The 237,552-nt window shown below is 39.0% G+C and overlaps 2 protein-coding genes across 2 annotated transcripts; one reads left to right on the top strand and one right to left on the bottom strand.

Annotated features, from left to right (window-relative positions):
• The first annotated feature begins 15,201 nt into the window (after positions 1-15,201).
• On the top strand, positions 15,202-29,200 carry RGCC (regulator of cell cycle). Its single transcript, XM_051608325.1, has 5 exons — positions 15,202-15,252; positions 15,424-15,597; positions 25,106-25,213; positions 27,137-27,199; positions 28,837-29,200. The coding sequence occupies exons 1-5, from the start codon at positions 15,216-15,218 to the stop codon at positions 28,842-28,844; spliced, it is 390 nt and encodes a 129-aa protein (XP_051464285.1). The 5' UTR covers positions 15,202-15,215; the 3' UTR covers positions 28,845-29,200.
• A 22,708-nt stretch (positions 29,201-51,908) lies between these two features.
• Positions 51,909-236,678, bottom strand: VWA8 (von Willebrand factor A domain containing 8). Its single transcript, XM_051609029.1, has 45 exons — positions 236,466-236,678; positions 225,633-225,710; positions 213,723-213,853; positions 211,460-211,570; positions 199,607-199,774; positions 197,417-197,581; positions 196,959-197,008; positions 196,521-196,629; positions 193,473-193,577; positions 188,044-188,175; positions 186,599-186,733; positions 186,442-186,519; positions 179,578-179,738; positions 178,296-178,409; positions 172,417-172,585; positions 171,995-172,072; positions 168,619-168,734; positions 167,651-167,757; positions 165,400-165,506; positions 162,181-162,252; positions 153,330-153,406; positions 139,482-139,557; positions 138,671-138,806; positions 137,241-137,360; positions 135,214-135,419; positions 128,953-129,104; positions 120,345-120,453; positions 119,268-119,406; positions 117,773-117,975; positions 111,150-111,266; positions 110,603-110,667; positions 110,378-110,503; positions 109,662-109,771; positions 106,637-106,791; positions 104,782-104,983; positions 100,105-100,186; positions 97,834-98,038; positions 82,734-82,842; positions 81,841-81,997; positions 79,050-79,158; positions 72,370-72,495; positions 70,420-70,578; positions 59,905-60,003; positions 58,021-58,259; positions 51,909-55,633 (listed from the first exon to the last, which is right to left on the bottom strand). Exons 1-45 carry the CDS (start codon positions 236,605-236,607, stop codon positions 55,525-55,527), a joined length of 5,715 nt encoding a protein of 1,904 aa, XP_051464989.1. The 5' UTR covers positions 236,608-236,678; the 3' UTR covers positions 51,909-55,524.
• Positions 236,679-237,552: the final 874 nt, after the last annotated feature.

The raw sequence follows: 237,552 nt of genomic DNA, 5'->3' as shown, positions 1-237,552 counted from the left end.
ACTCCCTCCCCTGACATACACACACTGGGATGGGGAGGACAAAGGCCAACTAGAAGCTCTTGGTTGAGACAAGGACAGGGAGGGTTTGGTCACCATTTACAGCACCAAGCAAAACAGACTCAACTTGGGGAAAAATAATAATTTAATTTCACTCTAGTCAAACACAGACAACACAAAGAGCAGGGCTTGCACATGTTACCCCACCCCTCCCTTCTTCCCAGGCCCAAATCACTTTGTTCCCAGTTTCTCTCCCTCCTTCCCCCCAGTGGCACAGGGGGACAGGGGATGGGGTTTAGAGTCAGTTCACAGGCTCGTGCCTCTTGCTGTGCCTCAGGAAGAAGGATTCCTTACAGTCCTTCCCTGCTTCCTCACAGGGTCCCTCCCATGGGAGAGAGTCCTCCACAAACCTCTCCTTCATGAGTCCTTCCTACGAGGTCCAGAGCTGCTCCAGCTTGGGCTTCCCACAGAGTCACAGGCTCCTTTGGGAACAGTCACCTCCATGGCTGGAGATCCAAGTCCACATTTGCCCCTCCTGACACCTTCAGGGAACGTTCCACCACGTTCCTCCATGAGTGCAGGGGGACAGCTGCCATCTCGCCATGGGCTGCAGGGAAACTTCTGCTCAGGCACCTTCTTCCCCTTCTTCCTCAGTGACCTCGGGATCTTCACCCTGGCACTGCTATCACGTCTCCAGCACAGCTCTTTCTCCCTTGCTTGCTCTCTGCTCAGGTTTTATATCAATTCTTTCATATGTTAATCACAGAGAGGGATCTATTTTCTTTCTAATGATCCAGCCTTGGCCACCAGAGCTGGGGAAGCTTTTAGTAGCTTCTTACAGGAGCCACTCCTGGGACCCCTCCCCTGCTACTCAAACCATGCCAGAACCAAACCAGCACAACCCAGCATCCATTATCATGTAGGGTCCTACAGTGCTCCTGCTATCTCAGAGGAGTACCTCCTCTTTCCCCCTCTCACTCCACAACGGGCAGGCAGGCAGCCATACGCCAAGGCTGACAAACTTCTCATCATAGGGAATAAGCCTCTTTCAAAAGCTCAGACCTTAATGGAAAATCCTGTACCTGATACTGGTATGGATAACAGGAGTTCAGTCCAGAATTAGCAATTTTAGTGGAAGAGGCAGTTTCTCACATCTTTTTGGCTCTAGCATCTCCAGACTTCCCAAGTAAGGAATACCTCAGCTAGGAAGAGGTCAGTCGTGCCACAAAAGATTCGAGCGAAATCCTCTTTTCATATGCGAAGGCACTTGCCCCTTACTGTTTCAACAGGAACATTACCTGCATCTTTGGGTATTTGTTGTTTGTTTGTTTGTTTTCCACGTCTGAGCTGCAGGTGTTAATGAAAAGTGGTGAGTTCAGGGATTTTCCACTAGAGGGTAGCCTTGCACCCAGAATATTTCGTCGTGAGGAAAGGCTCTGGGCTTGGTTATTTTCAGGTGTTTTCTGGTTTTACAGTAAGAGCACAGGAAAATGCCTGTCTTCTTTTTTCTTTTAGGCAGTGGAGAGAGGTCACTGGTGTTTCGTATGTGCTTGAGTGGCTGAATTAGACTGGTATTTGTATAACCCAGCTGTCCATAGGCATTGATTTGGGGATCTGAAGTTGAGCATAATTTCTTTGGCTTATTTCATATCAAAATACACTGGAAAAGTTATCTGAGCCCACAGATGATCGGACTGGCTTCTTTGGAGATCCCATATCATATGTGGAAGGTGTTGGGCAACCCAGTTTCTGCCTTACTCTCTTCAGTCTATTGAAGAGAGCCTGTTGAACGTATCGGCCTTGAGGATTAGCCTTTGCTCCAGTTAATTGATCCTGGACTAAGTACACTGTCTGTTCACCACTCAGACTTTACCGCTTATACATATTTTAAGTCTAGACAAAGTATTTGAGAATGTGCTGCTAACGCTTAAGAGGAGGTTTGGGTTTTGAGAGGTTCCTAGAGGTATTTTAGGTATGCAGTAAAGCAGGAGAAGGAAATACGTGGTGTTTTCAGGGCTGATTTCATATGATGAATGGTCAAACTTAAAATAAAGCAGGAAATTAGGACCATAACAGGTGCTGTCTTCCCATTCCCTGTGCAGAATGCCTAGCACAGAGCAGTCCTAGATCAAAACAAGGGTTTATATCACAAGTAATAAACTCTCATAAAACCTATCTATAAATGTAAGCAAACTATACCTGCTTGAAGCCTAGCTCTGGAAATAGTAGTGCAAAAAATATCCTGAGATCCACAAAAGGCCTCAGACACCAAAGGAGTCTTTTAACTGTCACTGGAGACATTTAATAAAATTTTAGCTAATCCATGTACTTGGTTACATTTGAAATTAACTCAGAGAGTGCCTGAAATTGTTGGAACTTTTATTTCTATTAATAACATTCCATGCATGTCTAAATGTATTTCTAGGGAAAACCAAATCAATGGGCTGAAGCAGTTAGATGGGTCAGGGATAAATTTATTACTTTGGGACAGATTCACAGAATTCTTCTGGTTGGAAAGACCTTTAAGATCACTGAGTCCAACCATTAACCTAACTCTACTGAGTCCAATGCTAAACCACATCCCTAAACCCCACATCTATACATCTTCTAAACACCTCCAGGGGTGGCGATACAACTGCCTCTCTGGGCAGCCTGTTCCAGGGTTTGATAACCCTTTCAGTGAAGAAGTTTCTTCTAATACCCAATCTAAACTTCCCCTGGCACAACTTGAGAACATTTCCTCTAGTCCTATCACTTACTTACCTGGGAGAAGACACCGTCACACACCTCGTTACAACCTCCTTTCATGAAGTTTTAAAAAGGAATAAGGTCTCCCCTCAGCCTCCTTTTCTCCAGGCTAAATAACCTTAGTTCCCTCAGACGCTCCTTATAACACTTGTTCCCTAGACACTTCACCAGCTTTCTTACCCTTCTCTGAACTCACTCCAGCACCTTGATGTCTTGTAGTGAAGGGCCCAGAACTGAACACAGCACTCAAGGTGCCATCTCATCAGTGCCAAGTACAGGGGGGTGATCACTTCCCTAGTCCTGCTGGCCACAATATTCCTGTTGCAGGCCAGGATGCTGTTGGCCTTCTTGGCCACCTGGGCAAACTTCTGGCTCCTGTTCAGCCAGTTGTTCGTCAAGACCCCCAGGTTCTTTTCCTCTGGGCAGCTTTCCAGCCACTCTTCCCCAAGCCTGTAGCACTGCCTGGGGTTGTTGGGACTCAGGTGCAGGACCTGACACTTGGCCTTGTTAAATCTCATTCAATTGGCCTCGACCCATTGATCCAGCTTGTCCAGGTCCTTCTGCAAAGCCTTCCTACCCTCAGACAGATCAACACTCCCTCCCAACTTGGTGTCATCTGCAAACTTCTGCTGAGGGTGCACTCAATCCCCTCATGCAGAACACTGATAAAACATTAAACAGAAGTGGCCCCAGCACTGAGCCCTGGGAAACACCACTTGTGACCAGTTGCCAGTCGGATTCAACTTGATTCCCCACAACTCTTCAGGCCTGGCCATCCAGCCAGTTTTCTAACCAGTGAAGAGTACACATGTCTAAGCCATATGTAGCCATTTTCTCCAAGAGAATGCTCTGAGAAAAATGTCAAAGCCTTTACTAAGATCCAGGTAAACAGCATCGAAAACCTTTCCTTCATCCACTAAGCAGGTCCCCATAGGAGAGACCATGAATCATCTGCTCAGGGGTGGGAGGGCTAATCCAGGTGGTAAGGACAGGTACTGGTGGTTAACTGGGACACTGCAGAGCATCCAGATGTGAACTGTCCAGAAATGTCACCAGGTACTTTACTGTTGTTGCTCTGTTCAGGACTACAGAACTCAGCTTTGTGATTTGTGAACACTGAAGTATCCACAAGGTGCTTCTCCAGGATGCAGAGGCAACTAAAAACAAACAGGCCTCTAGTGACATCAAGAGGTGTAAATCCTCTCTTTGGGAGCCTACAGCTTCTCTAGAGACTTTATCTTTTAGTAAGCAGAGAATTCTTCAAAAATCAAAAGGTTGTACAACCCTGCTGTCAGGGAGCCTCTATATCCAATTCAAAACTATGGACACCTCAGGATGCAAATCCGAGAATAGCTACTGCAGTACTGAGATCTGCAAGGCTGGTTCCCTTTTGCTTCTCATGTGCCACCTACACAGTAAATTGTTGTGCTGAAAGATGCACAGCCAAAGGATTTCTTGAGTTTATCTGACAATTTGTTGCTAAAAACTTTCTGTCTTCTCTCCACTGTGGTTCTTCTCCTCCAGCCTCCCTGCTTGAGGCTCTGGCACTTGCTGTTCACTTCTGTGGACAGATTCAAATTAACAGCTTGGCCAGGAACCTAACCCAGCAAATGTACATTTGTTATCTATCAATTGTATGTAGACAGTCAGTGAAAAGACAGCAATTTCTAATCAAATAGCAAGTTCACTGATGATACTAAACTGGGAGGGATGGATGACACTCCAGAGGGCTGTGCTGCCATCCAGCATGACCTGGACAGGCTGGAGAGCTGGGCAGAGAAGAACCTAATGAGGTTCAACTAGGGCAAGTGTGGGGTCCTGCACCTGGGGAGGAAGAACCTTATGCACCAATACAGGTTAGGGGTGGACCTGCTGGAAAGCAGTTCTGAGGAGAAGGACTTGAGAGTCCTGGTAGTTACCAAGTTATCCCTGAGCCAGAATGTGCCCATGTAGCCAGGAAGGCCAATGGAATCCTGGGGTGCACAAGGAAAAGTGTGGCCAGTAGGTCTAGAGAGGTCATTCTCCCCCTCTACTCTGCCCTGGTGAGGCCACATCTGGAATACTGCATCCAGTTCTGGGATCCACAGTTCAGGAGAGACAGGGAACTACTGGAGAGAGTCCAGTGGAGGGCAAGAAAGATGAGTGGGGGATTGGAGCATCTCTCTTATGAGGAAAGGCTGAGAGAGCTGGGACTCCAGCCTGGAGAAGAGAAGGCTGAGGGGAGACCTTATTAATGCCTATAAGTATCTAAAGTGTGGGTGCAAAGCGGATGGAGCCAGACTCCTGTCAGTAGATCCCAGTGACAGGATGAGGAGCGATGGGCACAAGCTGGAACATAGGAAGTTCCATTGAAATATGAGGAAAAACTTTGCTATGAGGGTGACGGAGCACTGGAACAGGCTGCCCGGGGAGGCTGTGGATTCTCCTTCTCTGGAGATATTCAAGACCTTTCTGCATGCAGTCCTGAGTAATGTGCTCTAGGGGATCCTGCTTTAGCAGGAGGGTTGGACTAGATGATCCTTCGAGGTCGCTTCCAACCCCTAAGATTCTGTGAACAGCCAACATGAAGTTGTAATATTTCCTCTCAATTACCTCCCAACATAGGAAGTATGGATTTCTGGAAGAAACTGCCCCTTCTATGTTTGCTCAAACAGAGCCTGGCTATGTCCATGTATGGTTCTTCTGACCATATTTCATGGACTATCTCACAATACTGGCTACCTCTAAGAAGAAGAAGCTGGGCAAGGGGGGCAGGTGGGGGGCATAGGGCAGCAACAAATGATGATCAAAAGGAAGTTGCCTCTGCATTCAGCGATATACTGCTGAAAAACCTCTCATCGTCTATGCCAAACCTGACAGAAGCTCTGGTCTTCCTAAGGAATGAGGACCACAGCAGCTGGTGGTCTTGCTGGCCTGACTAGGTGCATGACCTACCACAACACTAACTGGCTGCAGAGATCTGACTACTTTTTTTTCCTCCAAAAACAAAAGCTATTTCTATGTCTGCTGAACACCTCTTTTCCTCTGTTGTCTCCTCCTTCTTGCTGATGGCTTGGAAACTTGTTCTAATAACAAGGAATTCATGTCTGGGTCAAGTGCTAAGCCTGTTAGGATGCCCTGTCAGCATTAAATTAGTGTATGGTCTCTGAGGTGTACTTACAGGAGTACTCATGGCCTAAGTGATCCTGGGTACAACAATAGCAGACTATACATGTTTCTTAGTACCATGGTAGGATGAACCTGGATGTGCAGAGGTGGGTTTTTAAGTGTCTACAGTGGCAAAGCCTGTGTTTTTCAGTGGAATTTGATGTTCTGGTTGTTTTTTTTTAAACTACTGCCCTCTTGTGTAAATACTCTGACTGCAGTTTTGTATGCAAATCCTCTGCTGTAGAAATACAAGTAGTAAATCAGTGCTGGGCAATATGGAGCAGGCAATTCTGAAAGCCTGTTATATATTAAATAAAAGTTGGAAATAGAAAATGAGCATATGGAAGAAGTTTCTGTCACAGATCCTCCCTCTGGCTGGGAGAATTAGAGCATGTTTTACTTAACTTTCATTTGTGAGGAAGACAGGATGCTGCTTTGGCTTGTCACAAAAATTATTCGAGGCTGAGAAAAATGGAAAAAAACCCTGGGCTTTTAATAATTATTCTTAAATTGAAATGCAGTTGTGTCAGAGGAAAGAGCTGGAAGCAGTACGTGGTCACTGACTGTAACGCTGATTCTTTTCTTCCCATCTATACAACCCCATGTGCACTTGTAACGAGGCAGGCTCCAATGGACTAAAGCATGGTTATTTCCCAACCATAAATATGCAAATCCCCATCCCTTAAAGGAGGGTGATTTACTGGCTAAGCAAAGCTCCAGGATTACCGCTTTTATTCCGTGTTTGTACGGTGACTGACTCAATGAGGTCCCTGTCCATGACTGGCATTATTGCAACACAAATGAATGAAGAGCTCCACTTCTGCTCTAAGACATGCAACCACACGCCTTCAGCAAATAAGAGGTCTTGGCTTCTCCTTTTGCCTCCTACTGCCTTAAAGCCAACAGAGCATGGGAGGGAGAGTAAGGCTTGATTTTTCCAACCTGTTTCAGTAGCTTGCATCGGTTGGGTGGATGGGAATGACACCCTGCACACCCGCCATTCCTATCTTCCCCTATTCTTGTGGCTGTACTGTTCCAAGTTACCTTGAGATTGGTGCAATACAAAAGAGGCTTCTGGAGCATGGAAAAAACCAAAGCATTGGTTTAGTCATACAAGGGCAATTAAAAGAGACGTAATTTAAACCCATGCATGTTTTTAAAAAGAAAAAACAACAACCAACAAATAAAACCACACCACAAAATCCAAAGAATATTCAGTGTTTCCAGGAAAATCTAATAAGAGTTCTTCCTGAGCAAGGAACATTTTTCTTTCTTTGGATGTGTTTAGTATCTTATTGGTCAGGTACTTTGGCCACAAGTTTATTTTATTATCATTGTAATTATTAATTAAGCGGATTTAGAATCTATACTTCTTGGCCAAGTTTAAGGTTCTGGAAACACACAGCCGCTGATGTTAGATGTGAAGTACAAGTTGACTGAGCCAAACAGGCTTACGTGTATGTGATGCTGTGAAATGTAATAATAGAAACAGTACAAAATGCTGAATTTTTAGTTGAAGCAAATAGCATTGATGTAAAATACTCCTGCCTGAAGATTTCACTGCCTTTTATTTTACTTATGGAGGGGATTAATTAGGAGACATGTCTTATTATAATACTTAAGAGCTGCCTTACATATTTAACTTCACAGGACTCAACATTTGTTTCCAACATGGTTTGTGTGTCAGATATGTTTTATGCAATAGCAGACTCCTAAGCCTTAAATTCCCATTACTTTCTTGTATGTAGTTGTCCACTGTTGAGTCAACATTCCCTTTTCTCTTGACAAAACTACTATTTTTTGACATAGCACACTATCCAGCCATCTTAACTTCTCAGTTTCTCAACAATTCAGACCAAAACAACTGGAAAACAAAAACTGTTTCCTGTTTGGATTTCAATTGGTTTGAGTTTCTTGATGGAGTGGCAGTCATTAAAGGGTTTGAAGCAAAACTGGCAGAAAAGTAGACAATACAGCTTCTCTGATTCATGGTCCAGCACATTAGCTTACACCAAACCTGCTGTGGTGGCAGGAGCACCAGTGGAGGTAGAAACAGTGATTTGCCTGGAATTAGAGCTCATGATCTAATGATACAGAAAAAAAAGTTGTTGTTACGTTGCATTAATCTGTATGGGTCTTGTGCATCTTAAGTTTCACATTATCCTTTTAAACCGATGTTTACTGCTACTGACCTCTTTTGGCTGACTTTTGCTGAGGGAGAACTTAACAGAAGAAGAGCAAACTCTTTTCTTCACTCAGCCTTGTGCAGAGTCTCACGTGCAATCTGCCCGTGCACAGCCTTGTTTTCCTGAAAATAGAGTCAAAAGGAGGCAATTACTTCACTTCCAGTTGCCACACAGCACTTGGGCTGCCATGCTCTCTCCCCCTCCTGGCTTACTGCCATGGTCCCTTTGCTTACATTTCTCTTGCTGTCTTGGCTTTTTGACCACTTCTTTCTGCTTGTTCTTTGGTCGCTTCTTTGCACTGCAGAGGAAGAACTACCAGACGACATCCATCTCTTTGCAGAGAGATCCAGAAATGCTAGTACTGCTTTCAAGCCGTGTTTGGGTTGGTTTCTCCTATGTTTGAAGTGATCTCACTTTAAAAAGGAGCTTCTTATCTCTCTCCACTGCCACTATAGCATTACCTACTGCCTGTATACATCGGGGTCAGTGCACACTCTGGATATTTGGATTCTGAAGCTTTCTGATGGACTTGAACTTTTGCTGTTACTTTCAGTGAACTCAAGATTGAAGTTTCCCCAAAACCTGGCTGTAGTGTATACTACAGCCCAATATCTCTTCAGTTGATTTTGTAATGCACCCCATTCAGTTTGCTTTGCTGCTAGACATTCTGTTTTCAGGATATCACCAGTGTTTTTTGGTACTAGGAAAACAAACATAGGCATAATAGGAAAAATATGGTGACTGATGAGGAAAAGAAGAAAAGCTTGGTATTATAAGTGTTTCTGCAAATATGACCAGGAATTAAGTTGTCAGCAGTTGTCTCTTTTGACCCAAACAGCTAAAATTTAGCTTAGGTTACACCAATGTCAAGAAGAAATAGAAGTGGTACCAATATAATGGAGAGGATATTGTCCTGAGTACAGAAGAATCAAACAAAGCAAAGACCATTTTCAGTGTGTTCAGGTCGACACCTTTAGCTGGGATCTGTATGTCTCCTGTAGATTTGGAGAATGTTTTGGGGCTGATCTTCCAGTTAATTTTCCTCTGAAAGAGAAGTCGGCTCATGCACAGGAAACATGCTTAGAAACTGAATCCACCAGAAGGCAGCTGGAGACAACAGGAGATCTGCATCAAAGTTACTGTTGCCCTAAGTCAGATGGATAATATGAACATACCTTCCATTAAAAGACACTAATCCTTTAATCTTCTCTCAAAGAGGCACCAAACGGAATCTGATCGAGTTATTTTGAAACTTCCTTGTATCTTATTTGCTCATTACCATCCCTCTACTTACCTGAACTCTTCTCCCTTTCCCACGCAATGCTCAGCCAAAGTCCCTTGAACCAGAACTTTCAAATTCTTGAGCAGTTTTGCATATCTCTCTGCTGTGGACAGAAGCTCACACTAAGCTGTCCCTTCCAGCCATGTCAATACAGGTTACAATTACACCTATCAGTTTCCATGGCTTTTAATCCAGCTGCCCCTCCAACAACAGTGATTACATCTAAACTGCCATAAGCATGTTTCAGAGTAAATAACTTATTTAAATATATCCACTCAAAGCTGCAAGAGCTTCTGCCTCATGTTGCTGAAAGACAGAGGAAGAGAAGGGCTATCTTGTGTTCATGCTTAGGAGGTTAATTTGACCATCAGAAAATTTAGAAGTGTAATGAGTTGGAGAAAGTGAGTTTAGATTTTGGCAAAATTCAGCAGGAAGATGTACACTTTGCTCACAAGGCCACGGTCACAGGTGGCAGTGAGCTGGTCTGTGAGTTTACATCCACTGCTCGTCAGTCAGGAGAGGGAAACAAAAGGAATTGTGTCAGTTTGTGGTAAGTCCAGATTCAGGTTTAAGGTTGGGTTGGCTAAGGTACGGAAAAGGTTGGGAGAGGAGGAAGGGAAGTCCTGTGAAAGATCCCTAGGGAAATAATTTTTTGGGGCAGTTTTTCAGGATTACTTATATTGCTGTAAGCCACACACTCTTCCCACTGGTGTCATGGATTGAGCTGCAGGTCACAGGGTTGTGTTTAGCCCGGCTGGCAGCAAATGCAGGTTGTTAACACCTATGATGGTAGTTAGGTAGCCTATGTAAACTACATGGCTCATCTCAGCCAAGTTTTAATTAGCTGGCTGTCTTCATTACAGAACAAGTTTAGCAATTCACTCACATAGGCAATTCCACTTTCAACATGAAGGATAAAATAGACTAGAGTGTTAACCACTGCCTCACCCTTCAAAAGAGCATCATCCTGAGGGCAGGGCTGTGGTAGGCTGAACAGGGAGACAAGTTACACTGATGATGTTTGGTCTATTTCTGCTCTGTGGCTCAAGGAGTTGGGTTTCCCTGCATGTCAGTCTGGCTGGCACCTGTGTTTTTTCATCCTCTGGCAGTTTTCATTTTTCTCCTCCACAGCTGCCTAAATGTTGGGTTCCTTTGCTTTTCTTCAGCTAGAAGTTTGGCGATGAAGGGCTTCTGTTTGTCATTCCCAGGTTTTAAATGAAGTATCTGCTTTAATCACTTTGCTTTTGCAAAGAATTATTATTTTCACAGACTGAAAAATACTAGAGACTCATGGAAATTATATATTCTAAACAACAGGCTGTTCCCATGGGCAGGGCTCCATCACTCTGACTTTTGTCTAGCACCAACACCAGTGAGATGACGGGATGACAGTCCACAAAACATCTGCTTTTAACTGTGGGTGCTTACTCAACAGGACTGATATTTTGGGGTACTCTCGATCTTTGAAGTGGTAAAAATAAATAGTTTATTAGACCAGAACTGTTCAGCCGTTTCTGCATATGTACTGTGAGTTTTAACCTACTTTGAGTAAACTTGCCTTTCTTTTTTTTTTTCTCTCCTGTCTTACATTAATGCCTCAGAAGTTGTTCATGGATCTGTAGGCATCCCTGGGCCATGGTTTGAAAACCACTACATTAGTCAACCTGCAGCATCAATGCCTGTGTAAACCAGCCCTACATCTTTTGGGTAACAAGACAAGGTTTTGTGGCCCAAATCAGCCCATGTTTCACTTAGGAGACTAGTACCCCATGAACCTTGCAAGCTAGCAACATCAGAGCATCTGCCAAAATGTTAAGAGTCTTTCCCTGAAGCATATTCACAGGCATTGATTTACATACTTATGTGGCTCACAGGTTTGTGAGGTAAAAAATGCAGTAGGAAACCACTGTAAACATTACATCACCAGCTGAAGAGGACCTGGAGACACTGTGTCGAACGGTCAAGAAGAAATTCACTTTAAATACACCTTGGACAGCTGCCTAGAAGAAGGGAGGGATTCAGCAGCTGAGGTTTACATTACCAGCTACCTTGGATGTTTCCACAGATAAACAGGAGCAGCCCAACACGTCAGTCAGCAGAGTTTCAGGGCACTGTGCTTAAAACTGACCCCTTTGTGTTGCCAGATGCAGGCTGCTCCTGTTGGCAAAAAAAATGCATCTAATCGCAGAGGGAGCGTGCTGGGGTCCTTCAAGTATATTTATGGAGGTGCATGGCTGTATGGTCCAGAACCAACAGGCATAAAAGTCAATTTTCATTTCCTCCCGCATAAGTTAATGGTTTATGCAGAAGTTTGAAATTCACCAGCTGCATCTCAGCTGCATTCAATGGAATCACAGGCTGCTTAGGAGAAAGAAGGAGCTGCAGTAGAAATCATGAGTATTTACCAAAATAAGTGTTAGGTGACTTGCCTATGGAGTGATAAACCTGACCAAAGAGTTTTAAGACCAGGTTTTCTTAGGAAAAGAAGATTACCAAACATGTGGCTCTAAAGAAGGGAAGTTTAAAGAAGAGAAGTTTACAGTGTGCCTAGAAATTATTCTGGAAATGGTAAATTTGAGTGTAAAATAATAATTTAAAGAGAAGCCCACGGATAACCTCTTGTATCACTACAGGGAAGCAGTTGTTCTATTCCTCTACCCACATCCCCATCCACTCTTTCCTTTTATCAGCACTGAAGCTCACCTGGCTGTGCTCATTCAACTCAGCCCAACAGAAAACTACATGCTTTCTTTCTGGATTAGTTTTCTGCTGTTCTAATGTGATTAAATGGCTTAGCAGAAGACAAACCCACTACAAAAGGTAGGAAGAAGGTCTAGGCCAGGAGTACAAGAAGGAAGAAGTAGGACAGGTCATTCCCTGTATGTGGCAGCAAGACCCCTGCATGACTCAAGCCTTATCGTACAACTTCAGGTGCTACATGTGTGCTGTTTCTTTGTGACAACATGACCTGAAACCCTATCCTAGCTGTGACATTTCTTGACCATCTTCAGAAGAAATAATAGGGAGAGCAGAAGAAGACTTTTAGCTTTTGGGTTTTTTGCCTGTATTCTTCACAAGGTGAATAGATCCAAGCCTGATCAAAAACACTTTTTGCCCCCAGGCCACTTCTTGCTGTACAGCCAAATAACCAATCATGGAATCACAGAACTGTCATAGTTGGAAAGGACCTCTAGAGATCATCTAGTCCAGCTCCCCTGCTAAAGCAGGATCCCCTCAGGACTGCATCCAGGTGGGTTTTGAATATCTCCAGAGAAGAGAACTCCACAACCTCCCTGGGCAGCCTGTTCCAGTGCTCTGTCACCCTCACCGAAAGTAAGTTTTTCCCCATATTTAAATGGAACTTCCTATGTTCCAGCTTGTGCCTGTTGCCCCTTATCCCGTCACTGGGAACTACTGAAAAGAGTCTGGCTCCATCTTCCTTGCACCCCTCAGCCTTCTCTTCTCCAGGCTAAAGAGTCCCAGCTCTCTCAGCCTTGCTTCATAAGGGACATGCTCCAATCCCCCAATCATCTTTGTTGCCCTCCACTGGACTCTCTCCAGTAGTCCCCTGTCTCTCTTGAACTGTGGATCCCAGAACTGCATGCAGTATTCCAGATGTGGCCTCACCAGGGTGGGGTAGAGGGGGGAGAATGACCTCCCTCAACCTACTGGCCACAGTCTTCCTTGTGCACCCCAGGATTCCATTGGCCTTCCTGGGTACATGGGCACATTCTGGCTCACGGATAGCTTGGTAACTACCAGGACTCTCAAGTCCTTCTCCTCAGAACTGCTTTCCAGCAGCTCCACCCCTAACCTATACTGGTGCGTGGAGTTCTTCCTCCCCATGTGCAGGACTCTACACTTGCCCTTGTTGGACCTCATTAGGTTCTCTCCAGCCTGTCCAGGTCACATTGGATGGCAGCACAGCCCTCTGGAGTGTCAGCTACCCCTCCCAGTTTGGTATCAGCAGTGAACTAGCTGAGGATACATTCTGTCCCCTCGTCCAGGTCATTGATGAACATGTTGAATAAGCCTGGACCAAGTATTGACCCCTGGGGGACACCACTGGTTACTGGCCTCCAACTCGACCCTGCTCCATGGGTCACAGCCGTCTGTGTTCTGTCACACACCCAGCTCTAAAACCACCTCACTGTCTACTCATATAGCCCATACTCCCTCAGTTTCCTAATGAGAATGCTATGGGAGACAGTGTCAAAAGCCTTGCTGAAGTCAAGGCTGATGACATCTGCTGCTCTCTCCTCATCCAGCCAACCAATGATGTCTTCATAGAAGACTAGCAGATTGGTCAGGCATGATTTACCCTAGTAAATGTGTCTGGACAGTAGAGTTGGTCATATGTATATGTGCTTGGGCAAAAGAGAATTGATATCAGCTGTGGGACCAGGTCCTTGCCTTTTAGGGTGGTGAGTTCTACCTAGTCACGTATTAGTTCTCCTTTCTGCCTCGTGTCTATTGTTCATCCTGCTCGTGCTCTTGACGTCATGCCCTTGTATCTCCTTGTTCCCTGCTTTTAAACCTCTATTTCCATGTGTCACCGTAGTCTTCAAAAACAATTGTTTGTAGCCAGTTTTATTAGAAAGAAAAACAGAGGAAGACCACAAGAAAGGAGGAAGCTGCAGAATAAATAATGATTGAGCTTTACCATGAAAATGTCTTTTGATCCACTGCAAAAATAAATAAATGCCTCCAGATCAGCCAGTAAGGAGAGGTGAACAAATCTGTTAGATACAGATGGTTTATTGTCTAGAATGTTGTTTTTCTCAAGGTGTATCTTGCAGGAGCCATGACAGCGTGTCTGAAAATGTTGAGAAGTTTGGGAGATGTTTTTTTTCTTCTCCCTCCCTGTCCTCTGCTCTTCTATTTTAGTTCAAGATATCAACACACAAATGTAATCATAGCTCCTGATGCATATGCATGGCAAGTCACCTGATGTCTGTTTTCAGTATTACTGGTTGTAACTAAATGTGACAGTCTTCCCCAATGGGTGTTTATCAGAACCAGTATTTTAGGTGCTCAGAAAGCTTTTATTTAAAATGAGAGAGACAGACCAAGAGCAGTATGTGGTAGCTATGGCATGTATAAACACCAGGTTAAGCTGACTTCAGGACAAGTGCTAATATCTTTCTCTTCAGAATGAGGAAAGCTTCCTGCTTGAGAAAGCCCAGGCCAGCTCTCTCCTCAGGTCACCCTCTGTAACAAACCATCCTAGTGGCCCCCGTGGGGATGTCCACAGCTTGCTGACGGGCCAAGCTGAGCAATAAACCACAGGCAGATGCCAGCACAATGCAGGCAGCGATGGTGACAGCAGTGGGGTAGGGGGTCCCAGCGCTGAAGCTGGTTGAAGCTGCGTGGCCACCCCAGCAACCAGAGGCTCCCTGCGAGCGTTACCCAAGCAAAGCAGGGCAGGCGGCTGCCTCCCGGCCCGGCGCTGTGCCCGTGGCTGCTGGCAGCCGTGGGGCTGGGCAAGGAGGACCAGTCGTGTGTTTCTGCCAAAATCAGCCGGCAGCAGGCACGATCGGGGGGCGACGCTCAGAGGACGAGGGGTGATACTGTTAAAGGGACTCAGGTCCTCTGCAATGCCCTCCCAGCCTCCGGCCAAGCATCCCTGCCGGCTCGCACGCCGTGCCCCTAACCCGCCCGGGCGCAGGGCACCTGCACCGCCCGGCCGAGACCCCCGGCGGGCAGGGCCGCGGTGCCACCGCCCCCTCCCGCCCCCTGCGGCTCAGCCCCAGCCCGGGCGGGCTATAAGAAGCCGCGGCGGCGGGGCCGGGCTGCCCATGCTGGCGGCGGGAGGCAGGGGCGGCGGGCGGGGGGCATCTCCAGCCGCAGCCGCCATGAAGGCGCCTCAAGCCCAGCGGCCGGCGGGTCAAGGTGGGAGCGGCGGGTTGAGGGGGCGCGGCGGGACCCGGGACCCTTTCCCCTCTCCTCCCGTCCGCGGGTCCGGGGGGGGCTGTTGAGGCCGGGCGGGTGTGGGCGCGGGGGAGCGGGGCCCGGGGGCAGGAGCAGCGCCCGGCCGGCCCTGACGCCGCTGCCGCCCGGCAGCGCTGCGGGGGGATGGCGGCGGGGGCCTGGCCGAGGCGCTGGGCGAGTTCGACGAGGTGCTGGCCGAGTTCTCCTGCCCCGCCGGCCGGCGCCGCTTCCACTACGGCGAGCACCTGGAGCGCATGAAGCGGCGGAGCAGCGGCAGCGACGGCAGCGGCCTCAGCGGCGCCGAGAGTGAGTGTCCGTCGGTCCGTCCCGGCTGTCCCAGCCGTGCCCCGGGAGGAGGGGAGGGGGACGGGACGGGACCAAAAGCGGGTGCTAAACCCGCGCATCCCTCTCCTTGAGAGGCGCCCGAACGCCTGAGCGAGAGACCCGACCAACAAGAAGCAGCCACACATTTTCATTTACTTTTTGGTTTAGAAGTTGCAAGGATGCGAGGTCTGGCCCCGCTGTTTTTATCCTCCTGGGGCAGAACAGCAGAGGAAGGAGGGAGGGAAGCGGGAAGCCGCAGCGAGGTCGCCTCCGGAGCGGATAAAGCTGAAAAACTCGCTGCAGAAAAGGTCAAGCTGCCAGCCGGCTGCTGGGACACCGGGACATCCCGGCGTCTTAATAGAGAACCAAGGTGCCTGCTAGGTTAACAGGGGCTGCCCGTTGTGTCTCAGTAGCTGAACTATCAGCTGAGAGAGCGAACTCAAGTGCACTTTCCAGAAGAGACTGAGACTCATTCAGGATTCTGGTGTAGTGTTATCACTGTTAAGGAGCTGGCAACTTTAGGCGGGCTCGCACCCACGTACACTAGAGGTACACAGAAGGAGGGTGGGAAGCAGATACTGACTTAGGAACTGCTTTGGGCAAGAAAACATAGACTTGGAACTAGTGTTTTTTTCTAGTTAAGTTGGAAACAAGTTTTACCCCTCTTATTTTTTTGACTGCTCAGAGAGAGAGCACATCTTTCCTCTTCCAGACAGTGAGGCTGGAAGCTGCTGTTGTCTTTGGGAGCAGTAGACTCAATGGCTACTTTGTGAGAAGTTCTGCTGAGAACAGGCTATACCCAGGTTTTCTTAGTTCCTGAACTGTACTGGCAGTTGTGAGAAGATCGTCTGTTTTTCAGTTACTTAAAATTGTTCCTTTAATTTCTGTCGTGCATCTTTATTGGTTCAGCAACTTAACATGTAGTTCTGTTGACTTAGTGCTAAAACATTAATATAATATTCCTAATGCTTAAGCTGTGATAGAACAGCCTCTCCATATTATCAAAGCCCTTTATTTTGCCAGCATGGGTAGGATTAATTTCATTTCATTGACAGGTAATGTTTTACCTGCCCTGAACTTGGTTGCTTTGCCTTTGAGGTGATTTTTCTTTCTGTAGTCAGTGGAGGTATGTGGATCCAGATGCTGCTCTGTTGTTTCATTATGGGTAAATAGTTCCTTGCAAGTGTTTCTTACTTTCTGAGGGAGGTTTAGAAGCACATGCCTTTTTTTTTTAGGCTGGACACTAGCCTTTTTGATGGCTGAGGGTGTGTAAGGTGAGGTCTGCCTTCACTGAGTCAAGCTGATGAAATACATGAGCTGTGTTAATAAATCGGTCTGTTATTAACTACAGCAATAGAGCCCTAGTGTTATTATTTCTTGTACAGTCTTCTTTACTGTAGTATATTGACCTCTCATACTTTTACCACAAATGAGACACTTAAATTGACAGAATGAAGATTCTCTTGTGAAGTAATTTACTGTTGATAAAACAAGGAAAAAAACCCCACAAAGTAGTATAAAAAACTTCCTCTTCTTGCAAGGATAAAGACATCTGTAGTTGCTTAACATATCTTTCATGGTTCAGAAAACCTAGATCTTGAACAGTGCTTAAAATACATGTTTTAGGATGAACAGGAAGGGCCTTTTAAGGAAAAAGTTCTCTGACAGGGCAGGAGGCTTGGTGAGGAAGAAGCACGCTCATGCAGATTGGCAGACCAGATTTTCAGGAAGATCAAAGAAATAAAAAAAGTGTCAGAAATTTGCACTGGATTAGGCTGAAGATACTAACAGCATGGCAGGATAGACAGGGTGTGATGGCTCCATACAAAGTCTCAAGCATCTTTAAGAGGAACTGGTCAAACTCCCAATTCTGATTCTGTGTTGGGGTTCTTCCCTTGGTGATGCATCATGTGAAAAGGGGCTTTGGAGAAACTAAAAGTCACAGTTTTCTGGAAACTGGTCTAGTGGACCAGGAGGTACACAAAGAGTGACCTGTCAGCATCCAGCAGTGATGAGGTCATGTTTCAGGGAAGGGAAAGAGAAAATTGTCTGGCTTGTCTCTCAGAACATACCCAATAAAGCTCTTCTTCCAAAAGGCATAGTTCAATGTGGACAACTTATTTTGAAGTTACAGCAGGACTGGAGAAGAGTTGCAGGTTTATAAAGAGGTCTTTTTGTAAAACAGGCTCCAGTGTATGGTGTAATAGTGCTACACTCCCTATGTCTATTTTAAGGCTAGAATACTTACCTAGGCTCTTTCTGTTCAAACTCAAGTTTCTTTCCGCTGGGTTCATGTTTCCTTTGGTCTTCATAGTTTAGTGCAAATGTAGTGCTGAATTCACAACCTTGCTGTTCTCCTGGTAATGCTTAGGTTACACATCACTGCAGGATCAAGGAGAAAACAGGCTGAAAGAGCAAGTTCTGACAACATGAATCTGTAGCAAAGTAAAATAAATGCCATTGTTATCAGCAGATAGTTTGAATTGTTTGTGAAGACTCTTCACATCTTTGCAAAATCTTGTTATCCAGTGCCAAGGCCATTCCAAGTACACTTTGTCCTGTGTATATAGAACAGTTCAGACTGTCATATTTTAGTGCTCTCTCCTCTTGTTTGGTTAATCTAATCCTCTTAACTGATGGGGTGTGTCTGAAGGTAAGGCATCTGTATCTTTTGGCCACTCTTGCAGTGGTGTCTTTTGAGTCTAGGATGGGATTGTAAGGGGAGGTAACATTTTAAACTGCTGCAACTTTGGTTCAGTGCTACTGAATCTGTCTTTAATTCAAATTTATGAGAAGCAATAGACACCAGGAGGTCATATTTGAACAATGCTGTTCAGCAGAATAAGGAAAGCCTTTCCTCTGGGGTTTCTGCTGTGAGGATGAGCCCTTTAACAGAAATATTTACAAAAGATCTTTATCAATATAGTTAATTCTGCAAATATTGCTTTTAACCTTAAAATCTCTTGAGGGAGCTGGCTTCAAAAGTGCTAATTAAAATTCTTACATTGCATATTTTAGGGTCTTAAAAAATAAGACTTAGAAGACACTACTGTGGAAAATGAGTATGATAGTGCTTGGCTCTCCACTCTTTGTCCTGTTATTTGACTAAATGATCTTTGGACAAGGAGGTCTGTCTTGGCCATGGTTAAGTATTGTACATAATACAATGGACTATAGACCTTACAGTAACAGAAAGGCTCTCATGTGCAGGTGTTCATGGTGATCTTAGTACTTGGCCCCCAAGTATTACATTAACCACTAGAGCTGATTGGGTCAGTGCTGGAAATCATGATGCAATTGGAGTTCCTCCAACAGACATTCTTGAGTTGCTGGACTGAGCAAGTACCAATTATGTTTCATCTGGATGTATTCAGTTGAATCAAAGTGTAACAGCTTCATGCTTTGGGTTATTAATCATGCTCAGACTTCTAAGTTGAGGGATAGCTTATAAATCTGCTATTTACAGCATATGTTGGTTGTGATAAAATGGAATTTGTGTTGAGAGTGCTGTGCTGGCAAAAGCCACCAAGTGTAGATGCAGCTATATTGATGAACTCTTACAGAAACATTTTTTCCTTCTTGTGAGTTGGAATAAGCTCACAAAGAGAAGTGCAGGCTTACCTGTGTGACTTGTATGTCACTCAGTGTACTGTGTTGGTACAGCACATGGCAAGTCTTCCAAGTTTAGGCTTAGGATAATTAATAGAAAGTTGGATTTATGAGTTGTTGTGAAGCAAAGTGCTTTAACATTTCTTGTGCCAAGGCTATAATACCAAAAAAGCTAAATGATAATCTGTTGTGCTCTCAGAAATGTTTCGCACTTGTAGCTCCAGATGTATTTTCTGGAGACAAGTCCAGCTTCCAGCCTCTCTGGTAAAAACATTCCAAAATAAATGTTTTGATTCAACTCTTCCACTCAAACAGCCTGCAGTGCATCTTTGTAGTTATTTTTAGGAATGTGTAAATGCTTTCTGACAGATAACCTCCTGGCTTTTAAACATGAGACCTTGAATGCATCTAGAACTCTCAATTTTTGAACTTCAAAATCATGCAGGTGCAGCTTTACTAAAGGGATTGCACGGTATTTATTTGCACCCAGTGCCTGGTGTAGTGGAAGCATTGATAGTTACATGCAATGGGTGTCTCTGTGTGGTTGTGCTAATGCCACTGCTCTTTAGAGATGAAGCATCAGCCACTGTTAATAGTGCAGCAGCACTCATCCTGAAAAGCCCGTTTATGTTTGCAGTTGTGCAATATGGGATTGTAGAGAAGGTACAGGAAAAGACAGCAGAAAATTATTGAAGATGTAAACTAGTTTCAATATGACTAGGTAGAGTGGGACTGTCAGCCCAAAGGAGAGATGACTTGGGTGGGGAAAAGCTAGTCTTCCAGAAAATCCTGAGGGACATTAGGAAAGTGACTGCTACCTCACCCAGTACGAGGAAATCAAATTAAATCAGCATGTTTCAAAAACATAAGAGGAGCTATTTCTTCTCATGTTGTTAAACGGTGAAATATATTGCCTTAAGACATCGTGGACATTAAAAGTTTACATACTCAAAAAAATAACTAGATAAAATCACAAGGGGAGGGAAGGACCATCAGGATCTACAGATGCTGCTGCTGTCTTAGAAAAGAAAGACCTGTGCGTTGCTAGAATTTGGTAGAGTTTATCTTGAAACCATCCGTGTATGGCTGCACCATGCTTAGACTCTTCTAAAGGCATCTGTTATGAGTCACAGTGAGAGACAGAATTGCTGGGTAGGTGAACCTTTGATCTTAGCAGCAAATCCCAGACTTACATATTGAAGAGGAGCACATTTTAAGGAGGTAGGTTGTTTTTGTGAACTTCTAGTGGCCTGTCTCTAACAAGAAGGTGGTACAATATTTATAACCAAAAAAATAAAGTAAGACTCTCAGAGAGAAATAACCTTTTCTTAAATAATGTGAAAAATAATGCTTTATTAAATTACTGATACATTCAAAAGGAAGAAAATGGAGAAATTTCAGGTGCATAGGCTTCTCTCCAGGTATTTCAATTTAATGTGAAATGTGCTTTTTTTTATAAGGTTCCGTGTTTTTACCCCTCCAACATACCTGTTTGTCATGCAATTTAGAAAAGAAGCATTAGTAAAGAGGAAGGTTAGATATGGAATCATTGCCTCTCAGGTAGCAAGTGTGGTGGGGCAGTGGAAAGGTAAGCTTTGTATATAATAAGAAACACTTGTGCATCTGAGTTTCTAAGATCACTTCCTTGTAACTGCGTGGTTTAAAATCTTTTAAGTCATGAAGTCCAGGCATGTAGGTGTGAAAAACTGTGATTTTTGTGTCAGTATTGGAACAGATGTTTGTTAGCTAGGCAACAACCATGAAAAACCAATGCAGCCAAGTGTAACTGTGATTATGATAAAAATAAACCCTCACCTTGAGGGCTGTGAGATAACAAGCTCTTTGCATCAATATTTCTCACTTCTACTGTAGGCATTAGAAATTCCTGATTTTATTTTTTGTTGCAAGTAGGCTATGTTCTGATGAAGGAGTTGTGCAGTGTGTTCATTAAGTGCTGAACTATTGTTAGATAAGTCCCTACGAGCCATTAATTTCTTAAGTAGAATTTTAAAACTCCTCTCTGAAAACTTTAAGGTTGTGTGTTTTGTGGGTTTTTTTCCTCTAAAACTTTCCTCACTAAGAACTGCAGTGCTCTTTAAAATTGTATCCTGAGCTCTGGTACTAGAAAGAGCATAATATTAAAGAAGTCAGACAGCTGAACTTTTCCGTTGTCTGTTTTAAAATGAAAAGTTTGAGGTTTTCCTCCCTTCTGTTAATTGCTGCCCAGAACTTTTCGATTGCTCATTTCATGGGGACATTCTATATTTACATGGTATTGCCATGGTTTTTCTTAGTGGTTTAACCATATCCTGGAACAGCAAGGGTCAATACTAACTGCAGATTACTTTGCCAAAGTAAAATACACCCATATTTATTCCAACCCCCTAATTTTACAGCTGTTGGCTTAGTTTAACTTGTAAGTCAATTCAGTAGCTTGAATGTCAGATTTTTAAGGTGGTGTGTTTTGTTTTTTTTTGTGGAGACAGCATTACAGAGTTTTTGAAAACACCCAAAGGGGTAGAGTTTATTTGTGTGCAGGCAGCAGAATCAAAGTACAAAGTGAAAAATAAAAAATGAATCATAGAGAAACTTGCATTGCAGTGGGAGAGAAGGGGCTGGATGAGGAAGGGTAGCAGTGATGAGAGATCCTTGTCACCAGCCACTGGCTGTTGGGTTGCAGGGGATGTTGTATTTGTGTGGCAGTGGAAATCTTCCAAGAGCCATTATTGGAGGTGAATGAGCAAATCTTGGCTGTGGCAGCTGGTAGAGAGCAAGGACTGAAGTGCCCTTTTCCCAGAGGCCCTACAGCCACACTTTGCCAAAGCAGATATTTTTGTCTGACAGATATCACAAGTAGTATTTTTTTCAACAGTACATTGTTTTCTGCAGCTATAATGGCCTTCGTTGAGGAGTCAATGCATTCCTCCTGCTATTACCAGAATTCCTGCTGCTTGGTGGCACGTGCAAGTCACAGACAGTAGCTGAAGTATGTTTTTGCTTTTTGAAAAGACAAATGTTGATATTTTCCTGAAACTATTAATATTCCAACCAGTCAGAAGGCAGCAATGTTTTGTGAAAACATTTCACCTTTTGAAATGAGAAGAAAACCATTCAGATATTTAAAGCAACAGTTCTGTCTTACTTTCTCTTTGCCTGGTTGCAAATATTTCCCAGCATGGGGTTCGTGGAAGCCACTATGAAGTAATGTTTTCACGTGTCAATACACTGCCAGGTGAGCAGTCAGTACTGTCAACTGCTTGTAGAAGGAGTATGGAGAGAAAACCACAGAAAGAGTCAAAGGTGGCTGCTAGCTCTGATGTGTACAAGGATATAAATAAAAATAATTGTATTAATAGTTTGCAGCCAATTTAAATGGCTTATTAAAGCTTTTGCAATTACAGTTACCCTCACAAGTATTCACAGAAAGAACTTTTATTTCAGATATATATAAAAGAACTGGAGCTTTGTATTTAGTGTATGAAAAGGGTTGGTTTAGAATATATATTCTCAGCATCACTACATTTGATGTTTGGATAGTAGTAACATAGACTCAGCATTAGAAGTACAGTCAGTGTTGTAACCATTGTTCTCTGGTTTATTTTTTATTCATTCAACTACCTCTAAAAGCTTTACAATATGAAATAGTTTGAAAGTTCTTGTTCTGCTCTTTACAAATATGTTACCTGGACAGGGTTTTATCTTTGGTCTGTTCTGTCAGTGTTTCAGTGATTTGTACTTATGGCTATAGGACTGTTTGTGATGAGGTGTTTCAGGTTATTTATAAAGTTGGTCTGTAAGCTGCTAACAGGAGAAAATTTCTAATACCTTTAACTGTTACTTTTAGTCCAATACTGCACAGGGTTGATGTTGTATGTTACAACACTATTCAGTATCATTGCAGAGCAGTGTCAGTTTTCCCTTCAAGTTTCTTGCATTTTTAGAAGCTACTTTTAAAATAGCTTATTTTTCTGTTTTTTCTATCTAAAATTATCTCAATTCTGCATTGTTGTCATCCGATCTTTTATCTGAAGTTTCAAGTGGATTGGTTTTGATTTGCTGCAGTTTAGAGAGCAGGCACTTAAGAGTGAATAAATTACAATGAAAAGCTGTCATCAGGAAGCATGCCCCTCTTTCTAAACAAGAAATACCAGCTGGTGGCTGATTAGGGCAAGCAATAGTCCCAGGTAGCAAGTGTCATTCACATCACCACTGCAGTGGTGCAGGTAGCATGTGTGTTTGCTGATACAGCATCTGAGCTGATTGCAGAGCAAACTGTGAAGATGCAGTACTGTGGTGGGCCAACATGCATGTGAAAGAGGAAAATACTTCAGCTTGAAACTCCTCACACAAGCCTCTTCAGAGTGTATTGCAACAGGGGTAGGCTTGGAAGCTAGCATGGAAGAAACAAATAGACAATCAGTCTATGACTGAGGAAACATCCAATAGGCTTAGTAGATGCAGTTGTGCTGTCTGGTCTGATTTGTCACTAAACCTGTATACTCCTATGGAAGGTTGTTTTATGCTGGTAAGGAGTGCAGGCTAGAGGAGACAGGATGTAGACGTGCACTCTTATCGAAGATGAGGTAACTTATGGCAGAGGAGTAGTCAGCCAGGGAAACACCTCTAAATTTGATATCTGCAAACATCGTGATGGTGGTCAATGAAGGTGTGGATGTGTGGCTCTCAGCAAGGCAAGCAGTGATCCTGCCCCCTTAATTCAGCAACACACCCTTCATTTATGTAAGGCAGTCAACTCCTGGTGTAGCATTTGGGACAGGCATCTAAGGAGGTGTGACAATTCTGACTTGGATTGATTAACACTAGAGTGTAAGCACATCCTAGGCTGGGGTCCAAGCACAAATGCTGTATTTGCTGCAGATAGGCAAAACTGCTGGTCTCCATGGCAAGCAGTGATAGTCACCATCCCATATAATGAGACATACATTTATTTCCCAGTAAATGTGCCAAATAAATGGAGAGCACTGCCATGTTCATATCACAATGGTTTCTTTTTGTAGAACTACATTTTTCAGGTCACTGGCTCAAAACTGAAGGAACCAGCAGTTTTAGTGTCTAACACAATGACAATTCCTCCTTCCAGTGGAGCCATGATTAATACTTTGTGTGGACTGTGCCTTGTGGTACTCCTTTAGTAAAAAAATGAAAGAAGATACAGATCATTCTTTGAAACTTTTGAAGCTTAAGGCCTTGTCTAAAATCCAAAAGCATCAGAATAGCAATTGGAACCTTTCCCGCTGCTTTCCATGGCACATAGAAAAGCTTTCTTTGGAAGACCACCTAAAATAAGATGGCAGAACAACTTGTGTACAGATTTACTGCTTTGTGATCTCAAGAGAGTTACAGAATAAAAGAAAGTTAAAAGACAGTTTATCTAGAACATGAGACTTAAAGCAGCAGAATATAGAGAAATGGGTGAGTTTGTTTCAGAGTTGAGGGACAAGGCTGAGAGTGTTCTCTGTTCTGGGGGACTCTCCTTGTCCTGGAGCTCTTTATTCAGCTTCTTAAATAGTTTTTGAAAATTCAGGTAACCAGAATTTCCTGGAATGCTGTGACTCAGGCAGGTCATACCAGACCTACTTTAGTGGATGTGGGATAATTGCTTTTCCTGTAATATTTTTTAAATTATGCTGACTGCAGGGAAAGTAGAGGATTAGGCCTGGGACTGCTTGATTTTTAACAGTAGGTGTGGGAACAACAGCCTTCATGCAGTAGATTATTTGTCCCTTTGGCTTTAATGTTGGTAAATTTCAGTTTTACAGATGTTGAAGCCCATATAGGAAATGTCCCATTTCTCTCTTTTTAATTCAATTGCAAAATTGCAGAAGGTGTTAATTTGACTTTATAACAACTTTTTTTACAGGTGCAGATTCTCTCTACAGAAATAGTTTCAGCCTCAGTGATGAAAAGCTTAACTCTCCAACTGCATCTACTCCAAGCTTGCCATCTCCATTGGTAACTCCATGTAAAGGTAAACTTAACTAACTGTTGCCGTTTCTTCCTAATTCTTCTTTCTACAAGCCAGAATTCACATGCATGGACTTTTTTTTTTACATGACTGCAAAACTAAGAGTTATTGCTGAGCACACTACAGATTAAAAAGCTTTTGTCTTGATTATAAACAACAATAACACACTGCATCCACACTTTTTTTTTCGCATGTAACCTGGCAACACTTTTGGTTTTGGAACACCAAGCTAAAGAAACTTAAAGGTTTTTGGTTGATGAGAAATCATGGTACAGAATATTTCACTTAAGAATTTACCAGTGTTACTTCATCCTGAAGAAACTAAGTAGCTTAAGTGTCCCATCTATATACAGAAATACTTTGCTTGCATGCAGAGGTGCAGTAGCTGACTCCTCCAAAGCCATGTGGCATCATTCAAGTTAACACAATTACTTGGATCCATAAAAACCTTGCACTGTGGATATGATCCATGTATTAGTAATTTCTGCCTCCATTGTAGCCATGCTTTTTAGAAGTGACCACTGTCTTGCAGCTGATCTGACTCCCCAGAAGGTTGTTTCCTTCAGGTTGAGGGTAAGACTCCTCAGTAGACTTATCAGTGAATCATAGAATGATTTGAGCTGGAAGGGACCTTATAAATCATCTAGTTCCAACCCCCCTGCTCAGGCAGGGACACCTCCCACTAGACCAGGTTGCTCAGAGCCCCATCCAACCTGGCCTTGAACACTTCCAGGGATGGGGCTTCCACAACTTCCTAGGGCATCCTGTACCAGTGTCTCACCACCTTTACACTAAAGAATTTCCTCCTAATGTCTAACCTAAACTCCCCTCTTCCAGTTTTGATCCATTAGCCTTGTCCTATCACTTCACACCCTGGTAAAAAGCCCCTCCCCAGCTTTCCTGTAGTCCCTTCAGATACTGGAAGGCTGCTATAAGGTCTCCCTGGAGTCTTCTCTTCTCCAGGCTGAACAACCCCAGCTCTCCTAGCCTCTCCTCATAGGAGAGGTGCTCCAGCCTTTGCGTTGTCTTTGTGAAATGAATAGTTGTTCATATGTACTACATGGTGCTTAGGTACTAGTCTTCTCAACTGTATGCTCAAGAGCTTCTCATGCTTTCATGTCTTTTCTACCATGACCAGCCACAAAAAATGCAAGGTAAATGCTTTCTTTCTAATGAGCTTAATACTAGGGAGAAATAATGAGTAATAGTTAATAAGAGGAAGCAAAAGAGAGTTCAATCAAAATTGTAGGAAATACTTGGCAAGGAATTACACTGAGGGTCAAGATGTTTTTCCTGATGAGAAGACAAAGACAGAAAGAGTTGGAACTGGTTTGGAATAGACCACAGAAATGAGATAAGGAAACCACTTGTAGTAAAACTAGATTGCATGGAGCCAGTGGTATCCTTAGGAGTGGAAACTTAGGTGGACGTTTGCATTCGAATTTATAGTCTATGGACCAAGATTAAGGGGTCTGACATCACAGCAAACCAGTGACACAGACAAGATTTAGGAGGCTTAGGTTTGGGTAGGACTGGGTGGGATTTGATTAGGGCCATGTTTGCAATATCTGAAAACATACAATACGGAAGGCTCCCACAGTAGCAAGGTCATGCATTAGTTGACATAGAGGGTTTTTTCTCTACTTCAACCTTTTTAAGGAAACTAAACAGAGGATTGTTTTGCTTTTGTCAAGTGGAAAACTCTAAAAATAGGATTTTAATTTAGTCTCCTCTGTTTTCTAAGAATGTATTTGGAGCATTCTTGCAGCAACCTTTCTCAGCTTTCCTGAAAATACTCCATGGAATGTTCAATACTGAGAGTGGTATCACCACAGTGGTATGATTTGGGGTATTGTGTGGTTCCATTGTTTCTCTTGGCCAGAGAAATATGTCATGTCTAAGCAGCATTGACTCTTTATTTTGCAGCAAAGCTTGGAGACACAAAAGAACTGGAAGACTTCATTGCTGACCTTGACAGGACACTAGCAAGTAGGTGGGCTTTTATTAGTAGGCTGCATCTCACTTGGGATTGTTAAAGAAAAAGCCCATGTATGGGAGGAGGGGGAAAGGTAGCAATAGTTTAATGTAACGTGGCTTCTGTAGTTTGCCACTCCTATGGATCATTATGTGGATTATGTAAAATAGACCAAATTCTGGTCTTTGGCTGCATGTTCAAAGCATGCATTTTAGCCTGTGTGACAAAGGCTGTGCTCTCATGAACCTCTGTCCTCCCCTCTGAGGCAGCTGCAGTTCTCCCTTCCTTAACAGTGTATAGATGAAGTAAACATCACTTTCTTAAATACTCAAAACTGCGCTAAACACTGGGTGTTTGTTTCTTCATTATAAAGATAAGTAACTGGAGGAGTAAACATAGGAGTAAACATAGGTGAGGGAAGCATTTATATTCTAGACTTTGCTTTGTGAAAGACTTAAGGAGCAGATATCTCTGTCTTTTGACTTAGAGTAAATATCAAAATCCTGCTGGTTCTTGTCTTTACCAGGAATGGAATTTATATTGCTTTTTTGCCACTATTCAGAATTTGTATTTTGCAGTTACAGTACTAGGTTTTTCCTTATGATTTTAAAAGAAAAACAACAGAATCAAAAATACACCATTATATTTTCAGCCAGGTACTCGGTTTATTCTGGTTGCTTTTTTCCAGTGCTGTTATGGGTGTGATACTGTTGGATTTTTTGATATGGAACCAGACTGGAAAGCCTCAAACAAAAGAACTGTAGAACTAGACTTAAATAGCAGCATGATCAAAACCACACCAATAAACTGAATTGAGGGTTTCTTCTATTCACTAGGTGTTTCCCCTTCCCTGTAACTCTTGAAGTGTTGGCCATCTGCCTTGGACTTAACTCAAGACAGCTGCCCTTACGAGTTTCCTGCTTCCCTGTCATCTTAATTCTATCTTAATCCTTGTTTCACTTATCTTACTTAAAATATATTTTCAGTTTCCTGACTTCTGTCATGGATGTTATGTTAGAGCTGACTCCATCTTTGACACTGAAACATAATTGACTGCTCTTCTGATAAACTTCTTAGTTTGTGAAGGTTTGTGTAGAACAATAAAACCCCAGACCAGCAAATATTTCCATTGCAGCAAACTCAAGGGGTTGCCTGTGATATATAGGTTTCATTGGCCCCTTGCAAGACACATCAAAGGTGAGGGCAGGGATTGCCACCTGCTGTAGTGGTTTTTGGTGTTTTTTTTTTAATCCCAGCTAAGCAAATCTCTAGTGATCTTCAGCAGAGTCTCATTTATACAGTGTCAATTGTCTTACAGTGATACATCACATCATACAGAGAAATTCTGAGGGGGAAAAAGTCCAATTTCCATCTGGTATTTATTACCACATTTTTGGGGAGCCGTAGTTATATGCTTAAGGTTACTCAGAGCTTTCTACAGGTGCCTTTTCAATCCTAATGCACTCATTAAAACAATAATCACCTTAAATTTTTACATGCTAATATTTTGGCTCTGATGTTAATTTAAAAAGGCATAATTTTAGCCTGTTGGGCTGTCTAGCAAACTGGGTGTAGATGGTTTGTCTGGTGTGTCAACAACTTATCTTATTTAATATAGGATTTAAAGATCTTTCTTGTTTTCTCTTTCCAGGTATGTGAAATGAACCTTGGTCATTGTGCTTGCCTGTGAGTGTCCTTTGAAGGTTAGGTGACATCAATCTCTGAGATCTACTGCCCTTGTCTGATAACTTTGCTACCCCAGATATTCACCTTCTGAACGTAACCTTTGTAAATAACCTGCAACATCAGTTTGTTTTTTGTTTTATTTTGCAGCAGATGGAATAAGATAACTCAAGTGTTGCATCTGTATTTTGCTTTAAAATATAGCTTGAATTTTAATTTAAAGTTGCTTTTATGAAAGTATATTTGTGATTTTTATATAGTTGAGAACCTTCTAATGCTTTTGTCCATTATAATATATTTTTGTATGCAAATAAACTCTGAACTGGAATCCAGATGTCTGTCTGAAAACTTCATATGAACATGCAAACTCTGAAACATAAGTGCAAATTACTCTTACTGAAAATATCAGGTTTGAAAATCTCTGATAAAGGTGTATTTCCTGTTAGGCAATATGTATTATTCTGGCTTCATGTGAAACTTCATCTTTTTATTTTCAAATTGACTAAATGAGATAGTTTTGTACTACATAAAATTAATACCATCAGGAAAATAAAAAAATTGGTCAAACTTACTTCAGATTTGCTTTAATAGAAATGAAGTAACACTGACTTAGTACAGATTTGAACAATGCCACCTATTTCAAACCTTATGTAAAAGCTAGCTTTAAAATTACATACCATTCCACATGAAGTGTTAGTTGGGAGGTCAGACATTTCGGCCCGTGGGTTTAAAGTTATGCAGATCCTGTAGCACCAAGAAAATACTTAAATGTCTGGATGTTTCTGATACCAGACCCTTGGGTCTGAAACAGTCTACCGCTCTAAAAAGACTTCCTGGCCACCAGTGTTATGCTGGAAGAGTGGAAGGAAGGTGAACCTGATTCTTTCCATATGGATTAGGCACTGGAGATGTCATTATGGGAGCTCTCCTCCAGCTGCTGCAGGCATTACACTTGGCTCTGCTGTCTGAGCTGCTCATGCAGTTGCTCTCTAATCTGTTCAGACCAAGTGAGCTGGGCTTGTGTAAACTTCAGGTCTTGTTTTGACCAAGACTAATGAGCAGCTGTATGAGTGGCTTAAGTATTGTGGCCCCTTGGTCTGTTATCTTTTTGAGAGTGTCTGTGCCCCTGCCACAGCTACCAGCCAGTTGTTCAAGGGACCTGGGAGGATGGATTTGGACCTGTCTGCCGCAGCTTGGGAAAGTCTACTATGTATTTGCTAATGGGAACACCATGAGGATGATGCAATTCTATTTCCCTGCTTTAGATTTTCTAAAAATAGACCAAAAAATTTGGGTAAGTTTAACCAGCATATGACTTTTCCAGTTTTGTCTATTGGTAAGAAAGTGAAATTCTGAACTGGGTACATTTTAATCAATCTGAAACGATGAGGTGGTTGTGTGGGTTTTTTCCTTCTTTTAGGCAGAATGACAGTGTAAGATGTAAATTATTTTCCTGAAGAGGGAGAATGTCCTTCAAAGTTTTCTACAGTAGATACAAAAGGGAACAGAATAGAAACAGATTTAGGAGGGTGAAGTTTCATGTTTCTCTAGGTGAAGTGTAAAGTCTGTGAAGGAAGGTGGGGTGGTTCAGGCCTGAAACACTGATGTGCTGCTACATGCTCTGGGACCTTCTCAGAAGCTCCTGCACAGCAGGAAATGCACTTTGAGCACTGAGGGAGCCTTGCTGTGGCAAAGCCAAAGCACTGTGAAAATTCACTGCTGTTATTCTAGGAACACACAAGAGCAAATCTTCCTTTTGTCTGCCTCTCTGAAGCTGAGAGGGGGGCCTGGCCCTGCTTGCTGGTCCCAGGTGCAAAGGGATGTGTTGCTGTGCAAAACCATGGAGGAGGATTCCTTCAGCTCCTGCAGGACTTCCTGATACATGGAGAGGGAGAAGGACCACGTCTTTGAGCAGGAGCTAAGGGAAGAGGAACCAGGAGTGTGGAAGCAAGCTCCTGCTTTTTTGTTAAGAAATATTATTAGCATAAGGCATGTTTTTAAAGCTGCTTGAGTAGCAGCATTAGCAGTTTTGGCTGGCTTCCTGCCTTTTCACACCCCTGGTAGGGTGAATGATGGAATGGTGGTGAATGGTGGGTGTTACCTTTCCAAAGGCAGAACACCCTGACTATGTGTTAAATAAGTCACAAGTTTCAGAGGAGACCACCTCAAGTGATCGTGAGGTGGGGGGAGATGGACAGCTGTTTTTTTTCTCTGTTCCTCAGATTGGGTAGACTGAGGTATTGGGTGTGAGTTTTATCCCTTTGCATTCAGTTGTGACTCAATCCTGTCCAACACTCTGGGCCTACAACCAGTATATAAAATTGGATGTCTCCCTTCATAGAGTGATGTCACCAGATTAGTACAGTACTTTGGAATGGCAGTACTTTGTCCTTACAGACACCCAATTTTGAAGATTTTTCCCGTATAAGCAAAGTTTTAAAGGAAGGCATGTTCTTCATTTTGTGTAACATCAGCTGGGGATAGAGTTGGGGATTAAGTCACCATCTGTTTGGGTTTTTTAGATTTTATTTATGCATGAACAGGTGGAGACTTCTGCTTGTTTATGCAGCAGTTATGGAGATCATCAACTGCAAAATCTGGGAGTGCCTTCTGCAGAGCTGTTGATCTGAATTCCTTCCCATTTGATATGCTCAATTTTGAATGTCTTGTGGTGTCAGAAGGAAGGCACTGCTGTAGATGTCATTTCACTGGAGTATGCTTATGACTTAAGTTTATCATCTAATTACATATGGCACTGAAATATGCATTGCTGAGAAAAGTTCCTGCTACACTCTATCCCTAGTGAGTGTTGCTGGAGGCTGCACTGTCCTAATGGACCAGCCTGACTTTTTAATCCTTGTTTTGACCTCCCTCTTGTGCTAAATTTGGATTCAGAAGAGAGTCTCAGCTTGTTGTGTGAACACCACACATTTAGAAATGGAAACAAGAAGCTTAGACTAAGCAGATGTGTTGCCACAGCTTAACGTGTGTAAGGTGAGGTGCAACAACTATTTGCACATATTCTCTACCTGTGATAAATTCAAGGTTAAACGGATTAGTTTAAATCTCCATCACTGAGGCTTGAGCTAATGTGTCTTATCTTGGGTTTGCTACTGACTGTGTGTGTCCTGAGTGCTGTCACCCAGGCTCGGTTGATACGTGGAAACTCATTAAGCTTGGTAACATGCTCATTCTTCTGAGCCCTTAGTAAAAGAAAGAGAAGAGTGAAAGGAGGGATTGTTATTTCTTTTTTTCCTGGCTGCATGTGTGTCTGCAGCCACCATTTATGCACTGGCAGCCAGGTGAGTTTTTTGGGAGGGTGGAAAACAGCTGTTTTGGCAGTGCCAGAGCTTGCTTATGAAGGGCTTAGCCCTCCCTGCCAGCTCCTACAGACTGTTGTCCCAGTGCCTTCCCCTCTCCTTTGTTACTGGTGTTTGCTTTGCAGTACATGCTGGGTGTGGAACTGATTTTCAGCAGGGTTGCCTAATGTGAAGGGTCAGAGAGGGGATGAGAAACCATGTTCACAGCTTCACAGATTTGTTTAAGCCTTGGTTTCGGTAGTGGCTCCTTGCAAAGAGGAAACCCACAGAGAGTGCTTCTGCCTGCTGGGAAACATTCATGTCTGCAGACACTGACTTTTTTAGTTCGTATCATTATTGCTTTTAGATCACTGTCCCACTGCTTCACACCCTGCATTAAGTGAAAAGAATTCAGTAGTGAGAAAGGTCCATCCAGCATGGGCGTCTCTAGAGGAACTCGGATGGAGTTTGTCTCAGGTGGTGTTCAGCTCAGGTGGACCCAGCTGACCATCTGAGAAGTATCTGCACCACACTGGAGCCCATCTTGTGTGAGACATCATTTATCTGAAGGTGCCTAAATGTGCTAGACATGACATCTGCTAGACTGCTGGAGAGAAACTTCCAACATTGTGATGTTTGGAACCAAAGTGAGTATCACAAAGCCAACATGACGACAGCAGCTCTTGAACTAAATCCAGGGCTGCATACTAACAGCACGAACTCCATAGTCTCAACAGGGAAAACTCTTATTTTCTAGTTTACTTTCTACACTACTGACTTCATTGCAGCCTGGCTAACAGCTCTAGCTGTCTAAATAACTTCACAATAATGTCAGATGATCCTGCCTGCTGTATCTCATCAGCTTAGAGCTGTAAACCAGATCTTTTCAAGGTCCTTTTCCTTTCTTATAGATTGGAGGCTATCAGTTGAATGGTGTGGATTGGCACATGGGATTAAAACAGGCCAGTCAATACAAAGGGACACTAATACTTTGGTTGCTTTTCTCTTCCCTTGGAAATGAAAATATTGATCAGTTCAGCTCTTAAAAACTACAGACTAGAGGCCTGCACCTCTGTTCTCCCAGAGGCTTAAAGAGCTCCTTGGCTTTTCTGGGAACTTGGGAATGCTTAAATGGGCTTGAAGCTGGAAGTGTTGCCTTCTCCATAGCCTGTGGCTGTAATACTGACTGCCATCCTTCAGTTCCATTTATAATGTGTTTCAGATCAGTATTTATAATTAAGAACTTTGCCCTTGTCTCAAAAAACAAATCACAGTATTTTGGTATATATCCAGTCGTCACATTTCCCAAAAAAAGAAAACTTGTTAGCATATGGGATCAGGTCAGGACTGATCCCACCTGACTTAGGCACTTATGTAAAACACTGAGGATCTGATCTAGCCCTTGGCTCCTTCAGAAGCCATTGCAAGAAGGAGTAGGAAGCTGAATTATCCTCTGATGATGTTCCTTTGCTCCAGCAAATATTGCAAAAGACTGTGAATAAGCAAGCTCTTCACTTGGGCTTCTTAATCAGCTTCTTAAAGAAAAGTGTGTCTATCAAAACAAACCTGCTTATGACTACCCTTAAAGTGTAACAGTTTGTGGGGTTCAAAAACCAGAGGCAAAACTACCCAGCTGTTCTGGAGGTGGTTTACATCACATTGTGCAAGCATGGCATCTTGCTTCAGCCCTGTGACTTGGGGCATCTGTCCCCCTCCCCGTGCCAGGCAGGGGAGCAATGGGGAGCCCTAGGTTGCTGCCTGGCAGTCTCGGTGCCAACCTTCAAGTGTTGGGTTTTTGGCTTTAGGCACCTTGAGAGCCTGCTCTCCTCTGGCACTGCTCCCCACCAGTGCTCAGCAGCCCAGGTAACGCTCCTTGCTTCTCCACCTTGTGCTCAAAATCAGGCCAACTGTGCTGATGTAGCAGGTTGTCTAGAGGCTTTGGGTTGTGCATTGTCTTTTTTTAAAATAGTATTCTAGGATGATGCCAGTGGCTATCTCAGCTGCAGAGAATTTCTAGGTTAATTATCCATAATGAGTGGCTTAATGGCTGAGGACTGAAGGGGTACCTCTGAAGGCGATGGCAAAATTTGCAGGTGGGCTGGGATTTAACTCTGTGTCAGTACATAGCTGGGCTGGTGGTGCCATCAGTACTCCAGAAAGTCTTATAAATTGGGGGCAGGGAGTGGCATCTTTCTCATGCAACAAAAACAGGAATTTCTGGATGCTATTTAAAACTTCTCAAGAGACCGTTAACTTCCTATCTAGGTTAAACTTGAGTGAGTGACCATGCTCTCCCCTGCTTTTCTCCATCTCTCTGAGAAGCAGAGCTAGTCATGATGGTGGATGTAGCTTGGTGCTGTTCCCCTGTGGGTGCTGGCAGCAGGTTTGCACAAAGAGCCAATACCCCCCCAAATATTCCACCCTTCTGAGCTGCGACTTCAGTGGGCTCTGATCTTGGCAATCTGTCTTTACAGTCTGGTTCTTAAGGCTGTGTGTTATTTAATAGCTTTACACTCTTGGAAAACTGATTTATGAGCAGTAGCTTTATGTTTGTTTATGGATAGAGTTTATGATGTGAAAGAAAATGCATTTTTTTTCTTAGAGGCCAAACAGAGCAGCTCTGCTCTCAGTCTCCAACTAGCATCCCAGGTAATTTATCTTGTTGACAGCTGGTACAATGTGCTGTTAATACAGCAGTAATTTATTACACATTAACAGCTACACATGGTTGTCTTGAAGCTCTTTGGCATGCTCTAATAAAAGACACTTTAAAACACACGGCTGATATTTGCAGCATGCAGCAACCCCAGCTTAGAGGGAGAAGGTGAAAGTTTGGCACTTGCCCAGCAATAAGTTTAGGATTAAGGCCTTTTGCTTGCAGCACTTCTGCAGCTTTAAGTAATCTTGTAAGAAATGCCCTGCCTCAGTAGGTGTCTTTGGCACACAGGTGCCCTTGTTGAACAAGATTAAGAGAAGCAACTTTATGGGTTTTTTGAGCTTGATACTGGGCAGCTCCAGCCCCATTGATTGCAGGGGAGAAGTTACTAGTTTGGTGCTTTCCAGAAACTTGTTTAAAAACATTAGTACCTTTGCTGGGTGTTTTGAGTAAAGTATTTCACCAGGGACCATGTAGTTCTTTACACTTTGACTAAGTGTGCCAGGTACCTCTTAATGTGAAATGCTTCCCATGAGCTCTTCTCTTCCCTCTGCTTTTTCTTCTACCTAGCAAAACCCCTCCCTCAAGTGCCCCTTTCTCAAATCTGGCCAAAACATGAGTATCACCACCTGCCCAGCAGCTGATCTATTTGCAGAAAGGAGACACAGCCAGTCAAAGGTTGCACACTGCTTTCCTCCCTCGCCTCCTTTCCGTGGCTCAACGTCCACATGGTCTTCTGTGGGAAAGCACTGCAAGAGACAGGAGCCCCTTTCCTGTGGCCTCAGAGGTAGGAAGCAGGCAGAGCCAGAGCCAAACTAATGAAACCCTGCTCATCTCTCCAGGATTTTAAATCTAAATCCCAGCTGGCCCCGTCCCCCCCTGTATCACAGAGCCACAGGAAAAGTGTAGCAGTAAATATTGTCCATATTAACAAGCCTTCAACCTCTTGATTGCTGGACTCTGCCATTCCCTGGCATCACTGGTGCCACACTGTGTACTGAGGGATGGCAGCTCCCTCAGGACATCCCTCCTTGGTGGACAGAGGGGGCTGTGGGTTGGTCCTGCCAGCGTGTCTGGCTGAGCTGCAGCCTGGCATGTGCCTCGGCTGCGCCCGGGCAGCAGCGAGCGCTGAAAAGCAGAAACACAAGAAGGGGGATTTATGTGCAAGGGTGCTCTGAGATCTGATTTCACACTTCCTCCTGGATCATGTAGTTTTCTCTTTCCTCTGTCTGTTTTGAAGGATGTTTTAACTGCAGGATTTTCAATTGGTGTTTTTTCATGCTGATGAGAAAAGATGTTGTTTTACACTTGGCTCTTGCGTTAGAGGGAGGAAATCTTGGTGTGTCCAGTTGTGCTTGTGTCATTTCATGCACCTGATAGAAGTTTTTGCCATCACAGAGCTTGTCCCGCAGAAAGATTCACCCAGTGACCCCTCCACCTGGTGAATATTTTTAAGTCTCTGTGTAAATTAAACTATATTTGCTGGTGATTTACCTGGGATTCTCCAAACCTGGCTTTTAGTTTTCTATGTAGCAGAAGTTGGTTACTGGCCTGAAAAAGATTACTTTGATAAGGCATAAGCCTGGCTTCATAATGTAAGTGTAGTTATGCTGACTCCTCTATAACTTCTCAGTGAGTGACTCTGACTCCAGGACTCTGTGGTTCCTCTATATGGCTCCTTGACCATGGCCACTTCACCCAAAGATGGTCCACAGTATGATTGCTCAGAATTGCCCAGCAGCTGAGCTAAGACATTGGCTCTAGCTTGCACTGTCTCTCCTAGTTCACCTGCTTTCTAAAGCAGCACATCCACATGGGAAGCACACACCGCTTCTTGGCAGCTTTCCCAAGCACCTGAGTCAGAATTAAATAGAACAAAACAAATTTCAAACTTTCCCAAGGATGCTCTTGCATCTTTCCTCACCGCGTGTTGGTTGGTCTGGGGAGCAGACACATGCTGTGTTGCCTTGGTGGGCTCTGAGGTCTTTGAGCCACTCTGCCATGGAGGTTTTTCACCATTGTCATGTGCACAAGGCCAGAGCCCCTACAGTTCTGCACTGGCAGATGCCTGCGTGGCCTTAACAAGTCTTTCCAGCTATTTACAAATGTTGGTTGGGGGTATTCAAGAAATGGTGGCCTGTGTTGTTCTTTTTCAGTTGGTCATAAGGCTGAACTGCAGGATGGCTGCTGAGGAGGCATTCCTTCGGCTGCAGCAAAGTTGATCTTCAGCCAGTCACCAGTGCTGCTAGAAGAGGACGAGACCAGAAAATTCTGTTTAAAAATCCAAGCGCTCTCAGGTATTTCACTTCCACAGGAAGTTGGCCTTGTCTTACTAGAACAGGTAACTTCTTAAAAAAATATTAGCCAGCTCTGGGATAACTCTTTTTTGGCAGCAATAACACTACTGTTTTCTGGGGTGAAGGGTCAAATCGCCTCAGTTCAGCATTGGTATTTAGCAGCACATATCAGTTCTGTTTTGTCCTCAAGTGAAATGCCTTGCTAGAGTGCCATAAAATCACATTTCCCCACAGATCAGAGTCCAGATATCTTTGTGAAATGCTTGTGCTAAAATGCTGCCACCCCTCCAGCCTGAGGATGAACATCAAAACATTGCCTGTGGTTTGAAGTGGGAATAGGGCTGTGATGATCCTCAGCAGAGCTCTAGTGTGTGTGGGAACCAATTTTGGAAACTCCCATGGTACACATCATCTCTTCTGGGCTTCATTTCCTTTTCCTTTTCCCGGTGAAATTCACAAAAAAAAACCAAACACAAAACCAAACACAAACCTGAAAGAATTTAATAGTAAGTAGAAGCCCTGTGTTTCTGCCTAAATCACTAACTTCTCCTATCATAAGACATAGTCACCTGAAATGTGCACCTAAAGCCAGCCAGATTTTACCTTTATTGGGCTTTTTTGCTTTACTTACCGCTTAGGACAAAAATAAATAACTTAAAAAAAAATAATCCAGCAGTATCAGCAGCTCAGTCTCTATCTTTGGAGGATTTTTCTCCCACACAAATTTCTACAATTCAGAGCACTGACACCAAGTTATTGGAATTTGCTGTCTTTTGGTTTTTTTCTTTGTGATTAAATGGCTGAAATTCACAGGATAGGCCCTGAGTGTATGGATTGCTTTGTATGTCCTTGTTGAGGATGGAGGGAAAGGGAACATGCACCAAAATAGGGGGCAATCTTGAGTGGAAAATAGTTAAAATGTCAGAACCATTTTAGTATTTATTTAATAGGACACATCCACACTCATTCACATTTCATTTCTGGAGTCTACAGGCTTGTATTTAAGACTAAAACAAGCTTTTCTCCCAGTGATGGCTGGGCCATCTGTCTCTCTTTCCTAGTTCTCACAGCCGGGTGGCTAAATAAGGAGGAGTCATTCAGCTAACCTCAGCATTTGCCAGTTGTGCTTTCTTGGTGACCTTTGAAAAACTGCCTTCTTTTTGCCTAAAAATACATTTTTTGTTACCAAGCCAAAGAGGCAGACTCGACTATTTATTTTGAATAACATCTTTGTTCAGAAATGTCTCTTGCCTCCTGTGTAATCAAAGCCTGACATGAAAAAAGGTGTTTTAAATTGGTGCTGAGTATTGGCGGATGCTCAAAATACAATAGGACAGTTGAGCTTCTGTGTCATCTTGTGAGGTGCAATCATTAGCACCTCATGAAATGGAGGAGAGGGAAAATAAAAACACCCAAACATTTCTGAAGACCTTCCATGAGCTATTGTTTTTAATGCAGGAATTTTCACTTTCTGAGTGCCTCCCTTTCAAGGCATTTCACTGTAAGGAAACCCCTTTGAGAAAAAAATTAAGACAGCTCTGATTTCTCAAGCTTCCTCTCTTTCCACGTAAGGGTGAGGAGTTGGTGTGGCAATGATGGTATCCGAAATGAGCTCTGAATGGATCCAGTTTCTCAAGGAAATCCCTTCTTTTTGGGGCTGGTGTGCATATACATATGTGTGTGTGTATATAAATATATATATGTACACACATGCATATATAAGCTTGGCCTGAAACATGAGAGTGACTGTCTCTAAAATGAGAGCTCCGTAGCAGAGGTGAAGCTGCAGAAGCAGGGAACGGGTAGGTGGGATTTCAAGGAGCCTGTGGTGGTTTGGCTTTCTCGGCTTCTGCCATACAACAAAGTTCAGTGAAGAGCTCCCAGAGCAAGAGCTGTGTGAGAGATGTGCCTTTGCATGCAGTACCATGCTACCAGACTGGAAACTGGGGTCTTAGAAGCATCATTCCTGCTTTCTATCTTGTGTGTAAAAATGCAGTTGCAACATGCATCTGTTAAATCACTGATACCATTTCAGATGGTTTCCTCTACAGTTTTTGGACTATTTCCCAAAGCCAACCCAGTTCCATTGTATCTTTTGCCTCTTGTAATAGTTACTTTCAAGATAAGTGTTAATTTGTACTGGTTTTCTGAGGGCCAGATGGCAAGATGACAGACCTGCCAGCCCTGCAAATGTACTTTTTATCATGAAGGAACACTGCTACGTGGTAGCAATGTGTGGTTGCAAACTGATCAAGCTAAAGGGAGAAAGCAGGAAACCCAGACTCTCTTAGCTTTGCTCAGACAAGGGATCAGCCTCTCATTTTTCCTGTTCTTTGGCTTTTCTCCAACTGCTGTGTTGTTGAACTTGTATTTTCCCCATAATCAGGCTGATATCATAGGGTTTTGCATGGAAACTGATGCCCTCAGCTCATCTCAGTGCCAGAATTACAACAGTCTCTTGTTCTTAATGGGAAAAAGATGTAAAATCTCCAGATGGCCCCAGTTCACGTGCTGTCGTGTGATTTGCTAGCCTATCTGCAGAGCCCAGTTTGATTCCTTCATCTAATTTCATGAAACCAGAGGAGAAGCAGGAGAAAAAAAGTTCATGTTTATGTAATCTGTGTGTGGATACCTGTTCATCCAGCCAGTGTTTCTCTGCTGCTTCTGTTTGCAGTCCCAATGGGACCTTGCCTCTGCCACCTGTGTGATCCCATCCCCTTTTGGGCTGTGTGAAGATTTGAGGGTGCTTGGTTATCCCCACAGACAGCAAAGATGCATTGGGACCCTACAAATTGCTGCTGCTGTGTCAAGCTCCCTTCAGACGGAGACAAGGATCACTAATGGCTTCTAAGGTTTGCTAAGGTTGTTGGGTACAGTGTCAATCTCTTTTCAGGGTTAACTTCTTGTTTTAAAGGAAGCTTAACCCCCAACTCTACCAGCTGAAATAAACCATTCCTTGTCCTCCAGCCGTAGGTAAATGGAGGTTCAGGGAACAGTAGGAGTCATAGAATGAAAACCTACTAAAAGCCTCATGCCTTCTATTACAGGTACCCTCATTTGGTACCATCAAATGAGGGCTGGCAGAAATGGGTGCTGAATCCTGTTCAGATATGCTGAATAGATGGACCATAGAGTGACTAATACTGGTACTCATCCAGAGGGAAGAAACCAATGGCTAGACCTTGTGCATCTTGCCCTTTCTAAGCATATTTAGTTTCTGGCCAAAGTTTTAGGAAAAATAAACTGCTTTTAACAGAAGCTTGCCCAAACACCCAAATATTGACGCAGAGCTGTTCCTACACAGCAAGATTGAATCTACCTGGCTTGGCAGCTCTCTCCTTCGGAAAGCAAGATGCAATCCAAGCTGTGAAAATTTATATTGTGACGTTCCTGCCTGATGCAATTTGAAGCAGTCAGTGCAGGAATGTGCACTGGACAGCCAGATCAATAAAAATCAAGACTACTTTAGCAGTGGATTATGTGTAAGCCACAGTAGTTTCAGCTTTTAAAGACTTGACTTCAGACCCTTTTTCCTATTAGGTCACTACTTGCTTTAACTGGAGCTGGGAAAGCTGCTGACTCTGTACTGTGAAACCTCAGTGGCCTGGACGAGAAGCTGATGTGACACAGTGCCAACGTCATGCTTGAAGTCACTGGCTGTGTGTAGTGATGTTCAAAAGAGCCCGAGCTCCTACATCTGGCCCCATGTGGGAGCCTATTCTGGCAGTCTCCATCTGCAAGACCAATCAACCCTAGCAATTTTACAGAACCAATGGTGGTTTGAAATAATAGGGTCCTTTTCCTGGGCAAGTAATCTTGAGTGGATGGTTTCTCCTCCTACATGCACATAGATGTTCTCTGTTAATGAAACGTGCAGAAGTACATTTACACTTTTTTTTTTTAGCTTGCAACCTTGAGGGCTAGGAGATGCTTCAGTGAAAGGAGAGTTTTGAAGTGTGTGTCAGGGGGAATCCTACCCTTTCCTTGGTGGCACTAGCATTACCCTATACCTGGAGCTCTTTGGCCGTTGGGTCTGCAGGGGGTGTGCGAAGGGGAAGTGGGTGGATGTCTGCAGCTTTCTCCTTGTCTCCATCCTGGTGTGAAGGTGGTCTCTGAGGAGTGTTTGTCCCTTCCTCAGTGACACCCCTTGCAGGCACTCCAGGTCTATTTTTACATGTGTCAAAATTAGAGATGGAAAAGTAGGATTTATTTACCCCACATGCGTAGGTGCTCTTCTGGCTTTCTTGGGAGATGTCCTCTTTCCGTTCTCTTCCACCCTCCACCTCCCCCCTGGCATCTTCTCTCCTGTCCCCCCTGCACTCCCCTCATGCTCTCGTGACAAATTCACTAACAGGAATTGGGACTGGCAAGCTCTCCTGTGGCTGGAGGGATGGGACTCGACAGCTGTGGCGAGCCAGGGTGATGTAGTTTGGGTGTCCTCCAGGCCCCTGACTCACTGCAGGGGGGTGTGGGGAGTGACCACAGCCCTCCCGAGGAGCTGAGCCGCTCTGGCTTGACCTCTTGGCCCCTTTCCACCTCCTTCCCATCTGCTTTTAGGTTTTAGGATTCAGAGAGGAGGAAAGGCTCTCTGGGAGGGACCAGAACAGCCAAAGGATTCTGTCTCATTCTGGCATGCTGGTTGTCACCTGTCCTGCTTGGGAAAGGTTCTATGAATATTTTTTCACCACCTGGTCAGCTGTGTAGCATTGCTTTGGTATGACTCAGGAGTGACTGACTTTGCTTGAAATAAAGATGCCTTGCAACAAGCATCCCTCTTTCAGAAGGCAGTGACTCACTGGAGATGTACCTCCTCCTGTAATAGGACTTTTTTCCCTCACTTCACAGGGAGATGCTTCAAATATATCATAGAATCCTAGAATGATTGCCTGAGATATTTGATACTACAGTTGAAGAGTGTTCAAGTAGCTGGAAAAGGAGTGTCTTTGTTCAAACACAGATGACACAAGAAGTTATCTGGTTAGTATTTAGCCAAGTAGATTTTCCTTTTTTTTCCCTTTTTTTCTTTTTTCTTTTGTCTTTTATTTTTTCCTAGGGAAAACTAGTAGCTCTTTAGTAGGAGAGAGATCTGTGTTGGGGCAGAGGGAAGAATGGTGTGCTGGTGGAAGACTTGATGGTAAAATTATTGTGGTTTTTTTTTTCTGTCTTTTATAAGAGGAAGCATCTGACAGATTCATCCCTTCTGCTTTTTGTGTGGCATTACAGAATTAGAAAGTTGTTTTCCAATGAACATGAAGTTGCTGAAGAATAGAAACTGGTGTGCCATAAATAGCACTGAGTTCTCTGAAGCCACAAAGAGGAGGCTGTTCTGCTGGGAGATGCCAGGCCTGAGAATATGGGTTTCATTTGTTTGTAGGCCATTATGCAGCAGCTGGTGTGCTTAGACCAGGACTCCCAGATCTATGTGTGTTGTTAATTTGGGACAAAGAGGAAATAGTGATGGTTTGTGAGCAGGAGCCAAGAGAGAGCCAAGTTCTTCAATCCAACTGGCTCAACGGGGCAATAGTCTTCTAAGGAGATGCATGGTAGGGTAGAAAATAGGGCTGCAAGTACAATTTGAAAGAGCAATATATTTGAGCCCCTTCAAGAGTATTATATTTCTGTGTTGTCTCAGAAGGGTTAAAAAGATCCCAGTTTTTTCCCTTAGGAAGTACTGCTTGGTCTCCAATGTTCTTGTCACCGTTGCCAGTGGGTTTTGAATTTGGGATGGTGGCAGCTGATGCAACAGGGCACCCACCTGTATGTTGTCCACCCCATCCTGAAAACAGCATTTTAATACCCTGTTTGAGCAGTTTGGCTCAGAATGCACATGAGGAAGCAACAGGAACTGATGGGGTTACTGCTGAGTGTGACTGAAACCTTTCCATGCTTATACTCCTGTGCCAGGAAGGGGAAATCATGGGCAACTTTGGTTGGATGCAGTTCCCCAAAGCTGTCTCCTAATAAAAGATGGTTGAACTGAGCCCAAACACACATGATACAACTGTAGAAGCCTGTTATATTTTATCTAGTACAAATTCAGCAGATTCTTTTGGGAATTAAGACTTCATCTTACGCCCCTATCTACTTTCTGGATGGATGAAGTCTTGGCTTGAAACTTGCAGCAACTTTTAGTCCCTGACTGTCCATGGCTGTGCCCTGGCTTCATGCAGCCCCAGCTCGGCTTTCAGCATTGGAAACGAGGATGGTCAATATAGCCCTCTGAAACCCAAACTAAACCCTAACAAATACAGGGTAAGGTGGATCCGAAGGCTTTTCTCTCATGTACTGCATGCCAGATAATCACAGAATGTTAGGAGTTGGAAGGGACCTCTGGTGATCATCAAGTACAACCCCCCTGTCAGAGAAGGCACACCTAGTCACACAGAAACTCATCCAGATGGGTCTTGAAAGTGTCCAGAGAAGGAGACTCTACAACCTCTCTGGGCAGCCTGTGCCAGTGCTCTGTAACCCTCACTGTAAAGAAGTTCTTCCTGATGTTGAGGTGGAACTTCCTGTGCTTGAGTTTGAATCCACTGCCCCTTGTCCTATCACAGGGTATGACTGAAAAGAGATTGGCCCCTCCTTCTTGACACCCACCCTTCAGATATTTATAGACATTAACAAGATCCCCTCTCAGTCTTCTCTTCTCTAGACTAAACAGCCCCAGGTCTCTCAGTCTTTCCTCTTAAGACAGGTGTTCCAGTCCCTTAATCATCCTCATAGCTCTCTATTGGACTGTCTCAAGTAAATCCCTGTCCCTCTTGAACTGGGTAGCCCAGAACTGGACACAATGCTCCAGATGTCTCACCAGGACAGAGGGGGAGGAGAACCTCCCTTGACCTGCTGGACACACTCTTCTTAATGCACCCCAGGATACCATTGGCCTTTTTGGCCACAAGGGCACATTGCTGTCCCATGGATAACTTGTCCACCAGATCTCCAAGGTCCTTCTCCACAAATCAGCTTTCTAGTAGGTCAGCTCCTAACCTATACTGGTGCATGTTTTTCCTTCCCAGGTGCAGGACTCCACACTTATTCTGACACAAGATGTGCTTGGAAACAGGAACTTTATTAAACTTTATTAAAGCACTGTCAGGAGGCAGGGCTGTGCCTTCAGCCCCTAGAACTGCTGCTGCAAAAAAAATCAGTTTTTAAACTAGGCCATGGAAAGCAGCTTAAACACTCTCAGTGTTTTTTGATTCTGTGGATACACATAGAAGTGTTTTCTTAACTAATAAACACAGGTAAGTTGTTAATTAGTTTTAGGTGCCCGTGAACCTCTGGGTATTACACTGTTTAATCACTCACTCAGTTTTCAGTCCATGAAAAGCACAAGAATAAGTGTCCTGTGGAGCCAAGCCTGAGGATAGACACCCACAGTGCAAGAAGGTTAGACAGTTTCTGCACCAAACAGTAGCCAAGATCTGGGGGAAAAACCTGCCAAAATCATCAACTGAAGTAAGTAACTCAAGAAGCAGCTGGGCAGGTTTCCAGAGCTGAAGGCTATGAGGTAAAGCCATTAACAGGATTTTTGGTTTTAAGATAATGAGAGATGGGTTAGTGACTGGGATTTCCTGGACTCCTGGGGCTTAGAAAATGCTAGAAACACAGATGTGTATGGCTTGTCTGGGGGAAGTGGGTGCAGGGGCTTCTCTGTGCCTCTCCTGTCTCAGCACCCACCCAGTTCCCTGCAGGATGAGATGCCTGGCAGTGGGGTCCACACTATGTTGGTGCTCCCTGAGCCAAGGGAAGCTCCTCCATTTGGCCAGCCTGCCTGCTTGGTATCCATAGGGCAACTGCTGGTGGTCTCATCCAGATAATGGGGTTACATCCAAGGCAGGAGGTCTTCTGAGTATTTTTGTTATCCTCTCTATTTTTCCAGTAATTTGGACAAAGGACCTGGTTATTTTCAGGGACAAAGCTCACAAAACCCATCTGGTGACCATGAGAGGCACAATGGGCTGTCTGCTTACAAATTGTAACTTCTGTTTCAGACCCAAACTCCATCCTTGTATTTGGAGGAGCTGGCGAGAAATTTTTGATTTTAAGGGTGTTCCAAAAGGGTTATGCTAAAAAGGTGGAGGAGTGCATGGAAATTCATCAGCTACTGGCTGTGGGGTCTAAGTCTGGGCAGACCCAGAAAGAGGTCAGTGTGTGCTGATACCCTCCTGAACAGCCAGCAGAACCTTGGATGATGTATTAATCATCTTATAGAGCTCCTTACTTGTTTGTGCCCTCAGGTGCCTCCTGCTTTTCTGCACACTGGGGGCCAGAGCTGACCCTCTCAGATCTGACCAAAAGGGCTGCCATCCTGCTGCCTGTTTGTGCCTGGTGGCCTCTGCGTGATGGGAGCCAACACATTGTCCATGCCCACCAGGAGAGGGAAGATATCCCCTCAAAATCCTCTGATTGTTCTCCTTGTTCTGTTTTTTTAATATGCATGAGGTACACATGGCATAAATAAACAGAGCCCATCAGCCTAAATGAAGGGAGTCATCTTCTGATGGGCATATAAAATGGAGCTGGACCTTTCCTAAAGCATTTTTCCACAATTACTTTGTGCCAAAGCTGGCCCATAGGTAGCATTGCACCTGGTTGTGCAAGGGTTAATGTGATCATAGGATGTCTCTCTGCTTGAGGTTCTTTCCATGAGCAAACGATCATTACAAATCCCTTGGTGTGCTTTACAGTAATCACCAAGAGATTGAATAAATAGTAATAAAACAACCAGCTTTCCAGAAAAATATGGTTAAACCACACTACCAGCTGTGTCTTCACAAATGCCACCTCATCTGAACTGAAAATAAATGATGTTCAAACCCTGTGTATGTGTAATGCGACTAGTTAATTTTATGCCTCTGGGTAAATTTTCTCTGTCTTTGCCTCCCTGAGGAGTTTGCTTCATCTTGCTACTTTTCAGAGTTAACCAAGTCTCCATGACTGGTGCAAAGATGGTGGGAGTTTCAGTTACTAGAAAGGGATATGCCAATACTTGTATTTACTAGCCCATGTTAAAGTAAAACTCATCATCATGGTTTTTTTTTGCAAGGGCCTTAATTCTTGGACAAGCACCCATCCTACTAAGACAGGCTGAGAGAGTTTGGGCTATTTAGCTTACTTAGTTTTAGACAGAAACTTGAGCAATTCAAAGGGAATTGGGTTTTTAATTTATTTTATTTTTTAATACGTCAAGTGTTGTATTCCTGTTTTGAGGAAAAATGACTAAACTTTGACATTCACTGCCTTGCCAGTCTGAGTTTCCCACATTCACATTATGTCCTTTTCCTAGAAGAAATAATCCAGAGAAACAATGTGCCTTTTGTTAAGAGCAGCCTGTGGAGTTAGATAATGCTGCTTTCAGACTCCTCCACCACAATGGAAAAGGCTTCATGACCTTTTGGTTTGCCATCTGCCAGCATCTCGAGTTAGGTTGGGATTTGCAGGCTGTGAGGTGACAGACGTGATGCTCCAGGCCCTCTGGAGAGGTGTTTTTGGTCTCTGGAGCAGGCTCTGAGCAGGTTTCAGCTGGAAGCAAAGGGAGATGCAGCCCCGCAAAGCCTCAGAGGGTGAGGGTGGCCTGGAAGAGCTGCCGGGTGGGATGAGGAGATTCCAAGTCTGGAGTCTGACACCTACTCAGAGCCAGTCTCCACGGGACTCAAGAGGATTAGAGACACAAAAGAGCTTGTTTTTGGGTGTCTTCTGTCTCAGTCTGTGCCTTGGCACACTTCTTCTTGGTCACTTGCTTTTGTTTGCTTCAGCTTGGCTTTCAGTTCTTTCCTGCCTCCTTCTAGCCACCCCTCTAGTACCTATTTCTGCTCTCATTTCTTCTAGCAAAAGTGGTGCCCCTCTCCTGTTTTGCCTGTTCCTTCTTCATCATTTTTGGTGATGGTGTTGGAGAGAAGGATCTTTCAACTTTTGGAGTTTTTTTGGAGAATAGCTGCTTCCCTTTTTTTCACCCTGCAAATCACATTACTGAGACACACTGATGAGGGTGCTCACCAGTGCTAGGGAAGTAGGAAGCCTCTGAAAACCACACAGTGACTGCAAATTCTGTAACGGATTTTACTGCAGGTGTGCTGTGTGGAGTATGCAAATAACATCTCAAAAGGCTCATGTGACAGTTTGGTCAAGCTTAGGAGTTAATGTAATGACTTGCTGCAGATGCTCAGTTTATGTTACTGGCTTTAGCAAATCACTTTTAAGATCTTGCAGCCAGACTGTCTGGATGATGTTGAGAAGGGAAGGAGGGGGTCTCATTTAGGAGACTTGCACATACTGGTTACTGAGATTAAACCTGTGTGTAAAGTAACTGTCCATCTGCCTGTCAATCCTGAGCCACCTTGGGTAGTGCACTAAAGAGAAAGGATGATTACAAAAAGAAAAGCCTAATAGGCTTTGACCTGCTTTTCCCAAGACAGAGCACCAGAATCTCTCAACTGCTTCATGAATCATGGAGCTTCAGCTGCAGAGATGCTGTGCTTATATTTGTTGATCCCAAGTGTTGAATGAACAACACGAGATACTAGTTTTAAATGGTATCTTGGCCACCATCTTGGCCATCTCACACCACAACAGAGAGGGAAACCTGCTGTTTCATGGGCTTGGAGACCTTCTTGAGTGGAACGGCAGAATGAGGTGAGATAAAAATGGCAGAATAAGGGAGAAGAAGGTGACTTCCTAAAAAAAAAAATATATCTCAGTGGCCCTTGCACTGACCACCCCCACTTCATTGCCCCATCCATCTGTGCCTGTTCAAGTGCTCAGCTATGACCTCTGCAGTGGATCTGTGAAATCACAGAGCATTTGTGAAATCACACTGAATTGGTGTTCCTCTTTGTCACGAGCTACATTTGCAGGAGCAGGAAATTATCTCTGTGCTCTTGAAATGAGAAGACAACACTAGAGGAGAAGTTGATGATGCCACAGGGAGCAGCTGTGGTGCTGCAGCCTCATGTGCACCAGGTCAGGGTGGCCCCGAGCGAGCACGAACCATGAGGCAGGGGCCTCTTTTGGTGTTTGTTCTTCCTAATAGGATTGCTACCCTCAGATGTCAGCTAGTTTGGCATGCCTCCCCACTATGGGAATGCTGGCCCATCTTTGGCTGCCTGCATGCTCAGCCCTTGTACCATTAAGTCTGTCCTTAAACACAAATATAGCCCTTAAGCCAGAGTCTTATAGCAAATACATTGATGAATGTAAGGTCTTGTTTTTCCTCTTGCATCTGACTTGCTCTCTGGGAACCATGCCACATTGGAAGTGGGTCATGTTGGAAAACTGAGGGCTTGAGAGGGGCTACAGCAGCTGTATCTCTAGTATGATTTTGCTAATGTTGGGCACATTACATGACGTCGTCTTGCTAAAGGGATGCAGTGAGCTACTTGGTCCTTCCCCTTCACTGTGACAGCAGAGAGAGAGGACATGAAGTTTCAGTGTTCCTTGTTCACCCTTTGTACACTGAGGAACACCAAAGGACAGCAGGTAGCAGGAAGGACCTGCAGAGCAGTTTCAGCTAATTCAGATGGAAAAAATTATATAGCCATTTTGGTGCAGCAAATTTTTGCCGTGCCATCTGCACCTGAATGCAGAACTGCCCAGCTTTTCATCAATATGGACTTTGGGCTTTCCTATGAGCCAGAAACAGTGAATTAGGCTGGCAGAGTCCTGGGTGGGCACAACCCCTATGTGGGGGGATGGAGTGGGTGGGATCATTGGCTTGGGTTGAGGAGCGTGAGCTGCACAGGGCAATGGAGATACCCAGATGTCCCTGCTCCTGCTAAATCTGTCCCTGTACTACCCTTCCCTGCACTGCCTGAGCAGGAGGAGAAGATGAGGCAAGGCTGTAAGGTTGCTCCTTTGCTACCACCAAATATTTCTGGGATGGGGAAAGTGTGTGGAGTGCTGCGTAAAGAGGGCGGTATGTTCCTTGCTACGATGCCTCTCTGTGAATCATGGCATGGGAGTAGCCCTGTCCCTACCCAAATGCATTTATTTTAAAAACCACACCCAAACTTATTTATAATTCTGAATTTAGAAACTATAGCGGGTTGTTCTTATAGATGTCTAACCTAGCTGAAATGCAGATGTTGGTATAGAGGGCATGGAGCATGATTTAGTCATGACGACAGCAAAAATACCTAGGAAAGCACTCCTCATGTCACTCTCCTGTAAAACACATTTTCCTAACCAAGTAACGCTATTTTTGGACTTTCTCCAAACCACCGTCTGCATTCAATATTTTCATTTTACTAAGAGAGCCTGGCCAGAGAAGTTAACATAAAATACTCATTTACTGATCTGAACTGAAAAGGCTGTTGCTAAGACCGGGTTTCGTATCACGTCCTGGTATAAAAAGGATGTAATTTTTCTCATATCTGTGATGTGTATTTAGTTTACAGGTGCTTGGTGAATAGTTCCACCTTTAGTAAAAGGTTCCAGGCACTTGAAAATTTTGGCTTGTGCTGGAATGAACTAACTTGTATGCATTTAAAAAGGAAAGGAGCTCACAAAAGTAGTCTTCAGGGAGCATACATGTTTTAGTCCAGTCCCTGTGCCACTGTTTGTCTGATAATGTTAAAAAGCCTCAATTCATCCTGAATGTGTGCCTGGGGTAGGGAAGGAGGGTTTTTTCTGCCTCTTACTGGTAAGGATGCTTAAGCTCAGAATTGAAGGGCTGAAGCCAAAGGGACCATAATGTCTCCAATGTGGTGCTGACTTTGGAAGCAGAGACCTGTCTCTGAGCCTACCTGCCCTGAGTGAGGATGGTTCTTTTTCACGTGGTTCCTGATGTGGGTCTTGGCCACAACACAGCAGCATCTCACTCCTGCTCTGGGGGCTGAATATTCCTCCTCTTCTGAGCCTCTCCTGGCTTTGGGATGTGGTTTTTATTGTGGGTAACTTTATTGCTGTGGCCATGCCTGGTAGATGTTCCCAGCCCTGCTCCTCCATCTGTGTGTTTCCACCTCTCTCCTACATGTGCTTGCACTAGTGCTCAACACAACTCATTTCAGGAAACCAAGCAGACTGAAAATGAGGAATTTGTCCTTTTCCCCAACTCCCTTGTGTCTTCCCTTACAGTTGTTTTGGAACTGGGTGAGCTCTAGTGCCAGATTATACCCAGCTGGTAGGATCTGCAGGGTCAGGGTCTAGTTTCCAGCCCTACCTGGCTTTGCACAGCTCAGTCTGTCCAAAGCAAAACTTTATGTGGTGGCTGGGGAACACAGGGCCAAATCTAGAGATGTCTTACACATTTCCAACCATCAGAATACCTACTGTGATCAGTTTTTTTCTTGAATAGGATCGTCCACAAGTGTAGCGTGGAGGAGACATAATTTTTCTATGTGCAAACAACACTGGATGTTCAGACTAACGATGCTGTGAGTGATGGTAGGGGTGTATGTTTGGCTTTTTAAAGCAGCTTTTCATACACATCTGCCTGGAGAATAGATAGTCCTGAAGAAGTTATTCCAATTTAATAATGCTGTCTTCATCTTTGAAAACCCCCATTATCAGCCTCATCCTGAAGAATGATGAATCTCTTTTACAGCTCTTCCTACATACTCTTTATTTCTCAGAAAATGTAGAGTGTGAAACATTTTATACAGTGATGATGCTGTTCACAATGTCACAACCATCTCAAAAGCAAAAGCACTTCCCAGTTAAGCAATTTGTTACACGTTTACATTGATGATACCATGAACTCTAGTATTTTTTAAGCTGTGTGAAGAAAGAATAATACAAATAAACTTCTAATGCTTGTAATATCAGGGAATAACTTAGTTTTCCTCTTCCTCAGGCCTGCTGGTGCAGAACAGGTACCGTGCACCACACTGCAGCAATGTGCATACTGAAAAACAAGCCTCTTATATAGTCATATATATGTGACAACTTTGCAAAAAGACTTTCTAAAATGGCCTGCTTACAAATCAATGCATGACTGGTGATATAGACAGACCTTTTCTAGTTTTTAGTATTAAAATCTCCGGTGTAAGGCCCCTCTCCTAGAAGATGAAATCCTTCAGTTGAGTGGTTTGCTCTGAAAGTGTCTTTTTTCTAGGGGAATTTTTTCATTACAACCTGTTGTAAATGAGTAACACCACATTGTTGAGCTAGAGGTGGGAGGTCACCACCATTTCCAGTGAAGTGCATGGTCATGTCAAACAGCTACACTGAGAGCTGCCTTGGGGAAGATTTCCATAATAGCACAGTCCCATATGGTGTGGGAGTCATTTTAGTTCACCCACTATGGGAGGTCTTGACTTCACCAGGCTGTTACAAAATGCTCAGACAGATTGGGCATCAACTTCTGTCATTTACTAACTATAATGCCCAGAACACCAATAGAGTGTTCAATATAATAATATACCTTGGGTGATGTCTGAGGATCATCAGACACCCATTACATTGGGCAAAAAACGTCGTCTTCACGTAAGGGACAATGTGAGATGTTTCCATGTGTTGAGCACTGTCACTGTACAGCACATCCCGGGGCTGAGAGGGAGAAATGTTGACCTTCCTTTTCTAGATGGGTCATTGTCAGGCCAGGAGTGTGTTTGCTCTCCCCAGATGCTGGCAGAAAGAATAGCAAATGACAAAATGCGAGTATATTTTTTAAATATGAGGCCAAAATAGATGATTGCTCCAGAAGCAAAATCATCTAAGAGCTGAATAATGACTTCCATTGTATGCACAGCAGACAAGCTTAAAGGGTTTAGCATTTAAAGCACTAACAAAACCCCTTCTAATCTAGAGGTTCTGTAAAACAATGGTATTTTCAAATCAGCTTTCCAGATTTGATATATGATTGGGAATTTGATTTTTATTTCTCAGTAAATATATTTGTATATTCTCATTTTTATTAATTTATTAATAAACACAATCACGTGCAATAGCCAACACAACTGATCGACTGTTTTTTAATTGTCCAAATTATGCTACTAGTTGTTTCGTAATAATAAAAAAAAACACCTATATAAACAGAGAAAACTTCTGGTATTCTTGTATCTCTTGTCAGTACTCCCGAGCATGAGTGTTCTTTTTTTTGTTTGATTCTGCATATAGAATATACTACCAAAACCTCCTGCTGCATGTCTGTCTGCTCAAATATTATGTGAGTACATTTGATCAGTGATTAGGGATCTTCAGTCTTAATTTTATCAGCCTAATGGATAAGATCTAACATGACGTTTGCAATCACATTTAACACCTTCTATCAGTAAAGAAGTGGGGAAAAAAAGAAAAGAAAGACTTCTGGAGTCAAAGACTATGAGTCCCTCCCAACTCTTGCACTTCATTCTAATCCATCAATTTTAAATGTAGTTAGGTGAGGCTGGTTATGTTTTAAAATGTTGAATATGCCTTGTTACGACTGCAATCACACCTGCCTGGGCATTCTGTGGTTTTGTTTGTTTGTTTTTCACTTCAAATAAATAATAATCCTAAATGACTGGGTACTGTTACTATCCAGCTAGTGAGTATGAGCAGACTGCATATATAAACAGAACTAGATCCAAATCTGCATTATAAGAGGCAGTTAAAATCACTACTGCTGCTGTGACTGATGCTATTAAAGCAGTATCAATAGGTCAGGACCCACTCCAACCAGCAGCTCTATTCACTCCCTGAAACCAATGAGTGTCAAAGTGCCTTAATAAACTGCGAGAAGAGGTGAAAATATACTGTAACATGGTTTGGGAGGGAATGAGAGTGACACATAACACTGGTCTAAATGCAATGAGAGCAGTCATGAGGGCTGCTGGTTACATACACAAAGAAACATTACTTTCAAGCATTTTACTAATTAAAAATAAATGCATATTAAAAAGCTCTGCAAATCCCAGGGATACAAGAGTGTTTGCTGAATTTCTGAGCAGTGAAATAGCCCTGCCACTCCTTGAGAGATGGGGAAAAGCACAGCTGCTGCTTTGATTTCCCTGGGGTAGTGATGGGCATTAAAGCAGGTGAGAGATGCAGGGCCTGGGGAAAATTTCACCCTGAATTGTTACAATGTAGAGAGACGCTGTCCGGTCAAATATGTTCTGCAATGAAGCATTGTTAAAAGCAAAAACCCAAATTCCCACCTTCTGGGGGCCAAAAAAAAAAAAAAAAAAGAACTAAGAAAAAAGTTTTATTCCTTTCTTCTCCCTTTCTCTCAAAATCTACTGGGAACTGCCTCCACCCTCTCCCAGCTGCCCCATGGGCTGGCCTGGCCTCAGACAGGGCTGTATCCTGTGGGCCCACACATGACATATGAACTGAAACACAACAGACACCTCCTGGGATAAAGAATAAAGCCAAACACTACAGAAAGGTGACTTTAAATAGCATGACAGTAGATATAATTTACAGAAATAATCAAATTAAAGGTTTAAAATTTGATTTACTGCAGAGAATTTTCCTTAAACAACACTTTCTTTTTAATGATAAAGTTAAAGATATCAGTGTTATACTGCTTATAAATCAATGAGAAAGTTTATCCAGTCAACTAATCTGGAAAGTGTATGGTACATTTGCTAATAAATATAATTGTAATATAAAGCTTCTTTTTGAAGGACTGCTGGCAATAAAAGCAGAATGGCTGAAGGAATTTCCATGTAAAAACACATTTGCTAACAGACTTATTAATATGCTGATTCTTTATTGCACTGAGTATCTCACCACATTTTTACAGAACCAAGATATTTGTAATTCACATCTGTGTATGTGCACGTACATGCAGTTGTCCCCGGCAGGGATAATAACCTTCTTGACCTTCTCCTCCCAATTCCTTTCTCTCCAAACAGGAATTGCATCTTCAGCCTTTGTTTTCACATACATAGTTATCATAACAATGCTAACAAGCCTTTGAAAACCTTCTTCCATCCCGTCTTGCCACAGAGTTTCAAAGCTGACCAGGCTTCAAAACACACCCAAGACAGGGGACATTTCTGATGCTCTGGTGAAGATTTCTGCTGCAGGACTGATGAAGTAGAGAATGACCACTAGAAACTGAACTCTTTAAAACACCCATGGCAGTATTTAACAATACCAAACTAGTTGGCCTTCTTCCTTCCAAACATACTGTTCACAGTGTGGTTTGAGCATCTGAGGGAATAAAAGAAATATTATAAGCACTGCAATTCCTCCTTCAGATTTCTGTAAGTACTCTCCCTTGACCTTTTCTTCTATTCAGTTACCCTCAAATTAATAGCAGCAGAGTATCTGCCATGATGCACACCCTCCTGCTAGTTAAATCATACATTCAATTCTTCAAGTATTCCTGTGCTCCTGATGCACAACCAGATGTCTAGTAGATAAAGGCAGATAATTGTCTCATGGGACAAACCAAACATCAGCTGATTAAATTATGAAAGTTTATAACTATCCTGGACATTCAATATACTCCAACACAGATATCTTGCTAAAATAAAATAGATATAATAGGTATTTTTCTTCTTCCTTTATAAAAACAAACTTATGTTCTCATGCCTAGATCTCTCCTTCAGTTTCACCTTCAAAAGGTGCAAGCAAAACAGATCATGAAGGAGCTCTAGCGAAGTGTTAGTAACTTTTTTGTCTCCCAGCCAAAAAGGCACCTCCAGGTACTGAGGCCATCCTGGGGATTCTGGGCAGCAGAGCAGAGAGGCAGCATCTTTGGTCATGCAAATGTGACATGGCAGTAGTCCCCTCCTTGGAAACGCTGGCTGTTGGGTCCTTAAGACCATTTTACCCTTTCCCCTCAATTTTCACAGGCAGAACTGAAATAATCTATTTGTGTTTTGTTTTCCTTCTAAACAGCCACTTTCTCTAGATCTGACAACTCTGAGCACCGTGCCTGATCAGATAATGGATGTTTACACGAGATGGTCAGTGTTTCCAAACTGCTCCATTGTTCTCAGCATCCAGCGGAGAAGCCCCGATGCCTGTCAGGACAAGAAAGCAAGAGCAGAGGAAGGAAGGGTTTCCTGCCTGACAAGAGCAGTCCTGTTTAAATCAGAGATGGAGTTAACTACCCATTGAAACATATGCACACAAAACACTGAAACAGATTGCCTGGCTCTGCCTTGCATAATGTTATCAAATCCCAGCGAACCGTGTTTAATAAAACAGGGTGAGATGATATCCTAGTGCTGACAGCACGGCAGGGGAAGCATCACAAACTGTCCTTTATTTGTTTGTCCCTCTGGAAAAACACTGGCTCCGCTGCCATCCTGTGCTTTACCTCTGCCCCACTGCAATTCTTTGAACACACTAAGTCAGTTGAGACATTTGGGGTGAATTTTACAGCCTGGCTGTCGTAGAGATTCCGATTGCTTTGCTGATTAGAGATCAGTATGTGTTTTATTAATGACTGTGTTTATCCTCAGCTTTAGAGTTCATTTCTCCAGCAGGAGCGGGTTTCTTCTTTGAACTCACACACCGTGACATGCTTAGGCACTTGACAACATGGTAGACGTGAAGATCTGCTGCAAGATCTGGGGGATCTCTTTGGTATCCATGGCAATAAAAGAGCGACCTGCTGGTAGGGTCCTCTGCAGCCTGAGGAGCAGAATGAGGGACAAGACACAATTACCATTTCAAATCTTCTTCCCCACCACTACCCAGGGTTCCTTAAGAATGAATGTTTTTGATGTTTTCCCTTTTGAATACCTTCCCAATCCATGCTGTTCACATCGCTGTTACCATGCAATTAAAGACTTGGGAAATCAGCAGTGGGAGGAAAGACTGGGAGCAGCTAAGCCACTGAAGTCCTTTCAGCAAGACAATCAAGAGTGTTTCTAGAGATTTCTATGCATGTTCACTTTCTGACATGCAAAAACTCTGCTTTGATCAAAGTACCAGTGGCCCCACAAGATATTACCACAACTGGCTTTCTGAAGGCAGCTAGAGATTACTCTGGAAATGAAGAAATTTGCTTACTCTAAATAGATCACTGTGAGCCCACAGCTCCTCTAGTTCAACACCTCCAGCGATTCTAAATCTGCTCTTCGAAATCACAGCAGATTAGATGGAAAGATTTAAGGCCAATATTAGCCTGACACATTTTTATTCACAGCTTAACTTCCCTTAAAAAAGCTAAACAAGATGCATATTACAACTCTCATCTCGCTCATGTCCAGTCAGCAGCCTTGGAATTTGTTTTTTCATTCTTTTTAAAGGAGTTTATGCTCTATACCATTTCCTTAATGCTAAGTCTCACTTTTCAAGTGAGCTTTAAAAAAGCTGCAGCACAGAATTCCCTTCTCCTTCCCCCACAGCAATTACAGGAAGGCTTTGTCTAATTCTGCACTGCCACGTACACAGAGATGCATTTCAGCAGCAGCACTGTGTGCATTTTCCATACCCAGTGAACTAGGCAATTATAAGATCTCCTCTTATACAGCAGGATATGGTCAAAGCTTTTTTTTTTTTTAAAAAAAAACTAATTCCTAGCAGAAGTAAAAGGACCTTCTGTAATTATAATCTTTCAGAATGGGTTCTCTTTTCATGCATAATGCAGCTCTGTTGTACAGACCTGCAGACAAGACTAACGCTGGCCGTGCAGCTGTATCTTTCAAACCTCTTCTGATTAAAGCTCTGTACTCAGGGCCAATTCCCTTCAGGCCTTCTCTCACTCTGCTCCAGGTGAGGACTTGAACAGAAGCAGAGAAGACACTTGATATTTGTGGCTGTAACAGATTTTTGCTGCATGTAGTGTTCCTCAGTGGATGTGAAACCAAGGGACACCCAGGACAGAATTTATTTCTTTTGCTTGTACCCAAACAATTTGAAGTGAAATACGCAGTAGCACTAAAAATAGGCATATTGGCTCAGACTCTACAAAGAATTTATGCCTCAAACATAAGGGGAGTATGTAAGTCAAATTTTTGGCAGTTTTGAAGACCATTAAACTCCAGCTTCTCTTGCTTTAATTGCTTGTCCTAGGCCCACACACATTCAAACCGCATACTGGGCAATAGGGAAGACATCACGTCTCTGTCATGACTATGCAGTGATATTACTGGTGGGAGGGTGGTTTCAGGTGCTCCTTTTGGATGCACAGAATGCTCTGAACTAGCTGGCCATAAGGGCTGTCTGCAAGGGCCCATAAAGCAGGCTCCTCCTTGATACAAGTCAGTAGCTACTGCTTCTCACTAGCAGGTTTATAAACCTCCAGAAAATAGGGATGAGAAGCTCAATGTGAGCCAATAATGTGCACTTGCAGCCCAGAAAGCCAACTGTATCCTGGTCTGCTTCAAGAGGTGTGACCAGCAGGTTGATAGTGATTCTCCCCCTCTATGCTGCTCTCATGAGACCCCACCTGAAGTCCTGTGTTCAGCTTTGGAGCCCCCAGCAAAAGAAGGACATGGAGCTGCTGGAGCAAGTCCAGAGGAGGGCCACAAGGATGGTCAGAGGGCTGGAGCACCTCTCCTACAATGACAGGCTGAGAGAGTTGGGGTTGTTCATCTTGGAAAAGATCTCCAGGGAGATCTTTTATATATGTAAAGGGGATTCATAAGAAGGACAGAAAGAGACTTTTTCCCAGCACCTCTAGTGACAGGACAAGGGGCAACAGTCTTAAACTAAAAGAGAGTAGATTAGATTGGACATAAGAAAGAAATTTTTCATGATGAGGCTGGCACAGGTTGCCCATATAAGTTGTGGATGCCCTGTCCCTGGAAGTGTTCAAGGCCAGGTTGGATGGGGTCCTGAGCAAAGTGGTCTAGTGGGAGGTGTCCTTGCCCATGGCAGGCAGGTTGGACTAGATGATCTTTCAAAGTTCCTTCCAACCCAAATCATTCTATGATTTTATGATACTATGATCAAAACCTTACTGCAGAACATCAGCATGGGCAACTGTGGCTACCTTTACTGCAACAAAAGCATAGATTTATGATGAATGGAAACAGAGAAAGTTACATTAGGCATAAAACAAATATACTTACCTATCTGCCTGGTCTCCTAAGGATCCTATAAATATGGCAAAAGCATTGACTTGAGTATTGGTGCTCAAGACCTGGGCAAACCTTGATGGTGGAATACCGTAGCGTTCGAGGTTTGCGTCGCTCAAGACGATCACGAAATACTCGTCGGCCTCTTCCTTGGCGATTTCACGGATGGCGTGCTCTGTCCCTTCCAAGGTGTTGTCTCCACTCATGCAGAACTGAGCATGGGCATGCATGACCTGTGTGCACAGCAAAACCAAGGGGAAACATGTCATACACTTTTATGAATAAACATCCATTTCAGCTGGCACGGGGGTGTTCTGGTTTGGTTTGTTGGGTTTTTTGGTAGTGGGTGAAGGGCCCAGGGTGGCCCAGGTAAGAAGCTGAGAAGCTCCACCAGCTCCAAACCCAGCCCAGGAGCCATTAGAGGGACAATAGATGCACCTCAGTGATTAACATACAAAAGAACTGAGATAACACCTGAGCAGAGAAGCACATGGGGAAGAAGAGCTGTGCTAGGGAAGGAGAGCTGTGCTGGTGGTTGGTGAGGAAGAAGGGGAAGAAGGTGCCCTAGCAGGAGTTTCCCTGCAGCCCATGGGGAGACGACAGCTGTCCCCCTGCACTCCTGGAGGAACGTGGTGGAACATTCCCTGAAGGCACCAGGAGGGGTGAACTTGGCCAGTGGACATGGATTTTGTGGCCAGAGGATTTGCTGCCTGTGGACTCTGATTACGCAGCTTTGGAAGACCCCGGCACCAGGGGAGTTTGTTCCCGAAGCAGCCCGTGACTCTGTGGGAAGCCCAGGCTGGAGCAGCTCTGGACCTCGTGGGAAGGACTCATGAAGGAGAGGTTCGTGGAGGACTCTCTCCCATGGGAGAGACCCCGTGGGGAAGCAGAGAAGGACTGTAAGGAATCCTTCTTCCTGAGGAGGATGGCTTGGCAAGAACCACCAGCCTTTGATCAGCTGCAGTTTGAGTAGCTACATTCCTGCCTATTTACGGAAAAAAAAAACAACCCGGGGTTTAGTTTCCTAATATTGTGACTGACTCCTGCCTGTTTATAATTTGCAGTAGACTTCCAAACCCTAAGAGTGCTACATTTGTTATCAAATATTTGACTCATGGCATTGGCAGCAAGGTTTAAGAATACTGAAACAGTTTATTTGAGCTATTATGAAGTAAATACACTGTTTGCATTGATGAAGCTGTTTCCTGTGCAGAAGGCAAGGAATTCTAAACATTGGAAAATCCAGTCCTTCTAACCCAAGTAACTGCTGAAAAATACTTTCTGGAGGAAGCTCAAACACACAGTTCTAACCTATCAATCTGCCAAGCAGGTAAATCCTGCAATGCACTCAGTTTTTCTGCATCCTCCTGCAGTAAAGTATTAATGAATACACTCACTTTGCAATTGTGATTTAACACATTTTGAGTCTAGTATTGACACAGTTTACCACTGCTACTGTGACACATCACATCTTGAAGGTACCAGACTAAACCAATGGCCTGGTATCCCTCTATGGTTTAAATTAGTCACTTATGCAGTAATAATATCACTACACTTTTCAGGCAGAGCTATCTGTATCACTGGTACGATGTCTGGAACTTCCTGTATCCTTTGACAGGCAAAGTGACACATTTATGACACAGCAGTCCAGAAAAAGGCACATTCAGCTTCTACTATTTGGACACAATTTGTTTTCTGTCATGTCTCTGAAAGGTCTTGTTTCTGTTTTATGCAAATACACAGACTTTGCTTTCTTGTCTTTATTTTAATTATTTATTTCACTCTCTTTATGTTTTGTATCCTGTGACCTACCTACAATTTTTTCTTTGCAGTCATAATATCCTTAATTATATATCATCACTTATCAGAAGGACTTACCTTAAGAATCTCTAATCTTTGCTTATTGTTCTTGGGAACTTTGTCACTCCCAACCAAGGCGATGTTGAAGCCATCTCCTGAATGTCCAACGATATCATACTGCAAGAAAGAAACCTCATCACTCATCTGTCAGTCACAAATGGCCCTTGGGTCACAATGACACGAGACAGACCAAAGGCAATTTGCCTACAACAAGAAAACCCAAATACTGTTCCCTGCTTCTGTTCATGAGCTTTAAGGGAACTACTTGCAATTTCTCACTGACATGAAAACACGGGAAAGAACTGCTAAAAAATGAAACTAAAGAATAGTTACTTATTTCCATGGTCTGTTTTCCACCTCATCCCACCAACTGCAGAGCGGTGATGCATAAGATCAAGAGCTCGCCCTCTCACATTGTCTGTGTATTTTTTTTTAAGTAGCAGTTTTCATCCTCTTGAGTCTGACAAACAAGAAGTGCATTGTTTGAGAGTAGGTCCCATGTTTGATGGATCGCTTTGGTGACCTCATTCTGCTTTGAAAAAAGTTTTACAAGACTTCACTTTTGGAAAACCAGCACTCCTTATTTTTGTGCATAACAGATCAAAGTGATTGCTGAAGGTATGTTGAGAAGTTGAATTCCAAGAGTCTCTGTATGTTTTCAAAGGAGATGATGTGGGTATCATTCTCCTGTGGATGATGCTGCAAAAACATGGCATGTAGAGCTGTAATAGTTCAAATATGTTGTTGAACAAATGATGTAATACTGGGAAGGCCTTTGTTTTATGTGAGAGTTTTATTGTCATTACATGAAAACCAAGACAAGCTGAGTTATGGCAAGGTCCTGACCTGCCCTTTGTGTGGTGGATGTGGCAGTCACCCCAGGGGGAATTCATGAGCAGGACAAAAGTGGATTCAAGAGCTGTCTACATCAAGCAATAGAGCACAGTGCACAGATCCTGAGCCTGGAGAGACCTGAGCTGGCAACTCCTCAACATGAACATGCCTGTATTTAACCCTGACTAGCTGGCACAGACCTGTCTTTAGTTGACAGGGAGCCCCTGTGTAATATTTCACCTTTCTGTCATCTTTTATTCAAGTCCCTGCTGGGTTCACCATCTGTGAAGTCCCACATAATCATCTGGTAAGAGGCATGTCTTATCCTCAAATGTTTTCTGAATATTCTTTCATATTGAGGACTACTTTATTTAGTAGAAGCTGGGTTCTGGAGGCTGGGAAAATGGTGTTCTTTATAGACAAAGCTCTTAATTGTTTCCATAGCACTAATTTGCTTAAAAATGTATCAAGAGTAAAAGAAAGCTACAGTAGCTGGAACAACATTTTTAAAGGTGACACCTCCCTCTGCAAAACAGCAAATGTGCCACATTATTTCACCCAGAGTCAAATAATTTAATGACAACCTCACACAGCCAAGACTTCCTTCCCCTAGGAAATCTTTATATAACCTATTCCCCATGTAGTCTCATTTAACTCTGCTCTGTTGGCTTTTCCCATTCCTGTTCTCAGCTCTTCCATTTCTTGTGTTTGCTACTCAGCCTCATATAAAGCTTCCAGTTTGACACTTGCTTTCTCATCAAAACGTATTTCCTATCATCAATAATGCTTCAGACTCTCTTTCCTGATGAATATTTAGTTGGTGTTTCTGTCTCCCCTGAGCCATTACCTTCCCTGGAGAAAAGACCTGGCAAATGAAAATACACAAATTCTGAAAATGATGTTGAGGTTACATTCAACATACTTCTGAATTAAGACAGGGATAAATACAAAACGTGAACCACACACCAAGAGAGCCTGCATGTGTATTGTTTTAAAAACTAGAGATTATTCAAATCAGACGAGCTAAATAAAGCAGTGGTTTAATGGAGCAGAAAATAACACAATGCTGATGTGGTTCTTACGTAATGTCAGAAACGTCCACAGATCTTCAGGGTAGGCTGTTAATTACAAACCCCTGCATGTCCTTTGCTGAGCAGTTTTGTATTTTAAATCAACATCCTAATTACGTAAAGCAAAAAGCTGTCATTCTCCTCTGTAAAAAGGCTGCTGATTCCTTCGTAACAAGCTCCTTCACAGTACTTGATGGGCCTCTCCCAGCGGGTATCCTGGTATCAGCTCTGCCATGCTGAGTTCATGGGAATAGGCCAAACTTTGCTATTTGGGAATATCACTTCGGTTCTTGGCACACACTTGCATCAGACCAACCTTTCGTCTCAAAAAGGCTGGCTTCAAACTCAGTGTGACAGTCTGCCTAAAGGGAACTGCTGTAGCTCCTAGATGAGACACCAGAGGCTGACCCTACAGTTGGGCCTTCTCCACATTCTTGCACAAGGTGGGAACGTACAACCCGGGTATGGGCGAGGTGAGGCTGAAATGATCTGAGCAAACTATCGCAGGCACGCAAAGGCGTTCACCTGGGAACATCATGTCCTGTCTGCTCCCTCCTTGGCTAGCTCCTTGCATGCACCTGAGTATGTATACTTACATTTAACTGATGTTATCTGCTTTTTTTTATTCTTTCGTGTCAGTTTACTATGCTATTTGTGATTTTAAAAATGTGGTGAGGCAGCAGAGAAGGAGTGGCTGTTTGCTTCCTCTTGGCTGCTGCATTCTGGGTCTAGTAGGGCCTCCTGAAAAGCAGGGTGAGATCTTGTCATGCTGTGGAAGAGAAGTGCTGTGGTCACCAGCCCTCATATGCTGGTATTCATGGTTCCCTGATCCTCCTGGAAATCAAGTCAAGGACCAGGAATAGCCAAATCCTAATGAGTATGAAGTTGCTTTGGGGCAGATTAGCTCCCCAGACAGTGAGGCTGGATGACTTGTGCCCCAGCAAAGGAGGGGATGGAAACATACCAGCACTGACTTGGATTGACTTCAGTCAACATAGGACTGCAGCCTGGAAGACCCTTCCTGGGACAGAGGGATGGTAGCAGGCTCACAGCCAAGCTTGAGAGGTGACAGGAAGGAGGTGTTTACCCCACAGAATGTATGGAGTCTACCACAATTCAGGAGTACAGAGTTTGGGACAGAAGTAAAACTGGAGTGAAGAAGCCAACTCTGCAAGGGCAAAGGAGTAGCATTTAAATCTCTCACCCATGTTTTCTTTCCTAAATTATTACCTCTTCCTGATTTGTGTTCTAGTAAAATGAACTCTTAGTTATTTGATGTTATCTTGGTGTGCTCATTGTAAAGAAAAGGTGCAGACAGCTCCACAGCCCTGGCCAACTAGGAACCCCAACACCTGCAGACACACAAGGACTTTGTCAAAGCTAGTTTCCTTCCTTCACAGTAGCTAAAGACAAACACAGAAAAGGGGCCTCTGAGATGCAAGGATCCATGTATTTTTCTCATAAATTCCCTAGGAGAATTTAAGGAGATGGAGTTACAAGTGAGACAAGAGCTGTGATATGATCTTACTCAGTACTGAGTTTTCTTTTGTTTTACAAAATAGATTGCAAGCATAGGCTCCCAGGGCAAATCCAGCAGCAAAATATGTTTGCTACAGTGTGGACTTAATTGAATTAACTTATTATTGTGGTGGACAGGAGCTTGTTTTCCAAAAGTCTCAGGTACACTGGGACAAGAACTGCTCTACTCAGAGCTGTGAGCACACAATATGTAAACACGTCTCTCCAAATAGTGTAATTTTGTTGGTTTCTTTCCTCACCGGTCTAAACAATCCCTATTCCACTGTCACACTTTGCACTGAGTGGAGGGTTGCTGCTGCCTAAAATGGGTAAAATGGAAGACTTCGTCTTCTGCAGCTGCCATGCCAAAAGGTTTCTTTTCTGAAGGCATTGATAAAAGCTGAAAGATGCATACTGAATGTAAAAGGCAGCGTGAATCAGACATTCTTCTGCCAGAGGGCTAGATCTTGATAAGTAACATCTTCTTTGGACAACACTGAACATTATTTTTTTTCCGCCTTCATTTTAAACCATTTGTTTATTATTTAAAAGAAACTGCCAAGTATGTGAAACTTTTTTTTTTTTTTTTTCCCCCTGAAGTAACAGAGCTGCCTCCATAGTAAAGTCTACAAATGGGAGTGCTGAAATGGGCATATAAAATCTGCAATACCTCTTTAATATAGCAATAAATAACAATTCTAGCTTTTCCTACCGGTTACAAAATATGCTATTTATTGTACCACTGGCAAGTTTTTTAAGGGCTTCATAAAATTGCTGTTGAATAATTTACTGGACATGCCTCCTAAACCTGCCATCATGCATGCAAATGATGGCAATTAGGGATGATATAAAACCATACGGGTTGTATGACAGACAACATATTACCTCAGATGAAACAAAGAGCAAACTGCCTTTCTGTACATTTTCAAATAATTGGCACCTAAAATGAGATGTACAGAAGATGTGAGAACTTTAGCCCTACAAAATAACTTGCTTCTTATAACTTAAATGTGTAAGTGATGCATCCACACATTCAAAGGGGTCAAGGGGCATTTGTAGGAGCATATTTAACCTCCATTAGGATAAGACTGAGAATGTGGCTTCTGTTACCTCAATCACTCCCACTGTTTTCTTTAATAAAGCACTTCAGAGGAAGCATGGATGAGATGACATTGCAGGAGGGCTCTGAAACATGGCTGTTAATCTAAACGAATTTCCCAACTGTGGGATGAGCCTCCCATTTCTCCCTGGACAAGGAATGATTCACTACCTGTACTTATGGGAAACAGAAGCAGGCAGGATGTCCTTCACAAGCATAAAAAGCTGACAAATATCTGCTGACACTTGCTGGGACTTTTTATGAAGGGTAACTTCATAAAGGGTAACTTGGTACAGTCACATCCCCAATAGTTAGCTCTTCTGTGTTAGAAGGCAAGGAGTAAGAACTCGCTGCTTTCATTCATAAACATAAACTGGGATCTACCTGGCTGGAGAGCAGCCCTGTGGGAAGGGACCTGGGGGTCTCAGTGGATAACAAGTTCAACAGGAGTGAGCAGTGTGCTGCAGTGGCAAAGAAAGCCAACGGGATGCTGGGCTGCATCAACAAGGGCATCACGAGCAGAGACAAAGAAGTCATCACCCCACTCTACTCAGCACTTGGCAGACCACACCTGGAGTACTGAGTTCAGTTTTGGTCCCTGCTCTACAAAAAGGATGGGACAGACTGGAGAGGGTCCAGAGAAGGGTCACAAGGATGATCAGAGGACTGGAGAATCTGTCATAGGAGGAGAGGCTGAGAGAACTGGGTTTGCTCAACCTAGAGAAGGCTTAGGGGAGACTTCATTACCATGTTCCAGTACTTAAAGGGTGGCTACCAAGAAGATGGAGACTCCCTACTTACAAGGAGTCACACGGAAAAGACAAGGGGTAATGGACACCAGTTACTCCTGGGGAAATTCTGATTGGACACAAGAGGCAAATTTTTGACCGTGAGGACAATCAAACATTGGAATAGTCTCCCAAGGGGAGTGGTAGATTCCCCCACATTGAACAGTTTTATGTCTCAGCTTGACAGGGTGCTCAGCCATCTCATATAAACTATAGTAGTACCTAGAACGGTTGAACCAGATGAACCTTGAGGTCACTTCCAACCTGGCATTCTGTGATTCATTCAGTGGTGTAAAACCCAATCAGCCAATCAACATCATCAGTGACACCAAAGGATACCACACATGGGGAAAGTGCAGCTGGTAGGATAAAACCCCAAAGGAAAAGCCCAGCTGATTAATTCACAACCTTATCTAGCAGAAAACTAAACTAAGCAATGGCACAAAAGTGATCTTGAGCAAAGGCTAAGAACTGGGTTCCAAAGTTTACACTGCAGTTAGATAGCAAAAGGGAACTTCACTGAGTAAATCCTCTTTGAATGCTTTGCACAACAAGCCTGATGGTCCTATAGTTCAGCAAATGTTGTACAAGAAACCCCTCATATTTGCAGCACATGTTGTTATGACACTATCTAATGGGTGGGTGAAAGGAGGATGGAGCCAGACTCCTTTCAGTAGTTCCAGTGACAGGATGAGGGGCAACAGGCACAAGCTGGAATATAGGAAGTTCCATTTAAATATGAGGAAAAACTTCTTTAGTGTGAGGGTGACAGAGCACTGGAACAGGCTGCCCAGGGAGGTTGTGGAGTCTCCTTCTCTAGATACATTCAAGACCCACCTGGATGCAGTCCTGAGTAATGTGCTCTAGGAGATCCTGCTTTAGCAGGGGAGTTGGACTAGATGATCTCTAGAGGTCCCTTCCAACTGACAATTCTGTGATTCTGTGACCCTTGCAGATGGGACTACAACAGGAACAGATAGCAGCATGCTATATCTGAAGGTAAAAAAAGTCTGTTTTTATAAAACCGGGCAAGAAAAGATTAAGGAATACAAAAAATGATAAACTGCAAATTTCTCATTGCACACAACACAGCTGTGTATTCTTTAATCTTTTTCTTTTTCTTTTAAATGGTTCCTCATTCAGAAATGAGAGATGTATGCTATTTTTGCAGACATACCCAAACTTCAGCTTTGTCCTGAGAAAAAACAGCAGCATCTTGCAAAGTGTCAATGTTTTACTGACTGTAGTCACTGGTATTTTAAAAGAATCTCTTACTCTGAAGACCTAATTAACACTCATTAGAAATGGAGGAACTGGCATGAACTGTGGTTATCGATCCCATTCATGCAGCTGTAGTAACTGCCATAACCAGATTATGAAACAAAAAAAGAAGCTGGAGATTTCAGAAATGAAATTTATCTTTATCAAAGGAATGATTCAAGGAGTCCATCAGCACATGCATGGGAGATTTCTGATATGAGAGGACTGTGCAATGTTCGTTGGAAAGAGATAGTTCAGCCTAATAATTGGATCATGTTAATAATATGGTTCAAACATGGCCAGTTAATAAATGCCTCTGTTTGGGCTGATTTTGGGGGACAACTTCAGTGGCCAGTGAAACAGAAGACCGTATCACATTTGCTGCCCTAGTCACCTCTGGTCTACCCTTGCAGATATTATGCTTTGAGTGAATCAAATTCCAATGAGGCAGAACAGGGAGAAGAAAAATACTTTTCTTCTGTAGGGCAAAAGCAGCTTCCACTTACCAAACCATGTCCCTCAGCACCACATCTACATGTCTTTTAGATACTTCCAGGGAAGGTGACTCCACCAGTTCCTTGGGCAGCCTGTTCCAATGCTTGACAGCCCTTTCAGTGAAGGAATTTTTCCTAATATCCAATCTAATCCTCCCCTTGTGCAACTCAAGGCCATTTCCTCTTGTTCTATCACTTGTCACTTGGGAGAAGAGACTGACCCCCACCTGGCTACAACCTCTTTTCAGGTAGTTGTAGAGAGCAATAAGGTCTCCCCTCAGCCTCCTTTTCTCCAGACTAAACAGCTCCAGTTCCCTCAGCTGCTCCTAATGAGACTTTTGCTCTAGACCCTTTCACCAGCTTCATTCATGGAGTGGAAGATGCCCTTAAATAGAGGAGAGTTACTCTAGAGGCAAGTGAAAGTGACCACATATAGAAGCTGATGAGAAGTTTTTTTTTCCTTGATGTGCCGCTGAGGCATCTTCCTCATCACTGTTATTTTAAGTATAAAACTGGCCTCACAGCTCTGTGGATTCACAGAGATTGTAAGGGTAAAACTACTCCTGTCTTACTATCATCTAAGAGTGGCAATGTTCATACCTAGTAACTGCCCATTTGGTTTTTTTTAAGTGTTTTTATAAATGGCATGAGGTTGCTAGAGAGGCACATCTACTGTTACAACTAACTGCATTTGGAGGGATTTGCATGGTCAAATACAGGGTTTCATGTATGTGCAGGGTGCAACACTAGCCTATAGCAACTATTGCCAAGCAAAATATATCAATCTGTAACAGGCACAGAGGGATCTGCAAGGTAATGAAACAGGTTTAAAAATCCCAGAACTGAAAACAGTTCTCAATGATCTTACTAATTCTGCACAGTGGGCTGTCTGTCTACATGTTATTCCTTTAGCATGCACCTGAGGGTCATGTCTGGGTTCTCAGCTATAGAGCTGTGCTGGAAGTAAAGACAGTTGGTTATGTACCACTGCACTACATCTTTTTTCAGTGTCACCACCTCCTAAGCCACTGTCCTCCATTGTGTAAATGTAAAATAATTCATTGCTCATAACAAGAGCAGAATGCCTGTAGAGGAACTGAATGAACAATGGCCCCTGCTCAGCTTTTTATCAGCTCCTTGATTTTTGTCTCCTCCAAACTGAGCAGTTCTTGCCTACTTAGCCATTTCTTGTATGGAGACACTTCCAGACACTTTGTAATCTTTGTTACCCTCTTGTCTTTTTTAGCTTTACAAGAACTTCTGTAAGATGGGAGATGAAAGTTGCACATGTTACTTCTGATGTGAATGCACTCTGGATGTTTACAGAGACGTTCTGATGTTTTCTGCTTTATTCTCTGTTCTTTTGCTAACAGTTTCTAACATTCAATTAGCTTTTTTGACAGCTGGCAGGCACTGAGTGTTCAAAGATCCATGTGATATAATTACAATATTTCTTTGTTGAGCACTAATATATAGCTGAGAATGAGCACTAGCAGCTAGCTAAGAATTCCTCACTGTGTATTTGAAATCAGAATTGTTTTCTCCCATCTGCAGCATGTTGTATTTAATAGCACTGAACACCATCTGCCGTTTTATTTCCCAGTCACCATTTATGGCCAGGTCTTTCTCCACCTTCTTGCAGCTGGATTTCCCTTTTTGTTTTCCCAAACAGGTTTGTACAACCAGCAACTTTTGCCACCTCACTATACATCCCCTTTTACAGATCACTTATGAATATACAGAATAAAATGGCTCTGGCACAAATCCCAACACAGCTTTACCAGTGACCTTCCTTCACTTCTTCACTCTAAAAAATGACCACTTAGTCCATTTTCCATTAGCAGTAGTCAATTTATCTGAAGTCTTTCTTTTTTATCCCCAAAGTAGTGTCACTTCTTTGTGAACCTCTGGTGAGGGACTCTGATAAATGCTTTTGGCTAAAGAGACTCATATCAACCAAACGTGCTTGTCACATACATAGAGACCCCTCAAAATGCATCACTTCCCTTTATAAAAGCCATGTTGACTGTACCCCAATAAAATGTATTTATCCTCATGTTCACTAATTCTCTTTCCTTTGTGAATTTCCTTTGTGAATGATGCTGTGTTTGGCCATACTAATAGCTGTGTTGCTCAGATATGCCTGATTTACCAAGCCACACAAGTCATGCTGTATAATTGTACTACCCCTTGTCATTAATTTTTCTATTAGTGAGCAGGAGATACATGAGCAGCTGAACCAATAAACTCACCATTTCCCATGACTTTTTTAATTACAGTTGAGTTTCCACATAGCTTCTCTGGGCTAAGATCTAAGCTTACGGTTACAGCATTTTCCTCCAACAGGAATACAGAACATCACTCTCTATCTGACCTATTTTCATGACATTTCCAGGAATTTAGTGTCTTTGGGAACAAAAAACATGGTTTAAAATTTGCTTGACATCGTGCAACATGCTCTGTTTAAGCACGTTTAAGGGGGAGAAAGCATTACTGCCAGAGACTATGGTAGCACACGCCTCATTTCCTTAGGAAAGTAGGCCAAAAACATAATGCCTGTCTCCTATTATAACCTCTTCCCTGACAAATGGAAATCTGCGTGATTGTACTTTAGAAGACACTCTAGAAGTACATGCTTCCATATGCCCTGTTTTTGTACAGGAGATCCTAAGGAAGAAAAAAAACCTGTAGGATTATGCTGCCCGGAGGAACAGTGTAAAGCAGACCTGGCTGAGTTCATCTGGACTACATTTTCTATTAATTTTGTTCAGATGTATTTGAAGTCTTATGTTAAAGACATTCTTCAGACATCTTTATTCTTCTATTAAACACCGAGTCTGTCAAGAATTAACTTGTGACGGGCCATTCCTTTTTTTTTTTTAAGGTTAAAGAAACAGACCCCAGACCTTACTAAGGCTTGCTGAGACAAAAAACGCTATGAAATTTATTCTCATTTCCTTTGCAGGCCACCATTAAATAACATTTGGAACCTAATATCTTACAGTACAAGAAATTATTTTCTTGCTCCCAGGTAACTGGAAGAGAGCACAAGTGAGGGACAAAGAAATTTGGTCTTTTCCAGTGACAAAGTAATACTGTCTGTACTTTAGGCAGATGGGACGCAGGGCATCTTTGCATGTCCTGAAACTCATACTGACTTGTGTTCTGTAGGCTCTGTAGGTGCTTCTGCTCAAAGAAGCAAATAAACAGATAAATACAGAAGAAGGCAGCAAATTTCACTAAATCAAAGACTTAAAAGTGTTAGATTGAATTCTTCCCTGCTGAAGTGTGTAATCTTTCTTATCCATTCACTAGTACTATTTTTCAGGTTGTCAGAAACAGATTAATGTCTTTATTTCCTTGCGGGAATGAATAACGTCCTTTGGCTGGACTTACTGCTGAAACACTTTTTCCACCGCTCCACACAGCCTGAGCAATAACCACAGAGCTCCCAGCCCAGCTGTCATTACCTTGAATTTGTGCTCATAATTCTCAAAAGCTTCCATGACCATGCAGACAGCCTCCATGGAGCGTTCCAGTCGTCCATCCACCCCGTTAAAGCGGTACATGCTGCCGGAAACATCTACCACCAGGCGCAAACGTTTCGGTTTCTGCTGGGGGCTGCCAGGCTGGCAGGGAAACACAGCAGAAAAAGCCCAGTGTAAACAGGAAAGTTCAACATCCGTAATGATAAAACACTTCAGAAAGAGAACCCAACACGTTTTGTGAGAAGAGCTTTGTTTGTTTACTTGTTTGTTTTGTTTTTCTTTCAAAACCAGTTACTTCACAAATACCTTAATTCATTCTTTCCCAGCACCTTCAGTGACTGGCAACAAAGTAGCTCAAAAAATTCCAAGCACGTTTGTCAGGAAAATACTTTTTCTGTCATAGTTTTGATTCTTAACATTTTACTTCAGTAAAGAGACTCTCAAACTTGCTCTTTCTGCCAAGGTTCATCATGGAAGTGCTTTTCCTTGGCTTACAGTACTAACAGGGACCTGTGTAAGACTGTAAAAACTCATCTGCTGAGTTTTACAGTGAGTTAAAAACACTCAAAAAATGTCTAAAAACTTGTTCTGATTAACTACTAGTTTATTCTTCATTCTGATGCTGAAACCATTATTTTTTCCTGAAAACAATCCCCGTCTGTTTTAACAATTTTTGGTACAGTGCATTCAAGGGAGGTGTTTTATTTAGTGTGCAGTGAGATGAGTCCGGATTCAAGTACATAGCTATTAAAGACAAATTGACAAAAACCTAGTCACACTGAATAACTAAAAACGTCTCTTTTACCTGTAAGGGGTTGCAAACACTTGTGTGTTTTATTGTTTTAATTATTCTCTTAATAGACTATGGCATTCCTGTCGTCTCAAAAACAGAGGAGGAGAGAAGGCCCATTAAATACTATATTTATTTTGGTTTCTATTAAAAACTTAAATGTGTCTTTTTTTTCCCCCTAACTGAACTATTTTTATGAAGTCTTACAACTGATACATTGAGTAAATCAATTTTTGAAAAAACAAAAAGAGAAATGAAGACCTAATCACTTTTCCCTTCTTGATGATTCACACAGGCTGTGCAAAAAGTTCCATAAACTGTTCAAAGCACCAGACATCAAGACCAAGTAGCATAAAAAATACCAGGGATTCAACAGATGTGGGTAGCTTATGTGCAAAAAGATTTTGTACTCAGCTATTTAAAAGAAATTCAGTGTAGTTAAAAACTGCAGTCTGTTGTTAGGTATTACTGTTAATATCACGGACTGGCCCCACCAGTTTTGGCCAGGTTTTGTTGGTCTGATTCAAGTGGTTTCTCTGCTGCTGAGTCACACAGTCCTGACCATAAAGTCTTCTGAGGAACAGCTGAATTCAACCATAGAACAGATAACTTCATTGTATCTAATGGCTTTCCCTCACACTTTTTTCCCATTATAAATTTTATTCTTGTAAATACAAATATCTGTGGAAGCTGAAGTTCTTTGCATATCATGGAATAAGGAGAAGACATTTGCAAAACACTTTTTTTTTTGGTAAACTTTCTAGGGTATCAGGGTTACCAGATAACAAAACATTAAATTAGTGAGAAAATACTTGTCTTTTTCTTAGAAAAACAGACATACAAAACGTTTTCTGCTAATCGCCATCAGCTCATTAAAATATAAAATAAGAGCAGAAAAACTGTTATACTGGATCAAAACAATGCACTGCCCAGATCAGCATCCTCTGTCTGAGGATGACCAACCCCATAAGAAGAGGTAAAGCAAATTTTCCATCCTGTGGTTACCTCTGTTATCAGGAACTTCCCAAGCCAGAGGTGATTCTTCTGAGTTCCTTCTCCCTATAACTTCAAGCACAGATACTGCACAGCCACCATGAAATCAGCAAACCTCCACCTTTCCCTGCTACTTGTTGGATACTTACTTGTGGCTCTTGTTCTCCTCGTCGTTTATATATGGCTTTTTCTCCTGTCAGCCCATCAATGATTTTGGCATCATCTAGCTCTCCAACAGCTTGGTGTCTCAGCCACTGTCTTTCCTTACCCTTGGCCTACAACAAAAAAGAAACCTTAACTCACTCAGTGATGTGATTTTAGGCAATTTAACACATGCTGAACACAACAGATAAAAGAGTTTTCTTTGCAATTATGTGATAGTTTGGGCATAAATAAAAGAAAACTGAACACATTTTCATAGCTGCCCTGCCCTTTTTTTCTGAAAGAGAAATTAGCACTGACAAAGAACACGTAATTTTGTCTTCTTTAAGTAATTTCACATATAGTATAGGAATTTAGCTATGGACTGTGGAAATGTAAACTTTTTTTTTTTGCCAATGTCCTGGAAATCCGTGTAGCTTGTTCAGAAATACATATAATCAGAGGGACATACAGAACTGACCATTTGTTATGTCTTCTCCATCCAAGCAGTGCAAGAGAAAAACACTAGGTGACTTAAAGGTAAAACTAAGTAGCACTTACCTGAGGTAATGGTAAGTAGTTTCTTTTAAAGTAATACTCAGAACAAACTATATTTATATTTTAAAATAAAAACCTTGAAAATGCTGATACTTAAGAGACAGTCTACTGAATATTTCTTTTATTTTCTTGAAAAGAACACTGGTTGCCATCAGCATGACTTGATGAGCAACCATTACAATCCAGTTACTCAAATAGTCATGGCACTCCTGCACAGAGGCAAGAACTTAAAATTGAAGACCTGAGTGTTTTAATAGTTTAAACAACATATTTAAGAATGCTTTCAAAAGATAGCTTCATGTTGGTTCAAAATATATAAGATCCATCTAAAGACAGAAAAGTCTGCATATATGGTTTTCATTGGATTTCATAGTTTATTTGATTTCTGCTTAAATCCTCAGGTTGAAGTCAGTAAGCTAGTAGTGGCAAGCTCAGTAGGGAAAAAATGTTTTAAATTTATCTATGTCTAGTGCATTTGCACTCAGCAAATTGCTGGTTTGCAGCTGGAGGCAAATCAAATATCCAGCAGGACACAAACTGCCTTAAACATTGGTTCTCAGGAATCAGTTGCTCTCTGATGAGCAGGAACTGCTGCATTAAAAATCCCCAGTAAAATGCAGGTCTGGGATGTGAGTGGATTAATCTTTACGATTTTGTATAGTTTGAGCAGTCAGACGACGGCTTCTTAAGGCTCAGAGAATCTTTGATTTTGCTTCGGTCAAAATTTATGAGCTTTTCTGTTAGTGTATGGAAGAAAGAGCTCTGGACTACTGTCTATCGCCTATGGTTACTCAAGACTAACAGACTACTTGCCCATGAAAATACGTGGGCAGAGATAATACAGAGCCAAAAAGAAGACGCTTTGTTTAATTAATTTTACAGTTGAGAATTTAGGTAGTTGTGACAAACACGGTTTGTTTTAGTTAGGTAGTATCAGAAGCTTTGCAGATGCTGCCTGATGGGAGGTAAAAACAATGCCAATACATGGAAACCTCAGCTTTTTATTCAATCACAGAAGAGGAAAGTGGAAAAGATTTCTCAGACTGTGAATTCAGGCAGTTGTGCCCTCTGATACACTTTCGTGGTGCTACAGTCAACCTAGCTTTAACCCACTTTGGTAGTGGGGCATCTGTAAGTTTGTGCCACCAACTAGTACTTTCCACTATCACTAAATATCCTGGGGGATGAAATTTGAAGTTCCTTTTTCCATAGGATAATCGATTCCTTTGTTGCCTGAAGAGCTGTGTAACATCACAAAACGACACCTGCAAATTCCAAGTGACCTCTACATGCTGCACCAAAATGTCACACTGGGAGTTTTCCTGCTGTGAAAAACACAGTGGGATAACCCATGGCAAATTTCAACAACACTCCAACTAACCATTGAAAAAAGGCTCCTGAAGACATCATGTTGCTGAGCGAGCAGAGCCTGTTGAAAATGACTCATACACCTTCTGGGGTGATGCAGAGGAGAGGACTTTGTTTCTAGTAATCTTAGCCACCATAAGTACTGCAACAGGGGCAGATCCTTAACCCTTCCCCATGGTTGCTGGTTTGTAAAATTTTTGTCATTTCCTTCCTTTCAGTAGGCAGGAGGGATAAACAACAGATTATAAAGCTGCAGCTTCACGGATCAAATTCTCGACTAGTTTCACTACTGGATTCCTGATAATGCTTTAGTTTTGTGCCTATTTGCTGTTCAAGGAACAGCAGTGTGAAAACTGCTTTTAACTATGAACATACTGAAAAACCGTTCAATACCTTTTGAAGCTTATGCAACAAAAGATGGTATATCAGCTGAAATTTTATTGAAGGAAGACAGAGTTGAGATTCTCTCCTAAAACAGGAAAGAATGCCAACAAAATCTGACCTGAATCTTTCAAAAATCATAGAATGGCTTTGGTTGGAAGGACCATAAAGATCATGTAGTTCCAACCCCCCTGCCATGGGAAGGGACACTTTCCACATAACACTAAAATTATTTAGACTATTTAGCATCTGTCTTTTTCATGCAGAATTGAGAAGAATGTATTTCTTTTTATAAAAGCTGAAAAAATCCCCCATAGTACGTTATACAATACATGTGTATATTACATAAAAGGTTCAAAGCATTTTCAGTATGTAATTTTCATAACCTAAAAAGTAACATAAGTTTAAAAGCATTTACAATCTTAAGTGAAAAACAGAATTATTACAAATATACCTTGCTTTGATATTTTAGTAGAAAGGGCATACGACTCATTACTGTTGCAACATACTGTAACCATATTGATGAAAAAATATTGCATATATATTAATTGTGTTGCTTTGGAAATTATAAAAATGTGCTAGATACCACATCTTAGGAGCATGGCAATGGCTGATCACAATAGCCACAACCTCAGTAATTCTTTTCACTGAAAGACATCAAAGCCATATTTGCCACCTGCAAAATATCATTGTGTTGACCATAAATTTCACAGAAAAAATTGTCTATTCAAAGTGATCACATGTAAATATGTAACTTGGGAGGGTACAGGATGGTATGAAATACTGCCACTTTTGGCCTGCATTTGTTTCTGGGAAAACTTCATACGTATGTTCCCTCAGCAGCTGGAAGCTACTGACAGGGCACAGGGCTTTTTTTTTCACAGTGTCAGCTCTCTGAGCGATGTTTACTATAGGATTGCCACTGTTTTGTTCTTGCAGCTATGATCAGACAGTTCTCACACAGTCTAAACCAGACAGTCCCAGTAGGCTCAGTGACTCAGACTCAGGTTTGCTCAGTTTAAATGTAGGTGCCTCAGTGATAATCAGAAGCTACAGGGCCAGTTGCCCCAGATTCCCTTTGTAATAACAAGTAAAAAGAAGTATTTTCTGGAAGGCAAGTAATCTAAAATCTAAGAAGGCCTTTCTGAGTGACTGACTGACCATAAGCTTTTGAATCTGGAGTTCAGACAAGTATTATTCAGGGCTTGGCCAGCATTAGGAGGGGGGAGAAAGCTCAGCATTGACTGAGATCTCCTGGACTTCCGGCTTTGCTGCTTCCACAGAAGATAAACAACTAATCATGTTTTGTTAATGTTGTTCAAAGAGCCAACAGAGATCAGTGAGTTATGCAAAGTAAAATGAAAAATGAAATTACATTCTCAGACCATCTTTATGTCTCCCTTTCAAGGATCCAAACATTTCCTTCTGCTGCTACTAAATTTTGCAAGCCACCAACACCCTGGACCTGAATCCCAGCCTCCTGATTTTTGGGATGTAAAATTTAATCAAAGGAACATGTGTTTAAAAACCTCACAAACCTAACAATGAAAAGACATATGCTGAAAAGCAAATCTAGGTTAAATAAACATGGCCAATGTGTGTCCATTATTTGAATGCATTGAGTTTGAAAGAAAGAACACTTAAACATCTTTAAAAACCCAAAAGTGTTCTCTACTGAGAAGGCAATTTGAGATTTTCACAAGTTAAAAAGACAAGAGACATGTGACCTGCAAAGTTTACTGCAACTGACCGTGCCACTGACTTCCTATTTGAGAAATGAGGACTGTCTGACTGATAAAAGAAAAAAAAAACAATTCTAGCTAAGGACCCATGGTGTACACAGGACTGCCCAGAGAAAAGGGGAGATGGAGGCACAATCCTTCACCAGGGTTGAATGACTTACCATGCTGAAGAATTAAAATAACCCTTTTGTTTTTCCTCAGAAACATAATATGAAATGTGCTTGGACTCATCTTCCTAATTAACAGCAAACATTTTCCAGCTAAGAAACTCCTGCTATAATTTATCTTCTATTTTCCTACTGCATCTTCTCATAAAAAAACTACCTAAATCTGTAGAAAATTTATCAAGTTAAAAATTTGCTTTCAATATTGCTCATAAACTATGAGCTATCTTTTCCAAATTCAGTCAGTTTGTTTTTCCATCATAAAGTACATTTGCTGTCTCTGTGGTTACATGTTATAGATTTTGCCAGGAAGTTATTGAAGTCACAGAAAATACTGAGGTTTATAAGACTTAGCCTTGATATTAAAATGACCTTTTTAACAAAGAAACAGGATATGTCTCCTTATATTGAAATATGTTATATTTTGATTATGATTAATGTGATCCCTGAATGTAAGAACCTCGCATCCAAGGAATATGCAAGGCAGACTAAAAAAAGACTTTAAACTGAAGATTCACTTAGTCTCTTCACACTTAGAATGTAGTCCAAATAGCATGTCTGCTAGAAGCATAGTAAAAAACCCCATCTATCACAGAATCATTATGGTTGGAAAAGACCTTTAAGATCATCAAGTACAACCATAACCTAGCTCTACCAACTGCCAACCTAACTTTGCCAAGTCCAAGTGCTTAAACCATGTTCCCAAGCACCACACCTACATGTCTTTTATATGTCTCCAGGGATGGAGACTCAACCACCTTCCTGGGCAGCCTATTCCAGGGTTTAATTACCCTTTCAGTGAAGAATCTTTTTCTAATATCCAATCTAAACCTCCCCTGGCACAACTTGAGACCATTTTCATATTGCTAGTTACTTGGGAGAAGAGACTGACCTCTACTTCTCTACAACCTCCTTTCAAGTAGTTGTAGAGAGCAAAAAGGTCTCCTCTCAGCCTCCTTTTCTCCAGACTAAACAGTCCCAGTGCCTTGTAAAACTTGTTCTCCAGACCCTCCACCAAATTTGTTGCCCTTCTCTGGACACATTTCAGCACCTCAATGGCTTTCTGGTAGTGAGGGGCACAAAAACTGGACACAGTACTCGAGGTGAGGCCTCACCAGTGCTCAGTACAGGGGGCAATCCCTTCCCTACTTCTGCTGGCCACACTATTTCTGATACAAGCCAGGATGCCATTGGCCTTCTTGGCTACCTTGGCAACATTGCTGGCTCGTGTTCAGCTGGCTGTCAACCAACACCCCCAGGTTCCTTTTCCTCCAGGCAGCTTTCCAGCCACTCTGCCCCAAACCTATAGCACTGCATGAGGCTGTTGTGACCTAAACAATGTAGGAAAATCTGAGATTTATATGTAAATTTTTTTAATTGAAACCTCTCTTTACAAGTCAAAAGTCTATGTCCTGAACTGAAACATATATTAGGTGCATGAATCATCTAGTCATGACCATCTTAAATCCTCATTATATGAGGAGTTCTCTGAATCGATACATTCATAATAAAATGGGCTAATAGGCCTCTGTGTATAGATGTGATTATAGTAGCGTTGTTGTAGTCACGATAGCTTAAAGATCTAAGTAAAGCAAAGGAAAATGTTACCTTTCTTACTTGCAGTATCAGGGGACTAGAGTTTTTGAATTAGGAGGAGTCTGTAGATCATACAAAGTAACTTTTTTCAATATTTCTGTTTTATTGCTGAAGTAAGGAGATAGATGAGATGCAGCACAGTGACTAACTAATGGACTAAGGTATGTATATACCAGTGGTTGGGAGCCTTCAACAGAAACATTCTTAATCGGAGGAGCAAAATTAATTTTCCCTTAATTTTCACTGAAGGTTAGCAGATTCCTCCTAGAAACAACACGCTTTTAATCTTACTTACTGTGTATATGAACACTAGTATTAATAAAATCTGGAACAACCATAGGACCAATTACTAGAAGGTAAACTGGTGGTTTTTGTCAGCTTTCACTTAGATTTGGGCTACATCTATTTTTATTAGCAAAAGTTAAAAACAAACCTGAGAAAAAATTATATTTTCAGTAGCATAAGCAGTAAAGGTATGACCTGGAGTTAGTGTTTCTTTTCACACCTATAGCATTTGCACTTTTAAGCTAAAAAAGTCTTTTGGACAGGAGGTAAAGACAAAAGCTGTGATATATACGCTGCCAGATACTCTTTTAATAATGTATTTTCCTTCACAAAGTTGTGCTCCTGCATAAGTAATCTCTGCCAGCTGTGGTATGGGAATACTGTAACTTGCAGAGATAAGCACTGGGATCCACTTAAAAGCTGCCTTTGAAATAGTAATATGAGACTGTTATTCCTAACCATGATTATAACCTGAATCTGCTTTTAGCTCTCAAAGGTATGGCCATCGGATGTTAACAAGATATTATCAGTATAGTATTTGGGGCCTAATGTAGTGAGCTCACCATGTTCCTTTATCAGTGAATCTAAGGTTACCTGCAGATTGTCTAAGATGATGCGGAGTGACTGGACTTGACGACGGACTGCTCCAGAGAACCTTTCATAAGTTGATGCATCATATTCACTCATCTGAATCTCTTTCAATCTAAAGCAAAGAACAGGGAGCTAAGAACAGTTTAGGAAAAGAGGGTATCATCATTTACACATGCAAATTACAAGGTTACTTGATAACAGGAAAATTCAGGCTGTAATAATCAGACACAAGAGACAAATCGAAGAAGAGGCAGCTGCTTTTGTGAATTTTTGAAAAGGCAGGTGGTCACCATTGTCTGCAGGGATTGCATGATATTCAAACCTATTAAAGTTACTAATCCTTTGTCTCTCCCCTAACCTGCTTTTGTGTTTGGGAAGCAAATCAGATGTTCTGAAGACTGTGATCAAATTCTAAAGCTTTTATCAGCTCAGGTGTTGCTATCTGTACATAAAAGGATCAGGAGTGTCATTCATTACTTCATCGTCGGAGTATTTTAAACATGTCCATGTTTAACACAAAGGTTAAGTAAAGACAAACTATAAAATCTGTCCTTGAAGACCTAAAACTACTAACTCTGTCTCAAATACCTACCTTTGTGCTTCATAAAATGATGAAACCTTGAAACAAGGAAGTTTTAAAAGAATGTTAACAATAATGGGCTCCCTCAAAAAAATAAATTAGTCATGTCACCGAACACTATTGTGTCCAGAGGTCACTCTCCAGAGAGACCAATGTCTGCACTGTAAAAAAAGATATATACTTTTTCTGTAAGTTAAGATGTGCTCACTTAAAGTTCCATATAATTTTTCTCAACTTTGTAGCTAAGCAGATACTCTTAAACTGCTGAAACACACAAGTGGAAAGTAATTGCAGAGGTCTAATGGTGAAGAATGAGCTAGGGGACAGCTGGGCATGGTGGGAGTGTGCACCATTCAGTATTTTCCAGAAGCCCTCACATGCAGTTTACGTTGGTAAACTTTACATCAATCCAAGGCGAGAACTAGATCAGAAAAGTACCACGAAAAATACTGCATCTATTCAAGGGTAGTTGCTAATTTCATTCTAATGAAAAAGGGCAATTGCAAATGTTTTCTAAGAGCAGTATTATCCAGCCAGGAAAACAATAAAGTTTCCTATTATAATTCTCCCTTTGAGATAATAATGTGTAAAGAAAGCAGTGAAATACACACTCCCCCTTTTTCTTCAGTCTGAGAACTCCAACCTCCCTATTCTCAACACTTATCTCTTAGTTCCCACAACTATCCAAGAGGTACAGAATAATACTCCAAGTCAAATCTGGCTTCAGAATAGGCTACATTTCCAGTTGGTCCATGCCAAGCTCACTTATGTAGCAGGACATGCACTGTTATGTCCTGTGCAAATACTCAGATTTTAAAGGACACGTATGTAGCAGTATCCAGGAATTTCTCATAGCACAAACCTTGCAAACCACCACACAGGTAGGTGGAAACTCATCAAAGCATGCCATGTGCATAGACACAGAGATGTACAGTACCCAGCACAATACATTGCAATTGTTTCTATTACCAAGAAACTGATAAATAATTTTGAGGAATGGGGATGTGGAAAGGTTGAAGAGTAGTTCTCCTCATTGACTCTCCCATAAAGCATCAGGAAAAAAGACAAAACAAGCTCTGCCTTCTGCCTGAAAACAAAATCTTAGGTGAATACTTTAAATTTCTGTATGCTGCTTGTGTAAGTTAGATCACTATTAAAATGTATTTTTCATTTCAGGATCTTTTAATGTGAAGCACTGACATAATCTATATATTTTCCCTGTCTTTACTAATCACTAATACCCTAATGGCAATGTTAAATGCTCCAGATAACAAAACCACAGGTAAAAAAGAATCTTGACCTGAATGCAATAGATAAATTGTTGTTTTTAAGTACAGTGATTCATGTAATGTATGTGGTTTATGCTTAACAGCCTAATTATTTATAAATCAGTTGAAGCAAGTAGCAATCTCATCTGCTCGTCATGGTACTCAGATTTGCCCCCCATTGAGAATCACTTTGCTAATACCAACAAAATGTAAGCTGATTAACCTGCTTCCAAATTTATTTGCACTAATGTTTTAAACCATGTATGGTACACTTTGCTTTCAGACAGATACTGACACTGCAATATGTCCTGGGCTGAAATGTAAAACTCATCTGGAATGACTGCCAACACACTTTGATTTTTTTAATGCCAAGTACCAGAGGTTGACTTGAGAGTTCAGTCAGTGAAAGAAACCTGAATCTCTGTGCACAGTCTGGGAAATAGTTGATTAGTAACCATGCATTTCACTAATGCTGGGAAGATCTGTGGTTCGTGTTAAGAGTGTCTGCTGAGCTTTAATAGTTTAATTCATCTTACCATTTGGTGACAGATCTTTCAAACAGAAGCAATTTGCTCTTAATGGTTCCTTTTGAAAGACATTTGCTAGGTGATGAAACCCTAACAACATAGAATCTAGATTCCTCATAATTCAAATAAATGTCCATACAGTAGATGCCTTTTAAAAAAAGATAAATATTCACATTAGATCCACCTAGCTATGTTTCACTCTGTGAAATCACTCGGTTATTTTAACAGGGTGGCTTAATTCAACAAAACATTCTATACATCTTACCCAGAACAGTTACAGACATGCTGGTAAGTGCTGTCAAACAGTAATGATCAGGGTACAGTCACTGATAAATGCAGTTAAGAAAGAAAAATATTTTTATCCGTCTTTTTCAAATTCTTCTGGGAAACAGAAGGGAAAATAGAGACTTTCACGCTACCTCTGTTTAAAGGCCTTTTCACCCATTTCTCGAGCAGCTCTCTTAACCTCCTCAGGAACAGCATCCTTTTCAGCTTGAGATACTTGGTAGACCGTGTGGCCAGCATCCAGTCGATAGGGCCCACCTTTGCCACCTAACCCAGCAGTGTCTCTCCCACCTAACATGAGTGAGATAGAAGACAATGAAGATTATGCATTTTATAATATATTAGAATGCACCTTCTTTAAAGCTTCCATTGGCATATCTACAGATGTTAAAAAACCCAATTGCTTATTGTCCCTGCTAGAAATATTTATTGCCAAAGATTTTCAAAACCAAACAGCTAGCATTGCAATGAACTCCTGCAGAGGAATATTTGTGTTTATAGTCCTTTGAGACTGGATTTGTAATGGTTTCCACCTTGTACAAAGGGTCTATAGATCATATAAGTCTTGTACATCTCCTGGTCCTTAAAGCCATTCATTCAGACCCTGTCTTCTCCATGGAATTACTTGGTTTACACTGTTCAAAAAACCCTTTATCTTGTTGGCCACTATTATGCTATTTTAGAATTAGGAGGCACTTTTTGTGTCTCTTGCCCACGCAACCTAAACTGCTGGAGCTACAGAGACATGACAAATGACTCAGCTTAGTTTCTGTGGCTGCAAGCTTTTGGTTCTCTATATGGCTAATGAAAAGAAACAATAACAAAATGTAACTGAAGTTAAGATCCACTATATACAGTTTAACTTATACACTACAAATACTTATTTTCACCAGTGATAGAAGGATCTTGTATTGAGTACAATGGCTCTAAGCAGAGGCTGGCCTTTCATAAATCAGTTTTTTACTGGCACAGCATCTTCCTTTAACAGCCTTCAGTGATGCACAAAAAAATTAAATAAATTAATAACCTGTTCCACCAGCCCACATATTTCCACCAACATGTGGCATGTTGTCTGGATCCACTTTTCCATGTTTTGGGGAACTGACATCCAAACCACTGTCCCTCTGAATGGTTATCTGTCAAATAAAAAAACAGAGCTGTAAATATCTCTTATAGCAAGGAAAACTGCTCTAACAGCCTAATAATAAGATATTAGGTCTGCTGAAGAGCAGTCAGACCAGCACTAGTTCAAGAAATGCAACATCCCACCTAAGGAGGACAACAGGATAAAGCAGAGTAGAACAAGGCTTCTGGATATGACATTAGACCCACACCAGATCTATGACTACTGTCACATCCAAACCACCTAGTGCTTTCAGATCTTATCCACCCTAGAAAAGTACTAACTGATAATTGCCAACATCTACAGTTTGAATGCTTCTTGTAGTATTGGCAGTACCTGGCTGTAAACCCATTTTACAAATTTAATACACACTCAGTTACCGCTCCACATTCTTTATGGATCGGGAGATTGATCTTCCTTTTGTAAGCAGGTACTAAAGAACCCACATGCTCTTCTCTGAGATTCCTAGAATCATAGAATTGTTTGGGTTGGAAGAGATCTTTAAGATCACCAAGTCCAGCTGTCAACCCAGCACTGCCAAGTCTACCACAAAATCATGCCCCTAAGCAACATATCTACCTGTCTTTTCAATACCTCCAGGGCTGGTGACTCAACTACTTCGCAGGGCAGCCTGTTCCAGTTCTTGAGAACCCTTTCAGTGAAGGCTTTTTTCCTCATATCCAATCGAAACCTTCCCTGGCACAACCTGAGGCCGTTTCCTCTTGTCCTATTGCTTGTCAGGTCAGTAAATGTCTAGCTCAAATGACATGCTCACGTAACCCTTCATGTCCCTGCCATGACCACAGATGTCTACAGTGGTGGGTTTTCTACACCTGTCTGCTGACTGCACTTGCCCCCTCGATCCTGTGCACAGCTGAACACTCAACAGCTGTCAGATGGTCAGGCCTGAGTCACTCTAGGCTGGGGCTGGATTTAATTGGGTGACTGAAGGTAAAAATACTCCTTCCTGTTACAAACTCTGAGTCATGTAGTGAATCAATGATTCATGTGTGAACTGCCCCTCTGTTATTAATCTTCCATAACTTAATGCCACTAAATGAAACAGAGATGTAAAGTTAATGTCTTTAACCTCTACAAATTAACTTTCTTCTCATCTACCATAATACATTTCATTCTCTGATTAATTTATATGCCCCAATAACTACAATTTATTGCCTTCTCTGAAGTTCATTGGCATTATCATGGTTTTCACTGGCACTGTACAGCAGCTTAACCTTTAATTGAGCCTTGCAGACTCAACTTCATGCTGACACGAATCCCATATGTGTTTTTGAACTGAAAACTTGTGCTCTAACAACTGTGTTGGCAGCTACTCAAAACATAATTTTCCTTCTTGTTACACAACTTACATTAATCCAAAGAGGCACAACACATCCTCTGTGAACCACATCATTAGTGTAAAATCAAGATCTAATACGATAAATTACATTAATTTAACATTCTATAGGAAGAAAGACAGTCAACCACAACAGCACGTTACCCTTAGCATTATACACATTTTTGGTTTAAGAGTTTTCCTCCAAAATAAACAGTTCATTTTTGCATAACTGGTAGATTTCAAAACTATCAGAAACAGAGGTCAAAAAAAAATTGCTGAACTTGGTTTAAAATAAATCATAAAACCAAAACAGTAGTGTCAGCCTCCTGAATCAAAACAAAACATTATTCTGTAAAAAGAAGCAATAAAATTATGAAAATTTTTTACATGTTCACCCTTCTGGGTTCATAATAGAAAAAATACTAAAAATTCTGCAAAAGAAGCTCTAAGAGGCAAACAGAACCACAAACAGTGACACAAAGACCATATTTTATTTTTGTCCAGTTTTTCCACTGAATAATTTAACTGAATATTTTTACATTTTTAATTTAGAGTTTTATTGCTCACACATATTTCTTACATATAAATTGTTCACAAATAATATTTCTAGTAGATATGCACTAGACAAATTTCTAATATAAACCTATTTTACAACAGTGTTGATCTGATTAAAGCAGGTATTCAGAACTTTGAAACAGCACCAGGCTAATAGAATGTATTTTGTTTTATAATGGTTTGCAACTGTTCTTAAAAGGACAGAAGAAAACCCAACACTTGATTTCTATTAAAACTTTGAAAAAAATGGCATGAGAGGGAGAAAGAGAAATGAGTGGTACAATCTACCATAGCTTAAGAAAGAGACTTTCTTACTGATTTTTTTTAATATATAGTTAATAGGTTACTGGGTAAAATAACAAAACATTTAAGGATATTAGAATGGAGTTACACCAGCAGATGTGTCAGGCCAGTGAAGGCAGGAGTTTCATTAATTTTCTAGTTTCTAAGTAACTTCTATGCACACAAAAGGTAGTAAAATTTTGCTAAATCTGAAAACTTTAAGAACCAGTTTTTATTAGCACTGTGTTGCTGGGTAAATATTTTGCAAATGTACTGTACACTTAGAAAGTGCATTCCATTAGCACACCTTAGGGTACTTTGAAGAACATCTCCTGGATGTATTTTTCTGTTTTTCATTTGAGCTCTTAGGTAATTCCATTAGTGACTTATCAGGTTTTTCTCCTTCTCATCCCTGTCTCCATGAAAATGTTTCAAGACAATTTTACAACTAACATCTTCTCTCTGCTCTGAAGGAGCCTCTATGAAGTTAAAGTTAGACTGGCAAGTACCTAGATTAGAATTTAAAAGATGCTGAAATATATTAAAATATATATTGGAAGGAAGTAAATAATTGAGTCTGGATGTGAAAACAGAGGAAGCATGTGGAAATAAACTGAAGAGAAAAACTTTTGGACAAAGATACTTTCTTCAGCATGACAGACATAAAGAGATGGAAGAGCCATAGATAAGTCACCCCTCTGAGGGTTGGGGTAATTATTGACATATGAAACTGTTGAAAAGGTAGATTTAAGGGGGAGGATCCAAAATTGGATATGAACCTGGCAAACCGAGACAGTCATTACTCTTGTGATGGATACTTTCCATATATATAAATCACTTGCTCAAAAGCTTATCTGTCCCCTCCTTAATACTTTCCATTTGAAACTACTGCAAGACTTCTATCAACTTTGCTTCTCTCAAAGTTTTGACTGTCTCTTTTTGAGCGAAATCTGTGTTCTTTCTAGCTATACATGCATTGAAAGGCACTACTCATTTCTCCATTACTGTGCAGTTCCACCCTGTCTGGTGTGCCTATCACAGCTTTGTAAAACAACAGATGAATTCAGTCGAGTAGCCTTGAGTTTCAGTGATGAGGTATGAGTCAGAGTAGACTAGCTGGAAAAATTGCGAAATTTTCCTTCTGAGACTTTCTTTTGACTTCCAAAATCACTGCAATTTCCAAAATACTCACAGCACATGTGTGTCAGTTGTGTATGATCTAAACTTGTTTATACATATTGGTGATTCATGATCATAGCACAAAAGCAGCTTTACACTGCATGTTTGGGCACGTTCTTCTTCAAAGTTCTCACCACACAAGAAATGCAACTGACATCCTCTCCTGGGACAAACATAATTCATAAAGTTCAAATTCACAGGAATCATTAATGATCTTAGTCCCATGTTTATAATCTTTTTGTTCTCTTCTTTTATTTGACCCAGCTACTTAGATCAATGGGTAATGGTTGCATCCAAAAGGACTTTGTGGATGAAGACTCTATGAGTCTTCCAAAGTCAATGAAGAAAACCAATAAAACATTTATGTGAGAAGAATATGAAGACTGAAGGCCAGAAAGACGCTAAAGGAATGTGCTTTTCTAAAGAGGCAAAGTTATGAAGGAAGTGCTTGAGATTAAAGGAAAGGATGAAACAACAGCATACACCATGACTTTTTAAAGCTTTGACCTTATTCTCTGGTCGTGCCCCTTATACATCCATTCACTCCTGACAGCAAGGACAGCCAGGCAGGAATAGAACGAAACACTCATTTTACATTCAGTGAGAGATATGTGGTATCTGAACAACTTGCTCTATATCAGTTCATTCTGAGATTATGAATAGATGCCAAAACAGTTTTACATGGCTACACTTCATTTATTTATATTTTTTTCTTAAGAGCCGACTGCATAAGGGAGATGGATAAAACACATTCAGTCTGGAAACTAAGTGATCTTATCATCCTTCATATAGTAACATAAAGAAGACAAAGAGCTTCAGAGAAGCCAGTTACATGACTTAATGTTCTCAATAGCACAATGAAACCAGGTGTTTCACAGCTGTGTCATATTTATGCCAAACATCTAGTAAATGCATAACAATCTTCAGTAAGGGACACACTGAAGATGAGTCAGAGGCGGGTAGTTTTGTCTGCATTTCAGCTGGTCAGGCAAATTACAGTAAGGGAACTTTATAGTGTGTAGTAACCAAATTTAGCTACGTTTGAAAGTGGATCTAGAACCAAATTTATGCCATTTAAGTGAATGTGGGATTAAATTCTCTCGAATTCTGATGTGAAATAATCTAAACATACAAAATAAACTCCTAGAGAGTAAGGAAGCACTGACATACCTCACATTTTGATACTTTCATCATCCTTCAGTAAAAGACAGGAGCTGAACTGCTTGAGGATCACACAACTGACCCAGACACACTGTGTGGTTGCCTCTACAAGGCACCATCATAACTATGAGAAGGAAGGAGCTGCAGTAACCCAGTAACAGAAGTTTGTGAGCTATATAGAGGGTCGCTGTACTCTTAAAATAATTTATGTCCCACACTTAACATCAGCATTTCATTCTAATATATGAGCTGTTTTCACAAGTACAGTACTTCTCTTTTGAGCCCAGAATTATTTTTTTTCCAACATCTTCTCTCAAATCTCTCAGGCTGTATGAGTAAAATTCACCAAAAGCATTATCAAATTTCACTTCAGCTGATTTTGTACAAGTAAACTTAACCATATTTTAGCACCCAGTGATCTTAAATCATACATTTCAATGAACAGAGAAGAAAAAATGTCTTTAAAAAGAAGCTTCACCACCTCAAAGGCAGTGCCAAGTAGCCCAGCTGTGCACTTCCATATCTTAACAGGTGCTCATTGCCCTCAATTTGCTTGTGCCAAGCAAATAAATATAATGAAAGAAACAACAACCAGTCTTCAGCATGTCACACTTAGATGTCTGATGGCAATAAATTCACTAAATTGGCTGACTTTTTATGAAGTACTTCTAATGAACTATTCAAATTATATCTCTATTATTAACAGATTTATATAGTATACAATTTAATCAGCAATAGACACTTAGCATAGTCAACTGAAATGAATATTTCAGTGTATCTTGTATTCAATCATTCATTTTTCAACACTGCCAGTTTTTCACCCATTCATTTCAACCCCAGACATCAGCTCCTCATCGTTCAGGTCTGTTACAATAAACTAAAGACTGAAATTCCAGGAACTATTTTTATTGCAGACAGGGAAAGAGAAAGGGACTTTCATCTCTTCCTGTATTTCCCCATTTGAAATTCTCTTTATTCCTGGGAGTTTCATGCAGGAGATACAAGCAATGCCTCTCACTGTCTTAGATGCCCATACCTCCACTACATTCTTGTAAAATGCTGACTTGATAAACCAAGGGGCAGAACATGTACTTAGACTTAACTGCTGGCAGAAAAAGAACTTGTGGTTACAGGTTAGGAAATATATTTTAGACTTTGCAATCCAGAGGCAGACAATGTTAAAAATAGTTCTAGCTTTGAATAGAAAAGCAGTAAGTAAGTGATGGCTTTCAGTAAAATGTGCAGGATTTTTTCCTTGATGCAGTCTGGGATGCATCTCTGATCTAGATGGATTATTCTGTACAAAAATATGCTGCTATAGATAGATATTCCTGTCACCCTACCCTGTACATGACAGACTTCTGTTCAACACAGCAAGCTGGTGTGAGAGTGAATGGTCTTTTAATACAGCAGCTTACTTCTGTATTCTGATGTAGTTAACTTCATTAAAATTCCTGAAGGGTGTAGGATGTGTCAGTGCCTCCCATTCAGGAACACTTGCCAGAAAAGCTCCTTTGCTGTGCACACAGCAACAAAAGCAAGCTCCTGACCAAGGCCTGGCAAAGAAACTCTGTTTTTCAAGGCGGGAGGGGGGGGGGGGGGGGGGGGGGGGGGGGGCGGGGGGACCTGCCCCATGTACAGGGGAACAAACCTTTCACTTCTTAGTTTAAATACATCTGTCCCTACCAGATGCATACAACTTCAGAAGGAGAAAAAAAGCCAGAAAATATACTCTAATTCCAGGCTAACATCCTGCAGGTGTAAAGGGATGCAATTTGTGCTTTAAAAACTAGACTAAATAAAAATTTCCATTCCCAAAACCACCCCAAATCAAATTTTCTTATACCTTCCAGGGATATTTAAACAGAGCTGGACATTCCTTGTAGGATTTTGTATCTTTGTGACAGAAATAAGTAGAACACTTCCTCGTTGTATGCAGTGACAAACAAGCAACCAACCTTTCTACGAAGGCCTTTTAAGCTTTCTTTGGAGCATTCCACATACAACATATTTACCAAAACTGAAACCAGCATGATTTCATGTATCATAACTTAATAAACACACACAAATGGGCAAAGCATCACTTTACAAAATGCAAGAATACAGGGCTACAGCTGCAGTATTTACAGCTGTAGAGAATATGTACATAGGAAGACTCTCTAAAAAGAAAAAGCTAAAGTTCCCAAACAATAATTATTATCATAAGCACTTCTTCCAGCATTTGTAAGAAAACTGCATTATTGGGTGTTTCTTACAGTTGACCAGAAAGATTTGAGGTGGAACACAGTTCACATGATTAAAGTGCTTAGTTTAATATAAAATAAGGAGGTATGCAATAGATTATTTAGATTATTATTATAATATTATTATTATTATGATTATACAGTCCTGGAAAGTAGGCAGATGTAGGCAGGATCTAGGCTGGCAAGATCTCATCCTTAATTTACTCTTTTTATCATAAAGGAAATAACCATGGTAAGATGGAAATTAGAAGATATCTGCTCTTTTCCTAATATACCTGGGACATGGAGAGAAAGAATTAATCTTCTGTTCTGCCTTTTCATGAATATACAATACGTTAAACAGGGCAGTTTACAGTAAATGAAGAATATCTGTTGCTTTCCATTAAATGCAATACATTATTGCTGATATAAAACCACTACAAATAGTACAAAGTTAAAATAGTGATGTTTTCTTAAATAGCACTTTAGCACTGTGGACAAATATTGGGCACGTACCAGAAGATCACTGCAGGAAAAGAAGTGAAAACATCTTAGACTTTTGTCCTACAGCTGATTTGGAAGATGTTAATTTCTTAATCAAAATCAGTGAAAAATCTTTTATCACAATTGCACATTATTATGAAAGAAGATTGACTTCGACTGTAACAAAACATGACCATTCTCCAGGTGAAAAAGGCATTAAATAATTCATCCCACAGTGGCACAAAGGACTAGGAAATGTATTCCGTGGAATGCAGAATGTATTTCAGTAGATGTGAAAAAGACTGATTTTTCCCTGAAACAAAATCTTTGTTTTCTTTTATCCCTCTCTCCCCTTCCCCCAGCCCCCCAACAAGCTTAAAACCTCAGGATTACCCTAGGCTGCATTTACCAGGTCACAAGAACATCCTTTCTTTATTACAGTCTTTATCAGCAGCTGAATATACGCCTTATTTTCTCAGAGAGTATATAAAGGTTCCACATCAGGCAAATCAAAGGATAACCTGCCTGTTCCATAGTGGTTTTACATTCTATTGTAAAACTGATTTTACCAAAGACAGGAAGAAAACATTTTATAATCTACTTACACAAACTAGCGAGACAACTGCAAAAATAGGCCAAAACAAAATAAATTCTAATGGTTTCTATTACTTTTACTTGTATAGTTTCATGTACAGCTTTTTTCTGTGTGCTAAAAATTAACAGCACAATTTCTACTCACATCAACACTACAAAAATGAGCCCACAAGTCATTCTTCCACAGAAAGGAATATTCACTGTTAGACAAGACAATAATGATGTATGAAATACATCCTGTTTCTTCAATTTCATCTAGAAATGAAAAAAACATCAGTTGCACTGCAGTATACAACATTTGTTAGGTTTTCTTCATTCATTTGGCTTCATTTTGATTTTTTAGCTTGTCTGTAAAACTTTGCAAGAATTCAAAAGGAACTAATGAAGCCTCATGCACTACCTGCCTCCTGAGAACATTTCTCTCTAAAAGTAGCTTTTAAAAGTCACAGAGCATTAAACTTCTGTCCCAAATAGCAAAACTGTTCAAATGTTGTAGCTTTAATGGGATTTTAGATACAGAAAATAAAAGTGAATCTGGGTGAGGAAGGAGGTGGATATTTGGAGTGAAACACATAAAAAGGATATCTGGCTGGCAAATGAAGTTTTTATGCACCAAAAAACCCAAACTGCAATATCAAGTGCAGTTGTTGCTGCTGTGGGTCTTGTTTTGAACTAAACGCTGTCATCACTCTGAAGAACCAACTCCAAAACTTTACAGCAGTAGATGCATTAGAGTCTTGTTTTTATTGAATACGTACTCTGTGGTTTCAAAGCTGGATAAAATAAATGATGTAATGAGATAATATCATACAATTGCTTCTATCTAACAGATCCTCTGCTATTTTAACGCCTGTATAAATTCCGTTTTCCTGTTATTAAAAATGGGTCAATTTTTTTTCAACTAAAAGATGTGATGTCATAAACTTTTTAGTATGCCAATCCATTACAAAATATATTCAGAGCAGACAGACAATATTTATCTTGGTTATTTATAATGACTACTACACATATCCTAACATTAATGAACTCAAAGAGCCCTGAATTCAGTTTCTTCAGGAATACCCTGAATAATCAACAGCTAGAAAGATGGGATAAGTGAACATGGCAACAATTTGGAATATTCTGGGCAGAAAACCACAGAGACAATGCACAGTCAACAGAAAGTTAAAAAAAAAAAAATTACATATGGAAGCAGAAAAGACTTATTTTCTATAGACCTAGAATCTTGTTAAATCTGTCCTTCAGCAACAGAGACGTAAGTTATTAAGAGTCAGCTACGTTGCTTGGTTTTCTAAAGGAAAGCCTCCAACACTTAGCACTACTGTAAGTGATGAGATTATTTAAATTTTCACTGTTTGTCCTTTCACTAATTGGGGAACAACTTTCATAACTGCAGAATTCTCAGTATGCCTTTGTCTGGCTGGGCAGGCAGGATTTTACTCCAGCCTTTATGTCAGCAACATGCACGGCTGCAGACTTTCTGAGATCTGAAAGACAGCTTGTGCAGGTTATTATACTTTCTCCCATGAGAACCATGGGCTTTCACAGGAAGGTCAGAGGAAGAAAGAGGAACTTTGTGCAGGATCAGCCTGTTCTAGCAGAAATTTAAGGTTATTTCCCCTCCTGCTTTTTGTCTGTCGGCTCTAATTAGACTAGATGATCCTCAGGAAAGGGAATGTATTTTAAACATGTCTGTACAGTGTTTCCAGCAAGGGCCTCATTTCAGCTGAGGACATTTATATGACAAAAAGTAGCTGGCAGAGAATCGATGATCATCAGAGTTGTTTTACCCAGTGGAGACTTTTATAGATACAACTTATGGAGCTCTGTAGGTCTGTGAATTTCTAGTCTTATACTCAGATGTCTTGTTTTAAGGGGCAGTGTATGTCTGCTACCCCTCACTGTGCTAGACTGAATCATGCAGACCAGGAAATGCTCAGAGAGCTCAACTGTGTCTCTGGAGCTCACAGATCTCGGAACTGCAATGGTATCAAACTATAACTTGTTTTCCACTTACTCCCTAGATAACTCTGTAATCTGCTGTACTTCAGGTGTTTCAGGATTCCGTGCAGGACTGTAGAATGCCATCATATTGCTCCTACAAAGTTACAAAAACTCTTCACTGCATATGTTTTCCATAATTTGAATTTTTTTTTTTTTTTTTTTTATATTAGCTGGATGGTCACACTCAAAGAGTTGTAGTCAATGGCTCAGTGTCTGGGACTGGTGCTGGTTAACATCTTTGTCACTGACATGGACAGTGGGATTGAGTGCATCCTCAGCAAGTTTGCTGATGACACAAAGCCATGTGGTGTGGTTGACACCCTAGAGGGAAGGGAGGCCATCCAAATGGACCCTGACAGGCTTGAGCGGTGGGTCTGTGCCCAACCTCATGAAATTCAACAAGCCCAAGTGCAAGGTCCTGCACCTGGGTCTAGGCAATCCCAAGCACAAATACAGGTTGGGCAGAGAATGGAATGAGAACAGTCCTGAGGAAAAGGACTTGGGGATGGTTGATGTGAAGCTCAACTTGAGCCAACAATGTGCACTTGCAGCCCAGAAAGCCAACTGTGTCCTGGGCTGCATCAAAAGCAGCGTGGCCAGCAGGACAAGGGAGCTGATTCTGCCCCTCTACTCTGCTCTCATGAGACCCCACCTGGAGTGCTGTGTACAGTTCTGGAGCCCCCCCAAAACAGGAAGGACATGGAGCTGCTGGAGCAAGTCCAGAGGAGGGCCACAAATATGGTCAGAGGCCTGGAGCATCTCTGCTATGAAGACAGGCTGAGAGAGCTGGGGTTGTTCAACCTGGAGAAGAGAAGGCTCCAGGAAGACCTTACAGCGGCCTCCCAGCACCAGAAGGGGCTACAGGAAAGCTGGGGAGGACTTTTGACAAGGGCATGGAATGATAGGACAAGGGGGAAAGGTTTTAAATTGGAAGATGGCAGATTTACGTTAGACATTAGAAAGAACTCTTTCACTGTGAGGGTGATGAGAGACTGGCACAGGTTATTCAGAGAAGTTGTGGATGCCCCCTCCCTGGAGGTGTTCAAGGCCAGGCTGGATGGGGCTTTGAGCAACCTGATTTGGTGGGAGGTGTCCCTGACCTTGGCAGGGGGATTTGGACTAGATGATCTTTAAGGTCACTTCCAACCCAAACCATTCCATGATTTTGTATTCTATGATTCTAATTTATGGGGCTTGTACCGTCAGAATAGAAGAGATGAACGAAATCAGTTTTATCAGCTCACTGATGCCCTCACGTGGTTAGAAAAAACAGTTGGTCTAAAGTAGAAAATAAAAAACCGGGGGAGGTGGTGAGAAGGACTAGCCACCCTTGCTAAAGGTTATGCTTTTACCTCAAATAAAGAACTCAGCTTTGACTCCAGTTCAACCCAGGCTTTAGATGAAGTCTAGGTAGGTTAGGAAGACATTTTAAATTATTTTTATGTATTTATATTTTATATATTTTATATATTTTTAATGATGGATCTGGCATCCCATAATAGCTACACAGTATTTGCCCTTGCCCTTATCAGACCTAAAGGTTAACTGATGGATTGCAGAAGAAAATCTGAATGTTGGGAAATACCATTGAGTGCTGCTGAACTCATAAAAATGGGGTTTTTTCTTAGCAAAAAGCTCCTGAATCAGAGATTATTTCAGCAGACCCATGAAAATAAACCCACCCTTAATTTTTTTAGCTATTGGTGATGAATACATATACATTTACCTTTTATGTTACTGATATGAACCATATGTTCAGGTCTTCCAGCTGCACACAGGACATAGAATAACTTATGTGTTCTGTTCTGATGGAAGACCATGAAGACAGCCATTTAAATCTGATAAAATATTTCTTTTTATTGCATTTCTCAAGCTTTCCTGAACATGTTTATACTCATTTCAGCTAAGCATGTTTCAACCTCAAGGAACCTAGAGTTGACATTTGTTTTCTTAGGTGGCTGTCCTGCATTTATATTCAATTTGCTTGCCCAATTTAAGGTATATTCCTACTGATTGCAGCATTCAAGGACATTACAGCTACTCACCTTTGCAACACAGGCAAGAAGGATGTTAATTTATCCTTATGGGTCTATACTGAATTTAGGCCTCTGAAACTGTTTAGACATACAGTGTGCACTTGAACAAGCGACCTGCCTTCCTTATGTCACAGTCCACTCCTCTGGAAAGCAATGATGATGCTTACTGGCTCCAGATATTGCAATAATTGCATACTTTAATGTTTAGGGGTGTGTAAAGGGAAACAGTTATGGATGGATGAAGTCATTTTTTTCACTACTCCTTTTAGCTAGTTACAATGATTCATGCTTTGTGGAAACACTACATCAGTAACAGTTAACTAGCCACAGCAGAAACCAAAAGAACATGTCTTTAGTGCTACTGGGAAAAGGAATGGCAGTTTCAGATTAAAGCATTATTTTTGACATAAAACTATTCTCTCCATCAGTTCCCCAGGGCAGATGATGTTGAACGAAATACCCTCAAACCTTAAAACTTGCCTATTCTTACATACATTTAATTCATTCTTTTCAGATACTTGAAGTGACCTTCTTTTTAGAAACACTGATCAGTGAAAAAGCTCAACCATTTTTGAATTTCAAGCACAGCCTGTTTGTGAAAGATAAAACGCAGCCCCAGAAGACAGTACCAATAGTTTCAATTGAAGCCTGAAGATTTGGCTCCAGTTCATTTTTTTTAATCTGTATTTATATTGAAAGCACTCTTTTTTTCTCTCAAAAGTCAGGATGCTTCAGAAATATTCTGTGTGTTTTTGCAGAACAGTGGTTCCCAGACACCTAGACAAGCCTCTTGGACTATGAACAACACCATGAAGGGCTAATAAACTTTGCAAAACCTTTAGCAGTGGGATGCATCAATGACAGCTTTTAGGGGAGCAGAAGTTGGGGGTTGGAGGGGAATGAATTCTGAGTGTTCTGTTGAACACTGACAATTTTCTTAAGTGAACTTCTGCTACAAGATTATTGGGAACAACAGGTTTAGACAATGAATTAGAGATGCCTCATCAGACTCCAAGATACTTAACATGAGTTAAGAATGTTAAAAGAAAGTGATTTTCATACACTCGAATGAACAAATCAACCAGTGGCAGCAAAATATCTCAAATTCTGTAAAAGCAGCTGTTGGCAAACATTTAGCTACAGGTTTCTTAGCAAAGCAATTGTATCTAAAACAGGAAAACCAGAGTCCTTGCTATGCTTACCTTACACAGGGAATCTACAGTTTTCAAGCTAAAACAATCCTTTCATTTCCAGAAATTAATGCCTTAATAAAGTACTGCTTCTACGTCTAGATTCATTGAAAAAATGGATTAAATAGGAAAGGTGAAGGCCTTGATCTCCAAATAGCAAAGTACAGAGCTGACACAGCAACTACATATCTATTATCTTACTGGAGATGTACATAAAAGATTTAATTTATTGTTTACTGCTCTGCAAAGCCTTTGTAAGGTCTCATTATCTTTCCATTTGAAGCAAAGTGTGTAAAGCAGAGAAACTGAATTAGCAGTAATCACAGCAATCTGTGGATCACAAGGGAGGCTTTGTTTCAGCCCTTTCAGCTCAAATCACAGTATGCCATTTTGAGTTCTGACAAACCACTGACTGGAGCTATATACACTGTGTTGACAGAAGAAAGAAGATACTCTAAGAAGACTTTACCCTGTAATGTGCCTACTAATTAGAGAGGCAGACTGTCAGGAGAGACAAATTCTACAACAGACCTTGAAAATGGCTTTGTGACTGGAAGAAAATTTCTTATCCTTTTTAAAAAAAGGTTACTTGACATTACTAGTCAAATGACTTTAAATTTTCTGGTGCTGTGCACTTTCCAAGCCAGTATTTTCTAATATTTACTTTACTATGCTTGGCAGTACAGTGATACTGGTGAATTAAATTACAAGTTATTAAAAAAAAGGAAAAACAGCTGATAAAACATGTCAAACTCTAAATGTTCCTCCTGGCTCTTTTGATTTCTACTAGGCAACTTGATAGGTAGATAAAATTGAGCTGGTATAAACTTACTATATCTGACCATAAGATGGTGCTAGTGCTACTGCATTGGTATAAACTGGTAAAGCAACCACACAAACGTGCTACTGAGTAACAGTTTCCTTTCCTTCTGATTTTTACAGAAGGCATTTCCTGAGGTCCAATAACTAGAACACATCAATTCTTCTACAAGTTTCTAAGTTCAGAGAGAGAAAAGAAAGTGAAAGAAGAGCTATATTTTCTGCTTGATAAATCACATTCACACTTGGGATAGCCGGACACCTAGTTGTAAACAATAATATATAGAGATCCTTTTAGAGAAGACTTACCTCATTTTCTCATTCTAGTGTACTGTGAAACTGGTACAGAAATTTGAGAAACAGAAATAATTGCAATGGTAGATAGAGACAGGATCTTCCTAGTCCAAAGTGGTGAAGTCCTCCTAAAACACACCCTAGCTCTTCAAAGTGATACCTTCACTAATGGAAACAAAAGATGCAATTGAACAGTCTTGAATTTCCCCCCTGTGTTGCAATGGTGATCACACATATTAGCCAGTACATTAATACTTGTGTATACATACACACACACACACACATCTAGCATACATGTATGTTTTCAACATCTACCTAAGCATTCCACTCGAGAACATGGCTGTAGAGAGAGTCTTACAACTTGGAGAATTTTCAGAATTAGCCAAAGGCACTAATGTGAACTCCAGGCATCTTCCTGCTATGTTTAAAGTTTACTTTCTAACATACCAACACAATAATTTTTTCCAAGTATTTGAACTCTGGAGAAGCACACACTTTCCTTAAAAATTATTTTCATTATTCTACATTCTGAAAGTTGCAGTTAAAAATCAGCAGGAGATAAAGAATTAATTTACATTTAAATGTACTGGAATTTGGCAAAAACACAAACACTGCAAGACAAAGAGACTGTCAGTAACCATAATTACGGGGCTCACAAATAAGCTTTCTAATTAAGTTACTGTGTGGTTTTTTTTCAGTGAAGACAACTATTCAACTTCTCTTGCAGGCATACCTCTTCACAGTGCTTTTCAACACAGCGCTTCCTCAAACCCCTCTCCCAGCTGAAAACTCATTTGCAATTCATTCTGTTAAATGTTTCTTCACTTCAGCTCTGTGAACTCCTACCTGCATAGGACGAGAATCTTCTTGGCCAATCATGTTCCTCCAGTCCTGCAGTGACCTCTGGAGGCTCTCCAGCCCAGTCTCCCAAAGCCTCACACCACCTCCGAGGTCCACAGTAACCAAACCTGCTTTGCCCAGCGGTGCCAACAGCGCATCGGTGTCTGAGATCTTAGAGAGCCAAGATGTATATGGAGAGAGAGATTTTGAACTGAAAAACAAAGCATTCATAGGGTTTTTTTCTTGACACTGCAATTAGAAAGAGGATGAGTGTTTTTGTAGTGACGGTGACTGCTGAATGAAATTACATCCTCATTCCATGAGAGACTATAACTAAGCTCTGCAGACTGACTATTTTATCTGAAACATTCCACCTGCTGAAACTGGATATGACTAAAAGATACTTGTCAGTATAAAAGACCAGGCTGAAAGAGCATGTGTTGCCTAACCCACTGTTAGATCTTGTCTATCTGAAAACTCAGTCTCTATAAAAAGCTATAAAGATTATGAAAAGTTTTTAAAAGTTTTCTAGAAAAATACAAAACTACAAAAGAAATAGGAAACAACATGACCTGGGCATGGAGGAAAACACCTTTCCATCAATTTCAAGTAACACCTTTCTCTAGTGCTTAAATAAAAAACGAAGACTTAAACACCCATTTAAAGATGTCACAACTTTATGCACAGAGATTCTCAGCACTGTTTGAAACAGTCAACTTGCAGAAAAAAATTTACTGCTGAAACAGAGGGGCCTAAGAGCTACAGAATATGAATCACAGAATAGCTGGGCTTGGAAGAGACCTCTGGAGATCATCAAGTCCAACCACCCTGCCAAAGCAGGATCACCTAGGGCAGGTCACACAGAGATGAGCCCAAAGGAGTCTTGAAAGTCTCAAGTAAGAGATTTTCAAGAAGGAGGGAAATTTAGATAAGTAGGAAAGATTCTTTGTGGTTTTTTTTTCAGTACTGTTAATGACATGCACAATGACTTGACAACTTGCACTAATACTACAATTGATAATTTTCAAAGATCAAGGAAGGAGTAACACATATGCTTCTACCAACAACTGAAATCACCACCCATTAATTCAGCCAAAGAAGAGTTATTTTATTTATTGACCAGGTTAGCTATGCCAGAAGGAAGAAAGGTTGTTAGATTTTTAGCATAGGACTTACTTCTCATATATATGAAAAATCGCTTTAGTTATCAGTTCTTAATACATTTAGTACATTTTTAGATCTGCACTTCTGCTCAGATTTCCCATAGATTGCTTAAATCCTCGTACTAGATTACAGGTCATGATGTTGAAGTTTGGCTTTGTAATTTTTGTAAATTCTTATAAAATCCCAGTGTAAAATAATGTGTGATTCCCTATTATTTCTATGTTAAAGCTTTACATTTTTGAATGACTGTAAGATGAAGGCCAATGGATCTATTATAAGATGGTGAACTCAAAAATTCCTAACATGATTAATGAAGGAGAATTAATTTAAATGAGAATCAATTAATTATGTCAAAACCAACATCAAATGGATAGAATTAAAAAAAAAAAAAAGTATAAAATTCCTGATGTGTGGGTTTCATAAAAGTGCTATTTAAACATGCAAAGTTAGAGACTGCTATTCAAAACAAAAACCTTTACTATTACAGTGGATATTGATAGTTTCTAACCAAAATGCATGTTTAACTCTTAAAATACTTGCAAATATGTTCTACAATGGTGAGAGATAGATGTTAAAACCAACCAGAAGCCACAGTCTGGCTGTTTTAATGCATCATATAAGATACTCGTGAGGAATGTATTATTTCCCAAAGGGAGAACCAAAACATAAAGAAGCTCCAGTTATTTTCAAGGTGAACTTTACACTGGACCAGAATTTGATTCCTGGTTTCCTAACATCTAGCACTGGATCATTCTGCCTATCTTTGTGGAGACCCTAAAGATAGATAGCAAAGCAAAACAAAAGACGGCAGAGGATTAAGTGGGTGAAGAGGAGGAAAGAGCAAAGGGAATGAAAATCAGAAGGTAAAGCTACCATTTTTTAAAAAGCTACCTAATACTAATTTATTGCTACATTGTCATTGGCATCACCTAGTAAATAGATAAAAATATTGACAATAATATGCTGCAACAGTTGCAGAACTTCACACACTAGGTATGAATCAATCTAATTTTCCACATCAGAAGAAATATTTGCTTATCTTGAAGTAATAATACACACTAAATTCTCTTTGCTCTTTAGACAGAGACTCGTCTAATCAATAAAATCATTTACCTAGGAATAGCGATGTATTTGATTTTCTTTGAGTTAAGATCTGTTACTTCCAAGTATCCAGCAGCTTGTGGAGGAGCAACATCTGAAAATAAACAAACATGTTATTTTTCTGCTGCATGATTAACTCGTTATTTCATTTGCATTTAGCAGATTAAATATACTCATTTCATTACAGAGTACCTGTCAGAAAATGATAAGCTTTCACATGCAACACAGGAGTGTAACTTGCAAATATGGAATTGTTTTACTATTATGATAGTGACCAGCCAGACAGGCACAATTGTAAAAGAACAATGCATTTTTATGGCAAATGTCAAAATTACACATAAATATAGCCCTACTCACAAAAGCAGTAATCAAGCATTTCTGCAATCCTTAACTCACTGCCTAACTACCTGCCACTGAAGATAATGTCAGCTGTATATCAGACTTTAAATGCACACTGAGGAACATTTCAAAACATTATGCTTATGATTCCCACTTCAAAATTTCTCATTAATACTAAGATAAATGTTGTTGCCTTAAATTGAACCACTTTTTTGCAGGTAGATTCTCAGTATGTAATGATTTTATAACTTCATAGTAAATAGCCCTGAACTATCAGTCATTTAATATCCTGTTTATAGACAGTTTAATGAATACAGCTAATACTTTGGTCCCTCCCTCAGAAAAAAAGTTGTGTGTGTGAGCCTATATTGGCTTATGCCAACATATACTCTGCTTGGGCTCAGAAGTGATTTCCAGTTAGGAGCTGCCTTTCATCTGTCTGGAATAAATCAAAGAACTCAAGTTTTTCAGAAAAGAAACCAAAAGCCTGAATTACATTGCACAGTATGTGTACAAAATACCATTGTCACAAGACGGAAGCAAGTCTAGATTTCCTTCTGAAACAACCAATGTTTCACCTCCTTGAAATGAAGGAGAGCCTGATGGTACTTGAAGAATTGCTGATGCTTGCATACAGCACATACAGTGAAGACCACTAAAATCAGCAGTATAAGGGGATCTAACATTCAGATTAGTATAAAGAGTAACCCACAGCAGCACTTTACGCATATATAGAGTATGCACAGCCACAGTAGCACATCTGTTGTCTTCACTCACCTTCATAAAAATGGAAATACCAAACACACTGGAAATGGGAAAAAAAGTCTGTAAAAATGCGTGCTTGTGGGCCACAGAGCACATTTTCTTTTGCCTAGATTTGTTAAGTTTTTTAAACCATGCTTTCTCTTTCAGTAGTAATCAAGAATAAGATACATTAAAAATTCTGATTAAGATCTAGAATACAGAGCTGATACTGAACTAGAAGGGGCAGAACTGTGGGAGAAGAATTGAAAATTAAGTTAATAAATTAGAGAGAGAACACAAATCAACCAAATTAAATTATAAAAAGACAAAAGACTGCAGACTAGGAAGCTGAAGAAATGGTAATCAAATGTTTAAATGCAACACAAGAAACCCCTGCCAGGCCCCAAAATTGCAGTCAAGACATAAACAAGCGCAATTTGTTTCTCTTTTTCTGAAGCCTGACAGAGAAGAATAGCTATGTGCAGGTCTAGACATCAAACTCTAAGGAAAACATAATGAGATAGCCCTGAGGTGACATAGATGTCAGAACAGATGGTCTATAAGGACAAATGTAAGGAATTAACTCTGTTGGTGGTGATGGTGGTTTTTTTCCCCTCTAAAAAGAGACTTTAAAAACCCCCCACATCAAGTAATATTAAAAAGATTGCTATAAAGAAAGCAATATTACCCTGCGTGGAGGTGACATGAAGTATTCAGGGTTTTTTTTGCAGAAAAAAAAATCTGGATACTAGGAAAAGCTTTTCTTTTACAAGGAGAGCGAAGCACTGTAAGAGGACAATTACTGGAGAAACACCAGTTAAGAAGAGTTTAAACATGTGATCCTGCCTCTATATAAACAGGTGGACCAAGTACTGTGTTGAGGACAGTCCTGTAACTGTGTGTGTTACATTATATGTTGTTCCAGTTACTGTCACACTAATAGAGATATCCACTCAGTATTTTAGATTCATATATAGCACATGCTAAATATGACAGTAATATATAGAATATTTTTATAGAATATTTTACATTCCATATATAGAAAGTGCTGAGAACCAAATAAATATTTGCTGCCCTCCTTTCTATAGCTTTGTTTTAGAATAAACATTAATACTTACTTGCTGGATTCTCCCATGATCTCTGAGTTTATATTTTGTGGCCATACATGGATTTGGCAGTCTTTGTGGAAATCACTACTTGTTATAGTTTCTTTTCAAACATTATTATCCTGGTTTACAGTTTGAATAAAACATAAAGGAAATAACTTGTTTGCTTGTTGTTCTGGAACAGTTAAGGTAATACATACTGGAGTATACTAGAGTTTGGCTTAATATTTTGAATTATTACTAGAAATGGAAGACTGTCTGCCAGAACTGAGTGCCAGTGTTCTAGGCCAGGTTGGATGGGGCTTGGAGTGGCCTGGTCTGCTAAGGTGTCCCTGCCCATGGCAGGGGGTTGGACTAGAGGATCTTTAGGGTCCCTTCCAAACCAAATCATTCTATGATTCTAGGATGAGAAAGAAAGTCTGACAGATATGCAAACCAAAGCAAAAATAGAAAACAGCTTCTCCAAGGCAAGAGAAGACATTAGTACAAGAACTTCAAGGGACTGCCACATACTTGATTTTATGTGATAGGGTGCTTTTGTTTCACTGTACCACCTCCCAGGAAAGGATACAAAGACTCATGAATGGAGTCTTAGACAACCTTTGTAAGTAACTAGAGGTTTCCTATACATAAACAGCTGCACAGATGACTCACCGAACATCCAAAGGCCCCCCATAGATTATGCACCAAAATCAGGAATAAACACTAAATCTCCAAGGGACCAAGACACTTAAGCATTTACGGTAGCAGTTAATTGCACATTCAATTAAATAATTCTGTCAATTAGTGAGACTGGAAGGCAAACTACAAAAGAAACAACAGCCCAGCAGAGAGGGCTGCAAATACTGGATCTCAAGTGGGCACAATAAGGTCTAGTACCTTATAATCATAGAATCACAGAATGTTAGGGGTTGGAAGGGACCTCTAGAGATCATCTAGTCCAACCCCCCTGCCAAAGCAGGATCACTTTAGGACAGGTCACACAGGAACACACTCAGGTGGGTTTTGAAAGTCTCCAGAGAAGGAGATTCCACAACCTCTCTGGGCAGCCTGTTCCAGTGCTCTGACACCCTCAAGTAAAGAAGTTTATCCTCATGTTGAGGTGGAACTTCTTATATTCTAGCTTACATCCATTATTCCTTCTCCTATTACTGGGCTCCCAGATGTTATGGGAGACAGTATCAAAAGCTTTGCTGAAGTCAAGGTGTAAGATATCCATTGCTCTCCTTTCATCTACCCATTGGTCATGCCTTTGTAGAAGGGTATCAGATTAGTCAGGCAAGACTCCCCGTTAGTAAATCCATGTTGGCTACTCCTGATAACTTTCTTTTCTATCATGTGGTTAGGGATGGCCTCCAGAATGAGTTGCTCCATTACCTTTCCAGGGATGGAGGTGAGGCTGACGGTCTGTAGTTGCCTGGGCCTTCCTTCCTGCCCTTTTTGAAGAATGGAATGACACTGGCTTTTTTCCAGTCTCTCAGGCACTTTCCTGTTTTCCACGAGATTTCAAAAATGATGGAGAGGGGCTTAGCAACATCAGCCAGCTCTCTCAGCACATGTGGATGCATCCCATCAGGGTCCACAGATTTGTGCATTTTCAGTTTATCCAAGCAATCATTGATATAAGCTTGGAATGGCAGCACAAAAAATCTGCAAGTCTGTCGTCTATACCTGTTTTATTAGTGTTCATGTGGAGGGTGGTTTTTCTTAAGAGAATGCTGCTCATCCAATGTTTTCTTGGGCAAGAGAAGAACTAAAAAGCCTGGGTCTCTTTCGTTTGGAGAGAATGCAGATGTGACTGAAGTTTACAAAGTCATGAAGGTGATGGCTAAGGTGAATGCAGAACAGTCATTCACCCAATCCTGCAATGCTACAACAAGGGGCACTTGATAAGCCTGGTAGGAGATGGGTTGATGACAGAGAGTAGAGAGCTTGTGAGCATGCTGAGGAGACACACAAAGAGGGACCAGACAATAGAAGGAGATTTCAAGGCTGAGGCAGGAATGCCTCATGCAACACTCTGAGCAAAACAATTGCAAATGTTGAGAAAGTATAAAAGGGAAAACACAAAAGCAGCCAGGCTCACATGCATGCCTGAAATAAACTCTCCTACCGGCTCCTGAGCTAGATGGACAACTGGTTTGTCTTACTACTGCATGTCTGTGTGGCACTGAGGAGAGGTTGGAAATACTGGTGAAAGCCAATAGCTGAACTGGAATGACCATATTCCTGTAACTAGTTCCCAGTGCAGACAGAGGAAGATCCCACCTACTGGGATATTCACAGCACAGGTAGCCTGTTAATTCTTCAGAAGTATCATTCAGCAGGTTAATAAAATCCAAATGAATTAAAAAAATTAGTGCAACTACTCTCATTCATCCTCAAATGCTTGCTTTGTGATTCTTTAAAAACATTTTGGAAAAATTAATGAGTGACTGCAGTTTACAAAACAAAACCAAGCGTGTACAGTTGTTGCAGCACAAGTATATGAACCTCTTACCTTTTGGGTAAATGTCTTTCAAAGGCACATCTCCAGGTGCTAAAATTCTGACTATTTGATTAGAAGCCAATAAAGTTTCACAATTGGTTTGTTTTGCAGCTCCTGTTTTCCTCCGGGCTCCATAATAAAACGCATCAGAAGGAGCAGCACGTTTGTGACTGAGGGAAGAGTTTCTTTTCCAGCTATACACCTCACTGGGAGACTGCAAGAGAGGAGGAGTCTACTGAACAAAATATTATTTCAGCCTAAGAACAAGCATTTCTTGATAAGTTCCTCTTCTTATCTGATTTCAAATCAAATGTAGCCACTGTGGTTACCTCTCATGTCATCATACGACAAAGAAAAGGCCTGGATTATTTTGATATCAAAAAACCAACAGACCCCCTACACAAGTTTTAGGAATCGAGACTCTGAAGATCTGAAGTTGAATCAACTTTTTTTTTTCACGTTGAAACAGGAACAGAAAGCATTGAAATAACCTAATCTCAAATGAAGCTATGTAACAAACTGTTACCATATTTAAGTTTTCATGAATGTAGATGAACGCAAACAGATATTTCAGTCACAAATTCAAAGTTGGACATTATGCCTGGGATTTAGCTCCAGCTTCAGTAACATAAATTCAGGTGCTCACATGTGAGCATGGTGCTTCATTTCCTGCTATTGCCAGTAGAGCCTGGAGAATAAAAAATCTAATCTTGAACAAGGCCTCTATGTTTGGTCAGCTAAGTATAGCTACCGGGAAAAAAGCTTAGATACCTTGTTCATACAAAACACCCCTACCATTAACACTAAACACAGAATCTGAAGATTTGTCCCACCACTCTCACATCATGTTTAGCACTCCCTCTCTGACATTCACATGGACATTTCAAACCATGTATAAGGAAAGACAGGGCCTCAGGAAAGAGGAGAGCAAAATGTTTCATCAGGAGTTTTGTTATTCAAGCGTGTAGCATCCTTACTACTCCCTCCTCTAGACAACTTCCCTTTTCCAGCAATAAACTCATATCTATTATAAATAATGTGAAAACCTAGTGTAATCAGTCTGGTAATGTAAATCTAAATAAAGTAGAAGTTAAAAACTAATTGCAAAGACAGGGAATAGCTTTTTGACAAAAACATGTAATTTTGGAATATTTTCTTCAATCATTTGGCTTTCCCAAAATTCATGTCTGTTGACAGTTAGATTTTCTAATTTGCCCAATCTATTCCGCAAACACGACAGACTTATTTATTCCACTAGCACTACTCTTTTTATGTATCACCAGGAAGCAAATATAAATACATTCAAAGAACTAAACATAGTGCTTTTATTTTCCTTGTATTTACCTCAACTTCTTGCAACAGCCTTAGTCATTACACCGTTACGTTTCACTTTCCTTTCTGGTCCTTTTCTAATTGTGTCACAGGAATGAGCACAATTACACGCAGTGAAGGGGCTGTATAGTTTTATTATTGTTCTCTGCACTCCTCTTTTTCTTACATCTTGCAAGCTGCTGCATGCTGAACAAAAAGTTCACACTGAACAGTCCAAAATTATACTGATATCCTTTATATCAGCAGCTATAATGAACTAGAAATCTATTAAAACACAGGATTTACAAAAGCTTTCTCTAGCCAGCACTATTTATAACTTACCTACAATGAATTTTGCCCGTGCTAGACATGGCATTATCCAATTTCTTATTATTTCAAATCCCACTGAAATCCCTCTACATTAGACTACCCTACCAAATTTGTCATTTACTGTCATTCCCTTTTTTTTCCGTATCATTTGGTAAATAGGTACTTAACTGGTTACAGAATAAATGAGATCATGTTACATCACTGTATAATAATGCTGAGTATTTACCAAGAGGTCTGGGAAACCAATAACAACAGTAGCATAATTATGTTCATCTGAAAAGATCCTGTTGGGGGAGCTGATCTTTTGTCCCACAGCTGCGCTGAGGTTTTCTGAAGATAGCTGGTCACTTGAAACTGCATGTGGCACACACAGTTCGGATGCTAAATGGGGAAATTAAACAAAAAGAAAGTAATTAAATCCAGATGTGCAACAGGAAAAAACATTAATGGTAAGAGCGCTGAGCGCCGATCTGTGCTATTACTTTGAGCATAAAATTACTAAAAAGAAGATTTTATTGTATGATACTATAACAGAAAAAAGAAGTCAAGAAAGAATGCTATTTTTGTAAAGTTAAGTACTAAAAACCAGGAAATACTGCTTAGTAGTTGCTTATAGCACTTAATTTTGCCCTCTATGGTGCAAACGAGGCAGGAAGCCTATGGAATAGAACAGGATGTGATCTTACTGAAGACTGATATGATGCAGATGCACAAAAAGGCAACATGTAGGTTTGCAAAGGTAAGTATCAATATGACACTTCTTGGTAGCTGTCCTGCTGCAATATAAGTAATGTTATATATAACACATTTCTGGTAAGTAATGATCAAGTTCTCTTTTTCTTTAAGCTAAGGAAAACAAAATTTTCTTCTGTGCAACTGTTAACAGCCTTTTACCTTGCCTCAAGTTATTAACACAATCAGAACCTGCTCTCTTTAGATCTGCAGCACACACCACAATGAGCAGATTATCTCTTTTACCTGGCAGCAGAAAAATGTTTCCTCCCTCAAAGGAAGAATGGGCTACGGGTTTGGGTCAGGGGCAAACACACACTGGTCTGGCTTTTCTTAGTTCTCCTGCCACAGGTTTTGCCTCAAAGAATGAGAACAAGCTGAAAATGTTACATTTGGGGTTTGCTAGATGATTTGGAAAAAAGCGGAGAGGGGACATGATAACATTCTAGATTGGAAGGGAAAGCAATAACAAAGAATGCAGGAATAAATTGTTCACAAATACTTTGAGACTAGAAATTACTCATATTCATCAATGATTTGGACGAGGGGACAGGGTGTATCCTCAGTAAGTTTGCTGATGATACCAAACTGGGAAGGGTAGCTGACACTCCAGAGGGCTGTGCTGCCATCCAGTGTGACCTGGACAGGCTGGAGAGCTGGGCAGACAAGAACCTAAGGAGGTCCAACAAGGGCAAGTGTGGGGTCCTGCACCTGGGGAGGAAGAACCCCATGCACCAATACAGGTTAGGGGTGGAGCTGCTGGAAAGCAGTTCTGAGGAGAAGGACTTGAGAGTCCTGGTAGATACTTAATTATCCATGAGCCAGCAGTGTGCCCTTGCTGTCAAGAGGGTCAATGGAATCCTGGGGTGCATAAGGAAGAGTGTGGCCAGTAGGTCTAGAGAAATCATTCTCCCTCTCTACTCTGCTCTGTTGAGGCCACAGCTGGAATACTGCATCCAGTTCTGGGATCCACAGTTCAAGACAGACAGGGAACTACTGGAGAGAGTCCAGTGGAGGGCAACAAGGATGACTGGGGGATTGGAGCACCTCTCTTATGAGGAAAGGCTGAGAGTGCTGGGACTCAGCCTGGATAAAAGAAGGCTGAGGGGAGACCTTATTAATGCCTATAAGTATCTGAAGGGTGGGTGCAAGGAGGATGGAGCCAGACTCTTCTCAGTAGTTCCCAGTGTCAGAAGGAGGGGCAATGGGCACAAGCTGCAACATAGAAGTTCCACTTAAATATGAGGAAAAACTTCTTTATGGTGTAGGTGACAGAGCACTGAACAGCCTGCCCAGGGAGGTTGTGGATTCTCCTTCTCTGGAGATGTTCAAGACCCACCTGGATGCAGTCCAGAGTAATATGCTCTAGGGGATCCTGCTTTAGTCGGGGAATTGGACTAGATGATCTCTAGAGGTCCCTTCCAACTGTGACAACTTTGTGATTCCACAACATTTCTATCCAACTGAGGAATGATACTCTATAATGGTTTCTAAATAAGGTAGTAAGAGGAAGGAAACTACTGTGGTCTGATGGAGCTTGATAAGTTGATAGAGTAAACTGTACAAGAGATAAAAAGGATGCTAGATATTTAAGCTGTGAGTAGAGTCTTTGCTTGTATCATGTTTACACTGTGTTAATCTCATTCTTTGTGCTTAGGCTAGCCATAAGGACCAGAATGAAATTTCTTCCCTCTTTAGCAAATATAAAGTGGTTTCTCTTTTTTATTCTCTGTCTCTCAGAGACACACTGGAGATAGGCCAAAGACTACAAAACTGTTATGCTGGAGGTACATGTGCTTCCAGTGTTATTAAACCAGACAGACTAAGGGTTTTGTGCACTGTCATCAAATACTAAGGGTTGAAAATGTCAACAGATCAGAAGATAGGTAGATCTTACCAAGCAGAATAATGACCACTGGAGATTTCTGGTTTTTTTCTGTAGCTAAGACGTGCCTTAGCACCATCTGGGAAGTTAAATGAACAAATTCCCCATGTATCTTAACACAGGAGTAATGATCTCAATGGCCTCCTGCACACTACCTGCAGAACTTCAGAAAACTGTGACTTCTGATCTAACAGAAGGTCTTTTGTATTTTTAGAACTGTTGGGAAACGTCTTCTAGGTCACCTGTGTGTAACAGACCTGCAACAGCATAAAGACTGGACTCATCAACATATCTGGTCCCTTCTATTCCTATAGGTTAATTCCTGCCTAGTTGTCTTTTTTCCTTTTCCATTCTATATGCTTGTATAGTTTCTGAAAGTCCACGACTGAGGATCTTAAATGCTACAATGAAACAAAGATGCATTATTCAGACAGCCTCACATTTGAGTACTGAATTTGCCATGCTTTGTGAAAAGTTATTATTAACCAAACATGATAAGGAGACAACAAAAAGAGAATCGTATAGAAGATTACCCAGACCTTTAAAGTAAAAGGTCCTTGTTTGTGCAGCTGCAAACACAGAAATTATTAAAAAAAAAAAAAAAAAAAGAACAAGTCAAGCTTGCATTCAATACCGGTTGTTAAGCCAAATCCCATGTCAGCTGGCTCTTCACTCAGTGCATACAGCTGGCAAACCTCACTGTCTTCAGCTTCCATATGGGCACGCTTGGTTAAAAGATATTTCCTGGAAAGGATACACATTTATAATTGTTCCTGATTAAGCTTGTAACTCTAAACAAGAACTTTTATTTTCTGAAAGAGTGAAAACATTCTACATTTATATAAACAAGGTTATCAACACCTTTTGCTAAAATTAAATATCTGTGAGATAGGAAATGGTAAGCCAGCAAGTGACAGATTTGTCTTCTGGCAAGTATTTACAAGCTTTTGTTTTGCTGTGCATTTATAAAAATAAGACAGCACAGTAACATTTCTTTCATGTGTCCATGAAAGTAAAGCAAGCAGGCACTAACTATGGACAATGTATTTCCTAAGCTAGGCCCACGAACATTCTATGATCAATTCCACCTCAGTAAAAACAGTATTAACGTGAATACAACCAAACCCAGCCAAGATTTACAGAAGCATGAATTTAGGCAGATACATCCTACTCTAAAAGCCTACCTGCATTTTTACCAGAGCAAATTCGCATCTTAAAACACCCAACTGGTTTAAGTCTAGCCAGTCCCACGAACTGAAGAAACAACTCTCAGACCAGAAGTGAAACTCCTGAACATAAACCAGACACAAAAAACAAGTAATGCCATCAAGAAAAGTAGGGTTAACTAACTGATTTGTTTCATTTTCCACCAAGAGCCACCGGTCTTCAGCTGCCAGGAAAACAGATTTCAGGCTGATGGGAAGCGAGATGGTGTGAGTTTGACCCTCTAACACATCCAGTACAATAAGGCGGTTTCTGTAAAATTGGAAGCCAAGACAAGCATAATCAGACAGGGAAGCATAAATGGAGCTCTGATATAAATCAATATAATTTAAGGATATAATTTATTCTCACCCTGCTTCTTTGTAGAACACCAGCCAATTTTTGTGTGAAAACTCTCGGCACATTTTGTAGTCACCCTGTATAAAAATGTCATACAGCAATTAACGTTTGTTAAATTTATTCCAGGGAGTTTCTCTGACTCCCTTGAAAATATACTATATTTTTCCTTTATTTAGAATTATCTATGGCATTAATTACCTCTCAAAATGCCATCTAGCCTGCTTTGTCCCAAGTAATCTAATTGAATCATAATTAAGTTCAGTATTTTGGACATTATCATTTATAACAAAATGTTTAATTATTTCCAGTTTGAGCTCCAGAGAGGGATATTTTAGAGTACATATCCTCAGACAATACAACTTACTTAAATTTTTCATTTCACTATTCCATAAGAATGCTATTTTATATATAAGACATATAGCATACATATGAGTAAACAATTAAGTGCTTGGGCCATAAAAACAGAAAGATAAACAATCCTGGAGCAGTTTTCCAATACAGAGCTTTGATTTTAAAAAAAACAACCCATGCTATAATAGAGGCAGGTGCTATTCCTCACCGTCTCTTCTTTGCTGTTCCACCAAGATGTTATCTTAGGAGACTCTTGAGCATCTGGTAAGAGAATTAGGTGGCGAAGAGCCCCACTGTTTGTATCCAGCAACAAAACAACATTGCTCTGTAAATGAAAAGAAGATCCATGTACTTCTCAAGCCCACTTAAGAGACTGCACCAAATCTATCTGAGGCACTTTTGCAACTCTAGAAACTCAGGACATTTTTAAAAGATGATCTAGATTTTGCTGGAAAACCTAGGCTGAACCTTCTTGGTTCATTACAAAGCTCATGGAGAAATTTAATTGTAGAGGTTAAGTACATGCAAAAGGGGCTGGAATGATGTTTCCGTTTTTCCATAATCTTTTATCTATACATCTCACATTCACTTCCACATAAGGTCTAGGAACTAGACTAGTATGGCTTACATGTCCAAGCTGTAGTCAGCTACAGGTGAGAGACATACCAGTTTTGTTCTGACAAGTCACTAAAATACTTAATTTTATGTTTTCTTAGCATTCCTCTAAAGTACCCATTACCTATGTTACACTGAAGGTGAAAAACTAGTGAGAGAAGAAATGGCTTAGTACTTTCTCTCCAAGTTCTCACTTCTGATACAGTGGAGCCAACAAAATATCCCAGTGTGTGTCAATCCTTCTGTGAGCTGCACGTTCAGAGAGCTTACAGTGTCAGAGGTAGGACAACTGCTGAAGGACAAACAGATGACTGAAGAGGATGGAGACCAGAAGCCAATAGGATTCTGAACATATTGGTGCAAATGTCCTACACATACCACATGTGAAAATACAGTATGCTAAATTTTGAACTCCTTCAGATTTCTCAGTTTGTTGGTTAATGCCCCAGGGTTCACAAAATGCCAAATGACAGGGGCCATTTAAGCACTGTAGCTGCTGCTAATGTCTCTACGTAAGAATTCAAGAGAAAAATCATTCAGGGCCAATCTTAACTGCATCAAATGAAATTTAAAAGGTAGAAAAGAACAAGTTAATTAAGCCTTGGATTGAATGTTTTGTTTGCCATTCAAGGAAATGTTAGGTTCTGCAAGGACATTAGGTTCTGCAAGGACTTATTAAAAGTAAATTGTCTACAAACAACATCTGCAATAACTCACGATTGACGTTAAGGGGGTAAAACAAAAATTCTTACAAATTCTCCTAAATAAACCAAATACAAACAATCTGAGTCATAGTGGTTTTGTGCTTTTTGGGTATGCTTCATACTTTCACTAGGATTATTTTAGAGAATTACTTTTATTTAATAATGACAATAATTTGAAACTAAATATGGTAAAACATTTAAAATACTACTATGTCATTTGGAGCATTCAGGAATTTCAGCTAGAATTCAATACTTTAAAAAAAAGAAGTTTGCATATGTATTACAAACCAAAAGTATAGAAATGTGGTTCAGGAAAAAAATAGGGCATTTATTTTGGACTTTGGTTTTCTGCCATATTTTATTTATACAGTTTTGCAACAGCACTGCTGTATTGAAGCAATGCATTAGCCTTCCATGGGAGATAAAGAACACATACAAATCAATTACATTTTTCCACTTAGTGTTAAATTTATGAGAGCAGTTCGTAATATAAAAAGCTTCTCTACTCCACCTCTTTTGATGATAATGTTTTCCTTCTGTGCTAAGTGACTGATGTGTTTAAGAATAGATTTTTGCATCACTTGTGAACACATCCAAGAGCAGCTTTGGCAACTCTTCAAGTGGGCTGGGAAAAGATGTTAGTGTGCAATTCCGTTGTGTTTGTTCTTGACTGGGAGAAAAGTAACCTTTGGGTGACCTCCCGACCCTGATGTCTGGAATTCCAAACTCTGGATAGATGCACTAACCAATCTTGTGCAGTGGTGTGCCTTTATTTACAGTTACTGCAAAGTTTCCCTCTCCTTACTGCTCTTTTTATTTTAGCTAGCATTTTCCTCTTAAAAGTCCTTAAACCAAACAGGGCTGTGATTTCACTTTGCTGGTATAGGAAGTTTTACTTATGGTCTCGCAGACAGAAGGCAGAGCAACACACTCCAGTTTCAGCGGGGACAGTACAAATAATTCAGTCTAACCTTCTTGTATTCTTCTCCCCATAGTCACTCTCAGTTTTGTTCTCTTTTGCCCTTGATGCTGACGTCCTGAGTAAGCAAGCTCGCAAACACAGACTCTTCTTAACTGCCAGCTTCAGATGAGGCTGATACTTAGCTTGGCAGGGTAATCCCTCTGTACCTCTCCTTGGCTCCTGTCCCACAAGCACCTTTTTTTACTGCCTCTCAATGACTCCTTGAGCAATATGTAACAATCTTGACACTGTAAATATTAGGCACAGACATATCATATTGTATATTAGGCAAAGTGAAAAAAGTCTGTGCAAGAATTTATGGTTCGGGACTCAAACCTCCATGCCTTCAGAGGTAGGGAAATGTATACATCTAGATTACTGGTGTACTAATTAATGTAAGTGGTGTCTTTCAGATGATTTGGGAAACTTGATTGTACTGGAGATTTCAGTGAACAGAGAACAGCAAGTAGAGACATAAGCTTTGTGCTTATAGAAGACGACTTCACCTTTCAACAGAAAGTGCACATCTTCCTACATAAACACATTTGTAAAAGATGAGAAGTTATTACTGTCAGCTAGTTTTTTTAAGAACACACACTCTGCCTCCTGAAAACATAGATCAGAATATTATGGTGACTAGAGGTTTCAGATGTTACTGCTAGTACATTGCAGGTACTTCTACAGGCAGGTCCCCACTTCTGTTTCATGTGAGATCACAAACTGTCAAAAAAGTCTTCTTTTAAAGGATGTTTGCCATCTTCTACATGTAGTGAGCAAGGTGGTTCTCTGTGTCAGCTTCTGAACCACAGACTGCCTCACTCCCCAGCTGAGAGCTTTGCCAAAAAGCCCCAGCAGCAAATGGGACAAGGAAAAGCATTTCCCTCCCTTCCTATCCCGTACTTCCTGACCAAGAAAGATAAAAGCAGAGCTGAAGGATGCTGGCAGGACACTGCCTGGGCAAAGCTGCTTGTGTTCCCTGAAGTAGACTGTGGGTTATTCTGCATCTTCAGTTGTAACCTTTCAACAGAGTGCTTGCAAGAAAAAACAGACGTGCAAAGATATATGCAATTTATATGCAAATCAATTATCTATGTGCATTTCCTTCCATAATCCAATTTAAAGTAATGCATAAAGGTATCAAAATTATTTTCAGTCTATATTTGCTCTCCTTGTGAGCTGTAAAAGCAGAGGGTGCAGAAAAAAAAACGAAAAGTGCCATAGGTGGGCACGAAGCTTTATAAGAAATAGGAGCATGCAATGAAGTACTCATGGAGAGGACAGGAAAGAGGCATTGCTGCTTTGAAAAGATGAAGGCAATTCCCATCTTACAAGGAAATTACTTGAGATTTCTGAAGAGTCTTTTCAAAGTTTATGAGCTTCATCTGATCAAAAGAGGCTGAGCTCACCGAGACCAATGGCCACTGTGAGGAACAGAATCATCAACTTTCTTCCAAGAAAATGTAAAGGTGGCTTAAAAGCAGATAAATCTCTGATTTGTGCGATTAAGTTACATCCTTGAGGAGTTAAATTTTTTAAAAATTTTATTTAAAAGGACAGAAAGGAATGGTGATTTTTCATTTTATTTCATTGGAGGGCTCTACTAAATCCAGATGGATGTCATCTGGGATATAAATCATACAAGCTTATTTGAAGAGCCACAGTATCATAATCTCATTCTTTCCAATAAGGTTATCATCTATTTAAAATTGGGGATTTTTATCACTTAGTCAGAAACATTCATCTCCAAAGACCTTTATTAAACAAAAAATTGAGAAAAATATTTAGTTTTTGGTATTGTCTAATTAATGGATTACATTATTTATGAAATATCAGCTGTCAAGTGGACTTAAAAAAATTTAATAAATGCAACTTATTTCTACAAATTTTGTTACTATTTCTTGGTCTTTTTGCAAGTACACATGGACAAACCTCTGAAGCATCACTTAAATAATTTACATTATTTGTTTTTATTGAATATCTGCTTGATGCACCTTTTGTACAAGCAGCTAACCTTGCCCAAAATACAAATGTGTCACTGAATCTACTTGTCTTAACATGTGAATGCTGCAAATTCTGAGCTTGGAGCTGACAGTGACCTTAGTACACCTGAAGCCAGGCAACTTGACTACATGTGAAGGCTGCTTCTGTAGCCAGTGGAAAGACAGAGACCCTACCTTAGCTGGCATGAATCACTCTTGCAGATGACCTTTATACTGCCAACAGATACAGAAGGTACTTGGTTGATTAACTTAGACTTACATGCTTGCCTGCTAACATTAATAATTATGGAATTAATTTCATATACAGCAATATCCACCTCATTTCACAGGTGCATAAAGAAAGCACATTTTTCCACAGCCCCACTGCAGAAAAAGCTGGGAATTAAACCTAAGCTCTGTGTGGAATAATTTAACTACTTTAGAATCCCTCTTTTGATTCAGAGGGAATTAGAAATGCAGAGATCCTAATTCAGCAGCATTTGTCTGACCTGTGCTTTGGTACCTCATTTAAAAACCAATCCCAAATAAATTACTAATGTAATCTAGGCATATAAACAGGCAATATGCAAGTGAATACCTTTTCATAATTTCGTTCTCTGCAAGATGCTTTCCTAACTTCTTCAAGAAGTCTAAAATTACTTTTGAATGGTGTCCTAAGTATACAGTGACTTTTTGCAACCAAGTTTGTAATTTAATGAAATATATTTTCACATTCAATGAGTAAGGTCTATCTTAATTTTAACACTATGTAAGAAGTGTAAAATGGTCTTAAATTGAGACAGATTTTGTTCATCTGTAGCTTGCTAACAAAGGCAAGACTTAAGCTGGCAATATTCAAGCTTTGCCAGAATAAAAAAATGAGGTTCCAGCTCAACTGAATTCATATGGAAAGCAGCACTAAGGTACCACAGTCTCCCTGCAGAAGAAACTTCATTTCAGAGTTTTATTTATACTGTCACTGAAAAAACTACTTGACAAAGACAGGCAAAACCAGCCAGAGAGTTAACTACCTAAACCTTCATAAATGAACCTTTGATAAAAACTTCATTGCTGACACCAAGTGCTGCTGCGATTTGGCTAAAAACAAAACTAGCAGGACAATTATTTTCACAGTAGGAATTTGAGAGACTTAGAAAGCAAAGAATATTGATGGGCTTTACATTAAAAAGTGTGATAAATTCTCAGCATTCTTAGACAAGAGATTGACTGCCATCTGCTTTACAGTCTCCTGTGTTCACCAAAAAAGGCCAAGGATTGTTTAGAACCAAACAAACATGTTATGTGCATCTCAAAATAGCCCAAACAGTACTTCTATAGCTGTTCAAGACAAACACACACACAACCACCAAAAGCAGGTAACTTGAGAATCATACTTCTCCCAGTTGACATTGGTAAGTGTTCAAGGCAAAGACAAAAAAGGCATTGACAGTTCTAACAAGGCAGAAGAACTGTGTTTCTCATAAAGTATCAGGCTTAACTGCAGTGTTTGAGACCAGAAAGTGGCATCAAAACTTGACAAATGTTCCTGGAACAACAGTATCTCAGAGACTAGTTATGAACTGACTGAAAACTACATGTAGGAAAGGTTCTTCTTCATCAGAGTCTCTCATTACCGAAAAACTGGCAGAACAAATGCAGAGCAACAAAAGGAAAAGGAAAAAACAACCAACAATAATGACCAGATTTAAAGTCCATGTCAAACCACAGTGACTGGTAGGTAACATTATAAACTATTATTAATATTAAAAAAATGAATAGCAGCAGCACTGCATCAACTTGTCTCTTCCCACTCTGGGGCAAAGCAGCTTTGAATTGGAAATGTTCCAGTCAGTTCACTGCTAGTAGTGGAAAGTGTAACGTATGTTGGAAGTATGCAATACGTGACTTTAAAAAAAGGATTTGAGTCAAACCAACACTGAAGTCATCAGCAGTTCTAAATCTGCATTGCTGATACACTAGATGTCAAGGCTTACATACTCTTCTTTCTGGTTTTGGTACATCAGATGTTACAGAATAAGAAATATCAGGATTCACAAAACAAAAAATAGTGGCATGAAGCAAGTACAAGCAACATTTTACTTTATGACTCAGAAAACGTCCCTATCATGTACTATTTGCAAAGTAAAAAGGGGACAAGGCAGGAGCAGGACTTAAGTTCACAGCATAAAAAAGCTTACTTTGTACTTTGCAGCATGAAAACATACGTTGCTTGACTGAGACTCCTGAACTCAACTCAACTCATTATCTCTCTTTCTCCCATGAAGGCCACTCTCCCTCTATCAGTCAGAGAACTATAATAAGCAAGCAAAACTCAGCTTCAAGAACATGAAAGGACATTGTCTAGCTAAAAAGTGCAAGAGGAAAATCTTCACACAAAAACTGAAGGCAATTCCCAAGGTTAAAGTATAGTGAAAAAGAGAACAGGGGATAGGCTTGTCCAGGCTACTTCAATCTGTGGAGGTAGACTCCTCAGTGATCCTAGTGATCCTATCCATATGATACTACTTTGCTCATCACTAAACATTCAGCTTTATTATTTTTTTTTTTTTACCTCCGCTTCATGTAGAACCACTTGACCTTTCAGTGGATTTCCCAATGGTGCCACAGTCACAAAAGGTTGCCAGACACTTCCAACTGTTCTTGGGAAGAGGTCATAAAGATCCACAAAGTATCCACTCTTACTAGAAACATTCATGAAGTACAAGGAAACAGGATTGCACGTAGTAACGTAAAGTACATTTTCAGCTTCCTCTTCTGAAATAAAAAATAATGAAAGGCTATTGACATTGCGCATTGCTCTTCTGGAAATACACGTCATAAAACTTGTCAGATGATACAGCAAAATGTACAGCAAAATGGCCACCATTTACATAGGAAGATAAAGAGAAAAATGGTCCATTGATACTTACTAAATGTTAACAGGCAGAATCTTGCCACAACACTATGAACTCTCTGAACAAGTAGTCCAAGGTGCATTTGTGTAGATGAGACTGAAGTGCCTGCCAGCTGCTAGTGTACACAAAATCTGTCCATATGTTCCTGTTTGTTTGTAATCTTGGTTCTCCCTCCTTCTCTATCTCATCCTCTATCTCAACTAATATATTTAACAATTAAACAAGGATGAATGCAAACTTGAACTTTTCATATATAGCACTTTCCTGACTGATTTCAGACAATTCTTAAATTAAATCCAAAGCCATGTAATTTCTGTTTCACTGTCGTAAAAGCTTGTTTGTGTATTTGAAAATAAGGCTAGAAGCAGAAAAGGAAGCATTCAAGTACTGATCATTAGTGATCTGTCTATAATACACAATAAAGTTTAGACATCTGTAACGATGAACCCTAAAAACATTTATGAATATTCCCAATGATGCGATTCACTTTGGGACACAAGTAGTGTAGGTAACTAAGGAAAGCTTGATCCAGGAGGGAAAAAATTATTTGGTATAAGAATAGGAAAAAAATGCACAGCACTCTGCAAGTGACAAGGGTTGTATTAAAACTGAATTCACTCAGAGAGAGGGGAGAAGTCAAAGAGTTGGGTTTTTTAAGCAATACAGTGTTGAAGATAAAAACAAGATGGGCTTGAAATTTTGTGGCTGTGTTCTACTTTAATTATATATCCTTCTCTAAGTTTGAGAAAGATGCATATCCTTGCAAAGACCACAGTGTCTCAGTGAAACTTTGCTCCCATTTCAGTGGCAGATTATTTTTTTATTTTATCAACTGTTTAAAAAACTGTAAAAACATACATTATTATTCCTGTACTCCATTCCTACACTCCACATCCTCCATTGTCATATTGCAATTCTTAGTGTAATGCCTACACTTCAGTGCAAACACAGCCAGAAATACACTGTCTTGTAAATGCACTGAAGTGGTGTTACTATGCTTAGAATTCCTCATATTGCCCTTTTATACTCTGCTACTGGCTATCAGCGAGCACTTAGGAAGTCAACACCTTAGTTTTCCCTTGTCTCTAGGATATTTCATGTATTTGTAATATTGGGGATCATTACAAAAGTTAGTAGCTTTTCTTACCGCACCTTTTGTTACTGTCACATCACAAACTAGGTTAATTTCATCCAAAGGCAGCGTCCAAAAAGCAAGTTCTTCTGTAAAATTGAGGGACCTGGCTTCATGTCGTTCCAGTGGAAATCCTTGGATATTTAAGTGCACAGGGCCCTAAACCAAGTAAGAATGAGAGCTTACTAAGATATTTCACTCACCATGCTTTATGGAAATCTAGAAGTTTTCTTCAAGACTGTTGATGGTATTAACAACTGAAACTACTAAATAAATAAGAGGGAAAAATAAATGCTTTTCTGCAAGTGCCCTGAATGTCCATACTGCCATTTTCTTTACAGCAGAGAAAACATCATGTTTTTCCTGTTTAATCTTTTACTGGTTTGAAACTATTACTGCTCACTGGCATGAAGTAGGTATCACGTACTGATAAAAATCCATGAGAAGAAAAAATCAGAATATTTTTGTTTCAAACGAGTATAATGGCAATTTGTTATAGTCTAAACTTTAAACCTCACCCCTAAATCACATTAGCAGTTCAGAATTTTCCTTATTCAGTGGGGTAATAATTACTGAAGTTAAGCCAAGAACTCAGAGCTGAAAAGGACATGGAATATTTGGCTGCAGGTCAAATTGTATCAAAGGTTCAGATTCAAACTTGACAGTGCCAAAGGTACATAAGATTTCAGCTGTATACAAAATAGAGACAGAACATAGCTTTCTTTTTGTTCTCTGATCTTAGAAAAAAATTGAGATCTGGTGCCTGAAACTGGTCACCTCCAAGGACCCAAAACAATGACAAAGTTTCTTCAAGTATGGTATTTTCAATATCCTCATAAAAACCTCTTTTCAAGAGCTTCTGATCAAACTTAATGATTTTAAACAACATGTTACATTGTGAGGGCCAGGTGCACAAAATGATTAATTTTTCTAGACAGTATACAGAACCAAGAACAGGTAACAAGCACCACACTTTGTATATAGTCTTTTTCCTGAATAAATTAATCGCTTTCTAGATTATTTGCATCCCAGTACGTAAACACAGTACTATATGAATTAAAAAAAAAAAAAAAAAGACAAAAAAAAAAAAGACAAACCTTTACATCTATTTTTTGAGTTTCTGTTGGACACAGCAGTTTCTGTTGTGCATTCCCTGGCTGATTGACTTTCCAGTAGCCCATAAATTTAGGATCTGGTAATGGCAGTCTGTCAAAAATGTAGGAACAAATACATGTTTACATTCTTTAACCAGCAACTGATATGGACTAAACAATTTAACCAACTATATTTTTTCCAACAACACATATCTGAAGATTCTATTGTAGACAATGCTTCCTTGGTCATATTGCCTTTTTTTTTATCATTTTAAATCAGAAAAATTTTAGCCTTCTGGAAGACTAACAGAGACACAACCTAAACAGCATAATAAAATAAGAAGATATTCACATAATATGGCCCAAAAAGGAAATATTTTCTGGTCTGAATTGAGGTATGTAAGAAAATATACCAAAACTGTCTCTTGCTTTACTTTATTCAGATCCAGCAGGGTGTGATAGAACCACTTAAAGGAACTCCTGCCAGTGCCACCCTCACTGAAAAACCCTGCACAGCACTAACAGTCAACACTGCGGCAAGTTAACTGTGCAATAAAGTTCAACAAATTATTTCCATATATTATGCCACTGACATGAACAAAAGCAAACAAGTACAGATGTGAGAGTATTGCCTTCTGGCCACTACAGTCTACAGAAAGGACAGGGCTATCTTGGAAAGCCTCAGTTGCTTGCCTTGGTCTAATTTCTTCATTTCTGTACCTTTTATTAGGGAAGAAATACACGGGTCACAGCAAAACTCATTTATACATGCTGTTGTGTTGACAAAGTAGGTTGACAGCAAAATACAGACAATTGAATTTTTATTTCTTTCTCTTTTCTTCTTTTCTCTGAAGTAATTTGCAGCCACTGAAAGCAGTTTAACTTTGTTAATTGGCATGAATACCTTCAAGCTAACAAACTCATCACTTTTGGTTGCTTTTATTTGGGATCAGTTGCTCATTATTGTACAGCTACATATCTTGGCAAGAGAGAAGACATTCCTTCTCTCAGTTTCTATAAATATCTCCAAAGTCTATTTTAAGGAAGTTTGCTTAGACTGTTAGAAGTCTGTGAGTGGTCTCTTCTGCCCTGTCTGATGATACTTGTTCCTACTGTTAGAACTGTTTTCCCTCTTCACACAACCATCCTGGCCCCTCTAGATACTAATGGTTTGTTTAATTTCTTTTTGATATTCTTTTCAGAATAGGAAGGGATCCCAAACCAAAAAACCTCAGTTGGACTATATATGAATCTTGGGGAATTTAAATTTGACTTCTTTTCCACTATGAACTTAAAGGAAATTTCACACTAATATCCTCTAATCATTGCATTTCGCGCAGGGAAGCTGCATTAACATTTCTTACTGGTATTCTGACACCAAATCTCAAGCACCATGGAGAACCCAGTACTCACAGATGGCCAGTCACTCAGCCTCCACCCCCATTCTGTGTTTGGACCATCTGCCACGGCAGTCAGATAGTCAAAGACACTTTTTTCTAACAGAAAATGCTTTGAACACTATAAATCACTAGTGCTCACAGATAAATATTCAGCTGCCAGCAATGTGCCATTGGGGCATGTAATGAGAAAAGGGCATGTCATGAATTCCCTCTCAGTCAAAGAACCAGCAGAGTCTTCATTGTCTCTTTTTTGCCTTAGTTAAGAGTATTGATACATAACAAAGTTTGAAATGTGATTTATTTTGCATTCTTCTCACTTCAGTTTGATTTTTCCATTATTTACACCTAGCTAGTCTAGCCAGTCTATCCAAATTAAGAAATTAAGCCAGATTTAAAAAAAAAATGCCAGTACAACATACAACACTCAACACCATTAGGGAAAAACATTTGGGAGGTACTATTTCAACATATACACAATTCTCAGACAAATTTATTCATGAGTCAGAAAATGAACAGTCAAGTCACTAGACTAAATGTCACTTTATCCATGAACAGGAATTTTACTTCAGGCTTCCATTTGGGTTTCAAAAATTATTTGTTGGCAAAATGTTGGTTATTACTTGAACCAAAACTGTCTCATGTGCAAGAAGAAACTGGAGATTTTTTTTCAGTTTGCTATGGTGACTCAAGTAGCATAATCTCTGATATACCTATAATCAGCAATAATAGTTTCATGATACCTCAATGGAATCTGAACTTCCACAAGGATTTGGACTTCAGATTTAATTCCTTACATATTACTCCCATGGACAGTGTCCTAGAAATGAACAGGTTCACTACTAAATGTGCTTATTCAATTTTAAAACAAAACATATGTTAATTACCAGCTCTAACCAAATATCCTGCTTTATATAGTAACAGAATTACAGACTGCATTCCCTAAGAAACTAAACATTTCCACTCTATTTCAGCTTTCTGGAGATTTACTTTAGTAATAGTTCCTCTCTTGTCTCAGGATAATTGATTTCTTCTTCTAGATTCTTGAGTTTTTGCTCTCTTTCCTGTTTCTGAATGACTTGGTTTCTCTGGGGCAGCAGACCAAGTCATCATGAACAGCAAAGAGCAGGGAAAGATAGATCAGAATTGAAGAAGAAATAATAAAGTAGAATTCATAAGACAAAGTCCTTTGTCAAGAGTAACAGTCATCTTACTCTTCCAGGAACTGTCAATTCTTTTTTACTCCATCTCGCTGCTCTCTCTTATAAATGTGGTCTAGGAAAGACTAAGTATTGGAATAGCTGGTGGCATTAAAGGTCCTATAACCACTCTGTCTCCTGAAATGCTTTCAGGAGACAGTAAGGATGCAGGACTGAACAACATGCCCACACTGAAAATGTGTATAGACCTTATCACTGTTCCTTTAGTGAATATGTATGATATGCAATGAAGGAGGAAAATTTACTTTTCCAAGGAGTATAAGCAACAAGCAAGTTTTGAAAATAACTTTAAGGGACAGTACTAGTAAGAAAAGCTTCACAAGGTGCTTCTGCCACACTACTTTATTTCAAATTAATTGACCAAATACTGTTTACATAAAAGACAGACAGAATACTGTGGAAATACCACCACTGACAAAAATCTACAAAGCAAAAAGATTTGATGTGTGTAAAAAGCGAGTTTCCGGGTAATAATGGTATTGAAACTCCATTGCTCTCTCCAGCTGGAGTGTACAGAATGATCAGTGATTTTTGCTTTCCTGAAAAACTGGAAAGGGTTTCTAGAACAGAAAAACTACATGGCAGACTGCAGTAATCTTGAAAGAAAGCCAAGACTTACAAGCAAGTTGAAAGGCATTATTCCTGATCAGTTCTTTGATTACGGATCTGTCAAAGCCTGTGGCTTAAGGAAGATTTAGAATTTTAAAAAAATGTTTATTTACTCTTAATTTTAGGTCCTGGTTTTCTACAAGATCACTTCTGTCCATGAAATGGTTATATAAGCAGGTATTTTGTTTAGAAAAGGTGATTGCACAGGACCTACAGTTGATGGGGCAATTCTACAAAAAAGTATGTTTCAGTCTGATTTTCTTAACACACAGATGTCTAAGAGGAGACAATCTGTCAAAAGATAATTCTCTATCGGCTTCTGCTGCTGATAAACTTTTCAAAGTGACACCTACAGAACACAATTTCTTTTCATTTGTATCTTTTTAATTGCAGAAAATAAATTCGTTTTAGTCTAATGTAAAAAAAATCCAACGCAACATGTGCCACCAAACAACTCTGTTCAAAAAGTCCACAGAACCTGCTTTATAAAATTATTTAAAGTTTCACTGAATGCAAATTCTCTACAGTCTGCTATTATACTAGTACACCTGCAGATGTGAACTATGACAGGCAACAAAGCTCCTTAATACATGATCTTGTAAATCAGCTGAGTGCTGGCATAGAATGTGTTATTCAAGGATTTCAGTAACAGCCTGTTCTCTGTCTAGCTGAAATTACTTCTATCCCAGCTAACTTTTTTGGACTTTAGTAAGATACAGTTTAAAACCAGAAAAATTCCTTATCAACCAGATGCCTGTACTTGATTTAAACACCTTTTGATTAAAAATATAAGCACTAAATATACAGAACAGTTATATTAGGTCTCCTGTTCCCTGACAGTCAAGTGCAATGCACAGGATGGACAAGAGACATATGTGGTCCAACAATTAGCTACAGATTACCAGGGGAAAAAAAAAACAAACCCAAACTAAACCAAAAACAGTCTCAAGAGAAAACTAAAGCTGTTAAAATTTACATACTTACATTGCACATAAAAATTCAGTTAATATAAAATGAATATGCAAGTTACAGCAAACACCTGGAAGTCGATAATGACAGGAGGAAAAATATGGAATGGCAATTTCATCACAGATAAATGCCAAAATTAGAGCTGAATGCTGATTTACCTAGAAATTGCAAATAGTCTCAACTGTGGAACAAAATGTTAGATTAACACGAGTTCAGACCAATGTGACATAATGGATGTCAACAGGAAAATCAAAGTGCAATTATACTCAAGAAAGATTATGAGTTAGCACAAAAAATAATCCATTTTACCCCCTATGTCTTGACCAAGCACCATAGACAAGCCATCTGCTTTACACACAATACTGATGAAAATTATAAACTATTTAACAGGTACCAGGACATTCAGAAAATATAATAGTATAACATGGCATATATAACAAGCATCCTGGACTGCATCAAAAGAAGTGTGGCCAGCAGGGCCAGGGAGGTGATTCTGCCCCTCTACTCTGCTCTGGTGAGACTCCACCTGGAGTACTGTGTACAGTTCTGGTGCCCTCAGCACAGGAAAGATACAGATCTGCTGGAGGGGGTCCAGAGAAAGGCCATCAAGATTATCAAAGGCTTGGAGCTCCTGTGCTATGAAGACAGGAGGAGAGAGTTGGGGCTGTTCAGCCTAGAGAAGAGAAAGCTCCAGGGAGACCTTATAGCAGCCTTCTAGTACCTGAAGGGGCTACAGGAAAGCTGGGGAGGGACTTTTCATCAGAGAAGATAGTGATAGGACAAGGGGTAATGGCTTTAAACTGAGAGAGGGGAGATTTAGGTTAGGTATTAGGAATAAATTCTTCACTGTAAGGGTGGTGAGCTACTGGAGAAGCATCAGCATGCTGATGCCCCATCCCTGGAGGTTTTTAAGGCCAGGTTGGATGAGGTTTTGTGCAGCCTGGTCTAGTGGTAGGGTTCCCTGCTCATGGCAGGGGGGTTGGAACTTGATGATCTTTAAGGTTCCTTCCAACCTTAATGATTCTATGACCTGACAACAGTGAATATGTCAGTGCCTCAAAGAACTACCTTCCTATTTAGGAAAAAAACCAAACCTGAAGGAAACTAAAAGCCCAAATAAAACCATACTTCACAGTTCATATATATATATATATATATATATATATATATATACACACTAAGTTTGAAAGAAATTAATCAGCATTTATTAATTACTTTCTTTCATGAAAAAATTACTACAAGAATTCTTTTCTAAATGGTCAGTAGACATTATTGAACATTTTCTTCCAAGATTAGATACGTTAATTCCAGAGCCTAAACTAAAATTCCCTGAAGGGTCACTGGTACCATCTGCTAAATTTCCCCTGCAATTTCAGCTGGAGACAACTTTCAAGTGTTCCTTCTATAGAGATCCTGCACTGTAATGTGTTGCTCATGTCTCTCTTGTTTTTGTTCTTATATTTATAGCAGTTATGTTTCAGCAGTAATTTAAATTATTCTGATTTATTCAAGTTTTCTTTTAGATTAAGTAATAGATTATAGACTTCTCCAAAACTTATTACAATAAAATAAAGATTCATAAATTGTTTGATTCAAGACGTGTTAGAGAATACCTGTAAAAAGGAGTCAGCATTTCAGTATAATGATTTTATTGTTCTAGAATATCCTGGAAATGCTTCTGTATCACAAAATTCTTTAATGTACAGGATTTGTATTATCAGTAGCAATGATTTTGCTGCAGGTACGACTAACATCCTCAGGCTTCTGGTTTTCACATTACTTATTAAAACCCCTGAACAATTTATCATGCTAGCTAATAAGTCTTAAAAGTCTTGCAAATTAAGAATGGACAACAGAAGTGGACCTCTGTGAGGGTACACTGTTGTCACTAGGACACTCTAGAAATCACATGTAGTAAACCTTCAGATTGCCAGCTTTTGAGAGTCTGTAAGAAGTGAGGAAAAGAAGCTTAAAATTGAAACTGACCTTGACAAGTCAGAAAATTAATCTGAAAAAATACAGTACAGTAAGAAAAGTGTAAGCATGAAGGGAGTTGATTATATAAAGTGAAGATGGGGAAAGCACTACGCAGGGTTCTGTAGAACAAATCTGGAGGCTCATGTTTAGAAAACTAGACATGAGTTAAACACTGCAAGAAATGGAAATTTACTGGGGTATTTAAAAGGGACTGCTGCATGAAATACATCTTTATTTTATACTCTCATACGACTCTACTCAGCTCTAGCAAAAACTGCCCAGTTTCACACCCAAAGCTTACAGACAGACATGAATCAAGTGGAGAGGGGGAGCATGAAAGCAAAATAAAAACAGCCAGAGGCCTTAAAAAGGGAGGAAGATTGAGAGAACTGGGTATGTTTGGTCTACAGATAACTTTTTAATGGCAAGAATATTAAAAAACAAGGTTGACTTGCTTTGGGAGCTTATAGAACTCCATTTCTGGTTTTCAGGCAGGAATCTTGACCAAAAGTAGATAAAAAGGTTTTAAATTAACATATTTTTAATTAGCATCTTTTCTGAAGGAAGGGAGATGGACTATATTAGCACCCCTATCCTACTCTCAAATTACTGGAAAACAATACAGATTAGGTAAACACTCTAGTTGTAAACACGCAGCAGCTTCATGAAGTACCCAACACCACACCAAATGAACCCAAATTGTCCATTACATGAATTTGCAGTATGGGCTAGAACACATCTGGAGAGATAATCTAGATGCTCTTTTACCCCAGGGCAGAATCAACTGTGCTGTGGCTTACAGGCTCCACAGGTTAAATCTCATGATGAACAGCAAGGTTGTCTTGGAATGGAGCAGTAGGATAACCTGAAATTCCAGCTGTTGTGGATGTATGCAAGATACTGAGATCAAGAATGCTGGACCATCAGAGCCAGGTCCTAGTCCCAATATTGCACAGAGAGATCTAAGAAAAAGTTGCTTTTATCAACTGCATGTGAACTGCTCCTGTAGTTTCTCCTCTTGGCCTTCTGCGTACAAAGTATGTGCTCATTGCTGCCAGTCAAGTGAAGTTTTTTCTGAGCATCTTCTGGGGGTCTTGTATGTCTGTCATTCTTGGTGTAACCTGTCCTATAAAACCTCAGTGACGGCTTCAAACTGACCAGGTGAGTATCTCTAATTTAGTATGATCACATCTGTCTTCTCACTTTCTAGACTGGACTGTCCCCAATTACAGCAGTCTTTCTCTTACATTTCCTAAATCTCTGATCTTCTCATTACTAGAGAGTCCTCTCCAATCCACCCATGTAAACCCACATCTACTACTTCTAAAAATTAATGTGCAAATTTCTCAAAAACTATGACAAACATAATAATTCTTTAAAATATAAATTACCAAGTGACTTCTAGCAAAGAAACAATGGCAAGAGTTTCAAGTGTGTGTTGCCAATTTGACAGATATTGTAGTTGCTCGAGTGTTGGTTCCCTGGGGATGTAACTCTTCTGCCATCAGAATTAAAAGGTACACCACAGTCATTACACTGCCAATCTTCTTTTAATAGTTATATATAGGATGTTTGAAATGGTAACAGTGGTGCTCTAGAAGGAGAAACCTACACATGGACACCTATTATTAATACATTGTGTCGTAAGAATCAGTCCGTCCTTAGCAAATATAAAATATATATGTTGCATGGCAAACTAAATTTTCCATATATCCATAAAACTTTCTTCATGAAAGGGAAATATTTGTTTCTCCATAAATAAATTATGCATTAGAGTTCAAGCCAGAGTAAGTTTTGTAACTACTTTTCAATATGAATGACTTGAGCCTTTTATCTGTGATTTGTAGAAGAATGAGTTAAATCTGGCTCACACATTAGTCTTAAAAAAAAGCTATTTTGATTCTAACCTCTGTAAAAATACATGGTTTAATATGTCAACTGGTAACATAATTAAAAAATTATAGTGGTATACAGAGACATACACAAGTGGTTCTTACAGCTTATGTGCACTGTCCTCTGCAGTATTTTTCTAGAACCTTTTGTGAGTATCGAAGACAGAATCCTGCTATTACTGAAGACAACTTTTTGTTTGCTACTGATTTAGCTGATAAACTACAGGGCAGAAATGTGTTGCGATTCAATTAAAAACACAGCAGAAGAAACAAGTATTTCCCTTTATTAATATATATCTGTTTATCATACAATCTATCAATATGTACATGGACATTGAAGATTTAATAGTAGAAATAAGCAAATACTCTATCACAAAGTAATATATATTGTTGTCACTTATTAGAGGGAATCTGCATTTGAACCACAGCAGGATTGATTTCAAGTATTCCAGGTTGGTTTTAAACCAGTTAGCAGCAAGGTAACACAATATTAAAAAGTGATTATGAGAGATTTGTCTTCTTAATATATATTTTATGTTTTTCTTACTCCTTGGCCAGTTGTACATTGGTCGGTTTTGCTCCAATGGGTATCCCATATTTGTGCAAAGTGTTGACTAAAATTTCACGCATTTCGTTGTTGTAGGAATCAAAGTCAAATACATTTCGAACAACACTCGCCAGTCCTTCAGATGGAAATTTCTGTGAAGAAACAACCACAAATTTCTTTTACTGAATACCTGCTAAGTTACAGCACATAAATAAATACTTCTAAAATGAACAGTTATAACAGTAACTTTTCTCAACTTAGACAAGTGCTCAAATTGCCTTTTTTTGTTAGTTTTCAGAAAAAAGAAGGTACATTGCTTCAAGACAGAATTAAGTTACTGAGAATAAATCTGAGTTAAACAAACAAGCAGGAGACAATTATTTAAATACTTAACATCGTTCATGTTTTAAAGACTTGCTTTCATTATACATGTAACAAGATGGTGCAATCAGTGGAACACATAATTAAATATAGCCTGTATTTTTTAAATTTGAAGCGTTTCCTGCTAACCATGAAGATCTGACACAAATACACCTATTCACACAATTAAATTATACAATTAATTTAAGAATTCTGATTCTTAATGTTGAACATAGAAAAGCAGAAGATAACACTGCTTACTTACTAAAAGTGACCTTAGGTCCTGATTGATTTCAGTAGAAACAGAAATTCACCTAAGATTTGCAAACATTTGTTTCTACTTGAAATGTGCTGTGTACATTAAAAAAAAAACACAAGGGTTTATCAATTTTTCATTAGTATTTCTAATAAAGGGCTCCTGAACTGGACAGACTACTCCAGGTGGGGTCTCTCAACAATGGAGTAGAGAGGGTAAACCACCTCCCTCAACCTGCTGGCTACATTTCTTTTGATGCAGCCCAGGACACAGTTGGCTCTCTGGGCTGCAAGTGTACATTGCTGGCTCATGTTGAGCTTCTCATCAACCAGCATCCCCAAGTCCTTTCCTCAGGACTGTTCTAAATCCATTCTCCACCCAACCTGTATTTGTGCTTGGGATTGCTGAAACCAAAGTGCAGGACCCTGCAACTGGCCTTTCTGGACTTCAAGAGGTTGGCATGGGCCGAATGGGTTCAATGTTTGAGTTGAACATTTAAAAAAAATAATAATTTGCTTTCTATTGATTTTTAAAACCAGATTAATGGAGAAAATATTGATCTCCCAGTCTGTCTGGTTCTCATTTCTCATTCATTGATTCTTCCCCTTACAAGTAACACCTCAGAGTATTTTCACAGCTTAAATTCTTTGCTGTTCCTTAAAATAATAAGTAACATAGGTTTTGCTTTTAACAATTTGTATTTTTTATACTTTAGTTGATATAGAGTTGTGACAGAATTTGGGTTGGTGAAAAATCCCTATTTTTATGGATCTAACTTTCCATGAGTACATGTATTGTTATAGTCTGCTTAAAAGCTATTAGCGAAATAGTCTTTTCCTAGTACAAATACAGAATGTTAACTAAAATTTGATATACACATTGAGGTCTACTGTACTTCTACCACTACCCTGACAAAAAAAAATAAATTGACCAATTATCTGTTATCCAGTCTCTAACAATTCCAGATATTTGTTTTAGACTTCTATCTGGTGTCCTCACTACCACTCACTTCCCTATACATTCTAGTGCCTTTGGATGCCAGCACATTTCCCATCCTGCCAGCGCCATCCCAAAGGCCCACCCTGCCCCCAGGACACTTAACAGATCGCTCCCTCCCTGCTCATTCCTCTGTGCCCTTGGCTTCCTCCTCTATCCCACTGCCTTTTCACTGAAAGCTGCCAGCTTTCTCTGTGTCTCCTCAGTTGTCCTGTCAGCAGGGAAAGAAGCACCATGTTCATGGCTCATCCTGAGCCACAGGCATACTACTTGATTTACCACCGCTTGTGTCTTTAGTGGGCATTGTCTACTGCCAAGCAGAACAGCTGAATTCTCCCCCTGCCTTTTCATTCACACAGACACTAACTTCAGTCTGTTCTCTGTCACACAGTCTTGGATTTTGATTAAACCAGCTGAAACTTAATTATCTTTGAAAACTTATACCTAAGACTCACTGCAGTTGGCCAAAAGGTTAAAAGGTTATTATTGATGTGTGTTTGGCAGCAAGATGAGAAAGGGATACAAACTGTTTCCTTTTGAGATTAGGCTAAATAGATAAAAAGTACTATATTTGCCCAAAAGCTTACTGAACAGGCCTAAAAGCCTGATGACTAGCAGACTTCAGGACTATAATCACAGAATCATAGATTCATCATGGTTGGAAAAGACGTCTAAGAGTCTAACCATCAACCCAGAAAAAACCCCACCATGCCCACTAAAGTGTGTCCTGAAGTGCCATGTCTACACGTTTTTTTAATACCTCCGGGGATGGTAACTCCACCACCTTCCTGGGCAGCCCATTCCAGTGCCTGACTACTCCTTCCGTATATAAATTCTTCCTAATATCTAGTCTAAACCTCCCCTGGCACAACTTCAGGCCACTTCCTCTTGTCCTATCGTTGTTTACTTGGGAGAAGAGGCCAACACCCAACTCCCTACAACCTCCTTTCAGGTAGCTGTAGAGTGCTAAGGTCTCCCCTCAGCCTCCTCTTCTCCAAACTAAACAATCCCAGATCCCTCAGCCTCTCCTCACAGGACTGGTTCTCTAGACCTTTCAACAGCTTGGTTGTTCTTCTCTGGACATGCTCCAAAACCCTGTAGTGAAGGGCCCAGAACTGAACACAGTACTCAAGGTGCATCCTCACCAGTGCCGAGTACAGGGGCACGATCACTTCCCCACTCCTGCTGGACACACTATTTCTGATGCAAGCCAGGATGCTGTTGGCCTTCTTGGCCAGCTGGGAACATTGCTGGTTTATGTTAAGCTGGCTGTCCACCAGCAACCTCAGGTCCTTTTCCTCTGAGCAGTTTTCCAGCCACTCTTCCACAAGCCTGTAGCATTGCCTGTGATTCTTGTGACTGAAATGCAGGACCCAGCACTTGGCCTTATTGAACCTCATACAACTGGCCTCAGCCCATTGATCCAGCCTCTCCAGGTGCCTCTGCAGATCCTTGCTATCCTCAGGCAGATCAACACTCCCGTCCAATTAGGTGTCCTCTGCAGACTTACTGAGGAAGCACTCAATCCCCTCATCTCGATCATTGATACAGATATTGAACAAGATTGTCCCCAAAAGCGAGCCCCAGGGGACACCACTGGTGACCGGCCACCAGCTGGACTTAACCCGGTTAACTAATACTCTCTGGGCTCAGCCATACAGCCAGCTTTTTACCCAGTGAATAAAAAAGGTACCTTACACATTTACTGTTTGAAAACCATTATACTAGTGCCCACTATTAGAAAGCAATCTTGAATACAAACAAGAGAGAAGGCCTATCAGAAAAATATCAGCTTTCCCAAATTCAATAATTAGTAAAAAAACTATTCCCATTTTATCTGGGCTAATGTGGCTTGCCTGATCAACACCTATCAGGGAGGCCAGGTGAATCTTGATTCTGCAAAACAACACACAAAAGACCTCATGAAAACTAGCATATTTAATTGCAGAGAAGCAGTCATAGCCTACTTGGGTGGTTACAGGCAGCATGTGGCAATCCAAAAGAGCAAGAGCAGAGCTTCTCAGCTTGCCCATAAATTACTGTCAATACTTATGACATCTGATACAGTCTGAAAACTGCAGGCAAGTGAGACAAAAAGGCAATAATCAGGTCACCTGCAATCTAGAGCTGCAAGATGTGAATTCCCTATACAATCTGTGGGGAGAAACAGTTGCTTCAACCAAGTCAGGCACCTGCATTAGACAACTTTCTCTATGCCTGCAGCTTCAGATCTTTAAACTAGTTTGGTGTCTTGAGCTTCTTCAAAAAAAAGAGGCAACCCAGCTCTGAATGTTGTGTCTAAGCCACAGCTAAATTGCTACAGATTTCCTACTGGCATAATCATTTTAGTAAGATGCTCTTGTAATTATGCTGCAGACACAAACCTATATGTCGAATATGACAATTAATCAGTACAGAGATTAGACTAATAATATGTTGATGCCACAATAATCAGGATCTGTTTTAGCTGACTAGCTGTGATGCTTAGATTCACTCTCATATAACAAAAATCAACTGCAATTTTTTATCCAAAACATCCAACCCTTTTTTTATGGAAGCAAAAAATTCCCAAATTATGAGAAATAAATCAATACAATAGTACAAAGAGAGTGGGGCCGTGGAACTGCTGCAATGTTTAACAACATGACTAACTTCCTTCCTAAAGACCAGCAATTCTATTGACTCACTTCCCTCCTTCCTCTTTTTCCTCTACCTGAAAACCTAAAAGTTTGTTACTTTGGAACAACCATTATGTTTATATTCATTATTTATATTTGGCTACTCTCAGCCTTTTTATTGTTCAGAATGAGAAACACGTTACAGTAAACAAAATGTTGCATCTTTTCAAAGTGACTAGGATTTGAAAAACAAATGTTACAGAAGAAATCAAAGCTGTATTTTGGCGATTTATTTGGGTATTTACACTTGACTTGGAAAGAAGTGGCAACTTAGCAGATGGGAAACTTCCCCACTGATTTGTGTCCAATGTCCAGATTGAAGCGACCATACTAATCTGGTTAAGTGAAGAAGACAGAAGCAGAGATTAAGTGCCATTCAAACACTTAGCAATGCTGCTCTTCCTATTTTCTATTAGATGCTGTTCACTCTCAAAGAAAAAAAGGAATTAAGTCCATATGTTTCCACACCTTTTGGCATCAGAAGACAATGCAAGCTTCAGATTACTTGGAGACAGAAGATGAGGGAAGGAGGTTAGGATGGAAGGTAGGGACAGCCAGAGCAGCAAGACAGGAAGAATTTAGTTTACCAAAAATCCCAAACCACCAGCTTTTCAGCAGCACAGCAACTGTTCCTCAAGTTTCTAATTTTACCACTTTCATTTCAAGTGTAACTCTGTGTTTAAAGACATAAGTGATATGATCAACATAGCATATGTTCCTATCAGTTTGGTAAGCAAATACCTATCAATTGGTATTGGGTCCTAATAAAATATTCTGCTTACATGTTCATTTGGATGGATTCTGCAGCTTTCAGGTCTGAATTTTGTTAACCTTTAGTACAAAGCTATAAAAATAGCATTACTTTTTCTTTTTATCATCGATATCATGGTAGCATCAATTTACTTTGTCTCAAGACCTCACTGCACCCTAGAGACCACAGAGCTCAAAACTGTACCCTCCCCAGAAATCTGGATGAATTGAAATGTTTTAAAAGTAGTAATTCTAAGCTGCAGGGTCTTAATATCTGTGGATATGAACATATGTGCATATGTTAATTAGCAAAACCACAAAACCATCACAGTACTCTATTACACTACAGTGTCACACATGGAAACAGTAGGTTGGTCAAAAAATTCTGAGAAATTCCATTTTAACTGTAATAATTACACTAATATTTCCACTAATCCTTTTACAATCTGGCATTCATTAATTCAAGAAATAGTCTATAAATTAACAAACTACCCATCCTATTTTTAGAAAAGGGAACAAAATAAAACCACTATTTCAAAAGCTATTTCAAAGGGCATTAAGATACTTTATATTTCAAATACTGCAGACAAATGTATCCTTAAATTTATAAGGACAGAAGTCAAGCTCTACTGTAACCTTTAAAATCATAATTAAATCAGAATTCACACATCTAGGGTCGAAATGTGTGTAGGAAGCAACCATGTATCCTAAGCACCTGTTTACTATGTTGTTTTATCCGTCTAACATTTTCTGTAGAAAAATTGCACCAGTTATGTATCACTGTTACTCAGCAGGAACTTGTTTTCCCCCAGGAAATTAAAAAAACCAAGATTTTATAGCAGCATGAAGTGAACAATTGCCCTGTCCTGGAAGTATTGTATGCTGAATATGGTATGTTATAACCAAGGCTAGCACGCACAATCCATACTCTATTCACAGCATGAATGTGGTATTTTTTGTCTCATAGTAGAAAAAGACTCTTAGGCATTTTTTTAGTATCTATAAATATGAACACACAGAAAAAATATCTACCTTTGTACATCTGCAATCCTTACCCTCAGACTATCTGCACATCTGAATATGGTAATTCCTTCAAAATGCAAAACTTTACATAAGCACGAAATAAAAAATTATGAACATCATCTTTTTTGTAAAACCTTCAAGCATTAAAAAATTAGTAGTGATGAACTCAGGTTTTCAATGAAATCTGATGTACTGTACCTGTAAATGTTTTACAATATTAACAACTTCTCTAGTTGAATAGGGATAGTTAATAATTCCTTGGTCAGCTAAGCTCCTGAGTTCTCCAAAAGCAGCCACCAGTTTCTGAAGAACTGGCTCTGGAACATCAGGACCATATTGTCTAAGCATAGCCAGTTCAGACTGTGGTTTGGGATTATCAACAGCATGGCAACTAAAAATGTCCCCTAAAAAGAAATAAAAAGTATACAGTTAAATTATTAAGAAACAACAGCCCCTTGAAGTTTCATATAGCACCTTAAATAGAAAAGCAATAGATCAAGAGGTTACCGAGTACTTGCTTGTTAAAACAAAACAAAACAAAAAGACAAAAACTACTTTGAAAAATATGAAGGATAAACTTGCTGTAGCACCCAGGTTCCTGGAAAGACGGAGATGTCTCCTGTCATTTTAAAGAAGGTGATCACAAGGGGGAAATTCACTTCAAGAAGAAACACCAGTCATATGAATGCAGAAAAAAAGAAAATAGAAAAGGTTTAAAGAAAGAATAACAGGTTAAATGGGACCAATTTGTGAACATCTTCAAGACACCACAGCATGCAGGGAAATCTTGATATGCAGGAATGCCCTGAAGCAAACCCAGGTGAGAGATCTAGAGCAAATACTTTCTCTCTGCCTTTTTGAAGTATGTAAGAAATTTAGCTAGATATTCTTCTTGTATATTTGCATTATGCTGGTCCCAATCATATAATCTATAAAACTGAGCTTATTTGTAAAAAGTTCTTTAATAGGCATACAAAGCTTTGCAGAATCATAATCAGATCCTGTTCAAAAAGGACTAGGACTAAAGCAGAAGAGCCCCTCTGCTTGAAAAAACAAAATGAGCCAAGAATGCAAAACCTCAAGCAAGCCTCTGTCACATGGGTTAAAAGCAGTAACCCTTGGATGATCAGTTTTCTCTATGTATGGATGTATGGACATATGTCTATGTATGTACGACAGGGAATTGCCCATTTCCTGGAAACTACATCTGGAAAACAAAAAGCTATCATGCAATACAGAACTGTGTTTGCACCTGCTTTTACGATTGTTATTTCTTGCAGAATAAACATTACAGCCAAAGCTAACAGATAAAAACACCTACGTTAAGGTGCCTGTACATAAATGGCTAAACTAACATAGATAAAACAGTCAGTGGAGTCTGGAGGTCTATTCACTTTGTAGCCCTGGTATAACACTGCCAAAACCTTGCCAGAGGCCCTTCTGGACTAACACTGGACTATCCAGGCCAATGAATTCTTCATCACTTGCCCTTATGTAATGTAAATTCTTGCTTTTGCTCTGCGATGAAGCTATTGGGAATCTTTGCTGATACACAGGATTTTTAGGACCTACCAGGAGCTTTATGAAATTAAGCTGCTGTTGATATGAAAAACTCTGATGTGAAATTTGGACAGCCTTGAAACTAGGATGAATTCAATATATTGTAAAAAATATATAATTTAATAAGGCCTATCACACATGGACATTGGCATGGAGAGGCTAATGAGGATTAAAAAGTAGGTAGTGAAGTGCTAACACAAAAAAACCTAGCAGCCTCTACAGCCGAGAGGGAAGAAGCACACATTAAAGTCCCATCTCTTGTACTGAAGAGGACAGCAGCTGGCCTGTGGCTTGTTTGATATGTGGAAAAAAACTCGTGAGCAGTTGTGTTAACCACTGATGTGAGGTATCAAGCTACTTACAGATCATGTTTTTGCTATGTTTGCATAAAATATATGCTCATTAAGAAAGATTTCTTGTAATCTTGTCTGTCCGCTGTGCTGGTACAAAACCCATACAACAAGTCAGTTGTAGCACAAGTGACCACGTGCAGCTGTGTACATTTACAAGTTAATCTTCAATCTGAATCTCACCTTGAGTGTCTTAAGTGAAACAAAACATCAATATGCATAAGGACCCCTTCTCTATATGAAACCTAATTAATAAAGTCTGTCATTCTATTAATCAATTTTTTTGAAGATTGTAATTTAATACGAATCACTTACCTAATGTGCCAAAAAAGTCATTACCCAAGAAAGGAAATCCAGGTCTATTTGCTAGAACTATCATTCTAAAGTCAGGATGAACAACTATTACGTTTTCTCTCCCATCTATATGAGCATGATCTGGAAAAGAAATAAAATTTATTAATTGCATATTTTAGATTTGCATTATGAATGAATTAAACAAAAATAATTAGATTAGAATAATTCTTCTTAGAATCAAAACAGTTACCAAAAAAGGCTCAATATCTTCTTAACATGTAATTCAAATATGAGTGTTCTAGGTTTCATTTTAAAGTTTCATAATTTGCCTCATGAAAATTAAATGTTTAATTAAAAAAAAATAAAAATGCATCCACTATTCTTGGAGTGGGCCTACCTGTTGTGTTTATACTTAATTTCACCAAAATGCTGAAGCCAATGCTGAATACATTGTTTGGGTTTTATTTTTATATATATGTCTGGCCTTATCTGATCTGGGAACACAGGACTGAAATTCCTTCTGGTTACTACAAAAAAACTGCATGAAGCAAAAGACACATGATTTCAAACATTTGAAGGCTCGTCTTCTCCAAAATGAGTCAGAGTTGCCTGACTTCTTCACTTGCAGCACGTTTCCAGTGACGCATGGTGTTTGGGAATCCTGTTACCTTCTCTAAAAAGCTACAGTAATATTTGAGACTGCCTATCAAAATATTTTAAAAAACTGACCACCTACAGCTTATAATAAGCAAAACTCAAGTGTCGTGCCGTGCCGTGCCATGGGAGCACTGAATGATTGCTCCCCTCAAACACTGTTCCAAATACTGCTACAAAACCCCTCATTATGAAAAGTACAGTGCCTGCTAACATCAAGAGAGTATTTCAAACATGGTAATTCTTTGGAAAATAATGAAAAATATTTAGTTCCTGAAATGAACACGAATAAAATTCTGCATTAAAAATACTCTCACTCTGCAGGATATATTTAAATAAAGCATATACAATATTTTATTAGATGAAACCCTTAACAATTCAACCTTAGATATACTCATATCTTCAAATCTAGATCTGATCAAATTATACCTCAACTGTCCAGATGGGTGTAACCAAGATTATAATTTGGTCAATTAGAACTTTATTTCTTATGGTAAATGAGGAGCATAAAAGTCAGCTTACAGTTTGTTGGGGGGTTTGGGTTTATTATTATTATTAGTATTAGTATTATTACCAAAAAAAAAGCAAAATTCATGAGAACACTAGTTTAAGAAAATAGTCACTATTGCCAAAGTAGTAAAGAAAAAGACTGTAAATTCTTTAATTGTTAAACTTTTAGCACAAAGTAGTTTTTCCTTTTGGCCTCTTTTAGGCCTCTACTTAGTAATGTAATTGCTGAAACCCATCAAGACGTTACATTGTACTGTAAATTATTAAAACACCTTCTATCTACTTACTGGCAACAATTCGCCTTCCATCTGACAAAACCATTTCTCCACTTTCTACTAAAGTTTTTAAGATACAGGTAACATTTGTTGGTGCTTTGTCTGCCTCGTCAACTACCAAAATATGTCCGAACTTCACTGCTTTTACCTAGAAGAGAAAAGAATCAAAATATCATAACCCCACCAAAAAACCTGCAAGAAACTGTATTACTGATTTCTCAGTCAGCAGTAGGGATATAGCAGTAGCACTGAGACAAGGAAGGGACTCAGAACAGGGGTAAGCTATGACCAGACTGTAGCAGAGAGAAGAGGAGGTAGGTGAGACAAGAAAAATGGGCACTTCTGTTTGTTCAGGGTAGGTACGGAAAGGGCAGTGCTAGGGAGGGAAGTGAGGAGTCTGCCTGAGAATCAGCTGGAGTACTGACAGTGAAGTGCAAAAGCATTTTGCATCTAGATTGTTCACATGGAGCTGAAAGAACTGAAGAATGGCTGAAACAGCTGTTAGAAGTAGCAGCTACAATAGAGAAGGAGGCAAATACCACTCCACCAGTTAAAATTTGTCAAGTTAATACTAAATTACTTTCCATACTCATTTTGTGTCTGCAGCTTCCAAAGACAAATCAGCTTATTTGCATTTGGCACAGCAAACATGTCCAAATGTGACCAAAATAAAAGTTACTGAAACGTTACACACTCCTCGCTGACTGTGCCATTAAAGTAATCAAATCATAAAGAATTTTCTTTTTTTGAAAACCAACATGTTTAACTACTTATTTTAAACCAAAAACATTTCCAAAAATATAAACCAAATGTTACTACTGACCAGGGGTGAATCTTCGTATATAATAAGACCATCTTTAACAGAAGGTTGTAGGGTAAGGCTTTGTACAGTGGTATCCCTGAAATGGGAAAAACCAGACAGTATTTGATTAGAGATATTCAGAAATTCTAGTTACAATAAAATGCAAAATGAATAAATGAAAAACTGGAAGCTCTCTTTTTCTAAGAGGAAAAAAAGAATCTAATTTTTTTTTTCTGTTTTTGTTATTAGAATTCTTGAAGAACTTGGACTGAGGACAATGCTCTGCCATCTTAGTAGCCAAAGGTGTGTATCTCTGTCTCCGCCAGGTCTTTCAAGGAAGTTCTCAGTTACTCACAGACCCTGGAAATAAAAACACTGACAAGCGAATCTGTAACTGTTGCACCTAGGTATATTTCTACTGTTTCTACTATTTCTAGTTAAGTATGGTAAAATTTTAATTTACATGACAAACAGGGGAATCTCCTCAGAAGAATCAGCATCATCGTCAAATCATCAATATTCTAGTTGCTCTTCTCCACATATCATCAACAGAAAATATTTTTTTTAAAAAAAAGGCTAAAAATACTAATCTGGAATTCTAAAAAGCAATTATTTTTAGTTCTATCTAAACCATACCAGCTGGAATAAATTTTACAAGCATTTGCTACATTTCATATCTTGAACAGCATAAGCTCTTAGATGGGATAGAGGCTTTAACAGCATTGTATTTCTTTTTGAAATTCTATTTGTGTTCGAATTGCTCAAAAGGTTGTTTTTTTTTCCTTTAAATTTAAAATAGTGGTAATTAAGATCTGTAATGAAAATATTCTTCATTCTTCACTATTTTAATCTATTTAGCCACCATGGAATGTACAGATAAATAAAGACCAGTTGCAATTCAGAAAGGTCCAGAAACACACATCACCAAATTAGATAAATTATGTCCATAACCTTGGGAAAACCTGTCTCTGATTTTACAAAATACTCATCAAAACCTTTGTCAAGACCCATAAAACCAACCCCATTTACTTTGGGGTTCAGAAGAATCCATAAGCTAAGGAATAATCCAGAGGTGGGTCATGATAAGAAGGTCCCCATGACTCCCACAGCTTCATGAACAATGGAATACACAATTCAGTCTTAGGGCAAGTAGGCTATGCCATCCTTCAGTATTTAAAAATTTGGATTAGTCTGTGACAACACAACAAGGGACTATTCATGTGACATAACCCATCAGGAGACCCTCACTTGCACTGCTTGCGATCCACACGCTGGTTGATAGCCAAAGGCGGGTAACCTTTGCATCATCTGTGAGACCTGATGCAACAAAAATCTCTCACCTTCCACAGCTATGCTGTAACACAAAACTACCTGCTTCAGCTAAGCTGACTCACTGTTCCAGGTATCCACCTTAGTTCTGTCTTTAGTTTTTGTAAGACCTTGTAAAAACCCAACACTATTCTGATAAATTCCATGGGTAGAGGAAATCAAACTCAGTCCTGTCTGCAGTAAACTATGAAATGGTGAGTTTCCAATTACAGTTTTAAACTGACAGCATAACACACACATTTCCTTTACTTGAAGCTGCTGTCAGCAGGACTTCTGTCCCTAACAACTAATATTTTCTTGTTTAGCTTTAAACTCATGACTGATTTATCCCAGCGTTTCTCATGCACAGGAATAAAGCATAAGGCAGGAACAGAGATTATTCATCTGCTGAAACTCTAATCCAGGAGGTGAAAGGTTACAAAGCTAGGACCACCTCCACTTCATTTAGCCTCTTCAACTGAGGCCTCTCATAAGCAGCAACACTCTCCAAAATAGTTATATACATACAAAAGTCCTGTGAGGAGCAGCTATGGGAACTGGAGTTATTTAGTCTGGAGAAATGGGAGACCTTATTGCTCTCTACAACTACCTGAAAGGAGGCTGTACCGAGGTGGGGGTTGTTCTCTTCTCTCAAGTGACAAGTGACAGGACAAGAAAAAATGGCCTCAAGTTGCAACAGGGGAGGTTTAGACTGGATGTTAGGAAAAGATTCTTCACTGAAAGGGTTGTCAAGCATTGGAACAGGCTGCCCAGGGAAGTTGTTGAGTCACCATCTCTGGAGGTATTTAAGAGATGTGTAGATGTGGTGATTAGGGACATGGTTAAGTGGTGGACTCAGCAGTGTTAGGTTAATGGTTGGAATGATTCCAACCTAAACGATTCTGTGATTCTATACTGTATTCACTTGAAACATATAATTTTTTTAACCATTAAAATAAACAGTAGCATTAATCTGTTATCTTAGAAATCCTACTGTGGACATAAAACCAAAACTTCTATTGTCATCCTACTTATCTACCCATTTCTACATTAGCCAGAGATATCAATCATGGACCAAAAAATAACAATAAACAAACAGCTTTTATTTCTTGAACACAGATTATTTAGAGATCATAAAATTTTATGTATTAGTCTATCTCCATTAACATTTATCATTGCTGGTTCAAACATATACATTTGCAGAAGTAGAATAATATTAAAAGGTGTAAACCAAACCCTACAGCATATGAAGGCACAGTCACAGGATACTAATTAGTCAGAAATAAATAACGGAAAAATGTTTTATGGAATTAATCCAAGGAGAAAAAGGGAAGTATTTGTCAAACCTGAAAAGTGATCTCTTTAAAGTGGTAAAAAACTGAGAAAATGGAAGGATCTAAAGAAAGAATAGGACAAAAATAAGGTAAAGGAAGATGAAACACTACAGGACGTTTTATAGAACATATATTTGCACACAGCAGCCTGTGCATTTAAAAAAAAAAAAAGTGAAAGGAGTATATCAGGAAAGGAAGATCTCTAATGGTGTGGATGGACACAGATGGCAATGAAAGGAAAGATACCAGTGATTAAAGGTGTTTTACTGTAACAGAAAAGCATCTATTTTAGTTTCAGTGATGTAGTTACTCTTCTGGTTCTGCAGAGATTACTCACAATCCCCTGATAGGGAATACTAACTTGTGCTTAGTAACACAGAAATCCTTAGGATGATCTCATCGTTCAGTGAAGACAGCATTGACCACATCTTTGGGGGAAATAAACACCAGAAGAGCTTACAGGTTGCCTAAGTGCTAGTATGAGAGATGCATGAATCAGAAAAAAATTATAGAAGGAATCAGAAGGAAAGAAACGGACATCCTAAATCCAGTTCCTAGTTTTTTCTCATTTTATCTGTGGCTCCCTCCTTTGGTCTATTTTGCTGCTATTCAGCCCTAACATTAAATGGAAAAAATTTTGGGAGATTTGCAATATATTTTAGAAGATCAAAATATGGCCAAATATTAATTCCATTGGCTTGATGACGTAAGTGAATGCAAAATTTCTGTACTTGCTTACTTGCCATGTATACAAGAATGATTTTGTCAGGGTTAGTACAGATGTTGTTTTCCTTCCAGAATCATAAGCTATGCAATTAGATGTCATTAGTTTCTGTTCTTCAGAAACCTAATGTGACCTAAACAGAGTAAAGAAGGGCTAAATATAGTTTAGTTCCAAAGTTGGTTTTTTTTCTTAAAATTTCCACTTTGTAATAAATTATGTAAATGTACAGATACTGAAAGAGAAAGAAAAAAATATGCCAAGTCTGAAATATTTCTGAACAATACAGTATGCAGATTTTCTGAAGTGTAAAATATGTCTGACACCCAAAACATGAGACTGTAGAATTTCACTCCCACAAGAAAGGAACTAAAAACTGTAATTCATGTTCACTTATCAATATTAGCATCTTAATATTAACTAGGCTCTAACAGATACATGAATATCAAAACCTCCTAATTTCATCACATTTGGCACTTAAGATGAAAACAGTTCTGACACCTAGAAGCAAGACTGTGAGAATCTAGAAGCAAGTGATAAAAGCTGTCTGACATATTGTCATCCTACTTAACTGATTAGTCTTCTCATGATTGTAGAAGAAAAATACGAAAAGCTTGCTAACGTCTTTCCTAAGAATGTATTTTTATCAAGCCAGCCATTCTCACAAGCTCCCCATAAAAAAAATAAATTAAAATCTGCTTCTGAAACTCAGCAACTCTTCTGACAGTACCACTCAATTCGGAGTAGGACTTATGAGAATTATTTTGATGTTTTTTTATTAGCTCACATCACTGTCTTTTATTTACTTTTTGCTACTGGTGCATTACTTACCCTAAAGGCAGATTTTTCTGAAGTCTACAGACTTAACCAAACATGGTAGCCTGTGACAATTACTATTTCTTTGACAGCAATGCCCTCCTTCCAAGGAAGAACTATGAGATATGGCAGGAGAAATTTCCATCAACCACAGAGACTATTCAGTCCATTCTGTCCCTGTCAATTTTCAAGATTTACTCAAATTGTATTCAATAACTGGATTGAAAAAATTACTCCAAAAAGAAAAGAGAGGAACTGCACGTGACAGATACTCTGTTTTTCAGAATAGAATTCTCCTCTACACAAATCCAATGAGTTCAGTATTTCTTATTCCATTTATGGGAGACAGACATTTTCTACCAGGCTTTTTTTCAAATGGTATTTTGCAGTTGTTTGGAATAGCTGAATATCTCTATTGATAGACCCTGAAACAGAGCAGGATGGGATGCAAAGTCAGCAAATCTCCAAGCATTCTGGATATCCTGAGGTGAGATACAGGAGCTGAAACCACTCAGGAGGAAAAATTAAAGAACAAAGGAGAACGGTGCCTCTCTTCCCCTGACACACGTATTCATTTGAAGGAATTTCTGACTGAGAGATGCTTCTTGCATGAAATTAATGCACAGAATTCTTCATTAATAATGTTAATGGTGTCTACATGACACATCTACAAATATTTGTTGTATGTTTTGATGGTTGTTCTCCCCAGAACACTGAAATGTAAACACCAAAACAGAATCTGATCCATTTTGTAATTTACTCATTGTCATCTAACTTAAGAAAAAGGTATTCTAGTGCTTTTTTTAAGACTTGAGTCCACAAGGAGGCTTTTGCCAAAATAGAGGGCACAGCATCAGGACATCAGTTAACATTACAAGCATCCATATTCACTGGAATTATTCCTTCTTGACAAGTGCTGAAGAACACTGTTCTGGCTTTTGTATGTACTTATACAGAGGCTGAAAGAGTAAGCAAATATCTCTGGAAGGCAACCTTGTGTTTTAAGGGCTGCTGCTCATGGTAACAAGCTCAGATGAACTAGATTCAGGTTTGGCTCTTCCTCTTATTGTCCAAATGGAACTTTATGGTAGTCGAAAGAAAAATCAGAGATACAGAATATAAACTGTAATAATTGCTCATCTTAATTTCTGTGAGATATCTATCTAAATATGTACATAGATATATATATCTCCTCAATTACATTTCAATCAGACATGAATATACCCATCTGCTGTGACCTAATTTTAAGAGAATTTTGAAAAAGAATTAGGCCAAGGGCCATTTGAAGCTGTTAATTGGTTGGCTAATCCACTCATGGATTATCCTGATGCAGAGCAGACGATCTTAACACAAAGACAGAATCTGCATGACTTACATTTACAAATGAACTTCTTTAGCCAATCTATCATACAGCCATTGCACTGCATGATCTGACCACTATGTTTAGGAATAGAAAAGCACACCAGCTGTCTCATTTCTCTGTTAAAATGACACTGTAAAGCCTCTTTGACTTATCTGCATGCACTGAAAATTAAATCCCAGTTGTTTTTTTTCTGTTAGGCCACTACAGTTACTTAGCAGGACATATATTTCCTTAAAATTCAATAAATCATTTGGAATATAAAGGTACTTATTACTTGGTATGACTGTGGGTGGCAGAACAAAGGCCAAAGGGAATTATATGTTTAAGTCAGGTTGTAGGTTTAAATCAAATTACTGAACCACTTACACATGATCTATCTTTCAAAATGAGATGCAATGTTTTCACATAATTTGTTATAACAACATAAAAAATTCACTCTCTCTACTTGTAAAATCCATAAATGAAGAAACAGGGCATCCTACAGCTCCCATTATTGTGTACATGAGTACATTTCTCCGAGTAAACAGCAAGAAAATCTTACTTCAGCTTTAGAGGAAAACGAAACAATGGGGTCTTGTAATGTAAGCTATTTCCCCATAACAGCAACACAGCAGGATACTCAAGCTGAATTCAGTTCCTACAAAAAGATAAATAAAGTAGCTCTCTAACACCTGGAATCTGACAATAGCAGAGCTAGTCAGACAGCTCATGAAAAGCGAACATTCGAAACAGAGAAAACAGCTTGCATGAACTCTGGGAATTTTTGCATTGTACCTCTGTATTGATTGAAAACGTATATAAGAAAAGGGGGAAAAAACAACATCAAGAGTAAAAAAAACATAAAGACATGTATTATATGCTAGCTAAAACATGAATTGCTCCACAACATAAATCTTCGTAACAAAAATATAGTCTTAGTATTTATTTGCAAACCTGAACTAAAGAATAAAGCATACACTGTAAGGTTTGTGTGCATCACATTAAAAGAAAATATTCTAGACATATACATTCATTATTCAAAATCATCAGGAAAAACTACCTAGCCTTTTTTTTTTTTTATGGTGGCTGCTGATATACAAATACACAACATACACACATCTTCTCCCTGTTCAATGGGTTCCTCTTAACAACCTGGTGCAACTTAAGCCCTTTTGCTTCACCAACAGTCCACTGCAGAATAAGCTTTTCTGGGTTGTTCAATGTTAAAAACAGACCTGCTGTGCTGTATCAGCATTTAAATTATTTTACAATTTCTTTCCAGAGAAGATAACCAAATGCAATTCTGATTAGTACACCATAATTGTACAGTATCAACTGTTCATCTGTGTGTTGGGCAAAGGAGGTTATTTTTTCCAAAACAGCTTTTAAAATTAGAATCTTAGAAGTCTGGGGTCAATAAAGCTGAAAAGGTAGTTTAAAATTATCCCAATATGGGAAACAGATAATTAGATTTTATACTGACTACATGTGCTGAAAAAAAGGGAAAGAAAATTAACACCTAAAGATTAATGGACAGTCTGTAGTAAGTGTTGCTTGTAGGGACACTATAAACTCATTTTCCTACCCCAAACTTCTCCATTAATTTGATTGTTAAAGATCACAGCAAAATTACCTTTATTTTGAAAAGGATAACTTATGTAAACTCAGTTAATTTTTTGAAGAAAAGATCATTAGATTACTGTAATTTATTAGGGAACTAGAAAAGACAATACAAAAAGTAGTAAATTTTTAAAATGAACTCTGTATCACAGTTTCCAATCATCAGTCACTAGAACAAAGCCAGTAACTTTGACAGTAAGATACAATACCATTGGTAAATTCTTTGGAAGGGAATGTAGCATTAGGAAAAAATGGAATAAGGTAGTGCAATATCTTCTAAAATAAACATAAGATTATCCCTTCCTGGAGGTGTTCAAGGCCAGGTTGGATGAGGCTTTGTGCAGCCTGGTCTAGAGTGAGGTGTTCCTGCTCATAGCAGGGAGGTTGGAACCTGATGATCTTTAAGGTCCCTTCCAACCATAACCATTCTATGATTCTGTAACTGTGGTAAAACATCAAATGGACAAGAAAGCCAAATTTAGCACATATGCTAATACCTAGAAAAGTGGAAAACAAGTTGTCAACCTTTAAGAAAAGATATTACACAGAGAACTAAAGCTTGATATGGCTAATTTAAAGTAACAAACCCTCAGGTTAAATTTTCTAATATATTAATTTAAAAGCTAAAGAAAAATAAAACTTCCTACATTCCTTATTTTTATGAAAAAGTGTAAAACCATATTTATAATCAGTTTCAACTTTTTAGACATTATAGAGAACATCACTCATACACCAAAAAAAAAACAACCCTGTTTCTGTCATGTGACTTAATGAAGATTTGTATTCTCCTTTTGGACAGTAAATTGTCTGATTTCCCAGAAGTATACTTTCTTGATACACTGAAAGAGAACACTTGAATAGAACTAATTTTCCATGCCTTCTGCAGATTCAGTGAGGCTCTGAGCAGCAGAAAAGCCATTGATAAGCCATCAATAAATTATTGATGTAGATTACACTGCAGTCTGCTCATTAAGAGCTTCTGTTTCTGTAAGTGATGGCAATGTTCTCACGCAATGAAATAACTGCAGGTCTACAGACTGAAGATGTCAGTGTTGATGTTGACTAGTTTTGCTTATCATGGCTTCAGAGGCCAACGAAGCAGCTAAGGGGGAATCTGATTCTCCCTTTATCTGAGAGCAACCCAAGGTCCCACAGCAATGGAAAGGATTGGTACTTTTCACTCCTGAACATTTTGAATTGCATAGAGGAATGACTGTGACAGACACAGTAGAGGAGGTGGCAGGCTGCAATTTTAGCACTGCCTACAGCTGAGACAGCATGAAGCCAGAAAACATCTCAGAGAAATTTTTGTTTAACAACTGCTCGTTATTTACACTCATATCATAAAGATAAATAAATGTTCTAGATGTTACCAACCTTCATCTCATTAAAAAAAATGTTCTTATTTTTCCTGTTCTGAAAACAATGGCTCTGAAGCTGTCTTTAATCACCCTCAACTTTAACTACTGTTTCACACTCACATATTTGAGTCTCAGCTAAGGACATTGCAAATGGACTCCCCACATGGAACCACCACTGCTGGATTATCTAATGTTATGAAATCAAGACAAATTAATTTTTAACTTTTTTTTTTTTTTTTCCTACTGAACAATTTTGATTTAGCAATACATGTTACTACAATATACCTAGAAATAAGAGCTACCTGGAGTCAGCCAGCTGCTACCCTGCAGAAAATGTTGGTGAATCACAGAATCATACATAGAGCAGTTGAGGATGGAAGGGGCCTCTGGAGGTCATTTGGTGAAACCCCCCTGCTCAAGCAAGGGTCCAAGTGCCCAGACCATATCCAGACAACTTTTGAATATTTCAAATACCAAGGACTGTGATGTATACCAAACTTCACAAAGAAGGAACTGACACAGAAAAATGAAAATTGTGCCTTTCTGAACTAAGCAAATTTGCTGCCTGGAAGAACGATCTTCTCTCTGCAATTAATTTTTCTTTAAGGTACTACCAAGACAGAGAGGATTTTGTTTGCTATCAGAGCAATTAGAAGCAAAACTCATGACAACAGATAGTAATTTCAGAGGGATTCTGTTGACAGTTGCTCTTTTTGGCTACATGACTTAAACCCAATTCAATCCCAACAGAACAGTGGTGGCAGCTTTCACAGGTCTTGAGTTGACACTGCGTGTTCTACACAGAAGTTCTCTTCAGATGCCTAAATTGAGATTTCAGATGAGAATAAATTACATGTAGGTTTTTTCCTTTTTTAAGCTCATCTATTAAAGACTAGAAGTGTATTTTAATTAAAGCTGAGATCAGATAACACCATATGACTCCAAAAACTTGACGTATATATTAATACAAATGCCTTTAACGTGTAAACCCAAGCACCCCATTTATACTCACAGAAACTACTATAAAATTTAGGTCACTGAATTTTTTATCTTCCTACTCAGAACCTAAGCTTTTAGGAAACTTTCTATTAGAAGACTCTCCAAAATCCAAAACCAAAACAATGAAAAAATGAGTAATAAATCAAGCTTGCATCAGAAACAAAAGAATAAATATTGTAGTTCTATAATACAGTCTACACAAAAACAATAACTTCAAGGAGGAGAAAACATTGTCACTGACATTTAAAAAAGCCACTTGACAGTACGACTTAATTCCACATAGATGCAAACCTAAATGCTTAAATGACAGATAAAGCACGTTTTACACCAACAACACCATTATTTCTGTGTAATTAGCGTGTGTAAATGGTAAGAGACTAAAATCAATCTTTTTTTCTCTGATCACATCAAAGGAGCCAACAGTCTAAAGACCATGATACTTTCGTCTGATGTTTTTATGCAGGAGGGTTGGGAATATATATTTTTATACATATGTATTAGTCTCAGTGATAAGAAGGATATTATAGTCTTAAAAGGGCACGTGTTCTTGCCTGAGTCTTCACTGAAGATTTACCTTTTTTTTCTTCCTTCTATGAAATATTCTTCTCCCAAAATATGTTGTAATTTAAGCAAGATTGTATCAGTTTCCATGAAAAAAAATGTCCTGATTCAATGAAATTTGGATTATGGATCCATAATTTAGTCTACTGAAGCTGGCTTCAGATTTCTACGTAGAACCACTGACAACGTCTTTCCACAACACTCACATGAGAAATGGCAAAAGCAGTAACTGTAAAACTCATAAACTGAGGAAGCTTTCCAAGGTTCACTCATTTAGAAGTGACACAAACACTTGACTCTGTTACATCTATTTGGAGGATATCAAAGTTCCTAAGAAAGTAATTCAGTTTGTGCTTAATTTCTATATAGACCTCAAATTGCACCACAAACTCTGCAACTGCAAAGAGTTAATAGATTTTAACCTTTCCAGCTGTATCATGAATGGACTCAAGGCGAAAAGTGTAAAACCTTAAAATTTAATATTAGGCAAGACAACACTGTTATATGTTCTATAATGTGTAGGTGGTGTCCTTGGTGCACAAAAGTGAGACAACCATTCCTGAGGGGTATGCAAAACTTAGGGCTTAACTGCTGGAACTCATTCTTGTAGGAAAGGAGTGACTGGGAAATCCTGGCAGATGAAGGTTCTTCCTTCAACTCAGAAAAGCAGCAAGGTGCTTCACAAGTGCAGTCCTACAGAGAGGCTGTGCACAACCTATCCCAAATTACCCATTTCTGAAAAAGTCCTATAATCCCACAGCTAAAGTCATAAGAGAATTGGTCAACTCCCAATCAACTCCTAAAATTAGAAAGTATGCAAGAGGAAGCAATCAACTCTGAATAATAAAGCAAACAATTATCATAAATGCTTTAAATTTAGCCACAGCTTCCTTTCTGTTAAAATTTTTGGTTTTATGGTCCAAAAATGATTCAGAAGACTTACAAGATATATTTTTAAGACAGTTTTAAGAAAATTAAAACCTCACAGTGAGTTGCTGTAAGAAAGGTTAAAAAATAGGGTTTATAACCTCCATAAGCCATCAAAACCTTAAGGTCAGGCTGACCCTTCCCATGCAAATCAGTGATAGAGCAATTAAACAAACATGACAGAAAAGGTTTTTAAGGAAAAGCACTCTTCTTTTTTTTTTTTTTCCTCTCGTTATCTTTAAGTGTAAGACACAAAATGTGAGATTTAAAAATTACTCCTGCTAATAGTTCATAGGCTCACTGTCTCTACAGCAAATATTCCCTGCCTGAATGCCACTTCAATATATGTAGTAGGTCAGCAGAACTCTTATACTTCATCAAGACCATAAAAAAAAGCACAGAAGAAGAAACTGAAAAAAACCCGCAACCACTCTAATCAAACAACCAACAACCAAAACCAGACCAGATGTATTAGCATTTCCGGTTTGTTATAAAAATGATGAGGTACTTATCTGTACTAGACATCTACATCAATTACACTGAATAACAAACTACACTATGCTACATTGCGGTGTCTTTCCCCTTATTTACCAGACAAACTGTTGAAAGTAAACACTTCTGGAGTATATTCATGATTTTGGCACTTAAATACCATTAAAAATCCCAGATTTTGAAACATGGCAATTAGATTAATAAACCAAGTTACTTCTGAAATTCAATCCAATTATTTTTGCCTATTACTTACACACTACTTTTATGTATTGCATAACAGTACATTTTCTAAAGGCTGTAATTATATTAAACCTCTTAAAAGTTTTCTCCACTCCAGCAGTTTCTTCTCTGGCTACATCTTAATGATAGTCACCAAAAAGGGTATTTTATAGGTAAGGATGGATTGCTCTACTCCAGAACCAATACTACTTAGTTGCAACACCCATTCAGTATTGGCACATGTGTATTACTTGATTTATAACTAATTATATGAAGTGGCAGTTGATATAGGCAAGTTCAAGAACTGCTGATGTGATCATCAGCCATTTTCTGACAGATTCACTACTTCACTCGAAACTCAGAGCCTCAGGATATGCAGCCAACAAGTGCACACTCATTTCCAGAGAGACTTGTTGAAATGTAACTGGAGTCTGCAACCCAAATTCCAAGGACTAATCAGGTACCATCTGTCATACATATTTCTGAAAGGGCAGAGGATGTTCACCTTCATCTGACACTGAATTGCCTGACATGTGTCATGAAGAAAGCAGTAAAACTATTTATTTCCCTTGCAAGTAGACAACTAAAATGCATGCTTTGAATGTTCAACTGCTTTGAATTTGTGTTAAAGTACTGTTCGGCATGACCACACCTTATAGGAGAACAATTTTTCAGAGACAAAAAAAGACAAAAAATCATAGAATCACAGAACAGTTCTGGAAAAGATCTTTAAGATCACCATTAACCTAACTTGACTGAATCCAGCACTAAACCATGTCCCTAAGCACCACATCTACACATCTTTTAAACAACCACCTCCTTTGGGCAGCCTGTCGCAGTGTTTGATAACCCTTTCAGTGAAGAAGTTTCTTCTAATATCCAATCTAAACTTCCCCTGACACAACTTGAGGCCATTTTTTCTCACCCCTTTCTTGCCCTTCTCTGGACTTGCTCCAGCACCTCAATGTCTTTCTTGTAGTGGGGTGCCCAAAACCAAACACAGGAGCCTCTCATAGTGTTCCCATCGTTGTCAGTCTGTGGGGCAGAGGACAGCAGCACCATGGTGGTGGTGGTTATACAGGCTGTAGTATTTTGTGAAATAATTGGGATTTGCAAAGATGATAGTGTATTTCATCCAAAAGGAGTGGGTGGCTGCTGCAAGCAGAGAAGACAGCAGGAAACTTGACATGAAGCTGAAAGCACCAGGTCACTAATGTGCTACTTTGCAAAAAAGTAATGGAAGTCTAAGGTAGTATAAAATAAAACAGCAATAGAAATGCGATGTGATAGAGCTATCCAAGTATCACGAGTACAAAGACAAGACATGTAAAGACAAAAAGCTGGAAGAGAAAGGGAGAGAGAAGCATTACAGAGCCTGTTGCTGTTAAAGGGCAAAATATTGAAGATGTACACTTTTATTAGCATTATTTAAAAAGGAGTCATTATGGAAGGAGACAGGGTGATGAAGCTACAAAGTACAAGAGAGAGAGGTAAAGATTAGAAATTAAGCTGGAAAAGGATGCAGTTCAATTGAAACTGAATAAATATATTCAGTCTTTATTTCAATGTATTGGTTTAAAGTTCGTCATAAAAAGCTGAGAGAAAAATCTATATTATTACAGCTTTTGAATTTTTTTTAATTAGTTTGTTGTCTTGAAGTCAATTTTTTAGATTGCATGTGAAAATTGTAATTTTCAAATCTGAACATGTTCATGGGTGAGAAAGAAACACATGTGCTTAGCAGGAATGCCAAAGGAAAAAAAACAACACAAACCTTCCTTACTTAGAATGTTTCTGATCTAATAAGTGATACACTGAAGCACCTTTGAACTCCTTCCCCTCACACAGTACCTCACACTTAGGGAAATCTTTCCAGAAATGACAGCAAAATATTCCCCACTTTTTGAGAATGGTTTAACATCAGTTTGCTCTGACTGCTGCTTCCTCTTCTGTTAAGCAATGTGATTGCATTAGGTTCCAGTACCCTCACCTCAACCTGTCAGCTTATTGCCTGTGCCTATAAAATGGATACATTCCTGTGGTCCGTGTCCCACCTAGCATAAAAAGGTCTTTGTTCAAACAATAAGAACAAATTAAATTCCAGAAACATGAGTCTTAAAATATTATTATAAAACACAAGGTATATAAATGTAACACATTCTTACTTACCTGTGCAGCTGTATATACTCCCTGGGCCTGTTTAAAAGGTGAAGGAATCTGTCAACAATCTTGTTTTTCCCAACACCCTGCCATAAATAAATATAATATTAAGATATAATATAGATGTACATAATTAAGAGTTACAAACAAAGAAAAATTTCTAATATGGTTAAAATACCCTCCATGTTCCTTTATAGGCAGATACAATTTTAATACATACCAAAGACTTCTGAACACTATTGAATGTTATATATTTTATTTAACAAGCAAATATATTCTCAAAACACTTCTCTGTCTTACCAGGGATAATCAGAAATAAGATTGTCTCTCTACAGTTATGCCATGCATGCCTACACATCCTTTTAAATCACCCTTTCATTTTAAAATAAATAACCCTTTATTTTAAAATAAATGTTTCACTATGAGACCAGCTGAACTTTGGAATAATCTCCCCAGATAAATGGTGGATTCCTCAACACTGGACCTTGTAAGACTCAGCTTGACAAGGTGCTGGGCCATTGCATCTAAACCACATTGTTACCTAGAAAGGTTTGACCAGATGATCCTTGAGGTCCCTTCCAACCTGGCGTTCTATGATTCTATGATTGAAGTTGGCATGCACTAAAGATGGAAAGATAATTCTCAGTGGTTATAGGAAACATCCTGTAAATGTCACCTCGAATGAAAATTGCGTTTGATGCGTGGACCATTCGGTGGATAAGGAATTGGCTGGATGGTTGCATCAAGAGGGTAGTGGTCAATGGCTAGATGTCCAGATGGAGATGGGTGACAAGCAGTTACCCTCAGGAGTCTGTACTGGGACCAGTGCTGTTTAGTATCTACATCAATGACATAGAGAGTGGGTCAAGAGAACTCTCAGCAAGTTTGCAGATGACACCAAGCTGACTGGTGTGATCAACACGCCAGAGAGAGGGACAGGATGTCATCCAGAGGGATCTGGACAAGTTGGAGAAGTGGGCCCATGTGAATCTCATGAGGTTCAACAAGGCCAAGTGCAAGGTCCTGCACTTGGGTAGGGGCAATTCTAATTACCAATACAGGCTGAGGGATGATGTGATAGAGAGCAGGCCTGCAGAAAAGGACTTAGGGGTACTAGTAGACAAAAAGCTGGACATGAGCAAACAATGTGGGCTGGCAGCCCAGAGGGTCAATTGTGTTCTGGGCTGCATCAAAAGAAGCATGGCAAGCAGGTCAAGGGAAGTGATTCTGCCTCTCTACTCCATTCTTGTAAGACCCCACTTGGAGCACTGTGTCCAGCTCTGGAGCCCTCAACACAAGAGGGATATAGACCTGTTGGAGCAGGTCCAGAGGAGGGCCACAAAGATGACCCAAGAGCTTAAGCACCTCTCCTACAAAGACACGGTGAGCAATTTGGGGCTGCTCAGCCTGTAAAAGACTCCTGGGAGACCTTATAGTGACCTTCCAGTACCTGAAGGGGCATACAGGAAAGCTGGGGAGGGACTTTGTACAAGAGCATGTAGTGATAGGATGAGGGATAATGTTCTTAAACTAGGGTAGATTTAGGTTGGATATTAGATAGACAGGAAGACGTGGGCGGTGAAGCACTGGAACAAGTTACCCAGAGAGGTGGTAGAGGCACAATCCCTAGAGATGTTCAAGGTCAGGCTTGACAGGGCTCTGAGCAACCTGATCAAGCTAAAGAGATCCCTGCTCAGTACAAGGGTGTTGGGACTAGATGACCTTTAAAGGTCCCTTCCAACGCAAAACATCCTATGATTTTATTAAAAGAAAATTTTCCCAACTACAAAACAACACCACTAGATTTTTGTTCTCCCTCTTCCATTCCCATGTAAAGAAAACCAAATAGCTGCTTTTTGTATTTCTATCCATGCTGTTATCACTATAGGTATTTAAAAGACTGGACCCCAGTTTTGAGAAAATGCTCAGAGGACATGAACATAGTGGAGGACCACTGTGGAGAAAGGGAGAGAGGACAGTTATCAAAGTATCTCAGTGAAGTTAACATGAGCTGTGCCATGACCACATCTTGCCCTTTCTTCACTTGTATTTGTGGATATCACCAGGCTCCCCACACACCTGCTTTTATTTCATTTTAAGTATATCTCGATTTCAGAAGATGATGCATTTTTTAAAAGGTGCATGCAGTATTCAAAAGCTAAAAGGAACTCCCACCAGATTTTAGCTATTATAAGCAAGTTAACATTTCCGAACTTCTAGACTGAACTACTTCAGAGAGTACATTATGTGCCTTCAGAGAGGCTGTGGTGTACCACTTAAAATCCTTGGTTGGCAACAGTCGCTGGAGCAAAGTTCAAGTCAAAGCTCTTTGAATTAATCTCTTCACATTCCTACTTCATGACAAGTTACCACTTCTCTTTGTCTTAGTTACTCCATTGAGAAGGCACAATGTAACAGAAAGGAAGGAAGAGACCAAAGCTATTCAGAAGGCTCTTTAGCACCAGTAAAAAGCTGCAAAAAAAAAATCTTGGATGAGTTCCCTCCTTAAGTACTATTAATTAATGTAAGGCCAAGAAAAGAAGGTTTATTCCAAATTCACCTGACCTTCACTGGATAAAGAATATGCCTGGCAGTCTTTGAGTAAACAAGAAAAGTGGAAAATGCTAACTGAGTTTGGAAAAAAACCCCTCTCTTAAATAAGTTACTGGCACCTTAGAAATAAGAAATTACAACAATGGCAACAAAGTCACTCTCCTTTCCCACGAACTCAGTGCCAAGGATGAAGCTGGATCATCTGGACACCCACACAGCTAGAGTCAACTATTTCAGCAGAAAGAATCAGAACTATATTTCATATGAACATAATAAAAGACTGAGTTGAACCTGGACTGGATTCAGAACATAATCTCGTATAATTTGCAATTATTGCAGCCTATGGTAACATTCAGAGGACAAACCAGTTTGCCATTAAGACTTGCTGTATGTTATTTATATACTCACTATGGAGCTACTTAATTTAACAGACATAGAAACATATGCTAATTAGAGAGAGAGGAACATCTGTGTTGGTGTTTTAGCTGAACTGAATAAAATTTTTTCAGAAAGCAGATATTAGACAATTTTTCTTCCATGACACGTACACGACAACTGAAACAGAAAAATGGGAAGTAAATATCTGCGCTAATGAATAACAAATAGAAAATTATGCAATTAGCAGGCAAAATAATCCCTTAGTTAAAAATTCTCCTGACATTGTAAACACTTGTTACCAAGGATAAAATTACTTAATTTTCTAGCAGTAACTGCAGTTTCAAATATAAACAGGGCTGTTACAGGTCCCAGGAGGCATTTTGCAATTCAGGATGCAGTTATTACATTAGTGGGACAAATTTCTCCCCTGCACAGCACGACTAAAGTCAATAAAGTTACAGGCCAAAAGAATTGGACCCAAGGTCGTGAAATTAATATCACGTCTCTTAGTAAAAAACACTACTGGTAAAAAAAATCTAAACATGGCCCCTCATTTTTATTTTCTTCTAGTTGATTTGCAGGTCATAAGGAAACAGCTTAAGAGGTTGCCATGTTGTGCTCTTCAGTATGGCCCTTCAGCACACAGCCATCCTGCACAGCAGAGCACCTGTTTCATTCCACAAGAATTAAACACATTTTGAAACTGGTGAAAAAAAAGAGGAATGTATTACTTTTTCACCTTAGGAACTTCTACATTGTAATTAATTTAAAAATCATATTATTAGGGAATGAAAGACAATCTTGACTTTTCATTACATTCTAGTATGTAGAACCCTCATGCCAGAGTTCTCAGTTTGTGACTTCATAGAAAAAGTTACATTGATAGCGTCGTTATCACAGAAACTTATGGCTTAACCAGGAAAATGAAGACAACACTTTTGCTAATGTAGTGTTTCTAACACTGGGTCTGGCACAGAAGCCCCTGCCATGCCCTCAGCTTGCCCGTTTCTGCCAACAAAAACATTTACATGAATATATGTGTTTTGACTGAGGCTGCTATTTTTACACCAGAGGATGTATTTCTGATTTTTTTTTTAAACTGTACTGTTCTCACCCGAGCGGCAAGCTGCACCTACACAGAACTCTCTCAAACATTCCAGGTATTATTAAGCTTATCTCTCCCTGTCTGTACCAAACCTGAATAATACACAGTGCAGTGACTGCAGAAGGTGTGTCACCAGCAGATACTAGACGTTGCTACCAGATGACCACTGCAACAGACCCTATGGTTTCTACCTCACTTGGACTTTGCAATAAAGGAACAGAGTTGTGCAAAAGCCTTGCCTTGCAGATGAAGCTGTTCATTTTTACACAAGTTGAAGAAGGAAAAGAAAGTATTTTATTTTTAGAAAAATTAAAATGCCAAGCATTTTTACAATCTGAATTTTCACACTATCAAATGAAGAAGGACAACATTTAAATGCCTTCTGTATTCAGCAGTATCTTAATTAGTAACTGAATTGTCATTTCTGATTAAGTATCAACTTCATGTTTCTTACTGAAAAAGAACATAAGGAATAAGAAAGCCAGAACAAGATGCTGAACTTAAGCATCCATTAAGCCTTAATTGTTGAAGAGAAGAAATATATTGTATGTTGTCTTTTTGTTTGTTTGGTTGTTTTTTTTTACAGTAGCACTTTCTTATGAAGTAATTTACCATAACCACAAGATGGAGACTTGTAACACAATTATTTCATTTGCAAGGGTAGATTAGCCAGTACCAAATACTTAGAAATAGTCCTAAAGTTTGCAAATGAAGAAAACTGAAAGACAAAAGAGATGTGGGGAATTCTGGAACAAGAAAAACAAGCAAAAGATGACAAATAGGGAGTGGTCCCTTATGAACATGAGGTTGTCCCAACATACAGTGCATTTCCTCCATCCACTCTTCAGGAAGATTAGCACAGAAAATGTCCCTCATAATTTTGGTAGCATTTACATGACATGGACATTAACGCCCACTCAGCCACTTTTCATTGTTACACTCTACACTCTACTCAGGGCAAGTGGTGGAGTCACCATCCCTGGAAGTATTTAAAAGAAATATGGATGTAGTGCTTAGCAACATGATTTAAGCACTGAACGGGTAGCTTAGGTTATGGTAGGTGGATTTAGGTTATGGTTGGACTTTATGATCTACAAGGTCCTTTGCAATCGGGATGATTCCATGAAAATTGTGTAAGACCTGTAAGAGATGACTGAAGTACTGAAGGCCAACTACTGTGTGTCAAATCTGCCAGGGTACAGTCAAGCAGATAGACACACACTGACTAAAATGCACCTAGTAATATTGGCTGTACATATTGAAACTCGAATAAAAATAAAACATACATACTATTTAAAAGACACATTATGGAACGGACAAGGGCTAATGAAGCAGTAGCGAAGACATGGCTAGGGATCACATTCTGTTCTCAAGACATAGTATAAGATGCATCTGTTCAGCTACACAAAATTGCAATTGTGCTGCTTTAAATAACTCATGATAGATCATGGCAGAAGTGTACTTTAATGTTATTTATATACTATATTCATATTTATAGTTATGCCATATTTATACAGTGAATGAAAACAGAGTCACTTTAAAGGCCACAATGCACACGACTTGTTATTAAATACTTCCTGTACACTGACTGTGCCCTAAAACCAGAAACATTCAGGATTCATTGCTATGACAGAACCACTTTAAATTTATGAGATCAGCTATCTGAACAGTTCATACCATAAATTATGGCAACAGAATAATGCCAAATAAAATACTTCAATTTTGTTTAACATGTGGGTAAGTGTTTTAGAACTTGAGGGGTATAAAATAAGAAGTCACAAGGCTCTCTCTCTCTAGAAAGCCACAAATCCCTTATAACAAGAAATTCAAGGAGACAGTAAAAGATAGCAAGTAGTGGCCAATCCATGAGCTACACAATGTCCATCAGGAAATCTTTCACCAAAACACAGCCTTAGGAAGCAGTATCAGAGGCCATATTTGAAGTATTAGTATTTTCGTTAATTGGAAGCTATTTCATAGCCAAAAAATAATATATATATATATCCACTGCCTTTCCCAAGGACTCACAGAAACCTGTTTGCTTACACATGAAATAGAAGCACATTCCAGTTAGCATCCAAAACACATCAACAACCAATGTAAATAAATATTTAGACAAACCCGTATTTCACGTAATATATTTATGCTGTGAAATTCTGGGCCATATAAGCTCTAGGGAACACACATTAATGAAGTGGATTATAAAGTAGTTTACTTCAGAGCCGAACAGTTCTATAGGTACCTGTTGGTATCTAACACTTATCTTCAAATTCTCTTTGGTTGCATTGAGAAAGCTAGTCTCTGACACCCACCAATTTAATTATAATTTACTGAATTTCAAACACTAATTGTTAAAGTTTGTATCTTGAAAACAATTTTGGTAAAATAACTCTCACTAGGCAGCTCTTAAATAAAAAGACTACACAAAAGAGACTGTGCTTACAGAATTTTTTTAAATAAGGAGACAGGACTTAAGCTAACAAGAATTTTGTGTGTGTACTTGTCTAATGAAAGCAAAAGAGATAAAAGAGGAAAACCACATTCTGACAACCAAGAAAAAACAAATACAGTATCTAAAAGAAGGACTACAGGTTCAGCCTTGCACATTGAATCATAGTCAAACGAAGATACTCACTTTTACAGTCATCGCTTTGATGGACCAAATTATGTTCTAATATATATGAGTATATGCCAATTCATTTAAATATCTAGAAAATTGCACAAGCATTCAAAGGGGTGTTAGCCTTACAGCCTGAAATACCCAGAGCTCGGTGTATTTGAATTGTCAGGTATTTACAGTCAATTTCCATGATGCACTCATTGACCAACAAGGAGTCCAACAGAAAGGAACTCAAAACAGTTCTTAGCACCTGTTTACTTCTTCCAAATGCAAAACACAGGTACACATTGATATATGTATCAAGCAATCATAAAACCACACCTTCTCATTACAGACTGAACTGCTAAAGTAGCTGAAGAGCAAAAAATCCTGTTTTCACTAATTTGCTTCACAAAAACAGGATGAAAATGCCACTATATTCAATGGGAAGGTTCCTGCACGTAGAGCATGAAAGCATATTGATGTAATATGGTTGCTTTTAAAGTACTTTAACAGGACTCATCACATTTGCAGAAATGTACAGTAATATATTTAAGAAACTAGCCAAGCAATTTCTAAATCGTTAGTGACAATCCCTGAGAATTCAAGGATGTTCAGTGCAGTCCCAAAAGACTGTAGAATGGCAAATATATTGCTCAAACTTAGTAGTATTTCAAAAGGAAAAGGTCAGTTGGCCTCTTCTTAGTCACACGTAAAAACAGTGGAACAAATTAGTAAAGAGCAAAAGCACTCAGATGTATGTTAGCAATTAAAAACCAAAACCTGTATTACTGATTTGCCAAAGACAAATCACAGCAAATCAATCAGTTTTCTAACTTAATCGTACAGCTGAGCTGTGTCTAGAATCAAAGCAGTATGTTCCAGTACTTTAAACCAGTTAAATCCTTTAATACTGTCTTCAATCAGAGTTTCATAAGCTTGGAAAAAATGTGGCAGACATGAAATACTTAAAGATGAGTATTCCACTGCTGGAAAATTACCTTCCACCCTAAAAACTGCACTCATAATCTTTAAAATGTTTATGACAAATGGGCAGAACATATGAAGCATGTGTTAGGGCCCTGAGTGTACCACCCAGCTCTGCAAGCTCTTTCCCACCACCTCAGATTTTACTTGCCTATGCTGAAATTCAGCTCTGACATGGTGCTGCTGCCTCACTGGGGTCCCCTTTACCTGCTACAGTGTGGGAGCTGCACGTACACTAAGGCCCTTTCCTTAGTTCCTTCCCAACCTACACTGGGGCGATGCTGTACTTGGCTCTGTACATTGCTGATCCCAGCCTGGACTTGATGACTTGACTTTCCAGCTTCTCAGACCTGCTTCACCACCACAGACCTGTCTGGCAGCCACTGAGCTCTTTCTTGACTGACCATGACTGCTGTCATGACCTGCTCTTCTTGCTTGGACACTGTGGGACTGTGAACCTTGTCATTGAGGATACTGTCCCTGCTTCCATCCCCCTGTGGAACTGCCCACTCTTGCTATTCCCTAACGGCAGGTCCTGCAGGCAATCCATTGTAGATAACATTTTCAATACTGACTTGGAAGCTGGCAGAGGGAGTAGTATTTATGAAAGAAATAGATCTTCTTTCATGTATGAAATATTAATTTCTCTTTATGAATAGATGAAAACTTTTGGGAGAACCTGGCACCATCCATCAAAAATCTACAGAGGTTTCAAGTACAACATCTTCATAAATTCAAGCTGTTAACAAAGATGAGACTGTATATAGCTACACTGTAATTTTAATACATGCACATTAATAACAATTAGCATTTTATATTCACTGACATGTTTGTTAGACCATTTCTGTTTTGTGTTAAGACTTTTTCCAAAGGTTATTGCGAAACAAAGAGAAACATCTGCTAGAAAATTACTATATCCTTGCTAAGGGAAAGCCAAACTAAAGGGAGATTACATTATGAGGGAAAAAAACAACCTGGTAGCTTAGGAAGCATCGCAGAAATAATAACAAAAACTCTCATATTTTTTTTTTCAGAACTAACTGAATATGGCTGAATATGAGCCAGCAGTGTGCCCAGGTGGCCAAGAAAGCCAATGGCACCCTGGCTTGTAGTAGAAATAGTGTGACCAGCAGAAGTAGAGAGGTGATTGTCCCCCTGTACTCAGCACTGGTGAGGTCACACCTGGCCTCATTAAATAATGAGTTTGTTCCATGCATTGTAAGTGATGTTTAACTCACCTGATTGCCAACTAAAAGAAGATGTTCTCCCAGCAGAAAGTCCTTTAGCATATCTTCCATTACCATCATGTGCTAGAGAAACAAAAACACAATATTCACCCCTGTGTTAATACACTCAAGTTTACACATTCACTAATAATAGTAGTACAACAGGAGCTTTAATTTAAGGATTGCAGGCCAAAATTCTTTGCACTTTATCTTTCCAACTATTTCATAGCAAAAGTCTCTCAGCCAATAATGGCAGAGACAATCTGTCCAGTGACTAAAACAATGAAAAAAAAATAAATACTAACTCTCCGTACTTATTCCCTCTGCTCCAACTGGTTGTGGGTGACTGATTTCCCTTCATATATTTAATTCTCCATAATCACTCCTAACGCATTTCCTTTTAGCCTAGTTGAATGCTTGTCACCCAGAGTGTAAGAACTTTCATTAATATGTAGATGACAATTTTCCAGCAATTGTAATGAGAGGAAGTAAAATATATCCTTGTAGGACCTTACAGAAACCAGAGAGAAAAAAAGGCAGCTGACTTAGATTAAACACCATGTCTAGCTGAATGACAAATAAACTTTTCTATTCTAATTAAACTTTATTTTCAAGGAAAACAAAGATAGGAAAATGCAAGCTCAAGTCTAAAAGTGTTTCTTATGTGTCTTATAACTTCTAAATTAGACTGCCTAATTGAAGCTAAAGTGCTTGAGGTGTATTTTACATATATCTAATATCATAAAAGATAACACACACTGCACATTGTCTCACCTTAACTTGCTCCTCACAATTTTTTTTTAAAGGATCAAAAGGATTTAAGGATAATGTAGCGATACAGACTATTTTACTCACAATAGCCATGTATATTTCTGCACTGTATCCAGTAAAAATAGGTCATCTGTAAGTAGGTCAGACAACCTACTTAGAGAAATGAATGCTTGCTTTTAGATAAACATATTTATTTTTCATGTTATCATGTCTAATACTTGATTTAAAATAAATAAATAAATGGTAGCTTGCCTGTAATATCTGAGCATGGATACGCTCAGTTTCTAACTATGTGAAAGATGTTTTAGGTTTCCAAATCCCTCCAGAATAGAGGCTGGGGGTGGGCTAAGAAACTCTTGAAAATACAGCTTAATACCACAAAATCCTAACCAGGCATGTCAAAAGACTATTGAATACTCGACACACAATTGAAAGAGAGAAGCTCAAGGCATATTACAGTATTTTATGGCATGTGTATACACTGGTAATTTGTAACTGATGAGAATAATTTTGACCAGGTACAGCATAAATTCTAGTAAGTCAGTTTTACCACACACAGATTTTTGTATTTTATTGCTAAGGCATGAATACTTCCTTCTGATGTCTTCTTTTTTTATCCTAAATTGCACAAATACTTGTACATTATAGTTCCCTTGCAGAACAGCTCTCCCACAAGAGATATTGTGTACTGATAATTCTTTGTTGTTTTTTTTTGTTTTATTTTGTTTTTTGCATCAGGACCTTAACTAACATTGTATTAGGATGCATGTTGACATTTCAGATTAATTATTTACACACTATTTACACAGAGAACCTGTAAGTAGACACATCAATATCATGTCGATTTTATCAATCCATATTCTTCAAAGCCTAACCTGAAAGTGGCATTTGGCATGATCACCTAAAAATTATTTCCACCCCTGTGCCACAGCAATGTTCCACAATAATGCCAAATTCCACCAGAACATGAGGTGTTTCAAGACCAAACACACAAAGGAAAAACCCACGTATTTCATTACATGGTGCAGCACTGCAAAGAGGTGAAGATATTTTTTTTTCCCTCTGTTTTGATTTATTTTTGTAATTTTTAGATACTGGAGAGGAAGTGTTGTGCTAGACTCATAAATCAAATTTGTTCTCCAGCAGGTTTTGCTAAACAATCATAACAGCACTTGAATGATGGAACTATAAACTAGCAATACAGAAAATAAAGAGTAGAATTAATTTAGAAATGGGAACAGCTATCCTGACTGGTATTTGGTTGTTGTTTCCTTCAGCATTGAGTGCATAGCTCCCAGGGTCAGATACAGAGCAGGTTGTTCTGTGCAGCATTTTTAACAGACAAAACCTAAACAAAACAGATGCATGATATCTGAACACAGGTTGTGTACAATTTTCCGAAGCTATAAGCAAGGAAAAAAAAAAGAGCAATGCAGATACAAGTCCTAGCAAGACTCAGGATTTCATTTCAAACAGACCCAAATTAAGTACTTTATCATAATGGCAATATAGAACAAAAATCTCACATTAAATGTTAGTGGGGAAGATGAAGAAGTCTGTTATCTGTTCCCCTTGTACCACCTGTCATCACCTTCAGCAGGTGATACCCATGTAGCATAGTCTTTCTGTGGAGAAACTGCAAGCGAGGGAGGAAAAAAGAATAGGAAAGGAAAAGTAAGCAAACCCACAACAAGCCCCTAAAAGTAAAAATATTTCACAAGATCACTCTATCATTGTTGCCTTTCAGTTGCAAAATATTATAAAGGTAACTCAGAGGGTAATTCTCTTGCTAAAGATACTCTTGTCTGACAGTTTTAAGGTTTCCATGATAGATGGTGAAGAAATCGGCAGTACACCTACAACAGGTAGGGGAACAAAACCAAACAAGCCACTGTCACCAAACTCTCTCCTTTCCTTGTGTTCACCAATTACTCCTACTCTTCACTATTACAAACTAATTAACAGTAATGACACTAATGACTAATTAATAAGCAAAGCTAATTAAAATAAATAATTAACAACCCATTAACTAATAACTGATCAACTAATTACTCCTCGCCTTGCTTTTAAAACATGTAGTCTTAATTCTAACAAAAGGCAGGTCCAACCTCCTGCAACAAACCTGTAAAAATTGGTCTCAGGATGGAATGGAAAAACCCAAAAAATACATGTCACTCAAGGCAAAAACTAATAAAATAATCCCAAACAAAACTCCGTTTCAGTCACTGTTAACTACTTTTTATGAATATTCAACAGGCTCATTATAATCTCTTCACAAAGAATAGTGAAGACAAATCTGAAATGAGCATCAAAGTCTGTGAAAAAAATTTTAGCCTAAAGAAAAGATTTCAGAAATACACCCTTAAAATGTAGTTATTCCCTTATTCACTACGTATGACCATGCACATCAGTACACATCTAACAAACATTCTACATCAGAAGCCAGAGATTTGTACTTACTTGTGCATTTTCATAAAACAAAACATCAGGCACTTTCATTTTCTCAGCTGAGTTATAAATTGGCATCGTCACAGATCCTATCTTCAGAATTCCATCTTTTATTTCACCTAGATATTTTTCAGGAAACAAGAAAATGCATTACTTACACCATCCTCTAAGCAGACATGCAATCAATCCTCAACACTGCAAGTAAAGACTAAAAAATTTTAACAAGGCTGTGTGTTTCAGCAAATTAATACACTCTCTTTAAAATTGCCAAGAAATCTATTACAATACGTGATGAATAGGTGATCTTATGGGAAAGCTACCATAAGAAACACTAGAAGTTGGGACTGCTACCTTGGTTTAATGTCATACTCTGATTTTATTATTGGAATATTGTAATTAGGCTGCATTTCCAAAAACTTTATCACCCTCTTTCTCCATGTTCTCTCTCCCTGTCCCACTGGGGAGTGGGGTGTGGAGAGGAGTGAACTCTTTGGATGCTTGGAAAGAGCCAAGTCCAACCCACAACAGTATAAAGATACTGCTGATTCTCCCTCTCATTTTTGCTAAAACGGGTTAATGCCAGAACATGAACACGTGTAACATTTTGGTGAAAGTTGGCTAAATCTGCACTGGTTGAAATAACCTTTAACTACAGGTCTAGGAGAAAAAGTACATCAGAAAACTGTCTTAGATCAAAGGAACCATAAAGTCTATACCCTTAGGAAAATAATCACAGAATCATAGAATCATAGAATTGTTCAGGTTGGAAGGGACCTTAAAGATCATCTAGTTCCAAGCCCCCTGCTATGAGCAGGGAACCCTACCACTAGACCAGGCTGCACAAAACCTCATCCGACCTGGCCTTAAAAACCTTCAGGGATGGGGGATAATAACTAAGTGTAAATAATAATATTGTGCAATAAAAAATAGTAATAGTTTTTGCCACTAATTTCTTAGTCCGCTATGGTATAAAACTGAAAGTAGCCTGATTTCTAGACAGATGTTTTTAGTTGGTCACCTGTTATTCTATATGGCTCTGTCTTTACGGCATGAAACAGAGAAATGTCAGGTTAATTAACAGGATGTGTCTAGATAAAAAAAAGAACGGACAGCAAGCAGGCTCACACAACTGGCAAGAGTTCAGATTTTATATATATAGTTTTTATACATACAAAAAATGCAAATAGATATAATAGTACATGGATGGCTGCATACGTATGTGTGCATTTGTATATGTATGTACACATACATACACATACATACAGCTGCACATACATATTATACTGTATATAATAGATGTGTAATAGATGTATCATTAAGATGTGTTTACATATATATTTTTGTATATGCACACACATAAATGAAATCTATAAAAACACAATCCATACTAATTATAAACAAAGATGTGTTTATTACTGCAAAGATCTAACAGTAAAAACACAGAAGTCAAATACATCCCAAAACTGAGAATAAACATAAAGAAGATTGACAGCAGAGATAACACTGGTGAAGGCAAGTAAAGGAAAAGTTTAATGAATGGAAAATGGCAGATTGTTCACTCTGTGTTGCCTGACAGATGATATGAAAAGATATGCAGCCAACATTAAAACCAGGGGTCATTCAGAAATGAGAAAGCAGAAGAGATAAAAAGGGCAAAAGCAAAAATGTACGTGTAGCACTGAAGGCTACTGCAAGGGAGTCCAAGTTGGATGAGGCAAAGAAACCAAGATTTGATCAAAAAGGGCAATATCTACCAACCACAGCAATTTAAAGAGAAAAAAGAAGGGACAAAAACGAAGAATTGTGTGCCAGAATGAAAGCAAAACATAACCCAAGACTTCTACAAGAGTCTGACTTAGAAAAGGGTTGATTTAAAAAGTGGACAGACATGATGGTTTAAAAAAAATCAGAGACATATTAAGATCAATCCAAAGTTGTAACTGTACAGAGGAGAAGTTTTCAGTGATGGGAGGAAAAGAAAAATACAAAAAAAGGCCATCCAAGAAAGCCTGATGACACGGATCTTAAATACTGGGAAACACTTAAACATGATGGAAAACAAAATTCTATGAGCTGGGAATATAGTAGACAATACAAAAGTATCAACATGCTGAGAGCAGCACTGCATTCTGATACAACAAAGTGAAAGGGATATACCTGGAGCAAACTACACTTAATTTTGAGGACAATTAATACACCTTTATATTCTCAATCATCTGAGTAACATTCATGAAGAGTGGGACAAAAGATGGCAGAAGCTTACATGCATAATCCTTTTCTTCGAGATTCTTCATGTCATCTGGACTTGTCTCAATACCAGAATCCTGAAGATTTTTATGTAAAGCTGATCTGGCAAGGGTTGGTAAAAACCTAAATGAAGAAAAATAATAAGGAAGTTGCATTTTAAGGATTTTTTTTAATGTTTACAGTATTTTCTGTAATCTAAAATCAGTATGAAGCTTTATTTGGACCTCCAAGCCCTGGAAGTCTATTTCTTTCACACTTCAATAGTCTTCAACACTTCACGTTATCCCTAAGGAAAGAAACTGAGTTTCTTTCATAGGGAATGAATTACATTTGTGACTGAGTGTTCATTTTAAAATGCTTCAGTGTTATAAAATACTGCAACAGGGTTGTAGTATATACTGGAAGTATGAAATGTCCTCATTCCTCATTAGTAAGAGCTACAACAGAAACAACGTGGTTTTGGAAATACTCTCTCTCCTGACTCAGTTCACTTGGACCCCAGGTTTCAAAGAGAAAAGAGTGAGCTCTGAGGTGTCCAGAACTAGGCCTCTTCAGTTCTCCAAAACTTTTTATAATTACAATTTGCTTTCTTTTGAGAAAAACACAAACAACACCACTTAGATGTTCGTAACTTTTCTAGCTACAGCTTTTAGAAGTGAAACCAAGACTTCACCAAGCATTTAGTCATACTAGATACATTAATATATCTCCACTTTGAGTGTTTTGATACAGTGAAGTAATGCTTAATAATGGTGATCTAATTTATATAATGTAATGAAACATCTTCATAAAGATGAGGAAAGAATACAAAGTCATTTCTACTTCCTTCTTAGGTTTGAGAATGCCACAAAAACAATTCTAAAGAGATAACAGACTTAAGGAGCAAGACAGCAACTGTATTTACTAAATTGCATTAAAAGCTATCTTGCATGTTAGCAATTGACCAGGAAGCTCTTGAACTTCCACCAAAACTAGCACGTCTACCTGGAAAGGCAGGCTTTATTAACAGCATAGTAAAGGTTTTCATCTGGATGTTGTGACAGTCGACGACAAATTCGCAGTAATTGTCGAGTAGATAAAGATGAAGCCAGTGACTGTGCCTGCCAAAAAATACAAGGTAATTTAATTGTTTGATCTGTGGGAGTGGATCTTGAGGTTTTAAACCCAACAACTCAGGAGAAAAAGGTAATCCAAAAAGCATTATTTCAACTTTTCTCCTAATTTATATGTGCTTTCTGCTTCCTACAGTAGCTTCTGCTTTTTAATCTGCAAACTTGTAATTCTTCATTTGTTGCAGAATTCACTACCATGGAAATAATGAGGTCATCAAAAGATTAGCCTTATAATTTCACTTGATAAGCAACAGGAAGAAAAAAGTACTGCTAACTGAATTTTATTCACTATATAAAACCTTATACTAAACAATACTAAAAAGAATAAGGAGGTTAGCCACTGTAAAAGAACCCACATCCTAAAATCTTGTCTGCTTTTCCCAAATTGAACGTGAGCTCCACATGTAATGCTCTGGCAAAGGGTCTGGCAGGATTCTTGGACGTATAAACAAGACAACACTGGGCAGCAGCAAGGAGATTGTATCACCTCTGCACATGCCTTCTGGGAGGGCCCTTACTGGAACACTATGTCCTTTTCTGTTGTCCACATGTTAAAATAAATGCTGGAAACTGGACATTATTCAGCAGTTACAAAAATGATTCAACGCCTGGGAAGGCAGACCTCAAACAAATACAGCAAAATTGAAAAACTAACAAAAAAAACAAATCAAGTGACTATGTATTTAAAGAGAGATATAAAGACTGAGAAAGAAATCATTCTATAATTATATCTACCGGATGAAGGTATCTAATACAAATAGGTTCCTTATTTTAGCAGGAAACACACAACAATGAGTGTGATCTGATAAGGCATGCCATGCTTTGCCTGGGTCAAGAGAAATATTTTAATTGGGTAATTTGAAAACGTTTTGTTTTGGGTCATATAAATGATTTCTAACTGCATTACAACTACCTTAATACATTAAGCTGTTTCAACTAGAAAAAAAAGTCCCGAAATTTGCTATCCGGAGAGGGAAGTGAAAAGCAACGCCATGAATTTCAGAGCCTTCTTTTCCACACATAATCATTTGCAACCACAAGAAATATCTTAACACCAATCCTTTCCTATGGAATGCTGCAGTTTAGACAAACAGGCATTAACTTTTTTTAATCAAAGTGGGTTTTTGTTTGTTTTTTTAAAAATCAGCTCTATGCAATTGTACAAAACTTTTCTCTGATTTGGAGAAAGCAAAGGATATTTTTTTAGCATAGCTGTAAGCAAGAATGATATAGGTTGAGATAAATGCAAAGATTCCTCCTTGATGGAAGACTGTGAAGCATCTTCTGAGCCATCATAGTTAACGACCCAGCATTATGAACACTGTCATGTAAATGATGGCACGTCAAATGTTATTTCAAAGCTTGCTCAGCCATGTGTGAAGCCTGGGCAAGGGAGAGAGGGTAGTACTGTATCCTTGTTATCCCTGCTCACTAGCCAGAATCCTTATTGCCTTTGGAGATTATATTCTATTTCCAAAAAGTATCTTAAAGACCTGAAAGATTCCCAAGTAGAGTAAGTTTTGGCAGGTAACCAATCCTCCTAAGTCACAACCTATGGGACTGCACTGATGGAGAATGGCAGCTGGGCACCATAACTGAGGTTGTTCATTTCATACATTATACCACCTTGATAAATCCAGTCTTTAAGGACAAGAGCATTTTAAGGTCTCCATTACATATAGCATCGAATTCTGCCATGGAATAAACAAGCAGAGATGACAGGCCCACAGAGGAAAAGCTGTATCACATCATCTAAATATTTCAACTGGCAGTTACAGTTCTGGGAAAAAAATTTCCTCTTTTCCCTTAAATGTTGCATTGTCTTTTTAATTTTTTTTTTATACAGAACAACTGTTAACTCAAAATTGGGTTAGTGACAGTCTTTGTAATAAACATATACGAGGCATCTAATTCAACAGGATCTTGATTGTAGTCTCTAGATTCTATTGTAAAAAAAGCAAACAATTCCAATGACGCAGACAACGCCCACAGGCCAAGTATTCTACAGGTATTCTTCTATTGTTAACAAAATAACTTTAAACAATGGTTAATATTTCAGCATAATCTCTTGCAGAGGCTTACTTACTTAGGCAAGTCTATAAATAGCCTGCCATACCTAAGGCAAACATTTCAGTTCTCTGCACAGCCATGCTATTCCCAACATGTCTCATGTCACTGCTGATCTACAAGAATCCTCCCTCGATCCATACAGTGACTCACTTCTTATCCAACACCACATACTTCATTTAACTATTTCACAATGCTATAGACATCTTCATATTTGAAAGGAATTTTTATAATGCTCTGTTCAGGTGTGGTGTGTCTTCAAGTTTGTCAAAACCAATACATTTATACACTAGCTGTAGGAAGGTAAATAGGTAATAACAACACTGTCCCAAACCTGTACTTAAAACTCAAGCTTTTAATTTAGTTATTTTAAGCTCAGAAGACAATGACAGCCTCTCTCAGTTTCTTAAATATTAATACTGAAAAAAACTACTACTTACATTAAAATAATTAAAACTAAGGAGAACAGATTACATTTGCATACCAGTTAAAACTGCTGGATTCCAATTAAAATGTTTTACATTTTAGTTAGATTAAAAACAACCAGTGACTTAGCTGCCATAGCAGTAACTTCTCTTTCTTTTCACCATGATTTGAATGCATCTTTTTTAAGAATTTTGTGGTTACTATGTCAGCAGAACTTTTTTTTCTTTAATTGAATAGACTGTAGCAGTAACAGCCTGGAGTTCTGGAGCTTTTGTTTTCCTTAGTCTTTGCCGTTGCCCATTGGCATTTTATAATGGCTAGGTAGTTCCCACTGCCCAAAAAGCCCAAATAATTTCAGCTACCAAAGGTCCAATGACTACAGTAAAGTAATAAAACAATAATCAGACATGCACAATTGTATTCCTACCTATTCAAAAGGTGCCTCAAGCATGTTTCACTGCGAGCCACATAGCTAAACCCACTGACAACACATGTACTGTTCTGCCTGACTTCTCTGGGATTCAGGCATTTCCTAAAAAGTTTTACTTATGCACATTCTAAATATGTATAATATAAATTTAAAAAGGTTAAAATATAAGGCATAGTAATTGCTAGCAATAATTTTCTGTGGCTGGTTTTCCAACCAGGCAGCTTCTGAAATAACTCTATAGCTTAGCACACTTCATCCAGCCTTTGTTAAAACAACCAGTCAGAGTAGGAGAAAATAAATTATTTTCTTTAAAAAAAGGGCTCACAGTGGAATCATTTGTCTCCCGAAGCTTGTGTGTTAAGGACAACAACTGCTTCACAGCAACACTGGGTACATTTGGAACCTGTTTGAAAGAAAAACAGTATTAATCTTAATGCAAGATTGGCAAGTTACATATACAGCTACAGCCAGATGCAATGAATATACCCAGTTGCTGTGGTTGCTTTATGTCAACCAAAAAGGAATGCATTTTTAACAAAGAGTATTCTTCCATTACAGCATCATTTAATATCATAATACAAATGCTAATTTATATCAATACCATTAAAACATAAGCAGATGAAGAAGACTCAAAAATGAAGACTCATTTATGCTAATAAATGAAATAGCAAAATATTTCTTACATAGCAAATAATCATGTTCAGTAAGCAATAGTCAGTAAGTGCCTAAAATACTGTATGTACTTGCCATTTCTTTAATAACTTGAATTTCTTCATTTTTGCTTAAAGGTCGAACGTTATGAAAAAGAAACAGAGTCAGAAATTCTGGACCGAGCCATTGTTGGGTACTACTTCCAATGACAGGGGGTTCTGCTAAGACCACTATTCTGAAAGAAGGGTGGATAGGAAAGATAGACCTGCAAAAGAAAGTTTTAAAAAAATGCATTACCTGGCTTAGGTAGGGAACATCCAATTTAATTTTTACAATAGCTAGAAAAAGAATTGAATTATTGTACTGAGCCATATCACAGTCTATTCAGCTGATCTGCAATGCCATTTTATTTTAAAACAAAGACACCATAATTTTATAAATTTTACAGATTTTTTATGCCCAGAAGGATACCCAAGTCTTCTCATCTGTAACAGGACTTGCATGCTTCAAGATAAACAAATAACCAGCAACTAAGCTACTGTCTACCACTTTGCACAACTGAAATGGACATATCTTGCTCATCTGAAGGACTTCTACACATGCTTTACCTAAAACAGGATGTCTCACAGGCAAATCAGGGAGAGAACAAGATCTACCAGAGCTGCAGTAATGAGTAACTTCTTTTACTCAGACAGAAAGACAGGATGACACTGTAGAGACTGGCCTAGATACCACAAAGAGATGGATTTAAAACAGTTTCGGAACAGTTCCCTTACTGCTGCTCTTTGTGGCCCTTGGAAAATCACCTAGACTCTTACAGAGGGATTAATATGCCTAACTTCAAAATATCCCTGAAAGCTATACTTCCAAGACCAGACCAGCCACCTCATCCTTGGCTCATTTTAGAGTCACCATGGGGAGACAGGTTCCTCCAATGGCAGATTAAGACTTACAAGAACTTCAGAAATGCCCTACTGGGTTATTCAATCTACCCATCTTGCTACAAGTTCCTTCTCTGATTACAACAGCTGGAGATACTCCCTGGGGAAAGCATATAAGCCCAGCCACGGCCAGCAGTCTGTTCCTCTCATACTCCTCTGGCATCTCAAATCCTGTCTTCAAAGACATTAGAGGGTAGACGTCTACTTACATTAATGTCTGTTTATTCACAACTTTGTCTAATCCCTTTCTGAACTTCTTCATCCTATCTACCTCCACAACCTCCTGTGGTTGTAAAAGGTACTTCTATGATTATTTTTAAAAAAATCTTTATGTAACTGACCTGCTAGGTTCAGTCAATGTCCTCTAGTTCACACTGCAGGATTTCGTGACTAACAGACCTAGATACCTGTCTATTTGATTCCACTGGAGATAATGGGAGCTTACTGTGATAAACACAAAGCCACAAACTTAAATACACAACTTTTAGATGCCCATGTTAGGACAGAAGACCACTGCTTCTGTTTTTGGTATCTTTGCCTTCTTCACATCTTTTGTTTCCCTTATCTATGTAATATAACCTATTTGGACTGGGAACTAATTTGTACTCATCAGTCAACACAACTACATAATCTCCAAAAGAAGGAGAAATAATAATGACTCAGACACAAAAGCCATTCAGATTGTGCAAGGAAGGCCTGTTTTCAACAATTACTTTCACAATACTCTTATTAAAATAGGATACATCAATTTGGAGAAAGCAAGTGAAATTTAATTAGACAGCTTATGCTGCTAGATATGCCTATTTCATGTAATTTTCCATATAATTTACTACATTTGAAATCAAAACACTTGGAGGCAAGTATTCCTCCTGGTTAAACTAAGGTGGAAAATGATGGCAGAAGCAAGAAAGTGACCACTAAACATAAATCAACAAATCTACTGCCTAGTTTGCTCATCTGTTTGTCGCAACACTAAACCTGTGATACAACAGAGCGATTACAGCAAATGGTCTCTTGGCTCAAAGTAAACACAGGGGTTAGCATGAGTTATTCTCAGCTGAAAGTCGTAAGCCTGGAAGGTACTCCCTGAGTGATAAAAATAGAAACAGATGTCTGAAAACATCACATGAAAGAGGAAACACTGGGAATGTCACTGTCACTAAGCATAAAAGAAGGTCAGGGAACATTAGCCAACCTTATTATAGAAGAAAACATTTCCTAGAGAGGGTAAATACATATATTTCCAGTCTCACCTGCTCCCAGCCATTACTAAGAAGAAAAACCCTCCTCCAGGAATCCAACAAATTTGAAGGACCAAATCTTCTGCAATACCATAAGAGAACACAAGAAACTGCCAGCTTTCCCTGGTGAAGGGAATATTCCTCTTGTACCACCTCCATGTTACTGCGTAACTCCAATGGCACAGTGGGGACAGCCAGGGAAGGCACGGAGAACAGTGAGAGGAGGGAGGATGCAAAATCAGGGCAAGTAAACTTGGTGATATCAGTTTAAGTCACTGACATCCTCTCTAGAGTTGGGACATATCGCAAACCACTGTTGTAGGTTTCCAGTTTGTAAACATGAATAAAGCTATCTGCCTACTTCAAAAGCCTATTGTTTGGACTGATGTCTGCAATGTTGAAAATATCCAGCTAAGTGTATTGTTAAAACAAATGCCACAAATTATTCAATCCTGCAATGGTCTGGAAGTTCCCAGCTTCCATCAGTGCAACTGGAGAGCTTCAAAGTAGTTCCATTGTATTACAGAACAAGCTTCTGGAGGAATATAATATGGGGCTCCTCCATGGAGCTATATTTTACGAAATTGAAATCCTTGACACTTCGTGTTATTTGTAGATGAAGGCGAAGTACATGTATCCTGTTAAAAACTTGATACCTTTTAAATGAATGGGCCTTAAACACAGTTGGAAGACTTGGTGTTAGTTGATTAATACAAACAGTGTCTATCCTCTCTATTAAATGTTTACTGACAACACAGACAGCAGCAGAGCACTCTCGTAATAATACACGTGTCCTTCTTCTGACATCAGTGTTTAATTCCAATCAAGGATTATTGCCACTTCTCTCAAGAGGAAGATCAGAACACTGTCTGTTCAGAGTGATTTTAGAGAAAGATTTTCTTGTTATTGACACATGGCTCTGAGCAATTAAAGCCTCTCCTTAAAAAGGGGAAAAAAAGCTGAACAGCATTCCTAATGCCACCTTGCAAAACCAAACTATTTTTAGTTGTCTCTTCCCATAATGCAATTTAATAAATCTCATTTTCTATCAAAATAAGGAACAATTTAAGAGTTGAAAATTGCCATAATATTAGGACCACAATGACCTATTGTTGTTTTCTTGCTGTTTTTCTTCAATTTCACCACCGTCTAAAATGAATAGATTTCGTTATCTGCAAAATTCACTAAACTGGCCTCCCCCCAACAAAAGAAAATGAAGTAAAACCTAGAAAATGTAAGCAGTTAAAAACTGTTATTGTTTGCTAAATTCACTCCCTGCCACATTTTATATTTACTTTGTGTTCCCCCTTTCAACCTAATCGCATGGAAAATAATCCATTGTCTGCAAGGCATTAAAACCATCCATGCATTATGAGTGACTTCTTTTAGCTTCTGAACAATCCTATTATGTGCCTACTTCTAGGTTTTCCTGTAACAGTTGTCCTTCTCCTCACCACACCAAGGAGGTGACAGGTAATTGGCACTGAGAAGGATGAGTAGCAGGAAAGGACGCAGTCCTGGAATCAAAGAGCAACTACTGATATTGCATCCTGGAGCCAGTGAAAGGTAGTTATGCTTTCAGAATATGTAAGGGACTATTAATGATGTCCTGGAACACCTTCAGTTCCTCAAGGGATGACAAAAGCAGTGTCCTCTCTACAAAGAAGTGGTTTGCTGATGACAAAGAACCCCATAGCCAAAACCAAAGAAGTGGATACATGTCTGCTTTACTTTATCCTGGCTTCTATTGAGTGTAAGTCAGTAGAGGAGAAAACTGAACAAGGGCCAGATTGAACATTTCACCAGGGGAAGGTGGGATTCTCAGGACAGTGGACTTCAGCTAATTTAATACAATTTTTTTTTAATCTTTATCCAAGACGGAACTGTATGTTCACACTGAGCTTCCAGATGTAAGAATGTCTATATACTCCTTCTAAACAAGGAATACAGATGTGAAGCTATAATCTCATAAGAGAGATTTGATCGAGAAAGACAGGCAGTACCGAAGATGAATATGTGACAAATTTTCTAGGGTTTTGAAGTATATTGGCATAAACTAAAGGGTATCACGCAGTAAGCAAAACAGCACAGCAACTGCCATCCTGCCTGAAAGCACCTTGGACAAGACCATGGACATGAAAGCACGGATAAGGAGATTCACACAGTGACTAGATCTATTTTGAAATACAAAGTCCAATGTAAAGTGGGGATATCTTGGACCTTTTTAATTTCTCTCTTCAAAGTCTGGGCTTGAAACTCTGATAAACAGAAAACTTCACCGACATGTAGTTAAAATAAATGCAACAAGTGCCCATCCAGCTGGGTTTATGGACTCAGCAACATGGACACAATTTGCAACAAGCAGGCTGAGATTACACCATATCTATGAAAAACCCTACAATAAATGTTACAGAAGATTTAAAATTAAGTTTGTTCTGTTGGCTTTTTTTTTTTCCCAAAACACAGCATTTTGGATCAAAAGGGAACTTGAACTAAGAAAACAACCAGTAAAATAGATTTTCTAAAGGACAGACTACAAAGGAGGTCAACGAAAAAAATTAACATAGAATCACAGAATGGTTAAGGTTGGAAGGGACTTTAAAGATCATCAGGTTCCAACCACCCTTCTGTCAGTGGGGACACCTCACACTAGACTAGGCTGCATAAAGCCTCATCCAACCTGGCCTTAAACACCTCCAGGGAAGGGTCTTCCACAGCCTCCCTGGGCAACCTATTCCAGGGCCTTACTACCCTCATGGTGAAGAATTTCTTCCTGGTGTCTAACCTAAATCTGCCTTCTTTCAGTTTAAAACTGTCACCCTTGTCCTATCACTACCCTCTATGGTGAAGAGCCCCTCCCCAGCTTTCCTGTAGCCCCTCCAGGTACTGGAAGGCTGCTATAATGTCTTCCAGGAGCCTTCTCTTCTCCACAAGAATTGGTATTCAGTGAGAAAACAGAGAAACAGAGCAGCATCACAGATGCATTCCTACTGTAACTGATAAGGCCTCTTAAAAGTTTGGGCACATGCACACCCTGCGGTATAAATCTGAGCACGGACTTTTGACATGAAACTTCAAGTGTTTTTTTCAGAGGTTAGAGCCACTTAAGAATTGCAGTACGTTCAGCTCCTTATATATTACTGAATATTAGACTGCATTTGTTTTGATATACACTCAACAATATCCCTCTCATTATCTACAATTGCTCAGCATTGTTTGACTTTGTATCAAGTATGGTCATCAGACAACTAAAAAACGTTTCTATCTACGGAATGTCTCTGGCAGACAAGTGGAAGTGAAGAAACAAAAAGAATAAGCATAATGGGTCCCAACCCATCCTTAGGATTTCCTGCTCCATGTTATTTGTAAATTTAATACCATCTTTCTACTTAATGAGGCAAAAGAAAATAACAAGTTATATTTAACTTCAACTTAGCTTTATTTTCCAATACTCTTAGTAAAATGTTCCAAAATTAAGTATTATATACCTCGGTATCTATATTCTTATATACTTAAAATTTCTCTTCCATTTTTAGCTCCTTCCCTTAAAGAATATTGAATGCTTTCCTTTTAGTTCCAGCACTCTAAACAGGATATAATTTTCTCATGCCACAAAAGGAAAGAAAACTTATGAGGAAACTGATGTTTGAAATGTTTCTCTTAGTGATTAGAAGGTATCGATTTAATAGGTAAGCATTTTGCATGATGTATTTGTAAAAAAAAAAGGAAAAAAATTAAGCTCTTTACAGGATGAAATGCTGTTTGCATTCTATAGTCATAACTGACACTTTACCTTTCCTGTAGTTTCTCATCAGAGATCTGTAATTCTTCTTTTAAGTTTCGGTATCTATCTTCTCTTAACAATCTGGTGCCATCATAGAGAGTCAGTTCTCTGTCATGTATTAGTCTGTTTGAAAAAACAGAATTAGCTTTATCTGACCTTTGATTACTTTTTAAATAGTTACATTAACTAACACTTTTTTAAAAAATGCTTCCTTAGTCAACATGGGTCATCATAAAAGGAAAAAGCTATACCGATTAAAGATGCACCCAGGCATGTAGATAAAATAATATGCATAAGTAAACAGTTTCAGTGCATAGTCAGTTAAGCAACTTACTTTAAACAAATATAGTAATTAAATGAAAAATTCTGTCTTACCAGTAGAGTGTGCTTAAATGACATGAAAGAGCCATTTTCCTATACTTGTACCAAGTAATATACTTCTGTTTTGTTTCTTGAAGCAATATATTTCGGTAGGCTTTAATGATTAACATACATACAGACCCAGCTTTTATTTTGTTTACCCAGAAGTTGACTAGATATAATGCATGTCCAGAAAAAAAATTCAGAAGGCAAAGCTAAATTGAACAAAACCAGGAAAAAACAGGCAAGCATAGTTTTCTCTTCTGCCTTCTTCATATGTATATAACAAAAGAAGGCAAAAAACAGTTTTGCTGCAACGTGCTTTTAAAGCTGATGGTGTCCTTTAAGTTTGCAAAAGGCAGCATAGAAAGTGGGCACATGAAAACGTGCGCAGAAAAATTAAAATAGTATTTGCTATTACCGCTTCTGTTCTGCAAAGCTTAATTTTTTTGTTTGTTTTATGAAATAATGTTTAGAAAGAGCTCTTTGCATTCAATATAAAGTATGCTTTTACATGTAACTGTAATGTTCACATTCTATTTAGAAGCAAAATGCATTAAAATACTGTGAACATTTTCTGACATCTTGCACTTTCAAATCATTGTGCTAATATTACCGATTTTTAGATTTCATAAGTTTAGAGTAAAATCTAACTTGCTCTTCAATTCAGATTTATATTCTCTATTTATGAAGAGTAGAAATGCCCTACATTGTTACAGATTTATAAAGAACACAGAAGAATTGCTTCTGCTTTTAAGTATGTAAAGACTGAGGATTACATATTCTATGAGACTGCAATGTGCAGCTTGATTTTTACAGTATTCCTGAAGTCATAAAGTCATATTCCCCAGAAGGAACTTAATTGCTCAGTGTGCATGTGCTCAACGAACAGATCACGCACACCCCAGCATCACCATGCTCCCATTCTGACCTTTGAAGTACAGCTAGAGTGCCAGGGTTAATTCGATGAATGCCATCAAGAATAACAAGCTTTCCTTCCAGGGCAGCAGTAACAAGTGGTGATGGTCTCCAAGCAGTGTCTCCATTAGGAAGAGTATACCTCTGCTGCAGCAAATCTCTAGCTGTCATATCCTGTAAGTATCAATTAATCAGAAGAATATATTTATGTTCTGTTTTCTTCATCTACAAATACCTGTTTTCTCCTTTAACAACTGCATTCTGTTTTCCCTAAGAATTTACCCCACTAAGATTATCAGGCAATCTTCAATTACTTTTCCGAAGAGTATTAGAAATACACACACAAATCTACACACACACTACAATAAATAGTCTTTGGAAGTTCTATACTTGCCAATATGACCTCTCTGAAACCAGAACAAATGCCTTCCCCCCTCCTTAATGAAAGTATAGGATAACTTGTACACAGCTCTGTGTACAGAAGGGGGCAGCAATTTACACCTGGAACAAACAACAGTCATTTATTTAATATAGAAGTAATCACCTGAAAGAACAAAGATTTCATCATTTAATCTTGGACACAAACCAGTGTGACATTACACCTCTCAGCAGGAAAATGCAGTGGAAGCATCAGAGAATAAAGGACAGTGTAAGAAAGAAGTCAGTAACTCACTAAATATCAAAAGTACATAACATATAAAAAATAATACTTAAGGGATGAATCAAAACCAAAGGCGAAATCTAGCATATCCTCTGGCATGTCTATTTTAGATGTTCCATTATAACAGGCAGCAGTAGAGCAACAAAAATATAGTAGCTATTTTGTGACCTGGAAGATGAAATTTCTTCCTCAGCCTGTGCTATGAACAGAAATCAACCTAAAATCAGATAGAAAAATATTTTATATTGTAGCCGTAGCTTTTGCCTATGTTATTTTCACAGCTATAAGCCCTTTGAACTTTAAAGAATAAAAATAGAACACATTACGTCATATGGCTTGAATCATTTCCTCTTTCTACACTTCCTTAAAAGCCTTAAAATAACAGGACAAAGCCTGGTTTCTTCAGTGCTTCCACATTTGTATAATTTAAAGCCCCACATGCAAATCCACAAAACCAGACCATACTTTTATTGCGGAATTTCTGGCTTTTCACTGCTGTGTTTGGTCTATTTTATTAATGAATTAGACTAAAAGCAGAATGTGAAACATTTTATCAAAGCCTAAGAAAAAACTGGGTTTAGGACTTCCATCAGAAGCGTGCATTCAGTAGCTGATAAATGCTGTATAACTTTGCATTTAATTACCACACCTTCTGACAATTCACCTTTAGAGGTATGGAACCAGGTACAGCATGAATTGATCTGGAGCTTAGACACAGAATGTCCATCTGTAATTCCAATGACGACTTGGGAAACATGCATTAATTTTCAGAAGATAAAATTAGATAATATATTGCTGAGAAATATTTTCTGAAATATTAAATGAATTCTTATATCGTAATTTTAATGGTTGAATGAGATTCAATGTAGTGATGCATTAAACAGAAGTATCATTTCCTAATACCTGCACCATTTCTGGAAGGGATATTTTTATGGCTAAGTATCTGCCCAGAGATTTATTGTTTCTATTTATTTACTGTAAACCAATTCTCAATATATGATATTAAAAAGTAAGATGACGAGATACAGTATTATAATACTCAATAAAATCTCTCCCTTCGGAGGGGAGACAATAGAACTACATGAATTTATTTCCCCCCCTTATTTTGAGCGCAGTAATGGCAACATTATATCGTCTTGTGAAACAAAATGCTTATTTTAATTTGTAACAGTTATTATAACTTACATGTTCTACACTGTTGTTTATTGTCTAAAATATCTTGTATGCAGGAAAAAATAACTTTAGGAGAGGAAGAAAATAGGTTAACATCTGTCTCACTCACTTTAGCAGCTATAGCAATGCAAGCCTCCAGTCTTGCTGTTTTTCATGGCTTGCAGTGATAATTGTGTTCTTGGCATTATGAGGTGAAAAAAAAAATATGTTTCCTGCTTTTCATGCCAATTTGGGCTCATATTTTGTTAGTATTTCTGAAATAACAAACTGGAAGGAATTTGTAAAGAATAATTATGATGTCATGCAAAAAAAGAGAAATAAAAATAAATCCTAGAAACAAAAACTTCACAGTACACAAACACTAGTGCTGTGCTCAAAAGACTGTTTTTGCTGGGCAAGAAAAGGAGCAACTTGCTGGAAAACTGTTTTAACATCAGTTTATTTTATTATTTTTTTTTCCATGAAACTCTGGGGGAGAAAATGTTTTCTTTAGAACAAACCAGAAGTTCCTCACTAAAGTCCACAAAGAACTACCTGACTGCTGCTTCTCACTTACTGTTGCTTAACTGCGCTAAGAGACAACATGAAAACGAACCTTTCCTAATCAGGGTGAGTTTCCTTTGTCAGCAATTCACTTACATGGAATTTCATATAATTAGAAATCCATATCATGATGTCAGATATCACAAATGAGACAGCAATTTTCTCTGATCCAACTGTTAGTGTAAGAGATGATCTATGGGCTCAGAAGGTTTGGGAACCTTTGGTTTAGGTAAATTCAATTCTCATCTAACAACAAAAAAGCTGTTACAGGCTTTTTTTTCTGCAAAATCAATATAAAGAGCTATGCATTTTCACACTATTCAAGCCCTTTAATTTCAGCTAGAAAGAATGATGAAGCAACTAAAAGTAAACATTATATACATTTAAAAAATCTAAGAATTCTTCACAGAACCTAAAGAAAAACTGTGCTATTGCTCCAGACCAAGGGTAAGTGCCCCACCACTTAATTTTGTGCTGCAGAAAATATTGGAAAACAAAAAATCAACCACCAGACAAATAAAAGCCTTCTTAGGTTAGGAAATGGGTTTAGGACAATACGGTGCACTTCTCTCAAGAAAACAGAGACACCTTTTGAACAATTTTGGAGAACTGTGTACAGCTCTGGAGCGCTCATCACAGAAATGATGTGGAGCTGTTGGAGAGGGTCCAGAGAAGTGCCACAAAGATGGTCAAAAGGCTGGAGCACCTCTCCTACGAGCACAGGCTGAGAGAGTTGGGGCTGCTCAGTCTGGAGAAGAGAAGGCTCCATGGAGACCTTACAGCAGCCTTCCAGTGCCTGAAGGGGCTACAGGAAAGCTGGGGAGGGGCTTTGCACAAAAGGGGGCAGCAATAGGACAAGAGGTAATGGTTTTAAACTGAAAGAAGGGAGATTGAGGTTAGACATCAGGAAGAAATTCTTCACCATGAGGGTAGTAAGGCCCTGGAATAGGTTGCCCAGGGAGGCTGTGGAAGCCCCCTCCCTGGAGGTGTTTAAGGCCAGGTTGGATGAGGCTTTGTGCAGCCTGGTCTAGAGGGAGGTGTCCCTGCTCATAGAAGGGAGGTTGGAACCTGATGATCTTTAAGGTCCCTTCCAACCTTAACCATTCTATGGTTCTATAACCTAAGCAGAAAAATCAGCTAAATGTATAGCATTATCAAACTTGTCATAGCCTTTATTGATGAATTACTGTATGAATTAATACATTTAACGTCTTCTCCATCATTGAATTATGCTCTTACTTTGCTATGCAAAGCTCCTGATAGGTTATTACATGCTTTAAGAAAAACAAATGCATTCTTAAAATTTATCAGAAGATGCATAGCTCAACTACATTGTCATTTTCTATACACTGCTTCCTGTAAAAACTTTTGAGATTATGTAAGACATTGTAAATAGGAAATATCTGTACGTATAGATACACACATGGATCTTACACAGACTTTTCTACACAGGAATTTATAGTGAACAATAAGCTCACAGTTAGTGATTTCTTTGCCTTAACCACAGTGTTTGATGTCACCAAAAAGCCTCTCTATAAAATCCCTCTGCCCTTTGAACTTGATCAAACCCTGATGAAACCAAAGGAAAGGTTCACTGCAGTAGGAAATACTTCAAACCCTCGGCCTAGGTTGCATTTCTGTAGGAATTATGGATCTTTCTAAATTATGTTTACTGAGTGACTCATTTCATTGTCGGTTCTTTTCATGTCTCCAAAAACAAAGTCTTCTCCTATTCAGCAAAGCCATTCTAGTTAGAGGTAGGATCTTGAAAAATAGTGGCCATGTCCTTAACTAAGTAACTAGCTAATTTTGCTGGTGAGTGCCCAATAATGTATTGCATGCAAGGAAAAGGCTAGAGTGTGCCTGTACTTAAGCAAGTTTGTCAAGTTTCAAAAGTTATTTTCCTGGGATGATTAAAAAATGTTTACAGTGATAACTGCAGAGAGAAATATGCAGGCCAGCTGGACACACTCAGTGCAGGCTCAGACTCTACACACCTACCTTACTGTACCACTATACTGAAGGTAACAGACACTGCTGGGAATCCATGTATATTACTACAAACACAACATTGCATTGATGAGGCTACATAACGTTGGAACCCAAATCTGCTTGCACCTGGCCACATTAAAGCATAAGAAAAGGGCACAAGTCATCTGTCTGACTCCATCTGTGCAGACACAGTTTCAGAGTCTGGGCCTTTATCGGCTGAAGCCACATAGGGGGAAGGAAAAGCAGTGGGATCCTGCCTGGAGAGGTTCTGAGCCATGCAGGAAAACATAAAATGGACTGTCTTTTTTCATCACAAGTAATATTTCTCTTTTATATTTTCTCTCAATTGTTGTCTGTTTCAACCCTTCAGCCTCATCACCCATTTCTGTCATGTCTGTCCCCACATGCCACTGCACTTCCAAATCAGCTGCCACTGCCATTTCTTCCTTTGGAGGTCTCCCTGCTGCCAAGGAAAATTGTATATATATGCAAAGAGATGGAAGAAAGAGACCAATATATTGCATTAAATCTGATGCTAATGTTCCCCTGCAGCATTGCCAGTTACCACTTTCAACTGTAAATCCTGCGATATTTTCTGTATTTTTGACTCATTGGGAGACTCTTGACTTCATATTTTATATGAGAGTGTTTTCATTCCTGAAAGTTATGGAGAAAACTTTGCATGTGTGATCCCTACTGTGGAAAGCTAGTAGATTAATTAATTCCACTTTTTAATCTTGTGATTTTTCAGTTTTTGTCATAAGGTTAGAGTGTATCAAGATCTAAGACTGACAATTCTTTCCAAACACATGCTGAGCAACCACGGCCTATGGGAGATCACCGTTGAACATGACAGAGCTTGGAGTGTGCAAAAAACCTTTAGTGCTCTAACAAAAGACTGAAGCACTGGCCGAATGGATTCAAAGAGAAAACCCCTAAATATACAGCAGCCCCACTGTGCCATGTTTACTCTACTTCAAGACAAATGACAGCTTCAAACCCTTCATTTCCTTATTATTCTGTACATCCAACCTTCCTGAAACCATTATTACTACTTCTCTTACAATATTTTAAAATACAAAATGTACATTTTACTCAGTAAAAACATTCACTCTTTAAAAAACAATATTTTCTCAAGTACCGTAAATTTCTCCCTCTGACTCATGAAAAATGTAGCTAGAACAATAAGGTCCTTGCCACCACCTTCAAAGCCTGTGAACACCCTTACGACTTCTACAGTTCTTTCTTGTCATTCTACTCCATGACTGGCATTATAAGGCAAATATGTCAGCTGCCTGTGCATCTCACAAGCAATGTTAATGTGCACTGCTCCTCACACTTATCTTTAAAGCCACATCTGTACTAAGATACAACATAAATAAATCAGTATCAATTAGGCTAAGGGCAGAAAATTACTATCTGTTTGTTACAGCACCTATGAATAGTGAGGTTAAAGTTCATTGAATGTAATATGTATATATTACTTTTAAACAGCAGCCATCACTTTCTATTTCTTAGGATGAAACAGTTTTAAACAAGAAACCTTATCTTCTAATCTGTACTGCAATACAGTCCCACAACTGTAATCGTCAGACTTAACAGCAATATAAAAAAAGGCACAGAATTTATAGTCTTGTTTAGCATTCCATGTTAAGACATCAGATAAAACAGTTAAGAAGACAAAGGCAACCTTGACAGAAAAAATACATTAAAAAAAGAATATCAAACCTATGGAATATAAAAAACCTGTAAAATATATTCTCCAGAAACATAAAAGCCATTCTGTATTCTCAATGTAATAAAGAAACAGTTTTGATAATGGAGAAACCCATTGTAAGATTAAATAGCATATGGAAAAATAGAAAAAAAAAGGGAAGACAAAAGGTCTTCCAGAGGCATTTAATATGCATGAGTTATAAGTGGTCATCACTCTGACCTAAAAGCACGATATATCCAAATGGGAAAAAAAATCCAAAAATGAAAAGACACAAAAGACAGAGTTTTCTTCGTGACACTCAGTCATGGCAAGTCACAGAATGAGCTGTCAGTTCTCTGTGGCTAGGAGAAAGACCACTGTTCTCCTTACATTTTATTTAGATTACCTCTCTTTCACATTCACAACAAAGTCAATAAAATCCAAGGAAAGCAGGATCAGTGCTGGTTTGTATGTAATAATATTGTACTATTTATATTGCTGTACAGTACCCTTTCTATTTAGGCCTGCAATAAGATACTAGATGAGTGTTCTAATACAAAGAGTAAAAAATGCTCTATAATGATCAGAAAACTTGATATATCGTCTTTGAAATCTTCATAATCCTTTATTTCCTTCATTTTTTTAACCTGTATCAGTGATTATTAGTGACTTTAAAAGCTGCAGCTGTAAATTAACATAGCTGCAGCTTTTAAACTCCCAGTGAGAGAGAGAGAATATATAAAGAATACATGTCTATGTATTGTAGTTTAGATCATATTTAAAGCATGACCCTCAGCAGATAGTTGACCTACCTGGTAGAGCATTATAGGTTCTATGCTGTATCCCAGTGTATCAGCAAACTCCTTAGCAATAACTGTTTTGCCACAGCCCTAAAAAGTTAAAAATAAGAACTAGATTACATTCTAAGGAACATGGGGAAGGAGGAAGAAAAGAAATTTCAATTCTTACTTTTCCTCCAATTAAACACATGTCTTTAACCATATGGGATTGCATCATTTCTGCCAACAGTTGATTATGGCTGGAAGTCCTTATGAAAGTATCTGATTGAGGATGCCTTTTTAACAGCCCAGTCCCAGCTGGAACCTATAAGGACAAAAAAATACATCAAAACACTAAATAAGCTATACTTTGATAACTCTAGGCTTTGTGTGGACTGGGCTACATTTTTCCAAAATTACTATAACATTTTGCTCATGACTGTCATTCATCAAATCTAAACCTTTCAACTTATAAACATTAGAACAGACAATTTCTAATAGACAACATCCTTCACACCTCCTTCACCACTCTTTATGAAAAAAATAACAAAATGTGAACCAATTAAACTATAGTACTGAGGTTAGCAAAGAACTTGAGGCTGTTCATGTTAGACACAAAACCTAAATCACTAACATTTATTATTCATCTGGGAAATATGGAAGAGAAAGAGCACTATGTACTGTGAAAATCTGGAGGAGCTACTCTGACCAGAACTTTGGAATGTTTCAATCATTCCCCACCCTAAGGCACTTGCTCCATTTTCACTTCCCATTCTAGTGTGTGAAACATTTCACCTGCAAATTTCTTATGTCCTCTTGTTCCCAAAGAGACACTTTACAGTATTTTCAGAAGGTATCCCTTACACATAAAATGAAAGCAAAAATCTTCCCCTCAGAGAAGAGCTGAATCACGCCCCTATAGACTCCTCTTTTCTTGACAAATTCCCCTTTTCACTTTGACATGGTACAAACTCCCTGAGGATGTTCCTCACCCATGTTAATTTCATCTCTCTCTGACTCCCCCTAATTCAACTTCTTTATAAGGTCTCTAGATTGTCCCAATTGAACTTCAAATTCTCAGATCAGCATCTGTTTCCTGAAGAAGACCTTATTTCATCACATAACAGGTAATAAAATTCATTGGAAGCAATTCAAACTAATCATATCCAGTGTGATTACTTTTGCTCCATTTTCCCAACATCCTGTGTCAGAACATTACCAAGTACTCATTAGATTTTATTTGAAGTGTGGAGAAAGATATATTATTGTTTTTATTAAAAGAAAAAGGGAAAGCAGCACCAAGAGCATCACCAGTAGTCTGTGTTATTCTAATCCAACTAAAATTATTAAAATTAGAGGCTTTGTTACATCCTTTATTCAGCATTTTTTTAACACAAGAAACTTAAATGAATCACATGTAGGGGAAGCATGAATTTATTTACAAATAAAATCTTGTGTATCCATAATCTAATATTCCAATATCTAAATGCTTTTCTAGTAAGTATCATGCATTATGCTACCAAAAAACGTTCAATGCAAATGACTTTTAGCACCAAGTGTGTCAAATTCTCAGTGAGATGAAAACAATTAATGACATCTAAAAACATATATAGTTTGATTAAATATAATTCATACCTGAAATGTCACTTCTTTTTCACCAATCTGGACAGTTACATCAGCCTGGAAGGGTTTGTTTCCATTTACACTTTCTACTTTTGTAATCTTTTTGGGAAGCAAGCTTCTCTCTGAATCTTGAAGCTCAAAACGCTGTAGTATTAGGGGGTGGAGGAAATTGATTATTAAATACAGGCTTCTGGTTTTTTAAATTGTTGGTTCTGCAAATAGGGCCAAAGGCACACTGAAGATTCATTGCCTGTGAAGTCCTAAACCCTTTTACTTCAACTTCTAATACATGCACTTACGTTCACATTCTCATTAGCCTATATATTTTACATCTAAAAGCAAAGCAAAAAGATCATATATCATCTACTTATTCTGACTGTAGTGACAGAGAAAAAGTCAGAACGTCTTATGGTGACTCAGCCTGGCAGATTGAAATAATGAAGGAAACAGACGATAGCCTTCAGCATGGGTAAATATAGATCACCTATTTCTGCAGGTAATTATAAACAATTACAGATTAAAACATTGGGCAACCAATAAAAATAACAATCAAACATTTTGTTTACTTAGCTCCACAGCCTTTTCATAAAATGAAAATTAAGGACAACCTGTACAAATTAAGCCTTCAGCATGTTCTGGGTATATTAGGGGCAAAAAATGGGACATTTGTCTTCCCAATCCTCTTTTGAGCTGTATGCTGTTTTGTGGTGCATATAGAAAGCATTAAAAAAATTTAAAAAATCTGTAAAAAATCTATTTTGTTGGGGAAAAGGAAGTCATATAAGGGGATTTACGCACAAAAAAGCACCACTAACTGAAATTACTGAACTCATAGAGACATTTTATTCAACAGCGTGAAAGCTGAGTAAACAAGAGAAAAAGGAGTATTATCCAAGACATAAAAACCTTAGAAAACACAATTTTTTAAAACATAAGTCAGCAATGTAACATAATTCTTAAAAAGCATGTAGCTTTATTACTACTAGGATTCACAGAACCACCTATTTAAAGCTTAGAAAGAAAATTAAGATGCATTCATATGAACACTTAGGCTCTTCAACACTGTATATTACCATGCTGGAACATGAGCCTACGAAAATTTTATGTTTAAACATAGGCAACTGATCTTTCTTGAAGGTACTCTGCATGGGAAGGAAAGAGAATTTTTGGAGGAACAAGAGAACTGAACTGTTTCACAAGAAGTAAAATGTGAATTCCAAGAGCAAGATGGGGAAGGAAGGAAGGAAGGAAGGAAGGAAGGAAGGAAGGAAGGAAGGAAGGAAGGAAGGAAGGAAGGAAGGAAGGAAGGAAGGAAGGAAGGAAGGAAGGAAGGAAGGAAGGAGGGAAGGAAGGAAGGAAGGAAGGAAGGAAGGAAGGAAGGAAGGAAGGAAGGAAGGAAGGAAGGAAGGAAGGAAGGAAGGAAGGAAGGAAGGAAGGAAGGAAGGAAGGAAGGAAGGAAGGAAGGAAGGAAGGAAGGAAGGAAGGAAGGAAGGAAGGAAGGAAGGAAGGAAGGAAGGAAGGAAGGAAGGAAGGAAGGAAGGAAGGAAGGAAGGAAGGAAGGAAGGAAGGAAGGAAGGAAGGAAGGAAGGAAGGAAGGAAGGAAGGAAGGAAGGAAGGAAGGAAGGAAGGAAGGAAGGAAGGAAGGAAGGAAGGAAGGAAGGAAGGAAGGAAGGAAGGAAGGAAGACAGATGATGACAGTCTGGAGGATAGATTCCACTACAATAGTATGTACTGGCACTAAGAGCATTCATTAATGTAAAACCCCAGGGATTACAAATTACTTTGGCGGGAATAAAATATAAACAGGTCCTTCCTTAGACCAAAATGTGCAACAGAAATATCTCGGAAGTGAACTGAATTGTCTAGACAAAAAATAAGATTCCGTTTTCTGAACTATTAGCCCACTGTCTATGACAGAGTGCCTCTCTAGATTGAAGATTCCTTTCTTCAAGGCAGTGAAACAGTTTTGAGGAAGAGGGCAGATAAGATTAAAGTGAGTGCAAAAATGAGCTACTGCAAAAATGAGCTACTACAAAAATGAGCCTAAGGGAACGAGCAATCTTTCGTCTGATATAAGATCAAGACAATAAAGACAGAACTAATCAAGGCATGAAAAAAAATATAAGAAAAATTCTAGAAGGATCTTAGAGCTCAGTTAAACACTTGGATAGTAGGCTAAAAGGGACTTGCTCATTTATGGATCTGATCTATATGCTACATCTAAAATCTGATGGCAGGAGTCTCCTGAGTAGAAGGGCAAAACAAACAAACAAAAAAGTGTTTTTTTTCAAGACTGGGGAAAAAAGGCACACAAAAGGCATGTGAGAATTAAAAACAAGGAAAACCAAAATCTCTGATGAATCTGAAGTAAAATACTTAAATCTTATGGAACAATCAATAAAGATGTATGAAACAATTGGAGTCTCTTATGAGCCTCCAAACTCAGCCTAAATGAAGATGACCATTTTTATAAATGCCTATCAATAAAACTTGAATAATGTGGAAGACATCCTATGTGCTTGATTTTATTGTTTGGGAATGTTTAACTGGAGGCTACTTTCCATGAAAGTAGTGAGTTCTCCATATCTAAAACTTCTATAGAAAAAGCTTAAATAAATGTTTACTTAATTTCTGCAATAATATTTCAAACATTCATCTAGTAAAATAATTTGTCATGCCAATATTTCATGCAAGTACAGAATAATTTTAAAGGCAAAAAATAAAGCTTCCATGGCAAGATCATCTAAGATCTTGTTTAAGAATCAGAATGCAAATCGATAGCTCCCAAAGTGCAGAAGCTTCAAGTAATGGTGCACAAAGGCACATCATTCTCAAATTTATTTTGGTACTTCTGTCTTATCTGTTGCAAGCTAATGAACTAATTAATGCTGCAAACTTTAGCCCTTGTACAAATGCTCTGTGTGATAAACAGCTCTCAAGATCACTGTTGATGCTGGATTAGTGTGCAAACCATGAACACTTTTTTCAGTGCTAACTAGTTTGACACAAGGAGCTATATTTGTATCAAATGAAAGAGTTGGTTGACAGATAGAATTAAGCCTAAAACAGGTTTTAACTAGATCCACTCAACAGGAGATTTGCACATCCAAGACTAACACTGTCACAAAGTAGTTTCACTCACAGGGCAGGTGTAAGCCAGTATTTCACATTAATTCATTATTAAGAATAAAATTACACGGAATAATTAGGTGCTGGTGGAGTCTCAGTGAGCAAGGAGGCACACAAGATTTACCCAAGTTTAATACAATGTTTGGGAAGACAGTGCCTGAAAAATATGATCTCTTCAAGAAATACACACAGGGTCTAGCAGCTGCCCAAGGTAGCTGTTTAGCCTAACTGCTGGCTACCTTGCTTCTCAGCTCTGACAGGTGACTGGAAAGGAAGACATCCTGAAACTAAGACACATTATCAGCTAGATCACTGCTTGCCCGTATCTGTCTCCAAGTCTGATGCCTAAACGTAACAATTTATTATCTGAAATTTGTTTTCTCTTTATATGTTAGATGATGTTAAGAAATTATTCCACTCACACAAATTAACCCATCAATTGCAAATACACGTTAAGCATTTCTTCTTTCAACTCTCAACACCTCCCAGTTTAGATTAGTATTTCCTAAGTGTATGGTGTTACAGAGAGAGTATTCCATGGCAAGTATTAGCTGGGCTCTTTGGAAATCTGAAGGGAAGTAGAGTAAGAATTCATCTTGCTTCTGCCAGACCCCCTTCCTCACGTTTCTTGTAGAATGGAAAAAAATAATTTCTTACCCATACTTAATACATTTCCAGCACTGCTATTACTAAAATATCATAAACAGAAGTGCTTCAGTACAACCAGCTATTTTCTGTATTTCCAAAGGTTCATTGCTTAACAAGATTTGTTGTGTGCAAATAGAATTAAATTCCAAATAAAAATATATGTACTTGTTGGCATAACGCAAAAAGTTCATTTAAGTAGTGATGAGGAAGAGCATTAAAAAAAAGGAAAATTAACATAGACACTTGATATATGGAGGAAGCTCATGGTACTGAACATATTCACTATCTATAACTGATAGGGGAAACAAAATGACATAAAGTATTTAAAATAAAGGCATATTAAGAACAGAAGTGACTGATATTGCTCTACTAACAGAAAGGACTCTGTGTTTCAATCCAAACCACGGTTCTTTTGGGCAACTTCATATCATGCTGGCATGTGGTGGAAAGGCAACACAGCATGACACAATCAATCTAGATTCCTGGGGCTGCCTGGAATAACATCTCAGCAGAGGTGCTGCCCTGGCGAGGCAGGGGTGATGCACAGACAAGCTCTTGCTATTTATAAACAAGGAAGCAAGGAAAAATTGGTTGTGGATATGGCATCAACAGCAGCCTTGGCTGTAGCATCCATAAAATAATGGAGTTCAAAATCCCGAGAGGGAGTGATGAAGGCAAGCAACATCAACTACAGATCCTGGTTTTCAGGCCAGGTTGTCTTATTCAGAGAAGTGCTAAGTAGGACCCCACAGCAGACAGCTATGAAGGTTCATGAAAGCTAGCAGGTCATTCAGGACAACCTCATTCAAATGCAAGGACTGTCCATCCCAAAACTCAGACAAGTAGAACAGCCTAGTTAAACAGGGAATTAATTACTTAGCTCCATTGCAAAAAGGCAGTATATGGGAGGTGTCACCAGGGACGGGCTAGAAACATTTACCTAACACATAGGCATGGTTTTAGGAAAAACAAAAATTCGCTAGCTACAAAGTTGGTTATTTCTAATTATGAACACGCAAATAACTTCAAATCTTTGGGACTGAAAGATATGGATAACCGTGATTGCCAATTTTCAGCAACATACAGAACTCCTACAACAATTCAAAATTGAAAGAAGGCCAACACTGTGCTAAAGTTTGAAACGGATGAATGGAATAACTCCGCATAATGATAGGCTTTAGAAGCTATTATTAAACATGGATAAAACAACAAAACAGCTCTGACCAACAAGAAGCAACAAAGAGCTAACACAGAACAAACACAGAGACAACCTACAATCATGCTATACTGAGGATGTAATCTCTACTGTCATTTTAGTATTTTTTATTCAAGGTCAAATGCCAGAGGTATTTTTTAAGCATATGACTACCTTAACCATATAAGTAACTTATTTCAAGATAATTAAGCACTTACATAATTTTTCCATAGTCTCGAACTAAGCTCTAACTCTTCTACAGAATACAGGGGTTTCACCTTTCACTATACTGAAAACTATCAGCTTATGAAGCTTTGGCTTTTTAAAAATGCATTTGCAATAGTGTAGCCATTTAATTTACCTAAGTTTTCTTTTTTTTTTACAGATGTAGTGAAGTAACATTAGTCATGAGAACTACCATCGTAACCCACCACTCCCTGGAATTATAATACATATGTGTAATACTTACTTTTAAGGCATCTTTGACTGCAGTCTTGCCTTCCTTTCCAAGGAAAACATTGTAGGGGTAAAGCCGATCAATAACATGCTGGACTGACATCATAGGAAAGGAATCCTAATTCAAATTGAAAAATAAAAATTAAAAAAAATATATTATTGGATAATCATTCTATCATCAGTCACTAACCTGAAAAGCCTGAACTTAAAAAAAAAAACAGAACTGTAAGAACAATATAACAACGACCACCACATGCAGTATTCCATCAAACATCAAAACAGGCATTTCTCAGGTGCAATGACATATAATGATATAATATGAAAGTCTAAAGCACATTAGAAGGACTGTGTCCTGAAAACTACTTACTTTCCTGTGCATAAATGGAAGCTACAGTGACTGGATCAGATACCCAAAGACATTAAGGTTAGAAGAGACAAATCCCACCACAGGTAACTGAGTTTCATTCTTTCTACTAGAAAATAATTGATTTGACAAGAAATCTATATTACAATAATAATCTACTCATTCACAGCAATTTTTAGTACTTAATTTTGCTTCTATTACATTGTACAGATTCTAGTTAACATATCAAGTCCTATAAATTTCTAAACAGTTTGATCAAAACTGTTTTTTTTTAAAATGAGTTACTAAGCACGATTGCAGTTTCTACACAAAATGGAAAACAGCTCTTCTTTTCTTTTACTATCTCCTTGCTAGTTGTAAGTACTAACTTCTGTTAGCTGATGCCTGAACTAGACAAAGATTCAATTATCTTGTTACAGTGATAGAATAAGAAATGGAAGTGTATTTATGAATACTCAAGATATATATGAATGAAGCATTTAATGGTGGGGGGAAAGTGCTTCAAAAACCATTAAAGCAATGCTTGATGGTTTTTTTTAAAAAAAAAAACATTGTGAATTTTTAAGGACCACTTGTGTGTAACACTAATGACTAAAGTCAGTGGACTGGCACTACATTTTTAAGCCTTCATCAAAATGAGTAGCAAATAAATAATATAATACAAATAAAACCAACTGACTTTCAGTTACATACTTGAATTCATGTATGCATGCAACTGAAAGAAGAGTTGCTTGGAAATGAAATCAGGAGATGCATGTCTTATGAAATGCATAATTAAATTAATATTTATAATCAGTAATACTATTTATCATGTCCCATATTAAAGAAAGATCAGTAAAAATAAACCATTTAAGGCACTGTAGCAAATGTACTGTTTAAAGGATGAAGGAGCTCTTTATTGCATTTTTAAAGCCCTCTGTCATATACAAAGATATAACATAAAATTTGCCCACATTATCTCAAATGAATAATAATTACAATGGCATATATGAAATTAGTCTCTTCAGAACAGTACCCTATAAAAAAAATATCCCCTTCAGGAGGTAGGAGTTTTCAACCTAAGAATCACATTTTGGGACTGTCTGATTCCATGATAAAAGATAAAGTGCTAGTCATTACATTGTATTCCATCCACACTTTTAAACGGTTAAATCAACCAAGCTAGAAGTAGGGGATGGCACTGACCCAGCATTTGAAGAGAAAGTGCTGTAGCTAGAATCCCTGAGAACAGTTGGCTTAGAAAACAATGTGATTAGAACTGATTCTAAAACAAACATTACTTATCTACCTAAAAAAGACACTGTCATACAATGATAACACTTCACATTCTCTTAATGTAAAATAAAATGCTTCCTTAATTCCATAGTTTAGATAATAACTTAGGGCTCATTTTCTTTCCATTACTCTGAAAGCCATCTGGCATTCGTTTAAAAATAATTTTTCACTACAGGGCTCAAAGAATAAAAAGTTGTAATTTATTTTAAAATCTAACATGTATTTATTTCCTAAAGCCTTCTAAATACCATTTAATTTGAACCTTGTATTTTAATCACTTCTTAACATTTGATATAGCATCACTAATTCAGAGAAGAATTATGTCTGTAAGTATCCAGCACAACTGTGGGCACTGAGCACCACAGCAACACAAGTAACTAGTATGCTTTTATGTATATATTCCAATAAAATACATAGAAGTCATCTGCCACTGAGCACTACCACAGATAAAATGACTGCACAGGAGACACAGAAGAGAATTATCCTGAGAGTCCTGTCTACAGACACGTGCACCTTGGAAAGAGGGTTTGAGAAAGACGTCCTAGTATTCTACCCTGCTGGGCTGACCACATCCTCCCGCACGCAAAAGAGCACCAACCACTCTCTCTCTTCATACAGATATCATCTCCCTGACTTCCTTCAGGAGGCACCTTCTGGTTTTACTTTGACTTTTTATCATGTAATGATGAAGTCCAAGGGACAAAAGCCTGTCCAGGAAAGCCAAAAGACTGCCATGGTTTTAGTCCTGACTTGCCTGACCTGCCACTCTGAAGTCAGCAAGTGCAGAATTGTTACATGTCCCTGTAGACCACAGCTGACCACAGTATTGTATCTTCAAGTGTGTGTAACCAGCATCTCCAGGTCACCCTTCATGTCTGTGTTCATTACAAATCCACCAGCCAACCCAAAGACCTAACACAGGCTTAATCTCATACAACTTCACTGCCTCCTATGCCCACATTTGAATAGTTGTTCTGAAGCCTCCTAGGTGTCAATGGAGAGTAACAGGTGTCTTAGCAACACAAGCAATCTGGTTTACATGCATATCATTAAATCAGAAGGACTTAGGTTGTGATTTCTGTTTCTCTTCACTGACCCCCCTGGTATCATCAGCTAAACTGTCAGGTAGGATGATTTAGTAGAATAAAACCCATCGTTTTGATCATTATGATACATTTAATCACATTACAAATCTTGTGTCATGTAACACTTTGTCCTCCACTATTATGCTATATACTCAGTTAAAGTATTATCCAAAGACAGATCTAACTGGGGCTTTTCTCCCTCAAACCATCCTTAGCTTTTTTAGTTTTATTTTATAGATGTTCATGCTAATCTTCTTCTAACGACATGAATAATCCAGATCTAATTTTAAGAAATTTTAAGCCCATACAGTTTCACAGCACATGTGTAAGCACATACCAAAATGTGAACTGCAGCCGGTAAGCTGTCTAAAGGAAAATCTGGAAGTCCCAATGTAGAAGATTCTTGAGAACACAGAGTTGTAGCAAAAGACAGGAGCTGAGAAATTCTGCACAAGAAAAAGTAATTACATAGTTTTATACATGTTATCTATATTTAAAATACTAAAGCTTAAAAAGTTATATACAGTATAAGATGCTGAAACTATTTATCAGCACAAGTAAGTAAGGTGTGATTTAAGTTATAAAGCATTAAGGATTCATTATATGGAGGCTGCATATGAAAAGCTGTATGAGCACACACCCACACATATTAAAAAACTTCTTCAGTTCTGGTTTCTATGCACTGATAGAAGATGCAAAAATAGCATGGAAGCCTGAAAGGACATCGCAGTTCTTAATTTGTTCCATTTTAATTTTTTTAATTATGAAAAATTACCTCTCTGTGGAAATGTTTGGTCCAATTGAATATAATAGCTGAAGATGGTCCTGAAAATAGAACATAAAATCGCTCAATAAATTAATATCGGGATCATACTGTGGGTTATAGCTCCTGATGTATGAGGCATTTTCTTTTTCCCTCTAATTTAGACATGAGGAGTCTCCTCACTCCTTAACATAGAATTAATTTTACCAAAAAAAATAATAAAGCGACAAAGTAGAAAAATTGTCAAATCTTTCTTCTAGGGTTATATTGTTTTACAGAAGTTATTTTTCTGCTGTAGCATTCCTTGGCAAATCTAAGCTTGCTTTTCAGGAATTTATTAGGGCCCAGTACAAAACCTACTACATTTATTACTCAAGGATTCTTTTCAGATGTGACGTAAGTAAAACATAATGTCAAAATATTAGCTCTACTCAGCACATATAATCCAACTCTTCTACCAGGACACTTACCTTAAAGGGCAGATGATAAACATCTCTAGCTTGAAATCGAGAGCGAAGAGGTGGATCCAGAGGGTTACCAGAATATTTCGGTACCGGCAGGCCCAACGCTATCACTCGAAAATCTTCACTGACCCGAACAATCTTCCATGCATCTAACTCTGATTTTGTATGATCCTAAATTAATTAAAATAAAGCAACAAGATGAAAACAAAACAAAACAAAAACACCAAAAAACCAAACCATTATGTTATTAAGAACTTAGGATGACTAAGCTGCAGATTGACTAACAGTCCTGGTCCGTTCAACCTAACTGTGATAATGTTCTCATCTTTCAGAGGAATTAGAAAGCACTGGACTACTCAAGTTTGTGAATAGTAAAAGCAAGTTCTTCCAAAATGAACACAGATAGAATGTTTGATTAGGTGCAACTTTCAGGCCTGTAGCAATTTGACCAAAGACACCACACATGGTCAAAGTTGAAAAGGTATCATTACAACACTGTTCTCATAGAATCATAGAATGGTTTGAGTTGGAAAGGATCTTAAAGATCATCTAGTTCCAACCTCCCTGCATGGGCAGGGACAGGCAAAGAACAGAAAATAAACAGACCACAAATTTTATTTTTATTCTGAAACATTATAAGTGGGTTACCATGTGCAAGTTTTTTTGTTTTTATTTCCTTCCCCCTTCTAACTGAAAAGAAGACTAAAATCTGCATTTAAGAAGTTTAATTTATACATTATGCTTTATTATAAGCAATAATACAGCACTAGATTTCTTCATGAGGACATGAAATGTTATATTTCACTTTTGTCATGTAAAGTCTAATTGCACACAAAAAATGCACTCTAGTCTTCCCACATCAGTTAAGTCTTATTTGAAACCATACATGAGTACATTTCCTGCAGACCTAGATGTACAGTAATTATTCACAGAGGAGAAAATTAACATTAGCTTATATAATACAATATTCCCAAAACAACAATATTAGATTTAGTGTGATAGCAAGAGATTTATTTAATTCATATACTATTAGCAGTGTGACTGAGGCACTCATTTTGCAACATTTTATAATTAGAAAACTGTTTAAAAGAAAGAGGAGAAAAATGCTCTGCCTAATTGCAACCAAATCCTATCTAAGCTTGAGTTCTCATTTTCAGTCTTTAAATACAATTACATTTTAAAAGCTAACTTCTAAAATATAAAAACAATTATTTCAACAATTGAATCTACTAATTAAATATCATAAAAATGTTTTTTAAAAAAGTATGTATCAGAAGAACTGTAACCACAGATGAGAGGCATATGAAATTCTGACATATTTTCAGAAATACATTATAGTACACAGCATAGCAGGCAACTTCAGATAATCAGGACCGATGACAGAAGCTTATTGCAAATTTCCCTCCTGTGCCACACGGGTCTGAATTATATATGTAACCACAGTTAGGTACAACAGACAGAAACTCAAGTGAGTAGGGGTCAGACTGTTTGTTACAGGAGACTGAGAGGTATGTGATCAGCAATTACAATACATGAAAGTAAGATGTGGAACTACTGAAAATTATCTGATGACATTTACTGAAGTCCCCAAGAGCCTGAAAAGTATCTACTCAAATTTAAGCAGTAGGATTCAAAGTCTCAGAAAAAGAAAAATGGCTAAAGTAGACACTAAAATTTTCTATCAAAAGGAATAATTTCCTATAATTTAGTTTGGCTGTTTACATACACTTCTGTAAATTAAAGGCAAGACAGGACTGATGAATACAGTGTTGCTCATCTTCACCTCATTTTTTTGGTATCCAACATTTTAAAAGCTTAGCAAAAAGGTTATTGCAATGTTGAAGCATTATCTGAACATCATGGGAACAATTTCAACTTAAATTTCTTTTCACATGTATAGTTTGGTTACCCTCACATTGTCGCTTTCACATTTTAGAAACATAGAGGCTTCATAAAAGGTTAACATAGACTACTCTTTTGCATGTGGACAGACAAAATACAGATGAAAAATTTTTGTTGTTGCTGTTGCAAGCAGTAGTTTGACTTCTCGTGTAGTTTTCATCCTCCCTATTTCATCCCATGGAACATCCCAGGAAAAACACTTTGTTAATATTTCACCCATTTAGCTTGTACATAATCATATGTGAGCACTATCAAGGACAGTAAAAATGGAAAATCCAAACAGCATTTCCATACCTGAAGAAGTTTGTCATAACGCTCTGCAGACATGAGAAAACGACCATCTTCAAGTTGCATTTCCCTGTTCTCCAGCAAATTGTTTAACACTGGCAGGACATTCCGCTCAGCCTTCTCCAAACCTTCCAGCACAAGAATCCTGCCTTCGGTAGCTGCACGAACTGCACACTTTTCAAAAATAAAAAACCAGTATTAGAACAGAAATAAACATTACATATCCCATTCTCCTTCTGAAAAAAAGCACCTCGGGATCACTTCTGCAAGAATCAATAAGATTCACATCAGTAGTGATTATGAAGCATGACAGCTGATTGCCTTAAGTCTGTTACACATTCATGAGCTGGAGTTTAATAGAACCATAGAATGGTTAAAGTTGGAAGGGACCTTAAAGATCATCAGGTTCCAGCCTCATTGCTATGAGCAGGGACACCTCCCTCTAGACCAGGCTGCACAAGTCTCATCCAACCTGGCCTTAAACACCTCCAGGGAAGGTCTTCCACAACCTCTCTTGGCAACCTATTCCAGGGCCTTACTACCCTCATGGTGAAGAATTTCTTCTTGATGTCTGACCTAAATCTCCCCTCTTTCAGTTTAAAACCATTACTCCTTGTCCTACCGCTACAGTCTCTGATAAAAACCTGTCCTAATTATTATAGCAACTGTCAAAAGTTGCAGTATTTTGTACCAACAGAATAAAACATAAACCCTAGCAATTTAGTGCACCCCCAGTTTAAATTAATATGTGGCAACTTTTCTTTTTGCAGATATTGTATTTTTCAGGTATTTTAACACCATCTAAGAATTCTGGGATAGTTATTTGAACAGGAAACAGTCAGATATTCCTTTGGCTTGCTCTGGTTGTGCATCAGTGCAATTCATCCTCAGTACCTTGCTTTAGTCTGACCAGAACATAACTCTATTGAAAACAGATGATAAAAAGAAAATAGTGCCACAAAAATTCAGACATTAAAAATGTGATAAAATTAAGAAGATTTAGAATTATATTCTCTGACTGAACATGGACTTCTACGAAACCAGAATAAAAATGCAGCTATTACTTGATAACCCCTTGGAGCCTTTGAGATAGATAGTTCTTTATTTTCTGTATTTTATTAGTTGTTTAGATGTGGCTGTTTATTTAGCTGCATAATAGGGAGGCAAAATGTAAAACTAAACTCTGGTGCTGGTAATTCTGTGCCACTTTCTTGAAGTCAATGACATTCATTTAGGTAAATTAACTATACTTCATATCTAGTATTGACAATTACTTTCCAGTAAAAGACTCTGAAATTCAATGCATTCTTGTGTACTTCCAATTTGCTGTATTTTAATCAGATAAGCATGGGTCAGTTTTAGGCACAGGCAACATTTAGAGGCACCACAGAGTCTTCCTTTGTATTCCTATTACATTTTAGTACAATTTTAGACACAAGCACAGTTGCAAATGAAGAACAAATGAAATCTCTTCCCAGCATGTCTCCTATGAACTCCTACAGAAAAAACTGTCATACAATACTAGATGGAAATATCTGATGAATACAATAGATGACAAAAACTAGAACAGAGAGAAAGAAGGAAGATATGAGAAAGAATAACAAAGAGGTACAAGAATACAAAAATAATAAGAACAAAAATAAGAATTACATAAGAACGCAGATGTATAAGGGACAAATGCATAAGCATAAACTAGAAACAAAGAACAGTTCAGTACAACGAATTAATTTCGACATGGTACAAAGCATACAACAGAAACTGAGATCCACCTAAGAAGATACAGACACTAAATGGTAAGAGTAACTGACTTAGATTCTTATGTACAGTATAGAAGTATAAATAACTACTGGCAAATTACCCATAATGTAAGCTTTTCACATCATTACTAAGATGAAAATAATTTCTATATCTAATGTGGATTCAAGCAAACATGACTGAAAAAAAGCCCTCAAAAATCCTGGTATTATCTAGATCAGGTTCTCTTGTCTGACAGACATTCTGTATAACATTTTAATACCTAGCCTCAAAATCAGTATCTGAGCAACCCAGAAGAATCCCATTAAACAAGTAACAGTCCCCAGATTGTTCCTCTTCCAATAAATCACCATTTTTTTCCTAAAAGCAATCATTATGTGAATTGATTTTTTTTTGTTGTTAATTCAAGACATCATACTCTACTAGCAGGCAATATAAAATTCCTCTCTCCTCATCTTATAAAATTTGTACAAAGGACAAAGTTTGTACTAACATTCTTCTCTAGGAAGGTCATTGGTCAAGTCAAAAATCTGCTCCACTCTTCTTGAATAGAAAACCTCAGTCTCCAGCAGTCAATCCAACACCTGGCATGAACAAAATGCTATTTTGTCTAAATGCAGTTTGGATACGGAGCCAGAATATCCTTTAACAAACAACTTATTTGCCAAGTTGGTTGGATTCTGCATATTACAGGTCTATGAAGACTTTATATGACTGAGTTTTACTAGCCAGAGGAAAATACACATTCTGCTCATATGGTTTCAAAATATTTTGAGTATCCATAGAATCTTGTTGACACATTGAGACACACTCTACGGATAAAGACTTGCTGAAAAAACAGGCTTCCAGTATCAACGTAAACTTTCTTTGGGGCTTGTACATGAAGATAGTCAGCTGCAGGGGTAGACTGAGTATCCAGAAGTATACACCAACCATTAACTTCAAGAAAGAAGATGCTCTTGTAGAATCAAAATTTAACAAGTCCAGAGTTTCCAGAGCCTGAAAACTATTTGAAGTTTGAATTTAAAATTCTAGTGCTAAGTACAATGATATTTCAAAAGATATGCTACAGATGGTCTTAGGTCACCTCTACCCAACTTTTATAATCACCTTCAGGAATGGCTGAATGTACAACCATGTTTTTTTCACTTCTTACTCAGACAACACCACCACAGTCTGGGTGCTAATTTACTCCGATTGGCTTTCTTTCTAATTGCACTCCTCGTATATCTTCAAATTGTATCTGAAATATTGGAAATCATTCTCCAAAATACAATTAAATAAATGCACAATTAATCTACCTCTAAAGTTCTTGTGTTAAATAGCATAAAATCTGCTCTTAGGACCAAATCAGCTATGTATTTCTGGATGAATGATGATATTTCTACATTCTGGTTGGTAATGATTAATAATGTTTTGCAATAAGCTAGGCATACAACAAGGCATCCTCTGAATTATTATTTCACTTTTATCTGTGTATTGATGGATTGGTACTGCAAATAAAATGCATTTAAAAATCCAAGGAAAGAAAGTTTACAATCTGTCACTGAAAATAACTTCTTAAAAATGCTTCCAAGAAACAAATCTTCATAATTCTATAATGAAAACCCAGAAATGGATGTGCTGCCTCCCTCTCTCTCAAGCTTCATTTGTTCTAAATGTTTAACATAAAACAATTGTCAGGGGGGCTTACATTGTGCAGCCCTGATGATAAATCTGAGATTAAAAGTATTAATTCTTGTTAAAAGGCCAAAAGGGATTTGTTAAATGTTTACTTTCATATTTCTTTTAACTGCAGTGAGGGACTATTTTCCTCATCAGAGGACAGATGCTGCTCCCATCCTCCTCGGGCTCTGGGAGGATGGTAACCTGGATACCTGCTCCAGGGAAAACCTGCAGCTACAGCAGGCTGAGAGCGGAAACCCGTCAATAATTCTGCTCTCACAGGAATGGCTTTATGCAACAAATATGTAACACAGAGTGCTTACCCTGGTTTCACACTGCACCTGCAAAAATACATTTTTATCTTTTAAGGCAAAACCAACATAGAAACAAGACAATCCTAAGGAGACTTTCATTGTCTTTCCTGTAGCTGAACCACAGTGAGCTCCTCCACTTGAGCAGTGCAAAATATAACTACTGCAGGAAACTGTAAAGCCTAGTTTTGACATAAATCACAGTATATAAGCACATGGATGAAGTTATGCATTGTCAGAAAGGGAAGTGCAGCAAAAAGCTCATCATAATGCAAATACTGAAATGCAGAAACACCAGAGAAGGTCTTTTTTTAAAGCTAACCAAAATAGTCTGTAAAGTATAGTTTAAAGTACCAGAACTGAAATGGTAGTTCTCTTCTCTCAGGAAAATGCTTTATCATAAACCAGAAACTCTTTTGCCCTGAAATCTGTGAAAAAGGTTCAGGGGGATCTCTAAAGGGCCTTAATTTTGTCAAACCTAGGCATCATTCTGAGTATGATACACAGGCTGTGTCTCATAACTGTATTAAAAACTGTTGCTAGGAATTACTCAATAGTAATCAGTAATTGTTTTTTTTCAGGAGCTACCTCAAAAGAGGTTTGAGATTTTTCTAAAAAGATTACTTGTCCCTGCTCTGAAAACTGGATCCCTGTAATGACATCTCAAGCACAGCAACCAGAACTAGCAAATGGAAAAACAAAAGTACAAGCAGCTCAATGAACACAAGAACAAATGAGCAAAGGTTTCCCTACATCTACAGCCTACATTGCAGGTGTCCCTTCTAATGCAGTGTCCCACCACACACTCAATATCCCACATAATTCCATCCACCCAAGTCTTTCCAGTCACTCCTGTATCTCATAAACATCCCAACAATGTAATTTCCAGATGTCTCACATGGTGAAAAGAGATCCCTAGTAACCATCTGGTGAAGACAACACAAAACTGGATGGTTTCCAGCTAACCTGATAGTGTCTGGCTGCAGCAGGCTAACAGAACCTCAACTATCAAATCCATGGTGTAGCCTGTCTTCCCCGGATGGAAGGTGGACTTTAATTGGAGTCCCTGTGACCTACGAAGCAACCAAATATCACAAAAAGCTGAGAAAATAGGTATCTTGTAAGTTTCTTTCCAGGGGCCAAACACAATCCAATTTCTCAAATGTAAATCATTACAACTAAATAACAAGTAAAAGTTATCAGGAAAAGAAATCCCAGAGATGCAGAATGGAATATGCTATGAGCTCCTCATTTTACCAGAGAAGGAAAAGAACACTGACCAAGACTTGTAATTTACTGAAAATGCCTCAGGTTATTCTTTGAATAAGATGCAATAGAACTAGTATGATCACTATTATTTTTTTTTAAATACTACTTCTGTGGAAATAGCTAATTATCTAGAAATTTAGAGACAGTCTAAAGATAGATGTACAAATAGAGGTTGAGGGCAGTGAAGCATTTAAAGCTGTCTCCTATTGGGGAATCTATTCTGCTAGATTTTAAAAATATCTGTAAACAACATGTCTAATCATATGCTTCTATCAAACAATATATTTAAAGATATTTGTTCAGTGTTAAGGCCTCTTAATTCCTTAGTTATTGTTTTCTCTCATGAGTTGAGCACACAGGAGAGCTTTTGAGAAACACTGTGATGGATGACTATTTAATGAACTGAAGTCATAACACACTTACCCCAAAATGAATGTATTGTCAAAAATTGAGCAGCAAGATAAAGGGCTATTAAAAGCCATTTTCAACCAGTTTCACAGCAACAATGTCAACTTTTTATTAAAACGGTTATCTTTTTCCTTAAATATTTGTAAAAAGCTGTGTTAGTTGTTTAAAATAAAATGTATTTAATTAAAAAATTCTGAATGTATAATGTCATTCAAAGATAAGATTACAAACAGACTTATTATTAATCTGTGTATTCTATTTTTTGTGACAATTTTTTTCACTTTGTAGATGATGACAAACTATAGGTTTGCATTCTACAATTCAGGCCATAAATGTACTGAATTACATATATTACAAATGTGACATTCGGGTTTTATTAAAATCAATGCAATGGTAACTAACGTCATTAGTAAATAATAAAAAAAAATAACTTAAGAACTAAATAATTTAAACTTTTTCTCCCTCTGCAATGGAAAGGGGGGGCTACATCTTCACTATTCAGACTACCTCCTCGCTGAGCTAATCAAGTGTTTCCTGGGTGGGTTTTATAGTTAATTTTCTTGTGTTAGGTTAGGAAATTTACAGAGCACATTGCACTGAATACCATTATTCAACCCTTCTTTATATTTTTTTTAAAAAGGAGAGAACAGAGAAATGGCAGTATACCAGGGCACTGTCAGCAAGGCTGGTTAGTAACCCAAAAGAGACTCCAGCTGTCCCTAGTAGTTAATGTTTCAGTGAGGAAGAACAGCCTGACCTGGTGAGCACCTAATTCATGATGCAACACCATAGCACAGAATGAAAAACAACTAAAAAAGAAATAGCCTGAATTTATTGGAGGTTCGAATCAGAAAACTGGGCTAGAAAAGTTTACCCTAGGAAACGAATTGGCATATGATGAGATTATAAATACATTAATGTGACAAGAAGTGGAACAGTCATTCATTTCATTGATTTTAGCTTTGCCAGTGGATGATTTCAGCTTCCTCCATATGATTTTTTTTTTTCCTTTTTTTTAACTACCACATGTTAAATGATCTCTTTTGCTTCCATCAACCCTTTCCCTAACACAAAAGTCAGGTGTTTTTGCCTCCAAACTGTATTAACAAAAGATTATGTGCCCACCTAGACAGGGTCTGGCCATTTTAATAACTTTACAACAGACATGTTAAACATTTTGCATCTTGGGCAGAGAACAGGCTGAGGAGCAAGCAGTTTGAATTTGTGAACAGATTTATCAGTGCAAATGTCTGCAAAGAAACCTACGGGGTTTTATCTTCATTCTATACAACTCCTGTCTTCTCTACAAGAATAAAGGAGATGCGCTATTTAAGTTTTTCTTCCTGATAAGCAGCAGAATATAAAGGAAATCAAGTACTTGACAGATACCTAAAAATTATGAAATTACTTATCACTTGTAAATCACTTTGATTCAAAGCACCATCCAACAAATTCATATTGCCTAAGAATGTTATGATCCCACATATTACCAAGTATTGCCCCTTCCCTTACTGTAGGAAATATTAGCTGGAAAAAAAAAAAAAAGTGGAATATATTTGTAACAGACGCAAGCATAAGAAAAAATAACCCTACACCTTTAATTTTCATCTACAAGGAATTATAAATACACAGTCCTTACATTCCTGACATTACATCACAGACATTTATCTATATGCTCTCTACATCAAAACAATATACCAGAGTCTGTACTCTAACCTAACAAATCCAGTTAAATGCTGACACTTTTAGAAACACAGAAGTGTTGCAAATGAATAAAATACAATCACTTCTATGAGTTAAGAGGCTACTATGTATGGGTCCTTATAATGAATTTTATTTCTAGATACAAAATACTCTGTGAAAATCGGTAAAGATTAACTTCATCCAAATACTGTTATTTTCTACCTAATACCTCCCTCTTTCTGTGCAATGTTGGACACAATGAGAAAATTAACAGTGACATTCATACCTCTGCCCCTTCTTCCTACAGACTTTGCTACCTAGCTCCCTGTACTAGACAGACAAATATTGCAGTGACAGTCAAATCAGCTAAGTGATACTTTCTGACAGTGCCCATGCTGTGGCTAACTTACCAGCACATCAAAAATCCACCATCACTTCCAAGGCAGCAAATTAATAACTCACAGAATTACACAATTTGCATTCACCAGTTAGTTGTGGGGTTTTTTTAAGTTGAATTATTCTTAACCATCTCTTTGCTAGGGCACAGAAATATTTTTTATGTGTATGCACAAACATATATCCATATCTATACACACACACGCTTAAGTACTATTAGAATTTCATTCAATTAGTCACATGTCTTATTTTATAATTCTTTCTAATCTTTTTCAATTAAAAGAAATCAAGCTCATGTCTGTGTGGTGCTACTCCAGGGGGTTTCATGTCATGTTCATTTTACAGACAGGAGAGTTTAAGCTGTCATTTCTGTCACTCTTGGTGCTTAATTGATTAAGTCTTTCAAGACACGGTGGAAGATATTTTTTCTGCTATTATGACAATCAATTTTACATTTTATCATTGTAGAACTTAAGATGTCGGTGCAGTTCAGGATGCAAAAGTATTCTACTAAAATGACTGTGCTCAGATAGTTCAAAGATACACCAAAACTGAGTCTAATTCTGTATATACAGAAATGACAGTGATATACATACTAATCAGCAAATCTTCACTAACAAGGTACTGTATTTGTAGTTTTTCAGCATATAAGCATGTGGTATTTTTCTACTTATTCTAACCTCAGTTAATTTAATTTTCCTGAATGGAAAGACTGTACATTTAATAAAGTGATCTGTGTTCGGGAAACTTATTTCGTATAATGAAAAAGCAGGAATATGGGTAAACAAAACCAAGCATTCCAGGCAATGGGGTTTGTGGCACAATCCTAGAGTAAATACACCACTGAAGCACTCACAAAATGGCTTAGTTGCTCTCCTAATTGCATCCAGTACATTAAAATAACTTAGGATTTCCTTGGATGTAATACCTAATAATGCAGAAGGCTGTACTAATAAGGGTTTAAACCAGAGATGTGCCTTTTATAGCTGTACACACAAGATAAAAAGCAAAAGCACCTTAGAAATGGATTTTAAAAGGACATTAAAATACCAATTCCTTAATTTTTGAAAATACAATATGTTGATATTAGAAACTCCACACTGGTTCAATCGAGTTGGTGGCTCAACTACAAAGTGTTACAGAAATAGAAAACTACTCTTCAAACAAAGTCTTCTATCAATAAAAGCAAAATCTTAACCTGCAATTTAAATATTTAAGTAATATAATTATTGAAGTAATATGAAGGAATCCTACTCAATACACAACACAATTAACCCATGCAATAAATTACAGAATAAAACCAAGAGGTTACTTGTCTCAATAACAGCAACAATGACATTTCTGAGGCTTTTAATCGTGAATTAGCAGCTGAAAATCAAAATTAATGGCCCAAGGTAAAGACAAGAAAACAGAATTTTCTGCTGTCAGTACTTGAATGACAACAAGTAATTCACCATTACACCACTAGTAGTCCTTTATTTTACAGAATTTTTATTGGGAATGAATTTGATAATTCAATGTTTACCTTTATTTTAATGATCCCATAGTTCTAAGGTAAATAAAACCCTTTTTTCCCCCCTTTGTAAGGTGTCTATTCTAACTTCCTAGCTCCCAGTCTTCTTCCATTTGATTTACTCTAATATTCAGAAATGCTATTATGCAAGAATATTTGACACGCTGGTCCTTCGATATACATTTCAATACAGATTTTCAACCACTGCTTCCAAATCACCTTCTAATGATCTTCTAAATCTATCTTAAATAACTAAATGCAAACATATTTGTAACTTCATGTTAAAATATATCAGATGTTTTGAAACCTCTGAGATATCAATTTATAGTATTTAATCTGTCACTATTAAACGCAGAGCTATAAACAACCATAATATCTTAACAATCACTCACAGACTACTTTGCAAACCTTTGTCAGTCTGCAAACCTGATGATTCACTATATTAAAGTTATTTCTGGTAACAAGATGCCAGCTTCTGGTTAGAGTTTCTTATTATTCAAAGTATTACTACATTATGATATTATTACTTGCATGCAAAGAGCCTCATCTATCTTAAACAATAGCTAAATTTTATTTAATCCAGAGAATTTATACAGTGGATGTTCTGTAAACCAGACTTTCAAGCTTTGTTGTCTTCTCCTGGGTGTCCTGAAGAGCAAACATGAGCTTCCACAGAAAGGGAAATAGTATGTAAATATGAACAGTATAGCCTGTAGCTTCAGTCCCTTATATTAGCTCTACTTCTCTTTAGCTCACCTATGGCAATGGGAGTAATCCAACCTCTGTAGGGAAATTTTTTTTAAGGAGACCTACTGATAGCGCACTCTATCTTGAAAAGGCTCTTGGTCTGGGGTTTAAACAGAGTAGTGTCTGGCTTCTGTAATGTTTTGAATTGGTATAGCCATCTGCAAACCTAAAAATCACTAAGTGAACTAACTAAAATTCAAAACCCAGTGTATCCTGTAAAACTTTATTCTCTTTTATTATTGAGCTATAATTAGATCTGTGATGGTTCTAAACATATATGCACATAAAATATGGTACATGCATCACTAAAATGTAGAGTTAGAAAAATTCAGCTGGAACATAAACTATCTATGAGATCCATCTTTCACATCTCAAATATTTTACAAGTGCTCAGCTAAATACCAATTACTTATTTTCTTATCTTACCTTCAGAGCTTAAACATACACTGCTTACGTATGTGATGAGTAATACATGAGCTGAGGAAAGACATGATGATTCCAGCTGATTTCAGTACTTTGATATCTTGCTAAAGGACAGTCTTGATCTGAGGTACTGCTGTGCTAGATTCTCATAAAAAACTTTTAACTGAAAATTTCCAACAGGTTGAGGGAGAAAGGTAATCATAGACGTTTACCTTAGAAAGCTAATCTTCCTAGAGTGAGATCACTCAAAATAACTTGTACAAACTGAGACAAGCTGTCTCATACTTACACTGGGATCAAAGTCATCAGACAAATAAAGGGTAACAGACCATCTCACATCTTTGTGAGCTTCTCACAGTCCCTGATACAGTGGCTCTTACAAATGTTAATTAACTAATGCTCTTACACCAGGGCTAAATTACTTTCACTATCCAGTAGCAAGTGAGAATAAGGCTGTCCATAACAGCAGTTAGGCATGGAACTAACATGAGCCTAATGAGTTAACCATGCAGCCTACACAAATGCTCTCATCCTCTGGTAAATGAGAAGCCATTTACAGTCCTAATCCACAATGCAGTATTTCAAATTATCTCGTATTTTGCAACCGCCACATTTCCAGATAAGCATGAGATAATTTTAAGTCTCAGAAGTGACAAAAAAACAGTATTTAGTTGTTATCCTTCTTTCTGAGGATCTTTCATTGCTCACAGTAATTTATTGTGTTTTCAAGAAAATCTATTTAAACATTTCTCCAAGTTCTGGATGTTGAAAAAGAGACCACTGGGAATTTAAAAAAAAAAAAAAAGGGGGGGGGAAGAGGAAAATACTTCCTTAAAAGAGAAAACAAACTTCTCTCAAAGGTTCTCTTTCTTCTTCTGTTCCCATCTCCCCCTCCACCCACAACTCCCTCATTTGATGGTGATATCATTAACTTCTATAGCATCAGCAACTGGAAACTGTTTTAAGTAACACATTTAAATTCACACTACATCAAAGGAACTGACCCATCCTTTTCAATTAGAAACCTAACTTGTACACAAACTTTAGTTATCTTGGAAAACAGACATTCTAAATTAAGTGTATATTTTACCTACATGATCAAAAGGGGGACATGCCACTGATAATTACAAAGAGAAATCTTACCTAAGTCACTATAGTTGTACTAAATCAGCTAATGGGCTGGGGCAATACTATTGGCAGGAATGTTTAAATCTTTCTTTTAGCCCAGATCAGCAGTGAGCTTTCAAATCAAATCCCCCAATTGTCTAATTTACTGTGCTTGTGTTTCACAACAGAGAGCAGTCTTAAAGTACACGAACTGTACTGTTTTTCAAGGAAACTAGATCAGAAGATTCATTTCAGGAATACATCTAATGTGTTACAACTGATAGAGAAGAGATACACTAAAAGAAGCATTTGTCTAACAGACAGAATGGATCTCATTTCGCATTATAGAAGTATATAAAAAATAATCTGCCTAAATCAACCCTTAAGAGACAGAGTAACCTTGGATTTGGAGAAAGATAACATTTTTTGCAACAATGAGATCAAGGATGTTACATGAGACTTTCTAACTGCATCAGAAACATGTCAGTCAGTAATGTACATATTAATTTTTCATCATATAAGCCATGACATCCTTTAGACTACTCATAAGCAATAATTAGGTGGTGTGTGACTGCAACTTGCCTGATCAAGATAAAAAGCACTCCCATCTCGGATCTCTCGTCGCTGTTTGAGGTCAGTTTCTGTGGTGTCCCTTGACAGTGCAATATATTCAACCTCCCGCTTTGTTAGCTCCTGTGGACAACAGGCTGAAGTTATTACAAAAAGAAGACTATAAACCAAACAAGTGAACATTAACAATATATATATAGTGGTATAATTGTACAAAGAGCTCTAGGCAGCAGCACAGTCAACTGAAACAACTCTGAACAAAATCTAATTTCTCTTATTTTTAAAATGTTTAGTGTGTTCTGTCTCAAAACAAAATGGCTTGAATTTCTGCTCAATAAACTTTTATGTTCCCCAAACCTGTTCTAAAAACATAATAACCAGCTATATATTCTTTCCACTGAACATCTGTAACATCCTGTAAGTTAATCTTCTGGTTCTGGACTCTGAAAAACAATCAGCATCTGCAAACCATGAATAAAAATCAGAAGTTTTCCATAAAAGACTGAAAAGCTTCAGCTCCCTCTGGTTAGTAACACTTACACTGTGACACAATTGTGATTATTACCTGTACAACGCTTTGCCAGTACACTGAACTACACTGTTCTTACCCTCTGTTCTTATACTCTCTCCCTTCAATGTCATGAGATACAGTCTGCATCTGGGAAACTTGGGTTATTGTTTTGTTTATTTTAAAAGAATACAGGCTATTCTTAGAACTTTTTATCTTAAAGGGAAAAAAAACCAAAACACGTAGACCTGATTTTCCTACTACTTTCGTATCTGGGTTATCATGCATTCTCCCAGGAAAAAGCATTATGCTGAAATGCTCTTAGCCCTTACCCCTCAATTAAAGGCATGATATATTTAACAGATAACTCTCAAGAGGCAGCTTTTAACTATAGCTGTATGAAAAAAATCAAACAAAGATAAAAACTCATTAAAATTATTTCCTTTTCACTTTTTCAGTGCCTAGTGCTTACAAATCCAGCAATTCCTCTATGTTGCAGGTAAAATCATAGAATCATAGGGGCTGGAAGAGACCTCTGAAGATCAAGGTAGATACAACTGTACTTTCTTATAAATAAAGGAAAAACAAACAAACAAAACCAAACCAAAACAGAAGATGAAATACAGGAGAGTTTTCTTCAACAAGTAGCTTTCAGGAAGAGCAGACCGAGGTTTTGAGGCTTACATAGCTTCATTAAAGGGATGACAGCACCTTAGCAGCATACATGCAGAGACCAGCCTTCACACAGCTGCTTAGTATGGCATTGAAACAGTAAGTTCCAGCCTTTCCAATATAGCTCAGATGGATACAAAATGTGGTAGAAATAGTAAGACACATTTTATGTCTCATGCCTGGAGACCAGGTGTCTCCTAAGTCCTCTTTTTAGATTATACCAAACTCTTGTCATTTATTTTAAGGAATGCATTGAGGTATCACGTAGCATACCTGGCTTGCTGAATTGAGAAATTTTTGGTCTCCTTTCCAAAGCTGAAAATCTTGGACCTTTCCCATGTATGCTTTACCTCAGAGAGCTAGCCTTTGAATTAGTATTTTTTGTTTTTAAAGGAACAGCTGATCTTTATTATAATTGTTTATACACCTCTATTTGTGATCCTTCTGCCGAGCCAGATTCTAGACTGACCTCATGGTAGGCAAACTCCTACCCACATTACCTTTCGGGGCAGACAATCCACTCTTCCTGATCATTTAAGGGCACCAATGATTTAAAAATGAATTTTGCACACGGTGCTGCCATGGTTCATGCAGATGGATGTAGGCAAGTCCTTCTCACATTCCACGAGAGGATCACACACGCATCTACTCTTTGTAATCACTCATGACAACTGTTCCCAAATGTTACTGAGAACACTCCTCTCCCAAATCCTTTCCTTCATTTCTTTTTTTATATAATGAAGCAAAACCAATTTGTTGTCTGTAACAGTGGGCAGATATCTTAATCTTCTAACATACATAATGCCTAGAACAAACTGTTTCTCCATTTGTGACAGCATATGGTAACACAGTTTTCCAACTCTTTATTTTTCCCCCCAAGGAGTTTAAAGCAGAAAAACATGTATTAAAATGTCTGTACCTTCTGTTAATCTATAACAAAAACTGAACTTTGGAAAGCACATTTATGGAATAACTTACCTCCTAAGTAGTTTGCTGTAAGATTTTCTAGGACTACCTTTTATAACTTGGCTAGCAGAGGAATGACTAACGGACAGTAATGACTGTGTCTCCAGGAACTTAAACCATCATACTTACCAGATACTGCATGGCAATAGAGCGCCGGAGAGGCCCAGGAGGACCAATAAGGAAGACATCTTGGCCAAGAAGGTCCTTCTGCATTATCCATCTTAAATGATGGACTACAGACTGGGCCAAAGAATCTGTCACTTGAAAGAAACACAAAGAACACATTTTTTAATTTGAAGTGTTATATACCTGGTCCTTTACTCTTTTTTTTTTTCTTCTTACCTTCAAAAATAAACCAAAGACACAAAGATGTGCTGCCCTAAAGCTGGACAGCTGAAAAGCAGGGAGTTCCATACACAGTTTATATTAGACTACTTAATTTACATGTAAGTTTATGTATCTATCGTACTCATTGTGTTTTTCTCTGCACAACTTCATCCTTCAAAAAAACCCAAACAAACAACAAAAATCAGAAAAAAAAAGTTGATTCTCATTTCACATTAAACTGATCAACGCAAAGACTGTTTTTATTACCCAACATTGGGTGGACTTCCCAGCATCAGTAAATATAATATAGATAAATTATTAATAATTAGTAAAATTTATCCAACTGTATCCCAATGGTTCATGGATGAATCATGGACTTAAGAAAAATAAAAATACTGTGCTTGCATTTATGCTTAGGGATATATTTAATTTGCTATTTTATTTAAAGACAACTACATTCCTTTTTATATTTTAACACAATAAAACACAGAATTAGATTATCAATAAAATGCAAATCTCACAATATCACTACATCAATACCATGCACCTTCCAAAATTCTACAAAAAAACAACTCAATGCCAATCCACTTATTTCTATTAAGAATACCATCCTCTTGCTATTTTTAAAAGCAAAAACCTGATTATAATTAAACTAAAACCTTTACCACATGCATGCAAAGTGCCATGCAGAGAGAAGACATTGAAGGAGGGGTGCTGTTCCCACTGCCGTACATCCTTCTGTTCCCAGAATACTCCTTCATATACACCCCAGCAAGCCCTGGCCCTTTCTGAAGACACAAACAAAAACGACTAGTGCAGGAAGAGAACACAAGCAAGCCAGAGGGTATTTGCGTATGCATGTACATATAGGGTTGCTTCCAGAACAATCTGAAAAGACTGGTATTGGGCTTTGAGACTGGAGTCTCGAGGGTGCTGTCTGAGATGCTGAAGTACAGCAAGGAAGGAGGAAGAGACAATGAAATCTTTAAGTTAATACTTGGTTATTTACCTTTTTTCAGTGCGATTACTGGTTGTAATTAGAAGGCAATATTTTAAAAACCAAGCCTCTGATCTCCATCAGCTTTCCTGAGACAGAGGAGGCAGTAGGTACTGGACAGAGTTAAGGATGGCAAGCAATACTGCCCCTCAGCTCTGAGGGGTTTGAGTTCACTCTTGAATCTTTTTATACTAGAATGAAAACTCATTTTAGTAAGATCATGGAAACAGTATTAAATGACTGTATGAGACTCAAGAAAGATTTGTTCAAGCCTAAATGTGGCTTAGGAAAACTTTATGAAAAATTTTAACTGAATGTTTTGGTCTGGCACTAAGGAAAACCATTTGAAATCTTCCAGAGAAGTCTGCTATATCTCTACTGCTAATATAAACAGGAATAACATACACACCTCAGCAGAGCAATCTATGCATTAGGATTATCAGATGAATTGTAAATAAACATTTCAGGTTTGCTGTTTTGTTTTCTGAACAACTGTTGTTAATGTGTTGAGGATTAGGTTTCATATATAGTATGGTAAGATCATATAAACATAAGAGTATTTACTACTTCTTCACTACAAAAATGTTTTCCAAAAACAATGCACATCACACATGCCCCACAAGCAGATTGAATGCAAATAAATTCCTCACAGAGAAGAACATATTCCTTTCTATGACATTTTCAAGAAAATTAAGAACATTCCTATTACATACATTCTTTGGGAAATAACAGGTAAATACATTGCATCAGAAGAACTGCTCTGCCCAAACTTTGCCACTGGACAGGTATAGCAGTTTGAAAAGCACCAAACAAATAAAAAGTATTATATTAAAGGTACCATTAAAATTGAAAGACAGAGATCTCACTAAGTATTTTTACTTCTACCTGCTGTATGAACTTGCCAAAGTGCACCTACTGTATTTTTATAATAGCTGTTCACAAAAACAAAAAGCCACTTTACTTAAAGTAGACAAATAAGCTTGAAAATCTTCTGAAACACTTAATTCTTTCACGTCAGAAGTCCTGCATTAGAAGCCTGGCAAAATCAGCTTTGACACAACATGACTACAAAGGCCTCTGGTGTAATTCACATTAATACGTGTAGCTATCATCTTTTTTATTTTTAGAATGGCCTCAAGAAAAAAACTTGGGTCAGACATCAAAGAAGTATCATAAATAGAAACAGGATTTAAGAATATTCAGTAGCATCTGCAAGAAAAACTGTCATGTAGAAGAGAACATAAGTGTAGAGCATTCAAAAAAATCTAAAATCTTTGAATGTGATCCCCCTGCAGACCTTCAGGAGTATATATAAGACACTCATAGTCTTGACACTGTGTTTAAATGTCCACATTTTCAATGAAATATTAATATGCAAATTTTAAAAATATCTTAATTTAGTTATTTTTTTGAGAAAGGACATGAAAGACACAATACCTTATAGATAGATTTGCTGGAAAATGGTTTCCTGGCTTCACCATTCACATAGTTCTCCTCACATACAAGTTACAGCTGGACCAATAATAATACATGTTTGCAATCACAAAGTCAGCACACTGACCACCTGCAAATTCACTCAAAGGAAGCCTGTTACAAATAATGCCAACAGTTCAAAGAAACCATTCCTTAAGGTGAGCTGTCCTGACAGCAGCTTCCACTTGTCTGTTCCTTCTATTCTAACATGTAGTATCTGTATATTGCTCCAGAAGTCTCTCCGTTACGCTCTCCTAAAATCAAATATCACATTTTCTTTGCATGTGCAGTACATGCTGCATAAACTGTTTCCAAAGCACAGCATGCTTTACAAAAGCCACTTCAGATGCACATATCCAGTATCTTCTATATTATTTCTATATATTTACCCTACTTGTATTGTAGTATCTGCATTGCAAAGCTTTTACATTTTCTCTACCATGACTTGAAAAAATTCCTCTCTGTTCAAGAACCGTTTATTATCTTTACTACCAGCACTATATAATCATTTTCTATGACATTTATAAGACAGGGGAAATTAGCTGAAAAAAGCATCAGCATGTATATTACAGCAATTTTTATTAATTATCCCATGAGTCAGATAGCATCTAACACAAACTGGGTTTGCACAATCTGTTTAGTGGCACTCTGCTGATTTGCAGTAGTTGAGTAGCTGGCCCTGTATTCTTAATCTGCAGGATGGTGCGTAGGAAGCGTCTGCAGCATATTCTCAAAGACACCATCTGGCACATGCAGGAGAGTAGTCAGCGCTACAATTTGCTGCTCCTGTGTATCAAGGATGGCCAGCGAAAGAAATTGAATTTTATTGCTTTGTAATATGTGATAAGTAGGACAACACCTAGCAGAATCTGCACATTTTGTGAAGTGAGCAGCAGAAGCTGGAGCTTATGCCCAGATAAGAAAAGAAAATGTTGTAGATGGATTTTTAAGCAAATGCAGCAGCTGTTGTTGTTTGATCCACAAATCAGCTTTTGATAAAACTATGACTGAAATGGCTATGGTAGGAAATTTTCCAGTTCACTCATACTTGAATTCTTGGCACATGCTACACTCACTGAAGCCGTAAGATTCACTGGAGATAGCAGACGCTATCTGCCGGCAAGTCCTTCTGTCCCACCTACAGAAAAACAACTCATAAATGAAGGAGATACCTACCTTTTCCACTGTTCAGAGACAGACAGTTAAAAGAACAGATTCCCAAGAATATCTATTCCAGATGTGGCACAAAATACATTAGAGCTCATGTCCCTGTATGACTCTAGTCATACAAAAACCACATAATAACAAACAGGCACTTAGAAGACATCAATACATTCAACAGAATAAAAAAGGACTTCTGAATACCCTGAGTCTTTGTTACAGTGCAAGTTCAGGGCCTGAGAATGGCTCCTTTTAACAGGAGAGGCAAAAGTTCATAAGGGAAAGATGTCCTTCTCATCTGATTCCTGAGGGATCCAGCACAGAGAGTGCCTGCTGTAAAACACAGTAGAGGAGGAAGAGGACAAGGGGGGAGGTCTTTGTCTAAAAATGTAAGCACATTTTAACAAGAGAGAATGTTAAAAATCACCTGAGCTCACTGAGATTTATTTCACAGCTTAATGAGGCTGGAGGACAACGAAGAAAGAGAGTGAGTTACCCAGCACGTGATGAAGGCAGCATGGCCAAGGTGAAGAGGGAGGCACTCCTATGTGGCCTGTGTTCAACTGTTTTCATTTAGCACTTCACAAGTAAACATGCTGCTCTTCCAATTTTATGCTGATGCACAGAGCTGAAAGAGTTTTCAAAGTCTCGTAACATGGTTAAATTGCAGAGAGTTTTTACTGGAATATTATTTTTCCTCATAAATTTTTCATGGAAACCGTCTTCATTCCAAAAATTTTTATTCTTGTGGTGGTAAGGAAACAAGTTATAAGTCTTTGCAGGGGATTAGAAAGGGGGAAGTTACTTCTTGGATGAGACCGTGAATTCATTTATCATTAAACCCTCCTGAAGTCAATTGCTTCACAGGAAGGTGTAAGATCTACATAGATCATATTTCTTCGTGTGATTATAAATTAAAAGAGAATACAAAGGAATCCTGTAAAACGAAAGTTTTTTGGAAGGAACTCTGAACGGGATTCAGAAGTTTCTCTTAGTGACATCGAAACCTGGAATAAAAGAAACTATTCTTAGCTGGATGTGCAACTCAGAGCAATTATCTGTAGCTCAGACTCCAACTGGAGGGATATAATGTGTCTGGTTTTGACCGCAACAGCTCAATCCAGCACTGAAGTTTGTGAGATTCTAGAAAAGAGCAAGAAGAATTATCAAAATAATTCTAATTCAGTCTAGAAAACAAATGACTGAAAACTGTAACAACTGTTTTCCAATACGCAAGATGGAATCACAGTGGAAAAAAAAAAATTATCTGTACATTATGGTTAGGCTAGATAGAACAAGCCTCAGGAACTAAGAGTATGTCCGAAAACAGCTGAATGAGGCATCAGAAAAAGGTGGTTTTTTTTCACAAAAGAATTGTTAATTACTGGAGCAAAGTATGCAGAGACGTTCTGGAATCTATACCACCTGACCCTGCTATGAAGCACAAAAAAACAGTGCAGACAACTCCCTGAGCTCCACCCTCACTGCAGGTTTCCATTCCTGCCTCACTCTCATTATAGACAAAACAGAGATAATGGTGTAAAACACTGTCCTGGTTTGAGCTAGGATGAAGCCAATTTTCTTTTTACTGAGGTTTTTTTCTTCACTGAACTCTCTTTTTAAGCAGTGCACTTGCTGAAATTAGCACAGCAAGTTTTCCAGCTCGTGGACATTGATAATGCTCAGTGTTTATAGATACTGCCAAGAGACCAAGAACACTTTGCTCTACTTGTTGAATCTACTGCTTCAGACACTTCTAAAGCAGACATTTCATATCTGCAACCGTCCCATAAAGAGGAGCAGACTAGACAGATGGCAAAACTTACCAACCAAAGTATTCCATCCATATATTTATGTAGGATGCGGTATAAAGTCAGGCATCATGGATGTCAAGCCTCTTCTCACTCTGCCTTCTCTTCCATACATGGCCAGAGTCCAGGGAGGACTCCATCTCTGGAGACATTAGAAATGTGTCCAGGCAGATTCTGATGTGATGTACTCTAGGTGACAGTGCTTTGGCATGGGGGTTGGACTGGATGATCTTTTGAGGTCCCTTCCAACCCCTGAGATTCTCTGATTCTGTAATCTAACCATCACTGTTGATCCCCAGGCCTGTGCGTTCCTGACCGTCATAACTCTACCCTGAGCTCCTGCCTGCTCTGCTGCTCTCTCTGGCAGCGCTCCAGGACATTTTGGAACTGCTCACAGCTAAGGAGAGTGCTGTGGGTGTTGCTGAGGGTGGGGGGAGGTGATAAGGGTTTTTCACATTCCTGCACATACTTGTATATATTTGTACATATTTTCTTTTATCATTAGTGTTTAATTAAAGCTGTCTAGTTTAGTTTTCAATCCTGAAAGTCTCTCTCTTTATGCTCTCTCTCCTTCCTTACCTGGGTGGGAGGTGGAGGGGATCAAGAGCATTGTTGCCATTGGTATAATTGCCAATCCTGAGTTTAACCGTGACAAAGGTTCATAGCTCTACTGACAAAAAGACCCACTACTTTCAGAATCTGGATTAGGTGATAACAGCCAAGTAGAGGATCATTTGTAAACCTTCATGAAAACACAGAATTACAGTCACCATGCAAAACAGAGTCAACCTCTCTCTAATGTGTTGCACTCTGACTCTCAGATTTAACGTTAGAAGAAAGAAGAACAAACACTCATGCCAGCACAAGTCTGAACTAACTTTGAGCAATAACTGAAAACATACGCTTGTCTCTGCTTCAGCACATGGTGCATATGATTCTGGGAGAAAGATGCAGGAAGCATCTTAGCATTAAGGCAATAACGAACTTTCAGGTGAAGAACAAGGAACTGCTGGCACCCCTGTGCCTACTACAGAGAAATAACCCAAATTTCCTCATAAATAAAGCAATTTCTTTTCAAGCACAGAAATCCATTTAGTGAGACTTTTTTTCAACTTCATTACTATACGCACAACCCTTCTGTTTAAATTCCTCATGACAAATAGTTTTCTCTGTATCTCAACTGACAAAACTAACAGGATTTATCACTTCTTGGACACATACGTCATTTTTCATCACAGATTCAGGAGGGTGGTCAGACTCAGGACACCTGGCACCACACACTGTTTGAAAATTCAACACAATTACACACAGCATGACTATAGCCAAACTCCCATATGCATTTGCATTTCCAGGGAGCAGCAAAGTTGATGTGGTATTGCAAGAGAACAGCCCTTTTCCTGCCTTAACGAGGATTTGCCATCATTGAACAAAGTGTCCTGGAAGAGCTATGCTAGGAATAATTTTGTCAAGATTAATACATACAGGAAATATCAGGTTGTCATTTTCATAAAATTTCCAGAAGCCATTAACGAAAGCAGTGCACTGACATGAACTCAACATAAGATGAAATTGATGAGCATTCTCACAATTCAACTTCAGATCTACACTATCATGTAAAGCCATACAAAGTTGCTCCAAAGAATTATTAAAGAAACAATTGTGCTTTTTAGGCATGGTGAGTGTGCTGGTTTGGTTTGGAGAGTTTTTCGGTAGTGGGAGAAGGGCCCCAGGGGTGGCTCGAATAAGAAGCTGAGATGCTCCCTCTGCTCCAAAACCAGCCAAGGAGCCATTAGAGGGACAATAGATGCACTTCAGTGATTAACATATAAAAGAACTGATGAAAGAGCTGAGCAGAGTGAGCAGTTAGAAGAAGAGCTGAGCTTGAGAGGCAGAGTGGTGCCAGTGGTTGGTGAAGGGGAAGAAGGTGCCCAAGCAGAAGTTCCCCTACAACCTATGGCGAGATGGCAGCTTTCCCCCTGCACTCATGGAGAAACATGGTGGAACATTCCCTGAAGGCACCAGGAGGGGTGTCCTCCCCATCCCACAGTGTGTGGTGTCAGGGGGAAGCTGAGTGAGCAGCCATGGGGCTGGTTCCTTGTTACCGTGTTAGGCCCAAAGCACAACAGTGAGATTTTAAAAACAGAGGTTTTATTTTTACTTAAAAATGAATAAGCAGTGCAAAAATAAGTGCCCTCTTTCTAGAACGTGTCACAGTTATGATAGAAATCCCATTAACAAAATTTCCTTGAGCATGATTCATTTTTACTTGTCACTTAAAAAAAGAAAAATAAGAACAATTCAGATTTCATGTACCTTTAATTATCATCTTCCAAAAAAAAGCCATTTGCCAACAAGAACAAAACAAATTAATATTTTACATTAACACACAAAATGGATCACTTCATACAGAGCTCACTATGTACCTAGCATAAAAGCTTAAAAGCAAAGACATGAAAATGTAAGTTAACCAGCAGCACCTCACCTATCTACTTCTGCAAAATATAACCAGGTTTAATAAAGTAGTTAAAAATCATTTTAATTTGGTAACACAAAGAATGAAATATTTTTGTATCATTCATGCAACAAAATGACAATAAGTTTTGTAGGTCCTTAATACATTCACATTCCTTATTGTATTCACTTTTTTTTTTTCAGATGTTAAGGCTATTTTTAAACCTAGAATAATACTGCTGAGTTTAGAATAAGTTATAACATGCCTAAAATTTGCTGTAAATTATGGATATGCACTTTCATCATCACTGGATTTTAACATGGCTTTTATCTGGCAGAATCAAAAAAGCAGAATCATTCTGTTCTACACAAATGATGGGCTAGAAAACATCATATGCAGTATTAGTAAATTAACTGTAACTGCTTCAACTCCCTCCTCTTATTTCTTACTCCACTGCAAACATTACAGTGTCTGAAACCTTTTCAGGGGCATTTCCCACTTAAATGGATGACCAAATTATTTCTAGTCTTAGTTTAAAAGAAATCAGCTTACTAACGTGGTCATTTAAATGTAATATTAGTTACATAATAGGATTTCAAAATACATAACACTTCAGTTTATACATTAGTATAAATATGCAATTATGTTCAACTATTTTACATCAAAACATCTTGTATAAACAGCAGTCATTCACATAGCAAGACAAAAAGTACTCTTAAAACAAGAAAAAATGTGTTACATAATGCAAATACTCCCTAAATGGCTCACAAAAAGGAGGTAATTGACATGAAATCAACACAATCTACTTCATTTCACCAAAGGAATATAACTTTGTTCCCCATAGTAACATACCCATGGAACTTAAGCACTAACAGATAAAAAAAATTCTTAAATTTAAATATACAAATAAATTGTCAGACATTTTATGAAGAGAAAAAAAAAAGAGAGAAACAACTTATAATAAACGTAATATGTGCTAATAAATGTTATTTAGTTGTAGTATCAGATTTTAGCTAAGATCCTATCACTGAGTGTGGTGGTTAATGAGAAGCTCTACATGAGCGGGCAACGTGCACTTGCAGCCCAGAAAGCCAAGTGTATGCTGGGCTGCATAAAAGTGCGGACAGCACGTCAAGGGAGGTGATTTGCCCCCTCTACTCCACTCTCATGAGACACCACCTGTGTCCAGTTCTGGAGCCCCCAGCATAAGAAGAACATGGAGCTGGTGGATAGAGTACAGAGGAGGGCCATGAAGATGGTCAGAGGGCTGTAGCACCTCTCCTATGAAGACAGGCTGAGAGAGCTGGGTCTGCTCAGCTTTGAGAAGAAAGGGCTCCAAGTAGTCCTTATAGAGGCCTTTCAGTACCTGGAGGGGCTACGGGAAAGCTGGGGAGGGATTTTTTACAAGGGCATGGAGTGACAGGACAAGGGGGAATGGTTTTAAACCAAAAGAGGGTAGATTTAGAATAGGAATTGAAGAAATTCTTCACTGTGAGGGTGGTGAGACAGTGGAACAGGTTGCCCAGGGAAGCTGTCAATGCCTCCTCTCAGGCAAGGCTGGATGGGACTTCAAGCAACCTGGTCTAGTGGGAGGTGTCCCTGCCTATGGCAGGGGGGCTAGAACTAGATGATCTTTAAGGTGCCTTCCAATTGCAACCATTCTACAATTCTGTGTTTAATAACTGTTTCGCTATCAGATTAGTTTTCCACCTTTTTCCTTCTTATAATTATTACCTAGAAAGATCTCCGATGGTTTGATTCTACCAAATGTTTTCATAATTCTCATACCTTCCCAGTTCAAAGAAGTGAAAGACATGCAGTTATAGCAACTTAGAGTTAACATTCATCTTGCTGAAAAGCACAGATTGACCAAAACATGTAACAGTGACTAGTATGGTGATGTGAAGACTGGAAGGCATGGAGGCATTGTTAAAATTAACACATTTGGTACAGTACAGAAAAGCAGACAGCAAAACAATCTGCAAGAAATACGTGAAACAGATAACATTAATCACTGACATAACTATAAAAACAAGGTATAAAAACTAATAATACAGAGCAGCACTTGTCAACTGTTAGGCCTCATTCTCAGAGAAATCATGAGGTACGGTAAGTGTCATTACATTCTTAAACAGAAACCTTTTCCTCATGGGCTCCCTGTAACAGCAAGGACTGACACATGGCATTGGTCATCCTTGGTACCTTAGATCACCTGGTAAGAAAGCAATGCCTTCTGGGAAACGGGGAACTAAGCAGCCCACAATCCAGATGCAGATCAACTATCTGGCCTACCAGACTACTGCCAGACTTCACACTAGAAGACTTTCAAGACTGAAAGCAAACAAAATCTTCCTCTCTATATTTATCTCTGAGCAAATCCCACAATTACTACAAAATCAGGACTCACAAAAACACAGAATGGTTGAGATTGAAAGGGACCTCTGGGTGTCATTTTGTCCAACCCTCCCACTCAAACAGAGCCACCTCACACCTGTCTGATGAACTTAAGTACTACTGCCTAAGAACACAACAATACAAACCTTCACACAGCAGCTCCTGCCCTTTCTGACACTGTACCAGTAGCACTCCCTGTACACTTGTAACATCCCTCTTGCCTTCAGTATCTCCCAGTAGTTTTCTGCCATCTGCCAGCTGTGCAGTGGCAAGTCAACTGTTGATATTATCAATTCCATCCCAAAGCCCCAGTGCTCCAGCAGCTTTCTTTGCGACTGTTTCAAAATGTCATGGAATTTATAGACATGCTGGAAAGCAAATTCTATTTAAGTGAATGACTACACACAGTTTCCAGCTTCAAAACCTTGCAAGCCCAGCAATGACTGTCACTGGGAGTTCTCAGTGCTTGGCCCTGTCTAAGTATAGTATACCCCTTTAGAATTCCACATGTGTTTTCTTTTGGTCTGAAAATGTATCTGGGTAGAAAAAAACAGTTGTTGGTGTTTGGTTTTTTTTAATTTAAATTTCAGACAGCCTACATGTGAAAGTGCAGAAGAAATGGACACGGATCATTTAGGATCCTCAGGAAATAGTTAGTCTGTACTGTCTTAGGAAATGCCACAATGAAATAATGACTCACTCGCTGATCCATGGTGCAAAAGGAAAAGCTCAGGACGCAGGTATTCTCAACAAACAAATAAACAGGAAATACAGATGGCTGCAAATCCATGGCATTTTTAATAAGTATCAAAACAATGTGAATTACTTTAAGTACATGTATATGCATTGTTAATATGCATAATTAGCTGTGTCTTTTGTATGTATTTAATAGCATTTTTTATCATTATGCAACCAAATTCTTATTAACTTTATGGATTGCAAAGATGTATATGTTTGCCGACAACAATAATGTGACAATCTGGGAATACTACATACCACAGTAGGAAAACACCATACTTCTGCCAGACAGCAGAAAACTCCTAGGACATACAATCCTATTGCAATTGAATGATAATTTTAAACTGCCACAGTTTTATGACCAAACAATTGGAGATTACTGCATCATTTTTAGAAACAATTGCTGGCTGAGAACTCAACTAAATATTTAAACATACAAATATGATCCTTTCACTGTCTCACTGACCAATGGGACAAGTTACACTCAAAATTAAGAGATTCCTATATAACCAGCTGAGCCAGAGATAAAGTGAAGAACTCAGCAAAATATAGCCTTCTCCAAATTGGTTGCTTTCTCAAAATATATTTCTTAAATAATTTCACTAAAGTCAGGGGGGTTACTTGAGTGAGTAAAAGTTTTTTGAATAAAGCCTTGAAAGTCGTGCAAAAGGAAAGCAGATCCTTACTGTAGTTTTGTGGAACAAGTTCTGGGTTCTTCGGTGTTTTGAGTTTAAAAGACACATCTCCAATAGTGACAGTATCACCTAAAAAAAGATAAAAGAAGTCTTTTAGTTACATTTTAAGTGTTTCATGCCCTTTTAGTAAAGCCTAAATCACAGGCTTGCTGTGGTAAGTCTGACTATGCGCACACAAAGCAGCCTCTAGCATGTTTTTACGTGATTAGTTTACTAACCAGGCTATGCTGCTTTCAACAGATCAGGTACCAGGACAATTTACATTTAATTAATATTCCTTTACTTTTTTCTTGTGCTGCTGTTGTTATAACCATAACTTACGTTGTTGGGAGCTATGGAATTCAAGCTTGCTGTAGAACCTCATTCCAGATACCACTGTTGATTTATTGAAATTAAATCTTTAGCCTATTTGTCTGCAGAACAAGCAGTTAGAAACACTTGCAGGGGTGATGATTTTCCTGAGTTTTCAAGTGGCCTGAAACTGTATCTGTTGGAAATACAAAACAACTTGCTCAGGTCAGTGGGCTATTCCTACATGCTCTGTTTGTACAGTTGCAGAACCAGGCACCTTTCTGAGGATTGAGAAGTCTCCAGCACTTCTTGATCTGGATTTTACCAGAATAAAAGGACCTGGCCATTTTTTTACTGGTCTCTTACTAGGACTTGCCTGTCTTATCTGTCTTTCTGCAACCACAGGCTTGACTCAAATTTCAGGGCATGCCCTGTGTACTTAGTTGTGGAAATCATAAGTGAAATCTAGTTCGCAGTCAGGAAATGGGCGAGTACCAAGGCGACAGTGGTCACTCAGAAAAACAGCACAACACCCAAAGCCCAAGCCAACAAAACGAGCTGCAGACTAGTTTATTTTTTTTTTTTCAAGAGACCATCTGGGCCATGCAAATGATCTCATAAGCATTAAGACCATGAAACTAAGATGACTCTAGTAAAATGATCATTTTTCCATTACTGTTGCTGAAGATAACACCACTTTCACTATCCAACAGGCACTGTAGTGCATGTGTGAGGATGGAGAGGACTGCAGGAGTTAAGACTGCTGCACAGGGTGCTGTTTTGCCATAGCACTCTGATTACACTACCATTCCATGAACTGAGGCCAAGTTTTGGAACTGTTTCTTGTGCTTTTCTCAGAAATGAGATGTAGAAAGTACATAACCCACAAACAAGATCCAACTCTGAAAATCCCTCTGTAGATCTGCACTCTGTCCTCCTCCATTCAAGAGGACACTGTCTATAGCTGCCTATCTGAAGCACCATGTAAGGAGTCAGATCAATGCTGGGAAATGCTGCAGAGGAAGCTTGTCCCATTTAAAAGACAACTAAAACTCCTTCCATACACACAGCAGGTCTACTTTCAGTCAGCAGTGACTCTAGTTCTGCAAGCAAATGCAGTTCTCTTCCAGCATACCCAGATATTACTGCTCATCTCACAAGACTGAGAATCCCCAGATTCTGACATGACTCACACAATCCATGAGAAAGATTACACACTTAGGAATAGATTTAGAGCAGCCAGAGCAGAACCACCTACAGGAACAAAACAGGAAGAGGCAAAGAAAGGATTATGGCTTATTTCCTCACAAATTTAAAGGCTTAACAAAGATGCTAAAACTGAGATTCACAGCCTGACATACATGCCCACACATGGGTCTTTATGTTGCTCCTAAAGCCCAAATAACCAGCCTTCTTTTTTTCCTTAAAATATTGGCAGAAGGTGCTAAACTGGCAGTTGTTCCCACATTTTACACAACGATACAAAGCTTCAATGGCTTGCCAGAAAGTGGAAATCTTATGAAACAGCGGCACTGCCAAATAACAGGTGGTCAAAGGCTCATCCCTGGTCCTAAGGACTAGCAGCACCAAGCAGTTTCCACTGTCTCTGCTAAAATGAAGCACCCTTCTCCAGCAGATCTGTGCTGGAGCCAAGAAGTGGAATGGTACCAACCAGAACTGGGGCTAAGCTAACAACTGGGCAGCAGTCTAGGGCTTTAGCTCTTTCCTGACCCTGAGTTCATTTCATTGAACTAATTTCACTGAATCTGCAGTTCAAATGCACTTAAAAGTACTGTGCTTTCTTCAATCAGAAGCATCCAAACTTACTCCAAAAGAAAAGTCCCACAACAGCTTAAGGGGCTGGTGCCCATTCTGGGAGCAATTATATACCATAAATTAAAGAGTCACTGGACAACAGACATAACCATTGCAGGGAGTAAAATCTAGGCTTTGGCCTTCCCAGGGTTTCCTTCTCTAAGTACTTACTCCTCTGAGTTTTAAAGTAAGAAATCTAGTTTACTAGATTGCCTAAGCATCATCTCCCCACCTTTTCTTCTGCTCCAGCTCCAGTCTCTCTTCCTTGCTGGGGAGCAGCTAAAGGATTCAACACAATGCCTCCAAGTTGATGAAAACATCCTAGGACCCCAGTTTCCTGCAAAAGTTGGCATATCTCTTTCTCTCTCATTCACTCATCTAGGAAAAATTTTAAGATTCTAGAAAGGGCAGGCTGCCTGATATATTCTTAGGAAATTAGAGCCATTCCCAAGCCAACATGTAAGGAGACAGGAGTATATGACTAATTAGCTCCTAGCTTAAATCACCTCACCAAAAGTTGTAAATACTCTCAACCAGGACACACGCATACAGAATCTTCCAAAACACAGTGGGAAGATGCTGAAACAACAAGGTGTCAGACTTTTGCAATACACAGGAATGACGATAACATCTACAGGAGGTAATTTTAATTACCTACTTTTTTGGTGCAGTACTGAAAAGCCTTGCTTGATTTCCTGTACTCCCCCGTCAACAAAACAAAACAAAACAAACCCACAGCTTTGTTTGGTCTAAGTGAAAATAGAAAATGCACCTCTTATGGTGGTATTTATGTCAGTCCGTACCTTGCTAACCCTTGAGTAACACATCTAATCATATCCAAAAATCCCACATATATTCCAGCCATCAATGGACCCTACAAACTTTCATGAAAAATGGGCTGGGAGGAAACTACATGCAAGACGTGGAGAGAGCTAAGCACACAAAATCCCTAGTATACAACTAGGGTATTTAGCTTTTAAAAAGTTTGTTGCTGCCTGGAGATAAATGTTGCCTCTAGCTTGCATCTGTCCAAAAATAAAAAATACTAGCAGTGTTTAATAGAACTTTAAGTAACAATAAACCAAGGCAGCAGAGTCTGTTTTCCTAGCTAAAGGAGCACAGGGGGGATTCACCTCCCTATCTTATCACACACTACCACCTGGGCTATGTTTTCTTGTCTCATTTGTTGCTTCTGTACTTTTTTAAAATCTCTTATTTCATTACTCAATTTCCACTGCATTGCCAAACTATTTGCACAGAAACTTAATCCTGGACAGGCTCTTTCCAATGTTTAACCAGCTGGCAATGAACTGACAACAATCTGCTTAGTAAAAGCGAAAGGTCAAAGCACAAGGGTTTTTAACTGGAAAAGGGTAGATTTAGCTTAGACATTCGGAAGAAATTCTTCACTGTGAGGGTGGTGAGACACTGGCCCAAGTTGCCCAGGGAATCTGTGGATGCCCCATCCCTGGAAGTGTTCAAGGTCAGGTTGGATGGGGCTTGGAGCAACCTGATCTAGTGGGAGGTGTCCCTGCCCATGGCAGGGAGGTTGGAAGTAGATGATAATTAACGTCCATTCCAACCCAAAGCATTCTGTGATTCTATGGAAATGGTGCTGCTGCTGCTTCTTGAAGGTGTAGCTTTATTGTATGCACCTTTGACTGGTCTTCTAATCAAAAGATAGTTATCACACCAACTATCCTTGTTCTCCTCTCCAGCTCCCAAGAAGAGGCTATTCCCTAACGCTACTACTTTTTCCTCTATGTCAAGAAGAAAAAGCCATTGCTGTTTTAAATTATTTACAGCAGCGCTGGTCACATCTGAAGATAAACAGATTGCATCTCAACTATAATTCAAGAACTTTAGAAGTTTTAATTCTTCTACTCTCTATTTTTCTAGCAAAATGAACCATTAAAAAAAAAAAAAAAGGAAGGAATTATTAAATAAGGAAATTAATAAATTTGAAAGGGCTATTTTTATATAAAGAAATCCTACAATGAATGAAAACACCCTGCACAGGTCTATATGTGTGCTTATTTTTTTGAGTGCATGATAAAAACACTTTCAATCTCATGTAAATCTTTGTATTGTAGGGTTGTATAAAACCCCTGATAATGAAGATTCAGGAATGCTGCTTTTAGGCAGCTGAAATTATTGCCTTTTGGCTTCATTAATTCTGAATGTATGTGAGATTAACACACTTTAGCAGTCATTTTAGAATATTACACATTCACTTGTACCCAGACCATCCATCTGGTCTCAAAAGCCAGTAACAGCAAGAGCATATTAAAACTGTGAAGGTGCTAAGCTCTGGTAACATTAACTTCTGTGTGATACTATCACACCTGTTAGAGGAAAGGTCAAAATCTATATTATATTCACATTTATATTTCCACGTCTTAATTTCATTCTAATGTGAAGGAGTAAAAAAAAAAGATGCTTTTAACTCATATTTATCTAGCATATTTCCATAAGGTCACAGAAAAGAGTGTCAAGCCCTCATCCTTGAAGATCCAACTCATTTTGAAGAAACAGAAACTACACTTTCCAGAATTTTTTTTCTTCTTCCTCAATTTTTCAGAAATCTTTATTCAGAAAAAAAACCACAACAAAAAACCAAAGAAACCAACCCACAAAAAACCAAACCGAAAAACCAAACCAAAAAAACAACCCCAAAAGACCTTGACCCCAAAACTCCTTGACTACCACTGTCTTCACATACAGATGACGTGGAGGTGCAGACTGACAGCTGATGATGATTGAAAATAGTTGGATATTTACACAACAAAACCCATCTAAATCCAAGCACAAAAATCCACTTCATTTAAGTCATCTTTATGAAAAAGGAAGTCTTGCCCCTTAAGAAACCAAAATAACTACTTGGAAGAGAAAACTGGAATATTACTTGATTTCTACTCAATATTATTGTTAGACCTTTTCCTTTTTTTTTTTTTTTTTTAACTTTCAGTTTTGAAGATAATGCTTGATTTTTCAATTGTCTACTTGAGGCTAATAATTTGCTTTACTGAATAAAGTCCATAGTGTCATGAAAACAGAATCTTGGTATTTAGTCCAGGAAGTGAACCTTTTCCTTCATTTTTCTGCATTACTAGAAGACCACTTATCTAGCATCCAGCTATGCAGGAAGCTTACAATCATTTCTTAGCAGGGAGCTATTTTTCATATGGGCCAACAGCATACCCTGAAGGCACAGAGTCTGATTATGTTCAATTCCAAAACTGTTATGAAAAGTCAGTTTTATGTGTGTTTAATGCTATGATGATCTCACACATACTCGACATATTCATTTCAGAGTATTTCTTAGTAATACACTTACCATGTCAAAGAAGTACTAAGATGCCCATTTCATCAATTATCAAAACCCTTCAGAAATACTGGTTGTCTTCTCCAACTTCCTGCTCAACATCAGCTTACCACCAAGATGAGATCTGAGGAGCTCTGGCTCTGGCTGCCTGCATCTCAATAGCCTTCAAGGATGGATGTTCCACAGCCTTTCTAGCCAACCTCTTCCACTGCTGCACTACCCCCCGAGTAAATAGGTTTGTCTTGATGTTCAGTCTGAGCCTCCCAAGTCCCGATTTGTGATGACTACCTCTTGATATATTATCTGCCACTATTAAGTAGAGTTAGACTTAATCACTTAATCATTTTTGTAATTATAACTGTAAGTTGCCAACACATTTCTCCTCCCTTAGGCCTCTCTTTGCAAACTTAACAAGCCCAGATCCCTCACCTTCTCCTCACCATCAGGTGTTCTAGGCCCCTAACAATTTTGGTAGCCCTCAAGTGGACTCCATCAGTTTCTCAGTATCTCCCTACAATTAGGGAACCGAAAACTGGAAACAGCATTCCAGGCAGAGCCTTAACAGTGCCTTCTAGAGATGAACCTTCCCTTTACCACTGCCCATGCTCCTCCTAATGTAGCCCAGTCTGTGGTTCACCTTATTTGCTATGAGGTGTTGGCTCACATTCAACCAGACATCCACTGCAACCCCACAGACTTTCCAGCAAAACTGCTACTCAGCCAGTGCCTCCCCAGCCTGTAGTGGCACACAGCAGCACTTACATCCAGTAGAAGAATTTCATACTTCCCTTTATTAAACTTTTTGAAGTTTCTGTTGGCTCAGTCCTCAGGTTTATTGAGGTCCTTCTGGACTAAAGATCTGCAGTTTGTCAGACATAGGGATTTTGTCCCTACATACCAAATAGCACTTTTACACTTCCATTCTGTTGTCTGTGCTTATTTTCACTTTTTTATGCCCTCTTTTTACATTTTAGCTCATTGAGAAGTTCCCTGCTTGGCCAAGCAGGCCTCCTGCTGGAGTACCAAATCTTCCTGCACTGTGGAATGGTTCATTCCTGAGCTGTCATTAAGTTTTCCTTAAAAATCTTCAAGTTCTCCTGGGCACCTTTCTTTTTTTGTGGTTGTTAGCCAAGGGATTCTGCCTACCAATCTCCTGAATAAGTGAAAGCCTGCAGTCCTTGAGTCCAGGAACCTAGTTCTGCTGCTTACCTTCCCAGACTTCCTCTAGATCCGTGACTCAGTCTGTTACATACAGTCACTGTGATCCAGGCTGCCAGTTACAACCAAACTACGGCCAAACTAGTCACAGTTCTTCCTTACTTGTGAGGAGCAGATGAAGTGAAGACTTACCCCTGACCAGGCTCTCTGGCATCTGCATTACAAAATTTTTACCAACAGTCTAGAAACTACCAAGAGCACATGCACAATACCACATAGCCATTCTAGCAGATGCAGACATCTTGGTTGATGGTTGAAATCTCTCATGAGCATGAGGGCCCACAAGTGGGAGGTTTTTGCTATGTAGAAAGTGATATCCACTACCTCCTCTTAGTCATATGGTAACAGCCCACCACAACCCCAGTGTTGCCCTTCCAATCTTCCGTGGCCAGAGCTACCTATATGAAAAATAAGCTCATAGTGTTTTAAAACTGTATCAAGATTACAGAACTGCAGTTTGCTTGGTACTGAAGAGCCAAACTATCAGTTTGTTCTAAACTGAGCTTTCATTTCAAATGCATTAGTATAAATTCAATAATGCATTTAAACTGAAAAGAAACTACAACTGAAAACCAATGTAATTGTTTTTAAAACTTGCCATTTAGTGAAAGAAATAATCAAAATAAATAAAACAGCTTTAAAATTCACTATGTCATCTCTTACACAACTATCCTGAGTCCCTGAGTTTGGCCAAGCAGGTTCAACTTCAGCCTTAGGTATTAAAATGGGCAGGACTTGCAGAACACACCGACATGCATCAGGACTGTAACAGCTGCTAAACAGGAAAAAATAAATTTTGAACAACTGCCAAATATTAAAATTCAGAATGTAATTAGTAATAAGATGTCAGAATTACTGACATCTACTCATGGGAACAAGAGCGAAACCCTACTGAAGAGTATACAGAGGCTTATCTGCCTGAAAGCTCATCCCTTTCTTCCATCCATATCACCGTGTCTAATAAAAGACACTATTTTTTTTTTTCCCACCAACCTTTTCTTCCTTAAACGTTAGAACAATTTGAAATAACGCAGGTATAAGTCTGCAAACTTTCACAACAGCTGACTTTGAAAATTCCCGCCTCCATTTGCTGCCTTCTCAGTTGTGCTGTTGCAACAACTGTTCCTAAGGCCTGGCTGTAAATCAAATCACTGGCATCGTTTTGGTTGCCACAGTGCAGCCCCCTCAATACAACTACAGAGGCAAGGAACAATAGCAGCAATGTTACGAGAGAAATGAACAAGGAAGTCTCTTAAATGAGTTTTGCTAGTGAAAAAAAATACTGCCAGAACCACACTCCCAGCTGTCAACACATGAAACTCAATAAGATAACAACACAGGCAAAGTCACAAAAGGGAATGTGCAGAAAAGCATTTACACCCACAATTAACCAGTTCTTTAGTCTTTGGACAGTGATAGACACTTAAAAAAAACAACACCCAAAAACCCTTCTAAGCATATGACCTAATTCATAGCCTTCTTTCAGATTATAAATTTTTACCATAATCACTTAGACCTTGCACACTGATGATTAATATTACAGGATTCTGAAGTCTGATTCAGTTTTCATAGCTGACTCTGCTATACTCAGCAGATACTCATACATGTATTAGTGAGATCTTCTAGGCTTTAAACGTGGGTTTGATTAGGAACTGGGACTGACCAGGTTTTGGAAAGGATAGACGTGAACCTGGAAAGACCAAGCCACAGAAAACAGTGTATTAAGCTAGTATATTTTGGTACACACAAGTGACAAAGTGTGAAGTTGTTTTAGGTACATTGAGCAGCAAAGCACATGACAGACCTTCCTTTGCCTGTACTACCTAACCAGCAATGATATTTATTTTTCCAGCTCTTGGCTTTTCATCAAATTTAGTATTTGTTCTCACCAACCCCTTAGAGTATCTCTGATACTTGTGTTCCATCAGATATTTTCAAAAGTTTTATATTAGATACCAATACATTCAAATAATTAAACATCAGTGAACTGAGTTATGTAGAACTTATCTTTGTTCAGCTCATACTGTGTTTAAAATAATAATTCTCACAAATAACTATGCAGTCTACAAAAAATTCATTCTTTTCAGTCTTTTGGAAGGAAATATGAAACCAGCATAAAAAACTAATCTGATACTCATTCTTCCACAACATTTTTTTACTTAAAGTTTCTTTCATTAAATAAGTTGTCCAAACCCTTTCTAGATATTCCCATTACCCTTTAGTCACTGAGTCTTTCACTTTGAGACTGACTTAAGCATCACCACGAGATAGGTCCAGCAGTTCCTTCACAGCCCCCGAGCACCAGCAAGACATATTTGCATTCTAAAGACAAAACTGAAAGGCTAAACGTGGCTACTTCACATATAACTGACCAAAATCAAGCAAAAGTTTCTCCTTTATGTTTAAAAGGTACTATCACAGACAGTGAACCTGATCTGGCAGGGATGTTAGATCCAAATTACTGGATAAGCAACAATTTACTGTTTACTTGACGGTTAGCAGCTTCCAGCCTTTTCAGAAATACTTTCTTTATCAGCAGGGAAGAGATACACAATCTCAACACTTTTTGCAACAAGACTTGTAATTACAGAAATACACAAAAATAGCAAAAAGACATACTGCGTGCAGTATTTCAGACCATCTCTTTGTAACTTCACTAACCTCAAAGGACTGATAGGGCCTGTGATCACCTTTAAACTAAAATTATTAATAAAAAAAACCCTACAACACATATAATAAATAGCATTCCTAATATCAAGGTCCCAAATTCACAGAAGCACAGAAAGCACGAGAATGAATGAGATGTCTCAGATGCTGGGAGGGCAAATATCCCTAATATTATATTTTAACCTGTCTCTAATAAACCAGAAGATTGTCTAGAGCTTTGAGGCTGAAATCTTTCTACCAAAACTAGTACTATCATTGATTGTAACTGGGAGTACTTCTATTATTCAGATACAGTGCATTCATTAATATTGCCAAGTTACACTCAGTTACGTTCCATAGCACATGGAAATTATGAAGCATTTTTAGTAACACTACATTTGCTACCACTTCTTCTTGTTCTACAGGTTACTCATCCCGACAAAGGGCTGAAAAGTGTTTGGTTACCTTCTTCAGATGCATGTTTCACCAACTGTTAACTTGCTCACTTTTATTCCTACTTCTTTTAAGAGAAATAAATATATTTTTAGTACTTTTATCAAATCATATTTTATATAGAAAATTCTTGAAGGAATGTTAGGGTTATCAACTCCTCAAAGACTTCCATCTTGAAAAATGTTTGAGAAATCGAACACATATTTAAAGAAATGGAACGGTCAACCAGTAAACAGATTTTAAAAAAAATTTAAAAAATAAAAAGGAATGGTATTGAAGAGGTGTCATTAAAGCTTCAGTGAGTACCTCACCATCAGAATCACTTGCTGTCATTCTATCTCCCTAACTTACAGCTGCTTATCACTTGCTCTGTATTTAGTAGCTTTGTTGCTTTTGTCATTCATCCAGAAAAGTGCCAGCTACCACAGGCATATGTCACTGCTTCCAGATGCCACTTCTGCTCTGCACAGGCCTGTCATCTGTCCCAAAGGTCACCAGAGGATATTCCAGGGTAGTTCAGGTCACTGTTCCTAGCATATGCAAACTCAAGGTCAACCCCCTACCTCATATCCATACACTGCAGGCAGACTAAAAGACACAAGAGACCTGGCAACCCCCCTGACGTGGGTATGGCTTTGCCTGGGTGGAAGGATCCAGCCATGCAGCGCAGAAACAGAAAGGATCACAGAATGGAAATAAGCTGCTTGAGGGACAAGCGCGGTTCTCACACGTACAAGCCAAGGGGCTGCTCCTCGCGGGGGAAAGACTTCGAAAGAGAAGCTATGGAAAGCCAGACTGAGCGTCCCTGCAAGCCTGGGAGTGAACTCTGCCCTTTCCTCCCAGGGAACACTGGCGAGCCCAAAAAGAAACAGGGACGGCAGCGCCAGCTGCTCCCACCAGCAGCCCACGCGACGTCAACCTGCCTGCAGGCCTCTCCCGGGCCGCATGGCTAACGGGAAGGCCGGGCTGCCCTCCTGCCCGGGAGCTGTGTCGGGACCGGGGGTTTCCCCGGGGCCAGGGAAGCCCGGGAGAGGCCGCAGCGAGGCCCGAGCCGGCCACCCCCCAGGGCTGGTTACCTGAGCTGTGCAGCGCCCGGACCTCCCGGCGGCCGGGCCGCGCCGCCGCCCCGCCGCCCAGCACCTGCCGCAGGAGCAGGCGGACCCTGCGCGCCGAGGGGCCCCCCGCCCCGCCGCCCAGGCACAGCACCCGCGCCTGCATGTGCCACGGGGAGCCCGCCGGCCTCCGCTGCCGCCGGGCCGGGCCGGGCCGAGCCGAGCCGAGCCGAGCAGGGGAAGGGAAGGGAAGGGAAACGCCGCGGCACAAAGTCCCACCGGAAACTAGCGCCGGGCCGAGCGGCGGCCGGGGCGGGTAGGGGCCGCTGCGGGCCGAGCCTGCCTGTGCCGGCGGGGAGAGCGGGGCTGGTGGGTGAGGGGATCCTTTCGGCCCCAGCTGTGCCGAAGAGGCCGGCGGGGCAGGCAAAGGCAGCGGGAGGGAGCCCTGGGCTCCCGCAGCGCCCGCCGCCGGGGGGCCCGGGACCCCCGGCATGTCCGGTCAGGGGGTGGGGGGGCAGCTCCGAGGCCGCCGGAATTCATGGTGGTGTTGTTGTTTTAAGTTAAAGAGGCTGAACTTCATAGCTGGAAACGTTTAAAACACCCTGGAAAGCAGAGTGTGGGCAGCAGTGGCTGAGGTAAATTCATGCAACCGAAGGTGTCTCTGGTTTCCTAAATCCTTCTGCATTCGTGGGCCCTTCCGTCCCAGCGCTGCCCTTCACCGCTGTTCTCGGGATTAAGTTATTTTATACCCGGAAAAGAATTCGAATTTGCTTCGTAAGGTGTCGTGTGTTGCCCGCGCATGGCTTAGATGGGATTTCTGTACAAGATACCTGGAAGTAGGTCTCAAAACTGGTTTGTTTCAGCTCAACTTCCTGCTCTCTTGGATCTGTGTAGAAGCTTGGGAGTAAGTTTTAGAATAATTTCTGAAAGGCTGAAGCTTTCGTGCTAATGGACTAAGCCCCGTTTCAAGGAAAATCCAGTTGAGACTTGGATCTCAGCACCAGTAAAATGATGGGAAAGGCGCTTAGCAAGTCACTGCCTTTATCACCTGTACTTCAGTTTTTAGGTATCTCAGTGTCCCTGGGCTGGGATAATTTTTCTCCTGTAAACC

This window comes from Apus apus, chromosome 1 (assembly GCF_020740795.1).
Source record: "Apus apus isolate bApuApu2 chromosome 1, bApuApu2.pri.cur, whole genome shotgun sequence".
Taxonomy (NCBI): domain Eukaryota; kingdom Metazoa; phylum Chordata; class Aves; order Apodiformes; family Apodidae; genus Apus; species Apus apus.
This window is presented reverse-complemented; position numbering and strand designations above follow the sequence as displayed.

What these genes read in the sequence shown, in the direction of transcription:
- RGCC (XM_051608325.1), top strand. Translation starts at nt 15,216, where the DNA reads ATGAAGGCGCCTCAAGCCCAGCGGCCGGCGGGTCAAG. An exon ending in CCAGCGGCCGGCGGGTCAAG is followed by an intron (nt 15,253 to 15,423) that starts GTGGGAGCGGCG and finishes GCCGCCCGGCAG; the next exon opens with CGCTGCGGGGGGATGGCGGC. An exon ending in CGGCCTCAGCGGCGCCGAGA is followed by an intron (nt 15,598 to 25,105) that starts GTGAGTGTCCGT and finishes CTTTTTTTACAG; the next exon opens with GTGCAGATTCTCTCTACAGA.
- VWA8 (XM_051609029.1), bottom strand. Translation starts at nt 236,607, where the DNA reads ATGCAGGCGCGGGTGCTGTGCCTGGGCGGCGGGGCGGGGGGCCCCTCG. An exon ending in ACTTGTTCCACAAAACTACA is followed by an intron (nt 213,854 to 225,632) that starts GTAAGGATCTGC and finishes GTTTCTTTCAAG; the next exon opens with TGACAGATTCTTTGGCCCAG. An exon ending in GAAAAGGCCTTTAAACAGAG is followed by an intron (nt 79,159 to 81,840) that starts GTAGCGTGAAAG and finishes TCTTTGCTTTAG; the next exon opens with ATTGAAAGAGATTCAGATGA.